This window comes from Mastigoproctus giganteus, chromosome 14, assembly GCF_048544385.1.
Source record: "Mastigoproctus giganteus isolate SK-2022 chromosome 14, ASM4854438v1, whole genome shotgun sequence".
NCBI classification, from domain to species: Eukaryota; Metazoa; Arthropoda; class Arachnida; order Uropygi; family Thelyphonidae; genus Mastigoproctus; species Mastigoproctus giganteus.
The window spans coordinates 104068746-104357103 of record NC_143588.1 but is presented as its reverse complement, the minus strand read 5'-3'; the positions used below and the strand labels follow the sequence as shown (position 1 = coordinate 104357103).

Sequence of the window (288358 nt, the reverse complement as noted above, 5' to 3'; positions counted from 1 at the left end):
CGAGTACAGAGAAGGGCAACAAGATTAGCGAATGGAACAAAGGGTTGCTCTTACGAAGAAAGGCTTAAATTTTGCAAATTACGGTGTCTGGAGACTAGGCACCGGCGAGGTGATCTGATAGAGGTGTATAAAGCCTTGAATGGCTTGAGCATGCTCAATTCTGATGGAATTCTTCCTCTTGCTCAGAATAATCACCTGAGTGGGCATAAATTCAAATTGAGGAAAGACAGATCTAGGATAGAAATGCGGAAATTTGCCTTTAGCCAGCGGTTACTTTGTTGGTGGAACAGACTTCCATCCCTTGTTGTGGAAGTTGATAGCCTAAATAAATTTAAGGCTGAGCTGGACAGGTATTTGGAACGAACGGAGGGGTGAAATGGGAGTAGTTTTTTTTTTTTTTGGCTGATGCTGCATAAGCTTGCTTTCTTGCATCATATGCCTCTACTAATGCTAATAAAAAGGATATAATCGCTTTGAGTTAGTTATAGTTCCTATTTATAACGAACTGGAATAGATTGAGGAAAACTTTGTCATATCTGTATCTGCTTTTGTCCGGTATTCGAAAACAGTATTTTAGTTCAATTACTGTAGAAATAACGAATTTAGCCTATGAATAACAACTGCATAGTATTAGAAAAACTGTTAAATTCTATTTAACAGTATTAAATTCTATAGCTACTACCTATTTATATGTGTTACGTTATGTCATCCATGTCTTTTTTGTTATTGTGAGATTTAACGCGGACTGCTATCCACATACTAAAAAAAAAAAAAAAAAAAATGTAATACATTGTGTGCTTGTTTTGCTAATTTTCACTTATAATCTTACAAAGCTTGTCTGTCAGTGAAAGAGTTTACATGTGCATGGATAAACTCCTGGCTTTAACCAGGAAATGTCTTTTAGACTTGTCTGTCAGTATTCCTGGAGCATACCCATTCGGACAAATGGCTCATTATGACATTTCTACAGCAGCAGTTACAGGTTCGTAGTGTCTGTTTGTCAGTATTCTTAGAGCATAATGCTCCAGCTGTGAAGTATTGTGATGCTATACTACAGACCTCAGATTGACGGCGCTTGCATGGAGCATAGTTCTTCAGCTGTAGAGACTGTTTTTGTCATTGTTATAGGGTATAGCAGCATCATTCACTAAGGCCATATTGCTCGGTGTATACTGTCTGCAAACTGGGTATGTTATGTGGTCGATTTTCTGTTTGCTGCACAGGAGAAAACACAATGCTACACTCGCCTGACACCGACTAATTGAGCCACGTAAAATGCCCATAAAAATTCCTCAAGTCATCGATGGGACTCAAACTCAGGTCTTTTCCATCCGGTATGGGGCGGACCGCAGTTCTACTAACTGTGCTACGACGAGGGCGTGGAGACCTGTTATAGTTGTTGTTGTAGTGGGGTTTTAGGAACATTAGCGACTAACGACACATTGCTCCAAGTATACAGTGGCGGACAAAAAACTGCATCCTTGTGAATTTTGCAAATATGTTTTGCGCTGCATTGTGGGTTGCAGAAATGTTCGAAATGTATTTGTTAGATGGGATATATATCTCTGTGAATGAAATCCAATAAAACGACTCCACCTGATATACCTAATTGTCATAAATATCTTACCAAAGGGTAAAATGCGTAATTAATGGAAATATGAGAAATCATGCAAATGGAAATCATGACAAACAACCAAACATTCATTTTATTGTATTTACGTGTACAAACGGAAATAACAAGTTAACGTAATAGTATTATGTATTGTAAATCAGAAAAATAAGTCCTCAATATTTTGTTGTTCCTCCTCGAGCAGCAATTATGGCCTTGCAACGATCTGGCATAGAGTTAATCAACTTCTGGATATACGGTTGCCCAATTTACTGGTGGTATCACACCTCTACAATGCTCTCCTGCAGCCGAATCTTACTTGTTGGCTTCTTCTGAGCAATTTTAGACTACATTATGTACCAGCTATTTTCAAAAGGGTTCAAATCTATACTGCTGCCTGGCCAGTGAAACACTATAATGCCAGCATTTCTGAGGTATGACTGTACAATTTAAGCGAGAAAAACAAGGGAAAACATTAGTGTGTTTTAAGCCTTGTGAGACAAGAAGACAAACTCATCATTAAATCTAAATAGCATAAAACTTACCAATTTTGCTGTGTGGCAAAGTGCTGTGTCCTGTTGAAAAATGCAGTTTTGGACCTTTATGTGGTGATCCCTAATAACGGGTTTCAGGCACTCCTCCAAGATAGTAGTGTAGGTTTCTGCAATCACCATTCCGTTAATAAACTTAATTTGTCCCACCCCTTTGCTTGTTATGCCTCCCCAGACCATCTGACCGGCCAGGAACTTTAGAGTCAGTGTTATAAAATCAGGATGGTATGCCTCCGATTTTCGTCTTCTCCACATATCGCCTCCCATCCGAGCCATGCAGGTTGAATTTCAATTCGTTAGAAAAGATGACGGTATCCCATTGCTCTTTTCGCCATGAACCATGCGTTTTAGCCCAAGCAAGTCGCTTCTTCCTCATTTCTGGGGTCAACAAAGGCTTCTTCTTGGGCCAATAACCATGCAGACCACATTCCGAAAGCCATCTTCGGATAGTTCGTGCACTTGTTTCAACACCAGAGGCCATCTCAAAGGCCAGTTTTAGATCAGGAGCAGTAGTATAGCAATTACGAAGGCACAGCCATTTCAAATATCGCTCTTGGGAAGGCGTAGTCACTTTCTTACAGCCTGATCAAGGTCTTATCTTCGCATCACCAGTTTCACACTAATTTCAGCACCTGGGATACTGTTGACTGGTGGCAGCCTATTTTATCAGTGATAGCATAGAAAGCCTCTTCCTGGGACAGAGCAACAGCTACACTTTTTTTTCTTGGTGTCAACTGAACATATGGAGCCATGCTTACAAATCCACAAAAGAGGACTACATGAGCGTGCATATCCTTCCAACGCCGTATTAGAAACGGCTGATGCAATACCCTGTAATTACTGTCTTATCCAATAGAAGCATTATCTGACACAATACCTTTGCTTTGCGACAATCAAAATGATCGTAATTAGACAATAACTTATTTGGCTCATCGGTGATTATACCAATGAGCCAAATAAGATATTGTTTGATTTTATTATTGCTTGAGCCAAAACGTTATGACCACCTATCTAATATGTTGGTCCTCCACGTGCAGCCAAAACAGTTCATACCCTGCGAGGCATGGACACTACAAGATTTCTAAATGTGTCTTGTGGTATCTGGTACCAACATAACCAGCAGATCATTTAACTCCTGTAAGGTCCTCGGTTGAGATGCAGCAGCTCGATGTTGCTGTTCCAACACAAACCACAGATGCTCGATGGGATTGATGTCTGGGGAATTTGGAGGCTAGGGCAATACCTGGAAATCTTCCTTATGTTCCGCAAACCAGTGTCCGATTATCCAGGCAGTGTGGCACAGCGCATTATCTTGCTGAAAGATAGCACCACCAGAGGGGAAGACCATTGCCATGAAAGGGTGTACCTAGTAAGCAATGATGTTTAGGTAGGTGGTAGATGTCAGAGAACCCCGCACATGCCTGATTGGACCCAGGGTATCCCAGAAGAACATCACCCAAAGCACACCACCACCACCGGTTTGTTTTTGTCCCGTGGTGCTCCAGGTGTCATCACTTCACCAGGTTAACAATGCACATGTACCTGGGGCTCCACATACCATATGACCTTCCAATCACTCAAGGTCCGGTTTCGATGCTCACGTGCCCATTGTAGCTGCTGTTGTAAGTGAACCATGCTTAGCATGGGCACTCGGAGTGGCCTGCAGCTACGCAGCCCCATTTTCAGCAGGGTCCAATGTACTGTGTGTAGTGACACATTACTCCTGTCACCAGCATTCCAATTACCAGTGAGTTGCACCACAGTCGCCCTTCTGTAGCCACGTACCATCCGGGAGAGCCTTCGCTCACCTCAAGCATCGCTGAGCCGAGGTCATCCAACACCTCAACAGAAGTGATACCTAATTTGCTATTGTTGCTGTTGGGCTTTAGGAGCATTGGCAACTAAGGCCATGTTGCTCTGTATGTATTGTCTGTAAATTGCATGCTCTAAGGCCAATTTTCTGTTTTGCTGGAGGAAAAACTTGGATTTCCAGGAGAAAAACCATCCTACCATCGCCTGAGACAAACTAACTCAGCCATGTTCTGAAAAAGATGCATAAAAATTCCTCCCATCACCATCAGGATTTGAACTCAGGTCTTTTTACATCAGTGTAGGGAGAACACCTAGTTTGCACCATTTTCACTCTTCACTTTCAAATATTTCTACTGCCCGTTTCTTTATCCAACTGCCTTCTGAACTATTAGGTTTCCTGCTTTCTTTCAAAGAACCCACTATGCTGGCTGGCCACTTTTAGTTAAACCTATAATCATACTGCCACGAAAATGAAATGACAGTGACCAGATGCAGTCTATTTCAGAAGTAGAGGGATGATGGGATAATTTGGTTATTTTGAATTTTAAATTGATTTTAAAACACATTATAGAATCCATGTTGCACTGCACACTTGCTGTTATTCGAAAGAAAGGAAGTCCGATTTGATACTTAATAAAGGGTCTTATTTTTTTGGCCAGTGTGCATATATTAGTGTGGATAGCGAAATTGTTAAGAATGTCCACTTAGGTCACAAACTTCATGGTCCAAATGATTTGCAACAAATGTTCAAGCAGTCTCATCAGAATGAAAAGTATAGCAAGTTGCTCCATAGCACTTTCTACTAGTCCTAGTTGATGAACATCAGAAAAGACACCAAATATCATTTTCCACAATGGATGGAAGTTTGTTCCAACAATCAACCAGTCACTAGCTGAAGGCGAACTTTCAGTCAGTGACTGAAAGTTTGCCTTCAGACAGTACAACTTCAATTTTTGCTCCATCTGTGTAGTTTCAGCAAAGAGGAATTCAGCTGAATCCATTCAAGGCTTCAAACACCTTGATCAGATCTCTTACAGGTGTCGTCCCCAAATACTGCAGTTTGTAGAACTGAAGCCTTTCTTGGTAGGAGCATCCTTTTGTTCCCTTCACCTATCTGGTTGCCCTTCTCTGCAACCATTCCAGATCTACATAACTCCTCTGACCATTCTGGAGTATAAATGGAAATTTTATTTATTTACATCCTTCCTAAAGTGCAGCATCCAGACCTGTATACAGTACTCAAGTTTACTGCCCACCCATGGCCTTGTACAAAGGGATAATCACCTCCTTATCCCCATGGCCTTGTACAAAGGGATAATCACCTCCTTATCCCCATGGCCTTGTACAAAGGGATAATCACCTCCTTATCTCTGCTAGCTAAGTATATGATTCACAAAACCTTATAAACTGTAATGGCAAGCTCTCTGCACTGCTCTGAGAACTTCATATCTGAGAGCACATTGACTCCCAGGTCTTTAGTCATTTTCCACTACCCTAAATGTAATACCACAGTTGGTATGTTAATCTGGGGTTACAGCTACCACATGCAGTACCTTGCATTAATGCCACATTGTTCAATTGTACAGCAGTGTTTTACATGCAACAGTATTAAAAAGTCTGCTGTGACTGCGGTATACATCCGTCTAGATGGTCCTGCATTACTTCAACCAGTGACTCCATTATATTCTCAGAAACAGATGTTAAGCTAACAGGTCAGTAATTACACATACACCACTTTTTGACCCCCCCCTTGCTTTGCCTTATAAAAGATATTGGGGACACATTCACACATCCTCTGTCTGTAGGGATCTTCCCTGAATCCAAGAATGCTCTCATCAATTGGATAGATTCCATCCATCCCAGATACTTTTTTTTGGTTAACTTCAACAATTTCTCTTCCACTTTCCTTTCAGTTATTAGTCATTTAACTCTCTGTTAGTTTGATAAATTTCTGGCATCTGCTTTTCTAAAGATTTCATGTGTGAATGTAAAAGAAAAATACTTACTCAGTTTGCTAACAAACTTAGCAGGGTGATAAACAGTTACACCACTGGCATCAAATGGCCCAAAATGTGATTTAACCTCTTCTTCTACTGTTAATGTTACACTTGAGTACCTACCCACCTACTGAGGAAAGGCCAACAAGCCTCAAAATGGTGCCATCTGGGTGGTGGCATCTGCTGAGAATAAGTAATATTAGTCTTCTCCATTGGTGAAGTGTTACTTTTTCGAGGTAGTGCAATACTGTGGCAACTTGTTGTGAAGGTATTCACAATATAAGATATAACTAAAATGATGCCAATTTAACTACTTTGGAAATTCACTACAAACAAAACATGGTGCAATAGCACTAACCTGTTCACATATGTTAATATAAGTAAAGAAGTCTTTGCTGCTGTTCTTTGTCAAAGGCTTCTTACAATTTGCCTTAGCTTACCTAACCTTCTTTGCAACTTCATTACAGACTAATTTATATATGCCATAAGCTTCTGTATCACCTGATAATTTATACGCTTCTTAGTTGGTATGAAAAGCCTAGTAACTTCTATGATTACTTCCCTGAATGCTTCCCATTTAGAATTGCTGTTTGCAACATCAGTTGGTTCCACTGAATAGAATTTATAAACTGTCTGAGACCACTGTAGTCATCCTTAACAAAGCAAAAGCCTTTCCATTTACCATTGACAGTAGTTATTTAATCAAATTCCACATTGGTACACTGTGACTACTTCCACCTAGTGGATCCTCTACCCGCAGATTCTTAATGCATGAAGAATTGCTGCTGATAACCATATCAAGAGTACTGCTTCCTCTCTAATGTGGTGCTATAGAAAACAGCTATCCAATAAATCTACAAAAGTCTTGCTATTGTGTGTGATCAACCCACAAATTTTATTTTATTATTATTTTTTTTGTTAGTTGTTGGCGCATCGGCTTGTGGCCATGCACCTCCCAAAGTTTTTGCATTTTACTCTGATCCAAGCCCAAGGCAGGATTGGGATTCTAACCTGCAGCCTTTGGGTTGCCAGGCAGGCACTTTACCCACCTGGTTAGCCCGGTCGGCTAACCCACAAACAGCAGTTAATATCTGGAAAGTTGGGAAATTCCCCTTATGAGATTCTGATTTAAGGCTATAGCACAATCCTAATTTCATTTTTGTTTGCCAACATCCAACTGCTTAAACATTGCACTGGTCACCCATATCAACTGGATGCACTGCATTAAATTTAATATGCTTCTTAACTAAAAACATAACCTCCCCAATCCATCCTGTCTTTTCTTTGCTTCCTGTATACATTGTATTCAACACTGAGCACATAGCTTATGTCTGAGTGACACCATGTCGCTGCTATCCCTACAATATGTGCATTTGATGACTTAATCAGTACTTGAAATTCAGCAAATTTATTTACTCCTAGCATTGGTGTACATTCATTTATACATGCACACGTTCTTACTCTTAGTTACTCTAACACAGCCATTGATTTACTTGTTCCACAATGATCCAGAGCAGAGCTTAAAATCCCCAACACCTTGCTTTCCAGGCTGCTGCATGTTCCAATAGAAGCAGTGCAAGAATCACTTTCACCTCTGCCTGTAGCTCTAGTTAATCTAGTAGTCTACATTTTCCCCCAACTAGCAGTTTTGTGACCCATCTATCACTGTCTCCATAGCATCAGTAAATATTCTTGCATCCCTTCTATTTAAGTGTAACCCATTCTCTGCAAAAACACTCTCTAATCTTAAGAAGCACATATCATCTGAGAAAACTTCTACCCCATGTGCCTTGCACATTCTCTCCAGGGCCAAACTGACTTATTGCTATGTAAAAATGGCTAATCCTGCAAAATCACTTTTGAGTCTTCAAAAGGCACTTAACATGTACACCCTCCTCTCATGTTTGGTCTTAATTGCAGACACTTTTAAATTCAATCCTAGCTCATGACTTTTTCTCAACATAAGTCCTCAGATCTCCTACTCGTAATATCATTTGTATTAACGTATATCATTTGCTTGTTTATTGCTATTGTAAAATGGCTAATCCTGCAAAATCACTTTTGAGTCTTCAAAAAAAAAAAAAAAAAAACAACATGAAAATCAAGTTCATTTGACACCTTAAACCTTTTCTTACTTTATGACTATTCACATTCTCAATTTCATTCAAATACAGGTGGTTGATAGTTGCCATAGTGTGGTTACACATTCAACTGTAACATAACAATCCTATCAACTGAATGTCTAGGTCTGATTTTTTACAGCAGGTTGCAGTCCAGCTTTTATCATCGTACCTTGTGATACAACTCATCTCTACATGTGAAATGGCAAAGGAGCAGTTCCTGTTTAAAGAACAGCAGAACTTTCCTTTTGCCTTTTATTTTGAAAATTTTGAATTTCTGTGACCACAGTAATGACTACTTTCCACTGCATGCCATATTGCTTGCTGTCTGGTACAAATGTGACTGTGCCATGTTGCTAATGCAATCCAAGAAACCATTTCCTTCTTGATATTGTGTTAATGCTGCAAACAGTATCAATAGCAAACATTTTAGTTTATCTTCACTTTGCACTTTCTTTTATTACAATGTTATGGATGATAGTAGTCACATGCCTGATACTTAGTCCCCTAACAACTCTAGTAGTCATCTACCACTTTCTTATGTAACAACTGCATGGGCTTGTGCTCATCATTAGCACTGTAATTCTCTCTTTACTCAGTTTACCACTATGGCAATTCTGTCTTTTGAATGCATAAGTCACATCTGGTGAGTATGAGCTTGGCACACCCAGGGTCCTGACCTGGATATCATCATTGTTCTCTTCCTTGGTGATTCCCTTCTACTTCTCTCTCTCTCTCTCTCTCTCTCTCTCTCTCTCTCTCTCTCTCTCTCTCTCCTCTCTCTCTCTCTCTCTCTCTCTCTCTCTCTCTCTCTCTCTCTCTCTCTCTCAGGGTAACTCAGAAATTTTTTTTTGGCTGGTGCAACAAAAGCCTCAGGCTTCCTTGCACCATATGGCTAATGATAATAATAATAATAAAAGAGTCCTAATTCGTCAACATTCGTCACTTTCTAGAAATATTGTTTGATCAAAATTTATTTAGTTTCCTTCTTCTAAATTTTTTCTTCTTAAATCTATCAATCTACTCATTCACAGTGCTGATTTGCACATTTGTACTTGTTGATGACATGGGTGTACACCTTTTCCAAATTGCCAATGAATTTCTTCTTATAGACTAAAATTATGTGCAATGAAGTACCATACTATTATTATGGGGGACTTCAATGCTAAGCAACACTGCACTATTATTATGGGGGACTTCAATGCTAAGGTTGGAAAAAGGCAAAACAGCGCAGAAAGAGGAACTATAGGAAATTTTGGAATTGGTGAAAGAAATAAAAGAGGTGAAAGACTTGTGGAATTTGCAGAATCTCAAGGAATGTCAGTAATGAACACTTTTTTCAAGAAAAGGGTGAACAGAAAGTGGACATGGAATAGTCCAAATGGATTAACAACTAATGAAATCGACTTCATCCTCACTAACAGAAGATATATTGTGAATGATGTTACCGTCCTGAATAAGGTAAATGTTGGAAGTGATCACAGAATGGTAAGATGTACACTTGATATAGATGTAGGAAAGGAAAGGAAAAAACTGACTCGAGTAAATAATACAAAGGTCTTTGAGATAACAGAGGAGGAGAAAAAGCAGTATGTACTGGAACTTAAGAACAAGTTTGAGCTTCTGCAGACTGCTCAGGACCAAGATACCGACGAGGAATATTACAACTTTCTGAAAGTGATAAAGCCCAAGAAACCTATAGGGAAACAGAAATCCAAAGAAGAAAAAATTAGCCAAGAAACACTTGTCATGATGAACCAAAGACGACAAATGAAGAGCAAGAAAAACACTGACAGGGAGAAAATTGAGTATACTGAGTTATGCAAAGCCATTAGAAAGAGACTCAGAGAGGACATAAGAAGATTTAACACAAGAAAAGTAGAACAAGCATTAAGGGAAAACAAAGGATTTAAATCAGCAGCCATGAGCAGTAATACAGAAAGACAAATGATACTGAAACTGAAGAATAGCGATGGTGTACTTATAAACAGCAGAGAAGGCATAATTCAAATAGCAGAAGACTACTATAGAGAATTATACAAGGAGCGAGGGAATGATACCAGCAGTGGGGAAGATGGATTGCAAAGTAGCAACACATACGACATACCCGATATTCTTCCTGATGAGGTAGAACATGCATTGAAGAAAATGAAGAATCGGAAAGCCCCGGGGGAAGATGAAGTTACTGTAGAGTTGTTAAAATCGGGAGGAAGAGACATAACACAAAAACTGGCAAGGCTCTTCACAAAGTGCATTAGAAAAGGTGTGATGCCTAAGCAGTGGAATAATGCAATCATAGTTTTGCTGCATAAGAAAGGAGATAAATCAGAAATTGGAAATTATAGACCAATTAGCTTGTTATCCCATATCTACAAGTTGTTCACAAGGGTCATTACTAACAGATTAGAAAGAATACTTGATGAGAATCAACCGAAAGAGCAAGCTGGCTTTAGGACAGGATTCTCAACTATGGATCACCTTCATGTAATATCACAGCTAATGGAGAAAGCAAATGAATATAAAACACCATTATGCCTGGCATTTGTGGATTATGAAAAGGCATTTGACTCCATACAGCATAAGGCAATGTTTCGGGCACTGGAAAGACAAGGCATAGATACTCCATATATTATGATTTTGAAGAAAATGTATGAGAGTGCTACATCCTTTATTAGACTAGACAAAGACAGTAGCAAATTTAAAATCGAGAAAGGAGTTCGACAAGGAGACACAATATCTCCGAAGCTGTTTACTGCTGCCCTTGAGGAAGCTTTCAGAAGATTAGACTGGTCACAGAAAGGAGTCAATGTGAACGTAGAGTACCTAAACCATTTACGATTTGCAGATGACATTGTGGTCATAAGCCACGATCCCAAAGAATTAGAGGAAAATCTTAATCAGTTATGCACAGTTAGTAAGGATTTTGGACTAAAGATAAATATGGCTAAAACAAAAGTAATGATGAACAAGTATGCCACGGAAAGGGAAATGATTGAAGGAGCAGTAATTGAAAAGGTGGAGTCATATACTTATCTGGGACAAGTTATTAGCTGTAATAATGATAAATGGCTGGAAGTCAAGAGAAGAATAAATTTTGGATGGATAGCATTCAGGAAATATAGTCACATACTGAAGAGCAATATCCCAGTTTGTCTGAAACGTAAAATAATGAACCAATGTATACTCCCCACCATGACTTATGGAAGTGAAACTTGTGCACTCACCAAAAGAATGGAAGAGAAGCTAAGAACTACACAGCGAAGAATGGAACGAATTATATTGGGAATCAGACTGTTAGATAAGAAGAGAAACACATGGATTAGGCAGCAAACTCAAGTAAAGGACATTCTTATCAAAACTAAAGAACTAAAATGGTCTTGGGCAGGACACATAGCTCGAAGACATGATGACAGATGGACTAAGAAAATAACAGAATGGTACCCAAGAGGAGCTAGAAGAAAACCTGGAAGACAAAGGCGGAGATGGATAGATGAAATTCATGAGTTTTTGAGTAGTAAATGGATGGCCAGTGCTCAAAACAGAAGGAACTGGAAAGTTGCTGGAGAGGCCTTCATCCTGCAGTGGATTGAAAATGGCTGATGATGATGATGATGAAGTACCATAATTCACCACCTTGGCCTTTTGTCACCATGAAAGCTGTTTCTACTGGTATTATTTAGTACAAATCCATAAATTTACACCAATGGCCATAAAATTTAAACAAGGGAAATCTTATTTTCAATTGACTTATCCTTACTTTTGTAAGCTATCCAGTGAGAATATTAAACCAAATCTGAAAAAGGTGACAGTATTGTGGATTTGATCTGTGATAAAGTTTCACAGATTCAATTTTGGGAGATCTCACTTCCCTAGAAGAAGTGAGATCCTCCAAAATTGAATTTAATAGCCACATATTTTATTTATGAATTTTGTAACTAAAATATGAGCAGTTGGGTGCTATGGCAAAATTAGAAGAGAGGTGATTGCACAAAAATGGTAAGAAACCTTGAATTCAAAGAACTTGAACAATATTTGCAAAGAAGAAATGCACATTTACTACTGTTAGGATGGGTGAAATACTAATATTATGAAAATTAATTTTCCAGTTACAAATTTTGTTCCACGATAGCATTATAGATTTCATGAATCACTCTACATCATAGTGTGATAAACTTAGGCAGCAGTCTGATATCACAGCTTGACAGGAGAGAGTAGTTTTTCAATTTGTGCAAAAAGGACACTGACCTGTGAATGCTCGTACAGACATAATACACTGGCACAACATATCCCCTAAATGCTGATGTGCCTTAAAACCAACAATGATCAAGCCACAGTGGCTATTAAATAACAGCTTGCTTTAGCATTTGTCAAAACGTATTCATGTGTGTTTCTCTACTGGGGAACAATGATTTTTCACCACATCATCAATGAACTGTCCAGTGTCTGGTTTTGCACACACAAGAAACATGTTGCATAACTATGGATACAGAAGTGACATCTGTATAAATTCTGGATGTTTTCATGAAGTGACTTCTGTAAACAGTATCTATTAACACAAAGCAGTAATGTTCAGAATTTAGGGCCTCTCCTTGGTCCCCCCCCCCAAAAAAAAATCAACAGGGAAATCCCAGACTATTACCATAGTTTTCTTTGTCAGTGGAACCCCCAATTTTAAGAGTAGGGAGAGAAGTGGGGGGGCAGATGTTCAAGTGTTTGCAAGTTATAGATGCAAAATGGTAACCATGCTTCCCCACCCATGAAGGTGGATGGTAGAAATTGGTTATTGTCAATGTGATAATGTTATTAGTGTGCTTAGAGAGGGCCACTTGCATCTGTTTGTTATCTTCTATGAGTTGTCTAAGAATCCAGTAGGAACAAACTGTGGAGTAGCCAAAATTTGAATAAAAAACACCAAACTGTACCAAAGAATGCTCAGTTCAACTGCAATGTCTGCAAGTGAGTTTTTTTATTTGTTCTTTCCTGAATATGACATCAATATGTCAAACACACTGTTGCTTTGTACATGGTGCTGGATAATCCAAGATTGTTCTTGATTGCTGAAGCCTCGACATCCACTCTACAACTGTTCTCAAGATATAAGTTTAGTACATGAAAAACAGTTCCAAATGGATTTCAGCTGGATTTATGCAATTATCATATGATGCCTCAAATTTCCAGCAGAGATCATATTCTTAAATGCAGCCATTTTGATTTCTTTATTTATTTTTATTGCTATTTTACTTTTTTTTTTGGAATTAAAACAAGGATGCAAAATCAGCTGCGACTAATATTTAAGTCCATTACTTAATGTCTGAAGTTTATTTATTAAAAAGCCTTTATATTTAAATCTTAAAATAGCAAACATTAAATTCTAAATAAAAAAAAAAAAAAGCATTAATTACCAAACAAATCATACATGTGTTACTATTTATTAAATATTGTATATATATATATATATATATATTTGGATATTTATTAAATACCGTAATTTACTTTTACAACCACTTGATTAAATTAAATATTTTATCAGGTAGTTGTAAAAATAAATAAACAGCAATAATACAATAACTGCTCTCTCCTTACCAGTAATTCTGGGAACATTAAGTCCATGAATAAATGTTATTATTCTATGAAAATGATTTTTCTTCATAGAAAATAAAGATAATTCCTTTTACAAAAATTAAAGAAATACAAAAAATAATAATAATAAATAAGTAAATAAATAAAAATAAATAATAATCATTCACCAGTGTTAACAATGGATCAAATTACACTAGCCAACACGATTTTTACCTCCAAGAACTTAAATACTGTTTTTAACCAATTTTTACACGTAGATTTTGAAAATCACAATGACAGTTTCACATCATGTCACAGTTATTAAATATAAAGGGAGTTATGTTTTACCAAAATATGCCAATTTCACATAATCTAGCCAGTAATGCATAACATACTGATTTATTTTAACAGATATAAGCTAATTCTCTTATTTTAGCAATTGATTCTGGCCTTGGTTTCCTTGTGATAAACATAATCAGACTTCTACCTACGGTTCTTAGGTTCAAATTCTGATGCAACGATTTATAATTTGAAGAGAGCACATGGCATTTTTGGTGAGGATTTTTCTAGGTTATGCCAAGGTTTTCCAAGTATTAACTGATCGTGACATGTTCTCAGGGTTGTAAATCTATCCTCCAAACATATAATAGAATATATAATATTTTTTTACACTTGTATTACAAACTTGAATTGTACGTATATATCCCTTTATTTCAATATTAAACATCGGTACATCTTTTGATGCAGACGTGATAGAGACTTTTATGGTGATTTTTGGAATCGGCGCGTTTATCCTCTGGAATCGCATATTTTCGTTGCGGAGGTATGACAAAAAATATTTTTTGTTGGCTAGTGTTAATATTAAATTCCTCGAATCAAATTAAGAGTGCTGAACACCTGATGAATTTAGAGATATTTCATTAATTGCAGTTAAGGATGAATGTGATGAAGTAAAAAATGGGGTGGGATAATCTGGAGTGGCATTAATAAATACATAAGAAATTCATAGCTATAAAATTAATATTACTATTATAAAGCAAAGAAGTTCTATTGGAAATGAATTAATAAGTGTCTTTTTAAATTACTGGAATGCGAAAATGCCTTCCCGCATGTATCACAAAGGAACGATTTCATCTTAGTATGAACAAATAAATGTTCTTTTAGATTCCCTGATCTTGAAAAAGCCTTGCCACACACTTCGCAAGAGAATGGTTTTTCCTTGGTATGAACTAAAGAATGCTTTTTTAGATCAGATGATCTTAAAAATGCTTTCGCACATATCTCACAAAAGAACTGTTTTTCCTGGGTATGAATTAATGAATGTTTTTTTAAATAACCAGTATGCGAAAATGCTTTCCCACAAGTACCACAAAAGAAAGATTTCTCTTTAGTATGAATCAAGAGATGTTCTTTTAAATGAAATGAATGTGAAAAACCCCTGCCACATATTTCACAAAAGAAGAATTTCTCCTGAGTGTGAACTAATGTGTGCTTTCTCAAGTCTCCTGATCTCGAAAATGCTTTGCCACATGATAGACAAGTGAATGGCTTATTCTGACTATGAACCACTAGATGTTTTTTTAGATATTCTGCTTGTGAAAATCCCTTTCCACATATTTCACAAGAGAATGGTTTTTCATTCATATGAACTAACATGTGTTTTTTAAAATTACCAGATCTTAAAAATGCCTTTCCACATCTTTCACAGCAGAAGTGTTTCTCCTGAGTATGAAGTACCAGATGTTTCTTCAGTTCACCTATTCCTTCAAATGCCGCACAACACGTTTCACAGCAAAATGGTTTCTCCTGAGTATGATCTAATAGCTCTTGTTTTAGATCATCTGCTTCTGAAAATGCCATCCTACATTTATCAGAAATGAATGATTTCTCTTGAGCATTAACTAAGAAATGTGCTTTTACATGGCTTGTGACATTTTTTAAAACAAAGTTTTCTTTTGATTATAAAGTCTCACCTATTTTGCAAGAGAGGAATGATTTCTGTTTTGTGTGGGATATGCGTTTTTTTTTTTTTTTTAAATCATTTAATCATGAATGAAAACAAGAAAATTTTCTCCAGAATGTAAAGTGTGAACATGTTTTCAGTTCACCAGACCTTCAAAATGTGTTACTACATGATATACAAGTATAGACTACTTTTCAGAATATCAAAATGCTTTTCCATAAAAACAGAAGGGTTTTTTTAGCATGAACAGTTATTGGGAAGGGTTTATGTTCAATATGAACTAAGTGTTCTTTTGAATTATTTGATGTCAAAACATTTTGCGTTAATTTTCAGAAGAGAAATAATTTTCTTATTAAGAGAGGCAACTTTTCAGGTATCTTGAGTGCATGAAAACATTTTACATTTGAAATGTTCATTATTGTGAATTTCTTTTATGGCTTCTATATATCACCTGCTGGAAACACCAATTTCTAAATTATAGTAGCATTTTAAGCAATATATTAATGCTTATTCTACTGTTTCTGCTTTTTTTAAAGTTTGTGCATGTGTGTGCATACAGGCTTCCCTTTGCCATATAAGGATTGGTATTATGCTCACTTTAAATATATGTAGTTTACAAGTTTAACACAGGTGCTGTCCTTGTTATCATCTACTTTTCCTTTGCTATGAATTCCTATTAGATCGTATTCTCCTTTTTCCTGAAAAATTAAATAACAAGTTAGCTGATACAGAAATAAATATACATTAATCATAAAATGCAAAATAATTTTCAAATTAATGATGACTATTCTATGTCCATGATACTGTCTTACTGTTTCCTTACTCAGTTTCAAATATATGGTAATATAACTAGATTAATTTTTAATGGAACATTAAAAGATGGTAATCTGCAAAAATTATGACTCATCTAAAGTAAACTTATAAAATATACCCACACGTGTACCTTTCATGGCATAAAGCACTGCTAACATTAAATGCTTCCTAAATAGTTTAAAAAAATTTTTCATTTCTTCTTTCTCAGTATTTTTTAGACTTCTTATTCAACTTATAGAATAAGCTATGTGAATACTGATTATTAATTGAATTTGCTACTGTTTATGCACCTTCTGAATTAAAAAAGGAGGCACCAGAAGCAAAAATGGAGGAAAATCCAAGACACATGAGAAAATTAATTAATCATTCTCTTCAATAAAATAACTCCAAATAAAAAATAATTAAAAAAAAATAAATAAATAAAATGTAGACTATATTGCACTGTTGTTATGTATCATAACCCCATGGGCTCACATTTGGTGAGTATGGACTTGGCAAACCCATGGTCCTGGGCTGGACATTATCGTCCTCCTTTCTTGGTGATTCCTCTCCCTCTCTCTCTCTTTCTCTCTCTCAGGGTAACTTGGAAAGTTTTTTTGGCTGGTGCAGCATAAGCCTTAAGCTTCCTTGCAAATAATAATAATAAATATTAGTACAAGTGTGTTCATGACCCAATTTGCATGTTGCATGGGATGAAAAACTGGAATAACTCATGGGTCCCCGACTACACCCTCTGCCTGAGATTGGCTAAATTCAGCCCTCGCCGAAGGTGCCTCTAGAAATTCTTTCAGTTAGAGAACTGGACTTAAATATAGTATACTATCACTTAGGACCACACAAATTTCATATAACTTCTTTTACTTTGAATACCATCAATTACCTTTATGTTTTTTTTTTTTTTTTTTTTTTTTTATGAGAACCCCAAACACGAAAGGTATCAAAACCTATAGTACTTAGTACCGTGCATGGGTTGAAGGAGAAGTATGGGGAGAGGGGGAAGCCGGAAACTTTGCTCTAGAGACTAAACATGGGTTTCACCACTTCAAGCCTCCAATAAGCAAAGTGGTGGTATTTCACCGGTTGATGAAAGTCATCTACCACCTGATTTTAGTAGGGAACAAAAAAAAAAATATATATATATATATATATATTCAAAGATATATACATTCTGGTCATCATATTTTTCCAGTGATAGTCTTTTCAACAAACCTTCTTTCAAAAGATATGTGTGAAATGCAGCACAAAACACATCTTTCATGTTATAATGAACCGAGATCTGATCCTACACCATGTGTACAGAGTATAAATGTAGAGTTGTCTGATTGTAGTCTGTAATAAAATTATATTTTTCAAAAATATCGGAGCAGAAAATAGGAAAAACTTTTATTTTATTTTGTATCTAGAGTGTTTAGAATTTTTTTAGAGTAAATGGCATTTTTCTGTAAAATTATATGGTAATATTTTGCAAATTTCACAAAAATAAAGTCGAATACGAATAAACTTACTACAAAACAAATAAAATACTAATAAATTTACTATAAAACAAATAAAATACTAATAAATTTACTACACTGAAATAATCTCCTACCTTGGAAAAACAGATTAAGAATTAATAACAAATTCACAAGCACATCATACACAAAAAACAGTCACTACAACTAAACAGATTACAAACATAGACATTTAAAGGGTTACTTTACTCAGTCTGCTTCCCTCTACGACATGAGAACTATCCCTATTTCCATAGGAATATTCCCTATGAATATCCGTTTATTTATCATTCAAGTTAAAAAAAAAAAAAAAAAATGCAGACCATTGAAAAATACTCTCAGTGATCATTGAATTATGACACCCTATCTGTAATAGACTGTGTTGCATAGCTCACAGTATAAAAATCCGAACACCCTAGAGCAGTAGTAATTTGCATCTGGTCGGGCAAGTTGAAGTAATAAAGTAGCAATTATGTGACAGTAAAGATATCGCAGAGTTTCAAAAGGGTATGATTGTTTAAGCTCGTGCATGGAATGTGTCCATATCCGATACACGTCTTCTCGGTTGATCTCAGCCCATTGTGGTTAAGGAGGAGTCAAACTTCCTCCGGCCGACAGAACTGTAAAGGATTATGCAAGGTGAATGTTCGCGGTGAGCGAGGGATGCAGCGCGTCTTACAGGCTCAACGGCAGGTCGCTGTACGATAGTCGACATCACAATATAATATTGGGAATGCGAGAAAAATAACCAAATGACTATGCGCTACACATTTAGACGTATGGGGTTCCACAACAGATGACACAAGAGACACCCTCTCCTCATCGCTGATCATTGTCGACAGTGAATGTCGTGGTGGCAACAACATTCTTGTTGCATGGTGGAGGACTCGAAACGAGTTCGCTGGTCGGATGAGTCTAAAAACTTGGTGCAACACGCCGATGGATGCCTTCAAGTGTGGCGCAAGCAACACGAGTCCTTGGGCCCATTGTTCATGGTACCCACTGTCCAGACAGGTGGCGGTAGTTGCTTAATATGGGGCAAATTTTTCTGGGAATAACTAGGGCCCTAGTGCGTATGGACCAACGTTTCACTAGTGAAGTCGACCGGCAGCTCTTAGGAGACCATGTGCATCGTGCCATGTTGCATTTTTTCCAGGACAGAAACGGGATCGTCCAAGTCGTTAATGCTTCGTGTCATCAAGCCAACACTGTACACGAGTAGTTCGAGGAACACAGCGAAAATATCATCCATCTTGATTGGCCTCCAAATTCCCCTGACCTCAGTCTAATCGAACACCTGTGGGATGTTTTAGAACAGGAAGGGAGGCATAAGGAGACGCAACCATCATTTATTCCATCGGTGAAAGTGACGTTTACGTGTCCACATGGCTCCCTTACTGGAAACCTTGCAGGCAACATGACTGCAGTTCCTTACGGATGGCTTCAGACATCTAGTGGAGGCATGAACACACTTGGTGTGGCAACTGATTCATAGTCATCGTCCGTTTGCAACACTTCAGGCTGCTTAGCAGGGTTTTCTTGCATAGCTTGCTGCATTTTATTCTCATATGTCGGATTAGCGAGGTATCCGAATAATAGGGTGGGTGTTCTTTGGGTCTAATAGAGGTTGATTTTTGGTGAAGAATGAGGTATTACACAAGTTCGTGTGTTACGTTTCTGCCTCCTGATGTGCTGACCACCACTACACTTTGGGGGGGGGGGGACAGCCGAACGCAAAATTTCCCCTAGAAGAACGGAATTACTTCTCTAAGTGGTTTATGGGCGCGTCGATTTCAATGGTGGCTTCCAAAGGTCTATGGGATGCTCCAGAAAAAAGTTCGGATATCACCATTTTCAGTTTATACTGGTGGCGGGGGAGTCACTGTTACACATATTTCTCTCAAATAATACGCTCGATTTGTACACAATTTAATGAAGCACAATAGCTATTCGATGTACACTCGTTGGGGGCACCTCCTCTCGCCAGAGACTGAATAACTCAGCCACTTTGTGAAAAAAGCCCATAAAAATTCCTAACGTCATCGACGAGACGCGAACTTAGGTTTTTTCCCCCCAGTGTGGGGAGGATGCGATCTTATAAAATGTGCTACTCACGAGGGCCTTTCATGTTATTCTGAATTGAAATCTGACCCTTCAGTCTGAGACAAGATATGATAATGTCTTATTTATATTTTTGAAAGTCCTTTCCACCTGGTGTGGGGAGGACCGCGATTCTACCAACTGTGCTAAACGAGGTCATGCAGTGTTGGAGACTTACAAATACCATAGTCTTGTTTAAAATTGCCTTGGTCCAACGAGATAGTCTAGGAAGAAGCACCAGTAGAGGATTGCGGATAGTAGGCTACTTCTTGCTCATAATTATGTGAGGAGTATTTAGAAACTAATGAGGAAATTTATTTGTAAAACGTGTAAATGCAATTTATTTCTATGCCACTATTCATATCAAATAAAAAGACTAGATTCAATTCTTATCTACTTAATAGGAATCGCTACAATAAGATAAAGGGGTTAAATTTCAAAATAACTTTTACCCATGGATCTTTGCACCACAGAGCAATGTATAAGCCTAGCGGTAAACGGGGGCAAAATCGTTTCCTTATTATGAATTAGAGCCAATGGGAAGGGAGAAACTCGTTTCCCATAACAGTTCAGTTTTCCCACTTACCACTGATTTTAAATCGTCAAGCATTCTGAAATTTAACCCCTTTTAAGTTGTACTGCGCAATATGACCTAAAGAATCTGAACCGCCTACAACAATAAAAAAGCATTAATGTTTGGAAATATTTTAATTCCAAAACGTATTATCGAAAAGGGCACTAGTAATTGGTTGTAATCGTCGATGCCAAGTACATTTGAAGAGAACCTGACTGGCTATTAGGAGTTGAACAGAATGACCACCAAAGCCAGCATTTTTTATTATCGGAGTACCGAAATTACACATTCTCGATACATTATAGTACAGTACAATACAGTGCACAAAAAAAAAAAAAAAAAAAAAAAATCTGAAATGCTTTCCTTTATTTAGTGTAAACGTGTGTATTTAAATTTATACATATTGGACGATTTTATTTCGGTTTCTTCTTTGGAATGTGTTTATAAAGCTTTCTGTGCATTGTAGGTTATGTGCTTTTACTTCTGTTATGTATATTTTAAATTTAAGTGTACCTTGTGATATGACCCCTCCATCCAGCCCCATTTCGCCTCCTGATTACCCCTCCATCCAGCCCCGTTTCTCCACCTGCCTTCAATTCTCAAGAAACATGGTTGGCTCAAGAAACCAAGAACCATGGTTGGTTCCATGATGCAACCTTGATTCCAAAAAACTGAAGAACGTTCAACCCCTCCACCAGCCCACAATTCCAGCAGCCAACTTACTGTCAACTGCCGATCTCTCAATTGATCAAAAGATCAACTGGCTGGACTGGGCTGCCATCTGTTTATATAGAACAGCCAACAGTTGAATAACAACAATACTACAGTTCATCATCCACATAACACTTAATCATTGAAGTAGCAGCAACAATATGTAATGGTCCCTTAATCTTGATATTATGTAGGTGAGACGTTCACAATGAAGACAGAATGTAGAATCTGTTTAGTGTCAAACGGCACCAGGAGTTTCCCCCGTCTCCAACTACGCAGAGATGGGGGAAAATTGTGGGTGTTAAACAGAACACTGTCAGAAAATGTTTCTTGCAGTTTTAAAGGTATATATATTTTGTATATGTGTAGTGATGAGTACCGTTGTTCCTCTGGTCATTTAACTGCTGGGCCCCTAATGGGACTCAACGTTGTCCACACTGACCTTGGAGGCAGACCAGGTACACCAGTATTATAGCTATTTACTCTGGCAAAAGGAGTACTTTGGTCAGCCAAAAGGAGTACTAGTTATGCGAGTTGAAGTTATTAAGTTTTTGGGTGCAGGGCTCAAGCAATTTAGAGATGATTCGGATGCTAGTTGTAAGGTCAGGGAGAGGAGGAGAGTGAAAGCTGGGGAAAAGAGAAAAATACAGGATCGATAGAGAAGATGACCCCGAAATCAGTGGAGTGGGCCCATGTCCCACAAGAGGAAAAACAGGGTGGCGAGGGGGAAAGGAGACCAGGAGTAACTTCCCCTCCCGCCTTGAGAGTGGAGGAAATTACCCGATGTTCCCATCTGGTAAATCAATATACGTTCAGTGCAGTTTGACTTGGGAGAAAGTTTCAGGGCTCCCGTCCATTTAGTCGCTGTGTCAGCACAGCTGCATATTGCCAGAGTTAGTGAAGAGTCTAAATCAGGAAGGTCCAAAACAGTAAGTCATTCATGGGACAGAGGTCCCGTCCAAATAATGATGGTAGTCAGGTTAAGCATTCTGAATTTGGGCAAGACAAGTTAGTCAGGTGTATGTTGTCGTTCCAGTGGTAGGAATCTTCTTCTTGTGAAGAACTCCTGGCAGTATTGTGAGAAGGCCTTTTACTCTCTTTGACTGTTCAACAAGTAGCGCTCCTGATGTTTTGGATTGAAGTTAATTCTGGTAATCAGGATGCAGCGAGGATCCTCGTACATAGGCAGAAGGCAGTCATACATTAGGTGACTAAAACTCTCCAACTCTTCACAGGGACAGAGGGGGTCATAAATAATTCCAAGACTTGAGAGCATGGCTCTCATGGATCCGTATCCTGTAAGCATGAAAGTTGCGTGCAGGCCGGGGGAGAACCATGAAGGAGACTTGGGATATACCTTGGTGATAGGTGGAATAAATTTCCTAGTGATGTCTCCTTTAGTGGAGTTAGCCCATCTATCTTGTCAGGTCTGATGGTTTACTGCTATTTTTGTTCTCGGATACCATATCCATGCAGCGTATATAATCGCTGGTAGAAATACTACTCTGTAGAACAGCAAGAGAGTACGGAGGTATGAAAACAACGGAAAAGAGTTATTATTAATAACTCTTTATTCTTAATTATTTAATAATTTTTATTAATAAATATAAAGAGTTATTACTTCATTGCATAGGCAATGGAAAAGTTATTTAGTATAATATATTAGAACCTCAGCCATGACAGGTAGCACTGTTGATAGGATCACCTTCCTCTTCTTACCGAGACCTGAGTTACAGTCCCGTCCATGAGGGCAGGATTATTTATGGGCCTGTCTGTGTTTGTAGCACAGTGGTATCATCACTATCCTCCCCACACCAGGTGGAAGGGACCCAGGTTCGAATCCCGTCGATGATGCGGGGAACTTTAGTGGGCTATTTTTCACTCCATGGCTGAGTTAGTTGGTCTCAGGCATAGATAGTGAGGTTGAGGTTCCCCCCTCCCAGAAACTGAGGTTTTTTCGTCCAGCAAACAGGCAAATCGACCAGAGAACACGTGCAATTTACAGACAAAATAAATATATGGGTAGATGAAATCATTTACGGGGGACCTTAATACTGTATATATTTTATTTTATTTTATTTTATTTATGGGCCTATTTTAAAACGTGGCTGAGTTAGGAGGTCTCTACGTACACTACCACAAGAACAGTAGATCTTCAAAAATTCAGCATTTAAATAAATAAATAAATCTTCTGTTTATACTCTGGGACGACCAAACAGTCAGAGGAGTTAACAAGATAGACAGAATACAAGAAACAGCACCGCATTCAGCAGTCACGGGCTTGAACCCCGGTCACTCAAGACATGTGTACTTATGCACCCACGCGCCTGACCACTAGGCTACGGCGGCCCTTTAGTAATCCATCCTTTAGTATGGATTTAGTAATCCATAATTTTCGAGAATCCAGGATATTTTTGAATGTTTACTTTACAACAGTCCACATATAAGGGCAGAGATAAAATAGGTGGCCGGAGTTAAAAAAAAAAAAAAAAAAAAAGGTTGGTTTTGTTGCGATTGGGTTTAATGGCACAAGGGCTGCTGGGGCCAAATTGTATATTAGAGGTGTCAGGTTTATGCATTATGTTCCATTAATAATTTTAAAGGAGGAGTCAAGTGAGTGCATTGAACCATTGAGGCTAATTATGAGAGCATCACTGGACTCAGGAGAGATTACATTGTATTGGAAAAGTGCCAATGTATCTCCAATACATAAGGGTGGTTCTAAGGGTGTAGTTGGAAATTACCGACAAGTCAATCTAACTTCAGTAGTAGGAAATCATGGAGGCAATGATCAAGGGTGGAATTCAGGATCATTTGGATAGAAATGGATTTCTGAAGGATATGTAGCATCGTTTTGTAATGGGAAAATCATGTTTAACAAATCTGGTTAGCTAGTTTGACACTCAAGAGCTGGATTTGGGGAATAATTTCGACATTGTTTATTTGGATTTCAGCAAAGTATTTGACCCAGTCCCACACGAGCAGTTACTTTATAACCTGGAACAGGTTGGAATCACAGAGAATATCCTTAGATGGATGGAAGGATGGCTTCAGGGCAGGAGGCAGAGGGTCGTGATAAATGGTTATTCCTCAGGTTTTAACCTGAGGCTCTTGCCTCGGGTTAAAAGCTGAATGGGGCACCAAAAGAAAGATTAAATAATTGCCAATGTTGACATCATTAACAGCAGGGCGCAATTTTTCTTTCTTGCCTCAGGTACTAAAATGGCTTGCCACAGAGCTGTTGCACAGCTTTGAAACTAAACACCTTAGAGACTTGATTGAGGTGTTTAACACTCTGGGAGGCAATAGTAAAATGAATGATGAAATTTTCACTGTTATAAATGTTTCTGTAACTAGGGGCCATACATTCAAGTTACAGGGAGAGATGTTTAAACATTATTGCAGGTTTTATTTAGCCAGTGAGTTATGAATTACTGCAATAAGTTAACTGGGTGGTAGAGGCTGACAGTTTGGGAAAATTCAAGGGTGAGCTGCATAGTTATCTATGGAAAGATTTAAATGCATAGGTTGTCTATTTCCTTTTTTCTTATTATTATTTATTGATTTTATTTTATTATTTCTTTGCCGAGGCAGCATAAGCCTGAGGCTTATTCTGCATTGTCACAAGCTGCACAATTTACTGCACGTTTTATACATGTTCTGTTAGTTTTGCCGAGCAGTGTAGTATGATTGCCATTACTTTGTTTTTAAGACCATTCGATTGCTGAAAGCATATCACTGTATTTATACTGCATAATGCAAAAAATATTTAACAATCACAATGCTATACTGGAAGATGTAGTAGAACAAGTGGCCTTTTTTTCTTTTTTTGGCATCGACTAAGGCCATATTGCTCCACATACTGTAGTACGCAAATATATTTAAATATAGAATGTTTTAATACTTTGTCACACCGTGCATATTTCCAAATCCAATAGGCTACAGAATCCAATGCTAGCATTTTACACACACGAGAAAGAGGGAGGCAAATAACTCTCATTCGCGAGAGCAGATATAAGAAGTATGCCCTCGTTGGTATCACTGAATTGGTATAATCAGCATCCTTTATATATCGGCGGAAAAGACCTGAGTTCTAATCCCGTCAATGACACGAGGAATTTTATGGGTGTTTTTCATAATGTTGAGTTAGTCGGTCTCAAGTGAGGGTAGCATAGTTTTTTTCTCCCGGAAACTCGGGGTGTCCGTCCAGCAAACAGTAAATCTACTACAGAAAACATATAGTTTACATATGTACTGCTCAATGTGCCTTAAGTTGCTGATGCACCTGAAACCCCTATAACAACATAAAAATGATATATAATCCATTTATAAGGAACTCGAAGGGAATGAGGAAAGCTTTTGTTATTTACATATATCTGCTTTTTTTTTTCAGTCTTTGAAAACAGCATTTCACTTCAATTAATGTAGAAAGAAAGAATTTTGGTTATGCATAGCAACTGAACAGCATCAGAAAAACTTTTTTTTTTTTTTCATTTTTGAGTCATATCACCAGTATATAGGCAATCCCTACTTATAAGTGTTGTGTGGCTCATGGCTATTTGTTAATTTGATATGTAATTAATGCAAAATCCAGCCACTTCTTTCCATATAGAAAAAAAAATAATAATAATATAAATAAATAACAAAAGGAACCATAATGCATTGTTTGTTTTAATCCATTTACAACTATCACCTTGGAAAACAAGACCAAGAATATGTGTGTATATAGTTATTATAAGTTTTACTGATTTACAATTTCAAATACAAAAATTTGGTGGAAATTCAGAACTTGGGTACCACTCCATACTTCGACTAAAAGTTTGGAAGAAGGCAGTGATTGGCAGGTGCCACTCACTGTTTACCCTCGTCCTGTTATCCTAAGTTGACATGCCTAAGTTGACATCCCCCACTTGCTGCTGTTTTAAAATCGGGAACTCGTTTTCCAATTTTAAAACAGCGGGGTGGGGGAGATAAACACCCTACTCAAGCTAAGCATCCCCCTCCTCGATGACACAAAACAATCAGAAACAAAACACATTCACAATAATAACCCAATCACAGAACTCGACTGTATAATCACTCCGATCTATGACCACACGCACTGCCAGAGCCAAGTGGTACCCAAATAATAGATTTCAGCCAAAAATTTCAAACAATAAATTATTCATTTTTTAATTGTAATTTCCATATATTCAGTTGATTCTCACAAAATGTTTTTCTTGACTTTTGCCGAGTTCTTGTATCCTTAGCCAATCTATGGTTGCAATTCAACCATGATTTAACAAATGGAGTTGCATCCTAATCTGCTAACTCTTTTCTCAATAAAGTTATTGTCATTAAATCTGATATCTAATCTATTGTTAAACTATTTCTCACCCTCGTACAAATTATGTTCATTAAACTGAAACCTCTTTCAGCTTCGGGACTACTGTGGATTGCAATAGTGCTGACTATCTTTTTAGCTTTTTGAATACTTGCAGTGATTGAAACATTTTTTGATTCTACATTATCTACAAAATCCCAAAATAATTCAAATCAATTTAATATTTTAAAATCACTTAAATGGTACAATTTTTTTTTCATCAGCTAACTATGATTCGGTTAGTTCTTTATAAGGTCAATAGATGGTTCTAATAAATCAAAAAAATTTAAAATTTTTTCATCAATGTTTTGTCTAATAAAAGACAAATTCATGTGTCGAATTATATTTTCTAGTGACATATTCCTAGGAAGAGCATGGGATTTATTAATTTTATTAAATGGAATATCTTTAAACTTATCTGATTTTATCAAATTTTCAACTTGAGATTCATGTTTTCCACTACTAACGTTTACCACTACCTTTAAAATTTCAAAAGTTATTGTGCATTTGATTAATTTTTGCACTTTCTGAAGGTTAGTTGATCTTGACTGAAATGCAGTTGAAAATAATGATAATTCTTCAAGAATGTCTATCATTAAAGCAAGGCCTTGCAAAAAACTGATGTTAGCTAATTGCATTGCTAGACCAGAATAAGAACTTGAAAAATGCATATCTAATGCAGGATATGCACACTATACAGCAATAGCAGCTCGTAAACTACATGCCACCCATCATGGTCCCAGTACTTGACCAATTTTAATAATTTCAAGTTCTTTAGCATTGGGAAGGGGCAGCGGAAAGGAAGCACAGAGGGTGCCAAAAGAAGTGTACCCTGGCAGGATTTTCCGTGTCACCATATACAAGCTTATTGCCCAAATGCCGCTAGCCATTGTGGATGGAAGTACATGCTGCTCTATACTTTATAGCCATTGTTGATTTAACAAACTGGCTTGCAAAATTCTTGAAAATTTAACAATCGGCTCATGCGAGCCTCCTCCAGCACACCACTGGCTTTATGTTAGAAACAAAGATTCTATGTTGTTGTCTTTTTGTGCAATTGATTCACAATTATAACATTGGGGTTATGCAATATATGACAATATATTTATTTTTATTTATACATATTCCGTAATTTCTTTCTTTAATTTCTTTACTCTTCACTATGTTTCTTGGCTCTATGTCTAATTGTCTTATGTCTTATACATGCACACACCCTAATCACACAATACGAAATAAATTTAATATTTAAACAACAAATCTGTTATTGACTTTGGGAATTTTTTGTCCATCAGCTGTGCTAGCCATAGGGTGCCAGTTCATATGGATTTGTTTTGTATGATGTCAGTACAAGTGTGCTGACAAGCCAATCGACACATATGGGTTGAAAACACTTGAAATACAGTAATTCCCTACAGATGCTCCACTTGAGATAGGCTAATCACAGTGAAGAATCCACTTCAGGATACACTTGCATTGTTTCCTTCCTCAAGTTTTAAACAGATGTTGACACAAGTTAGCTGGTTTCATTTTTAATGAAACATTAGATGTAATCTAATTTGGAAGTAATTTCCAAAACTGATGACTCTTAAAGTACACTTACAGTGTGGATTAGTGTGTAAATAATCATAATTTAGATGTGATTGCATATTCTTATTTCTGCATGCTCATTATAATTCGATACACTTGTTTTTTTTTTTTTTTGTTTTTTGTTGTTGTTTTTTTTAATTATGCAAAATTCTTTGCATTAATATTATCAATTTAGGCATTATCTTCTATGACACAAAATTACTGAATACTTCCATAATAATCAAGTTGATATGCTTTAAATGGTGAAGCTTTTGGTAAGGTGTTAGTATATTCTGGAACGGCCTCTGTAGCCGAGTGGTCAGGAGTGGGAGTGCAGTAGCACACGCTCTTTGAGTAAATCGGGGTTCAAGCCCCAGACTGCTAAATACGGTCTATCTGCCAACTGGCACTGGACCAGCGTGGCAGATTATGGTCCATTTCCCTCAGCATGAATTGTTGAGGAGGCTTCCATCCTGCAGTGGGTTGATAATGGCTGAAGTTTACCTTTTTAGTATATTCTGAGACTGGTTTTGGCAGCTGTTTTTACTTTGAATACTGCTTTTTGTGGGTGAACTGGTAGCAGCTGGATGGAAATCACCAATGGGGGCAATAGAAAATCTGGGTCAGAGTAACAGTCATGATGTGATAAGTGACTCACATGGGACCAAAATTGTTGGGAGCCATCTGGTACCAAAACTTGCCAGACTGGCCCTGTTGTTGTCGTTACTATTTCTTCAACATTTCTTTTGATATGTTCTCATGGTTAATAAAGTATTTTTATCAGAAATAATATGGTTTTTTACAATGGTTTATTTTATAGGCTATGTTATAGTAGAAAACCTAAAACAATAACAAAAAAAAAAAAAAAACACAGGGAAAAAAAATAAAACAGTAAAATAATTAAACTATTAAAAATTAAGAGTTCAGAAAATAACAGATCAATTTTCAATTCGGTAAAATAGCTAAAAATTTATTTTTTAAAATTAAATCAAAAAGGGGTGTTTCACAGATACATGCAGGTGTCTTTGTTAAATTGAGGATGCAAACAATGGAAGGTTAAGTGCTATACCCAAGTACAACGTGGAGTGCCATAACTGGTCTGACACCATTACATGGCAGATGCAAGTTTTAAAATTAATTTTTCTAAATTTGAAAATAAAATCAAATCCTTCCACACACCTTTCTCCACCAATATTCTCTAAATAATTAGATGGTATTTTCTGTTTTCATTTTAATATGCTATGAATTGCATTTCTTGTAATCTAGTCCCCATACTTATAGTGTCTGTGAGAAGCCAGTGCGAGCTACCTAACACTTGCCATAGAGCTTTCTTTCATTGGCTTTATAGAAGCTCAACATGAACAGCTGACAATTTTTTTTTTTTTTTTTTGTTTAAAACAAAAAAAAAATCTCAGATGCCACACAAGCATATTTGTTCCATTCAGGACACAAGTCAAGGCGGGTTAAGTAATAAAATAAATAAATTTTCTGTTTATACTCTGGGAGAGCGACATAAGATCAGAGGAGTATACAAGATATAGAAAATATGAGAACATCATGATATACAAAGTCTCATGAGCTTGAACCATGGCCAACTCAAACGCATGTACTGTTTGATCACTCGACTAGTGGCCATATCATTATGTTAAATATGTATTACTTTTTGTTTACAAGCTGTATTCTGGAGGTTATTTTTTTCAGTTTTCAATGAGTAAATCAACTTGACTTTATGTCAACAATTACGTGAAGATGGATGTTTGGAAAAATGGGCTGCAAATAACAGAGCTTGGCTCATGGTTTTAGAAAAAATTGTTTATTGAGACAAAACATATTAACCAATTTACATAATTTTTATGTCAACATCAACTGTAATATAGTGGCTAAAAACTAAAATTAATTTATTAATAAAAAGTTTAAGTAAAAAAAACAAACATTGATTGTTAATTAGAAAGGAATATTTCTTTAGCAAAGCATTAATTACCAAATAGAGAATTATTTTTTCTAAAAATTCATTGCAGACTCAATGAATGAAAACTGGAAGTGCACCTATTTTTGCAGTAAGTGCACTTCATTAATCCTGTTTGGTTGGCATTGGCAACAATATCGCATGTAATGCAATGTTATTTTTGTGGAAAGGAAGTGGGAATTCATAAAAAAATGAAAATCAGGTTTCTTTCAAAATATATACGAATACAACAAAATTTTCTAGTGTTATTAGTGGGTGCATTACTAAAAGTTTCTCAATTCATATTCAACCTGAAGATTCGATGAATTCAGTTTTCCATTATCATTAGTTATAGTTAACGATGAATGTAATGATGAGTATAGGGTGAATGAATGTAACAATAAGTGTATGGGTAATGAATGTAATGGGCGCCTCCGTAGCCAGGTGGGAAGGAGCAGCAATGCATAGCACACGCTTCTTGATTAGACCGGGGTTCGAGTCCATCACCACCAAATACGGAGGATGCGGAAAGTTCAGGGAATGACCACCGCATATTCACGGAGCAATATGGCCTTAGTTGCTAATGCTCCTAAAAAAACCAAATAACAAACAATGTAATGATGAGTGTAACATGATGAATGTAACAATGAATGTATGGTAACAAGTAATTAAGCATTGTATGGAGAAGGCCGATCTAGTTTTTTAAGTAATAAATATGTATCATGGTATGTTTTGAAGACAATATTAAATGAAATTGCGAAGCATTTCTAGTGGACGTGAACTAATAAGTGTCTTTTTAGATTACCAGAATGTGAAAACCCTTTCCCACATGTATCACAAAGGAATGGTTTTTTCTTAGTATGAACAAAAAAATGTTCTTTTAAATGTCCTGATCGCGAAAATGTCTTGCCACATATTTCACAAGAGAAGAGTTTTTCTTTTGTGTGAACTAAAGCATGTTTTTTTAAATCAGCTGATCTTAAAAATGCTTTCGAACATATTTCACAATAAAATGATTTTTCTTGAGTATGAACAAATAAATGTCTTTTTAAATAACCTGCTTGTGAAAATGACTTCCCACATGTATCACAAAAGAAAGGTTTCTCCTCAGTATGAATTAGGAGGTGATCTTTTAAATGAAATGAATGCGAAAAAGCTTTGCCACATATTTCACAAGAGAATGGTTTTTCCTTTGTGTGAACTAATAAATGCCTTTTTAGATCGCCAGATCTTAAAAATGCTTTGGTGCACAATTCACAAGAGAACGGTTTCTCCTTAGTATGGACTAATGAATGTTTTCTCAGATCAGCTGATCTTGAAAATGCTTTGTCACATGACACACAAGAGAAAGTCTTATTCTGAGTATGAACTATTACGTGCTTCTTTAAATATTCTTGTTGCAAAAATCCCTTCCCACATATTTCACAGTAGAATAGCTTTTCATTTCTATGGACTAGCAAATGCTCTTTAAAATCACCTGATCTCAAAAATGCTTTCCCACAACTTTCACAGCAGTACTGTTTCTCTTCAGTAGGAACTACTAGGAGTTTTTTTTTATCACTTGACCTTGAAAGTGCCATGCAACGTTTCATGGCAAAACAGTTTCTCCTGGAATAAACTAACTAAAGTATTCTTTCATATAAGATGCCTTGCTTTCCCACGTTTATCAGAAAATAATTTCTCCTGAGCACGGACTAAGAAATGTGTTTTTAGATGCCTGATCATGAAAATCAATTTCCACATCTTTCATAACAGAAAGATTTCTTCTGAGCATGAACTGAAATATATTCTTTTACAGTTTTTGATATATTCACCAAATGGAAATTCTTTTCTTTAAATTAATTATAATAACAGCACTGGAAAAAGAATAATACTTCTCCCGACACCATGATATATTTAATCGTTTCTGCTGTTTTTATTATTTGCTTATGCGTGGAGAGTTTCTTACTGAGAAAACTTCTTAGCTAGCTTCAAAGATTTTTGTGTGATAAAATTTCATAATAAAATTGCTAAACACAGACAGGCTTTTGCACCATTAGGAATGAGTCATCACTGTTTTAAATGTATAAAAATTTACACAGATGTTATCTTTGTCACCCTTCTGTTCCAATGGTGGTAATTCTTACAAGGTTCTATTCTCCTTTTTCCTGGGAAATTAAAAAAAAGACTAAATTAAATTGACATAACAAATATATTAGTCATATAGGGGGTTCAAAAAAGATTTGTGTTCACCCAGAAGAAGCTGTGATAGAAAAATGAATTTTTTTGTTTGATATCTTGAACTCTCTATCGCAACTGCACAAATTTTGGATTTTATCTGAAAATTCGTTATTTTTTTTTTTGCAGCATTGAATGAAGTGAAGTGTCATAATGGATAAAGAGGAATACAGATCAGTGATTCGGTTCCTCTTTCTGCAAGAGGGGAACACCCAAAACAATGCACGAAGAAATCGTCGCTGTTTATGGACAAGACTGCCCAGGTTAGTGTTGTTGCAATTGGTATAAACAATTCGTGCGGAAGAATTCAGTGCAGGATGAAGAAATCCAAGGATCTGCAACAGAAGAGAGTGTTGCAAAAATAGGCATTAATCCTGGAAGATCAGTATATTAGTGTCAGAGAGCTAGCTGTAGAGCTCCAAAGTAGTGTAGGGTCTGTGGAGAACATCATCCATCAACAGTTGCATATGACAAAAGTGTCTGCTGTGAAGAGTTTTCTTCACAGCTAGTCATCTTGGATACATTACTGTGATCCCAAAACTAAACAAATGTCTAAACCATGGAAACATGCATAATTCCCCCTCCCCACAAAAGACAATGGTACAACCAAGTGATGGCAAGGTGATGCTGTTAGTTTTGGGGATCGGCATAGTGTAATACTAACAGATTGCCTTCAAAAATGGCTGTACTATGATGGCAAAGTATTATTCCAACTTCCTCATAAATCTACGTACTACTATGAAAGAAAAAAAAAATGGGGAAAGCTGTCAAAAGGTGTGCACCTGCTCCATGATAATGCTGCTGAGCATTTCTCACATACTGCAGTGAATGGCACCCACAAATATAGGTTTGAAACATTGCTGAATCCTGCTAATTTCCCTGGCCTTGAAACTTCAGTTTTTCTCCTCTTTCTGACCCTGAAGTCCTTCTTTGTGGAAACACTCTACTGCTGATGATGATGATGAGGTGATTTATGATGCCAAGTCAGAGGACATCTGCAAAAACTGACCTGGAGAAGTGTATTGAAAGGCAGCAAAAATGTGTCATTTTGTTTGGTGACTATGTTAAAAAAAGAGTAATACATGGTGTTTGTTTCAACTTTCTGTTACAACTACTTCTGGGTGAATACAAATCTTTTTTGAATTCCCCCTTGTACAAAGTTAAATTTAGGCTAATGAATAAAGTTCCCACCAAAAAATTGATAACAAATTGATTTTACAAATTTAACCTTACAATATAGTGCAGAACTTAAATTAACAAAGTATTACAGAAATTAAACTGCTGACAAAGCTTTAACCACTAGTGAAGTTAAATTTAAGGTACCAAGTGAAAGTTACAAAGTTCCCACCAAAATATCAATAACAAAGGCTATCTGAATATCAAGCTATAGCTTTACAAATATGTATCTAAATATAAATATAAACTAACCTCATGACTATAGGAATTCAAACTATATATTTACTACAGTTTAGTATATTAAATAAAAACACCTCAAAATTATTTTTAACCTGCTATGAAGGGCTTTGGAAATACACAGCCACACACCGTGGCCTCGATCCTAGAATCCGAAAGCCCGTGGCTTCCTTGCACCATATGGCGAATACTTTTACTAATGCAAATTACCTTTAATATTTGAATATAACCAATTTTATTTCAAGCTTTTCCAATGTTTTTTTGTTACCCAGATAGTTTCAAATTGATGCTGATATAATTAATTCATTCAATTCCTATTAGGTCATCTAATTTGATAGTAATCTCCAAAAATAATTATTCATTTGAAGCATACTTTGAAAATATATCCCCTTTAGTTTCTGGAGTGACTAATCCATAAAATTTATGGTAGCTTATGTTAGTGCTGTTACAATACCTGATAATTACAACATTATATGCTCATACTGTTCTTTCATTTTACACAATAATGTACATTTGATAATTATCTTTAATGATATAAATTTACTAATAGCCTCGCTAATACTAAACAACAAAATAATGTCATTCCTATGTAATTTATAATTCTAAAAATTTTCACTTTGACTGTTGTTACTATTCCTCGAATAAGTAGTATAACAAAGAATTGGCCTCCTCTCCCTGCAAAACTGGTCAGGAAGGAACGGAACTGCATCTCATAAGCCAAAAAAAAAAAATTAAAAAAAATTACATATAAAGTATTCCTTCCCTGAAGTGAAACCTATCATTTTAATTTTATATGAATTCAGTAGATAACACGACAGTGGTAGATGACTTTCATCAACCGGTGAAATACCACTACTTTGCTTATTGGAGGCTTGAAGTGGGGAAACCCATGTTTAGTCTCTAGAGCAAAGTTTCCGGTATCCCCCTCCCCCCATACTTCTCCTTCAACCCATGCATGGTACTAAGTACTATAGGTTTTGATACCTTTCGTGTTTGGGGTTTTCATAAAAAAAAAAAATGCTTTATGAAACTATTCTGGGGACCACTCCTTGTTAGATATAGGCTCTCAGGAGCTCCGGGTTAAGCTCCTATTTTCTTGGCTGATGAAACTGTTTATCTTGGCTCAAGGTTCAGACATAAATGGGTGCAAGATGAACTCATCAGACTAGTGGTAGAGAAGAAAAATGCCTGAGATGATTAAAAATAAATAAATAAATAAATAAATAAATTATTGCCAGACATAAAAACCTACAATGAGTAAAAATTAGTCTGGAATAAAATCACTAAAGGGGTTACATAAGCTAAGGCAGATTATAAGAAGCCTTTGGCTACAGATGTACAGAAAAGTAGCAAAGACTTCTTTGCTTACATTAAGATTAGCAAGAGGGAATGAACCAACATTGATCCTCTGTCTTCATATAAGAAAAAAAAAGACTTTGCTACTTTTCTATGCATTCTTTTTGGATCATTGTAACCTGATTTGGAACAGGTTAATTTAACGTTAATTAAACATTAATTTAAACATTAATTTAAAATATTTATTTATTTATGTGTACATGTACATTTTGACCATTTGGTTAAACTTGTGCTTAGTGCTATGCATCTTCCCTTTCTTATTCTCATATGTTTTTGGTTTGAAAAAAAAAAAAAAAAAAAATTGAAAAGTACTGAACTAATATGGGTCATTTATTGAGATTAAACTCGAGAGCATACAAACAATGTTTGTTTCCTGAAACAGAACAATTTGGGAATGCTCAAAGTCCCAAAAATTACTTTTATCCAGAGTTTTGCAGTATCTTTGTCTGATCCTAACAGCAGATGTGAGAAAATAGCACAGTAGTCTAAACACTTACTTGCATTTAAAACAAATGCTTTGCCTTTTTAAAAGAAGTTTGGGAAAATATTTTTTTTTCACATTTTAACGTACAAAAAAGGTATTCCCAAAATTCTGTGTATTTAGCATTATTCATTTCGAAATTCATGAAATACGTGGAAGGTAACTGTGTAATTAAGAATAGGTTTGCAGATTTAAAACAAGAAATATTATTATTATTATTATTAGCCATATGGTGCAAGGAAGCCTGAGGCTTATGCTGCACCAGCCAAAAAAAAATTTGAGTACCCTGAAAGAGAGAGAGAGAGAGAGAGTGTGTGTGTGAGAGAGGAGGGGAATCACCAAAAAAGAGGAGAATGATGATATCCAGCTCAGGACCCTGGGTGTGCCAAGCCCATACTCACCAGATGTTAGCCCCTGGGGTTAATATATCTAAATTCAAAATATTTTCAAACCCACTCATTACAAGTTCTTCTGGAACTGCAATTTAAAATAGATCTGCACTCCTCCAACCTTATTTATGCTTAATTTAATAAAGAATATCTTGTCTTAATAAATAAAAAAAAAAAAAAAAGGAAAGAAAAGAAAAGCAACAGTGGATCAAGGAAACAGAAATTGGGGTAATTATTCCCTTTAAATTACTCCAAACATGTTTTTGAATACCACACTTCTTGATGTAGAAGCTTTGAGAGATAATTAGTTCCCCCACCCAAGGTTTGGTCTCTTGTTTTCTTATGCTTTTTGGCCTCCAAAATGCAAAGACCTGCTCCACCCTTTTTAAAAATGACCCAAAGTATTCTATTCTATTTGGATACACCTTGAAGAAATTTTTTCAGTCACAAAAACAAGTGAAAATTAAGAAACAGATATAATACTGAAAATTTGTAAAATATGCTTCATTGGATACAAATGGAATTAAATGATAAAAAAAGAGTAGTTCAGAATATGCAGTAGCAGATATCTCATAATTTTTTTTAAGAATGTAATGTAGTTACATGCAAGTATAAATTTCTAATAAAACTCATGAGTGGATAATGAGAAAAGTGTTCAAGGTTTTTTTTTGTTTTATTTTATTATTATTACTATTATTATTAGCCATATGGTGCAAGGAAGCTTATGCTGCACCAGCCAAAAAAAAAAAAAAAAAAATTTTTGAACTACCCCAAGAGAGAGAGAGAGATAAAAGGGAATCACAAAGGAAGAGAAGAATGATGATGTCCAGCTCAGGACCCTGGGTGTGCCAAGCCCATACTCACCAGATGTGAGCTCCCGGGGGTTAATTTTTCTTAACATTATTACCCTAAGGTAACATAGATACATTTGTAGATGGCAACTGTTAGCTACCACAAAAAAAAACAAAAAACAAACTTATTTGAAAGTGTATGCTCCCCCACCCACTTTGGGATTTGTATCTGAATATATAAAAATAATTTATTTTATTTTTTTTTTATCACTATACAGATACCAAACACCCACTTTAGAGCCCTAAAAATAATAAGGTAAGGCTATATGGGTTTCAAATAATTTAACTGGATTGAACTAATCCAGTTAAATTATTTGAAACCCATATAGCCTTACAGTTGGAATCTTGGTTTCCAGGAATATCTTCACAGGGATGGGGGAGTTGGCGAGACCTGGGCTTATTTTAGCTTTCGATTGCTCTGAAAATAAGCTAAAATTGGAAATAAACGTTTACGTGGATAGGGTAGAAACCAATCTGTGTATTCCCACAGGTAACTGGACTTCTCAGTTGCAGGGTCAACGTTAAACAGCCACCTGCACTGCAAAAAAAAAAAAACTCCAAAAAAATGGAGTTCAATGTTCTTCCGTCGCTCTTCCTAAACATGAAACGGATCGCTCATTTTATCCCTCTATTAAATGGAAGCCGTCCAAGTTTACATTTAAAACTGCTCTGGCTGTTCAATAACAATTCTGGTTTCGGAAAGAAAATAAGACGCCTACACCATGTTATTGCACGACCAGTATAAGAGAGAGAAGAAGGGGGAAAAAATAATAAACGAGTTATACTCCAAATTATGGGTACACTTCCGGAGAAAGTCGCATCTTTTGCTTGAATCCGTCCCGAATTACTGGCGTAAACTAACATAACCTTTTTTCACTAGCCAAAAATGAAACACACACTTCTTTTCCTTGAATCCTTCCCGAATTTTGCCATGCCCGCAACGCAGTGACAAGGTGTACCCGTAATCTGGATTTCAGCCAAAAACGAATAATGTTATTATACAGAAATAATAATATATTGTCGCGTACCTTGGACAAGTAGAAAGAGACTCCACATTAAATTTGCAATGCATTGAGTAGACAACTGCTATCTATTTCTGCACACATGACAGAACAGCTGCAATTACGTTGCCGACATATAGGGAATCACTACCTTACACGGAAGCCGAAATTCCCCTTTTTCAGAGGCGAATGTGTTACATCCCCATTTGTTCCGCTATGCCCTCGTGGGTAGCACAGTTGGTAGAATCACTGTCCTCCCCACACACAGGGTGGATAGGCGTGGAGAGCAACGTGGTGTTTTCTCCCGGAAACTCGGGTTTTTCGTCCAACAAAAAGAAAATCGACCACATTAACATACGTAATTTACAGACATATATATGAAGCAATATGGCCTTAGTCGATAATGCTCCCAAAACTCAATAACATGTTCCGCTGTTTTTTGTGCACCTCATTGGCAACCGATACCATATTATACTGTTTATGGCCATTGTGGGTAGCACCGAGGATATAATCGCCATCCTCCTACAAAGAAGAAAAAGGTCTGGGTTTGCATCCCATGAATGCGCAAGGAACTTTTATGCGTTTTTATTTTATTTTTTCACAGAGTGGCTAGTTAAGTCGATACCAGCCGAGGAAGGTAGGGGTTTTTATCCAGCAAACAGGCAAATGGACCACGGAATGCATGCAATTTAGAGACATTATATATTGACGCCTCATAGCTTTAGTTGTTTTGGCGCTTAACTAACTCAGCAAATGAGCGCCGTTTCTATTATGTCTGTACAAGTGTGGTTCATGAGGTGATGTGTAGGTTGAAACACCTGGAAAAAAAATTCATTGTTTCAAGTCAGTAATTGGTAGTAGTATATCAATTCTCGGTGGGTCCTGAGGGTATTGATCCATCCGGTAAGTGTTGTTATTCTCAGGATTCAATTTTAAGTCCAGGGTTTTCAAAATTTTGTCTCTCATTGGAAGCATCATTATTTTGTCAGTTCGTCCAAAGGGTTTGTCATTTTCTGGTCAGTTTAGAGTATAGCCATATAGTCAGTTCCATCGCCTGCATTTAAAAGGTCCATGTCAGTGTCCTTCAGCTAACAGTTTGATTTCACTGTCATTGTTTCAAGTCTGTAATTTGTCCAGTAAGTGTTATTTTACTGTACTGTCCAGTAAGTGTTATTTTATTGTACTGTCCAGTAAGTGTTATTTTCAAGGTGCACTGTCAAGTCCCGGATTGTCAAGTCGGATGTTGTCATTTTTCAGTTGCCTCTCATTAGAAGTATTTATTTTGTTGGTCATTTATGTCAGGTCAGTTTGTATAAGTGTGTCCTTTTCTAATCAGTTTAGTCATATAGTCAATTCCATGTCATGCATCAGTAAGATCCATGCTAGTGGTCTCTGTGGATGGCAATTAATGTCCTACGTCGGGCAAAAAGCTCCTGTGTCACCTACTCACTGATAGATTTAAGACCTACAAACAATAAAAAAAAGTTCACGTAAGCATAGGTCTGATTTCGCCATGTTTCCCAGTTACAGCCATTTTCGTCTTTCAGCAACTATCTGCTTACGTTTATAGGAAATTCTAAAAATGACCAGCGTGCGCCTGTAAACATCTCATCATAGACCTCCATACCTGCACAAAAGTTCCAGGTGCCTGTTGGATTTACTGACAGTCTTGTCCACACGTTGACGAAGCAATTCAGTGTTATCAATTGGTGTGCAATAAACAGAGGGCTTTCAGATGGGTCTACAAGTAAAAATCGAGTGGATTCAGGTTCGGAGAGCATGCAGACCAGGCTACGGGTCCTACACGATCTATTCGTTTATTACAGAATCACTCATCCAAAATGTTTCTAACGATAAGGCTAGAATAAAGGGGAACACCGTTGTGCATAAACCACCTGGAATGAATAACATCAAATGTAATTTGGAACGAATAACATCAAGTATAACTTCTTCCAATGAATCATTTTAACGTTCTCTTAAAAACTATAGAATTCTCCTGCTAATCTCCCAGGCAGAACAATGTGCCCGATTAAATTGTCGCCAATTATTCCTGCTCATACATTCGTTCTTAATTGTTGCTGGTGCCTTGACAGAACACAGGAATGGGGATTTTCTTCAGCCCATTGATGAGCTTTGTGAAAATTGCCCGCGTCATCCTTAGTAAATCCAACTTCATTAAAAAACAATATAGTGCATAGGAAATACTGGTAGAAGCACACACCTGCAGAAACCAAATACAAAATCTTCTCGTAGGCGCTGACTTCCCGCCATGAGAACCTTTTTGTAATTAGTTTCTGCAGGTGTGTTTTCGTAATTTCAAGAGTACAAAGTCCTTGTACTTTCTGAAAATGATATCGATAAAGCTGTTGGTTCCATAAAATTCTACACACTGTCGTATATCCCATATTCTCTGCTGTTGTCGTTGTCCTTCCGCTGCTGTCATCATCATTTTCTTCAAGGTGATTGCGCATCTGTTCTTCCAAATCAACAGTTCTAGTGCTGATGTGTCTACCAGCATGTGAAACTGTTTTCTAAATGAATCAGTTTCCGCAAGGCGTGCATATATTCTCTGAAAGGTCTTCTTATTTGGCACATGACGATTAGGGAAGATTTCTGCATACAGATGTCTATTTTGCCTCAGTTGCATTTCATCTAGCAAGTTCATACATGAGACGCATGTTTGCCACCTCTCGATTTGAATAAGCCTACATTATCACAACAAATGCACAGTATCAGAATGTTAATTGTTGTTAACTCCATCTCCAAAGAGGGCACTTTTATGTCAGGAGAACTAGCTGAAATCATCAAAGAACACTACGGGATCTTGGTTACATAACTATCGGCAAATCCCCTAGGAGATATCAGGCATTGTTTGTAAACAAGAATGGCTGTAACTAGGAAGCAAGGCGAAATCTGTATAGTTACATTCAAAGCGTTACCCAAGGGGGTGGAGAGGAAAATAGCGTTCAAATTAAATTGAAAGGGTTAAAGACATACAGATAAAACAACGAGGGTCATTATTTTAATTCCACTATGTGAAGGGAAATGAATTGCAAGTTTCTACTTTTCTAAGAATTTCAAATCTTTTAATTTGCCGCAAAATAAATATTTTAGCGAAATTCTCCCCCTTCCCTTTAATTCGTTAGAAAAAAGAGATCAGGGTGCTTGACTCTTTCGTTTTGCTATGCAAAATGCATCCTAAAGGCTTCATTGTACATTTGCCCTTACGATCTAGTAGCTTTGGCAAATGCTGCATTATTTGCCATTACTATTACTGCACTCTTGAACTATGGACTCAGTTGCTGGGAACAGGCCAAATTATTTCCATGGAATGAGCGACTCCTGGTGACTGGCTGCCTGGCTCTAAAATAAAAATAATAATAAGGTGGTGTATTAAGTGCAATATGGCCTAAGTCAGTGTTTCTCAATCTTTTTACTCTCGTGGCACATTTTCCAAAGAAGAAAAATTTCGCGGCACACCTACGTAGTCATAGAAGAAGAAATTTCTAAATTTCGCGGCACACTTGGAAAATTTTGCGGCACACTAATGTGACGCGGCACACCCTTTGAGAAACACTGGCCTAAGTAACCATTGCACTTAAAAAACCCCATCAACAACAACAATGTGGTATACGTATGTTCGAAGCTTACTATTATTAGAGGAAATTTATACATAGTGACACAATAATGATAATTTTTCATTGTTTATGTATTAAGCAGCATTATTAAGCAGGCATTTTTATGTTCAAAAATATACAATAATCCAAAGAGTTTGATTGAAGGAATGGATGGTAGTCATTGCCCATTGTTAAGTGGGAAGTGACCAATGCATTTACTGGTTGCTAATCACTTAACTGTAAAATTAGGCATATCGAAAATCTTCCTGTCTAAATCTGAAGAAGTTTTTAAAGCTGTGATAACATTATTTAGGTTTAAAAATGTTGTGCGCTATTCCCGAACTATTTCTACAAAATATTATTGCAGCTGCTCTGCTTGGACCAAATGTAACCTGGATTTCGCTCGGATTTGGAAGTGGATTTTCTCTTCTCTCTGACTGTTTGGTGAGGACTGCTATAGCCATTTCTGTGTATTTCTGGTTTGACGAAATCCCTGAAGATACTGATGGTTCATCAATGGATTTAGCTACTTTTTTAGTATTGGAGACATGGATTGAGCTGCAATGCATTTTGACTTATCGCCTGCTGACTTGTTTTGGAGTTAAAACCAATAAAAATATATGTTTCCCTCTTAAAAGCACAGAAGACCATCCTTCTGAGCATTCTGCGCCTGATAGCGCCATCGGCCATTTTCCTGTTTATTCTAATGAAACATTGTCTAATCCTTCTATATCTCCTTCACGAAATTCAGGTAACTCCTCTTCCTCTTTTGCAAGTCGTTATACTCCCTCAGTTAGTCGTACAATTGCTCCCTCAGTCAATGCAGGCCAGCCAATTTATTTCGATTCTGATCGACAGGCAACTCGTCATGTACAAAGCATTTGAACAGAGAATTTGAGCAGAATGAATTTCTTAAAGGAGAAACGCAATGGATATTTGGACATGTCCAAATTTTTTTCTGAATATCTTCGTCAACAATATTTTTGTTCATACCAATGATTTTTAATCATGATAAAAATAATAACATTCTTCTATGAACGGTGCCAATTCAGTGAAATTAAAGTTGTAATTAATACTTTCTGTTGTGTTATGCAGTCTATTCTTTATTTAAATAAATACACCGTATGTCCACTTTATTAGGTATATTTACCCTTTTTATGAAATCGAGAGTTCTTTCAGTAATGGCATCACATACTAGTATTGTGTCATATAGACCAGGTAAGCAGATATGTAAGAATGTATATATGTGTATACACCGATGAGTCAAAACATTATGACCAGCGAGTCGTTATGCAAATCGAAGCAACTGCAGGTGAACTACGGGCGTGCGCGGGTCGGAACACCTATAAAAAATACCTGATACTGAGCTCCATTAATCAGTGTTACTCTTGTTCTTCAGATGGAAAAGGCAGCAGACTTACGCGAGTTTGACAAAAGCCAAATTGTAATGGCCAGACGACTGGGTCAGAGCATATCCTAAAAAAAACAAAAAAAACCTATTATATTTAGGCCACCCGAAAAATTAAATTCATCTGCCGTGCTGTGTGTCTTATGTCTGTTAATTGCGTGTGTTCTATGGTAGATTTGTCTGTTTTGCTGGACTAAAACACCCAGTTTCTGGGGGGGGGGACAAACCCAGAGAAACGTACCAACTGTGTGGTACTACACTTAAGGTGGTAGAAACTGATAAAGACCTGGGAGTAATTGTGCAGTCAGATATGAAGTTTTCTGAGCAATGCAGACAGGCTGCCAGGGCAGGTCATGGGGTTTTGTCAATGATATATAGGAATTTTGTTTGCAGGGAAAAGGAGGTGATTATCCCTCTGTGTAAGGCAATGGCAGGCCACGCCTTGAGTACTGCGTACAGGTCTGGAGGCCTCATTTTAGGAAGGATGTAGATTTGCTTGAGCGTGTACAGAGAAGGGCAACAAGATTTGTGAGGGGAATTAAGGGATCGTCTTACCAAGAGAGGCTTAAGTTCTGCAAATTGCAGTGGCTGGAGACTAGGCACCTGCGCGGTGATCTGATTTAGGTGTATAAGGCCTTGAATTGGTTGAGCACGGTGAATTCTAATGGCATCCTTCCACTTGTTCAGATTACGAACCTAAGGGGGCATAAATTGAAATTGAGAAAAGACATGTAGAATAGATGTGCCGAAATTTTCCTTTAGCCAGTGGGTGGTTAATTGCTGGAACAACTTCCATCTGTCGTTGTGGAACTTAATAGGTTAAATAAATTTAAGGAGGAACTGGACAGGCATTTGGAGGGAATGGTGTTATTTTATTATTATTATTTTTTTTTTTTGGCTGATGCTGCATAAGCTCATACACTTGCTTTCTTGCATCAGATGCCACTACTACTACTACTACTACCTCTCTCTCGCTCTCTCTCAGGGTAACTCGGAAAATTTTTTTTGGCTGGTGCAGCATAAGCCTCAAGCTTCCTTGCACCATATGGCTAATAATAATAATAATAATAATAAAGTCATAATCCTGAATACCTGTAGGATAGTCAGAGATTTCATCGACCGACAGTAAACACCAGACATTACAACCACCCTGTGTACTGCTACCCATCACGGTGTAGAACCGCCCAATCAGGGAGAAATAATATAAGAGCAACAACAACAATAATAATAATTATAAATAAAAGGTTCTGGGCACTCTATCACGTTCAACGTTATAAATTATTTTCAATCTATTATTAAATAGATGGCGCCATGGTAGAAATTATGGCCATGTGTGTTTCTTTTTGAAATTGTTTATACAGTATTTGTTCGCTTATATTTGTTATATAGGTTTTAAAGTATTCATCCATTCACTGTGGTGCGTGGAATATATGAAAGGGCGAGGCTGAAGTATGATGTCCGAAATTCCATTCCTTGAGTTAGGCACCTGACTTTTTTGTGTGTTACATAATAAAAATATGAATTCGCATCAGTATTTCTTTGCAGAAACTTTCAGGAATGAAATAAGTGATAGTTTCCAGAAATAAAATGGTTTTAGTCAAATAGAGTTCGTTTTAGAACTTATATATATATTGCGAGCATAAATTTAATTTAATTTTGTCTAAAATGAAATTCCGAGGAAAAATTGTGGAGGGAACATCCATTCAACAAATCACTAGTAAGTTGATCCATTGGAGCACTTTGTGTACATCTTCAACCCACATGCTCAGAAATTTTGTTAGATTGGGGGATCATGCCGACTAGCCTAGTCAGCATTATACATCACCTTCAGCTACCTAGCTGATTTAAGGTACATCACCTGGGCTGTACCTAGATACATGATACATCACCTGGGCTGTACCTAGATACATGGTACATCACCTGGGCTGTACCTAGATACATGGTACATCACTTGGGCTGTACCTAGCTGATTTAAGGCGGAGGGTATATAGGATTTTTCCCCGTTGGTTATTCCAGGTTTTTCAGCCTGTACGATACATCTCTACAGACATAATGCATTTTCGTTTATGAGAGTACGCTAAGGGCCATTAATACCAATATATAAGCACAGTTGTATAATATAAAACAAAATGCTCGTGGGAGCGTTTTGGACCCTCATCCCTTTGAGTGCACCTACGCATATATAGTACTAGAAGTATAGGCTCCAATACCTTTCTTGTTTGATATCGCCATAAAAAAAAAAATAATATTAAAATGTAAGTGCTTCATAAGTCACTTTTTTGTATCATCTTGTTGCTATTGGTACCAAATTACTTGGTAAACGACCATAATTAAACCTGTTTTAGTATTGTTCATGCCACTGCTCTTTTGAATGACTAAGTATGTCAGAATAAAATTTTAAAGTGAAATTGTTATTTATCTCCATCATGCAGCTATTGAAAGTTCTTATATATTGGGTTTCTAGGCAATCTCGTGCTAGTTTATCTCATGAGTTGTGGCTGCTTATTCACTTGAACTTAGTATTTCAGATTTCATCTTATTAAATCTATGACTGAATTAGCCTTTTGCTGATTTCAAAAAAAAAAAAAAAAAAACATCAAGTGTAACCGTTTTTTTTTTTTTTTTTTTTTTTGCTAATGACAACATCATATACAAATAACTTTTGCTTACATGCGTCTTATAACTACTAATACCATGATGTACTTTAAAATACAGTATTGTTTTTCCAGGAAATATTTCTTAAACTCGCTACTATTGCACCAGAACTTAGTCAATGTGGAGATTATATTTAGAAAATTATTTATTTTTATGCTTATGATGTTCCCAAATTTTTAATAGAAAAACTAAAGTAAAAGCTTTTCTTTAACTCTCCATCATTCACATCTCTAAAGGGAACATATTTGGTCACATGGTGACTAATTTTTTTAGCTTTTTTTGTCCCACCTTTTCATTGATTGAAGTTCCTCTTACTATATATATATTTTTTATACTCAGCTTTTATTATCCATGAGGCAATTTATCTATGATTAGCAATTCTACAGATTAACAACTTTCTGGCTATGTGTTAAGGAAAATTTCATCCAATTCAATTTATACTTCTCCCTTAGTTTGAATTTATGCCCAGAATTAATTTAATATAATGAAAATTTCATCTTCATTGATTTTACTATCTCCCTCAGGGTTTTTTAAATATTAATCAGGTCCCCTGTGAGGTACCTTCTTACCAAATTCTGTAACTTACATATTTTAAGTCTCTAATTGTATAGGTACCCTTTTGCTAATATCACCAGATGCATTGCCTATCTTTGGGCCTTTTTAAGACGCAAGCCATCTTTTAAGTACGTGGTCTTATATTATGGAAGCATCGTAAATTCCCTATCTGTGTGCATTTGATAATTCATTACTTTCAGTAGTATTTTTTTGTAACATTGTAGTATCAGTAATCTTATTTACCATCTACCCAACTCTGGGGTCTGCTATCAACAGCTTCCTGCAAATCAAAAGTTACTACTAATAACTGGTTGATCAACTCAAAAATTTAATTTAAGCTCATTAATATTGTTAATTTCAGTTTAGAGTCTCATATGCCTATATAATCATTTCATCAAATAAAGGATATTTTTATGTCCCTAAACTTTCATATATATAGACATGCCACATTAGAGCCACAGTTTTTTTTATTGTGGTTGTATTTTTTATTTATATTCAAGGGGTCTCACCTCATTTCAGTGGCGCTTTCGTAGCCAGGTGGGCAGGAGCGGCAGTGTGTAGCACACACACTTCTTGATTAGACCAGGGTTTGAGCCTGTGACCACCAAATACGGAGGATGCGGAAAGGTCAGGGAATGACCACCGCATATCCCTGGAGCAATATGGCTTTAGTTGCTAATGCACCTAAAAACCAAATAACAACAACAACAACAACAACTCATTTAGGTGCTGACAGGGAGGTTGAGGGAGAATATATTTCTAACTATATTTTTCAGATTTATTTGTGTTCCATCACCTCCTAACAACAACTGAGGAACTGTCAGCGTGGCAGCTCAATGCTAGTAATTGTATAAAAATTGTGTGAAACTTAAAAAACAAAAAAAAAATGGGCCTAAAATTAAATAAATAAGAGGTTATCATCTACATAAATTAAGACACTACTGATCACAGTATCTGAAACATTTAGCTTAAATCCCACGTTACTGAAAAATGTTTGCAACATAATTAGACACAGGAGCACCTTTCCATTTAATTTTAAATATGTATAGTACCCATAAATGTCAATTCTTTTACAATTCAGAATTATTTAAGATCTGTTGAGGATGAATAAATTGGGACATGAATGAATAAGCATAATTTGTATAAATTATTGTATGCAAATGACCTCTATAGCTGAGTGGTCAAGCACTAGGGTACAAAAGTGCATGTACTTGGAGTGACTGTGGTTCATGCCGCACGATTAATAAATACATAGAATATTCCTGTATTCCCTCTATCTTGTGAACTCCTCTGAACTTAAGTAATCATCTGGACAAAAAAAAAAAAAAATTTAAATGTAAATATTGCAGAGGGCATAGCAAAGAGATATAAATAAAGCTGGTAGAGGATGGGGGGAATGCAGAAACAAACTTTGTGAATTTGAACTAGGAGGTGGTGGAATGTCTGGGGTAAGGTTTAGTGTATTGAAGCTCCAGATTTTGGAGCTTAACATTACAAAAACCCCTTTCTGGAACATTGTGTATCGTCAGAAGGCAGTTGACCTTGCCAAAGTTGAACATCAGCTAGGTGGATTGCATATTTTGACAACAAGAAAGCTTTACACCTTGGTCATCACCATGGTGATGTGTCAGCACTACTGCAGTGTTAAGGCATCAACAACAATTTTCCCAGATGTGTTGCTGCAGACTTTGATAAAAATAATTTAATGTAGTGACAGGTGCAGTTGTATTGTGTTCAGAGGAAATGGCCCTTGAAGGAGTGGAAAAGAATTTTCGGGAGCAGCAAATCTTGATATATACTGTATATGCTTTTTTACCAGATGGAAGAATTTTTTGTGTTAGCCTGTAAACATTTTGAAAAGGGTTGTAACAATAGTTTCTGTGGACAGCATTGTGCAGAAATAGTGATATTGCAAATCCTTAGTATTACCGTTCTTCCAACATTAAAAATTTTATGGTGCAAAGGCTTACACTTTTTAACAGAACAATGCAACATAAAGTGCATTTGTAGTTTTGTGGAGAATGAGACACTGACAAACTAGCCTTTTTGGAGTTGAATTAAAAATTGCTAAGATGGAGGTATATTTCTATCAACATATGCAAAGACTACGAGTTTTCGGTGCCTCTATAGCCAGGTGGACAGGAGAGGCAGTGCATAGCACACGCTTCTTGATTAGACTGGAGTTCGAGCCCGTGACCACCAAATACGGAGGATGCAGAAAGGTCAGGGAATGACCACTATATCCCTGGAGCAATATGGCCTTAGTTGCTAATGCTCCTAAAAAAACCAAATAACAAACAAACAAACTACGAGTATTACAGGCTAAGGCGGGACATCGAACCGAAAAGTGCTTGTGGGCTGTAGACATAGTTCTCTAGGGGGGAGAGCTCATGGACTGCTAGTCAGAAATAGAGATATATATTAAAAATTCTGTCAGAAACTGAGAGAAATACATTAAATATTTTTGTGTATTCCCCCCCCCCCCCCACATAGATGTTCAGTGACTATCAATATTAGCATGCACATCCAAGGAAGTTTTGGGTTTGAGCTTGCACACTGCCATAAAAAAAATGCATGGCCTATTGTTAACTGTGGTGCTGAAAATCCCTCTGCCCTTAATAAGTTAATACGTATGCAGTAACAATGAATTTGTAAATAATTCTTCTGGCCTAGGCTGTCTAGAGAATAAAAGAAAGTTTATTTATAAGTGATGAATTTTATTTAAATATTATATTAGTATATCTCCTTTAAATATTATCATTTATTGTTTTGATACAGGTTTAACTATGTTAGCCTGTGAAAACTGATAACATTTAGGGGAGCACTGCATGACAAATATAACAGGGCTACTAATTTTACAGGACTGGGCCACAGGATGCACTACAACATCTTAAAATCTGATTTGTAAACTGTTCTCATTTCTCTTATGTACAAATGTGTGTGTTCTTACTGTTATAATAATTTATTCTTTACAGGTCCCATTGTTTTCTTATGCTGATTTTTGTGTTTTTTTTCCTCCATTACAGAAGTTATCAGCACTGTATCCAAAGTAGCAAAAACTGCTATTTTGAGAATTTCCATAACTCACTTATATTTTATCATGAAAGACCAAACAGCTTCAGTAAGTGGATCATGTTTGTGGTGTGAATTGAGTCAGGTAAAATTTGTAATTTTGATCTTCTTTTAAGAATTGATATATACAAGATCTCAAAAGTTATAAGAAAATATTTAATTTACCTAATTTCGTGTCATGTTCCCACAAAGTACACCCTTTGGAACTCAGTACACCAAGCTCAATGATTCTGCCACTGTTCAAAGTGTTTTACAATCAAATGTCTCTTGTAATTAATTTTTTTTTAGCGTGCCTCCGTAGCCAGGTGGGAAGGAGCAGCAGCAGCAGCGCGTAGCACATGCTTCTTGATTAGACCGGGGTTCGAGCCCGTCACCACCAAATACGGAGGATGTGGAAAGGTCAAGGAATGACCACTGCATATTTCCGGAGCAATATGGCCTTAGTTGCTAATGCTCCTAAAAACCAAACAACAAACAAACAATTAATTTTTGCACTTCATTTTTGGGAAGAAAAAGTTGCAGGGAGCAAGATTTATAGAATAAGGGGTTGAAGAACTAGAGGCATTTGATTTTTGTCAGAAACTGTTAGACAGGGCAGCCTATTACCTTTAAAACTATCTGTTCCCTTGGAAGCATACTGTTATTTTGAACACCACCTGGCTATTTGTGCTTTTTGATAAATCATCTTCTCCAAAGATTGTTCATAATGTATTTCTGAAGTGGTTTTACTAATCTAGAAACAAAACTTGATGCAAAATCTTTTCTTTTGAATCATTTTAAAAAGCTGTTTAGTGAAAATGTGTTATTCAGCTTCATGAAACTATTTCACATAAATGACTGACACAGCATAAACGAAGGCAGACTTCTGCAGAAAGTTTATGATAATCACCAAGTTTTCCGGAAGAATGCTATTATCAGTAGGATTGTTACGTGCATATTCTTTTAACTCTTAGGTAGCACTGATATGGCACTTGAATGGCACATTTTTGTGACATCAGCCACTGAACTGGGTAGGATAAACACTGGCTGTGGTTAAGGGCTACACAATGAAATTTATTTATTTATTTATTTCGTATGATGTGATCAATACACGAAGGAACCAGTTTTTTCTTGCTTCCTTTGTGTATCGTGACCGGGATATCCAACCAACCGGTTGGTTCGGCATCATTGTGATATCCAGCCCGAGATGGGAATCGAACCCGCAACCTTTGGGTTGCCAGGCAAGCACTTTACCTACCCAGCTAGCCCGGTCGGCCACAATGAAATGATTTATTGGTTTGGAATTTAAGTTAAATTTATGCAAAGCTTTATGGTGTGGAGTTTCATTACCTTTGGTTAATTGGTACAGAAGTAAAATAAAATAATATAACATAATGTATATTTACACATAAAATATAAAACTGGTAAAAACTGTTCAGTTAAAGAAAAGTGAAAGTCCTGTTACCAAGAAAATATGATAAACGTAAACTAATAGTAAACATGTGGTAATAATATGGTAATAGGTAAGAAATAAAAATATGGTAAAAGTAAACTAACTTTTGACATCCCAGGATATCGAAAGCTATCATTTGCTTTTTTACCTTGTTTTTATCTCACTCTCATTTTATTTGAATCAAGCAATTTACATTGTCAAATAAAGTTCTCCAAAGAACATTTATGATTAACAAAGACATCTTGGTGTCGAAAGCGTTTGTCTGTTTATTACGTTGTTTTTAATCCTGCTTTTTATTCCATTTTTGCTTTATTTTAGTTTTATATTTTATGTGCAAGTATAATTTTTAAATTATTTTACTTTATATAGTTAGTCATTAAAATCATTAAAGAAAACTTTGATGTGATTGTTATTATCAAAATTGATTACTTGTAAAATACTCTAACCTATATGGTCATGTTGGAGTATACACAGAACATTTAAAATCATTCCCACTGAACATTTTAATATTTAATTTGTGTTAAGAAAATCCAAAAACACATTTTTCCTATGGAAAATACAGGCAGTTCTCACTTTATGAGTTCTTTTTTCAAGTATCAACAAAATTGAAAATATGAACATTAATTGCAATAAATAAATGCATAAATGTTGCATTTCAAGCCACGCACGTAGCTATATAATACTAAAGTACTACTGTAGTATTGTATAGCTATATGTACTAATGCACAGTAGTACGTATAGCTATACGTACTACTGTGCATTTGTTTGTTTGTTCAGGCAAATGAGAGCATTGACTGACTTTACATGACATAAAACAGTTACTATGCTGATACGCCGACCGGGCTAGCCAGGTAGGTAAAGTGCCTGCCTGGCAACCCAAAGGTCGTGGGTTCGATTCCCACCTCAGGCTTGGATCACAGTAAAATGCAAAAACTTTGGGAGGTGCAATATGGCCATAGAAGCTGATGTGCCAACAACCAACAAAAAAAAAAAAAAAAATGATATTACAAAGAGTGTTAGGTTGCTCTTCATTTTTGTTGTCTTGTCTTATTTCAAATTCATCCTGCTTATTAATACTGTACAGTATGCCAAATTGAAGTAATACTACAGAGAGTGATATTAATAAAAAGAAACAGTGAAGAGGAATAACACTGGAAACAAAATATGAGATCATAAGCAAACGCAGTCTCATTATTCTTCACCATCAGTTGATGATGATGAAAAATAAATATTCTTTAATGTTTGTATGGCATAAATAAATTCTTTATTATAATTTGCTTGATTTTAAAGGTTATGTCTTCATTTATTTGGACAGATAAATGATTGTTTAAGCATAAATTATTGTTTTGTTGACCTTTATTTAACATTACTATGGTCATATTTCATTGTTGAGAACGTAACTTCTGTTTTTAACATTACATTTATAGGAAATAAATTGCTCCTTTACGAGTTTTAGCTTTACAAGAGTGCGCTAGGAACAAATTAACTCGTAAAGTCAAGAACTACCTGTATATATCTGGAATTCTGCACCTTCACAGTGGGTTGCCTTGGTATTATACGAAGTCAAACAGGTAGTGCAATACCAAGGCAACTCATAAAGGTCCTACAAATATCTCTTTGTTAATACAAAGAGATATTTGTAGCCAGAATAAAATACATAATTAATTTATGTTGTGATAAATAAATCGGTAATTATTTTTGAGAATTCACTGTATTTAAAAGAAACAAGGGTTATATTTATCGAATAGTGCAAAATTCTTTAGAATAGAACAGTATCATCCATAGTCTATTCTATACTGCACATAAAAAGTATTATGGTCTTAAAATTGTACCTTGCATATACAGAAAAATAATTTGGTGTTGACCATGTGTTATGAAGGTGCCTCCGTAGCCAGGTGGGCAGGAGCAGCAGTGCGTAGCAAACGCTTCTTGATTAGACCGGGATTCGAGGCCCGTGACCACCAAATACGGAGGATACGGAAAGGTCAGGGAATGAGCACCGCATATCCCCGGAGCAATATGGCCTTAGTTGCTAATGCTCCCAAAAAACCAAATAACAACAATGTGTTATGAATAAATATTAATTGATCATTTAAAAATTTTTTTCTCCTCCGAATTTTCAGTATCTTTCAGTATTTGCAAGTTCTTTCTAATATATATTATTTTCTAATACAAGTCAGAAGGTCGCTTTGCTCCCTTCTGCGTGTCATGCAAATCTGAATTATACCTCTTTATATTTTAATTTTTTTTAGTGGGAGAGACCCCCCCCTCACACCCCATTCTTCGGCATTTTTTATTCATTTTCTGTTAATACAAAGAGATTTTTAGCTGCCTTCAATTGTCCATGCAAAAAACATGGTGCTGCTGTTAAGTCAACACCAACCTTAGATAATGTTTGACCTTGACTTTTGTTTATCATACTTTTGTCATACTGAAAGCCAATTTCACAGGAAACTGTGTTTGTTGAAAAATGAAGTTATATTCCCCTTTGTTTGAATACATATGAATCTGTGGAATATATGCTTTCAATCCAGCTCTGTCACCTGTGACATGTTCACAAACAAAACATTTGTTCCTTATTCACGTAGTCTTATGATATAAAAGTAGTCTTTCATTTTCCGTATCTTTCCTTTCTTAATTGTGAAGCCTTTAACTTATTATTTCATAATTTTCAATAATTGCTTTGTTTTCTTCGATATTAGGATTTTTAAATGTTGCTTTATACTCAAGGTCTTTTTCTTTTCAGTCTTTCCGATATGATCTTTCTCTTTTTTATTGCTGCCATTAACAACATTGCTAATAGCTGAAGAAACTTTTGAAAAAATTGAATCGTTGCCTTGAGACATGTATAATTCTAAAAATTAAAAGAATAAATATTCTTTTATATATAGAAAAAATTAAAGACTGTAAAAACTTAAAAGAGTTCGTAAAAGCATCTTTGAGACAGACCTGTCAATCACTTTGTTGTAGTATGATGCAATAGCAATTAGCCCTACCTTGCGGAAAGCAAAAGGTGTGCACGTGAAAAAGCAAAATATTCTTTTATATATAGATGTATATTTTTTTCTAATATTTCATTTTCATTTAGGATCACTTCTTCAGTGAGTATAATATGGAAGGCTTGTCAGCTGAAAACAATGAAATTTATCTTGAGTTAAGTCCTGAAAATGTAGTGAGGGCTCTTAAATCTTGTCAGGCTGCCAAATCCCTGAAGATCAAGCTGACAAAGAAACAAGTTCCATGTCTGACACTTGAAGTTGAATTGGTGAGTTTCATTTTGTGTGTATGTTGGTAGTTGTGGTATCATTGGATGGGATTTGCACAATTTAATTTTTTTTACTGCCCATTTAAATCCTGTTGATGACATGAGAAGCAATTAAGGAATTTTAAATGTTCTGTGTGTTTTTTTTTCATTCTATAAATATAAAACACAAACAGTTTACAGATGTGATGCACTAACACTCATTGCCCATGGTTGTAATTAGATGCATTTTGATACATTCCTATACATACGTCAACATTAATAATATGAAAAAAATAATAAATTACATCCTTTCTCTTTAGCCTTCTTTAGCTTTGCATTCTCGATTTGTAACTCATGATGTTCCTGTGCATGTAGTTCCACGTCGCATTTGGGATGAATACCAGGAACCAGAAATGCCACCATTTGATGTAAGTACTTAGTTGCGTTCTTATATCCTTTTGTTTTTCTAAATTATTTACATCAAGCTAGCTTAGAAAAGCTTAAGCACTCACTGCTAAACCAGACTAAAGCCAAAAAGAAGATATGAAGTTGATAACAGAAAATCTGTTTTTATTTTCTGTTATCAGTTTCATTCCTTCTTTTTGGCAGTAGTCTGGTTTTGCAGTAGTGCTTAAGCTTTTCTGGTCTTACTATTACTGCATTAGGGCTTCTGTGATGTGATTTTATTGCTTTGGCGGGCTGGCATTTTAGTTAATGTTTGTCTCCATCTGTTGCGGTAATTTTCATTACATTCAAAATGTAGTAATTTTCATGGATGTTGTATCCAGGGCCCTCTGATGAGATTAGATGCAATGGTCATCTGTTCTTGTTCCTTGCTTGTTTGTCTTATGACTATTTTCTTTTGTGGTTGTTTTCTTGTGTTATTTTAGTGATATTTCACTTTTTTGGCCTCAACGTTGTCCCCATTCGGCGCTGGTCCAAATTTATTATTTATTGGCTTATAATTTTGGCTATACTTGCCCTATATCTAATATTTTTATAAAAAAATCTTTTTTACACATATTCCTACCATGTTTCTTCTATTTACACTCCTGTCTTCGTTATATATTTGTTTTGTTGCTCTTTTTCTGCTTTAAAAAAAAAAAATATATATATATATATATATATATATATATATAGGTATGTATGTATCATTCTTGTAAAGCTTGCACTGAGTTGCTTCAAAATGATTGTTAAAATTTATCAGAACTATTGCACTTTTACTCACAGTTCAGTTCAAAAAGATGAATTGAGCAGTTTCAGTAGATAATTTATTATGATGCTTTTCACAAGAGTGTACATTTGCAAGAGGATATTAGACATTCTTGCGAATCTGTTAATAATGAATTCAGTATTGCAGTATTCATAATTGATATTACTTACTCATATAGCAAAGAATAATGTTTAAAATATTATTAAACTGATCAGTTTCTGTATTTTTTAGTTAAATATTGTTCTTATTCTAACTCTGTTTAAATATCATTCTCAGATCTCCATTTACATGCCATCATTAAAAATAGTAAAGAATGTGGTTGAAAGAATGAAAAATTTGAGTTCTTATCTGGTAAGTAGTTTCAGAAATTATTCATGTATATTACTCAACGGACTATTCTAACTACACTATTCTTACCACTGAATGACATACAGTAAACCCTCTCTAATCCAGATGTTGGATAATCTGGATCAAAATATGAAAAATTCTGTTCACAGGTGAGTACTTTGAAAGACACCCGGGATTTAGGAAGGCAGATGAGTAACTCTCACTGCGTGCTGATTGACTGTGCAGAGAAGGACCTAACATACATTACATTGTCTTGCGTGTTGTTCAGTATTGTTGTTGACTCTGAGTTGGACAGATGTTATTGCTTATATCACATCATTTTGCATACTTCTTTATACATATATACATAAATTAACATATTTTCTATAATTATGGGTTCTAAAGAATTAAAAAGTGAAATAAAAAGAAAACACCTTACTTAGTAAAGATTTCTCGTAAACTGCCTTCGCCTGCCTAACCTCCTTTGTGACTAGTCTGTAATCAAGTCACAAAGGCAGGCGAAGGAAGATTACGAGAAATCTTTGGCAAAGGACGCAAAGAAAAACAGCAAAGAGTTCTTTACTTATGTAAACTCTAGATGGAAGGGGATGAATCAGATTGGCCCACTTAACATAGTTGGTATGACTATTGATGATCATGCTCAAATAGCTTATAAACTGAATGAGTATTTTGCATCTACATTCACACATGAGGAGTTATTCAAGGAGGGGAACTCCAGAAGTTTATCAAACTCTAACAGGGAGATAAGTGAGTTTGTAATAACTGAGAGCAAAGTGTAGGAGAAATTGTTGAAGTTAAATGTAAAAAAGTCACCTGGGGCAGATGGAATCAATTCAGTTATAATGGAGGCAGCAAGGGAATTAAGCAAACCCTTAGCCATAATTATGAGAGCATCCTTAGAGTCAGGGGAGGTCCCCATGGACTGGAGATGTGTGCAAATGTATCCCCAATTCACAAAGGGGCTTCAAAGGGTGACACAAATAATTATAGACCTGTTAGTTTAACTTCTGTTCTGGGGAAAATAATGGTTAAGGAGGTGATACAGGATCACCTAGACAAGACAGCAGTAATAATTCAGACACAGCATGGGTTTGTAAAGGGGAAATCTTGTCTGACCAATTTGATCAGATACTACGATGTGGTCACAAAGGAACTGGATGCAAAAAATAATTTTGATATCATATACTTGGATTTCAGGAAAGCTTTTGATACTGTTGTACTTGGAAGACTGCTGTACAAATTGGAGCGGAATGGCATTAAGGGCAAGTTACTGCAATGGATAAAGGGATGGTTGAGTGGGAGACGGCAGAGAGTGGTAATAAATGGACACTGCTGTATGTGGACTAGTGGCGTCTCCGTGGCCAGGTGGGAAGGAGCAACAGTGCGTAGCACACGCTTCTTGATTAGACCGGGGTTCGAGCCCGTCACCACCAAATACGGAGGATGCGGGAAGGTCAGGGAATGACCACCGCATATCCCGGAGCAATATGGCCTTAGTTGCTAATGCTCCTAAAAACCAAATAACAAATAACAATGTGGACTAGTGTTATTAGCAGAATCTCCCAGTGTTCGGTGCTGGGCCCATTGTTGTTTTGTGTATTTATCAATGATATCGATGAAAGTATATTAGGCTTAATGTCCAAGTTTGCAGATGATACAAAGGTTGGCAGGGTTGTTAATGACAGTAAAGACAATATGCTACTGCAACAGGATATAGGAAACTTAGGCAGACGGGCTGAGAAGTGGCAACTGAAGTTTAACATTGACAAATGCAAAATACTCCATATGGGTAGCAGTAACCCAAAAGAAACGTACCAGCTGTGTGGTACTACACTCAGGGAGGTGGAGAATGAAAAAGACATGGGGGTAATTGTGCAGTTAGATATGAAGTTATCTGAGCAATGCAGACAGGCTGCCTGAGCAGGTCATGGAGTTTTGTCAATGATATATAGGAATTTTGCTAGCAGAGACAAGGAAGTGATTATCTCTTTGTATAAGGCAGTGGTCAGGCCACACCTTGAGTACTGTATACAGGTCTGGAGGCCTCATTTTAGGAAGGATATAGAGTTGCTTGAGCGAATACAGAGAAGGGCAACAAGATTGGTGAGCAGAAAGAAGGGGTCCTTTTACCAAGAAAGGCTTAAGTTCTGCAAATTGCATCTAGAGATTAGGCACCTGCGAGGTGATCTGATCGAGGTGTATAAGGCCTTGAATGGTTTGAACAGGCTCAATGCTGACGGGATACTTCCACTTGCTCAGATTAAGAACCTGAGGGGGGCATAGATTCAAATTGAGTTGTAGAATAGATGTACGAAAGTTTGCCTTTAGCCAGCGGGTAGCTGATTGCTGGAACAGACTTCCATCTGTTGTTGTGGAGGTTGATAACTTAAATAAATTTAAGGCTGAACTAGACAAACATTTGGAATGACTGGATGGGTGAAATGGGAAGGGGTTTTTTTTGGCCAATGCTGTATAAGTTTGCTTTCTTGCATCATATGCCTCAACTAATGCTAATGCTAAGTAATAAGCACTACCTTGAGGAGCCAAAATGCCTCGAGATGGTGCTGTCTAGGTGGTGGTATCCCCCGAGAATAAGTAACAATAGTCTTATCCATAGGTGAAGTGTTACTTATTCGAGTAGTGCAATACCATGGAAACTTGTCGTGAAGGTATTCACGATATGAGATATAATTAAAACTTTCTTCGTAATAGAAATTATGTGGGTGTATTATCCATGCTCAAACAAACTCCTTCATTTACAAGATATTGCTAACTTTATAACACATTTTTACCTTATTCAACAGAGTTCTTATTGTTAATAGATTGCATTGAAAAGCACTGTGAATTACTGCAGTGTGAACAGAATGGCTTTCAAGTGAAATGAAGGTGGGTATATAAAAATTACTTTCAGCAAGTAATTGTGATATTTTTTTTTATATGACTATAATGTTAGTCTCTGTTATTAACTTGGCAGTGGTGGCATCCTAAGCAGCTGCAAAAATGGTGATGCAGCACCTGAAAGGTGCCAATTTTCTTTTTAATTTCTGTATAAAATGTTTGGGTATTTTTGAGTTCTGTTTGGACAAAACCAATATTTCCTGTTTTCTGAATGGGTTGCAATACTCGCATGTAACTTTTTATATTTGAATAAAGAATTAAATATTTTTTATGATTAAAAATCTTAAATTTTTTTCAAGAATCTGAAATTATTTTCGAGAAGAATTTCGAAATTATTTACCGTCATATCCCAGGCTACTGCAGCTGAGTTAGTCTGGTAGTGTTGTGCATTTCAAATATTATGTATGTTGTGTTTTAAAAGTCAGTTGGGAAAATTTGTTGGTTAAAACCATTCTACCTCAATCTGAAATCAACTGATTGAGTATTGGGTTTAAGTTACTCTTAGAACTGATATATGTTATAAATGTAAAGCTGCAGTTTAGGTTATATACTAGTTAGTAATATTATTAAACTTACATGATTAATGAAAAATTTTGAACTGCTCAGATATCATGTTAATTTTGTTATTTAGTGGCAATGACCTTTGGAACTTATTTATTCCAGACAATATCTGCTAGTGGAGATGCTCATCTGATACTGAAGGTAGAAGCAGACACTGTGACAGCAGCAACTCATTTTCGGAATCTGGAGATGCCTCAAAGAGGTGAAGTGTTTCTTAATACAGTCGATTCCCGTTATTTGGGACATATCAGAACTAGTGCATTTTGGCCCAATTAAGCGGCTGCCCCAATTATCCGAAGTTTCACATAAATTGTTAAAATGTCATACAATGGCTCCCTGCTTTACAATTGGTTCACTGTACAATCAAATCATGTTATGATGGACTCACCATAGTAAAGTACAGTTCACTATACAATGTGTAATAAGTGCCGGTCATTGTGATCACGTTTGTGAATTGAATTTTAATTCTATTGAACAGCAATTCTAATTAGCAAAAATAGGAGGAATATTATCCACAGGCTATAAAAGTAAAGATATATTAAGAACAAATTTACCCTTTATTACCTTACCAATTAAAAAATTAAATGATACGTGATAATCGGAATAATTAATACATACTGTAATATGTACATACTAACTAGTTGATATTTCTGTTCACTTCTGGGTGGGGGTTAAAATTAAAACAGTAAAAAGATAAGCAATCAATAACAAAGAACACGGCACACACACGAATTGCAAGTAACACGATATGCACAAGTGAGAATGGAGTAACAAGTTATGAAGCTTTAAAAATAGGAATGAAGAGAAGATTCTGAAAATTAATTTTTTTATATGATTGAAGATTCCATGGAAGTGTAAACACATTTCACCATAATAACCCACAGAATTCCAGCTGTCGGTATTATTGCAAATTCAATAAGATCGAGTTTACTATCCATTTAAGATAGATTGCACTAACAGAAAAACCCAATAAACAGGTGACTGCTAATTGTTTTTATTGTTTTATGGTTGTGACCTCCAGAAATCCAACTGAACGGTCGGAGACAATTGTAGGGTAATCTCCAGTGCTGCGGTCTCCTGCCCTGATTAAACAGCATATTGTCCCAATTAAATGAAGTAAACCCTGGCTATTTTCTCGATTGGGTTCTGTTTTTTAAGATTTGCCCCAAATAAACGGCTGCTCTGGTTACCCAGTGGCTCAAATAACCAGCACTGAATATTTGCTGATGCTATCGAGGCAGTGTTAGGTGGGTCGGAAAACTGCTAGCTTGGGGAGATACAAGGACTAATAGATTAACAGTAGCCACTGGCAGAGGTGAAAGTGATTCTTGCACTGCTTCTATTGGAATAAGCAGCAGCCTGGAAAACAAGACACAGGGTATTTCAGAGACTGCTCGAAGTCATTGCGCTACAAGTAAACACATGGGTTGTGTTAGGGTGGCTAAGAATAGAAACAAGTTCATGTATACTTGCATGTACACCAGTGCTAGGAGTTTGGTAAATAAATTTGATGAATTTGAGGTATTGCTCAAAACATCAAAGGCAGATATTGTTGGGATATCAGAGACGTGGTGTCACACAAATATAAGGAATGCAGAACTGGAATTTCGGGAGTACAATGTGTATAGGAAGGATAGACATGATAGGAAGGGAGGAGGGGTTATGCTATTAGTTAAGAAATGAAGCCAGTCAACGTCACTGGACAGTGCAGTGTCGAGTCAGTTTAATGTGACATAAGCATTGGGAGATCAAAATTGAGAGTAGGAGTGTGTTATAGGCCTAATGACTCTGATGAGTATAATAAGAAACTGTACAGGGAAATAGAGTGGGCCAGTAAATCAGAGAGTCTTATAATGGGGGATTTTAATTTCCCAGATATTGACTGGAATTTGTGGGTTGGTCACTCACACACTAGCAAGGCTTTTGTGGATTTATTGGGTGATTGTTTTCTAGATCAGCATGTTCGGGAGGCAACTAGAGGGAATAATACTCTTGATCTGATTATCAGTAGTGATTCTTCATGCATTAAGAATCTGCAGATAAAGGAACCACTAGGTGGCAGTGATCACAGTGTGCTGAAATGGGATTTACTCAAAGAGGTAACTACCATCAGGGATAAAGGGAAGGGTTTTTGCTTTTGTAAAGGAGATTAGGGTGGTCTGAGACAGTATTTAAATTCTATACGGTGGGACCAACTGATGATGTTACCAACAGCAAATTCAAAATAGGAAGCGTTCAAAGAATTTATCTTGGAAGCTACTAGGTTTTACATACCAACTAAGAAATATTGTTCAGGGTTTAGGCCTAAATGGATGTCAAATGAACTAATGAGACATGTGGCAGAAAAGAAAAAATGCACAGGATACATATAAATTAATGGATGACATGGAAGCCTGTGATAGATATAAGCTGGTCTGTAACCAAGTTACATACAAAGGAGATTAGGCAGGAAAGGCAGATTAGGAGAAATCCTTGGCAAAGGATGCAAAGAAAAACAACAAAGAGTTCTTTACCTATGTAAACTCTAGAAGGAAAGGGATGAATCAGATTGGTCCACTGGATATTGATGATTAACTGTTTATGATCCGGCTCAGGTGGCTAACAAACTAAATGAGTATTTTCATCTACATTCACCCATGAGGAGGGGTGGGGAATGCCAGAGGTGAGTTAAACTCTGGCAGTTAAACTCACCTCTGGCAGTTAGAGGTGAGTTAAACTCCATTCAGGGAGGGGAATGCCAGAGGTGAGTTAAACTCTGGCAGTGAGCTAGATGATTTTGTAATAACCGAGAGAAAAGTGGATGAGAATTGTTGAAGATAAACATAAAAAAGGCACCCGGAGTGGATGGGATCTATCCAGATATATTAAAGGAGGCAGCAAAGGAAGTAAGCAAACCCTTAGCCATAATTATGAGAGCTTCTTTGGACTCAGGGGAGGTACCCATGGACTGGAGATGTGCAAATGTGACCCCAATTCACAAAGGAGGATCAAAGGGCGGCACAAGTAATTATAGACCTGTTAATTTTAACTTATGTTCCAGGAAAATTAATGGAGGCGCTGGTTAAAGAAGCACTGCAGGATCAACTAGACAAGACTTCAGTTATAGCTCTGATACAGCATGGTTTTCTTAAGAGAAAGTCTTGCCTGACCAATTTCATTGGATACAATGATGTGGTCACAAAGGAACTGGATGCAGGGAATAACTTTGATATCATATATTTGGATATTAGAAAGGCTTTTGATACTGTTGCACATGGAAGACCCCTGAACAAATTGGAGCAGTGTGGCATTGGAGGCAAATTGCTGCTATGGATAAAGGGATGGTTGAGGAGGAGAAGACAGAGTGGTAATCAATGGACACTGCTCATCGTGGACTAATGTTATTAGTGGAGTCCCTCAGGGTTCAGTGTTGGGTCCATTGTTGTTTTCTGTATTTATAAATGATATTGATGATGGTATATCAAGCTTAATGTCCAAGTTTGCAGACAATACGAAGATTGGCAGGGTTGTTAAGGACACTAATGACAGTACGCTACTGCAACAGGATCTAGAAAAGTTGAGCAGATGGGCTGAGATGTGGCAAATGAAGTTTAACATTGACAAATGTAAAGTACTACATATGGGAAGCAGTAACCCCAGAGTGACATATCAATTCTGTGGTGCTACACTGACAGTGGTAGAGAATGAAAAGGACCTGGAGGTAATTGTGCAGGCAGATATGAAGTTTTCTGAGCAGTGCAGATGGTCTGCAAGAGTAGCTCATAGTATCTTGTCAATGATATACAGGAATTTTTCTAGCAGGGATAAGGAGGTGGTTAACCCCTTGTATAAGGAAATGGTCAGGCCCCATCTTGAGTACTGTGTACAGGTCTGGAGGCCTCATTTCAAGAAGGATGTAGAGCTGTTGGAATGAGTACAGAGAAGGGCAATAAGATTAGTGAATGGAACAAAGGGTTGCTCTTATGAAGAAAGGCTTAAATTTTGCAAATTACAGTGTCAGGAGACTAGGCACCTGGGAGGTGATCTGATTGAGGTGTATAAACCCTTGAATGGTTTGAGCATGCTCAATGCTGATGGGATTCTTCCTCTTGCTCAGAATAATCACCTGATAGGGCATAAATTCAAATTGAGGAAAGACAGATGTAGGATAGATATGTGGAAGTTTGCCTTTAGCCAGCGGGTAGTTGGTTGGTGGAACAGACTTCCATCCTTTGTTGTGGAAGTTGATAACCTAAATGAACTTAAGGCTGAGTTTGACAGGTATTTGGAACGAATGGAGGGGTGAAATGGGAGTGGTTTTTTTTTTTTAGCTGATGCTGCATAATCTTGCTTGCTCTCTTGCATCATATGCCTCTACTAATGCTAATTATTTTAATGCATTTATTTAAATAAATTCCATATGGACTAAATTCCAAACATATCAGCATTTCTTAATCTGCAGAAAATCCAATTCATAGTCATAGAAAGTTAATTACTGGTTAAAATTCTGAAATGAACACAAGTATAGTTTAGATATTATTAATTCCAAATGCAAGACTCCTATCTATATTTTATAAAGATGAATTGGAATGATATACAAAAAACTGATATACAATGGACTAAATCATTGTTTTTTAACTGGTGATCCATGGAACACTGTAGTTCCACAAACAGTGCCAAGTGTTATGGAAATGTTCTACCAAAAATTAGCACTTATCTGTATTTTTATATTTTGAGGCACCTTTTATTTTAAAATAAAAAGAAAATATATATTTATGCTAAAATTACCAATATGAGGGGGTGCTGATAAATTCTCAGCCTGACCCAATTCTCTTTTTTTTTTGTTTTTGAGAAATGAGTGTAAAATTATGAAAGAATGCATCTTTTATGTTAAACAGTCCATTGTCTCAAAAAATTCTTAAATCCATTTTTATTTTTTACATATTGAAGAAAGGATGTCAACCTAAATGTCACTTTCACAAAACTGAAGGTAAACGGTTATGAAATACCTGTTTCTACAAGGAATTCATTCTGATATGGTGGTGACATTAGAACAATGTTCATGCTATTTAATCATTGAAAGCAGGGTTGCAAAATTTAAAATAGGTTTTTGGACACAGAGGATGCAGAGAGGACAGGACGACCAGTTTCTGTGTTAGTGCCTGAAAACGTTGATGCCATTTACACTATAATACTGCCTGATAGACAAATTTCTGCTAAATGGATAGTTGAGACTCTAGGCATGTCGGGAACATGTTGGATATGTTATTCATGAAATTTTGGACACATGGATTCTTTCTGTGAAATGGGTCCCCAAATGTCTCAATTCCATACAAAGAGACATGTACTGTCTTCAACTTCCATTCTTCATAATTTTGAGCAATGTTACAATGATTTATAGGCACAAATTTTGACCATGGATGAAACATGATTGTTTCTTTATGACAGAGGCCAAATAACAGTGGCTTCTTCCTATCCAAAGTAGTTCCGCATCCAGAAATGTGCTTGGAAGGACATGGCCTCTGTCTTTTGATTGGAACAAGGATGGAATTTTGTCTATTGAATTTCTGGAAAGAGGTAAAACGATAACTGCTGATCATTATTCATCACTTTTGGACAAACTAAAAGAGGAATTGAAGGCCGAACACAGGAGGAAAGCTCACCTGAGGAGTGCTGATTTTGCAGGAAAATGCTCTATGCATGCATGTGCGTGCACGCACACACGCATGATCGTCTGAAGTTGGCATAGTGACCTTCTTCATTATCTTCCATAATATTCACCAGATCTTGCACCCTTAGGCTACCTGTTCCCAAATCTCAAAAAATATTTAAAGGGTATCATATTTGCATCAACTGATGATATACTACAAATAGAAGCCTGGTTTTGGGAGCAGCCTTTCAATTTTTTTTGAGAGGTTTACATTTGCTGGAATGTCATTATAGAAAGTGTGTGAGCTAAAAGGTGAATATGTTGAATAAACTAAGTATATAATTGGATTATCTTGTTTCTTTCTATAATAGGCAGAGAAATTATTAGCACCCCCTCATATACCTATACCAAAAGCAAATTTACAGGATGTAATTAAGTATTATTTTAGTGGCATGGTGCACAGGTATATCAAGAAATGGAAATTGGGGAAATAATGATTACTTCAGCCTGCATAGAGTGTAATTTGCCTTCCATTTCTTAAAGAATTATAGATTATTCTGAAACATTTTGTGGTACTTCCTATACCACTTTTTCAGTGATCTAACCTCTGACAAGTACAGGAAATGCAAACTATACAAAGACTCCATTATTGGCATAACCAACAATATTAACAGAAACAAATGCATGTATATAGACATTAACCTTATTAGTAAATTAATAAGAGGAGTTTACCTCAATATAGTACGTGGAACACTTCCGTATGATACCCTCCAGAAATTAAAACGGAAAAAACGAAAAAATCGACAACTTACCGGTACATTAAAGTAAAATATAAATAATTAAAGTAAAATATAAATAATTAAATAATCAATTTAACACAATTCAAAATCAATTCAAAACAATTAAAATTCAAATTAACGCAATTAAAAGAATCTAACGAAAATATTCAAAACGATTTTCCTTCCTGAAGCTGACAATGCTTTTCGACCGACTGTTGTGATCACAGGAATGAAAATTACCGAATCCGGCTAAACCTGCAACTTAAATAGTGATTATGTGTCTTTGCGCATGCGCGTAAAGGTCCACGCATCGGAGATCAAATATGGCCGCCGAACATTAACAGAATTCTCGTGTAATTTAATTTCAACGGTTTCTGCAATTAATAGTCGCGTATAATTACGTTGAACGTTAAGTATTTTGGCCTCGTTAAATAAAAAAGTATGTTTTTCGTTAATGGCATGAAAGGCTAATTCTGACGCTGCTGAACGAGAAGCACGAACAGAGGCTTCGTGTTGATTTACACGGATATTAAGAGAAAACCGCGTCGAACCCTGATAAGACGAGTCGCAATCACCGCAAGAAATGTTGTATACTAGATCATTAATTTGTGTTGCGAACGCCGAAAGAACCGAGCGATTGTTCAGTATAGTGTGTAACTTCCGTATAGGCCTAGCTATAATTTTAAATTCGGTATCTTTAAAGAATCTGTTAAGCTGTTTGTGCCACTGTTCAACATATGGGACAGAAATAAAGTATTTTTTGATATTACTATTGTTGATTGGTGCAGTATTTTGTATCTTATCCTTAGCTTGTACCCTAATTCGATTTATTGTGTTAATGGGATAACCCCTGTTCAAGAATCTGCTAGTTAATATTTGTATTTCTGAGTCTAAAGCAGAATCCGTCGTTGAATATTTATAGGCATTTAGAAATTGATTAAAGATAATCGATCTTTTGTAGGTGAACGGGTGGTAGCTATTATAATGCAGAAGCATACCGGTGTTTGTGGGTTTTCGATAGATGCTAAATTGTATTTTGTTCGAGTCCTGGGTAAGCGTGAAATTTAGAAAGTTTAATGACTTAGTATCCGTATCTTCCCTTTCCAATGTAAATTTGAGTCTAGAATGAATATTATTGAACGAATGTAAAATGTCTTGGATAGTACTACTATCGGTAATAACTAGAACATCGTCTAAATACCTCCCATAGTATGTGATACGGGGACGAAAAGGTGTCAAATGTATCTGCTCAATCGTTGAGAGATAGATCTCTGACATTAAGCCACTCAGGCTCAAACCCATGGGTAATCCAAAAATTTGTTTGTACACCTTGTCTCGAAAGGTGATGTAGTTAGCCTCAACTAATAGTTTAATTAAGTGAAAAATCTCCTTTATAGGCAGCTTCGTATAATTAATCGGTGTCGAGTTTTTATTTAACATATCCCAAATAATATCTAATGTGTATTCAACGTTTACATTCGTATATAATGAGGTAACATCTAATGAGAATAAATTGTCATTGTCGCCGAGTCTAGTCTTTAAGATTATTAAATAATGTATCGTAATTCTTAATTCCAAATTGTATAACCTGTCTAAAAGGTTTTATAATGTTATATACATGTGTGGCTAAGGCTGAAAATGCCGAGTTCCTGTAGGAAACAATAGGTCGAATCGGAAATCCAGGCTTGTGTAATTTTACCTGACCAAAAAGTGCAGGAATATTGTATGTTCTGGACTTCAATTCCTTCAACTGAACCATAGTAATGTAGTCGTTTTTACGATATGTGGTTAACGTTTTATTGTATTGATTTACCAAATTGGTAAACAGAGTCGGGTCCACTTCACAATAAGTGGAGGTATCAGATACAACTGAATCTAACTTATTAATATAATCATGTTTATCTAGTATTACCACTGTATCTCCTTTATCTGCCCTCTGTATAATAATGTCCTTATTTTCTCGAAGTTCTCGTAAAGCTGAACTGTCATGTGTATTCAATTTAGGAAGTCGCGTTTCTTTTATGTTATTCACTACTTGGTTAACTTGTTGAATAAATACATCTTTTTGTGGAACACTACGAAGTCCAAATTCAATATCAATTACGCATTGTTTTTTTTTTTTTTTTTTTATATTTTACTTTAATGTACCGGTAAGTTGTCGATTTTTTCGTTTTTTCCGTTTTAATTTCTGGAGGGTATCATACGGAAGTGTTCCACGTACTATATTGAGGTAAACTCCTCTTATTAATTTACTAATATTATTATCAACGTAGAACATATTGAGTATTTCAGCTCTGATTCATACTATCTAATAGACATTAACCATATACATGTTTTCAGCAGCAGAGTATTAGAATAGATGAAAAAGAAAAATAGAAACCATAACAATTATACCTTGAAAAAAGAACCCCCCCCCCCCAACTCAATCTTCAACCAACCCACACATCATTTAATATGCTCACAAATATTAGTTGCCAAACAGATGTCTAATCCTGCAATATCCAAACCCCTATTTTTCTCTCTCTGAATATTCTCACCTTCAGATGCACACTGTGATTGGTCCCAGGAAACGTTAACCTGAGTTTTGATTTTCAAAAAAATTCTTAGTTTGAGAGTACAGTATAGAACATATAATTAATTCTAAACCACTGTCTTGGTATGTGAGGTTGATGGTGCTATAAGCAAAACATTACACTGAAGAAGTGGTACAGGAAGTACCATGAAACATCTGAGAATAATTTGTATTAAAATTACTTGTATATTGCCATATTTCAAACTTGTATAATAGCTAGGCTAAGTATTCTGCACAGATTTCTTTTTCCACATTGGTGATATTGAGTACCATGAAACATCTGAGAATAATTTGTATATACTTTAATTTCTTTAAGAAATTAAAGGCAGATTATGCTCTGTGCAGGTTAAAGTGATGTAATTAATTTGAATTATTTCGTTTCTAATCACAAAGACATCTTTTTGTATTGAAAATGAATGAACCAAATTATATAGATTTGGTTTACTTTCTACCAATATGGAACACCATAAATAGTATTCTAACATCAATTATTTGATTTCTTACCCATTGCAGTGTTTAAAAAATGGTTGAAAACACTGGACTTTCTTTTTCAATACTTTTTCTTTTACAGCTGGAAGTCAGATAGGAAATGGTGGAGAGTCTCAGTGGGCTGAAGCTAGAATAGATATTCGCAAACTTAGTCAGTTTCTGTTTGGACAGCAAGTGAATCCACTCCGTGTAATATGCAGTAAGTCATTTGGTCATTACCTAACAAGTTCAAGTGTGTATGTTTAAAATATTTATGTAATTGATTATAATTTTCGCAGCTTTAGTGACAGTTTCAACTTTAAGAAAGTAAGTTTGCATATAAACTATGTACCAAATCCAGTTTGCTAAAATATAGTGAAAATTTCTAGAAACCTAATTAATGAGAACAGAGGGCTACTTGGTCTACATTACAATATATCATTATAATATACATAGGGGAGGCAGTTTATTAGGTTATGCCCAACCTAAGAGTGAGTAGCACCTATTTTAGCACTCAAAACAACCTCAAGTCACTGGAACATGACCTCCACAAGGTGCCGAAAGCATTGAGTTGTACAATTGCTGCCATTATAATATGGTGTCTGACTACCATCTTGCATAACAGTGCACTGGGCCAAAAACCAAACAGTAGTAATTAAATTTCTGTTTATACTGTGGATGGCTACTGCAGCCAGAAGAGTTTAGTTTTATTGCAGTAGATAAACCAGCCTAACATGCATGTTACACAAGGAGTAGCTGCTGATAAGAAAAATTAATTATGCTAAAGTGAGAAATGCACTGCAGAAAAGAAAAGGAAGGCAGCACATCAAGTAAGATTGTTTCAAAATGAACTCATCCATGTTACTGTTAAACTATTTTATTCTAAATTAATTCTATATCTCACAGAATTCCTTTAGACCTCTTCCCGGAGTGCTTGACTGAATATGGTAATTCTAGTATAGAGAAGCTGCTTGAGTTTCTTCGTACTTTTTTTTTTTGGAATTTGCCCAAAGAAAAGTGAGATAAGCTATGGATGTATGGAATTCATGTTGACAGTCATTAACCAAATGGAAGATCTTTAACTGGGTAAGAGTTTACCTTTAATAGATATCTTCATTATATTTTAGAAAGGGTTGAAAGTAAGGACAAAAAAAAAGGCAATAATCAGATAGCTATCAACTTCCACGACAGATGGGAGTTTGTTCCTGCAATTAACTACCTGCTGGCTAAAGGGATAATCACCTCCTTTTCCCTACTAGCAAAATTCCTGTATATCACTGACACTACCCCATCACCTGCTCTGGCAGCACTGCTCAGAAAACTTCGTATCTAACTGCACAATTACTCTCACGTCTTTTTCATTTTCTACCACCCTAAGTGTAGCACACAGTTGGTACATTTCTGTGGGGTTACTTCTACCCATATGCAGTATTTTGCATTTGTTAATGTTAAACTTTAGTTGCCACTTCTCAGCTCATCTGCCCAACTTTTCTAGATCCTGTTGCAGTAGCACACTGTCCTTAACAACCCCGTCAACCTTTGTATCATCTGCAAACTTGGACATTAAGCCTTCATGATAACCTTCATCAATATCATGATAAATATACAAAACAACAGTGGGCCCAACACCGAACCCTGGGGGCAATTCCACTAATACCATTAGTCCATGAAGTGCAGCATCCACTGATTACCATTCTGTCTTCTCCCAGTTAACCACCCTTTTATCCATTGTAGTAATTTGCCCTTAATACCATACAGCTCCAATTTGTACAGTAGTCTTCCAGACAGTTTTTAAATTCTATACAATGGGACCAACTGATGATGTTACCAACAGCAAATTCTAAATGGGAAACATTCAAGGAATTAATCCTGTATGCTACTAGGCTTTTTACCGATTAAGAAATACTGTTCGAGGTTTAGGGCATCTGACATCCATTTAGGCCTAAATGGATGTTAGATGAACTTATGAGACTTGTGGCATAGAAGTAAAATGCATGAGATGAATATATAAATTATCAGGCAACACAGAAGCCTATGTCAGGTATAAGCTAGTCTGTAATCAAGTCACAAATGAAGTTAGACAAGTGAAGGCAGATTACGAGAAATCTTTGGCAAAGGATGCTGATAAGAACAACAAGGACTTCACTTGCATAAACTCTAGAAGGAAGGGGATGAATCAGATTGGTCCACTTGATATCGATGGTTTGACTGTTGACTTTGCTCTTCAGTTATTACAAAATCGTTAAGCTCCCTGTTAGAGTTTAACAAGCTTCTGTCCTCCACTCCCCTACAGAATTTCTCATGTATGAATACATGCAAAATATTCATTTAGTTTGTCAGCAGGATCATCAACAGAGTATTAACTCCAGATTTTAAAGGCCTGGAGACTTGCTGATATCAAGATTCTTCCCAGTGTGAATCTTGATTTCAGTAAACCTTCATTCCAATGTCTTTCAGTGTATGTATTTGTTGTGGAAGCCGTCAGTGGCTCTCATGTATTAAACACACGAAGAAACAATATACAGGCTAGCATTGCACTAACCTGTATGTCGTCATCAAATTTGTATGTAGGCATTTAAAAGTAAAGTTATCTCATATTGTGAATTTCTTTACAAGTTGCTTGCTCGTGCACTTTGAATAAGTAACCCTTTCCAAGTAGTATATTGTTATTGCCCAGAAGGCACCATTTCAGAGATTGTTGTTCATTTATCGGTGGGTGGGTAGGCACCTTGAGTACAGAGGTTTACAACCCAGTTGTGGGGGATGCCAAAACAAATAGGGGGTTTAAATTATGAGCAAAAGCTTCAGGCCATGGGAAAATAGTATAACAACATACAGGTTAGTGCATTTCACCAGATTTGTACTTGGCTGTTTAAAAGCAGTTTGCATAAAATCGCATTGTTGTACATCTTTTATTGTGAATTTCTTCACGTGTTTCTTACTCATGTACTTCAAATAAGTAGCCTTTCCCAAATAAAGAAGTATATTGTTAGTTGGGTGCCACGACCAAGTGGTAGTACTCAGTGGAACGTAACAGTCCTTTCCCAATATGTGTAATCCATTTTATGCAAACCTTTTTGGCTTTTGAATGGCTAATGCAAATTGAAATTCAATGCAAGCCTATATGACTAATGCAATAACCTATATGTTTTTTACTTTTTCTATAACTTGGAAGTTTTTGCTCGTAAATCACTCAGAACATAGGGATAAACTTAAATTAAGATGGGAAAAATTTAATATTTTAGTCGACGAGATCAGGCACTTAAGGAAAAGAGTTGTTGCTCTATAGTTAGCTGGTGGAGCATAAATCAGGCAGGTTCAGCACAATATCATAAAGAATTATTATAGATCAGCTAATACAGAAGGTTATGTTGGGGATATTAGAGAGGTTGGAACATACTGTGTAACAATAGATGCATGACTGTACTAGGATTTTGTATATCAAACTTGCATATTTGAATAAAGTCTACCTCTCTCAGTGTAGCATTTTGTCTTTTTCTAAACTACTGTAGTGATAGAAATTAATATGGGAATTATTGGTTATTAAAATTTTTATTATAGAAAAAAAGATTAGACTGTTATTGAAAGCCATGCTACAGCTGTGCAGTAAGAGTCATAAATGTTCCATATTATGAACCTGCGAGTCTCAATTAGCAAAGAATACCCAAAGATATTTGCCTGAAAATCCATATAAAATAATTAAAACTATTATATTAATAATGATATTACAAAATATAAAGTATATTTGAGTTTGATTTCATTTATTTTTATTTTTTAAAAATTGCATTGCAGATATAGTCAACAACAAGATGATCCACTTTTTCCTACTCCGCGATGGTGTGTCAATGCAATATTTGCTTCCTTGCATTTCTCCTTGAACCGAACCAAACTATATGGGTTTTCATCGAATGAATTGTAAAGCTGATTGAACAGAACGGCAAAAAGAAAAAAAGTGCTTCTTAAATATGGTTATTTTGCATAATGATATAATCACTCAGTCAGGAGTACTGGATATCAGTGTTACCTATATTGTGGTTCCAGCTGGTTATGGCAACCACATATAGCAAAAATATATTTAATATTTTATCAGGTATACTTAATGACGAATGATTAATATCTAATCGATATTAACTCGAGAATATCTAATATTTTTGAGAATATCCTTTATTCGTATTGCTAGGTATACTCTGTATTTATCACTATAGCAAACACAATATAGCCAGTATTCTTGATCAGTTATTTTTTTTTTCAAGAAGCGTAGCATGTACGATATTAGATTTACAATATGTTAACCTGCATCATGCAATTCTCAGTATATATCACTGCTCTTTATTTATTATTTTTTTGATATCATATTGAATAAATATTTTCTCTCAGCTACAAGTATTAATTAGAGGTGAATTCTTCAAAGAATATTAACTTCTGAAATGTGGTGGAAAAAGTGATTTTTGATGTTTATTTCACATTGAGATGGTTTCAAAGGGTATATACATATGCATGAGTGACGAAACCAAAAGAGGATACTTTTACTAGAAAGTAAATTTCAAAATTCATATTTGAAAATAATCTGACTTATGTGAACTAGTTATGTGCAAATATATTGGGTGGGCCAAAAGTCATGGAGGGGTTTGTAATGCCTATAAATTTTTCAAAATTAAGTAAAAACATAAAATTAAAATGTTAATTTTTTTAATGGAATAATTATTAAAACTGAAAAATTACACTCAAGTGACCCCCATTTTCAGCTTCACAAAGTCATGCCTTTAATATCACATTTCTCAAAAAAATCAGGTTCTAAACCGCCAATTTCATCTCGGATGTTCTTTAATGCCTCTGTGGTTGCCGGTTGGTTTACATAATCACATTCCTCGAGATAGCCTCAAAGGAAGAAATCTAGGGTTGATAAATCAGGCAAACGTGGAGGCCAATTAAATGCAGAATTTTTTGAGATTATGCATTTGCCAAATATTGACCTTAAAAGGTCTACAGTCTCTTGAGCAATGTATGCTGTTGCACCAACTTGTTGAAACCACATTGCTGGATTGTCTACAAGCTTTGGACAAAATTTCTAACCATGACCTTATGTCAGTTGCCATCAGTGTTGCCATTTTAGCGGTTTTCCCGCTAGATTTAGCGGAATTGCTTCAGGTTTAGCGGATAAAAATATGAAATAGCGGATAGCGGATTTTTTAGCGGGAAGAGTATAAATGTTTAGCATTTTATGTATTTTGGCAATGTAACATTTATATTAAGAAATATTAAATTAATTGTTCAATTAATTATTTAATTAACAATAAAAATAATTCATAATTGAAATAGTAGGGATATCATATTTCATAGTTTTTTTTTTTATAAAGCGAAGAATCGGTTTTATATTATTCTGGATTTCCCTGAGGAGAACCCCAACAATTTTACGTAGTTACGCTCGCGGTCAAACGACCTGATCATTGGGTCATGGCTTTAAATTGTTGAATCAAATCTAAAAATGTGGAAAAAATTCTAATGACGCCTTTTTTTGAAACAGCGAAGGAATGGCATTGGATAATTTTTCTTCGTCGTATTTGTTTGGCTTCCAAGAAATGCGATCCGAATTACCGACATCTCTTTCAACGTTTCTAATAACCACAGAGCAATAAGTAATGAGTAATAAGTAATAATTATTTCTAATAACCACAGTGTAATAATATCTTAGTATAGTTAGTCCTCGTATAACACGATAGTTGTATTCCTAGAAACCCTCGTGCAATGCAAAATCGTGCGTTTAGTAAATCCACCAGCCGACAAAATCAATTCAAATATTTATACAGTGCCATAAACGATGGTGCAGATCCGAAAAAGATAGTGCATTCGTGTCAAACAAGGTGGTTATCCATTGAAGTTGCTATAACAAGAATTTTAGAACAGTATATTGAATTAAAAGCCCATTTTGAAATAACTCGTTTGACTGACAAATGTTATACTGCAGAACTTCTTTATTCAATGTTCAAAGATGAAAGTAATTTAGCGTATCTTTTATTTTAAAACCTATCTTATCTGAAGTACAAAGAGTAAACAAATCTTTTGAATCAAATACTGCCGATCCTACATTATTACTACATGATTTAAACATGCTATTGTCGATGATTGCCAATAAAATGTTTTTACCAAATACACATATTGAAAGGATAGAAGAGGACATTAATAATTATTTAGACCCTAAGCCATATTTAGGTTACCAATTTGAAAGAAAAATAAATGAATTAATAATGAATAAACTTATCACAACAACAACAGATGAAATGGCAATAACAGAGAGAGATGCCGTAATTTCTTGATTGATTTGTATCCACAATTAAAACAACGCCTTCCGGGCAACATAAAAGAATTAAAAAAAATGTCTCAGTTAACAATATATTAAAGCAACAAAACGAACCACTGATAAATTTATTACAAAATTTAAAATTGTCTGAAGTAGAAATTGAAAAAATTGAGCAACAGTATATAAACATTACTCTCGTTAAATGGGAAAACATCTACAATACAATGAAGTTTTGGTCAGAAGTTTCGAAATATCGAGATGCAAGCGGTAAAAATCCATTTAAAGAAATTAGCGAATTTGCATTGGGTATTTTAATTTTGCCATTATCCAATGCAGATGTGGAAAGAATATTCAGCAACTTAAATCTAGTAAAAAACAAAACACGCAACAGAATGAGTGTTGGCACGGTTAATGCAATCTTATTAGTACGATACGGGCTCAAAAGAGTTGAAAAGTGTTGTAAAAATTATGTTTTACCTGAAGAAGTGCTTCGCAAAATAGGTACACAAGAAGCATATGATGAGGAGGTATTGAATTTCGAAATTAATTTAGATTTTTAGATATTGATTTTATATTAAAAACAGAAAAATAAATAACTATTTATATATACTATTTGTTTGTTTGTTTTATTCACTACAAAGTACAAACAAATGAAAATTTAAAAAATTTGGCGGGTCAAGTGCTAAAAATAGCGGATTTTGAGTATGCGGCTAGCGGGAAATATTATTAAGAGTTGGCAACACTGGTTGCCATTTGTGTTAGCAGCAGCACCATCTTCATCCTCAAAGAAGTAAGGACCAATGATCCTTTTGGATGTAATCACCACACTAAACAGTACAGCAAAGTGGGTGCATTTGTCATTGGGGAACAATTCTTGGATTACCGATACCCCAGAATCTGCAGTAATTTTGCTCTTTGACAAAACGACTTAAATGAAAATGAGTCACATTGCTCATTATCAGTTTGTGAATGAATTTGTCATTTTCTGTAGCCAATTCTTGAAAAGCATATTGTAAGTGCTGAACCTACAGTGCTGTAGTTGTAAAATTAGCAGAAGGCATATTCTATGAATGTTACAAAAAGCAGAGTGTACTGTGCATATCAAGCTTATTAATCCAATTCCAGAGGGTATACAGTGTATTTACTTACTTATATATACACGCATATATATTAAAACTATAAATATTGTCTAAGAATCAAATTCTAATAAATTTATTTTTTAATTTTCAATATTTTAATAATGTTTGTTTTTTCAAGTCTTTCAAAAACCAGAAGGTATATGCTATTCACCTAAAAAAAATACAGAGGGTATACCTGTGTATACCCTCCACCCTGTGAACCTGATCTGTTGGCTTCAATTCATGCATCAATTGCAGCTTGTATGGGAATAGGTGTAAACAGCTTCTCAAAATGCACTCAGTGATATTCTCAACTGAGATGCTTGTTTTCTGGTGGATTCTTGTGTACGCTCTTCCATACTGCCATCAGTATGGCTCCATGATCTTCCACTTCATGGCAAATCAGTTACTAACCCTTGTTTTTGAAATCGTATAACAAGATGACAAATCATGGATTCTAATGGTGATCATATAACTTTGTCTTTGATAAGCTCTCTGTGTTTGAATAATTGAGCATTGGTTTGAAAAATAAAATTCAGTGATCATGGTATGTTGCTCAACCACGTAAGTATCCATTATTAAATTTCGAGGACTTCATCTTCAAAAAAAAAATCTGTTATAGAAAAAAATTTTGGCCCACCCTGTATAAACAAAAGTGCAAAAAACATTGAAAAAAGCATGAACTTGAAACTAGATATCAATTTAAAACTACTCCAAAAACTTTTTTAATTGTATTAAAAAAAGGGTGTATTTTGCTTGAATACTGAAACACTAAACTATAAAAAAAATACAATTACTGAGTATTTTAATATTAATGGATTCTTAACTTGCATTATCTTATTAGATGCACAATTCAGCTGGACGTGTAAAATAAGATAAATCAAACCTTAGAAACATTTAACAATTTATAGCATTTTTTTAAGCATATCAGTGTTCACATTTTTCTTTTAAAGCTGGAGAATAATTATTGTAGAATCAAGAGAGAATGTGATAAAAATATTTCAGATTTAAATGTTTTTTAACACTACATTCTTTAATTTGGAAAGGAATTTTAAGAAAATAGGAAAGGCACCAGCAGAAAAGTTGCTAATGCCCACAGAGGTTCAAATTAAAATTGTTTTTCACAGTATGGGAGCACAAGCATTTTGCTATTATCTGTATTCATTTATTTTGTCTGTAGAAGTGCTGATTTCCAGGTTGTACAGGCTGAAAACCAGAATACACTGGGAGACACTACTCTTTCCATCATGGCAGGCAAAGCTAAAGAGCAAAAAAATTAGCTAAAAAATCTTTTTTTTTTACAAACTATCATACAAAAACAAAACCAAAGCTTCTAAAAAAAAAGACCAAAATTTTTGATAAATTATAGTACATCAATCAGTTCACAGGGAATTTCAAAATTACACGGAACAAATGTAGGAGCATATTCTAAAGCTAAAAATAAGGAAGCTCCTATAAGCCCATGGCTCCAAAGTCTTTATTTCTGGCATATTAAATACCATCTTAAAATTGCAAAACATTTTTGTGCTCAAATTTATGTTATTTATAAAAACATACTATTCACATCACTATGTCATATGATCGTAAAACAGACTTTAAAAGCTGAAAAACATGTATCAACACTGGCATAAATAGTGTTTTTCAACTCCATGAATCATACCAATTACACAGTGTGACAGAGTTTTTTTTTTTTGGTAGTTGTTGGCGCATCAGTTTCTGTGGCCATAATGCACCTCCAAAGGTTTTTGCAGTACTTTGATCCAAGCCCGAGGCGGGATTCGAACCCGCGACCTTTGGGTTGCCAGGCAGGCACTTTACCCACCTGGCTCGCCCGGTCGGCATGTGTGACAGAGTGAATGCTAACAATGTCAGTGTGTCTGTTACTCGAGTTTCAAGTTCCATCACGGCTACTTTGTTCACAGTACGTTTATTAAACTGATATTTTTATTTATGGTGCTGTTATAAGAATTTGGTTGCAGACAAGGAACAATTTGCAATTCAAGTACCAAATTGTAAAATATTTGCTGCTGTCAAGAGATGACCTAGAAAAACAGGTATGCTGTGAAGCCATTACTAGTAAATGCTGGTAGAGAAAGATTTTGACAAACTGCAAATGCTGAAGGTCAAATACTTCATGCTGTAGGAGTATCTTCTACTGCAAATAGGTTGTCCAGTCACTTAAATTTGTTTCTTCTGCAAGTATGGATGACATTACATGAACAACAATCATATCCATTTCTTAGTATGCCTATACAAGAAATTTTGCCACAATGTATGAATGCAGAAGCTTTTGTCAGTGGCTCATTTTGCAATGTACTCGTGATCATTCCAGACTTTCAGCAACATTCTGGTTATTACAGATGAATCACAATTTACCAGAAGTGGAATTCTCATACTTGCACCAGAGGAAATCCACATATGATTGCGAGTACTCATTATCAACATACCTTTTCCTTTAATGTTTGGTGTGGTATTCTTGCAGATAATCTTATTTTTTTGCCAGTATGACTTTCAGGAATGCCATCCCTTACAGAAGTCGTTTATACATGGTGCACCAGTACACTTTTCCCATGTTTGATTTTTTAAATATGGTGTACAATAACTGATGGATTGGTCAGAATGGCCCTGCACAATGGTCACCACAAGAAGCAACCTCTACTGCCTGGCTCACCTCCTAGTGTGTGTATGGGCAATGTGGCTCCAAGCAGGGGCCCTGTGGCTAAGTAGCCAGAAGAACACAACACAAATCTACATAAATCCACATGCACACACTTCTGGCATTTATAGAGTACTGTTTTTCTCACAAGAGTACTAAAGGCAAAACATAAGGCAGTTGTGGGAAACCACCAGTGGTGCCTCACCCCAAACACTTTGTACACTATGGTCACCATGATCACCCACCCTCACACCCTTAGCTTACTTTGTGAGGTCACAAAATCCATAGCTTATTCTATGCATATATTACCACACATGATGAACTGATAAATCGCATTTTGCAGATGTCAGGTAAATCGTGGATTTGTTGCACCGAATGTTGCTGCAGAACAAAGCCAAGGTCACAGAACAGCTACTTCATTTTCCCTTTAGGTTTATTTCAGTTGCTTTTTCTCTGCTGTAATTTTTGATTAATATCTTGAAAATATACTTCTGAGACATGTTTACAGAAACAAAGTTTCTGTAAAAAAAAGCTGCTGTTTAGCTGTAGAATATGCCACTACATTTGTTTCTTGCAATTTTGAAACACCCTTTATAACAGAAATATCAGAAAAGTGTTTTCACAACAATAAACATATGCCATTTTTCTATTGTCTAGAAACTTATGAAACTGCATATAAAATACTACTTGATTTTGGGTGGCAAGTCCAATGCATTTAACCATCTAATTTTTTTGCTCCTGCTAATAGTAGCAGAAGCAAAAAATAAAAAACTAGAAGAGCAGGCACATGGTTATTTTTACTTCTCCATTTTTTTTGTGGGGATTGCAAAAAATAGTTTAAAATGGGAAAATTTAAAAATTGATTTTTAATTCCTAAAAAAAAAACAAAAAAATAAATAACACTGTGGAAAGTTACCACAGCAAAGTTAAAACAGCTTGTGTTTTAAATTATATGGTGTAAATACTATTTTTAATACTGGTTATATTAATTTGTTAAAAAAAAAAAAATTATAACAGCCAAAATATTTAGCTCCATAATATTATATTAATGGAAAGCCATATTTTAAATTTTAAAAGTGCGATGCTGTTGTAATGTTTTATTTATAATTCAGCCAGTGGTGAAATTTCAAATTTTAATAGTGCAGTGAGAGGACATGTTTGTCCGTAGTGATTTAAATGTGAATAATACTAATTAAACCAAGTGAATTGTTATCAAGTGCTACTTCTGGATTTTGTGTTGAATCCAACTACCAATTTTGTACTAATTTAATGCACTTAATGTAATGCTTTTTACATGATAAAATTCACTTAATAACAATTCACATTGTTTAATTAGTATTATTCACATTTAAATTTATTTGATTAGATTTTATTAGGTAATACAGTTCATTCCGGTTATCTGAGACACATCGGGGCTAGTGCATTTTGGCCCGATTAAGCTGCTGCCCCAATTATCCGAAGTTTCATGTAAATAGTTAAAAATACAATGTAACCCCCCCTTTTACAATTGATTCACTGTACGATCAAATCACGTTATGACGAACTCACCACAGTAAAGTACCGTTCACTGTACGATGTGTAGTAAGCGCTGGTCATTGTGATCATGTTTGTGAATTGAATTTTAATTCTATTAAACAGCGATTCTAATTAGCGAAAATAGGCTGCAAAAAACAAAGAAATAATAAGCACAAATTTACCCTTTATTACCTTACCAATTAAATGACACATGATAATCGGAATAATTAATACATACTGTAATATGTACATACTAACTAGTTGACATTTCTGTTCACTGACATTTGTGGGTGGGGTTAAAATTAAACGGTAAAAAGATAAGCAATCAATAACAAAGAACACGGCATACACAAGTTGCAAGTAACACGATACACGCAAGTGAGAACGGAGTAACGAGTTACAAAGCTTTAAAAATAGGAATGAAGAGAAGATCTGAAAATTAATTTTTTTATATGATTGAAGATTTCATGGAAGTGTAAACACATTTCACCATAATAACCCACAGAATTCCAGCTGTCGGTATTATCGCAAATTCAGTAAGATCGAGTTTACTGTCCGTTTATCATAGAGTAATCTCCAGTGCTGTGGTCTCCTGCCCCAATTAAGCGAAGTAAACCATGGCTATTTTCTCCATTGGTTTCTGTTTTTTAAGATTTGTCCCAAATAAGTGGCTGTCCTGATTAACCGGTGGCCCAAATAACCGGAATCTACTGTATTAAAAGGCAGTATCATTAAAAAAGACACTTTGATTGTACAATGTATACAACATATATAGACGCTTACATAGCCTCCCTTATTTACCTAATATAAACATACATTACCCTCACAAAAAGTATGTGGATCGTATCGATCAGTTGATATCAATTATAAGTAGCAGCAGTGTATAATGGTTACTGCACTGCATGTAAGCAGTGGTGAATATTAAAAGGAAAGCAAGAGATTTCAGCACGATAATTTATATTTAACTCTTTGTGTGCGAAATTTAAGTTCATTGGTTTTTCTGTAGTGTCAGTATTTTGGAGGTTTTGTTTTTTTAACATTTATCTGTATTACATACATGTACACTAAGTGGCCAATTTATTAATACATCTACCCTTATATCTCTACCCTTTTCATGGAATGGGGCACACGTTTCAGTAACAGCATCATACTGTCCAGTCAAAACATTATGACCACTCCCATGTTTTAGCAATTTGCCATTTCTTCTCCCCCCCCCAGCACATGTCACAATGATAACTAGTAGATGTGTGATACGTAGAGGTTCATAGCATGTGGGCCATACAAAGTACTTGACTGACATAGGCAAGGAATATATGATGGACTTTGAAAAAGGGATGGTTGTTGGGTACCAGTTGAAGGGTGGCAGTAGTACTGAAACTATGAATCTTGTGGACTGTTTATAGAGTGCTGTAGTTAAGGTGCTCCAAGAGTAGATGGATAGTGGATGCAGCAGTCACTGGCCCAATGGCAGGTGCCCATGCCTCATCGATGGGCATGGTGAATGTAGGCTGTCCCGCCTTGTGAGAGCTGATAAACAGAAAATGGAACAGCTGATCGTGGACCTGAATGAGGGGATGACCACCAGTGTTTCCAAGACCACGATCTAAGTGCCACTGGAGTAGGTGCCCATCCTTATGGCCAATTTCTAGCTACACAGTTTGTATCTAAACAGCATCAATTGGACATTTGACTGGAAAAACTTGCAGTATACTCCATCCACAAAGCATAGCAGGAAACATGATTCCAATGAATCATATTTCCTGCTATGCTTTGTGGATGGAACATACGGCAATAAACTGCAGAGAGGAATCACTCCATAATCGTGGTTGAACAGAAACAAGCATGTAGTGGCAGTTTTGGATGGAGAGTTTCCCGGGGAAATTTTGAATCCCTTTTACCCCTAGACTGCATGCTAAAATCTACTTATCCATTGTGTCTGATCAGGTATACTTATTCATGGTGACTGTCTTTCCACGTGGTACAGGTGCCAGCAGGATAACGTGCTGTCACACTGTTGGTATTGTTTGATAGTGGTTCACCAAACACAAAAGCAACTTCCATGTGTTCACCTTGTTCACCAAATTGGCCCAATGCCTAGCCTAACGTAACCTAACCAGGATACCTTCCTGGTGACATGGTAAAACGCACCTCCTGCAATGTTTAGAGGCCTTATAGAGTCTACATCTTGTCATGTGGCTGCAAGAGGACATACCATGACATGGATGGGGTATGGCAGCCAAGAAGAGGTAGTTATAGTGGGCTCAAAAACACCAACTACTGCTTAATGGAGGATTGGAATTATATTGTCTGATGTGACAAAACTCCTGTTGTTTCATGCTGATGCAAAGACCAGAATATTGTCCAGCACAAGTACATAGACTAATCCTGTCTGGTTTCAACAATGCTGAAGTGATGGCAGTGTAAGGGTGCAGGGAGTACTTTTATTGGTCACATTGGAACTTTGATACCAGTAGAGCAACAGCTGGATGCCATGGATTACCTGTAAATTATTTTCTGACTAGGTACGTCTTTTCATGGCTGCAGTGTATCCATCTACAAATGGTTCTTCCAACAGGATAATGCACTGAGTCACAATGCTAGAGTTGTACAGAATTGGTTCCAGGAACATGAGCGACACCTATTGCAGGGCCAGTCTCATTCAGTTTGGAACAACTGTGAGAAGCAACGGAGTCAACATGGGTCAGTAATGGCACATACTTTCGAACCCACATGCCACTACTCTGAAGGCTAAAGGTGTTCTACTCACTATTCAGTAGGTGTACCTCAAAGTGGCCACTCAGTGCAAGAGCTTATTTATTTATTTATTTTTTTTTTTTTTGCCTAGATTATGATTACCAGATGGTGTAAGTTTATCTCCAAACTTGTGCTGTTTGTGTTTGTGACTATTATACAGGTCCAAAGTAGGTGAAATATACATTGATATCACCAAACTTTGCAGGGATGTCAAACCTATTTTGGAATCAATGGATGATCAAGAGAAGTGGTGTGCACATCATTTCTGATATAGTTGCAGATCAGTGTTAGGAAAATAGTCTCATGGTAGCCATAAGTGTCTTTTGCTATACTTTATAATTGGAAAGAGCCCACTAGGGCCAGTCTTAGGGTTCAGAGCAGCCTGGGTGCAAGAATTAATGTTGAGGAAAAAAGGACATCTTTTTCCTGGAATCAGGCTCCCACCTCCCCTTGTTGGGATTGTGAGCCCTTTTCAGTCTTGGATGAATTGCATCCCCCAAGACAGGCCATAAACCACAATGATTTTAACTTTTACACTTTTTTTTAAAAAAGTGTAAAAGTTAAAAAAAAAAAAAAAAAAAAAAAAATTACAAAACAATCCTCTAAATATTTGTCCAGTTCCTCGTTAAATTTATTTAACCTATCAACTTCCACAACGACAGATGGAAGTTTGTTCCATCTTATACACCTCAATCAGATCACCTTGCAGGTGCCTAGGCTCCAGCTGCTGCAATTTGCAGAACTTAAGCCTCTCCTGGTAAGAGGATTCCTTCATTCCCCCTCACCAATCTTGTTGCCCTTCTCTGTACATGCTCAAGTAAATCTACATCCTTCCTAAAATGAGGCCTCCAGACCTGCACACAGTACTCAAGGCGTGGCCTGACTATTGCCTTATACAGAGGGACAATCACCTCCTTTTCCTTGCTAGTAAAATTCCTGTATATTTCCTGACAACACCCCATGACCTGCCCTGGCAGCCTGTCTGCATTACTCAGAAAACTTCTTATCTGACTGCACAATTACTCCCAGGTCATTTTCATTTTGTACCACACAGTTGGTACATTTCTCTGGGGTTACTTCTACCCATATGCAGTACTTTGCATTTGTTGATGTTAAACTTCAGTTGCCACTTCTCAGCCCATCTGCCCAAATTTTCTAGATCCTGTTGCAGTAACACACTGCCATTACTTGTTGCAGTAACACACTGTCATTAACAACCCTGCCAACCTTTGTATCATCTGCAAACTTCGACACTAGGCCTAATATACCTTCATCAATATCATTGATAAGTGTATCCCAACTGTTGCTCGATACTTTTTTTTTTTGGTAATTTTTATACAACCCCTATAAGTGCCCCTTATACCTGTCCAAAGTTTCTTGCTGTCTCCTCATTTCATCGTTATTCTATGGTAGACCAGCATACCAATGTTTTGCTTCATCACAAGCTGCACATTTTCAAGGTGTTCTGTTAATTTCATTGAGCAGTGTATTTCCTTAAAAATGACAAATAAAGCTTCTTTTTTTTTTTTAGATTATTAAACTGAGGAGGGTTTCTAGTTTTGGCTCATTTACATGTAACAAAAATTAATAGTCTGCTCTGAACAGCAGTTAAATATCATTAATAAATCTTGGAATAGTATTATTGCATAATGTTTTTGGACTACTTCCCCCTCCCCACTCTTCTACCAACGGCAAGAAACCTAGCTTGCAGTATAATGTACTATCATTATATCTAAACTTGTCAAACATTTTTCATTATGGAGTTTATTTTATCACATTAACAATGAATAATATAATTGTCTTCTTACCATTTTAGACATCTGGAAGAGATTGCTGATTGTGACATCTGTGGGTTTTGTCAGCCTGAAGTGACATTCACCATACTATAAAATCTTTTTGTACTTAATAGATTTTAAATATTTACCAGCATGAAGAAACATATGATTATAATTTTAAAAGTAAATTCACTTTGTGACAATCATAATGACTCATGAAGAAATGGCTCCTACCCCAGGAGTGGGTAGCAACTCGTGTTTTGAGAAACTGCTATAAGGAATATCATACATAAAATTATGTGCCTTTTTATTTAACATATAGTTCCCTGTTTCTATAAAGAATAGTCACTTGAGACAATGCCAGAGAATTTTCTGTTACAAATCAGAAATGTGGATTAGTACTAATGTAGTTTGACTTATTAAGGGCACATTGCTAGAAAACATGGAACAAAGCAATTATGAGAGTAATTGTAAAGTAATTACAGCTGGGTCTATATAACATGGGTGGGGGTAACAACAACAAATCCACTTTCATTCTTACATAAGCCTTCAAAGTGCAGAATCATGCACAAGGAAAAGATTCCATAAAATTACTCTATTGACAAAAAGGAAAAGGTTAATAGATGATCAAGTATGCAAATGTGATAAAATAATCAAAATTCTCACCTTAACAATATATTGGTCACAGAGAGCTCTTCTGGGTCCCTAATAAACATGAATATTTATTAATGCAAATATAGTGGTATTTATTGCCAAATGACTTAGCAGAGTCTGACAGCATACAATGATGTCACAGGGTTTGTACAACTTTCGAGCGTGGCATTATATCCCATTTCTGCATTTTTTAGAAATTGTGCATTTTATAGTAGATCGGATACTTTCATTTTTGGCTTATTTGTCCACACATTTTATGCCATATATACAATTTTTTCTGATATCTCCATTTAATGGCCATTATGAGTACATTATCCTACTATAATGTAGCAATCTTGCAATACTTTTTAAACTGACACCTTGTCCCCTATTATATGCATGAAAAATTGAAGTGACATGCATGAAATCCACATTATACTCTTTCTCACTAGCATTATTTCAGTTCGTGGTTGTCTGTGAGTACATGTTGCATATTTTGTGTGTAAAAATTTATATACAGTTCTTACGTACATATATTTTACTACCCATGGTGAAAATGATGAGTGCAAAAAAAAAAAAGTGTTTAAAAAAAGATGGAAGTTTCAAAGTTTAGGTGAAAAGTAGTTTCCGACATGGATCCAGACATCAAAAGAAAACTAAATGATCTATTTTGATTAGCAGTTATAAATATATAACTGCTAATCAAAAGCAAGATTACCTTACATAAACCCATTCTTTAAAAAAACTGCCCACCCTTCAAATTGAAAACAAATTAGCCATCAAAAACAAAATGATATTGCACCGCGTATGTTTTATATCAATAAATTTTTATTTAATAACCTTTGAGTTTTAATGTGATTTACCAATCATAGCTTTTATAGAACCCATCCCTGACTGTTATATGGAAATGTGCATGCTATAGTGCACATTTCTAATGTGCTTTCAATTTTGAAATCTTGAAGATTTCAATTTTGAAATTACTCATCAACCACCCAGCAGCAGTGACAGCTACCTGTATTCTAGTACCATGATGATATAGACTGCAGTATACTGGCAAGTTAAATTCCATTTGTGATCATATCACTAGATGACTGACACAGTCATCCATATTGTGGATGAATACACTTTGAAATTACTTTGATTTTTTATCACCAGTATGTACTTAATTAAACGAGTTTAAACAAATATTTTGTTCCTTATAAGCAAAAGGAAAATAATTCACAAGAGCAGCTTTTCAGAAAAATGTGTCAGTAGAGTTTGTTTCGTTACCTAAAATACTTAAAAATAGCAATATTTTTTCCATATAAAATATATTCACAGTAAAGTAAAAATTCTGAGAGGAAGAAGATACATGGAAAAATGATTTAGCTTTATCATTTGGTTCATAGTTTATAAAGCAGTATGAATCACATAAGGTTATTACACTGTACATTAAAGATGGCATGACATATAAGCAAGCAGTGTTATAAACAGAGTATTAATGAACACTATTTCAAACACAAAAATAGCCAATAAAAAAATTTACATAACATAGTCCAGAATCCATCATGGATAACATACTGTTTGCATTTAATATCTAACACAAAACATGTTAACCATGAAAAAATTCATTTCTATTAACATTGCATATTGTTGAAAATTGTGCTTCACCAGTTCTAGAATAATCTGAATTTATCACAATAATTCGCAGAAGAAAAAATAATTAGCATTTACAGTTGTAAATACTCCACGAACATACTAGGAGATTGATAATTTAAAATCTTGCACCTAGACCAACTTGCTAGTCCATAGGACTATACTGTATGAATAATAAACACAATACTATTTAACCATCAAGCTCATGGAAGATTTGGGAATCCAAATATCCTTTTGTCTTTCTTTTTGATGCACTGTACCAGTAGATATACATATATATATATATATATATAATGCTACAAGTAATCTGATATTAAATAGTTTTTCCACACTTGCTGAGCAAGTTTTATTATATTTACAGAACAATGCTTTACAATGAAGAGTCGAGGACATGATACGTTTGATAATTCTGACCAGTATCTAATATATTTTGATAATGTAAAGCAACACAGAATTATCTTTTCTCAAATTTCAATTTAAAAATTTTTCTTTTGTATCATCCTGATTACCTAGAAGCTGAATAAAAATACCAGTCTTTAGCAAAAAAGAAGTAACCAGGAATTTCATAACAATCCAAAAGTAATTGTCTAACTGGATGTAATATTTTCTTTCCAAACTTAAGTTCCACGGAACCAAAATGTATGTGGTGTCTTATTGTCCTTGGTTTAAAAATACATCATCAAAGCAGAACACTTCACTCTAGATTATTCCCTCTAGCATATTAGCAAACAAAAGTAAAATATGATTTTGTAACTAATGGGTTATAAAAATGAGAAAAATTAGAATGATGAAATGTATCATGAATTATTTAATGTTTTAACACAGTGGTTCTCAAACTTTAGTCTTAAGGACTCCCAAAGCTTAAAATTGTTTCTATGCTGCAAGTTCTTTCAGTTTTTAAATATTTATAAACAATTTCAAACATTATTCATGGACCACAATTTGAGAAACGCTGTTTTAAGTCTTAAAATGTCTCAAAATTTAACAATATGGATGGAGATATATATATATATATATATATAAAACCTCCACAAATGGTAGACCCCCCCCCAACCCAACATAAGTTAAAAAATATTGAAGTCTGTTCCAACATGGCATAAATAACACTTACAGCACACTCAATAAGAAACACATCACCTTTACTAATTTACTATTTTTTAATTTCCTTTCTAAAAGTAATTGAATTTTAACAGCAGGAAGAACTTGAAACAGTGTTTTTACCTGCCTTTTGGTAAACTGGCACAGTGTATTGAAGAAATTAATACATTTACATAAAGGATTTGCCAAGGCTAGAGGGTTTAATCTGCATGATGCAACTAACAAAATGACATATTTAAAACGATGGTTGAGAGAGTGAAAGCAGGGGAGAAACAATATTTCAACCTAAGTCAGTTAACAGTTCTTATAATTTACACTTAACCAGTGTGTTGGTTAATTTCACCACCTCCATCATCATCATCATTGACAAAGCACAGTACTCCTCTTGAATCTGTAGAATCAACAATATTGTCTGAGGTGTTATTTCTTCCCTGAGAGCACTCAACTTCTGTACTGCTATCAGCACCCACCTCCCGTGATGTGGATATACAGGGTCTTTTTGATGTAAAGTGCTTGTAACCATCACTGCTAGATGAGTCTGGTAATCCAGTAGAACTTGTGGCTTCTTGAACAGCTGATATGTCCTCACTATTTCCATCTCTGTGGTTTGCTTCATCTTGAGACTTTAATGTTGTTACACGCCAATCTAGGGCACTAAACAGCTGCTCAGAATCCTTAGGATGAGCCTGGGTGAAGTAAACATCTATGAGTATTTTGTATTAAAATGTTAATATAACTAAACAGCTTATTCACAAAAGAAAAGGTACTTGCTGAATTATTAAACTATACACTTTAACATAAATGGTAATACTTATTTCAATTTTAATCAAATTCAAAAAGTTCAGCCAAAATATGGTGGGAGGAGTGGTCCAGACAACAAATAGACTAAACCTAAACATAAGCAAGGTAGACTAGACAGACCCCTGGCACCTTTTAAGTAATGCACCCTATATATTAAACAAACCATATAGCTTTGCTATAGCAAAGCTAAGTCATGCATATAATGTAATTTTTTTGCTTTTTTGTAAACTACTAATGTAATCTCTGTAAAAAGGGACAAACACCCTAATTGTGGAACCAATTATGAGTTAGCATTAGCATTAGTAGAGGAATTTGATGCAAGAAAGCAAGCTTATGCAGCATCAGCCAAAAAAAAATAAAAAATAAAAATAAATAAAGTAAAATAAATAAATAAAAAATACCATTTCCACTTCACCCCTCTGTTCGTTCGAAATACCTGTCCAGCTGAGCCTTAAACTTATTTAGGCTATCAACTTCCACGACAAGGGATGGAAGTCTGTTCCACCTACCAACCACCCGCTGGTTAAAGTTTTGAATGCCACTGTCAGAAGAAACCAAGCAGATACTCAAGTCTAAAATCTGAAATGTTTGTTAGTTTTTATTACACCTATAACAGAGTAATAAATAATCATCTGCGCTTTTACCATGCATTTTTCCTTGCAGAGGAGACTAGTCGTATGGGTATTCCTTTTTCATTTATTTTAAACCAAAGATCCCACCCAATCAAGCTACAACTATAAAAGGCAAACTGTTACACAAACACTAAATGTATTTATATTTGTTAATTTCATTAAGAATAAAACATTTCAGAAGCACTGAGTTATCAGACATAAAATCTCATTCTTTTCAGGTAATGCACAGAAAATCATAATGAAGAAAGATATATCACCTGTGAGCAATGAATGAAACTGACTGTTCAAAATTAAAATTCAGGTTTAATGGAAGCAGTATTCCACTGTACAGGATAGGTACCAGATTTACATTATGTGATACAGTAATACCCCGACTTACGTGAACTCTGAGTTACGCGGTTCTTGATTTTTTTCATTTGGCAACACTGCCACCCACTATCTTCAAGGTTGTTTTTCATATATTATCGATATACGGTGCGGCAGCGGAGAGTGAGAGCGAAAGATGAACAAAATTCAACTTTGCTGTGCATGAGCTGCACACAAATACAAGAATTTGTATTCCAACTGTCATATTTATATGTGTGCGTTCGAATTCGTGCTCAACTTTTGTCGGAAATTACATCGTTTGCACGAGAGAAATGGATCGCGTCGGTCAAGCCGTATACAGTCAGTCCTCGTATAACACGTGTTTACACTACACGAATTCGATCATACACTATTTATAAATACGGTAACGATATCTTATAATATAACAAGAACCGAATTGGCTTATGCACGATTCGCCTTTGTGTTTACAAGAAATGGCAGTCGAATGCAGAATCACCTCAACCGAACGCAACACGATAGGAATGAAGAGAAGATTCTGAAAATGTATTTATGTTTTTTATATCAGTGAAGGGGAAACACATTTCACCATAATAATGTAAAAACCAACACAATTCCAGCTATCGGTATGCAATTAGATCGTGTTCACTACCAGTTTATAACAGATTCCACCAGCAGAAACGCAACTGGATTTTTACTGTTTTATGGTAGTAACCCCTAGAAATGTGAGGTGTTAATAGTGTAACTCTGCCTTTATGGTGTTGTTTATTCAGTTGCTGCATGCGCACAGCTTTGTTTATGCGTATCAAGTGTGCCTCCTCGTTTTGAAATTGTGCTTTATTCCCTAAAAATGAGTAAAATACTTAAAAGGTGTGAAAAGGAAGCGTACTGGTGAAGACACTGCAGATTCAGAGAGAAAAAGAAAAGCAATTATCGATAAACAGAGGCGGATTGGGTCAAAAATTCTTACCCGGGAAAATTTATAGTGGCCTCATACTATGGTTTATGGCCAAAATCACACCGGCCTCTGGCCCACCGGGGTTTCCCCGGTAAGGCTTATGGCCAGTCCGCCTCTGTCGATAGAGAAAAAATATGAAATTGTGAAATGCTTTGAGTGGAATGAAAGACCATGTGATATTGCCCGTGCTACAGGCCTAAATGAGGCAACGGCGTAAAGCACATGACAATTGCAAACTTGACAGAAGGTCTCAGCTCAATTGAAAAGGGTTAAAAATTTTAGAAAACATAGCCTCCAACGAAGAATGCGTTATAGCTACAAAGCAAGGAATAAAAAAATTATTAGCTTGCTATGAAGAAATTCTGCGTGAAAAAAAGGAAGCTGTGTCGTCAGACGAATTTGTTAGATTTTATGAAGCCATTGACATAACTTTTTTACATAAGTCATTTATTTTTTTAATACATATTTTGTATTAATATGTATAAAGAACTGCAGTTTTATTAATAATTTTCTTCTAAACTAGTGTTTTTGTTAGTCCTTGGTCCCAATTAAAAAAAATTTATATGCAAAGTTGTACCCCGACTTACGCGAATTCGACTTAAGCGATTTTTGTCGGACCCGCCTATCGCGTAACTTCGGTGTATTACTGTATTAAGAATAATCACATTTTACAGTGGTAGCTAGTAGGCTTATTTATTTTAACAGAGGTTGCAACAGCATGTGGTGATCAATCAAAGGATTGGTAAAAATACTGGGATATAAAGCTTTATTTTACATAAAAACTTTCTTTTTTGAACACTATCAGTTATATTGTGGAGCAATGTGTAATTTAAATTAGTATATTTCATGGCTACTTAACTGAACAAAGCTATATTATCATATGCGAAGATTTTAGCGATGACTATACCAGAAGAATACTGGTTTTGTGATCTTTAACTGAGAGGAAATTGGAAGAGAAGTTTGTTGAAGTTAAATGTAAATAAGGAACCTTGGGCTGATGGGATATATCCAGTTATACTGAAAGAAGCAGCAAGAGAGGCAAATAACCTTGAGCAATAATTTTGACAGCATTCTTGGAATCAGGGGAGGTCCTCACAGACGGGAGATGTGCAAATATCTCTCCTATTCACAAAAGGAGAGACATTTGCATGTTTGTTTTCTCCTTTCTCTTTCTTCAGCACCTGCTGCTGAAGAAAGAGAAAGGAGAAAACAATACATACACACATAAGGCACAACTACAAGATTAAAGAAAATTTGAACTGCTAAATTATTCTTTAAACTGAATTACTGAATTATTGTATGTATTATTCTGTGGTGGAATACTGCTTCCAATTAAAGTTGACTACTTTTGGATATTTCTTTTCTGCAAAAAAATGTGTAATTTTAACTAGTATATTTCACAGTTACTTAACCAAACCAATCTATAAACAGCCTAAGGCTACAGTTATTAAAAAAAATAAAAAAGGCAAAAAGCCATATGATACCACTGATTAAATGGTTAATCCTGAATATGGAATTAAATGTCACACATCCCCTGCCCAAGACTAACTTGGCCACAGTGCAAACAAAGCCCATAAAAGGCACACCCATCCTAAAAGAAATGTCTCAGCTTTAGCTGGTGACTCGAATAAAACACAGTCCTTATCCACACAGTGTGAGAGAGCAGTTACATTAAATGGCACTACCCATTACATAACCTGTGAGGGACAGGTAAAGCTTGCTTGCTTTGTGGGTTACTGGCAAACCGTGATGGGGTAACCCCATCACAGTGTGCCAGTTCAGATGGTCATTTTTGTGTATTATGTCTACACAACTGAGTTTGTGGAGCAATTTTTCATTTTGTTTGGGCCAAAAAAATCCTCAGATTAAGTCATAGGAAAACTACACCGATGAGCCAAAACATTATGACCAGCGAGTCGTTATGCAAATCGGGACACAATATAAAAAACACCTGATACTGAGCTCCATTGATCAGTGTTACTCTTGTTCTTCAGATGGGAAAGGCAACAGACTTAAGCAAGTTTGAAAAAGGCAAACTTGCTTATGTAAGTTTTAATGGTCAGACGACTGGGTCAGAGCATATCTGAAACGGCAAGGCTGGTGGGAAGCTCACGGTCAGCCGTGGTTAGTACCTACTGACAGTAGTCCGAGGAGGGAAAACCCACAAACCACCGGAGAGGGGTTGGATGACCACAGCTCATCGACACTCGAGGTGAGCAAAGGCTCTCCCGGATGGTACGTGGCAACAGAAGGGCGACTGTGGTGTAACTTGCCGGTAATTGGAATGCTGGTGATGGGAGTAATGTGTCACAACACACACACAGTACACAGAACCCTGCTGAAAATGGGGCTGCGTAGCCGCAGGCCCCTCAGAGTGCCCATGCTAACCACGGTTCACCGGTGGCAGTGCCTACAATGGGCACATGAGCATCAAAACTGTGCCTTGAGTAATTGGAAGAAGGTCGTCTGGTCTGATGAATCACATTTCCTGTTGCACCATGTGGATGGCTGGGTACATATGTGTTGTTTACCTGGGGAAGTGATGGCGCCTGGATGCACCATGGAATGAAAACAAGCCTGTGGCGGTGGTGTCATACTTGGGGCGATGTTCTGCTGGAATACCCTGGGTCTAGTCACCCATGTGCTGGGGACTCTGATGTCTACCATCTACCTTAACATCATTGCTGACTTGGTACACCTTTCATGGCAACGGTCTCCCCCTCTGGCGATGTCATCTTCCAGCAGGATAATGCGCCATGCCACACCGCCTGGATTGTTCGAAACTGGTTCAGGGAACATGAGGAAGACTTCCAAGTATTGCCCTAGCCTCCAAATTCCTCAGACATCAATCCCATCGATCATCTGTGGTTTGTGTTGGAACTGAAACACTGATCTGCAGCGTCTCAACCACAGACCTTACAGGAGTTAAAGGATCTGCTGGTTACATGTTGGTACCAGATACCACAAGACATTTAGAAATCTTGTAGCATCCATGCCTCGCCAGGTATGAGCTGTTTTGGCTCATCGGTGTATACTACTATTGCCCCAGATCAGCTGACTGCATCCCTCATTGAAGAGGTCTTTAAACCCACTATCCCAAAGGACAGTCAAGAAGAGGAGCTAAGAAATCTGCAATTTCCTGAATCAATTTACACTAAAAAATTTACTAATTACTTAAACAGTATATGCAGGCTTCAACACAGTGGTTAATTCCATTTGTGGCTACAGAGAACATACAGTAAATTTTTTTGAACTTTTCATCACTGGTGGTTTCTGACTGTTATTAGTTTTTGTTCACAATAGAGTTTCCTTTACCTTTCAGTGCTAATATCTTATCTGCTACATATAAAAAATGCCAAAAAATATTAAATACATTCTTGGCACACTCTAAAATAAGCACCATACTTTCAATTTCTTGAACTTTTGTCACATATTTGTAATGTTATATTGCTCGCTCCTGTCTTTGAAGGTTGAGGCAGGGCTAAGTGAAATAATAGATGATAATATGAAAGAAAGGAAGAAAATTGCCAATTAACCAGATTGCTTGTAGGAATTAAATTATGATGGATTTCAGAGTAAACCAGTATTTTGAATTTTCTTAACTATAGAAGAACACAAAACCGCATTCCTATTTACTGAGAATGTAGTTTTGTATGCTTTTATTGGACACAAACCAGGTTATTAAAAACAGAGTTAACATATTACAATTACAGGTAGTGAAAAAAAAAAAATAACAATGTGACTAAATCTGCTGATTTGTTTAATGTATCCAGAGAAACCATACCGAAAGTGAGGTTTGCATTCATTAAGTGTGAAAAAACAAAATCTGATAGGACAAATTGTGGCAGGAAATTGAAGCTGACTGAAAGGGAACACCAGATACTGGAAAGGACTGAAGCCTGAAAACATAAAACTACTGCCTCAAAAATAACTGCAGAAATAATGTGAGTCTTAGCAATCCAGTTTCTAGCAAAACAGTTTGGTGAGAACTCCATAAAGCTGAAATTTATGGCAGAGCCATTATTGCCAAGCCTCTTGTTACTGCTAGAAAGAAGATGCAATGGTGTAAGGAGCACAAAAACTGGACACTTGATGATTAGAAACATTCACACTTTATCCAACATCAAGGACAGTTTGTTTGGCAACTGCCAAAGGAAGTGCATCATCCTGACTGTCTTATGCCAACCATCAAACACTGAGGAGGGTCAACAATGGTTTGGACAGCAATATCTTGGCATTCTTTGGGTCCTATCACCCTGAATGGGCAAATTACTGCCTCTGATTACCTTGATATTCTGAGTGACCAGGTTCATCCTATAGTGCAAACACTGTTTCCCACAAATGGTTCCATGTTTCAATGATAATTCTCCAATACACACGACAGATATGTCCAGTCTTGGTTTGAGGAGCATGAAACTGAGCCGAAGCACTCAGTTTCATGCTCCTCAAATGCACAATCACTAGACTTAACATTATTGAGTCACTGTGAACATATTTGGAGAGGAGACTGAGAACCAGATTTTCTCCACCTTCATCACTCGAGAAGCCTGAAATGTTCCCCTATGAAGAATGGTTCAGTATTCCTCTTAAAACATTCAAGAGTTATTTGATTATTTTACATAGAATGCAAGCTGTCTTAAGAGCAAAAGGTGGCCCAACACCATATTAGTGCATACCTGTAACTCTTATCACAGGTGTTTCCATTATTTTGTCCACCCCTATATTAATATATTAGAATTTGTATATTGCAATTTATCATTTACTGAATAATATTTACTCAAATAAAAATTATAATAAGTAAGATCCTTACCATGATAAGAAATACTTTTATTCCATCAGTATCTATTGCTGACAGTCTAACTGTTTTTGGAGTTGGATGCTCAACAGTCATGCCTGACCAAACTTTGGAATTGAGTACTACTCTCAAACTGCCCTGTGTTCGCATTACTGTAAGAGAATAAATTTACATCATGACCAAGTTCAAGTCTTAGAGAAATTTACAATATATTTAGAACTCATTCTAGTTTGCAACAATAAGATCGATATGGTACATAATGGTTTTGCACGTTCAATGTTTTGGATGCTACAAAAATTATCCAACCAATTAATACCAAGAATTGAATCAGCCAATTTAATACAATTTTATTTTAACCTAACCTAATAATTTTAACCTAATTCTCACCAATTCCTCTAACAAATATTTGTGATTCTATTTGAATGATTTTAACTTGTATGCATTTTAGCACAATGCATACTGTCAAACTACTCTCTTAAAAAAAATCATCATAAAGCTGTTATCACTACTAGAATAAATATTAATATAAATATATATTAACTAATAAATATCAATAATGACTGACTGCCTCTGAGACTGAAAGAAAACATTTTATTTCAGTCCCCAAAGCAGTTAAGTTGCATTCCAACAGACCAGACTTGAAAATCATTCCCAAAGAGGAATTTAAACAATCAAGTATTTTATCTAATCCTTTAAATTTATCCAAACTACCCACTTCCACAACACCAGATGGAACTTTGCTCCAACAGTCAATTACTCACCAGGTAAAAGCAAATTTAGACATATCTCTCCTGAAACCAACCTTAAATTTATGTCCCACAATGTGTGTGTGTGTGTGTTGCATGAAAAAGTCTGGATGCCATTAGCATTTAGTTTATTCAATCCATTTAAAGCTTTAAACATTTCTATCAGCAAATCACAGGTGTCTAGTTTATAGATGCTGCAACTCGCATAACTGAATTATTTCTAAGTAAGAGTACCCTTTTGTGTCTCTGACAAATCTTGTCACTCTTTTCTACAACAAATCCACATATGCCCTAAAATGAGGTTTCCAGACGTAAACAGTTTTCAAGATGCAGCTTAATCACTACATTATACAATGGAATAATTTATAGTGCTGTCCTATTTTTGATAATATTTCTTCTAGTCCATGATCAGTCCTGTGAAGTGGTGGGGCCTCCTTATGCTTTCCTGCTAACAGAGTTCTTCTGAGCTAGTCCCTTTGAAAGCACTAAATGGGAGTTTACTGTATAATACTAAGAGAACCCCATAAACTGTCTCAGCTGCCTGTGGGCAATGCTCAGAGAACTTCATGTTGGACTCTAAAATTACACCTAGGTCTTTTTTGTTCTCCACTAGCATGTGGTACCACTCAAATAGCAAGTCATTCTGGGATTAATGCTGTCTGAATGCAGTACCTTGCATTTATTAATATCAAACCTTCCTATAAATACAGCAAAAGCTTATTTATCTTGAAACTTATCTCCCACTCAGTATGGTTAAATCATGAGTGAAGAAATTAAAACACAGCATGTTTTAAATATTATCACCAAGAAAAAGAGTGCACTTTTTTCTCACTGATGTATGAACTAAAACTATAAGGTGTAAAAAGGCAGAGAGCCAAGAGTCTTAACTATGGACTTTCATTATGCATCAGTCAGTTCAGTATGCTCATGGAAAGAAATTCTCATTTTTAAAGGTGAATTCTAGCTTCTGTGATGCATGTTTAATGTGCACAAGAAGAATTTTAATTGTTTCAACTGTCATATAAATGCAAGATTAGTTTTGTGTTTAGAACAATAGCTTGCGGGATTTTTGTCAAACCACCGAAAAAGGTCAGTGGCAGAATGATTTGTATGAAGACAACTGGTGATAATATGCTCCATGTTGTTGTGGAATCAAATCTAACAGTAGTGCTTCCTATGTACCATTAAATTGGCAAACTGGTCTCCTGTTGAAGATTTATCAAACAATTGCACATTGATATAACAAGTTCAAAATTACGCAGTATAAGGTAATGTGAGACTGCGCCTGGAACACTATACAAATACGTAGGCCACACCTAAAAAAAAAAGCTTTTTGGTATAAAGATAATTCTTTGAGAGGAGATAAAAAAAATAATAAAAAAAATAGAATGAAGGTGAAATTTTCACAGTATTAAATGATACTAGAACCAAGGGGCATAAATTCAAACTAAGAGGAAAGAATTACAGACTGGAACTGCAGGAAGTTTTCCTTTAGCCTGTTAATCACTGGAATAAGTTGCCTTCCTCCCTGTGATACCAACAGCTTAAGAAATTTCAAAGGCCTGCTGAATCTACAGTATAGGAAAACACATACAAACTTTTTTTTGGTTTGTGTAGCAAAAGCCTCTTTCTTCTTTGCACTATATGCATGGCTGACACCAATACTTAGGAAATTTCAAAGGCTTGCTGAATCAGTATCTATAGAAGAGGAAACAAAGAATTTTTTTGGCTTGTGCAGCAAAAGCATCTGGCTTCTTTGCACTATATCACTAATACTACTCTCACAATAGCTAATCAGATTAGTTAGGCATGATCTCTCCTTAACAAATCCATGTTGTGACTGCCTTATAAGCTCTATTCCTATCTAAGTGATCTTGTATTACTTCTTTAAAACTATGACTCCTTAATTTTTGCAGGCCCTTAAGTCAAATTTATAGATCTAATTTATTTAATTTATCCTTTATATGACTTGTGTGCACAGAACAGGCATTTGCACACCTTCAATCTATAAGAATTTCCCCCAAATCCACAGATGCTCTGATTATTATATCTAAAGTCTTAATTACCTCTTTTGCTGGTTCTTTTAGGATACCTGAATAGATAGCCCCTGTTTACTTTTAGCTGTAACAATTTCTCTTCATTTCCTTTCAGTTATCATAAAATCAATTGACTCAGTCAGTATTAGATGGACTTCTGGTATTCTCATCTCTAAAAACTACTTCACTTGTGGATGTTGATGCAATATACTTATTCAGTTTTAAAAGTATTCATAATCCTGTACACCACTTGTTCAGGATTATCAATACTTTTCTATTCACAGCAAGTGGAACAACGCGGTTCATCCATGTGTTAACATAACACTTAATCAATGACTTCTCATAATCTGCCTTAGCATACTTAATTCTCTGAATACTTGTGTTTACAGACTAATTTCATACTTACTTTAGGATTCAATGCCAACTGACAATTTATAATCATCCATGCATTTTATTGTCTGCCACTAAAGCACATTAGTTCATCTGCCATCATTTTGGTCTAAACCTTGAATTTTTTTTAGAGGCAATGTGGTTTCGTTAAACACAAATAAAGTGTATAAACATTTTCTTCATTGCTTTATAACTTTCCAGCTGAGCATGCCATTTTTTATATTTTAAAAAGCACACAAAACTCACATTCAAACTCTACAAATATTTCCAATTTTAACCCTCACTTAGGGCATGCCATGGCTAAATGTTGTCTTGGTTTCCAGTCTTTGGTAGTGCCTCTAGCAGTTATATGTGGTGATGCATTTACACATGGTTCCACTATTCAGGGGATTGTTTACCAGTAAATGCAGACAATACAGTGAAACAAGAAGGTATCTTTATTTAATACAGTAAGTATTATTAGAGGCAACTTGGTGAATAATACCGAGTCTCTTACTTATACTACTCAAGAGTTCACAGACATTGTTCCATGGAACTGAAATAATAATGCCGAGATTAGTCCCATGAATTACAACTTTAAGCTGAACATAAGTATGATATTGTGAACAACTGTAGTGCAACTGCATCATTTACTACTACTAGTTGAATTTTAAGAAAAATTTAAGTAACAATTTCTCTTCACTCCAGACATCTCACATTGTGAAATGCTAAACATAAGCAAATTTGCATAACTACTAATGGGAATAAAAGCCTACAGTCTTCCACAATACAATAATTTTGTTTTAAAATTCTAACAAACAAAAGGTTATGCCACATCTTAAACATTTCTACTGTTAATTGTAAATAAAAAACTTGAAAATGTCAGAAAGACTTACCAACTCTTGAGTGTAGAATTCCATTCACTTCACGATCATTTAACCTTAGAATACCTCGTCCACGCTCTTGCCAGGAACCATTGCTTTTATTAAAAGCAAATAATTTACAGTTTATCTGTGCACAAATAAATATGCAGTGTTAACATTTCAGGAGCAAACGTTGATTCATTTATTATTATAAAGGGAAAAACAAAGGGGGAAAGAGAGAGAGAGAGAGAGTGAGAGAGACTACAGAATAATTTTGCACAATTAATTTAAAGGGGGTGACTTATCAAAACTAACTCTTACAGGATTTGAGTTTTTTAAGTGAATTTCTTAAGCCCTTACCAGAATAAAATGAGCACCTCAAGAACATTTACAGTAGAATTGCTGACATTTCAGAAAATAAACAAGTACTTCGCCATTATTACCATATACAGGTACTCCCAGTGGTGGGATTCATATAATTTAACAACCAGTTCGCTGCCTTAATGACCGTTCTAAGGGCCTTACTCCAATATACGGTGCCCCCTTGTAATTGGCTGTCAGAGCGGGGGGAAAGCAGTGATTGACAGTTTGTGGCCCCGTCTACTGACTGCATCCCCTCTTTGTTTCACGTGGACGTCATGTGACACGTCACTGAACAGCTAAATGTGAAATTAGTTGCGTATTCTTTCTTTTGAATGCTGGTTTCCACTGTGTATGGTGCTCAGCTGCTACTTGTCAATTTGCTGCTAATTGCCTCGTGGTCCTGAGTTTGTGACGTTATCCTGTTCCACTGATGAGGTGAGTTTAGTTTGATTTGTATTTCTGTGTTATTTTCACTTATCATTAACCTATTATTGTGTCCGTTGTGTTCTTTTCAAAAAAAAAAATTCTATGTTGCCGTTTTGTACTTATGCGAAGAGCAATTTTACTATTTGTTGCACATGTTAATTGACTTTCGTTTCTGTTTAGCAAAAAAGGTTATGTTTTTACGCGACTTCGGAAAGGATTCAAGCAAAAACCAGTCATTGGACAAAAAAAAAAATATAATGGGATTTACGTTTTTAAATTGTCTTTCTTTTGTGTTTAATGAAAATTGGTCAGGTTTTTAGGTTACCTTTTTTTTTTTTTTTTTTTTTTTATGTGAACCCCAAACACTAGAGGTATTAGAACCTATAGTACTTAGTACCGTGCTTGGGTTTGAGGTTAAGAAGACGAAAGAAGATATTTGTTGACATTGGACTTGAACTTCTGTAGATTGTAAATTTCAGGAAATACTTATGAAGGAAGGTTGTTCCAGAAAACGGCAGTTGAATGAATAAATGAGGAAGATGAAAAGTTGGTTCTGTGGGTTTGAAGTTGGACAGTAAATGGATGTTGGCTGGTGGCGGCACGTGTTCGGACTGTTTTGAAAGAGAGAGCAGGAATTATAGAAGCCAATTCAGAAGAACAGTGCCCATGGAAGTATCTGTAGAAGAGGCATGCAGCAGAAACAGTGCGTCTATGAGAAAGCGAGTGGAGAGACTCTGTTAGAGTCTCTCCACTCGCGTTAGGTTAATTAATGAATCATTAATTAACCTAACTGCCCTCTTCTGAATGGAATCAAGAAGCCTGAGAGAGGTTTTGGGGGTACCACCCCAGATGTGGGAACAATATTCCATGGCAGGGCAGATTTGCGATTTATACAGAGTGAGCAGCTGTTTGGAAGAAAAGTAACGCCGAGAGCGAAAGAGAAAACCAAGTTTTTTAGATGCAGAGGAAGCAATATTTGTAATGTGCTTGTGCCAAGAGAGATTAGAAGTCAGGGTAAACCCCAAAAGAGATATATCATTTTGCCTAGAAATCGGAGTGTCACTAAAGATAAGCATAGGAGCAGAAGAATCCTTTTTGCGAGATATAAGACAAGACTGAGTTTTAGAAGGGTTGAAATCAACTAAGTTGTCTTTGCCCCACTGGAGAATTACCTGAAGATCGGCATTTAAGGAATTGGTAGCAGATTTTCGAGAAGTTGAAGCTGATTGAGCAGGACAAGGTTTCTCAAAATGGAAAGTTGAATGCAATGTGCTATCATCGGCAAAACTATGGATAGGATTTCCAGTCAGTGGAAGAAGGTCATTGATATACAAGAGGAAAAGAGTGGGGGAAAGAACTGAACCTTGGGGGACACCGGCATTAGTGGAGAAGTTAGAAGACAGAGAGCCATCTACCATCACCCTAAGTGAGCGATCAGAGAGAAAACTGCATAACCAATTACTAAAACCAGTTGGCAAACCATAAGATGGAAGCTTGTTTAGAAGACCTTTATGCCAAACATGATCAAAAGCCTTTGAGATGTCAAGAGCAACAACTTGTGTTTCACCAAACCTTTCCATTGAATTAGTCCATAATTGGGTAACATAAGCCAGAATATCTCCAGTGAATCGACACTGACGGAATCCATACTGGTGATCATTGATCAGACGGAAGATTTCTAGGTAGTTTAAGAGTTGGCGGTTAATTGATTTCTCCATTACTTTAGAAAGGGTAGAAGTAATTGCAATGGGACGATAATTGGATGGGAGGGATTTGTCACCCTTTTTAGGAACTGGCTGGATATGAGCAAATTTCCAAGCAGAAGGAAAAACACCTTTGGAATAAGAAAGTGAAAAAAGGCAGCAAAGAATAGGAGTAAGTTCAGGAGCACAGGTTTTGAGAACAAGTGGAGAAATACCATCAGGACCTGGAGCTTTCCTAGCATCAAGATTCATCAAAATCCTTCTGATATCCTTTTGACAGAAGACCACAGGAGGCATTGAATGGAGCATGTTGGGAATGGTGGGAGGTGTTTTACCAAGATCATTAATACATGAGCTCGAAGAAAAATGGGATGCTAGTAGGTCAGCTTTATCCTTGGCTGAAGTGGCAACAGAACCATCTAGTTTGGACAGAGGTGGGAGCAAAGATGGGCAAAAGTTGCGTCCAATAGCTTTGGCAAGAGACCAGAATGCTCGGCTACCATTAGGGCAAGAAGCAAGTTTTCTACTCTTAGCCTGTTCAAACTCTAGTTTGGACTGATTAATAACTGCTTTACAACTGTTGCGAGCTTTGGTGTAGGCAGAAAATGAAACTGAAGAATTAGAAACAAGCCAATTACGATATGCAACATTCTTCTCTTGGACAGCCTTAGCACATTTATTGGAAAACCAAGGTTTAGAAAAAGGACGAGATTTTAAAGTTGAGTGTGGGATAAGGGATTCCATTCCTGCAAGAATAATTTCACTGAGCAAACGTTGACATCAGAAGTTTTGAAACAGTAATCCAACCAAGGAAAAGAAGAAAAGAAGTCTCGCAGGTCATCCCATTTTGCATTCTTGTAATGCCAAACAACACCTGGTTGGGAATAGTCATGAGATAAAGGTTCCATTGGAGAAGAGACAATCACCAAGTTGTGATCTGAAGTGCCTAAAGGACCTCTCACTTCGACCGTGTACTAGAAGGGTTGTTTGTGAGAAAAAAGGTCAAGTGTATTGGCTGTATGATTAGGATTGTCCGGTATTCTTGTAGGTAAATGAACAATCTGTGCTAGGTCATTAGTAATTGCAAAAGCCTCAGCATCTCGACCTGCTGGGTCGGTGTGACTAGAAAACGGAAGGCAGCTGGAGTTGTGAACATTAAAATCACCAAGGAAAATTACTTCACTGTTAGGAAAGTTGGACTGGAGAAAGTCAAGTTGCAAAGAGAGGGAGTCAAAGAGCTCCAAGTGATTAGTGGAGTTGGGAGAACGGTAGAGACAACAGATGAATTTGACACAATGAGGTAGAGATATTTTAAGCCAGAGAAGATCAAAGAGAGGAGATTCCAAATTGCCAAGTCTCTGACAGGGAATATCAGAACGGACATATGCACAAGTACCACCTTTGAGGCGAAAGGAATCGTACAGCGAATAATTTGGGCATCTGAGATGAGCAGTAGTTAAATCAACTGATAACTGAGATTCTGTCAGAAAAAGTACATGGGGGTTTGGCAGACTGCAAGTGGAAATGGACATCGTTGAGATTAGAACTGAGACTACGTATATTTGTGAAATGAATTAGGAAGTGCTTGGGAGGTTTAGATCTTTTTGCAGATAAGCTTGCTCTCTTAGTTTGACAATTCATGGTGTATTCAATAGTAAGAAAAAGTAGGTGGGACATGCTGTATGAAGTAATGAAATTTTTGGATATGGTGTACATGTGGTAAGAATATATCCAGATCCTTGACATAACGTGGCCTCGACAATGCTCCCCTCATACACACTACTCGGACTCCCTCCAGTCACTATCTGGCAGAGTAGAGGTAGCAAGATTATACACTAGCTGATCTGGAAGCTTCCTAGAGAGTTACCAATAGGTTCAGTCCGGTGTACTAACTAGCGGCCGGCCTGCGAACACCGTTTTAGAGCTGTACCCTCGAAATGTAAGGAATATTGGATCTCGCCACGACGTTCATCACAACCTCAAAAGTCATCAATCATACTGCATGATGGAAGAGTTAGGGAAGGGTTGGCCGGAACTTGGCTCTAGACTAAACATGGGTTCCACCACTTCAAGCCTCCAATAAGCAAAGTGGTGGTATTTCACCGGTTGATGAGAATCATCTACCACCTAGTACTGCCTGGTAACATAGAGGGGCGGCGTTCCTCCATGTGGTGTGGGCGCCACACCTCGACCCCTGCTTATGTTGGTTCACACCTGGGTGGTCACCCACCATGTACTTGTGCATGGAGGTTATACCCAGGATTACTAACAGTCCCACCATCGTGAAGGTGCAAGCAGAGGATTTGGCTGTCACAGACCGTCCGGACTTCGCCGAAATTGGGTCCACTTGACTTGAGTGTCACCCGAATATCAGTTCCATCAGCGTTTTAGACTCCCAGGTAGCAAGTACAGCTTGTCTGGCATATCTGAGAGAATGTCTGTGACAACAGCAAGGACCCTATTTGCCGAAAATTGGTCGTTTACTGCGTCTCATTATTTTTTTTTGTTTTGAAAAAGAAATTAGCGTGTTATTTTTACATATAATTATTTTGATTGCTGCTCTGAAAAAAATTGTTGTATTGCCGTTAATTTCGTTGTTTTTCAGTTCCGCCATACTGTTATGTCGCGTGACATTCGCCACGTGCAGTTGTCAAGAAGAAGAGGGGGAACGCAGTGAGTGAGTGGAGTTACGAACCGTACGTCACTGCTTTTCCCCCCTCTTCTTCTCGACGTGATTTTCAAAGGGGCACCGTGTTCTGTAGTTTTTCCGTTCTAAGTATAAAAAAAAACTATATACGGAAAGGTAGTTTATTTCATGTACTTAATACTTAAATAAGAACAATAAAAGAGGTCCGCAAAACTAGATTATGTTATAAGAAAGTTTTTTAAAATATTAATGAAAAAATATTAAATAATACCTGACAAAAAACAATAAAACTGTTATTTAAGATATTTCCATATTGCTTCTTGATTGGCATCCTCACTTGCAATTTTCTTCGCTTTTATCCGAGCATCATCGGCTGAGTGATTTATCCTTAACCATCTTTTCACTGTAGGAGTAGGATCCCATCCCTTTAGAGGTAGGCAGATTAGACTAATAGTCATTGTGTTTGATATATTAGAAACAGTTAGGCGACTTATCTTCTCTGAACATATTATGTTCATCTTTGAAAAACTCCTTTCCGCTTCTGCTGAACTTACAGCAATTGTTCTGACAATATTTTTAGCTCTTTGAACACTTTCAGGAATTGCATAATTCTGCGAATTTTTTTAAAAGTTTTCCGCAAAATCTCGATAATCTTTAATATCAATTTGGTAATTAAAAATGTCATTAAATACGAGCAATTGTTCTTCAGCTGTTTTCCATGGAACTAGTACTTCTTCAATATTCCAGTAATCTGGCTCCAAAAAATTGAGAAATTGTAATTTATCTTGAAATCGGCTACAACTTGCTTTTAAATGTTCACAATCCATTAGTCTTTTTTTTTCAAATTCATTACGATGTTTTCTAAAAGTCTTTCCCGAGGAAGCCCGACAAATCGATGATTTTCTACAAATTTTATATTTTTGAAGGTTTCTGAAGTAATTAATTCATCAACTTTTTTTTCGTATGGACCCTTTTCCTTCCAAGCATTTGAAACGCTTTAATAGATCTTATCACGAGTTTTTCAGCCTTTATTATGTCTATATTTGTTGCTTGCAGTGCATTTGAAAGAAGAGAAATTTCGTTTAAAATATCAATCATCAATGCCAAATCAGTTATAAAATATATATTTTCAAGACGGGCAGCCATACCTAAGTACTTTATATTTGAATAAAAAATAGTGATGTAGCGCTGGATAAGTGCGCCACACAGCTAGGGTTGACCTTAAACTACAGGCAGCCCATCTTGGTCCCAAAACTCTACCAATCTTTATAATTTCAATTCCAAGTTGTTCGGATATTTTGGAAAGTTCAATTTGGTTCTTATTGGATTGATGAAAAATAGTGTGTATCTTATCAATAAATATTTTAAAATGATTTACTTGCTTTATTTCCTTTATCGAATCATCTAAAACAAGATGGAGGCAATGATTTAAACAGTGCCATATTATTATGTTTGGAAACTGTTTTGCAATCCTAGTGCTCACTCCACATTTTCTCCAAAGAATAACGCTGGCACCATCGGAGCAAAATCCTATTAAATTTTTTTCTAGGTAGTTCTTAGTAAGCCCAATATTATTTAAACTTTCCATAACTGAAGAACATATTGTCTCTGCATCTTGTTTTTCCAATTCAACTAGTTCAACGAAAATTGTTGATGTAACTGAATCCAAGGCCAATTCTAATACAACAAATTCTGATTTTGGTTTCTTATTGAAACAATCTGTCAAACTCTGTTGCCTTTTCATCCTTTTAAGGGGTACTGAAAAAAATTTTAAAAATGTTTTATTTTAATATATTATAGAGCAGGAGCGGATATGTGCCTATATATTTAAATATTTTTACTGGTTCTGTCCACGTGTGGTCATAGCATAAACTTTTATAAACAAAGCACTATGCTTATACCATTGATAAACATCAATCAGAACATACATTTTCTTCATTTTATCGATACTAAATGAAAATTTCTTGCTGAATTAATAAATGGCATAGGGTATGCAGATTAATTATGATAGAATACCAGACGCCCACCTTAGAGAGAATTGTGATCAAAAGTGCCATTTTAACAACCGGTTTGCCGAACTCAACAAAAAATTAGGTATCGGTTCTGCCGAACTGGTGCGAACCGGCTGAATCCCACCACTGAGTACTCCCCAACTTATGTAATACTCGACTTACACAAATTCGACTTTACATAAAGTTTTTGCTGGCCAGTGCAAACTGAAAAAAATATGGAAACATATTTTGCACCCAGTAGGAATAAATAAGAGGTATTTTGAAAATATTATAAGGTAAATCCATTTCTGGAGGTCACGGCAATAAAACAATAAAAACAATTTGCACTTTCCAGTTTATTGGGCTTTTCTGTTAGTGCAAATAGATTGCACTAACAGACAAATGCAAGAATTTATTGCATTTGTGATAATACTGATAACTGGAATTGTGTAGGTTTTTACATTATTATAGTGAAATGTGTTACCCCTTCACTGAAATCTTCAGTCATATAAAAAACATAAATAAATGTTTAGAATCTGCTCTTCATTCCTATTTACTTATTACAATGATGAAGAGAAAGCAACCAATGGAAGGTGCAAGTGGTGGCAGTGCTTGGAAATGAAACAAAATTGATTTAGAAATGAAGATGAAATGATTAAGAAGTACAAAGCAGAACAAAGTTTGTCATCTATTGCACGGGAATTAAGCCTCGCTGCTTCAACAGTGAATACTACTTTTAAGGACAGTGCACGTAAAAAAAAGAACATGCTAAAGGATCAATGCATTAAGATCAACAGTAATCACAAAACAGCATTCAGGTGCTATATCAAAGATGGAAAAGCTATTAATAATATGGATGGAAAATCAAATTCAGAAACAAGCGTCCCAGAGCTTAAATTGCCATTTAAGCAAAAGCAAGAAGTATTTATGAAGATATTAAGGATAAGTAAAGTACAGCCAACCCCAAAGCCAAGTTTGTGGAAGCAATGGGTGGTTTAATAGATTTAAGCATCACGATGGTTTCCACAACATTAAAGTATGCAGTGAAGTCGCCAGTGCTGATTCTGCAGCTGCAGAGAAATTGTGATGTGTTGGAAAAAATTATTGATGACAGTGGCTATTTAACGAGACTACTCTGTATTGGAAAAAAATGCTGGATCGCACATACATTGCCAAAGAGGGGAAAGACGATGCCAGGTTTCAAGGCTCTAAAAGATAAGGCAATGCTCTTGCTTGGGGCTAATGCAGTGGGAGATTACAGATTGAAACCACTGCTTGTGTACCATTCTAGAAATCCTCATGCATTTAAGGACATCGATAAAGCCACCCTACCTGTGCATTTCCGACTGAACTAGAGAGCATGAAAATCTCTCTCTCTCTCTCTCTCTCTCTCTCTCTCTCAGGATTGGTTTAAATGCTGCTTCATTCCCAAGGTTGAAAAATATTGTAAATACAACGGCATTCCTTTCAAGATTTTGCTACTATTAGATAATGCTCCTGGACATCCTACGCACCTAGATGATTTTAATTTGAAAGTGAGAGTTATATTTCTACCACCAAACATGACTTCACTCATGCAACCTATGGATCAGGATATTATTTCAAATTAAAAAGCATACTATTTACACACAACATTTGCTCGAGCACTGTCTGCAGTAGATGGTGAGAAAAAGATGGTGTACAAGGCTTTCAATGGTTTGAGCAAGCTCAATGCTGATAGGATTGAGCTTGCTCAAACTTCTTGCTCGGTTTATACACTTGGAGACATAAATTCAAACTGAGGAAAGACGGTTGCAGAATAGATGTGCAGAAATTTGCTTTTTAGCCAGTGAGTGGTTGATTGCTAGAACAAACTTCCATCTGTCATTGTGGAAGTTGACAGCTTAAATAAATTCAAGGAAGAACTAGACAGACTTTTGGAGGAAATGGATAGGTGAAATGGGAAGTGTTTTTTTTTTTTTTTTTTTTTGGCTGATGCTGTATAAGTTTGCTTTCTTGCATCATATGCCACTACTAATGCTAACTGGATATATATATACACAAATTGACATTTGTACCACTTTGTTAATATGGCATATGCTGCTTTGATCATTTCAGGACACAGTTTAAGTGATAACAATAACTGATAAAACAAGAATGTGACTATTCAGTATTGTTTACTGATTCGCACTGGAAATGTGTACATAAAAAGGTGGAAGTGGACAGAAAAACATTAAAATCAAACAATATAAAATACTTTAATTTGACTGTCTATTATTTCTTTGAGAAAGACATCAATTAAAATGAAACTGTCATGTTTCTGAAGATCCACATAAACCATTAAAAATAAAATAAATAAAGAATATGTTAAAATCAAGGATTAGAAAAGGGTCAATGCTCTACTGTTTGGATCCCAAACTATTGAGATCTATGGACCCTATCAAAAATCAAAAAAGTTTACAGACCCCTTTAAAAAAAAAAAAAAAAAAAATGCAGACTCCTATATGTATATGCACGTTTCTGTGTATGTGTGTGTGTTGGATTTATGTCAAATGACGTTTAGGTTTAAATAAATATTGGCTCCAGCGTTAATGCTACTGTCTGTGGACAATTAGACATTACACGTACATGGGTTGTATATGTACTTAACTTATTTATACATTATTATTTTTAAATTGTGGTACTACTTGGGAGTGTGAGGTTTGTAGTGACCCCAACCATCCCGCTAGTTATATTTAAAACTAGCCCTGGTATGGATAGCCTTACACACACACACACACACACACACACACACACACACACACACACACACACACACACACACACACACACACACACACACACACACACACACATTTTATAGGAAGCAACAGTTTTAGATATTATTAATAATGGATTACGGACCTGGGACACTGCTATATGCAGAAAGTACCCAACGCCCATAATTTCTACATAAGTTAGTAGTGGTGAAGGGCAGTGTGCTAACATTATGTATTAGTAGTGCTAGTTATGGAGGACAAAGGGACAAAGCAGTTACCTGTTTATTGTGCTTTTCCGTTAATGCAATCTATCATAAACGGATAATAAACTCTATCTTACTGAATTTGCGATAATACCGACAGCTGGAATTCTGTGGGTTATTATGTTGAAATGTGTTTACACTTCCATGAAATCTTCAAATCATATAAAAAAGTTAATTTCCAGAATCTTCTCTTCATTCCTATTTTTAAAGCTTCATAACTTGTTACTCCATTCTCACTTGTGCACATCATGTTACTTGCAATTTGTGTGTGCCGTGTTCTTTGTTATTGATTGCTTATCTTTTTACTGTTTTAAATTTTAACCCCCACCCACAAATGTCAGTGAACAGAAATGTCAACTAGTTAGTATGTACATATTACAGTACACATTAATTATCACGTATATTCTTCCAATTTTCACGTTTCATTAAATTTTTTAATTGGTAAGGTAATAAAGGGTAAATTTGTGCTTAATATATCCTTACTTTTATAGCCTGTAGATAATATTCCTCCTATTTTTGCTAATTAGAATTGCTGTTTAATAGAATTAAAATTCAATTCACAAACGCGATCACAATGTTTGTTTGTTATTTGGTTTTTAGGAGCATTAGCAACTAAGGCCATATTGCTCCAGGGATATGGGGTGGTCATTCCCTGACCTTTCCACATCCTCCGTATTTGGTGGTCCCGAGCTCGAACCCCGGTCTAATCAAGAAGCATGTGCTACGCACTGCTGCTCCCTCCCACTTGGCAACAGGTGGGAGGGAGCCTATGATCACAATGACCGGCACTTACTACACATCGTATAGTGAACGGTACTTTACTATGGAGAGTCCATCGTAACATGATTTGATTGTACAGTGAACCAATTGTAAAGCGGGGGGGGGGGGATCGTATTTTTAACTATTTACATGAAACTTCGGAATAATTTGGGCCGCCGCTTAATCGGGTCAAAACGCACTAGCCCTGATGTCCCCAAATAACTGGAATCGACTGTATAAATATAATTTGTATTAATATTAAATTAAATTAAGTAAGTATAAATGGATGTGAAAGTTACACAAGGTGCCAGTAACTATAACGGTGAAAGAATGATAATATCCTAGAGGTTCATCATAACCTCTAGGATATTAACATTCTTTCACCTTTCACTAATCTACTATTCTTAGCATTAGCAGAGGCATTTGATGCAAGAAAGCAAGCTTATGCAGCATCAGCCAAAAAAAAAAAAAACCACTTCCACTTCACCCCTCTGTTCATTCGAAATACCTGTCCAGCTGAGCCTTAAACTTATTTAGGCTATCAACTTCCACGACAAGGGATAGAAGTGTGTTCCACCACCCGCTGGCTAAGGCAAATTTCCGCACGTCTATCCTATATCTGTCTTTCCTCAATTTGAATTTATGCCCTCTCAGGTGATTATTCTGAGCAAGAGGAAGAATCCCATCAGCACTGAGCATGCTTAAACCATTCAAGGCTTTATACACATCTATCAGATCACCTCGCTGGTGCCTAGTCTCCAGACACTGTAATTTGCAAAACTTAAGCCTTTCTTCGTAAGAGCACCCCTTTGTTCCATTCACTAATCTTGTTGCCCTTCTCTGTACTCGTTCCAGCAGCTCTACATCCTTCTTGAAATGAGGCCTCCAGACCTGTATACAGTACTCTAGGTGTGGCCTGACCATTGCCTTATACAAGGGAATAATCACCTCCTTATCCCTGCTAGAAAAATTCCTATATATCATTGACAATACACCATGAGCTACTCTTGCAGCCCATCTGCACTGCTCAGAAAACTTCATATCTACCTGCACAACCATCCCCAGGTCCCTTTCATTCTCTACCACTGTCAGTGTAGTACCATGTACCACAGAGTTGATACGTTGCTCTGGGGTTGCCGTTTCCCATCTGTAGTACTTTACATTTGTCAATGTTAAACTTCATTTGCTACCTCTCAGCCCATCTGCTCAACCTTTCCAGATCCTTTTGCAGCAGCATAGAGTGAGTAGTGTCCTTGACAACCCTGCCAACCTTCGTATCGTCTGCAAACTTGAACATTAAGCTTGATATACCATCATCAATATCATTTATAAATACAGAAAACAATAATGGACCCAACACTGAACCCTGAGGGACTCCACTAATAACATTAGTCCACGATGAGCAGTGTCCATTGATTACCACTCTGTCTTCTCCCCCTCACCCACTCCTTTATCCATAGCAACAATTTTGCCTCCAATGCCACACTGCTCCAATTTGTGCAGCAGTCTTCCATTTGTACCAGTATCAAAAGCCTTTCTAAGATCCAAGTATATAATATCAAAGTTATTCCCTGCATCATAGTATCCAATCAAATTGGTCAGGCAAGACTTTCCTTTAAGAAAACCATGCTGTGTCCGAGCTATAACTGAATTCTTGTCTAGATGATCCTGCAGTTCTTCTTTAACCAGTGCCTCCATTAATTTTCCTGGAACAGAAGTTAAACTCACAGGTCTATAATTACTAGTGTCAGCCTTTGACCCTCCTTTGTGAATTGGGATCACATTAGCATATCTCCAGTCAATGGGTACCTCCCCTGAGTCGAAGGAAGCTCTCATAATTATGGCTAAGGGTTTGCTTACTTCTTTTGCTGCCTCCTTTAATATAACTGGATAGATCCCATCCACCTCAGGTGCCTGTCTTGTGTTTATCTTCAACAATTTCTCCTCCACTTTACTCTGTTATTACAAGATTCTCTAGCTTACTGCCAGAGTTGAATACACCTTTGGCATTCCCCTCACTGAATAACTCCTCATGTGTGAATGTCGATGCAAAATATTCATTTAGTTTGTTAGCTACTTGAGCAGGATCATTAACAGTTGACCCATCAATATCAAGTGGACAATCTGATTCATCCCCTTCCTTCTAGAGTTTACATAAGTAAAGAACTCTTTGCTGTTTTTCTTTGCATCCCTTGCCAAAGATTTCTCGTAATCTGCCTTCGCCTGCCTAGCCTCCTTTGTAACTTGGTTACAGATCAACTAGTATCTATCATAGGCTTTGTGTTACGTGTTAATTTGTATATATCCCATGCATTTTTCTTCTCTGCCATATATCTCATCAGTTCATCTGACATCCATTTAGACCTAAAACTTGAACAATATTTCTTAGTTGGTATGTAAAGCCTAGTACCTTCCAAGATAAGTTCTTTGAATGCTTGCCATTTTGAATTTGCTGTTGGTAACATCATCAGTTGGTCCCACTGTATAGAATTTAAATATTGTCTCAGTCCATCGTAGTCGCCTTTACGAAAGCAATAACCCTTCCCTTTACCCCTAATGGTAGTTACCTCTTTGAGTAAATCCCACTTCAGCACACTGTGGTCACTGTCACCTAGTGGTTCATTTATCTGCAGATTCTTAATGCATGAAGAATCACTACTGATAATCAAATCAAGAGTATTACTCCCTCTAGTTGCCTCCCAAACATGCTGATGTAGAAAACAATCATCCAATAAATCCACAAAAGCCCTGCTAGTGTGTGAGTAACCAGTCCCCAAATTCCAGTCAATATCTGGGAAATTAAAATCCCCCATAAGACTCTCTGATGTACTGGCCCACTTTATTTCCCTGTACAGTTTCTTATTATACTCATCAGAGTCATTAGGTCTATAGCACACTCCTACTCTCTTTGATCTCCCAATGCTTATGTCACACCAAACTGACTCGACACTGCGCTGTCCAGCGGTGTCGACTGGCTTCACTTCCTTGGATTTTATGTGTTTCTTAACTAATAGGATAACCTCTCCTCTTCCTATCCTGTCTATTCTTTCTGTAGACGTTGTACTCCCCAAATTCCAGTTCTGCATTCCTTATATCTGTGTGACACCATGTCTCTGATATCCAAAACACCTCAAATTCATTTACTAAACTCCTAGCATTCTTTTTCTACTTTCCTTGTCTTTATAGTTACTGGCACCTTGTGTAACTTTCACATCCATTTAAACTTACTTAATTTAATTTAATATTAATAAAAATTACATATACTCTTGCATCCTTTAATGCTGCTTTGCGATTTTAGATGCATCTGTCATACCTAATTTATTAATCTTGCTTTCACCGAAACCATGTCATCTACTGTTTACCTCTTTTCTATGTGACTCTTTAAACTTTTCTTTTAAAGCGTTACAATGAAAACCCATTTGTGTGTGTGTGTGTGTGTGTGTGTGTGTGTGTATGTATGTATGTGTGTGTGTGTGTGTGTGTGTGTGTGTGTGTGTGTGTGTGTGTGTGTGTGTGTGTGTGTGTGTGTATGTATGTGTGTGTATGTATGTGTGTGTGTGTGTGTGTGTGTGTGTATATATATGAACACTGAGTTTTCTGAAAGGAAAATTCAATGTTTTATGTTTAAAACAACTCAACTTTATTCTTATTTTTATAATGAATAATAACTTTATCATCAATTTGCTATACATAGAATGAATAATTTGACCAGTTCTGGAGGGTCCATTTCGTAGACACCTTTAACTGGTTTACGACCCCCCCAGGGGTTCTCATACCCCAGCTTGGGAAGCGCTGCTCTACTGTACAACAGTCAAACCAGTAGGAGTACAAATACAGTAACAACAATGTCAATCATACAAACTGTACAAAGCAACTACAGTAACTGAACATGCAACATGTTGGAATTCAAGAACAAATTGCATGGTTATTAGTTATGGTTAAAAAAATGATAAAGAAACCAAAGTGCTAATTACAATAAGTGATTTTTTTTCTCTATGTATTAGTATACATAGAAAAAAACAATAAGCACCATATACTGTATACAATTATAAAATGGAGAGTTGCCACAAGGTTGTTCTAGTACCAGTAGATGAAAACTGATGGCATGAGATATGGGTAGTAAGTTTCTAATGGTGATAGGTTCCATGGAGTAAGTCTGCTTTGAAGTTTTGTAAAAATGAACACTTTGCACATAACTGCTTTTAAATACTATATTTCTTCGATTCTAAGATGCACTTTTCTCCCCCTATAAACGTCTCTAAAAACGAGGTGCATCTTAGAATCGATGGCATCTTACAATCGCAGTTTATTTTTGAATTTTCCCGGACTTTGCACAGCACCACGCGTTTTGTTTTTACGTGGAAACCCCGCCTCCAAGTTATCGCATTCTCCAATTTCATTGGAGAATAAAGTGGCAAGGGTGATTTCACGTGCTTTGGAAATGTGAAGCCACCGTTATTTCATTACAGTGGAGCTCACTCAGCGAAAACTAGGAAGTTTTGTTTGTATCTTTGAAAGTACGTAAGAAGTGGAGTTACTGTATTTCGTTAATTTTGATCCCTTATTGCACATTAAAATGTCAAAAAGATTGCACTACAAAGCCGCATTGAAACAAAAAGTTATTGTGTATGCAAAAGAACACGGAAATAGAGCTGCGGATCGACATTTTGACATTAGTGAAGTAAATTTTCGTTGTTGGAGAAATGATCGCAATTCCACATTTTCGTTCAAAGCAACAACCAAGTGCTTTACAGGGCCTAAGAAAGGAAGATTTCCACAAGTCAATGAAGCTGCGATGCGTTTTGTAATGGAGACATGCGCAAAAGGATTACCCATCACTCGACAAGCCATGCAATTGAAAACAGGAGAAATTGCCAAACCCCTCGGAATAGAGAAAATAATTTTTAAAGGCAGTCCCGGCTGGTGTGACAGACTCATGCGTCGTAGTGGATTATCGTTAAGGTGCCGAACATCTATATGTCAAAAAATTCCTTCAGACTTTCAACGGAAGCTGATTAACTTTCAGTGACAGGTGATGAAATTAAGGAAAAAAAGAAACTATGAGTTTAGTCAAATTGGAAATGCTGATGAAACCCCAGTCTTCTTCGACATGCCTCGAAATTACACAGTCAACGCTAAAGAAGTTAAGATTATAAGCATGGGCTACGAAAAACAGCGTATCACTGTGATGCTATGCATCACCACTGATGGTCAAAAGTTGCCACCATATTTAATTTTAAATAGAAAAACCATACCGAAGAATGAAATTTTTCCCAAAGATGTTATTGTGCATGCACAAAGAAATGGACGGATGGATGTCGGCAGAGCTTATGGAAGACTGGCTAAATGTTGTGTGGAATAGACATCCTGGAAGTCTTCGTAACCCACCTAGCATGCTAGTACTTGATGCATTTCGTGGACATTTGTCCGAACATGTCAAAAATAAAATAGTGCAAAAACGTGGTGACTTGGTTGTGATTCCTGGTGGCATGACTAGCCAACTGCAGCCACTTGACGTTTCAGTCAATAAACCATTTAAGGATTACTTAAGAATGGAATACGAATCCTGGCTGTTGACCGACAACATTCTGCTGACGCTTTCCGGAAAAATTAAGAAAACGTCGGCATCAAAATTGGCAGAATGGGTATCAACAGCTTGGAAGCTGATCCCAGAAAGAATAGTAAAGCACTCAATTAAAAAATGTTGTTATATCATCAATGCTCTTGACGGCTCAGAAGGTAATATATTATGGAATAATGAAGATAACGACGGCTCAGAAGAATCTGACCCTGAATGTGAAGTAGACTCTGATATTGATTCAGATATCGACAGCTCAGAAGAAAGTGATGAATTAACCCCAGGGGCTCGCATTTGGTGAGTATGGGCTTAGCACACCCAGGGTCCTGAGCTGGATATCATCATTCTTCTCTTTCTTGGTGATTCTCTTCTACTTTTGACTCGCACTCCCACTCTCTCTCTCTCTCTCTCTGGGTAACTCGGGAATTTTTTTCTTTTTTTTTTTTTGGCTGGTGCAGCATAAGTCTCAGGCTTCCTTGCACCCTATAGCTAATAATAATAATAACAACAACATACCTACTGATAAATACCGATACTATTGTTGTTAGTAAATTGAATTCTGTTATAATAAAAATATTTGTTAGATTTATTTTAGTGTTTTATTTTATTTTTTTTCTTAGAATCAAAGCCTTTTTTCTGAAATTAAGGTGAGTCTTACAATCGATGCCATCTTAGAATCAAAGAAATACAGTATTAATTTGTTCTTATTTTGTCTTTACCGTCCAAGAGTAGAGTGAAATTTCTTTCAAAAATTAAATCAGACTTTCAAAGAAATCGTGAGGACAGGGAAATACAGCCCAAATTGAACAATTTGAAGGTCAGACCCCTTTCTTCCAATTTTCAAGGTTATTTTATCACTGCCATCTATTATATATAAAGCATATACATGACATATGAACTTACTCTACAATTACTTAGAAACACAGATAAGATATGGCTGCATTTACTTGAATATCTTTAGATAGTCTGTACACAAATGGCAAAATTATTTGAGACAACTTTCAAAATGTATGTATATATGTTTGTACTGCAGCGATCACACATGAAAAGGTGCTGTTTCAGTACTATCTATAACTTATAAATCCCTCTGATCATGTAGTCATCCCGGAGTATAAATAGAAAATTTATTTATTTAAATGCACATACACTGTGCTGCCACTTTATTAGGTACACCTACCTAGTAGCATGTTGAGCCTCCTTTAGCCTTCAAAACAGCCTGAATTCGTCTAGGCATGGATTGAGCAAGATGCTGAAAAATGGAAAGGAATGTGAACATGAGTGTGTCACACAGTTCCTTGAGATTCGACGAAGGTGTAGGCTTGCAGCGAACAGCCCTTTCCAGCTCATCACAAAGATGTTCAATAGGATTGAGATATAGGTACTGAGTGGGCCACTGCAGCAAAAAAAAGTCATTGTCATGTTCTTGGAACCATTCCATCGTGATTCGGGCTTTGTGCACCAGCGCATTACCTGCTGGAAGTAACCATCTTACTGAGGATAAACTGTCAACACAAATGGATGAACTCTATCAACAATGATGTGGCATTCAGACGTGAATCTATGGGTAACAAATGGAACCAAAGTGTGCCAAGAAAACATTCCCCACACCATAACACTGCCCCCACCACCTTGCACAGTAGTCGTCAGACTTGATGGTTCCATGGATTCATGTTGTTTCCGCCAAATTCTGAGCCTTCCATCAACACGATGCACCAGGAACTTCAACTCATCAGACCAAGCAACTGTTTTTCAATCTCGATAGTACAGTGCTGGTGTGCCCATAGAGGGCATGCTCTCTTGTTCTTCATTGATAACAAAGGTACGTGATGTGGCCGTCGGCTGTTGTAGCCCATTCGCAACAAAGTGCAACTAGTGGTCCGTTGCTATATTTTGTTCTGCGCACCAAGGTTGTATTCTGACATGATGTGTGACATTGTGGCCCGTCTGTTTGCTTGCACAATTCTAGCCATCCTCCTCTGACTTCTCTCATCAACAAGCAAAACAAGCGATTTTCTTCCACAGGAGTGTGTTGAGAGGATGTTTTCTGTTCGTTGCACCAATCTCGATACACCCTTGAAACTGTGGTGCGTGAAAAGTTGGAGAACTGCTGTTTCAGAGATGCTTTGTCCAGCACGTCTTGCACCTACTACCATGCCACATTCGAGTCCATTAGATCACTCCTTTTCCCCAATCTTGCTATGGTTTGTACGCTTAACTGATACTAGAAAGGTTGTTCTGCTATATTTATATCCACAACTGTGGTAATGTGACTTGCAACTTTGTGGGACAAACCATTTGTGTGCACAGCAGAGGTGTATCTAATAAAGTGGCAGTACAGTGTATGTGAATATTCTAAAGAGCCCAAACATAAAATAAATATACACACATCTGTAGGTGCAAAAGGGTTTTAAAATAATGGTAGTATTTTCTGCCTTTAGTGTTGTAATCTAAGTAATTAAAAAATACACATTTACATATAAAATTTCAAAAGCTTATAATGTTGTCACGTGTCAATATTTTGGATTTTGAGAAATCGCCACTGAATAAAGTTAAAATGATCTCAAATATGGGATTTGGGTGGCAAGGTATATAGTTTCAAGTGACTGCTAGCAGGTTAAACACCTGGCCTATTTTTATTTAATCAGCAAGACTTTCAGTAGCGCTATCTCTTATTAGCTGATAATTTTATCATATACACTAAGTGGACAGAAATCACGGGATACCTACCTAGTAACGGGTAGGCCACTTTTCACCCAGATAAGAGCAGCCACATGGCGAGGCATCAAGTCCACTAATTCACGAAAGTGTTTCACAGGTATTTCCATCCATGCTTGCCGCACCGCTGTCCATAATTCTGTCGCATTCCTGGGTGGAGGATCCAAAGCCCAAATGGACCTTTCCACAGCATTCCAAAGATGCTCCACAGGGTTCACGTCCAGTGAACGGGGAGGCCATTCCACGGTGGTGAAATTTGCGGAACGCGCTTCGAACCATGTTCTATTCACCATGGCTCTGTGGGGAGGCACATTGTCCTGCTGGAAGAGTCCATTGCCCTGTGGGTGCACGATGACTGTGAAGGGACGCAGATGGTCTGCAAGGATGGACACGAAACCTTGACGGTTCAGAGATGCGTCTAGACATACCAAATGGGATAACAGCTAGACCTGCCTGAACAGTTCCTTGTTGTTAAAATGGTGGGTACATAGCTTCGTGCGGTTTCCACCAGATATGCACCCTCTCTTCTGCTCAAAATAACTGGAAACGGGACTCATCACATCTGTCTCCAATCATCCAAGGTCCAGTGCAAATGTTCTTTCACCCAGTTGAGGTGTAGAGTCCTGTGTCGTGGTGTTAGCAATAGAACTCTGGTGGATCGGCAGCTCCCATAACCTACTGCAGCTAATGATCGCCCAATGGACTTGGTGGAAATGTTTCTGACACCACCTTTGTTGAAGTGGGCGGTGATTTGTGCCACTGTCGCTCTCCGGTTGGCTGGAACAATGCAAGACAGACATGGATGGCCACGTTCATCCACCACCTTTCTCTGCCCACAGCACTGTCCACGATGAGATGTTATTCCGGAAGTGGCGTATTCCTGATACACTCTTGATGCTGTTGAATGCGGATAGTGCAATTTCTGTACCACCTCCACAATAGAGTGACCCATGCATTAAGCACCCACTATCATCCCTCTATCAAAGTCGGTTAATTCACGTTTATCCATACTGACATCTAATTACAGTCTACGTGAATGCAATGTACCAATATACATGCCAAGAAGTGGGTTCGTCCACTAGCAAGAGGAGTGACAGCATCGTGTTGCCCAGGAACCTGGTATCCCTTGAATTTTGTCCTTTCAGCATATATCAAGCGCTACTTTAAGCTATCTGCCTAAAGCTACAAACCAAATTTCTCTGCTTTCCAATCTTTTTTGATGTTCATATGCTAAAAATAACTCAACACCCTCGGAGAGACAGATGTGTGGTATATACTAAGCACAACCTTAACCTTACTTAACAACCAATCAGCAACCAATATATACTAAGCATAAACTTAATCATGATGCATGTGAAGAAATAAATATTGTAACCTTTTAATGTACTTAATCAAAAATTGTATTTTATTCAGTCAATCAATAATTGCAGCGAAGGAAATGCTGGAATGGTGCCAAACCTTTTGGGATGCTTCAACATGCACATGACCTAAAGCATAATGAAATATGCTTTATGCTTACCAGATGAGGATGATTTCCCTCCTCATTACAAAAGCTCCAAATAGAGTTTCCAAGATAAGTTAAAGTTGACTCATCCAAAAAGGCAAGCTGTCCACATTTCAGGTGAGTCAGCAAAGTTGACTCACCTGAAATGTCAAAAAAAGTCAAAACTTAAAATTAAAGTTCTTAGGTAAATGGCCTTTACTCTCTGAGCAGTGTATTTCTACATTTATCTTTTAATGAAATGCAATTAGTTTAAACATTAACGGCTATTATCCAGGTTTAATATATTAATTATGCATACCTGTAAAACATTAGATTCTTCTTCTTCTCCTGTTATTACTGCAACTTCATCAAATTTCCTTTTCACCTGCCTCCTAGACTGATATTCTTCAGCAGATTCTGATAAGCTTTTAGAAAATTTCACTAAGGGGGGGAAAAAGTTTAAAGCACATTCCACCAGTTTAGTTCCATGCAGCTAAGCAGTTAGCAATGCCATAGCATATACATAAGCAACACTTTATACCTAAAATTATTTTTGTATGTATATAAATTAAGATTAAATTTACATTTAAAATTATAATTTGCAGTTATAAATACAGCAGACTCTCGATTTACAGTGACACTTTACGATTCCATATAATAAAAAAAAAAAAAAAAAAAAAGATCAACCAGAAATCATAAAATTTAAGTAATAAATAGAATAGGTATAAACAGATGTTTTGCAAGTCATAAGTAAATAAACGACTAGAAGCAGTGTTAAGTCGTCACTGGGAGATTAGTGTACCTACTTATCTTGCAACCCCCACTGTTTCACACCCACTGCTAAAAAAAAAAAAAAAAAAAACCATGTTTAGTTTGTTTTAGTGCATCACGTCGATTGTTGTGTTCCGTAGCACCGCAAAAGGACAAATTTTGTTTCTTTATGTATGTCAGGGATGTCGGAATTTTTTTTTATAGTAACTATTTTTTTTTTTTTTTTTTTTTTTTGTTTATAAATCACGAAAATGATAGGCAAACACAAGAGTTGTGCTTTCAATTAAACAAAAACTGGAAATTATTCAAAAGTTTGAAAACTGTGCATCTGTTAAATCTCTAAGGAACCATTCTAATGTTGGTAACCAAACCATACACGACATCGTAAAAAATAAAGGGAAGCATCGTATTGGACACGCGGGTAATGCGTGGTTTTTCGTTTTTTATCCATAGCCATATTTTTTACATAGGTTGCTGAACATTTTTCGGTACAATAAGTCCCCGACTTATGTGGTTTCGGACTTACATTACGTTATTTATATTTTTTTATATGACTGAAGATTTCAGTGAAGGGGACACGCATTTCACTATAATAATGTAAAAAACCCACAGAATTCCAGATATCGGCATTATTGCAAATGCAATAAGATCGAGTTTACTGCCCATTTATAATTAATTACACTAACAGAAAAGCCCAATAAACCAGAAAGTGCAAATTGTTTTTGTTTTATGGCAGTGACCTCCAGAAATGTGCTTTAGTAAAATGTGAGCTCGCGTGGAGTGATAATGGAGAGTTCTCACCTTAACCCTGTAAATTTCTTTACATAAAATTTTCATTTTGACCGTTATCACAGTGCCGGACTAAGGGAATAAGTGACAGTGACAGTGGTACTAGTAAATCTATCGAGAAAAGGAAAGCGATAGAGTTGGATCAGAAAATTAAAATAATAAAGATGTATGAAAATGGCCAAACATTAATAACATGTATCATGCAGAATTCAGATTTGTCAGTGGCAACGATAAACACAATAAAGGAGAAAGACAATACGAGAAGCAGTCGGCACCAATGAAGGTCAACTATAATAATAACCAAGGCTGCGAAATACATATCAGTTTTCACAGTTCAATAATGCGTTTTTTCTTCCTTTTATGTTTTCTTTTCTTATGTGCCACTCCGGCTACTTCACCGCTGTTCCCAGATAAAGTTTTTAATTGAATTAATTAAAAATATATAACTATTTTACTTCATTCTTCTGAGGATATTATGTGGTTTTTGTAATTTTGGCAGATTGGGGATATAGTAGCAATATTTTATTAGTCATTCCCGAGTTACGCGAAACTCGACTTACGTAAGAAGTACTGGAACATATCTCTTACATATGTCAGGGACTTGCTGTATTTTTGGATTATCCGGGAATATTTTTTTACCATCTATCCCGGAAATCAAGAGTCTACTGTACTCTTAAAATAAATATTTTGTGCACACACAAATTACATATATACATACCTTGTTCCTCTTCGCTATGTTCTTTTTCACTTTCGTGTGATGCTGCTTCTTGAAATGTTAGATTACCTGAGCCAAGAACTGGTGGCACATGTGTAGAAGCCTCTTCATAATTCTGGGGTATATAGTTCTGCCAATGTAACAGTAAAAATTTGTTAATTGTTCAAAAATAAACAATTAACCATCAAAGTAATATAAAGTTTTTAACAGTAAATTTTAATAATTTAAAATCTATAAAATTAAATTTCTTGCTATGACAAAGAATTCTGACAATATCTGAGAGCAAAATTGTGAGACGTTACAAGATCCAGTTCTTCAGATATGACCGAGTCTTCCAATTTATTGTCTATTATATTATTGCTCAACTCTACGTTAGCAGTTTTAAACCCTTGAAATGATTTAACTTTTTTTTTTTTTTTTTTAATGTAGTATAGAGTAAATATACAGTAGAAGAATCTACCAACAATCTGAATCAAGAAAGCCTTTGTCCCATCAAAATTAATGATATGCTAGCTGTTGGCTAGATACTGGTATAAAGATCTTAGTTTCATAGCATGTAAAAAACATAACATGTTAAAAATTATTTCTTTGATAAAGTTATAAGCTTTCTGATTTTTAATTACCACTGCTAATGTTCCTGAATCCAAAAATTCAGACACAAGGTCTTGGGAATCCAAATGGATTGCTTGTGGTTCAGTGTTTATATAAATATAAATAACAGATGAATACAGAAAACACTATTCTTAAAATACATTTAATTTTTTTAAAAACTTATACAGAGAAGCAGAAGCATCTTATCATAAAATATAATGTACAAGGTGTGGCAATACATTCTCAAACTGGTGCAATAAAAAGAACACAAAAGTAAAAGAGCTAATTAATTTGCACTTTTCTCAGATTTAATTTTCATTCCATTTTAATTTTTCTAGTTCATCAAGCCACACAGATCAAGAGGACTCTGAAACTGAATAATAATTCTTACTCTCACACAGACTGACCTTAATCTATAATGGTATGGTAGCAATTTTGGTTTATTAGAGACTTCAATTAGATATTCCACAGAAGTTTTTGTCTGAGTCAACATCTTTACAACAGCTTAAAGGAAGCGAAAATCTATTTTTTGGTTTCCTGCTAATGTCTTGATGGAAATTTTTGTGTAATTCATGTGGTTCTCACATAAATTATCTCAGGTCATGCAGATTTTCTTTAAGAATCCTCTGGTGCTCCTTTACAAAGAATGCATGTATGCAATTCAACAAATACAAGGTATGTTCAAAAAGTTTGGGGATTGACTATCTTGAAACTGTGGCACTGTAGCAAACAACCATTTACCATCAAAGCAATATGGCAAGTTGCCAATTGTCATAGTATGTTCAGTGACTCATCTAACAGTAATGCAACAGTCACCTGTTTATCTGCAGTCAGTGTATTAGTGTGCATTGAATATAAAGTGTTTAGTTGCATTTTGAAATGAGTAATTAGTAGCAGAAGTTCCTGAAAATTTCTGCACTAAACAAAAATTTGCAATAAGAATACATGTAATAATGATAAGATACACTCCTGACTTAAAAATTTTTCTCTATCATCATAAAAAGTGTCATGCTAAAGATTTATCTGTAGTTTAGCTACTGAGGTACTATTTTGTGATAACTGTATATGCAGAGAACCTTACAGAAATCAGAAAATTGAATTAAAACTAAAAATATAAATATAAAATTAAAAAATAAATTTAACTGCAAAAAAAAAAGAAAAAAAAAGAATTTACTGCATGGATTTATTGGGAGTGTGTTGTAAGTGGTTTCATAACTTTTGTTGGATGTATGCATTACATCAATATATTCTGCTGGAGGCATATTTGCACTTGGTGCCAATAATGAACTTATTCTAAAAAATATATGTCCAACACACTTTGTACAGTACTAGTTCTACTTCTCCCTATAAATTTCCCTATACATTCGATCAAATGACAAAAATTCCAGCAAATGTGTCAAAACTCCAGTTTACTATGGAATCCATCTCTTCAATAATCGACCATGCCAAATCAATTAAAATGAAAACCTGTCCTAGTTCCTGTTAAAATTTGATGAGTGATCTGTCCTTCAGTCCAGCAAAAATTCCAGCAAATGTGTCAAAACTCCAGTTTACTATGGAATCCATCTCTTCAATAATTGACCATGCCAAATCAATTAAAATGAAAACCTGTCCTAGTTCCTGTTAAAATTTGATGAGTGATCTGTCCTTCAGTCTTTTTTCCCCCTTATTTTCCAAAGTTGCTTGCATCCTCTCTATCATGTATCTTTGTTTGATAGAGTTTTACTATGCAAATATAAAAAAGTCCATTATTATAGCTGTTTGATTGTTCATCAAAGCCTTGGAAATCACATGCTCCTTCCAGACATATTTTCCACCACATTAGATTCAATGTCAAATGTTTGATTTCACTCCAAGATTAACCAATATTATTAATGGCATGCATGATGGCACAATTTTGCCAGAATCCTTGAACTATCGACTTGCCAAGACTCTTCCATGAATAATTTGGGCTAACATTTTCTTTAAATAGTTTGATTTAAATGTGTAATTTCAGGCTTTCCAGGTTAGCATTAGAACTAGCAGAGGCATATGATGCAAAAAAAAGCAAGCTTATACAGCAACAGTTAAAAAAAAAAAAAAAAAAAAACACTTCCCATTTCACCCACTCAATCACTGCAAATTGTTTGTCTATTCGTGTCTTGAATTTATTTAAGCTGCTAACTTCTACAATGACAGAGGGAAGTTTGTTTCAGCAATCAACCACCCGCTGGCTAAAGGCAAATTTCCATACATCTATTCTATAACTGTCTTTCCTCAATTTGAATTTATGTCCCATCAGGCGATTAATCTGGGCAAGAGGAAAAATCCCATCAGCATTGAGCTTGCACAAACCATTCAAGGATTATACACCTCAATCAGATCACCTCCTAGTCTCCAGACACTGCAATCTGCATGACTTAAGCCTTTCTTTGTAAGAGCAACCTTTTGTTCCATTCACCAATCTCGTTGCCCTTCTGTGTCCTCGTTCCAGCAGCTCTACATCCTTCCTAAAATGAGGCCTCCAGACCTGTATACAGTACTCAAGGTGTGGCCTGACCATTGCCTTGTATAAGGCAATGGTCAGGCCAAACCTTGAGTTCCTTATCTTCCTATTAGAAAAACTGTTGTATATCTTTGACAAGACACCATTAGCTACTCTTGCAGACTGTCTGCACTGCTCAGAAAACTTCATATCTGACTGGAAAATTACCCCCAGATCTTTTTCATTCTCTACCACCCTGAGTGTAGTACCGCACAGTTGATATATTACTCTGAGGTTACTGCTAACCTTATGCAGTACTAGGTTTGATCAAGGATGTTGTAAATTTTGGGAAAAATTCAACTCTAATATTATCAGTCTTGTTAAGTTGATTGGATATCCAAGGGCATTGTCACAAAGCTATAATGCTTTGTGTGTGATATTATTTTTGAAATATTTCTCATCAAACAGTGACTCGATCACTACACAACAGGAAGAGGTTTTTACATCCTTTAAGAGCCTTTGGATTCTCTGTGATATATTAGCATGGGCTTCTACTTAAAATCTCCTTTAGTATTTGCTACTAAAAGAATGGTTATTCTATCTTTTGCTGCCCTTAAACCCAGGCATGGACTTATTTCCTCACAGGAAATAAGTTTTTCTGTACATTCCTTTTCAAAAAAAAAAAAAAGGCTTCATCTACAAAGATACAGCATGGTAAATATCCTCCTCCTCTCTCTCTTATAAAGTTTCACAGTATGTTTCTGCTGCTTCAAAATCATCATTAGCTCCCTCACCAGTTAATTTCAGGCTGTGTAGAACAGCTTCCCTCCCCACAACTTTTAATGCTTATATCACCTAGGGTTTACCTTAAAACTTTCAGTAGATGTAGGTTCACTTTTTAAACTATCCTACATCAAAAGTTGTAGGGAGGAAAATAAATACACAAAAATTATTCTCCATGACAAATAAACATTTTGCTACAACTAACCGAAAATGTGCACATTTTAAAATGTCCATGATAAGAATATGAGAAAAGATACGGACTATAATTTGATAAATTAACTAAAGGATAGATAATAAGTATAACTTACCAAAACTCTTTCTCGAAGGTTCTGACCAAACACAAAACTGGCAGAATCGCTTGACCTAAAAAAATTACATTAAAAATATTTTCCATATAATACCAAGCTAGGTATATATTTAACTGCAAGTAATTAAGATGTTTAAGATAGCTTTTATGTTTGGAGTCAGACAGATATACAAGATGATGATGGAGAGTCAGATGAAAACAATTTGATGTTTCCCTACCAACCAGAGATATTTCTTAGAGTAATCTCCATAACTGCTCAGGCACCTATCCCACTAAATTTTTTTGAACCCTGGGTAGCTTTGATACATTTGCTCTATATCATCATCTGAATTGATTTCCTGCTAGATAAGTTTTCAGTATCCCAAAAACAGGGAAGCCCAGGCTACACAAAGAATGGTAATGTAGTTCACAGTGGAATCACTGAAGTTGCACCACTGGTGGTCGAACATTGTCCCATAACAAAACAATACCATCAGTTTACATATCTGTGTTTTGTTTTTGCTGGTACATTGAAGATCACTTTGGAAAATGTCTAAGAACTGAACAAACATGACTATTACCCTGACACATGAAACTGTGCAGCAATGAGCCCTGCAAGCCAAGGAACAGCATGAGCACAATCCTCCCAGTGTTTGTACAATTCTTGAATTCTTTTTCCCAGCTATGGTGATGACAGATGTTTTCGCTCAATACTATCTTTGCCCTCCATAGTTCGTGCAATCCAAAAATGAATTTTTTTGGATTCAGCATTTAACATATATCCAGAGCTTCAAACTCACTAAATGATTATGCTCGAGCACCAACACATTTGGGCATTCATTTTTTGTAGGTCATAGTGTACTGCAAGTCATGGATGACAGTGTAGGCAAACATATTAAACTTTTACTGCTGGATACCTTCTGCAGCAAGAAACTGAATCCCAATGAGCTGAGATAAATTACAGAAAATCATGAAAAATTAAATACAGTGGATTCCGGTTATTTGGGCCACCGGTTAACCAGAGCAGCCGTTTATTTGGGGCAAATCTTAAAAAACAGAACCCAATCGAGAAAATAGCCAGGGTTTACTTCGCTTAATTGGGATAAAATGCCGTTTAATCGGGGCAGGAGACCGCAGCACTGAAGATTACCCTACGATTGTCTCCGACCGTACACGTAGTTCGGTCAGATTTCTGGAGGTCACAACCATAAAACAATTAGCAGTCACCTGTTTATTGGGCTTTTGTGTTAGCGAAATCTATCATAAACTGATAGTAATCTCGATCTTATTGAATTTGCACTAATACCGACAGCTGGAATTCTGTGGGTTATTATGGTGAAATGTGTTAACACTTCTATGGAATCTTCAATCATATAAAAAAAATAATTTTTAGAATCTGCTCTTCATTCCTATTTTTAAAGCTTCGTAATTTGTTACTCCGTTCTCACTTGCGCATATAGTGTTACTTGCAATTTGTGTGCCATGTTCTTTGTTATTGATTGCTTATCTTTTTACTGTTTTAAATTTTAGCTCGCACCCACAAATGACAGTGAACAGAAATGTCAACTAGTTTAGTTAGTATGTACATATTACATTACGTATTAATTCTTCCGATTATCACGTATATTCTTCCGATTATCACGTATCATTTAATTTTTTAATTGGTAAGGTAATAAAGGATAAATTTGTACTTAATATATCTTTATTTTTATAGCCTGTGGATAATATTCCTCCTATTTTCGCTAATTAGAATTGCGGTTTAATTGAATTAAAATTCAATTCACAAACGTGATCACAATGACCGGCGCTTATTACACATCATATAGTGAACGGTACTTTACTATGGTGACTCTATCGTAACATGATTTGATTGTACAGTGAACCGATTGTAAAGAGGGGGGGGACATTGTATTTTTAACTATTTACGTGAAACTTCGGATAATTGGGGCAGCCGCTTAATCGGGCCAAAATGCACTAGTCCCGATGTGTCCCAAATAACCAGAATCGACTGTACTACCAAAGTGGGATGCAATTTATCCTCAGATAACAGAAATCTCATTTTTATTTCATAATACTTATTTTTTTATATAAAAATGTAAGTTTCTGAAATTAAAATTAAGTATAATGCATAGCAATAACAGAAATGTAACAGCAGTCAGAAGTTTGGTAAAGTACTACCTCCATGTTCTTTGAAACACTATATTGAGCATCAACATTCCCCACCCCCTGAATTTTTTTTTTTTAAAGTTTAAAAATTTATCATATTTTTAAGTTTCTTATTCCAGGATGTCAAATGTTTTTTTTTTTTTTTTTGGTTACATGTATTTCATGTTTCTGCATATAACAGTAATAGCAATAATTTATATATAGTTAGTAAACTGATAATGAGAAAAAAAAAGCTCTTCAAAGGCAACTTTCATATGTGCATTCTTTAAATAGAGAATTTTTTTTGGACATCCATTATAATGCCTATTCATTCCTCCAATCAGCAACATGGCAACAAACATTATATATCCAGTATGGATGAATAATATGATATGTATGAAAATAAATAATAATTGCTGGATTGAGAGTAAATGGGCCTGTAGTACTGGGATCCATTGCTTAAATAAATAAACACGTATGTCCAGTAAATAAATACGTATAAATAAATGTGTATTAAAAAAATTTTTAATACACATTTAATTACAAATGGTTTGCAGCTTTTGAGGCTAAACGGGCCTCTTCGTCAGCAAATACTAACAGAATGGAGACGTTAAGACAAATTTTAAAGGATACAGTTATGCGTGCAATGAGGCATGCGTGGGCATGAGGTTGACCATTCAACCACTAGATTGGTGTTCATTGTTGCTGCATGGACATGTGTGCTTATGCTTCAGGTGCTCATCTAGTCTCAAAACAGTTGCCTCCAAGGTAAGGCATAGTCTCATTCCCTTGCTGCGGTTCATATACTGGGGTTTAATTACATGATATATTAAGTGACTAACCAGAGTCGGTGGCGAAAGTGTCAGGACTGGTCAATCACTTTATAGTCGCGTTTGGGATTAAGGTCATGGTGGGTTGACCAGAAGTGTTCTGTGATTGCGGCTTGGTCAGTCTCAGCAAGGCAACTCGAGGTCTCCTCTATGTAGCAGCTGTTACAATCTTTGCAGGTTACGCAGTATACTACACCGCTGCGCAAAAGAGGGGCGACCAGAATCTTCATGCTGGAAACCAGAGAATGCAAGTTTCTACCAGGTAGCTGCTGCATGCATTTTAGTTCGCCATTGTGCCGTCGAAACCGCCAATCACACAACTTGCTATGGGAGTGGACGCAAGCATTACCAACCTCCCTGAAAAAGCTGCTAACAAAATTTGCTTCAAAACGGCCTCCGTCCTGCGATGCACATGGCCCATCCACTCCAACCTTAATCACCAGCAGCACAGCGCTATTTCCTCCATAAGAAAAGACAACACCATTGTCGTACTTCCCGCTGACAAGGGACGTCACACTGTCATATTGGACTGGTCAGCCTATCTAGAGAAAGCCCTCGTCCTCCTACAAGATTGCAACGTCTATGAACCCCTGGAGTCAGACGTAAACAAACTTGTCTATGCATGGTTTAAAGCAAAGAAAATTTCTACTTCGACTCAGTGGCTTCTTCATGCCACAGGCTGCCAACTACCTCAATTTTATGGTCTGCCTAAGATTCATAAGCCAGGCGTTCCTCTCTGACCCATTGTGTCCTGCTGCAATGCACCTACATATGAACTATCCAAATATATTGCTGCATGACTCCTCACCTCTAGTAGGAAATACCATCCATGCTGTCACTAAGGTGAGTTCATTCACCTTATTAAAGAGCTCTCAATCTCTGACGAGATTATAGCGTCATTCGAAGTAGTCTCCCTATTTACATCGATTCCTGTCCAACAGGCTGTAATCTGCACCAAGAGGCTTCTGGATAATGACCCAAACCTACAGAGCAGACCATCACTGTTCACTGACGACATCTGTACCACCCTCAACCTGTGTTTATCAGGCAGCGTCATTACCTTTGAAGATTCCTTATACAAGCAAGTGCACGGCACTGCCATGGAAGAACAGATATTCCTGAACCCACCTATACCTATTACAACATGGTGCAGATACGTCAATGACATCTTTACCGTCATCCCACGTGGTTCTGAAACAACATTACTGGAGTACCTCAATTCCTTGTCTGTGTTCATCCAGTTCACTTTAGAGTTAGAAGTGGCCGGATCCCTTCCATTCTTGGATGTCCTGGTAAAACACATGGGCCGACACCTGGAAACTTCAGTATACCACAAGTCAATGTGGTACAGTCAGTTCACTAACTACAGATCTGGCCATCTCAACAGCACTGCCCGCACCCTGTTCTCCCAGGCTTGGAGCCACTCCGGCATAAATGAAGCACAATTGTGACTATCTAACCAACATATTGGACAAGTGCTTATTGCAAGTGCAGGAGCTCGTGATCCACCTGAGACTGCCATCAACTCATGACAATGTACCTACTGCCTACATTCCCTACTATCCGGGCATGTCGGGCCAGATTTCAAAAATCCTTCAAGAATACAACGTAAAATGCGTGTAGCTACCTGGTAGAAACTTGCATTCTCTGGTTTCCAGCGTGAAGACTCCAGTCGCCCCTCTCTTGTGCAGCGGTGTAGTATACCACATAACCTGCAAAGACTGTAACAGCTGCTACGTAGGGGAGACCTTGAGATGCCTTCAAGACCTGCTTGCAGATCGATTCGCCTTGCTGAGACTGACCAATCCGCAATTGCAGAACACTTCTGGTTGACCCGCCATGACCGTAATCCCAAGCGCGACTATGAAGTAATTGACCAGTCCCGACACTTTCGCCACCGACTCTGGCTAGAGTCACTTAATATATCATGTAATTCAAGAACTATGAACTGTGGCAAGGGAATGAGACTACACCCTATTTGAAGGCAACTGTTTTGAGACTAGATAAGTGCTGGAAGCATAACCACAGACGTCCATGCAGCAACAATGAACACCAATCTAGTGGTTGAATGGTCAACCTTGCGCCCACGCATGCCTCATTACGTGCACAACTGCATCCTTTAAAATTTGTCTCTGTCTCCATTCTGTTAGTATTTGCTGACGAAGAGGCCCATTTAGCCTTGAAAGCTACAAATCACTTGTAATTAAATGTGTATTAAAAATTTTTTTATTGGACACGTATTTATTTAATTTTTGGATTTCTGATCTTCCGCCCACTGGGAATTAAGCAGTTATACTCAGATCGATGGACTAATGAACATGGTGAAACCAAGGTGCTTTATGCATATGTGAACATGCTTAAGAAACATTCACTGCCTAACAAAATAGCTATTTACTTAACACAAGTAAATAATTATAGAAGTCACATCATGAATGTGTCTGCACTTGCCTGGCTATGTGAATTTCTACAAAAACAGAGAACTGTTATCTTGAATACAAAAATAAAATGTGATTATGTTTCTGAGACCATTATAGAAAAAGTAACACTAAATATACTCCACAAATTAAAGGAGCAAATTAATACAACAATTAGTACTATACTTAGAAAAGTGTGATTCTGTTAGCCGAGTACTAAAATATTCTAATACTCAAATTTAATAAAAAAAAAAATCATAAAGGTAAAAATAAATCAAAGTGATACTCATCCTTAGCAGTAGAAATGCATCTCCTCTGGTGGGTGGTCGTGTTTGTACAGCTAAGGATGAATGTCACTTTTGTTTTATTTTTATGATTTTAATTTGATTGCTAAGGTGCCTTGGTATTCAGGTAGTAGAATCTCACTTTGCAAATATAAACCTAATTGTTGCATTAATTTGATGTGTTAATTTTGTGCTATATTTAGTGTCCTTTTTTCTACAATAGTCTCAGAGCATTCTACCTCAGAAAAAACATTCCTTTTGCATCCAGCATGGTAAATCCTATCTATCAGTTATTACAAAAGCAAAGGAATTTTTAAAACGTCTTTATCTTGAAGCCTATCTGATGTATACATCAAGAGAAATATATGTGGAGGATCCAGATGTGTATAGAGTGGCTCTCCATCTTTAAAAGCAAAATTAAGAGCACACTAAACTCATTCCAAGGCATTTTGAAAAAAAGATTTCAAATAAGCTTAGTCTGCAATTGGTGGGAAAAATGCATGTAAATAACCAGGGTCATTATTTTGAAAACTTCAATGTGTAATTAACCGTAAATATTAAATTTGTTTAAATAAAGATTCACTCTGGGAATCTTTGACACCAGCTTGTATCACTGCTACATTTGTATTGTATACAGATATGGAAATCAATGGGAACTAATTATAATTTATGTTTAAAAAACTCAGCTAAAACTTACATTTCATCTGATTGAGAAGCTGCTAAACCAAAACTAGTTTCTCCTGACCCAGATTTGGAAACCAAAATTTTAGCAGCACTATCAGCTGACAATAATAGAGGATTTGTCAATTCAGGCCTTAAAACTTTCCCATTACTTTCACATATTGTAGAATTAATTTCTTTTGATGCTATAGCATCATTTTCATCATTTTTATTTTCTTTGTCATCTTGCTTTGATCCTAAAAACAAACAAAAGAAGAGAAATAAGATTGCTTTTTATTCAGGCATTTCAAAGGCTATTAACGTAGTTTGTAATAATAAAAAAATAATAATAAAAAAAGCCTTTATAATGATATCCTGTGTATATATTTTAAAATAAATAAAAAATTAAAGAAATCTCAGGTCTTACATTAAACACTGATATAAAATAAAAGAAAAATAAAAAAAAATTGAAGATAAGTTTAGAAAAAACACAAGGTGCATATTTTTGTCTATTCTAACTGATACAAAAAATAAAATATAAAAATTAGGTTGATTTACCAAGCCTTATAACTCCAACAAAATATTTAACTGCTATTATTATGAAGTCACCTTCTCATGTTTTTCTAGATGAACAAAAGAGGAGAGAAGGTTGTTGTTATGGAAATTTCTGGTGCAAAGACTACTTGGGCCATACTACACCTCCCAAAGTAATTGAGGCTACATATAATAATTGCCAGAGGTGCAGTCAGAAGCAGTAATACATTTTAATTTGTTTCAGGTAGGAAAAAAAAAATTTGAGAAGTTTTGCATCATTACTTATGATGTGGTTGAGTAACAAAGGTTCTTGCAGATCTCAGAGGAAACTGAATGTGGAGTGTCAGGCATTGTTGAACAAAGTACCTTCAATAAGTACATACTTTACTGTTAGTGGTGCCAAGTGCGTACACTGAGGATGATTATTTTCTGTAAGCAGAAACATATGAGTGAAGTATGATTTATTCAGGTTCTGACTAGAATTACTTCTTTCCTATTTTTATGGAGGCTAGAAGAAAGTCCATAATTGTGGTTCAGGTTTCAGTTGAAACAGCCTACTGTGTTTGCATTCTCCACAAAAGTGTTCATTATTCCATATATATATTCTCTGTATATTGCATCTATAATCAGGATATGGGATGAGATTATTTGCTGAGGCTATGCTGGATGGACGTTCATTTCCTGGATTCATTTCCTATCCAAGAGAAGATAACAGTTTGTTGATGCTCACAGAGACATATCAGCTCATGTCTTATGCGCTTTAAAAAAGGATCGTGAGGAGGTGTTTTTCAAAGCTAAGAGAGCACTCTTCAAGTCCATACATATTATGCTTTTATTGATTTACAGGTGTGAAATATTTTCCAGGGCAAGCTCAATAGCATGAAGCTCAGCAGTATAACTGTTGCATTCAGCCAAAAGTGAAATTGAAACAGTTGTATTAGGGAAGGCAGCAGCTGCACCCACTTTATTGCCAGAATTTGAACTATCAGTGCAGATCTTAATAAAGTGGGAATAATTTTGTGTAATTGTCAAATTACACAAAATTATTACACTTAATTGTCAAATGGTATTTGACAATTAAGCATCTTTGACCTCCATTAAATCCCCTTGCTGTGATATCTCTGCTACTGTCTGTATACTTTGAAATGTGTTTCTGCTTTGCATACATCTTGTTTGCAATGCTCACTAACATGAAATGAAATTTTTGGTAAGTAGTGTACACTTCCATGCAGACAACTTGGTTGCAGTTGCACTATAGCTGCTTAAGTTCTGCTGAAGTTATTATCTGGAATGTAACCTTTAAATTAAAGGAAAATTATCTGGGCAAATTGCATAATAAAATAATTTCTCTGGGTGTGTGTTTCAGCTTCCACTATTAAAAGAATGAAAATAAGTTTTTAATACAGAAAAAAAAAAAAAGAAAAAAAAAGGATCTTTATTGGCATCTGGGAAGAAAGTGGCCATTATGATGAGTCATCTTCACTCCATCTTTGAAAACCAACAAATTCACACTATCATTATAGTAACCTTCCATATTCTGAAAGTTGTAGCGTAGACAAGTGCTGTGGTCTCTCTCTCTCTCTCTCTCTCTGATCAGGTTAGCTTTATCCTAAGCACAGTCACCTTGAAAATTACTTCCTTTTTTTGAAAAGGAAATTTCTGCAGACAACCTAGAATTGCTGACTTCCCTGATCCTTACCAAGGGTTGCAAACTTCTGACAGTTAATCTTCCTCATAAGACTAATTCTTCAAAATATATGTGAAAAAACATCTAGACCTAATTTTAGATCTTAATGCCATTGAAGATTTGTGTGTCTCCTACTTGTGCTTTCACACTTGACCAGGCAGAATGCAGTAATTCTCTTAAAAGTCTGAAGGTTCACTGCTAGGATTCTAGTATAGCAATGCATCTATGAAAGATCTGAGAATAAAACCTACAGGTAAACTCCAATAAATGTCAAAAGAATCACTCTTAACTGAAAATTATCATAATCAGGACAGAGTACATTTTCTTAGCATTCTGATCCATTAAAAAGGCAATCTGTTCCTGAATCTGATTATAGTCGCAACAATAATCTTTAAAATAGAAATGATTTGTAAAAAATTGAGCACTTTGAACCATGAATAACATAAGTGGGTAACAACAATAATTGGACTTCTTTTATGCAACAAGGTCACATATAAAGGTGGTCACTGAATTATTAGGAGGATACTTTGCACATATGGATATCATGCTTGACCTTGACTATTTTCCAGAAGAATTTTACTTTTTGAAACATCAACCAAAATAACTAAACCCAGCGATTATGGGAGGAAAAAAATAATAAAAATAATAATAAAAAATATAAGCACTCATTTTACCAATCTTCTACCATATGAACTAAATCAAAATTCTTAAGCTAATCCATATGATTCATATTACCAACCTGTTGCTTGCATGTTGGCAAATTTTAGTTTTTCGGCTTGAACTGCAAGGGCAGAAGGCCTCAGTACAATTTTTGGTGTAGAAGAGGTAACATTATGAGATACATCTAGAAAGGGGAGGAAAAAGACAGGTATGCAGTAACAGAGAAATTTAAACATATGCATAACTGCATATTCAAATTCATAATCACATTCAAACTATAATAAACTCCAGACATAATCTTTATAAAAAATAACATTTAAAATACACAGGGTATGATTATAAAATAATGAGGCTGATTTTGCTATGTAACTTCCACAAGGTGATGGAGGGTTTCTGCTTTTTGCCTTAACGATATCACTTTAAAACAAAGAACTAATAACACATTTTGCAAAGGTAAGGAAATCTGCATGCAAGAAAATTCAAATATTAAACTGATAATATGAGTTTTTGATTTAAAAGGTTTAAAGATGGCAGGGAAGATGTCAATGATAACACACAAGGTCGATGTTTTAGTGCATTCCAACAAACTGCTAAAGTTAGAGAGTTAAAGTTGGTTTCAACTGCTATCATTATCTCCTCAGATTCTATTTAAATGACAAAAGCAAATAAGTGAAATTTGATTCTTGTCATTATTATTAATATTGGCCATATGGTAAAAGGAAGCCTGAGGCTTATGATACACCAGCCAAAAAAAATTCTAGAGAGAGAGAGAGAGAGAGAGAGAGAGAGAGTCAGAAGTAGAAGGAAATCACTAAGAAAGAGAAGAATGATGATATCCAGCTCAGGACCATTTAAGAAGAATTCAAGAGGATAATTTTCTGTGGAAACTTAACTGATGATTAAAGTTTAAAGATTAAAGGCTGTCTCGGTAAAACCTAAATGTTATCAACTTCATTGGAAAACTTCTCAAACTAAACCGCTCAATCCTGTCTCAGTAAAACCTACAAACTAAATATTAGCAACTTCAAATGGAAAAGTGCTCAATCCATGAAAGTCAAGAAAACGTATGCCAAAATCATTACTGAAAACAATATTGTGTTCAACATCACATTACCATGTTTATTAAATATTCATCTCTGACAGTTAAAACTATTAATTAATACAAAAGTTATTTATCATTATTTCAAAATACAGCGAGACAGGGGTATATACAAGTCTGCGTGCATGATGTCTAGAGAAGAATAACATATTCAGAAGCCAAGTTGCAGGATGCAAATCCTTAGAAAGTAACCTGGATGTAAATCCCAAAAAATGCTTCACAGAAAACTCCCAAATCTCTGTCTTTTGATATACTATAGAGATGAGTAAAAAGGTCTTCAAGAAATTCCTACACTCACCAATGGGGCCTGACGCTTGGAACATTAACTGAGTGACAAGAGACAAAACCACTATACCATGACAGATAACAAAGGATAGACTTACAATTAAATTGATTCTTTCACCAGAAATGTGCCAGCTCAAAACTGCTTTCTTAAGACAGGTTTTTGGCAAAAAAAAAAAAAAGGGGGGGGGGGATTGTGCAGCTTCTTCATCCGTTTTATTCAACTTCTGCTTTCTAAGATGAGAAAACTTTATGAAGGAAAAATATTTTTTGGTACTGACAACAGTAAAGAGAATGGTATGGGTAATATGAGTTATATTTCACTGAAGAACTCCAGAAATGTTTCAACAGTAACCTCACTGCTAAATTAATGCATTCAGTTTCACAGCAGGTCTTAGCTCTGAGGAAATAAAAGCCTTTTTTTTAATATTACATCACAAGTTGAAACTATAGTCTATCAGAATTATTTATCCTAACTCATGCAGAGTTCATGGAGTTTGTCATTGAAATCTAATGTCATCATAATCTGAATGTGAAATTTTTAAAAAAAATTTGTGGTCCATAAAACTTTCAGAATGGAGAATTTTGCTGTTTAGCTGACAGCAAAATTCCATGGACTAGGCCCATGGACTTGTGCCATATAAATTCAAAAATTAATAAGTCCATAATTTTTAAATTTTTTTACATGCAGGTATTAATGAAAAAATTAATAATACTGTTAGCGGATCAAGAACCTATAAATAATACAAAACAATTAAATAAACATGGCAATTCAGAAATATCAGTAGCAAAAATAAAAATAAAAGCATCAAAAATATAACCTCAACTTACCAGATGACAGTATCAGTGTCGGTGGTGCAAGCAATGGCCTGGACTCTAGAGAAAAAAGAATCACAGGTTTATTTATTTATTTTTATTTTTTTTTTTTTTTTAAGCCACAACAGTATAGTGCAAAATTTAGTGTTTAAGCCACTCAAAATTAGAAAACTATGTTTTATTTGGTTCAATATATAATAATATAAAAAAAAATTATACACGGTGAATAAAGATAAATGTGCTGGATTATAAAAATTACCAAAGGAAGAAAAGATATGACTGCTGTTATCTGCAGAAATGCTAAGGAATGCAGATGGTCCTGTACCAGTGACCTAACTGTACAGCACCATTTTTGACCATGCACGTGCATTTATGATAATCATCCTCCTAAACCTCTAAGGCATCTTTGAACAAGATAACACTGCATGCCAGAGGGTGCAAGTGTTGGACTGATTTAACAAGAATTCCAGCAAATTCTGTCCTCCAGTGGCTGCCAAAATCATTTAATTTCAGTCCAACTGCAAGTGTGTCAGATGCCATGGAGCAAACTGTTCAGTGCCTGGATCCAATACCATTGAATATCCAGCAACTGTGGAATGATCAGCACAGATTACCACACCTGCAAACAGCCTTCAGTACCTCATGGAGTCTATGCTGCAACATATTCAAGATTGGCTGTACGTTAAAGATGGCACAAACAGGTACTAGATAAGTGTTCCAAATACTAAGTTATCTCAGTGTATATATTAATAAATGCAACCCTTTTGGGTATAATTTTAATTTTAGTTTAATCATTAGCAATGCTTTTCAATACGATGTATTATTACTTTATAAAAAAAATCTTGTAGAGAATAGTTTTGGTGCAGATTTTCTTGATGGAGGGCTATTTTTGTTGCGTGTTTATTTTTAACATACAAAAAAAAAAAAAAAAAACTTTGTACCATTTCTTAAGCTGATCTAGAAAATTCAAAGTTTACCATGACCAAACTAAGATAAGAAGATGTCCTAGTTTTATCAACTGACTTTATATTGGCTGATTGTTATACTGCACCTAACATCTCAATATGGGCGAAAGCAGCCATGCTATTCACTTAATGCACTCACAAACAATGCAGTGAATAGGGCAACTGATCTCGGTGGAAATGGCCTGAATTATTTGATTTTCTTCCCTATAAAAAAGGTTGCAGAAGGAGTCATTATGGGCTGTTTTTGCTCTGTTGCTGAGTTAGTCAGTACCAAAGGAGGAGACTCACTAAACTGCTTCTGTGAGAAGGTTAAAAGCTTGCAGTGTCATGATAAATATAATGCTGAGAATACATTACTATTGCCCTAGTGTGTTAATAGCATTAAAATGGCTTATAAAGTAAAGCTTACGTAGCTTTCATCATTGATAACAAATAAAAAAATAATCAAAATAAAAACAAAATAATGTTTCCACACTACTATATTTTATTTATTTTTACTGAATCCCTCTTTATATCTACATAAGCTCTCTGGATCATACAATGCTAGGATAAGTTGTTCTAACAGTTGATTACTCAATTAATGAAAGTCTTTTTTCCTTTTTTGAATCTACATCCCTTTCTTTGCATCATTCTAGCAAGTGAAAATATGTCCACATCATTAAATTTGCTCACCTGAGTCAGATGCCTAGTTTCCAAACTAGCATCCACAGCTAGTCTTGTTGCACTTTTTGAATCCTTTCAAGCAAGTTCATATCTTCCTGAAATGAAGCCCAAGACCTGTACACAATATTCAATATTTGGTCTGACCACTGATTTGTGCAGCGGAATTATTACCTCTATTACTACTAGCAAATTTCTGCATATATATCACCGACAGCTATCCCAATTTACTAATCTTGAGGAACTTCATGTTGGTGTGTGTGTTATGGAGGTTTAATGGCACATAAGCTTCTGGGGCTATAGTGAGCCTATTCATAGGGAACTGCTAAAAACAAAATTCTGTTGTAATGACTTGATTTTTGTTACGGTAATCTTTCAGAATTTGATTTTTTCAGAAAAGATAAAAATTCATTGATATTTGCTTCCTCGCCAATAATATACTTTAATGTCATCGGTTCTCGCAGATTTGTCAGGGAAGACAGGATAGATGTTCTGTCCTGTTGATACTGTGGGCAGTCAATTAGGATATGTTTCACTGATAAATGTGCTGAACAGTGTGGACACTGAGCAGGATCCTCTCCTGTGAGTAGATGGAGGTGAGTGAGATAAGTATGTCCTATTCGTGCCTGTGCAAGTACCACTTCTTCTCTTCACACTGTTTTGGTGCTAGAGTGCCAAAGCTTTGGGTGCTGTTTTAACTGATAGAGTTTATTATTGGTTTGGGTGTGCCATAGCTCTTTCCACTGTGCAAGACATGTTTGTTTGTGTTTTTTTTTTTTTTTTGGTAGTTATTGGCGCATCGGCTTCTGTGGCCATAATGCACCTCCCAAGGTTTTTGCAGTACTTTGATCCAAGCCCGAGGGAGGATTCGAACCCGCAACCTTTGGGTTGCCAGACGGGCACTTTACTTACCCGGCTAGCCCGGTCGGCACATGTTGTTTGTATAATATGATTATAGTCATAGATTGGAATAGGAGCACAGGTTAAATCATAAGTTGATTGATTTTTGGCAGTTTTGTCAGCGAGTTCATTCCTTTTTATCCCCGAATGGGCTGGGTTCCAGCAAAAGGTCACTGATTGATGACATTCCTCAATTTTTAATAATCGGCTTCTGATTTGGTTTAACATAGGATGAACCTTGTAAGAAAAGTTTTGTATTCCTGTAATTGAGCTTAGAGAGTCAGTGTATACAATTATTTTAGAGATGGGTAGAAGTTTTCTAAAGGTAATTTTATTGCATGAAGTTCTGCAGAAAAGCTGCTATATTTAGGTGGAAGTGAAGCAGAAATGACTGTAGTGGAAAATACTGCTGCTGCTCCAACAGCTGAATGTGATTTGGAGCCATCAGTATATATTGGCAATAAACTAGCATATTTCTGAATATGGCTTGCATGGAGTTGTTTCACGTTGAGTGACAGTAGGTGATTCTTTCTCCATTTTAAAGATAAGTATCACAAGTTAATTGAGGAGGTGGTGTCCAAGGTGGATGAGAGCATTTCACTACTTCTAGCCTGTTGACATTAGGAATATTCCAACTCTGTGTTATTTCAATTAGGCGTAAGCCTGCCAGTCTTATTTTACTGGGTTTATTTCTATAGAGGTTTTGCAGTGGTGGATTAAAGAGGTAGGATGTGACAGCAACTTTGTATTCGGGCTGCATACTTAAGAAGTAGTGTTTTCCTGCGGAGACAAAGAGGGGACTCATGTGCTTTGATATATAAACTGAGTAGGAGATGTCCTGAATGCTCCAAGGGCAATCTGCAATGCACTATTCTGTATAGGGTCCAACCAGCATAGTGTACTCTGTCGGGCAGAATCGTAGATTGGAGCACCATAATCCAAACGGGATCTGATCAATGCTCTGTATAAGAGAAGCAAAGATGGACGGTCTGCTCCCCAAGACAGCGCAGATAAAGCTCTGAGTATGTTCAGTTTTTTAAGACAGGAAGTACGCACTGATTTAATATGCTCAAAAAAATTTTATTTTATGTCAAAGATTAATCCCAAGAATCTGATACTGCTGGTCATTGGAATGGTAAAATTTGACATCTGAAGTTCAGGATCTTGTATGCATGTTTCGTTGATTACAAAAGTGGATTGCAACAGTTTTCTGCTGAGATAGACGATAGCCATCGAGTCCTGCCCACCTTTGGACCTTATTCAAGGATATCTGCAATTGACATTTAATGGATCTCATATTTTGAGAGTGTCAAGAAATGGAGAGATCATCTGCATGAAGATAGGTCTCAACTGTATTTGGAAGTTCTTTTGTGATAGAATAAATTTTAAGAGCAAAGAGGGTTGCACTCAATACAGAACCTTGTGGAACTCCTCCTTCCTGTAAAAAATGTCATAGAAAGCGAGTTGTGGTATCGAATGATTCTGGAGAAAGTTCCTAATGAATATAGGAAGGTTGCCTCGTAGACCAAGGGCATGGAGGTCGCTCAGAATGCATGGCGCCGGGTAATGTCAAATGCCTTCTCTATGTCTATGGAAACCAAAACAAGATGTTCATTTTTGACGAAGGCATTGCGAATTGCAGACTCTGCCTTGATCATGAGATCTAAGGAGGACCTGTTTGATTATTACTCATTAGGCGTTGTGTTTCGATAATCCAAACAAGTCGATTATGAATAATTTTTTCAAGTATTTTACCAAGGCAACTGGAGAGGGAAATTGGTCGGTAATCGTATGGCTTGGTAGGGTCTTTTCCAGGTTTCAAAAAAAGGCAAGAACTGTGGCATGATGCCAAGAGCTGGGATAAATGTTTTCCATAAATATTCAATTATAGTATACCAGCAGTAGAGTAAACCCCCGCTATTCGGTATGGATGTTTCTTGCTAATCCTTGTTCAGTATGTGTTATGCACTTGTTCATGGAAGGTTTCATCGTTTGCTTTTAATTTATATGCTTACAAAAGTGATAAATCGTAAACCGTTTTGCAGCGTAAAACAGAGACTTTTTCAAGTTAATGAAGCCGACTGGGCTAGCCAGGTAGGTAAAGTGCCTGCCTGACAACCCAAAGGTTGCAGGTTCGATTCCCGCCTCGGGCTTGGATCACAGTAAAATGCAAAAACTTTGGGAGGTGCAATATGGCCATAGAAGCTGATGCGCCAACAACTAATACAAAAAAAAAAAAAAAAAAAAAAAAGTTAATGAAAGGAAGTGACTTTATTGTGGACAAGTTCTTTCTAACCCGTACAAAAATATGGCTACGAATAACAAGGGAAAATGTGAAAAGATCAAAGGTGATGACATTAGCGAATAAAATTGAGTTATTAGATAAAATTTCTAATGGTGAAAATGTCTCCTCAGTGGCAAAACATAAAATAAATGAGTCAATGGTACGATCAATCAAGAAATCGGAAGAAAAAATCCGCCGTAGTGTCTGTGAAAATGCGCTAATTGCTTCAAAAATTCTCTGTAACTCGTGATGTTAAATTAGAAAAAATGGAAAAAGCTTTAAATCTGTGGATAGAAGACCGAACTCAAAATAAAATTCTGTTAAGTTCACTCATCATTCATGAAAAGGCAAAACTCTTTTATCAACACTTTAGCGAAACTGGTGATAGCACTGGTGGGGTAAGTTTTTTAGCTAGCAAAGGCGCTGGTTTGAAATTTCTAATAAATATTACATTTAATATTAAATTTTTTCTTATTTTCATTTCGATGCCATATGCTTGCATTTCACTATGTACTTTCCTAAGGTTCACTATGTACTTTCTGAAAGTGATAAAGCCCAAGAAACCTTAGGAAAAAAAAAAATCCAAAGAAGGAAAAATTAGTCAAGAAACACTTGTTATGATGAACCGAAGGCGAAAAATGAAGAGCAAGTTAAACATTAACAAAGAAAAAATTGAGTATACTGAGTTATGCAAAGCCATTAGAAAGAGACTCAGAGAGGACATAAGATTTAACACAAGAAAAGTAGAACAAGCATTGAGGGAAAACAAACGATTTAAATCAGCAGCCATGAAGTAATACAGAAAGACAAATGAAGTAATACAGAAAGACAAATGATACTGAAACTGAAGAATAGCGATGGTGTACTTATAAACAGCAGAGAAGGCATAATTCAAATAGCAGAAGACTACTATAGAGAATTATACAAGGAGCGAGGGAATGATGCCAGAAGTGGGGAAGATGGACTGCAAAGTAGCAACACATACAACAAACCAGATATTCTTCCTGATGAGGTAGAACATGCATTGAAGAAAATGAAGAATCAGAAGGCCCCAGGGGAAGATTAAGTTACTGTAGAGTTGTTAAAATTGGGAGTAAGAGACATAACACAAAAATTGGCAAGGCTCTTCACAAAGTGCATTAGAAAAGATGTGATGCCTAAGCAGTGGAATAATGCAATCATAGTTTTGCTGCATAAGAAAGGAGATAAATCAGAAATTGGAAATTATAGACCAACTAGCTTGTTATCCCACATCTACAAGTTGTTCACAAGGGTCATTACTAACAGATTAGAAAGAATACTTGATGAGAATCAACCGAAAGAGCAAGCTGGCTTTAGGACAGGATTCTCAACTATGGATCACCTTCACGTAATATCACAGCTAATGGAGAAAGTAAATGAATATAAAATACCATTATGCCTGGCATTTGTGGATTATGAAAAGGCATTTGACTCCATACAGCATAAGGCAATGTTTTGGGCACTGGAACGACAAGGCATAGATACCCCACATATTATGATTTTGAAGAAAATATATGAGGGTGCTACCTCCTTTATTAGACTAGACAAAGACGGTAGGAAATTTAAAATCTAGAAAGGAGTTCAACAAGGGGAGACAATATCTCCGAAGCTGTTTACTGCTGCCCTTGAGGACGCTTTCAGAAGATTAGACTGGTCGCAGAAAGGAGTCAATGTGAACGGAGAGTACCTAAACCATTTACGATTTGCAGATGACATTGTGGTCATAAGCCACGATCCCAAAGAATTAGAGGAAAATCTTAACCAGTTATGCACAGTTAGTAAGGATTTTGGACTAAAGATGAATATGGCTAAAACAAAAATAATGATGAACAAGTATGCCACAGAAAGGGAAATAATTATTGAAGGAGCAGTAATTGAAAAGGTGGAGTCATATACTTATCTGGGACAAGTTATTAGCTGTAATAATGATAAATGGCTGGAAGTCAAGAGAAGAATAAATTTTGGATGGATAGCATTCAGGAAATATAGTCACATACTGAAGAGCAATATCCCAGTTTGTCTGAAACGTAAAATAATGAATCAATGTATACTCCCCACCATGACTTATGGAAGTGAAACTTGGGCACTCACCAAAAGAATGGAAGAGAAGCTGAGAACTACACAGCGAAGAATGGAACGAATTATATTGGGAATCAGACTGTTAGATAAGAAGAGAAACACATGGATTAGGCAGCAAACTCAAGTAAAGGACATTCTTATCAAAACTAAAGAACTAAAATGGTCTTGGGCAGGACACATAGCTCGAAGACATGATGACAGATGGACTAAGAAAATAACAGAATGGTATCCAAGAGGAGCTAGAAGAAAACCTGGAAGACAAAGTCGGAGATGGATAGATGAAATTCATGAGTTTTTAGGTAGTAAATGGATGGCCAGTGCTCAAAACAGGAGGAACTGGAAAGTTGCTGGAGAGGCCTTTGTCTTGCAGTGGATTGAAAATGGCTGATGATGATGATGATGATGGAGAGAAACCTTTACTGGAATTACAAAGTTGGCAAGGTTTAGCAGTTTCTGCAATTGTCCACAGTTTATTTTCTCCACTAGTAGGTCCCCTGATCGCAGTCTCTTGACTGTCTTAGGAGATCCTGCCAGACTTTCCAGGTGTTTCTGGATAAGAAACGGAGAGAGCTTACTGAGAGGCTGATCTGTAAGAGAGTGCATTATTAGAAATGCAGGAGAATTTGTCGCTGAGGAAGTGGTTTTCAACCTTTTGGGTTGTGACGTGTTATGCTCATTGTCTAACTCTGGCTGAGAGCTTGTCGGCTCGAGACGCGGAAAGGTATGTTGATCCATGTTTGCTCCTTTTAGCCCTTGGCAGATTAGCTTTTCTGCCAAGATTTCTGGCCCCGCCACGGGAAGGCAGGAGCAGTGCCCGGTATAACCAAGTGTAAAGTAGTAAGTGTTAGTAAAAGAAATATGAAAAATAAAGAAAGGTAGCTTTTCTTTCTTTCTCTGTACAAGTACTTTTTGTAACAGTAGCTGATATTAAAAAATAAATTTCTTAAGGACAGGAACTTAAAAGAACTATAAATCGCTTTTAGATAATCACTCTTTAAGCACAGAGAAGACAATTCATGTTGGATTCATGTTACAACCTCCAGATTCTATTCATCCTTAATGCTTCAGTGCATTATCCCCAGTTATAATTTAACTTGAGATTATCTTACATTTACTAGCAAAACATTCTCATTCTTGTTGTTAACAATCCTGCTTACCATCAACAAAAATCATTATCAAATATTGACATGAAACTATTAATTTTATTGATACACATAATACAATCATCAATATTTTTAAGTGCACAAAGGGTGATATCATTGTACGTGTTGGCACTATGACAATAATTGTAGATCTGCAGATTTACTTAACAAGTACAGGTCAATGTTGAAAAAAAGTCGTGAGTTAGGGTTAAATTTGAAAGTGTCTGCAATCCTGCCCAGACACGATAGGAGGAAGTATATGATGAGAGTCTTGTCAATCAATTCAGCCCTGGAGAGATTGTGAAAGGCTTATGGGGTATAATTTTTCTCAGCATGGTCTGTGCTTGTTAACAGGAGACATTGCTTCTACACGGATGGGATACACTTAAATAGAAAGGGTGTAAGAATATTTGCTGATGATATCAAGGCAATGTTAGGTAGGTTGAAGAACTGCTAGCTTGGAGGGATTCACAAACTAAATAGATTAACAGTAGCCGCAAGCAGAGGTGAAAATGATTCTTGCACTGCTTCTATTGGAATGAGCAGCAGCCTGGAAAGCAAATTTCTGGGGATTTCAGGAACTGCTGGGAGTCATGAAACAAGTAAATGCATGGGCTTTGTTAGAGTAACTAAGAGTAAGAACAGGTGCATGTATAAATATCATAAATATTGGTGCATGTACACCAATGCTAGGAGTATAGTAAATAAATTTGATGAATTTGAAGTGCTGGTCAAGACATCAAAGACTGGTATTGTTGGGATATCAGCGATGTGGTGTCACACAAGATATAAGCAATGCAGAATTGGAATTTGGAGAGTACAATGTGTACAGAAAGGATAGGAAGGGAGGAGGGGTTATGCTGTTAGTTAAGAAACACAAAATCTAAGAAAGTGCATCCATTTGACATAGATGGATAGTGTAATGTTGAGTCAGTTTGGTGTGACATAAGCACTGGGAAACAAAAATGAGGGTAGGAGTTTGTTATAGGCCTAATGACTCTGATGAGTACAATGACCAATTATATAGAGAAACAGAGTGGACCAGTAAATCAGGTTTTGAGGTTATTGACTGGAACTTATGGATTGGTCACTCGCACACTAGCAAGGCTTTTGTGGATGATTGTTTTATACAGCAGCATGTTAGAGAAGCAACCAGAGGGAGTAACACTCTTGATCTGATTATCAGAAGTGATTATTCATGCATATTTATAGATGAAGAAACCACTAGGTGGCAGTGATCACAGTGAACTCATGTGGGATTTACTTAAAGATGTAACTACCATCAGGGGTAAAAGGAGGGGTTTTTGCTTTCGTAAAGGTGACTACAGTGGTCTCAGATATTTTTTTTTAAGTTGTATACAGTGGGACCAACTGATGACATTAACAACAGCAAATTCTAAATGGGAAGCATTCAAGGAAGTAATCTTGGAAACTACTAGGCTTTTTGTTCCAACAAATAAATACTGTTCTAGGTTTAGGCCCAAATGGATATCAGATGAACTAATGAGACTTGTGGTAGACAAGAAACATGCATGAGCTGCATATAAAATTATCAGGAGACACAGTAGCCTATATAAGCTAGTTTGTATTTTGTTGTTTTTGTTGTTTTGGTTTTTAGGAGCATTAGCAACTAAGGCCATATTGCTCCGGGGATATGCGGTGGTCATTCCCTGACCTTTCTGCATCCTCCGTATTTGGTGTTCACGGGCTTGAACCCCGGTCTAATCAAGAAGCGTGTGCTACGTACTGCTGCTCCTGCCCACCTGGCTACGGAGGCGCCGCTAGTCTGTAATCAAGTCACAAAGGAGGTTAGGCAAGCGAAGGCAGATTATGAGAAATCTTTGGTAAAGGATGCAAAAAAAAAAAAAAAAAACAGCAAAGAATTCTTTACTTATATACAGTGGCAGACAAAAAAACTGCAACACCTTAAAAAAAGTAACATTTTTAGTGAAACGTATAAGATATTGTTTGATTACAGTCATATTGCTTGTCGCAAAGCAAGGGTATTGCATCAGTCATTTCTATAAATACGGCATTGGAAGGGTATACATACTCATTAGTATCCTGTTTTGTGGAGGTGTAAGCATGGTTCCATATGTTCAGTTTACACCAACAAGTAAGATTCAGCTGTAGGAGAGCATTGTAAGGGTGTGGTACCACAAAATTGAGCAACTGTATATCCAGAAGTTGATTAACTCTGTGCCAGATCATTGCAAAGTTGTAATTGTAGCTCGAGGAGAAACAAAAAAATATTGAGGACTTATTTTGCTGATTTACAGTACAGGCAACTCTCAGTTTATGAACAAGTCCTGTTCCAAAGCATTGTTTGTTATACGCTTTGTTCATTATGTGTGTATATTGCATTCCTGAGCTTTTACACGATATGTATCGTATACATTAGCAGTCATTTTAAAGCATTAAAACCATGTACTAAACATTGAATGGTCTATATAATATGTTTTATTATAATGTATGTATGCATATGGTTCATTGTACACGATACATAAGGTAAAATAAAATAAGAAAAGAATAAAAAAACAAGATAACATACTTGTTAATTTTCATTAAAAACAAAGAGTTACAAAATAGATATAAAGAAAATGAGTACTAACATAATATATGTACTGTACATACATATGTATTCAACTTTTTCTCGTCAATATCTTCATCACAGTTCAATATTTTCCACATAAGTGACACTAAGTGCAGATGGAAGAGCATCTAATAATGAAGAAACAGCTGAGTTTCCACTTTTTTAAAATATGTTTTTATAGAAGACTGCACAGTTAGTTTCTTTTTTCTTCAAAAATCTCACTGTAGCATGCTAGACAGTCATAAATGCCTCGTTTCACTTTTGCAATTCTTTCCATATTTGCATCTTCTTCAAAGATTGCCAATCCCTCAGAAACTGATTTAAAAGCTGCAGCCATTTTCTGCCTTGTAAATGTTCTAGGAGGCTGTGGAATATCAGGTTCTTCTGTTACTCAAGAATTCAGATGTGTCTCTATTTCAATTATTTCATCGGTTGTTAATTCCTCAAAACGCAAGTCCAAAAGCTCTCTCACATCAGTTACATCAAGGTCGGGGTCCATTTTATTGCCCAGTCCAACAATTTCTTCAATCACGGGTTCTACTAGCTCGTCAAAATCACTTAAATTATTCATAAACTGTGGACACAAGTTTTTCCACACACCACTTGTTTGTTTCCTTCACATCCACACAGGCACCAGCAATGCATTATAAATGTTGTATGCCTTCCAGAAATCCCTTAAGTTCTTAGGCACCGGCGAGGTGATCTGATAGAGGTGTATAAGGCTTTGAATGGCTTGAGCATGCTCAATGCCAATGGGATCCTTCATCTTTCTCAGAATAATCACCTCAGAGGGCATAAATTCAAATTGAGGAAGGACGGATGTCGGATAGATGTGCGGAAATTTGCCTTTGGCCAGCGGGTGGTTGGTTGGTGGAACAGACTTCCATCACTTGTTGTTGAAGTTGATAGCCTAAACAAATTTAAAGCTCAACTGGACAGGTATTTCGAATGAACGGAGTGGTGAAATGGGAGAGGGTTTTTTTTTTTTTTTTTTTTGGCTGATGCTGAATAAGCTTGCTTTCTTGCATCATATGCCTCTACTAATGCTAATGCTAATAAAAGCAATGGCTTGAGAAAAGGTCTACCTTAAGTAATATGCCCTAAAGGAGGGTATAATACCCTGGTCCATCGGCTGAATAATAGAAGTTGTATTAAGAGGCAAAAAAACAATCTTAATTTTATCATTGAAATCAACTATGAAGGATGGATGGCCAGGGCATTATCAAGCAGTAATAAAATTTTGAAGAGTAAATTTTTAGAGAGACAATGCCTCACCGGCAGCATTACCACCAAGTAAAAGAGTTAGTCTTTCTTTTGCAAATTTATGTCCAGATGCACATTTTTCCTCTCTAGAAATGCATGTTCTGGAAGACATTTTTTTTTCCAGAAAAGTCCTGTTTTGTCAGCATTGAACATTTGATGAGCACTGTAACCACCTTCTACTATTACTTTTTCAAGCACCTTCGAGAATTCATTTGCAGCTTGAGTAACTGCACTCGCCAATTCACCCAGAAGTCTTAAATTGCGCAAGTTAGCCCTCATTTTAAGACGTGAAAACCACCCAGAGCTAGATGAAAAGCAGTCATTTGCATATTCAGTTCCAGCACTTTTCTTTGAGGTGTGGCATGTAAACCAACATTTTCTTTTTTACTGGCTAGATTAGTTTTATTAACCAAGGACAGTTCAGTATAATTATCGTATAATAATTTTCTGATAATTATTGTACTAAATACATTTTTTAAAATGTTTATTTAAATCTCACAATTATACATTTGGCATTTTGTTTTATAAGCAACTATCTATTGGCGACTTTGTAAGAAATTTTTTATATATGTTCATTATTACGAATATATATTTATATATATATATATATATATATATATATCCAAGTATGAAAAAGCAAATAGTAAATTTTATAATAAATATAAATATTATAATAAATATTAAATAGTCACATAACCAATTAATGCCATCTAAGACGATTAAACATTACATCGGTCTGTATAAATATGAATATGAGTTAAGTTAATAGTGGTAAGAGTTTTTAAAGGTAAAATATGATATACTAGCTTATCAGGTCAACCAAAAACCATTGCGGGTACCCAACGTGACCTGGAAAAAAATATAAATATATGCCATGACATAAGCAATAAATTATAAAAATATAAAAAATATATAAAAATACCATTAAAATGTTAATTTAATTTTTTAATGTTAATTTAAAAATTTTTTTATGTTAATTTAAAATGTTAATTATGGCAATTGCCATAATTAACATTTTAATGGTATTTTTATATATTTTTTATATTTTTATAATTTATTGCTTATGTCATGGCATATATTTATATTTTTTTCCAGGTCACATTGGGTACCCGCAATGGTTTTTTGGTTTACCTGATAAGCTAGTATATCATATTTTACCTTTAAAAACTCTTACCACTATTAACTTAACTCATATTCATATATATATATATATATATATATAATTTGAGTTAAGTTATAATGTATAACATGAATAGTTAAGTTGTAATGTATAATATGGCTAGTAAAATAGCCACTCAAGACAAAAAAATAATATTATAAAATTAACAATCCTATTTTCTTTTTACATACTTGGATATATATATATATATATATATATATGTATGTATGTATGTATGTATGTATGTATGTATGTTCGTAAACTGAGAGTTGCCTGTACATAATACTATTACGTGTCTGCAATTCTGCCCAGACACGATAGGAGGGAGTATATGATGAGAGCCTTGTCGATCAATTCGGCCATGGAGAGATTGCACAAGGCTCAAGGGGTAGGATTTTTCTCAGCCTGGTCTGTGCTTGTTAACAGGAGAGACTGCTTCTACAGCAATGGGATACACTTAAATAGAAAGGGTGCAATAATATTTGCTGATGCTATCGTGGCAATGTTAGGTGGGTCGGAAAACTGCTAGATTAGGGGGATACACAGACTAATAGATTAACAGTAGCCGCTAGCAGAGGTAAACTGATTCTTGCACTGCATCTATTGGAATGAGCAGCAGCCTGGAAAACAAGATGCAGGGTATTTCAGAGACTGCTGGGAGTCATTGTGGTACAAGTAAACGCATGGGTTGTGTTAGGGTAGCTAAGAATAGGAACAGGTGCATGTATATTTGTGTCTACACCAATGCTAGGAGTTTGGTAAATAAATTTGATGAATTTTAAGTGTTATTAGTGGTGCAGTGTCAAGTCAGTCTGGTGTGACATAAGCACTGGGAAATCAAAATTGAGAGTAAGAGTGTGTTACAGGCCTAATAACTCTAATGAGTATAATAAAAAACAGTACAGGGAAATAGAGTGGTCCAGTAAATCAGAGAGTCTTATAATGGGGGATTTTAATTTCCCAGAGATTGACTGGAATTTGTGGGTTGGTCACTCACACACTAGCAAGGCTTTTGTGGATTTATTGGGTGATTGTTTTCTACATCAGCATGTTCGGGAGGCAACTAGAGGGAATAATACTCTTGATTTGATTATCAGTAGTGATTCTTCATTCATCAAGAATCTGCAGATAAAGGAACCACTAGGTGGCAGTGTTCACAGTGTGCTGAAGTGGGATTTACTCAAAGAGGTAACTACCATCAAGGGTAAAGGGAAGGGTTTTTGCTTTCGTAAAGGCAACTACGGAGGTCTGAGACAGTATTTGAATTCTATACAGTGGGACCAACTGATGATGTTACCAACGGCAAATTCAAAATGGGAAGCATTCAAAGAATTAATCTTGGAAGCTACTAGGCTTTACATACCAACTAACAAATATTGTTCAGGGTTTAGGCCTAAATGGATGTCAGATGAACTAATGAGACATGTGGCAGAGAAGAAAAATGCATGGAACACAAATTAATGGGTGACATGGAGGCCTATGATAGATATAAGCTGGTCTGTAACCAAGTCACAAAGGAGGTTAGGCAGGCAAAGGCAGATTATGAGAAATCTTTGGCAAAGGATGCAAAGAAAAACAGCAAAGAGTTCTTTACCTATGTAAACTGTAGAAGGAAGAGTTTGAATCAGATGATTGGTCCATTGGATATCGATGGGTCAACTGTTGATGATCCTGCTCAGGTGGCTAACAAACTAAATGAGTATTTTGCATCTACATTCACACATGAGGAGTTATTCAAGGAGACGACCAGATATCAAACTCTAACAGGGAGTTAAATAATTTTGTGATATCTGAGAGCAAAGTAGAGGAGAAATTGTAGAAGTTAAACATAAGAAAGGCACCTGGGGCGGGTGGGATCTATCCAGTAATATTAAAGGAGGTGGCAAAGGAAGTAAGTGCGCCTCCGTAGCCAGGTGGGAAGGAGCAGCAGTGCCTAGCACATGCTTCTTGATTAGACCGGGGTTCGAGCCCGTCACCACCAAATACAGAGGATGCGGAAAGGTCAGGGAATGACCACCGCATATTCCCGGAGCAATATGGTCTTAGTTGCTAATGCTCCTAAAAAACAAACAACAACAACAACAAAGGAAGTAAGCAAACTCTTAGCCATAATTATGAAAGCATCCTTGGACTCAGGTGATGTCTCCACAGACTGGAGATGTGCAAATGTATCTCCAATTCACAAAGGAGGATCAAAGGGTAACATGAATAATTACAGACCTGTAAGTTTGACTTCTATTCCAGGAAAAATAATGGAGTCACTAGTTAAAGAAGCATTGCAGAATCATCTAGACAAGACATCAGTAATAATTCAGACACACCATGGGTTTGGTAACTGGAAGTCTTGTTTGACCAATTTGATTGGATACTATGAGGTGGTCACAAAGGAACTGGATGCAAGAAATAATTTTGATACTGTTGCACACCGAAGACTACTATACAAATTGGAGCAGTATAGCATTAAGGGCAAGTTGCTACAATGGATACTGCTCTTCATTGAATAATGTTATTAGTGGTGACCCCCAGGGTTCGGTGTTGGGCCCATTGTTGTTTTGTATACAGGTAGTTCCCGACTCTGAGTTAATTTGTTCCTAGCGCACGTGCACTCATAAAGCAGGAACTTATTTCCCCATAGACAATGTTAAAAATAGAGGTTACGTTCTCAACAATGAAATTAGTTAGCTAATCAGTTTATGTTTAAACAATGATTGATTTATTCAAAGAAATGAAAACTTAGCCTGTAAAATCAAGCAAATTATAATAATAAAGAAATTATTTATGACTTACAAATGTTAAAGAATGTTTATTCTTCATCATCAACTAAATGCACACTCATTGATCACTCATTATTGGCTCAGCACTTGTTGGTTTGTTGTACAAGGAGTGGTCTTCTTGAGAAATGCTTCAAGAGGCGTTTGTTTCCAAGATAATCTCTTTTCTTTATAAATTTAAACAGCATGCATAAGCATTTTTTAACGAAATGCACAAATTGTAACTAACACGATTTGCACGGATTAACAAGTTTACAAAGTTTAAAAAAAAGGAATGAAGAGAAGTTTCTGAAAATTTATTTATATTATTTATACGATTGAAGATTTCAGTAAAGGGGAAACATATTTCACCATAATAACGTAAAAAAACCCCACAATTCAGGCTATCAGTATTTTCACAAATGCAATAACATGGAATTTACTACTGTACCCGTTTATAATTGCTTGCAGTAACAGAAAAGCCCAATAAACCAGAAAGTGCAAATTGTTTTTATTGTTTTATGGCAGTGACCTTCAAAATGTGCTTTAGAAAAATATCACAAAGCCATTCAAAATTGGTTCTTATAACCGAACATGTGATAACGATGAAAGTGTAGTGCATTTTAATGATTTGAATTGGTAACTAATACAATTTGCATTAGGAAAAATACCTTTTAGAGAGTTATATAGCGAAAACTTCACTATATAAAAAATGAATGTTTAACATTCATTTTTTGCAATTAATGTTCATATTTTCGATTTGTTGATACTTGAAAGAAAAAAAAAAACAAAAAAACTTGTAAACTCGTAAAGAGGGAACTGCCTGTATTTATCAATGATGTTGATTAAGATATATCAAGCTTAGTGTCAAAATTTGCAGATGATACAAAGGTTGGCAGGGTTATTAATGACAGTAATGGCAGTGTGCTACAGCAACAGGATCTGGAAAAGTTAGTTTGTTTGTTATTTGGTTTTTAGGAGCATTAGCAACTAAGGCCATATTGCTTCGGATATGCGGTGGTCATTCCCTGACCTTTCCGCATCCTCCGTATTTGGTGGTGATGGGCTCGAACCCCGGTCTAATCAAGAAGCGTGTGCTACGCACTGCTGCTCCTTCCCACCTGGCTACGGAGGCGCCCTGGAAAAGTTGGGCAGGTGGGCTGAGAAGTGGCAACTGAAGTTTAACATTGACAAATGCAAAGTACTGCATATGAGTAGCAGTAACCCCAGAGAAATGTACCAACTGGGTGGTGTTACACTCAGGGTAGCGGAGAATGAAAGAGACTTGGGGGTAATTGTGCAGTCAGATATGAAGTTTCCTGAGCAGTGCAGACAGGGTGCCAGAGTAGGTCATGGGAGTCTTGTCAATGATATATATGAATTTTGCAAGCAGGAATAAGGAGGTGCTTATCCCCTTGTACAAGGCAAATGGTCAGGCCACACCTTGGAGTACTGCGTACAGGTCCGGAAGCCTCATTTTAGGAAGGATATAGAGTTGCTAGAATGAGTACAGAGAATGTCAACAAGACTGGTGAGGGGAACAAAGGGGTGCTCTTACGAAGAAAGGCATAAGTTCTGCAAATTGCAGCATCTGGAGACTAGGCACCTGCGAGGGATCTGATTGCGGTGTACAAGCCCTTGAATGGACTGAGCAGGCTAAATGCTGAGAGGGATTCTTCCTCTTGCTGAGATTACAAACCTGAGGGGGCATAAACTGAAACTGAGGAAAGACAGTTGTCGAATAGATGTGTGGAAATTTGCCTTTAGACAGCGGGTAGTTGATTGCTAAAGTTCCATCTGTCATTGCAGAAGTTGATAACTTAAATAAATTCAAAGCAGAACTTGACAAATATTTAGAACAAATGGATGGGTGAAATGGGGTGGATTTTTTTTGGTTGATGTTGTATAAGCTTGCTTTCTTGCATCATATGCCTCTACTAATGCTAATGCTAAAATCATTAATGAAAATAAAAACAAGAATCTACCACAAACCGCAAAGAATCCTAACCATAAGACTGGTTCATTTTCAGGGAATTTTCCATTTATAACCATTCTTTAGCTTCTAGCAGTTAAAAATTCCTTTATCCATTCTAGCAATTTATCCTCAAATACAAAGTTCTCCAATTTATGCATGAGACATTCCCATGGGACTTTGTCAAAAAAGTCTTCAAAATTTAAGTAAATTATATTAATTATTATTATCTGCATTCAGTTACTTTCTGACACCTCAATTCCTTATCATATCAGTCACACAATCCCTAAAACATTGTTATTCTCTTATATCATTACTCTTGAGGTGCCCTTACACTGTCTTGAATCATGGATTCCATAATTTTTGTGCCACAAAAATCAGAATTACAAGTTTATAGTTGTCCATCTCACTCTCATCCCTGCCCCATTTTTGGTGAAACATTTGCACATATCTAATCTCCTGAAATCCATACAAGTCTAAGAATGCTCCCATTATTACAGGTAAATAAATATTCAGCTTAAATGAATATGATTAGCAAAAACACCTGGATGGGGAAAGTGTTGGTTTTAAGAGTGAAGGTCTGATGCTGCCTATCTAGTTATAATTGTTAGCTGAACTAATGATCTTTCCTCTTGAAAAGTATATTCTGTGGGAATACAACTGCAGAGAGTCTGTTCAACTTATCGGCCATCTGATTTGGGTCATCTACACTGATCCGACTTTCCGCTGTAGTGGGGAACGAGTCACAATTGGGATCCCCAAGGATTTTGTGATAGGGTTCTTGTCCTTATTGACCGAGAGGAGTGCACTACAGATCTAATGACAAGTTAAGTTTGTGGCATGCTCGAACTCTCAGGTTTGTTGTTCTTTTTACAACATATCCAATATAAAGAGTATATCCAACGTATAAACTGTTCTTGAATCTATGTACTTGCTGTTCAGAAGCATGACCTCTCTTCCCCTTCTGTTGTTTGTTATTTGGTTTTTAGGAGCATTAGCAACTAAGGCCATATTGCTCCGAGATATGCGGTGGTCATTCGCTGACCTTTCCGAATCCTCTATATTTGGTGGTGACGGGCTCGAACCCCGATCTAATCAAGAAGTGTGTGCTATGCACTGCTACTCCTTCCCACCTGGCTACGGAGGTGCCTTTCCCCTTCTGTCATGCCCATTTATTCTATATGTATTGTACTTGCCAGCAACAGGAATTAGTGTTGAGCCCACTTCTGTTTCTTATCTTCCTTAATGACATTGATAAGGGAGAGCAGGAGAAATTCTCAAAAGTTTTCCAGTGATTAGGTAGGAAGGATGATAACAAAAAGAACCGGGCCAATATTCTTCAAAATGATTGGTTGTATACATTGTTTCAAAAATGGCAACTGAAGTTTAATGTTTCTAAATGTAAGGTTTTGCACCCAAGAAATAGAAATCCAGGAGTTGCAAACTATGGGATAGAGTTAAAAGTGGTCTAAGAAGAAAAAGACTTAAGGGGTTCCGATTCAGTCAGACATGAAATTTTTCATGCAGTGTAAACAAGCAGCCAAGAAGGCACATGGTAGCCTGTCTTTGATTTATAGGACTAGTGTAAACAGACAACTAAGAAGGTACACAGTGTCCTGTCTTTGATTTATAGGACTTTCACAAGTAGAGAAAAGGATGTCATCGTTCTCTAGAAGAGTTCAGAAAGAACACAAGTCAGTTATCGTTTAACCTCTAACTGGTTTAGAAGTGTAGAATTACAATAGCATGGAAATATATGTAGAAAAGGCATGCAACAAAACCTGAAAATCTGTGTGAACAGAGGACAAAATGAATCTGTATATCTGAGAGAGAGAGAAAAAATGCAAATTCCCTATATGTTGGAATGGTATTCTATGGAAAGCTCTAAAGTTAATCTAAAGTTAAACTTTTAAAAAAGAAAAAGAAAAAAAAATAAATAATAGAGTGCAAAACTGGAAACCTTGGAAGTAGAGAGCAACAGGTAAAATATGTTTTGCCAATAATTGTCTCATGTTAAGGTTATTTCATTTTTTTTTTTAATCATCATGCAAAGGTTACAAAATGTAAACATTGAATACAAACAGAAAATTTATTTAATTCAGCTGTAACTCACCTTTGCTATCTGTGCTATCTGCGAGACTTCGTGTAGTAGCAGTTTTTATGGCAAAGGGATTACTAGATAACCTTGAAACTCCAATCATTCCTGAAATATTAAAATATATTACAGGTTTAAAACAAAGAAACTTGTTCTGCTAACCTATTTTTAATTATGTGCATTTATAATTTAAGTTCAGGCAATGCATGGTCAGTTATACATTGCAGCCACCGATGATTGTTTTTCTTTACTTTTATTTCTCTTTATTTCATTATTCTTTAGCATCCTTTCAATTAATTTTAATTTATGTAATATGGCTGCAGTGATCTGGGATGACAAGTACCACTCATACTGCCACCTATAGTCTAGTTTATACTCGTGTTCTTTAACTTTGCTTTTCATTAGCAGTTTGACTATGCACTGTGCTTTGCCAAATTGCTAAGCACAATGAAAAGCTGCAATGCTTTAAACACAAAGCTTAGTTGCTTTGGTTTAATTTCTCACTGCAGAGCTATCATTATGCAAATATTCTAGTGGATTGTTAATAAATTATTTAGCAGTTGTGGTTTGATGCATTGGTTTGTTTATTATTTGAAATACAATGATTCTGCAACCATTTTGTCTTGTGGCCTTTTAAATGAGATGGGATGGGATGGGATTCAAGAGTTACCCTGCTTTAATTTATTTTTTGTTTCACATTCTAGTCACTTTGTTGTGGCTGGTATTCAGTATTGTCGCACTGCTATTTCACATTATTAACTTTTGGCATTATCAAGGATGCCAATCTAAACTTATTCATTAATTGGCTTGCTGGTCTTTTATTTTAACATATTCTAAATTTCAATGTACGCATTCCTTTTACAATACCCTTATTCTTAATTTAGCCCTCCCCAATCTCTTCATTCTATATGCATAATACTGTTATTCAAGATATAAACATTTAAGAAGTAAACTGCATTTTCTTAATTGTTAACATATATTTTACTATTTTTATATCATTTACTTTTATTCATGTTCATAATGTAATGTTTATATTTCAGCTTAACCTCTGTTATCTGTTCTATCTTCCCTTATTTTATCTTTGCTTCTACCTGCTTTACTTTCTTTAATAGTTGTTTCGTGCTTGAAGGTATAGTAACATACCCTTTTTTTCTCTCTATAAATCTATATCCTGTTTCCAGTCTCTCTCTCTTTCTTTCTCACAATTCTTTTATATTTATTCTATCATTCCACTGCTACTACACATACCCACACAATGAGACCTACTTGTTTTTAGAAGAGAACTTATGATTTGACCTAATAAGGAAAACATTTTAAGGCAAAATTAAATTTTTTATTCCAATTTTTTTTAAATTTTCATTACAGTAACCAACTGTTTCCAATTCCATAGGAGAAAGAAATTTGACAAAATACTGAAGAGTAAAAGAAGGAAAAGTTGTCGAAAATCATGGGTTTCCAATCTGAAGCACTGTGTTTGTTTGTTTTTTTTGTATTGAGGATGAACAATTATGTCACTACCCTCTTGGTATACCAATAGTAAAAAATATGCTACTGGTATATTTCCACTTTGATATGACATGGAAAAATTAATAGTGAATAAAACCATCATGTTTTATTTGTATTTTATTGGACTCATACAGAAATAATGTTTACAAATCCACAAAGTACTGAACAAACCATAATGCGTGATAGTTTTATTGACTTGCAACACTGCCAATCTCCTAAAACACAAAATTATATACCTAAAAGTACTCAAAACCAAAAGGTATTCGCCACACAATAACAAATGATAAAATTCTAAATGGCAGTTTGAAAGGCAAGATAACAATGAAAGCCTTAAAAGCTTCATGCAGGCCAAGTATAAACTTATGAATGATAGCTGGACATCTTTGCCCATGGAAAATTTGCTACTGTATAGCAATAAATTTCTGTTATAGTCCCTTCACTTTCATTATAGCAATATTTTGCTACAGCTGGTTTCAGCAGTTTTTTTTTTTTTTTTTTTTTTTTTGATTTGGTAGTTGTTGGCGCATCGGCTTCTGTGGCCATATTGCACCTCCCCAGGTTTTTTGCAGTACTTTGATCCAAGCCCGAGGCGGGAATCGAACCCGCGACCTTTGGGTTGCCGGGCAGGTACTTTACCCACTCGGCTAGCCCGGTCGGCGGTTTCAGCAGTCTTTTTTGAGATATACAAGATATTTGAAAGTTATTGTGCACAGACTTTGAATTATCCACAATAAAAAGCATACTAAATGCTGCATAATTAGTCAGGAAATAGTAGACTTCAAAACACTACATTTTGAATAATTCAATAGCAAATTAATGAGGTATTCCAATAGGAATTTTAGTTTTATTTGACAAAATTTCTTATATTTTTTTCTTTCTTTAATTGCTTCTAACTTCTCGGGTTCATTACGGCATTCTGAATTTCCTGTATTCACAAACCCCTCACATACCTTTTTCAGGTTTCCACTAAAATTCCCTTAAATTTTTGTTATTTCTCATCTGAAATTATGCTGTCATCAGAAATGTCGTTTACCTTATGAGCAAGGTTTCTATTATTAATGGCTACTGACAAATCTGAGGGCATTTCGATTTTTATTATTGAAAACCTTTTTCATACCTCTTATTTTTATTTTTTTTTATCAAAATAACCATTTTCAATAGTCTGCTGATGATGCTTTCTTTCAATCTCAAATTTTGACATCAGTGATTTACAAAATTTTTTGATACCAACACTGTGTTTGCACTCTAAAAAATGGCAAGGGAGAGAGAATATGTGCAGTACTAAGCAAGCTTAACTAAACTTATCTGAAATTGACTACAATTATTATCTTTCAAAGAGAAAGAACATGTCCACAGCTAAACAGCTACAAAGTATGAAGAACATTTATGAAAATGTAATTTTTAATGTATTACTCAATAACTATATGTTAAACAATTAATTACATCAATATATGCAGTGAAAGGAAATCAGAATGAAAATAATGCTGGATATGATTCCAAAATATGGGGACTTCTGATATGGAAGAACCTCATGCATGCCCCCACAATCACACCTCTTTGAAACTCTGTAATACTATGTTTCATAACTGCTACTTTATCATTTTGACCTGCATGACAAGATGAAAATTACTACTGTGAACTACAAGATGCAATTTACTACTGTATATATACTCAGTAATCACTGAATTGTGGCCACGCTATCCCTAATGGACTATGCCACATAGTCCTAATGGACTGTTTTATCAACTAATTATTTAAGATGCTTTTTTATAATCATGTAATAATCAAGTGTACTTTTCCTGTTTCTATTGTTCTCCCTCAATGTAAACTTATGGCTATCTCTATATGCTAAAATACTGTGTTTGTAATTAAGGGTACAAGATTTGTAAAAAATTCTGGTAACCTTTTACTATTATTGTTAAGATTACCTTTCCAAATTTCCTTAACATATCTCTATAAATGTAATCACCATTTTCTATACTGCTTTTTAAATCTCCAACCACTACTATTCTTTCTTTTTCATTAACCTCTACTACTCTTTTAAGATATTACAGGATTATTCCATTTAATTTTTGAGGCTTTAACTGGGCTATACATACATCTAAATTTCATTGCCTAATTTTCTACTTTAAATTCTGTCTGCCGACCGGGCTAGCCGAGTGGGTAAAGTACCTGCCCGGCAACCCAAAGGTCGCGGGTTCGATTCCCGCCTCGGGCTTGGATCAAAGTACTGCAAAAACCCTGGGAGGTGCAATATGGCCACAGAAGCCGATGCGCCAACAACTACCAAATCAAAAAAAAAAAAAAAAAAAAATTCTGTCTACATCACTATACTAGATAATGCTTCACTACCAATTACAATTTCCCCTTAAACAAGTTGTAAAAGCTATTGCTATACCTTCCTTAAACTATATCTTAATTCTAGAATAAATTTACTTATAATTATTATTTTATTTTATTTATTACCCACAAAGCAGCATGAAACTGTGCCAAGAAAATGTGATAATAGTATATATTCATATACGAGTGACTGAAAAATTAATTCCTCCAAATTTTTTTCCCGCTCGTGATGTTGCATATAAAATGTAATGCCATTAGGTGAAAACTTAAATGCTGCCATCAATTATCCAGCAAGTTTCAACATTGCATGTCAGATGAGAAGGCTGTAGTATTTGAAAATGGAGGGAGATACTGATATGTGTAAGAAGCAACAGCGTGCAGAAAACATCATGATCTGCTGAACTTTGAAGAATGTTTATGGGGACATGACAGCCAATGTGAGCAAGGAATAGAGGTAGTTAGGTATGTCAGTGATGGAAGTAGTGCTTTGAAGGACATGCTAAGGATCAGGCCATCCTCTCACTGCAATGATGGCAAACAGAGAATGGATAACTGATTTGTGAAGACCGGCAGATTAAGACCCAAGATGTGTGTAAGAGTAGGAATAGGCTTTAATGCATTGGAAAAATTTTTTGGACAATCTGGAGGACATTGACTAAGCAAGCTCATCTCAGGCTGTCTGAAATACTACATTAGCTTTCAAAGTGAAAGATCATGTCCGAAGCTCAACAGATGCTGAACATGAAGCACATCTGTTGAGTCTTATGAATGCTAATACCAAATCACAGGGAGCAGAGAGTGCAGGCTTATGATTTTCTGGAGCAGTACAAGACTATGGGTGATGATTTTGACATTATCATTAAAAAGGGTGATACTTGGGTACACCACTACGAATCAAAGTCAAAGTGGCAGTCTATGGAGTGAAGACAAGAATTTGCCAATAAAGAAGAAATTCAAGACTTGGCCATCCACTGTAAAAATCATACATTCTGTTTTTTGGGACAAGGGGGGGGGGTGGGTTTATCTTGTCTTTGATTATGAATTGATCACATCTTTCTGTTTCACCTGAAACAGAAAGACATGATCAATTCTGCTCCCTATGTCGGGACACTGAAGAAATGAACTGCAAGAGAGGCCAGAGAAAAAAGAAAAATATCTCCTTAGACCCTAAACAAGCAACATGACAAGGGAGACCAGTATGGAATGTAAATGGACTGTTCGGCCATATCCTCTACATATCCCAACTTTGTGACATCAGATTTTCACTTGTTTGGCCCTTATGAAGGATGGCCTTTGTGGGGGAATGCTTCACCAATGATGATGGTACTGCTGCCACTGTGGCTGTCAAGAAATGGTTCTTGGAGGCTGATTACGAGAGGGAATACAGGCTCAGGTTCAGTGGTATGGAAAAAAAGTATTCAACATGGTGGTGAATGTGGTACGGAACAAAATAAATACAGTAAAATCTCATTAATACAAACTCATTTTATACTCATTTATATGAAGCACATAACCATTCCCCTGCGAAAGGATAGGCTTTTATATGTAAATATATTCATTTAATATGTAGTACAAAGTTCTTTCTCACCCCGTGAGAAATAAATCATTTTGTATGTTTAATACAAATCTTGGCAGATCTGTCCGATTATTGTCCCTATTACTGCCTCTGGCCAACCAGCTCCTTACTTCCTGAAGGATGGCACTGACTTGTTAGAAATTAGTTTTGTGTAAACAAAAGCAGTTTATGGTAGCTACAACATCAAGTGCACTCTAAAAAACATCTTTCTGAAGGACGAGTTGTTAAATTGACAAAAGAATAAAAAGTTTTTCTAAGTTGTTTACATGCACTCCCTCGCTCTCCATAGGATTAAGGTCAGCTGCAATTGTTACCCAAGTTCAAAGAGTCTTTTGCTACCGTATACAGCAATCTATTTTTTATGCCATTTTATCTGAGTGTGTCTTTTTTGGAACTTGTCTTTTTAAATTAATTTGTTTATATTAAATCATATCTAGCAGTGTTATGGCAACAAAATGTAAAAGGATGGAATTAAGCCTGGAACTTAAACTAAAAATTATACAAGAGGCTGATAGGATGGAAAGAAGCGAAACGGACATTGCAAAGGAATACATCCCTTTACCTACAATACTGAAAAACCGAAAAGACTTGAAGTGCGTGACACCGGAGCAGTGATCAAAAATAGGAAATGAATTCGTGGTGCAAAACACAAGGAGCTTGAAAGAAAACTTTTTGAGTGGTACCAACAAATACGTGCATCTAATTTGCCAATATCAGGTCTGATTTTGCAAGAAAAGGCAAATTATCTAGCTCAGCAACATGGAATTAGTGACTACAAATGCAGCAGTGGCTGTCTCAAAAGATTTAAAGACAGGAATAACTTGGTTTCACGAAATGGTTGTGGTGAGTCTGGATCAGTCGACAAAGAAAAGGCTACAGGCTGGTTGTGTTCTGTACGGTCCATTCTTTAAAAATATGAGGCAAAGGATATTTTCAATCTTGATGAGAGAAGTTTATTTTATAATTTGCTGCCAAACAAAACATTTGCTGTTCGAGGAGAGAGTCTTGTCATGGTGGAAAATTAAGTAAACAAAGACTCACTGTTCTGTTATGCTGCAATTCAGATGGCAGTACAAAACTATGTCCACTTGTGATTGGTAAGTTTTCCAAGCCAAGGTGTTTTAAAGCAGTTAACCAACTTCCTGTGATTATGAGGCCAATAGAAGTGCTTGGCTTTTAGTCTTGGCTATCAAAAGTGGACAAAAGAATGGCTTCAGAAAAAAGGAACATTTTGATTCTAGATGGTTGTACAGTACATTCTGCTGGCACTTTAGTTGATAATATATGGCTGTTGCTTTACCCCCCCCAAACACCACCAGTTTAATGCCACCCCTGGATCAAGGCATTATTTATACCTCAAGAAAGCATACATAGCCCGCCTGATAAGGTACTTGATCCGTAACATAGGAGGAAACAATTGGCAGCCAAATTGGAATGTCTTGAATGCTATCCGTAATCTTGTTACTGCTTGGGACAGTATTGCATCGAGTGTAATAATTAACTGCTTCAGAAAGAGTGGATTTGGAGAGAATATCATCAAAAAAGTGCAGCAGATGAATGTGACAGCAACATTGAGGAATTTAAAGGAGCATATGGATTTTGTTGGCAAATTTAAAGAGTTTGTGAAGGTGGACGATGAAGTTGCTACCAGATGCTGCTGCAACAGGATCTAGGAAAGTTGAGCAGATGGGCTGAGAGGTGGCAAATGAAGTTTAACATTGACAAATGGAAAGTACATATGGGAAGCAGTAACCACAGAGTAACATATCAACTGTGTGGTACTACACTGACAGTGGTAGAGAATGAAAAGGACGTGGGGGTAATTGTGTAGGCAGATATGAAGTTTTCTGAGCAGTGCAGATGGTCTGCAAGAGTAGCTCATGGTGTCTTGTCAATGATATACAGGAATTTTTCTAGCAGGATAAGGAGGTAATTATCCTCTTATAAGGCAATGGTCAGCCACACCTTGAGTATTGTATACAGGTCTGGAGGCCTCATTTTAAGAAGGATGTAGATCTGCTGGAACGAGTAAAGAGAAGGGGCAACAAGATTAGCGAATGGAACAAAGAAAATGTTCCATTAATTTCAAGGAAATGTGTTTTCTTGAAATTAATTTAAGAAAATGTGTCTGAAATGTAACTACTATGTATATTAACTAACTTGTTATTTCACATTTTGATTATCTTTTTCTATTCTAGCACTTTGAAACTAGTATCTTATGAAAAGATTCTACAACTTTGGAAAATTTAGAGTGAAATGAAAGTTAATTTTGAAAAAAGTTTGCATATTTATTTTTTTATGCTCAAATATGCAGCAGTTTTTAGTTTATAATGAACAATTTTTTGCATTGTGGATGTTTCCAAGACCATATTTCACTAATTAACATTTCATGGAGACCCAAATGTTATAATAAAACAAAAAAAGTTTACTCGTATGAACATTTTAAAAAATATTTTGATAACCCACAAATGGTTACTACATAAATCCCATACTCACGCATCGCCTATTTTACTTACCTGGAGAAGAAGAAGATGTATGTGCTGAACTGGCACCTGAGCTGCAAGGATTTGACTGGGAATGCATGGTGAAGCTACCTATAAATTCATATGTGAAAGAGTCCATGTAATATTAATAATCTGATATATTTTAACATCAGTAACAAAATTCATTTAAAAGTATCTAGACCTCACTCAAAAAACAAGATTAAATCTCTCCAATGAACTTTCCATAATGCATACCTGAGTTCGTTCATAAATCTGAATTCTTAAACTAGGAGTAATTGCACGCATGTGTGTATGTGCATACACACATGAGAGAGAGAGAGAGAGAGAGAGAGAGAGAGAGAAAAACAGATTATATAAGTTACATTTTAGTCTGAAATAATTTATAGTTTTTACTTTATTGGAACACCAGACAGACCATTTTAGTCTAGCCAAACAAAAACGATATTAATAATACTGACATATTTCAATATCAGTAACAAAATTCATTTAAAAGTACTAGCCCCCTTCCCAAAAAAAAAGGGGAGATTAAATCTCCCAACAAACCGAGTTAGTTCAAAATCCAAATTCTTAAACTGGGAGTGATTTTGTGTGTGAGAGAGAGAGAGAACGAACTGATTGTATATGTTGTTACATTTTAGTCTGAAATAGTTTTATAAAGTTAGTATTTTATCAAGATATTCCATTAAGCTAGTATGTAGTTGGTGCTGGAAGGCTAAGATCTCACAGATGTGATGAAAAGATGAAATATAGTAAATCATAAGATTTACTTTACTACTTTTAATTATACAGTGGATTCCAGTTATTTGGGACACTGGTTAATCGGGTCAGCCATTTATTTGGGACAAATCTTAAAGAACAGAACCAAATTGAGAAGATAGCCAGGGTTTCCTTCGCTTAATTGGAACAACATTCTGTTTAATTGGGGCAGGAGACTGCAGCACTCGAGATTACCCTATGATTGTCTCCGACCCTACTATATGGTCTGGTCAAATTGCTGAAGGTCACAACCATAAAACAATTAGCAGTTTCCGGTTTATTCGGCTTTTCTGTTAGTGCAATCTAGTATAAACGAATAGTAAACTCAATCTTATTGAATTTGCAATAATATCAACAACTGGAATTCTGTGGGTTTTTACATTATTATGGTGAAATGTGTTTCCCCTTCCATGAAATCTTCAATCATATAAAAAACAAATAAATTTTCAGAATCTTCTCTTCATTTCTATTTTTTAAGCTTCTGAACTTGTTATTCCTTATCTCACTTGCACATACCATGTTAGTTGCAATTTGTGCATGCTGTGTTCTTGACTGCTTATCTTTTTTACTGTTTTAAATTTTAACCCCCCCCCCCAAATGTCAGTGAACAGAAATATCAAATAGTTAGTATGTACATATTAATTAAGCTACGCATGTAACAGTAAATTTATTTTTATTTTGCTAATCTGCAGAAAATATTCTTCCGATTTTCATGTATCATTTAATTTTTTTAATTGGTAAGGTAATAAAGTGCAAAATTGTGTTTAATATATCTTTACTTTTATAGCCTGTGGATAATATTCCTCCTATTTTTGCTTATTAGAATCGCTGTTTAATAGAATTAAAATTCAATTCACAAACGTGATCACAATGACTGTAACTTACTGAATATCATATAGTGAACAGTACTTTACTATGGTGAGTCCATCGTAACATGATTTGATCATACAGAGAATCAATCATTATGACTTATACTGTATTTTTAACTATTTACGTGAAACTTTGTATAATTGGGGCAGCCACTTAATTGGGCCAAAATGCACTAGTCCCAATGTGTCCCAAATAACCGGAATCTACAGGATATATATGCTGAAAATAAATTATTTCTTTATTACAATTTCAATGATGCATTCTTCACTTGCCTAATAAAATTAAGTTAATTACATAAGAAATAATTATTTGATAATTATTATTATTTAATTTATTTTATCTTATGTAATTAACTTAATTTTATTGTGAACAGTGCATTGGGACTACCCTACCTATTGTTATGGAAGATTTAACTGCTTTCACCCTTCTTTTCAGTAAAAAAAAAAAAAAAAAAAAAAAAAAATTGTTTTTTCATGCACTCTACTTAGTTTCCTTTTAACATTTTACTTCCATAACTGTACATAAGCATAGAAATGCAGTTTATTGATACATGATCAGGTGTAGTCCGCCGATGAAAAACCTGCAGCATTATGTATCAATCCTTTATAGCATGCATCAAATATTTCAAATATTTGAACTTTTAGTTTTTTTTTTCCCCTTATATTTAGGTTTTTATAACATCAAATTATTTTTCCCACCTTCTATTTGATGCTTGCTATTTCTTTGCAATTAATTAATCATTTTTCCCTTATAGCTTCTTTCCTTCTAATTGGCTTATTAATTCAGCCTTTAATTTCTTATAATTCATTGTATCATTTAGGTTTTTTCCACATTCTTTCCCTATCATCCACCTTTAACATTTTTCTTTCTTGCTATCCTTTTCCTATTAGTTTTGTCACCTTGTGTTCTTTACACTTCCATCTGTTGGCTCTTTTTCACTCACTTTATTACTTCAACCTTAAATACAGGTCGACTATCACTAATCCGGCAGCGTTGGGACCTGTAGGGTGCCAGATTAGTGAGTTTGCCGGATCACTGGTGGTTATTTTAGCACATATAGTTTACCCAACAGCTAACCACCTCATCCTACCTTTAACACGACTGCCAAGCTAGTTTAAGAAAAAAAATTCCCCAGGGGCCAAAAAATATTTAGCAAATAATTTGATTAGTAATTCTAAAATAAATATAGTAATGTCAGAGTTGTCGTTTTTTTCACTTAAAATATCAAAAAAAAAGTTTTATGTTCCATATATGTGGCTGACATGGCCCAGTAGGTTACTTTATTTCTTGAGAAGCCATGTCAGCCATATACATGTGACGCTATTACGGCATACACATGAAGGTCGTTTGTTTATTGCAAGTGCTGCAATAAAACTAATTGCGATAAAATAAACTCTCAAATGTCGCAATAAGTTTGTCAGTATTGTTAGAGATTTTGTGAAAACAAGTTCGTTAGCGCATTGTATCCATCATATTGTGTTGGGTTTTCTGCAAGTTTGTACAAGTGTGTTGTGAAATAAATAAATAAAAAAAATCTAAAAAGGAATGGCTAAAAGAAAATTACTAAAATAAGAGGAACTGAGAGATTGCTGGAATTTACAACTCAGAAGAGTTAAACTTCTCACAGACACACTGCTATCAAGTTTTTTCAGAAGTTTAATTTTATCTGTTATGGACAATGTATGGTGTTTGTGCTTTACACCACGAGAGGCACTTCCTTTATGCATTGGAACCATGGCTGGGGCTAAATGTGAGCAGGTTATAATAATAAATTCAGAAAAACAAGTATTGCGAATGTTTACGAGTTCACGCCAACAGCTCATGCTGCAACCAACGCCACCAAAACAGTAGCGGCAGGTCGGTGTGCTGACCCAGGAAATTTGAAATTACATTTGCAAAAATTATGTCCAAATTAGTGGTAGAACCGGATAACAGGTGGCCAGATTAGTGATAGTTGACCTGTATATACTTTTGTAGTGCACTTAGGCAGCATTTGCCATATAACTTTTATAGCATAATTAGCCCATATTTCCATATATGTGACTTTTGATCATTTTAACTAAACCATATACAGTAAACCCCTGCTATTCACGGGGGTTACGTTCCTGAGAAATGCCGCGAATACTGAGTTATGGCTCCCATAGTAATAAAGGGGTTCCGTTCAAAAGTATGAAATATATAAGAAAAACTAGTGTAAATTTTGTCTATGTATGTATTATACGAACCTTCATAATATGACTATGTACATAGTGAAATGCAAGCATATGGCATCGAAATGAAAATAAGAAACAATTTAATATTGAATGTAATATTTATTAGAAATTTCAAACAAATCTTTCAAACTAGTGCCTTTGCTAGCTAAAAAAACTTATCCCGCCAGTGCTATCACTAGTTTCGCTAAAGTGTTGATAAAGGAGTTTTGCCTTTTCACGAATGATGAGTGAACTTAACGGAATTTTATTTTGAGTTTGGTCTTCTATCCACAGATTTAAAGCTTTTCCATTTTTTCTAATTTAACATCACGAGTTACAGAGCAAATTTTTGAAGCAATTAGCGCGTTTTCACGGACGCTACGGCGGATTTTTTCTTCCGATTTTTTGATTGATCGTACCGTTGACTCATTGATTTTATAATGTTTTGCCACTGAGGAGACACTTTCACCATTAGAAATTTTGTCTAATAACTCAATTTTATTCTCTAATGTCATCACCTTCTTTGATCTTTTCACATTTCCCTTGTTATTCATAACCATATTTTTGTACGGGTTAGAAAGAACTTGTCAACAATAAAGTCACTTTCTTCCGTTAACACACTCGAAAAGGTCTGTTTTACACTGCAAAATGGTAGATTTATCACTTTTGTAAGCATATCAATTTATAAATTGATAAATTTATTCAATTTATAAGCATATAAATTAAAAGCAAACAACGAAACTTTCCATGACAAGAGCGTAACACATACTGAACAAGGATTAGCGAGAAACATTCTCGCCGCGATTTTGTCACCCCTCTCCCCCCACCCACTGGGCGCTGTTTTGACCGGGAAAGATAATTTTAGCCACGCCCATGCTGCTTTTTTAAGGCGGAAAATGTTCATGGCGCTTTAAAATTCACATTTTTTTAGGTTTCATTTTATATTAAATCAGCGACCGTGAATACGCGAAACCGCAAATACAGATACCACGAATAGCAGGGGTTTACTGTGTGTGTGTGTGTGTGTGTGTGTGTGTGTATATATATATATATATATATATAATGTGTGGTTTGTAACATAAATAAGGTGTTTGTGAAAATGGAAATGAAAAATACACAAAGTGCCTGAAATAAGAGAAGTTTAAGGGATAGTAGAAACTGGAAGTGAAGTAGGTTAATAACGTAATAAAGGTTAATAATGTAATTTTTAAATTTAATACAAATTTCCAGAAATATAATACAAATGTTTGTACCGTGCAAAAGGGGTAAAAGTAATTAAATTAACGTGGTTAAAAAACATAAAAATTCAAATATACAACAGAGAAATTTGATCAAAAGGTGTTGACAAGCATATGGTATAGGGAATGGTAAAATTCTTGGGTGGGGAAGGGGAGAAAAAGATGGTCAAAAGAAGGTGAAAATAGTGATAGGATGCAGGATAGTCAGAGCGTTCGTATCACCTTGTCTGTTAGTATTATGATAAAGGCTGCATATTTTCTCCCACCCTTTCTCTAATACTATAGACAAGTTTGGAAATGCAGTGCCTGATACATGGTCAGGAGTAGTCCCCTCTTGAAATTCCTGGCTATGTATCATCTTTTCATTTACTGTATTCAGATTTTGCATATTTGCCATATCTGAGTAGTGTTATTTATTTATTTAATTTTTGTTATTTATTATATTTTCTTATTTATTTGTATAAAATTATTTTTGTATATTGTTTGCTTCCTCAGTTCCAGTTCATTTTTGTACTAGGTTTTTCAAATTCTTTCACTTTTTCGCCACTACTTCACTTCCAGTTTCTATTATCCCTTAAACTTCTCTTAGTTCAGGCACTTTGTGTATTTTTCATTTCCATTTTCACAGACACCTTATTTATACAGTAATACCCCAAAGTTACGCGATAGGTGGGTCCGACGAAAATCGCTTAAGTCGAATTCGCGTAAGTCGGGGTACAACTTTGCATATAAATACATATAAATTTTGTTTAATTGGGACCAACGACTAACAAAAACATTAGTTTAGAAGAAAAATATTAATAAAATTGCAGTTCTTTATACATATTAATACAAAATACGTATTAAAAAATAAATGACTTACATAAAAAAGTTATTTCGATGTCGATGGCTTCATAAAATCTAACAAATTCGTCTGACGACACAGAGACTTCTTTTTTTCATGCAGAATTTCTTCGTAGCAAGCTAATAATTTTTTTATTCCTTGCTTTGTAGCTATAACGCGTTCTTCGTTGTAGTCTGTTTTCTAAAATTTTTAAGCCCTTTTCAATTGAGCTGAGACCAGTCAAGTTTGCAATTGTCATGTGCTTTTCGCCGTTGCCTCATTTAGGCCTGTAGCATGTGCAATATCACATGGTCTTTCATTTCGCTCAAAGCGTTTCACAATTTCATATTTTTTCTCTATCGATAGAGGCCGACTGGCCATAAGCCTTACCGGGGAAAACCCCGGTGGGCCTGTGTGATTTTGGCCATAAACCATAGTATGAGGCCAGTATAAATTTTTGACCCAGTCCACCTCTGTTTATCGATAATTGCTTTTCTTTTTCTCTCTGAATCTGCAGTGTCTTCACCAGTATGCTTCCTTTTCACGCCTTTTAAGTATTTTACTCATTTTTAGGGAATAAAGCACAATTACAAAATGAGGCGGCAAGCTTGATACGCATAAACAAAGCTGCGCGCATGTAGCAACTGAATAAACAACACCGTAAAGGCAGAGATACACTATTAACACCTCACATTTCTAGGGGTTACTACCATAAAACAATAAAAATCCAGTTGCGTTTCTGCTAGTGGAATCTGTTATAAACTGGTAGTAAACTCGATCTAATTGCATACCGATAGCTGGAATTGTGTTGGTTTTTACGTTATTATGGTGAAACGTGTTTCCCCTTCACTGATATAAAAAACATAAATACATTTTCAGAATCTTCTCTTCATTCCTATCGTGTTGCGTTCGGTTGGGGTGATTCTGCGTTCGACTGCCATTTCTTGTAAACACAAAGGCGAATCGTGCAAAAGCCAATTCGGTTCGTGTTATATTATAAGATATCATTACCGTATTTATAAATAGTGTATGATCGAATTCGTGTAGTGTAAACACGTGTTATACAAGGACTGACTGTATACGGCTCGACCGACGCGATCCATTTCTCTCATGAAAATGATGTAATTTCCGACAAACGTTGAGCACGAATTCGAATGCACACATATAAATATGACAGTTGGAATACAAATTCTTGTATATGTGTGAAGCTCATGCGCAGTAAAGTTGAATTTTGTTCATCTTTCGCTCTCACTCTTCGCCGTCGCACCGTATATCGATAACATATGAAAAACGACCTTGAAGATAGTTTGGCAACACTGGGCGGCAGTGTTGCCAAACGAAAAAATCAAGAACCGCGTAAGTCTGGGTATTACTGTATTACAAACCACACATTTATATCCTTTTGCTTCCTTTACTGTTGTGCTGCGTGTTTTGGAGCATTAGACATATGATAACTTTTGTTATTTTTCTGCTTTTTTTTTTGCTTCTTAACAGTTTAATATTACTATTATATATATATATATATATATATATATATATCAGAAATAACATGGGACCTAGTATCCAATCCCATGGAACCCTACTCATGATCCCAGCCACTCAGCATTATAGCCACTTTTAACCATCCATTGTCTTCTACCACTTAACAAACCCTTTGTTTACCACAGTACCTTCCAACTAAAAGCATACTGTTCCACTTTATACAAAAGGTATAAATTGGAACATTGTGCTATTAGTAAAGGGATGTATCATGGTAGCAAAAATCTTAAAGTCTAAATGTCTATCTATGTTTGATTTTATACAGCAGATTGCTGCCTCGTCATTCCCATTTTCCAAAGTCACCTGACCTGGGGATCTTCAGCTTTCAAATTTTTCTTTCTCATGGCTGATAGTGCACTGTCCTTCCAAGTTTTTCCAGGACATCTTCACCTTCTCTTCCATTATGGTGTCCACTCATATATAATTTTAGGCCATCTCTCTTCATTCATGTGCAGCAGTTGTCCAAACCATCTCAACCTCCTATTTTCTATTCTTCTATAATATCTTCATCTGCATGCACACATCTTATATCTTCGTTCATTATCCTCTCTAGCCCAGAAACCCCCTACTCTGATGTAGGTAGTCCATCTCTAGGGCCCTAAGCTTCCTTTTGTCCCCTATTTCAGTGCCCATACCTCACATTCGTAGCAACTGATTCCACTAATGACTGTCCAATATGCTTTTTAGTTCTATGGGAGATATTGTTGTCCCACTATACAGAGTTGAGGGCACTAAGAATCTTCCTACTTTGATGAATTCGTAAGTAAACTTCCTCTTTTCCCAATCCTTCCTTAGTTAACCTACATCCAAGATATTTGAAAAAGTCAACAGGTTTTAGATGTATAGATTAACTTCCAATTCATCAGGATGTTCTGCTGTGCTTAGGTATTCTGTCTTTGTAAAATTGATACTGAGGCCCCCATTGGTCATATGTAAGATGCAAGTTTCTCAACATGTATTCTAAATCATAAGCTTCTTGTGGAATGATAAATTGATCATCAGCAAAATTTAGACTCCAAAGGTATCTGTCGTTAACTGGTACTCCCATTCCATAACAGCTTCTTTTCCATTCTTGTAAAGCACAATCTAAGAAAGCATTAAACAATAAAGGTGATAGGCTACACCCTTGTCTCAGCCCCTTTGCTGTATAGATTACGTTAGATAAAGTATTCCCAACTTCAATATATGCCACGTTGTAATCGTAAAGTTCCCGAATCAGTTCCACAAGCTCTGTATCAACTGCCATATTTTGAAGGGCTTCCCATAATTCCTTTCTTGGAACAGAGTTAAAAGCCTTTTCTAAATCTATAAAGGCAAAGAAAGTTTCTTTATTCTTTGTTTTTCTTTTCTCCACTAGCTGTTGTAGAACAAACAAATTGTCCACACAAGAGCGATCTGACCTAAATCCACTTTGTTCTTCATTTATCTTATCTTTTACCTCCTCTTGTAATTTTAACTGGAGGACTTTAGAGTATAGTCTGGACATAGTGCAATTAACACTTAAGCCTCTATAGTTCCCCAGATCCAGCTTATTTCTTTTTTTATATATGGATGAAACATAATTTACTTTCTATTCATTTGGAGTTTTCCTTAGCTGTATACATCTGTTAATCAGCTGTGCTATCAGATCGAAAAGACTTGGTAGTCCATAGCTAATTAGTTCCATCACTATATTCCCAGGGTCTAGAGATTTTTTGTTCTTCATTAGTTCTGCACAGTCAAGAACTTGATGTTTTGTAATTTCTATCTCCCTTCTATCTATTGGTGGAGGAGTAATTATGCTCCGATATTGAGATCTTCTTTCGTTTAGGAGGTTATTATAATGATTTTCCCATGTTGGCATATCTATAAAGTTCTTACTCAATCGAGATTCATTTGTTTTCAGTGCTTTCAAGCTTCGCCAGGCTTTGGATGATTGTGTTCCTCCTAATGAGCTGTTAATTTCTTGGCATCGTTTCTCTCATGCTGCACTCTTGGATTCAGCAATTTTCCTTTTAACTGGTCTATTGCACCTTTTGTATTCTTCTCTATTTTCTTGATTTTTTATTCATTAACCATTTGTTATAAGCTCTTTTCTTTCGCCAAACCTGCTACCTCTTCATTCCACCAATTCCTTGTTTATATTTGTGATTCTATTAGGCCTAGTGCTTCATTAGCAGTACTGTGTATGGTGGTTTTAATTCTATTATATAAGATGAGTCTAAATATGCCAAAATTAATCACTGAATTCAGTTCTTTTATAAAAATATCACAATAGTTAATTTTTCCTTAACAAACCCATGCTGAATTTCTTTTATAACTGCATTCTCATCCAGATGCTCCTAAATATATATTTAATGTGTTTGCTTCTGCCTATATTTGAGAGAAAGTGCATTTGACATGCCACAATTTTTGGAATGTTGAGAAATAACATTCTGAAATCCTCAACATATCAAATATTCACAAATAATGGTTGAAAAGTAAGTCTGGAATTCACTGCTAAAAACAAACACATACTTTTGGCCTGAGCTGTAAATCAGAAAAAAACTCAAAATTTTATCTAAAGTTTATTCCATGTACTGTACATAAAACCTCCACTAAAGCAAAAAAACACAAAAACGTGTACCAAACTATAAACAAAAATGAAGCATTGCTACTAATAGCCAAGAGTTCAGTTGGTGTGCTGACAGAATCCTGTATTTAATTTTAAGTGCCTTTAATTTAATACCACTTGTATGCTGATTATTTAAGAATGACTGCTTATGTGTTCACCACAGCACTTCGATGCTTTTGAGATCACTTATGTGTGATTTAACATGTTTGTGTATACAGCAAACATGTTAAATCATGGATTTGATAATTTTCATTGCAAGATAAGCTAAACTTGGACCCATTTCATTGGCAAAGTTTGATATAAAAACCCATAATAACTTAATCAGATTAGTTAGAAATGACTTCCCTTTGTAAATTAGAGATCCATCACATGTGTTCAGAGATGCACCCATTATCAATATATACTTCCACGTATTATACAGGCAATCCGTTCTGCTGCTCTTTTAGTAATTTCAAACAAATAGCTTAATAAAGGGATTAATTTTATTTAAAGGCAGGTTCACATTTCCTGCTGTCTGCACCAATAGCACTTTCAAGCATAAAAGAATGCTCATGTGAATATTCGGGGAAAAATTATATAACTTATTATCTATATAAGTGTACAGACAATACATAATAAATAAGCTATTGGTGTACAGGTTAGTGCAATTGCATCATTTTATGTCATGCAAAAGCTATTGGCATGTTGTGTACGGCAGGGGATCCTATTCTCCCTCAGATGGACCAATCCCAGTATCCAACTGAAGAGGCCACTAACAAATCATAAGTTTCCAATGGAAACTGAACCTGGACTTCTCCGAACAGTGACAAGCCTGGACTTCTCCAAACAGTGTACATGCAAAATATTCATTTAGTTTGTTAGCCACCTGAGCAGGATCATCAACAGTTGAACCATCAATATCAAGTGGACCAATCTGATTCATCCCCTTCCTTCTAGAGTGTACATAAGTAAAGAACTGTTTGCTGTTTTTCTTTGCATCCTTTGCCAAAGATTTCTCATAATCTGCCTTTGCCTGCCTAACCTCCATTGTGAATTGCTTACAGACCAGCTTATATCTATCATAGGCTTCTGTGTCACATGTTAATTTATATGTATCCCATGCATTTTTCTTCTCTGTCACATGTCTAATTAGTTCATCTGATATCCATCTTGAATAATATTTCCTAGTTGGTATGAAAAGCCTAGTAGCTTCCAAGATTAATTCTTTGAATGCTTCCCATTTTGAATTTGCTGTTGGTATCATCATCAGTTGGTTCCACCATATAGAATTTAAATACTGTCTCAGACCAAACCACCGTAGTTACCTTTACAAAAGAAAAATCCCTTCCCTTTACTCTTGATGGTAGTTACCTCTTTGAGTAAATCCCACTTCAGCACACTGTGATCACTGCCACCTAGTGGTTCCTTTATCTGCAGATTCTTAATGGAAGCAGAATCACTACTGATAATCAGATCAAGAGTATTACTTCCTCTAGTTACCTCCTGAACATGCTGCTGTAGAAAATAATCATCTGTAGAAAATACAAAAAGGAATGTGCACTTTTAGTAAACTGTTCGACTAGAATAATAGCAATTCTAATGCAGCACTATGTGAAAAGCCTTGCTAGTCTGTGAGTGACCAACCCACAAATTCCAGTCAATCTCTGGGAAATTAAAATCCCCCATTATAAGACACTGATTTACTGGCCCACTATTTCTCTGCACAATTGCTCATTATACTCATCAGATTCATTAGGCCTATAAAACACACTCATTTTTCCTTTCCCAGTGCTTATGTCACACCAAACAGACTGAACATTGCATTGTCCACCAACATCAATTGGATGCACTTCCTTAGATTTTATGTGTTTCTTAACTAACAGCATATCCCCTCCTCCCTTCCTGTCCTGTCTATCGTTTCTGTACACATTGTACTCCCCAAATTCCAATTCTGCACTGCTTATGTCTGCGTGACACCAAGACTCTGTTATCCCAACAATATCTGCCTTTGATGTCTTGACTAGCACTTCAAGCTCATCAAATTTATTCACTATACTCCTAGCATTGGTGTACATGCAAGTATACACGCACCTGGTTCTACTCTTAGTTACCTTAACAAGGTTAGGGTAACTAAGAGGAGATCTTTTTTTTTTTTTTTTTTTGGCTGATGCTATATAAGTTTGCTTTCTTGTATCATGTGCCCTTGCTAATGCTAACACAGCCCATGTATTTACTTGTTCCACTATGACTCCCAGCAGTCCTGGAAATCCCCATTGCCTTGCTTTCCAGGCTGCTGTTCAATTGCATTTCAACAGAAGCAGCGCAAGAATCACTTTCACCTCTGCCAGTGGCCACTGTTAATCTACTAGTCCGTGTATCCCCCCCCCCCAAGCTAGCAGTTTTCTGGCCCACCTAACTCTGCCTCGATAGCATCAGCAAATATTCTTGCAACCTTTCTATTTAAGTGTATCCCATCCCTGTAAAAGCAGTCTCTCCTGTTAACAAGCACAGACCAGGCTGAGAAAAATTCTACCCCTTGAGCCTTGCACAATCTCTCCAGGGCCGAATATTCAACAAGGCTCTCATCATATACTCCCTCTTATCGTGTCTGGGCAGAATTGCAGATGCTTTCAAATTCAATCCTAACTCACGGCTTTTTTTCAGCATTGACTTGTACTTGTTAAGTAATTCTGCCAGTCTCCTACTCTTAATATCATTAGGGTCAACATGTACAACAATATCACCCTTTGTGCCCTTAAAAGATATCTGCTCTACAACATCATCAACCTTTGCCCCTGGCAGACATATCCTGGTCCTGTTACAATTTGTAGAAGAAAAATAAATCAGTTCGAATTTCTGCCACCAGGGGGAAACAGTGCTACACGTACGTAAAAGTTGTAAGTTACTTCAAGACACACTGCTTAATCAAATGACAGCCTTTTAGACAAAAGCAGAAAGGCCAATGCAACTGTCTATAACCATTATGGCTCTTACAAAAAAGGAATGTGCGCTTTTAGTAAACTGTTCGACTACAATAATAACAATTCTAATGCAGCACTATGTGAATATTGGAAACTTAAAGGTTTGCGTAAAAGACCTTTGACATCAGTGGGGCTTCGAAAACTAATAAAGAAATTTGAAGTGACTGGGGAATTAGGCGTAATTCCAGGCAGGGGACGACCACATATCGGAATGGAGGTAGTGGATAAAGTGGTGGTTGCAATGGTCAGAATGCGAAACACCACCAGTCAGTAGTGCCAGAGGTGTATCAAGAGACGTGAACCCTCCTTCGTCTACTGTACGTAAACTGCTTCGAATAATTTTATGCCAGTTCTTGTACAAGATTCACATAGTGCAAGAACTAAAGTCTTGTGATCAGCATCAACGAATAGACGTTGCTCTACGATTTCTGGCTCGCATGGAACTTGATGATACATGGGTTCGAATGATCTTGTGGTCCAATGAGGCACATTTCACTCTTCGTGGGGCTGTAAATGCACAAAACTGCCGAATATGGGGAACGTCTCATCCATCTGCTGTGCATGAAAGACCATTACAAAGTCCATATGTTACAGCATCGTGTGGATTCACAGCATAGTTTATAATCGGACCATTTTTCTTTGAAGAGTCTACACTTGATGGCCCTGTAAGGTGTACGGTAACTAGTGCACGGTACTGTGCTCTTCTAAGAGATCACATTATTCCTGCTCTGCAAGAAAGGCAATGCTTGGAAACCGTAGTGTTCATGCAAGATGGTGCCCCTTCCCACATTGGTTGACAAGTGAAGGAACTGCTCCGTTCAACATTGGGAAATGATCGCGTCATTTCTACTTTCCACAGTTCTGGCCATTCTGATCACCAGATCTCAATCCCTGTGATTTCTGACTACGCGAAGAGTTTACCGTGGCGGCATACAGATGGTTGTCGATTTGAAAGCAAGCATTAAACAGCATGAAGCCAACATCCTCAATGAGATGTTATGCGAAACTTTGTTGCAGCAGGCCTCTGTTTTCAGAATGTCATCAAGTGAAGGAAAGCACATAGAACAATATCTGTAGATTTTTAAGTTCTGATATTAAAATCTAATATTAAGTTAAGTATTCCATCTCGTATTTACAGTACCAATTTCTCCTCTGGTGGTGGAAATTTGAACTAAATTTTTTTTCTTCTACAAATCGCTTCCCCATACCCATCGATTTTCACAGTGCTATCTCTAACCATTTTGACACTAGGGTCTCCTGAAGCTTATTTTATAACCACCTGACACACATATATATATATACATATATATATATATACAGTAAACCCCCGCTATTCGCGGGGGTTACGTTCCTGAGAAATGTCGCGAATACCGAAAACGCGAATACTGAGTTATGGCTCCCATAGTAATAAAGGGGTTCCGTTCCAAAGTATGAAATATATAAGAAAAACTAGTCTAAAATTTTGTCTATGTATGTATTAAATGTACCTTCAAAATATGATTATGTACATAGACAGTACATAGTGAAATGCAAGCATAAGGTATCGAAATGAAAATAAGAAACAATTTAATATTAAATGTAATATTTATTAGAAATTTCAAACAAATCTTTCAAACCAGCGCCTTTGCTAGCAAAAAACCTTAACCCGCCAGAGCTATCACCAGTTTCGCTCAAGTGTTGATAAAGGAGTTTTGCCTTTTCACGAATGATGAGTGAACTTAACGGAATTTCATTTTGAGTTCGGTCTTCTATCCACAGATTTAAAGCTTTTTCCATTTTTTCTAATTTAACATCACGAGTTACAGAGCAAATTTTTGAAGCAATTAGCGCGTTTTCACGGACACTACGGCGGATTTTTTCTTCCGATTTTTTGATTGATCGTACCGTTGACTCATTGATTTTATAATGTTTTGCCACTGAAGAGACACTTTCACCATTAGAAATTTTGTCTAATAACTCAATTTTATTCGCTAATGTCATCACCTTCTTTGATATTTTCACACTTCCCTTGTTATTCGTAGCCATATTTTTGTACGGGTAAAAAAGAACTTGTCCACAATAAAGTCACTTTCTTCCGTTAACACACTCGAAAAAGTCTGTTTTACACTGCAAAATGGTAGATTTATCACTTTTGTAAGCATATCAATTTATAAATTGATAAATTTATTCAATTTATAAGCATATAAATTAAAGCAAACGATCAAACCTTCCATGACAAGCGCATAACTCATACTGAAAAAGGATTAGCGAGAAACATCCACGCTCGCGATTTTGTCACCCCTCTCCCCCCACCCACTGAACGCTGTTTTGACCGGGATAGATAATTTTAGCCACGCCCATGTTTTTTTATGGCGGAAAATATTCACGGCGCTTTAAAAGCCACAGTTTTTAAAGTTTCATTTTATATTAAATCACCGATCGCGAATGCGCGAATACAGATACCGCGAATAGCGGGGATTTACTGTATATATATATATATATATATATATATATATATATACACACACACACACACAGTGCTTTTTTTTGTAAAAAAAAAAAAAAAAAAAAAAAAAAAATATAGGTGCCAGTACTCATTCTTTGCTATCAGGAAAATTTGCAAATTAAAAGGATATGAGTATACTCTGAAATTTTTTTTTCTCCTGATATTGTTACTTTAGTAGTAATGTTTTTAGAATAAGAGCAAATTAAGTGTATTAACACACAGTTTATTAAGCATAAATTTATTATAAAGTATATATTAGTAAATTAATAAGAGGAGAATATCGAAATTAATAAATCTCGATATTCGAATAAAAAAAATACCTTTCCCAGGTTAGGAAGCTTCGCGATAAATTAAAAAATTATCTACATCCAAACGAAAAAGGAAGGAAAATCGTTTTGAATATTTTCGTTAGATTCTTTTAGTTGCGTTAATTTGAATTTTAATTGTGTTAAATTGATTATTTAATTATTTATATTTTACTTTAATGTACCGGTAAGTTGTTGATTTTTTCGTTTTTTCCGTTTTAATTTCTGGAGGGTATCATACGGAAGTGTTCTACGTACTATACTGAGGTAAACTCCTCTTATTAATTTACTAATATTATTATCAACGTAGAACATATTGAGTATTACAGCTCTGATTCATACTATATAAAGTATATAAAAAAATAAGTAAAATGTGAGTAAAATAAGTAAAAAATAATAACATAAGTAAAAATAATTTCATAATAAAGTTTTTGTAGAATATTCCAAATTTTTATTAAGTTCTCATCCGACTGAAGAGCCATTTTTGATCTAATTAAAAAAAAAAAAAAAAAGAGAGAGAGAGAGAGAGAGAGAGAATCTGAAGAGTCGCACCTCAGCTCAAGCTGAAATGCAGGGGGCGAGAGTTTTTTTAAGAAGTGGAATAGAGTGGGAAGGTGTTTATTAAAAAAAAATATATTTTTTTAAATATTATTTAATAATACTGAAAAAAACGTAACAAACGTCCAATTAGGTACAAATTAATGTGACTTTTGCTGATGAACTTCTTGAGCAAGTGTCTCCCAACATCACACGAGTATGTTGTAATTAAACATGCTGAGCTTTAAACATGCTCGCATTGTTCAGACGACGGTTTCTTGATTTATTTTTAATATAGTTCATGTTCAAAAATATTTTCTCACAGAAATACGTCGAACCAAAAACTGAATGAAGTCCAAACGCAAATATTTTGAAATTTATATATGGGTCCGGTAAGCTACTCCACACATCGAGCACAATTTGGTCTGCATTTTAAAGTCATCTATCACCATCCATTTGTGTAGAATTGCAAGAGCAGCCTTTTGCCACTCCAAATCCTCAATTTCAGTTTTAAGGCATTTTAGTCTTGTACTCCACATGTCCTTGATATTTAAATGATACATTTCAAATTGTGCTTAATGTGAGCTGTAAAGTTCAAGAGCCGCAGGTTGCCGACCCCTATCCTATGCCGACTTCTTTTCTTCCTCTTTTTGTTCGGTTGCTGAATGAAGTTTCCGAAGCAGTCATGAATCAACATATTTTGCTGGATCGAAGCAGGTCAGTGGTGGGCCTACAATTTTAAGAAAGAGTAGTGAAGAAACTGTTTTTGTCATCAATGAAGCACTGGTGGGGCTGGCGATCAGATTCATTTGTGAAAATCCTCATTCACATTCACTCGATAAAATTGGTACCATACTCAGAGCATTCATCAAATGCTTCAATTCTTCTGAAACCTTATCAACTGAGTATCTACGAATTGCTTCTCTTTCATTTAACTGTAACCTAATTGACAATTTTCTAACTTCATTTTCACCAAATGCCAACAATTCATGTTTAGAAGGGTTAATACCTTCGTTGTTCTCGTTTTCCTTCTCTCGTCATCGGTATTGTCACTAGTTGTTAAATTTGAATTTTTTTTCTTTTCTTTTTTTTGAAACTATCCAAAATGTCAGCGTCATTCGGATATTCAGGTACTGTGACCATGTAAACAGAGAAGGAAAAATGTGGATAACGCGCTTCCGCGAAACAACAGATAATTATTTGTCAGAGTAAAAGAAAATCACTTTTCTAATTCTCGAACGAGGCGTTTACAGTTGATTCACAGAGGTGTCCAACCTACTGCCCGTGAGGAAAGTGAACTAAAACAGCATTTTAAATTTTGTTAATTATCAAAAATTTTTCTCATTAAATGTTTTGTTCAGTAAATGTAATTGTGTATTGTACTTAATGAAAGTTTTAAATATTTTCAATTTTACTTTTACATGCAACAAGATATGGAAAATATAACACACTAAAGAAATCTAACTTTGAATTTTTTGAATATGGCCCCTGTACGGGAAAAGGTTGGACACCGCTGCAGTAGAAGGTGGGCCAAGAGCCCATTGGGAATACACCTTGATCTGCTCACTCTTGACTAGCATGACTCCTCCGTATGTGGGACAGGTGGTCGGATAGGTTTTACCAGGTACCACTAAGTTGTAGAATGCTTTAGCTCTCTTAATTCGCACAGGGACTAACTGCCTAAATTGCCCGGAGGTCAGAAATGCGAACAGTGCGTACCGAGTTAATTCTCTCCTAATTCGTTTGCTATATGAAAATTTTCTTCACTCAACATAAACTACTGTATTTTAAATGTAACTTCCAAAAGGGGAATTCAAAATGCAGTCAGTCCTTGTATAGCACGATAGTTGTGTTCCTAGAAACCCTCGTGCAATATAAACAACAGGCCCTGTGGAAAAAAATAGGGTTAGGTACCAACCACCCAAGATTGAACACACATTTTTAACCAAAACATTACCAAACACAATAAATAATCGTAATAAAATACTTATGTATTTTATTACAACTATTACGTAATAAAATATTGCTAATGCTTTTGCTTCTATCGTAATAAAACTTGTTTTTTGTTTAAATTTCTATCCAAACAGATGACAGCCGTTCCATCTCTTTCAATTCTTTGTGTCTTAATCTAATGGATTTTAATTACACTTTTGAGTTGTTCCTGCAATGAAAGTTGTTTTTATTTTCTCTGCATTCTTTCTAATTCTCGGCGTTGCCTCATTTAGGCCTGTAGCATGTGCAATATCACATGGTCTTTCATTTCACTCAAAGCGTTTCACAATTTCATATTTTTTCTCTATCGACAGAGGCGGACTGGCCATAAGCCTTACCGGGAAAACCCTGGTGGGCCGGTGTGATTTTGGCCATAAATGCTAGTATGAGGCCACTACAAAATTTTCCCGGGTAAGAATTTTTGAACCAGTCCGCCTCCATTTATCGATATTGCTTTTCTTTTTCTCTCTGAATCTGTAGTGTCTTCACCAGGACGCTTCCTTTTAAGTATTTTACTCATTTTTAGGGAATAAAGCACAATTACAAAATGAGGAGGCACACTTGATACACATAAACAAAGCTGCGTGCATGTAGCAACTGAATAAACAACACCGTAAAGGCAGAGAGACACTATTAACACCTCACATTTTACTAAAGCACATTTCTGGGGGTTACTACCATAAAACAATAAAAACAATTTCCAGTTGCGTTCCTGCTAGTGGAATCTGTTATAAACTTGGTAGTAAAAACTCTATCTAATTGCATTTGCGATAATACTGATAGCTGGAATTGTGTGGGTTTTTACGTTATTATGGTGAAATGTGTTTCCCCTTCACTGATATAAAAAACAAATACATTTTCAGAATCTTCTCTTCATTCCCATCGTGTTGCGTTTAGTTGGGGTGATTCCGAGTTCGACTGCCATTTCTTGTAAACACAAAGGCGAATCATGTATAAGCGAATTCAGTTCATGTTCTTTACGATATCGTTCCCCTATTTATAAATCATGTATGATCGAATTCGTGTAGTGTAAACACGTGTTATACGAGGACTGACTGTAATTCACTATATAAGGACTTCGTTAAACAGAGGCTCGACTGAGTAATTTAGAATTATAAAAATGGTTATACAGTTTTATATAGAAAATATCTTAACAATACACAGTAAAAAATGCAAATTTAATTAAATTATTTTGAACTTATTTGAATAGTAGGTAAACATGTGAAAAAATTTGCGGAATATTACCAACTTCGAAGTGCACTGCATTCAAATGTCACACGTCGCTGTTAATAAAAGGTGCCGGTGTATGTATGTATATATATATATATATTTTTTTTTTTTTTTTTTGGACTAAATGCAGCAAAGCCTAGCTTCTTTGCACCATATGACTAATACTAATAGTTAAATGGTGGATCTACCATACTATCACGGAGGATGCAATTCAATGGCATCTTTCTCTCCCCCCCCCCCTCAACAGAGAATGAGAGACACAATCACTTTCTGGGATCATTTTCTTTGTAATTCTGAAGAATTGGAATATATTAACTGAATGTTAAAGCCAAATTCAGCATTTCATTGCTTTGTGCACGAGATAAAAAAATAATAAATAATTCAGTAGGCAATAGAACATCTCCGCAAAATTGAGTTAAAGTTTATGCATCTCCGCAAAATTGAGTTAAAGTTTATGCAATATTAAGAATAAGTTAAAACTTACCTGTGTAAAAACTATTTGACGAACTTGGTGGAGATATGCAATTCTGACTACCTTCTCATTTATCATATGAAGTTGAGGAATAAAGGTAAGCAGATCTGAATGGAGAGAGTGAGAAACTGGCTGATTAATGGAAAAGTTTTTCAACTCTTGAAAAGCGAATTCAATATTCTTTCAACAAGATCCCAAGGATAGCCATTTATATGGAATATAAATTCTCCCATCTAAAGAATTTATATAGATACATGGGAGAAAATAAGTTTTACACAACATTGGCATTAACAGTCAGTTTATACATTCAATTTTATATCACACTTTTCCATTTAGTTCTGGTTCACTCTCCATAACTGACACACTATTTTTATTTTACTTTCAAATTTTGATATATAGTAAACTCAAGTAGCATATATGGAAATCTTCCATACATAAACATTTCTGGAGTATCAAAATCACTTTTTCCCATGCAACCAGGTGTACATAAAGGTAATAATAACTGTCATGAAAAACATTTTTTCCAAGTTGGCACATTTCTTCACTTTCAAAATTTAACTTAATATCTTAGTTCCATTCCATAAATGCAAAGATCATGCTCTATCAAACTGCCTTAGCAGAATCTTTATAGATTTTCACCATCATATGAAAAAATATATATATAATAAAATGTTTACATAGAAATTCAACTTAATATAAACATAAGGAGAAAGAGTTAATAGTTATGGATTTCTCTAGCATTTTTATATCCTGTACAAAGAGTTTGAAAAACAATACTAATTAATCTATTAATAATGAATAATTTCAAAGAGATTACAAATAAAAGCATTTTTACCTGATGTAAATGTACTAGATGATCTTCCTACTTTTTTCTCTGTAACCTATTTAATTTGAGAGGGGGGAAAAAAAAAAAATCAAGGTAAGCAATTACTTGCACAGCTATTGTAAATAACACATGCATCAAAAAAAAAAAAAAAAAAAGATGCATCACTTTATATATCTATAAAAATGGAACAGAACAAGATACATAAACATACCCAACAGTGACCCATGAACAGTATTAAGTACTATACCTTATGTGCATTAGGGTTTCATAAAAAACTACTCCTCTAAGTGACAAAAAATTCCAAATGACAACTAGGTAAATATCAGAGCACAAATTAATCCTCATTTCATCATATACACCAGCAGTTCCCAACCAGTGGTTTGCGAACCCCTGGGGGTTCACACTAAAAATTCTGTAATGGCGTCTGCTTAGATTTACATAGGTATATTATTGTAAACTATAAAATATAACAAATAAGAAACAAAGTAAAATAATATTAAATAAAAAGTAAAGAATTGCCAAAGAAAGAAACTGCATCTCCCACAATTGCTTATAATTACTTTACTATCTTACAGTATATCATGTTAAATAAATATGTTTTTCATACTAAATTTTTTTTTTCATTCTCACTGACCATTGTTATGTACATATAGGTGCTTTTTTTTTTTTTTTTTTTTTTTTTAGAACCAAGAGTACTTAGTACCTTGCATGGGTTGAAGGTTGAAAAGACGCTGACATACTTGTTGACATGAGACTTTAAACTTCTGTAGACTATAATTTTCAGGAAATGCGTATGACAGAAGGTTGTTCCAGAAAACGGCAGCTGAATGAATAAACGAGGAAGATGAAAAGTTGGTTCTGTGAGTTTGAAGTCGGACAGCAAATGGATGTTGGCTGGTGGCTGCACATGTTCGGACTGATTTGAAAGAGGAGAGCGGGAATTATAGAAGCCAATTCAGAAGAACAGTGCCCATGGAAATATCTATAGAAGAGGCATACAGCAGAAACAGTACATCTATGAGACAGTCAGTGGAGAGACTTTGTTAGAGATGAATCATTAATTAACCTAACTGCCCTCTTCTGAATGGAATCTAGGAGCCTGAGAGAGGTTTTGGGGGCATTGCCCCAGATGTGGGAACAATATTCCATGGTAGGGCGGATATGCGATTTACACAGAGTGAACAGTTGTTTGGAAGAAAAGTAACGCCGACAGCGAAAGAGAAAACCAAGTTTTTTAGATGCAGAGGAAGCAATATTTGTAATGTGCTCATGCCAAGAGAGATTAGAAGTCAGGGTAATCCCCAAGATGTTGCCTAGAAATCAGAGCGTCATCAAAGATGAGCAGAGAAATCCTTTTTGCGAGATATAAGACAAGACTGAGTTTTAGAAGGAATGAAATTAAATTCTCTTTGCCCCACTGGAGAATTACCTGAAGATCAGCATTTAAGGATTTGGCAGTGGATACTTGAGAAGTTGAAGCTGTTTGAGCAGGACAAGGTTTCTCAAACTGGAAGGTGGAATGCAATGTGCTATCATCAGCAAAACTACGGATAGGATTTCCAGTCAATGGAAGAAGGTCATTAATATACAAGAGGAAAAGATGGGGGAAAGAACTGAACTTTGGGGACACCTGCATTAGCAGAGAAGTTAGAAGACAGAAAGCCATCTACCATCATCACCCTCATCAGTGAGTGATTAGAGACAAAACTGGATACCCAATTACATTCCATGATGCAAATTTACAGATTTGTAAAATCTTCAAGTATCTAAAAGATATCAATCTGACTATAAATGCAAGCAAATCTGCTCAAATTACTTATTCCTTTCAGAAACAACCCAACCACATAGAAATAAAAATTGCAGATGTCTCAATCCCAAATGTCTATGAAGAAAAACCTTGGAGGTGTGTTTGATAAAAAATCTCTCCTTTAATGCCCACTATTTATACGCTGCTGAAAAAATTCTAAAAGCAAAAAGGTTAATCAAACAAGAAACAGCTGTGATTCAAGACAGGTCACTTAACAAGTACAGGTCACTGTTGAACAAAAGCCGAGAATTAGGGTTGAATTTGAAAGTGTCTGCAATTCTGCCCAGACACGATAGGAGGGAGTATATGATGAGAGCCTTGTCGATCAATTCGGCCCTGGAAAGATTGTGCAAGGCTCAAGGGGTAGAATTTTTTTCAGCCTGGACTGTACTTGTTAACAGGAGAGATTGCTTCTACAGGGATGGGATACACTTAAATAGAAAGGGTGCAAGAATATTTGCTGATGCTATCGAGGCAGTGTTAGGTGGGTCGGAAAACTGCTAGCTTGGGGGGAGACAAAGACCAATAGATTGACAGTAGCCACTGGCAGAGGTGAAAAAGATTCTTGCACTGCTTCTATTAGAATGAGCAGAAGCCTGAAAAACAAGATGCATGGTATTTCAGAGACTGCTGGGAGCCATTGCAGTACAAGTAAACACATGGGTTGTGTTAGGGTAGCTAAGAATAGAAACAAGTATAGAAACAGGTACACCTGCACCTGTTTCTATACTTGCGTGTACACCAATGCTAGGAGTTTAGTAAATAAATTTGATGAATTTGAGGTATTGCTCAAAACATCAAAGGCAGATATTGTTGGGATATCAGAGACGTGGTGTCACACAGATATAAGGGATGCAGAACTGCAATTTGAGGAGTACAACGTCTACAGAAAGGATAGACAGGATAGGAAGGGGGGAGGGGTTATGCTATTAGTTAAGAAACACATAAAAACCAAGGAAGTGAAGCCAGTCGACATCACTGGACAGTGCAGTGTTGAGTCAGTTTGGTGTGACATAAGCATTGGGAGATCAAAATTGAGAGTAGGAGTGTGCTATAGGCCTAATGACTCTGATGAGTATAATAAGGAACTGTACAGGGAAATAGAGTGGGCCAGTAAATCAGAGAGTCTTATAATGGGAGATTTTAATTTCCCAGATATTGACTGGAATTTGGGGGCTGGTTACTCACACACTAGCAGGGCTTTTGTGGATTTATTGGATGATTGTTTTCTACATCAGCATGTTCGGGAGGCAACTAGAGGGAGTAATACTCTTGATTTGATTATCAGCAGTGATTCTTCATGCATTAAGAATCTGCAGATAAATGAACCACTCGGTGGCAGTGATCACAGTGTGCTGAAGTGGGATTTACTCAAAGAGGTAACTACCATTAGGGGTAAAGGGAAGGGTTATTGCTTCCGTAAAGGCGACTACGATGGACTGAGACAGTATTTAAATTCTATACAGTGGGACCAACTGATGATGTTACCAACAGCAAATTCAAAATGGGAAGCATTCAAAGAACTTATCTTGGAAGCTACTAGGCTTTACATACCAACTAAGAAATATTGTTCAAGGTTTAGGCCAAAATGGATGTCAGATGAACTAATGAGGCATATGGCAGAGAAGAAAAATGCATGGGATACTTACAAATTAACACATGACACAGAAGCCTATGATAGATACAAGTTGATATGCAACCAAGTTACAAAGGAGGTTAGGCAGGCGAAGGCAGATTACGAGAAATCTTTGGCAAGGGATGCAAAGAAAAATAGCAAAGAGTTCTTTACTTATGTAAACTCTAGAAGGAAGGGGATGAATCAGATTGGTCCACTTGATATTGATGGGTCAACTGTTGATGATCCTGCTCAGGTAGCTAACAAACTAAATGAATATTCTGCATCGACATTCACACATGAGGAGTTATTCAGCAAGGGGAATGCCAGAGGTGTATTCAACTCTAGCAGTAAGCTACAGAATCTTGAAATAACTGGGAGTAAAGTGGAGGAGAAACTGTTGAAGATAAACACAAGAAAGGCACCCGGGGTGGATGGGATCTATCTAGTTATATTAAAGGAGGCAGCAAAGGAAGTAAGCAAACCCTTAGCCATAATTATGAGAGCTTCCTTGGACTCAGGGGAGGTACCCATAGACTGGAAATGTGCAAATGTGACCCCAATTCACAAAGGAGGATCAAAGGCTGACACAAGTAATTATAGACCTGTGAGCTTAACTTCTGTTCCAGGAAAATTAATGGAGGCACTGGTTAAAGAAGCACTGCAGGATCATTTAGACAAGACTTCAGTTATAGCTCAGACACAGCATGGTTTTGTTAAGGGGAAGTCTTGCCTGACCAACTTGATTGGATACTATGATGCAGTCACAAAAGAACTGGATGCAGGGAATAACTTTGATATTATATACTTGGGTCTTAGAAAGGCTTTTGATACTGTTGCACATGGAAGACTGCTACACAAATTGGAGCAGTGTGACATTGGAGGCAAATTGCTGCTATGGATAAAGGGGTGGTTGAAGGGGAGAAGACAGAGAGTGGTAATCAATGGACACTGCTCATCGTGGACTAATGTTATTAGTGGAGTCCCTCAGGGCTCAGTGTTGGGTCCATTATTGTTTTCTGTATTTATAAATGATATTGATGATGGTATATCAAGCTTAATGTCCAAGTTTGCAGATGATACAAAGGTTGGCAGGGTTGTCAAGGACACTACTGACACTATGCTGCTGCAACAGGATCTGGAAAGGTTGAGCAGATGGGCTGAGAGGTGGCAAATGAAGTTTAACATTGACAAATGCAAAGTACTACATATGGAAAACAGCAACCCCAGAGCAACGTATCAACTCTGTGGTACTACACTGACAGTGGTAGAGAATGAAAGGGACTTGGGGGTGGTTGTGCAGGCAGATATGAAGTTCTCTGAGCAGTGCAGACGGGCTGCAAGAGTAGCTCATGGAGTATTGTCAATGATATACAGGAATTTTTCCAGCAGGGATAAGGAGGTGATTATTCCCTTGTATCAGGTCACACCTAGAGTACTGTATACAGGTCTGGAGGCCTCATTTCAAGAAGGATGTAGAGCTGCTGGAACGAGTACAGAGAAGGGCAACAAGATTAGTGAATGGAACAAAGGGGTGCTCTTACGAAGAAAGGCTTAAGTTTTGCAAATTACAGTGTCTGGAGACTAGGCACCAGCGAGGTGATCTGATAGAGGTGTATAAAGCCTTGAATGGTTTAAGCATGCTCAATGCTGATGGGATTCTTCCTCTAGCTCAAAAAAACCACCTGAGAGGGCATAAATTCAAATTGAGGAAAGACAGATGTAGGATAGACGTGCGGAAATTTGCCTTTAGCCAGCGGGTGGTTGGTTGGTGGAACAGACTGCCATCCCTTGTGGTGGAGGTTGATAGCCTAAATAAGTTTAAGGCTCAGCTGGACAGGTATTTTGAACGAACAGAGGGGTGAAGTGGAAGTGGGTTTTTTTTTTTTTTTTTTTTTGGCTGATGCTGCATAAGCTTGCTTTCTTGCATCAAACGCCTCTACTAATGCTAATGCTAAAAAGACAAAAAAAAAGTCGTTGAGCATGTTCAGAGATTCTCTTTCCCATTCTGTCCTATGCTTCTGAAATCTGGTCTGGTGCTCCTCAAGTAACCATCAAGAAATTCCTTGCCCTAGAATATTGGGTTCTTAGATGGTTCAATAATAAGCTTCTTTTTCCCTATACCAGGGCTGGCCAACTTAATTTGCGATGCGAACTACTTTGTTTTTCTCAAAATGTGCCGCGATCTACCATCTCAAGAATTTCACTGCACATGGTTAAAAAAGTTAACACATTGAAAAATGTTTATAAATATTAAAATTAGATACAATTCAGAATTCTTATTTTAAATTCATACGTATTTAAATTTTTAATTTATGCAAAGTTTGTGTCTTATCATCTGCCAAAGCTTTCAAAATCAGGGATATACTGTGATAAGGCCAACCGTAAAGAATCTTCTGTATGCAAGTCTGTAAGAGTAGAGCGATTCTTCATCTTTGTTTGTTTCAAATACGAAATGGCGGATTCACATGGATATGTGGAACCAAAACAGGAATTTAAAAGTTCACTGCATTTTTTTACATTTGGGTACTTTTCTCGCCAAACATATTTCCAAAAGTCTTTTTCTGATGATCTGGCTTATAGCAAGATACTGTTTCGCAATGTAATAATTTCATTTTCAAGTAATATTTTCTGCATGTGAAAAATTTCAGAAATTTTTTCTTCAATTTGTTTCATATCTAAGTCGACATTAAATGGATAACAATATATTGAACAATGTCTTCGATTGTTTTAAAATCACTGAATCTGGTTTCGAAATCATCCACAACTTTCTCGATTTCAGAAACATATTTCTGTCTATTAAATTCAAAAACAGGATACTTTTGCAAATGATCTTGCATATTTGCAAAATGATCGAATTTTTTTCTTTGAGATCTTTAGCCATTTCCAAAAATTGATATTTATATGTAGAAATACTACTAATCACGTTACCCACATTTTTATTTTTTCCTTGCAATTCCAAATTCAGATCACTTAATTTACTGGTAAAATCTGCAAAAAAAAAAAAAAGCCAGATCACACCACCACGTCGCATCACAGTATTTCAAGATAACTGCAGATCTTGAAGAGCACTTCTAATTTCATTTTTGTTCTTAAAATTTTCAAAAAGAGAATCTGTTATTTCTAAAAATGCATCTTTGATGAATTGACCATCATAAAATGATTTGCATTTTTCTGCAAGAAGATGACTCACTTTAAATGATGCTACAGTTACTGCTTTAGATTGTAAATTAGGTGTCATGAAGAAATTTTGTTGTGCAAATAATCTGGATTTAAGTTCTTTTAATTTATTTTTTTCTAAGGTCACTATTAGGCGGAAAATCCAATTGGCAATTTACCATGGAGTGCATAGTAGTGCCTTTCTAAAATTCCTTTTTTGAGTATAGCTATGGAAGTACTGCAAATCAAAAAAACAACATTTTTCTTTTATCATTACAAAAAAGTATTCTAGTTCCCACTCTTGATGAAAATGATGTTTTACTCTTTTTTGTAGTATTCATTTTAAATCAAAGGGTATTAAATTAACGTAAAAGCACTGTCCAGTTATTAATATTAAGTAAGCTAAATAAGAATTCAATACATACACTATGCTCTCCACAACGTAACTGTGATTTTTCACTAAACAAGCCTAGCAGCTGTGCAGCGACAAGAATAGTCACATGATTAAACGGATAAAGGAAATATTTAAAATCATCGTGATCGACCAAAATTAAAGCCGCGATCGACTTGTTGGCCACCCCTGCCCTATACAATAGCCAGGCAACAGCTTTATGAAAACTTAAAAACAAAGCTTCTGCAACAGATGATCAAAGACTCTGGAGTTGTGCTTCTTGCAAAGTTAATTACTTCTGTATGGTGTTCACCAAACTTAGCCAATATAATAGCTGCTCCTAACACAGAAAATTCAAAAAACCAACAATTCAAATCCAACCTCAAATGGACAGAATATTCCCCAATGCATTCCTTTACCTCCTAAATCATCACAACATTGATTGCAAAAGGTAACTCAACTGTAAAGCATACAGGAGTAAGATATCCGATAAATGAAGGGAAATAAAAACACAGCCTGCCTTCAATCCAGCAGCTACAACTGAAAGCCAAATTTTTTATTAATTCATAAGTATAATTCCTATTCATTGTTAATGTTTATATGAAATCAACTACGTATTCGATTATTTTATTTCCTTTGTATCCTATTATCTGCCCTTAGGCATGTGCTGTGATGGGCTTTCTTTATTTGCAATAAGTGAATATTTATTTATTTAGTAAAGAATAGTTGGCAAACCATAGGATGGAAGCTTGTTTAGAAGACCTTTAGGCCAAACACGATCGAAAGCCTTTGAAATATCAAGACCAACTGCTCGAGTTTCGCCAAATTTTTCCATTGAATTTGTCCATAGATGGGTAACAAGCCAGAATATCACCAGTGGATCAACACTGACGGAATCCATACTGGCGATCGTTGATCAGACGGAAGGTTTCTAGGTAGTTTTAAGAATTGGCAGTTAATTGATTTCTCTATTACTATGGAATGAGTAGAAGTAATCGCAATGGGACGATAATTGGATGGAAGGGATTTGTCACCCTTTTTTGGAACTGACTGGATATGAGCAAATTTCCAAGCAGAAGGAAAAACACCTTTGGAATAAGAAAACAACACAAAACAGGAGTAAGTTCAGGGGCATGGGTTTTGAGAACAAGTGGGGAAATACCATCACGACCTGGAGCTTTCTTAGCATCAGATTCATCAAAACGATCAACATTCTTTTGATGGAAAACCACAGGATTCATTGAATGGAGTGTACTGGAAACGGTTTGAGGTGATTTACCAAGATCATCAATACATGAGTTGGAAGAACAATAGGATGCTAGCAGGTTAGCTTTTTCCTTGAGTGAGGTGGCAATAGAACCATCTGGTTTTGACAGAGGTGGGAACAGAGATGGGCAAAAATTGCGGCCCAAAAATAGCTTTGGCAAGAGAGCAGAATGCTTGGCAACCATTTGGATAAGAAGTAAGTTTTCTACTCTTAGCCTGTTCAAAATCTAGTTTGGACTGATTAATAGCTGCTTTACAAAGTATAAGCAATACTTAACAAAAATTTTTATTATTGTGCAATGTCGCTTATTAAAACGTAGTACTGGAAATATTTTATAATAAAAATTTAGAACTATTATACAATTTCAGAGAATATAGGCTTAGGGGTTTGCAATAAAAATATTACGTTGAAAGGGGGTTCTTGCAAGTCAAAAAGGGTTGGGAACTGCTTATATACACTAAAATAACAATTACATAGTTCAAATCAAAAAGCAAATTTCACTGCTCACTGTGGTACCAGATCTACAATGTGATTGACTTACTGCTGTTGTTGCAGCAATAAGTCAATCACAGCGTAAAGCCTGCATATACAGGATGGCCATAATTAAAGTATCCCTATTCAGAGCTCTGTATAGCTCTAAGTAATAAGCGGAATGGCACCAAAATTAGTAAGTAAACTATGCAAGGCACGGGGAGAAGGATCCCGTGAAGAAAGAATTAGTTCCAAAATCTGCCAATAGGGGATGATATGGTGCTGTACAAGAGGAAAGACATGACAAAGTACCAAAAAATAAATAACTAAGCAAACCTTAATAAAATTACAAATTTTTATTTGTGCTCTGAAAAACAAAAAAAATAATAAATAAATAAAAAATAAACTGAATTGAACAAAAGTTTTAAATCCAAACTAAAAAATAAGACACCTAAGAGAACAGAAAATTTGCATAAATCTGAGTTAATTTAATTTTTACAGCAGCAGAGAGCTATAAAAAGGCACAACAAACATCACAAGCGTATACTGCAAGTTTACTGTTAACAATGCATCTCACTCTGCCTGATAGCACTTTAATTGCAAAGTTCTTCTACGTTAATGGAGGCAATGCAGCGAACGCTCTGTGTGAATTTGGGCACTGTAAGAACTTACGTCAAGGAAGGTCCTTTATCAGCTGTGGCAGTTAGAATGATGATTAACAAATTTGAGGAAACTGGGTCCTTTGTTGTTAAGCCTGGAAGAGGAAGGAAGCCTGTTTCACCTCAGGTAGCAGAGGAAGTTGCAACGGCTATCGTCAACCGATCCATGGGTATAGCTGCTGGAACTTAGTCCTTGAGGTTGTCACAGACATTCTCTCAGATATGCCAGACAAGCTGTACTTGCTACCTGGGAGTCTAAAACGCTGATGGAACTGATATTCGGGTGACACTCAAATCAAGTGGACCCAATTTTGGCAAAGTCCGGATGGTCTGTGACAGCCAAATCCTCTGCTTGCACCTTCACAATGGTGGGACTGTTAGTAATCCTGGGTATAACCTCCATGCACAAGTACATGGTGGGTGACCACCCAGGTGTGAACCAACGTAAGCAGGGGTTGAGGTGTGGTGCCCACACCACATGGAGGAATGCCACCCCTCTATGTTACCAGGCAGCACTAGGTGGTAGATGACTCTCATCAACCAGTGCAAAACCACAACTTTGCTTATTGGAGACTTGAAGTGGTGGAACCCATGTTTAGTCTCTAGAGCTAAGTTCCGGTCAACCCTTACCCATCTCTTCCATCATGCAGTATGATTGATGACTTTTGAGGTTATGATGAACATTGTGGCGAGATCCAACATTCCTTACATTTCGATGGTACAGCTCTAAAACTGTGTTCGCAGGCCAGCCACTAGTTAGTACACAAGACCGAACCTATTGATAACTCTCTAGAAGGCTTCTGGATCAGCTAGTGTATAACCTTGCTACCTCTACAATGCCAGATAGTGACTGGAGGGAGTACGAGTAGTGTGTATGCAGGGAGCACTGTCGAGGCCACGTTATGTCAAGGATCTGGGTATATTCTTACCATGTGTACGCCATATCCAAAAATTTCGTTCATTCATACGGCATGTCCCACCCACTTTTTCTTACTATTGAATAAACCATGAATTGTCAAACTAAAAGAGCAAGCTTATCTGTGAAAAGATCTAAACCTCCAAAACACTTCCTAATTCATTTCACAATTATACATGGTCTCAATTCTAATCTCAACAATGTCCATTTCCACTTGCAGTCTGCCAAACACCTTGTAATTTTTCTGACAGAATCTCAGCTGTCAGTTGATTCAACTACTGCTCATCTCAGATGCCCAAATTATTCGCTGTATGATTCCTTTCGCCTCAAAGGTGGTACTTGTGCATTTGTCTGTTCTGATATTCCCTGTCAGAGACTTGGCAATTTGGAATCTCCTCTCTTTGATCTTCTCTGGCTTAAAATCTCTCTACCTCATTGTGTCCAATTCATCTGTTGTCTCTACCGTTCCCCAACTCCACAAATCACTTGGAGCTCTTTGACTTTCTCCAGTCCGACTTTCCTAACAGTGAGGTAATTTTCCTTGGTGATTTTAATGTTCACAACTCCAGCTAGCTTCCGTTTTCTAGCCACATCGACCCAGCCAGTCGAGATGCTGAGGCTATTGCAATTACTAATGACCGTGCACAGATTGTTCATTTAACTACAAGAATACAGGACAATCCTAATCATACAGCCAACACGCTTGATCTTTTTCTCACAAACAACCCTACTAAGTACACGGTCGAAGTGAGAGGTCCTTTAGGTACTTCAGATCATAACTTGGTGATTCTCTCTTCTCCAATGGAGCCTTTATCTCGTGGCTATTCCCTCGTGTTGTCTGGCATTACAAGAATGCAAAATAGGATGATCTGCGAGATTTTTCTTTTTTTCCTTGGTCGGATTACTGTTTCAAAACTTCTCATGTCAACGTTTGCTCAGATCGTGTCAGTAAAATTATTCTTGCAGGAATGGAATCCTTTATCCCACAATCCACTTTAAAATCTCTCCCTTATCTAAACCTTGGTTTTCCAATAAATGTGCTAAGGCTGTTCAAGAGAAGAATGTTGCATATTGTAATTGGCTTGTTTCTAATTCTCCAGTTTCATTTTCTGCTTACACCAAAGCTCGCAACAATTGTAAAGCAGTTATTAATCAGTCCAAACTAGACTTTGAACAGGCTAAGAGTAGAAAACTTGCTTCTTGCCCTAATGGTAGCCGAGCATTCTGGTCTCTCGCCAAAGCTATTGGCCGCAACTTTTGCCCATCTCTACTCCCAACTCTGTCCAAACCAGATGGCTCTGTTGTCACTTCAGCCAAGGATAAAGCTGACCTGCTAGCATCCCATTTTTCTTCCAACTCATGTATTAATGATTTTGGTAAAACACCTCCCACCATTCCCAACACGCTCCATTCAATGCCTCCTGTGGTCTTCCGTCAAAAGGATTTTGACGAATCTTGATGCTAAGAAAGCTCCAGGTCCCGATGGTATTTCTCCACTTGTTCTCCTGAACTTACTCCTATTCTTTGCCACCTTTTTTCACTTTCTTATTCCAAAAGGTATTTTTCCTTCTACTTGGAAATTTGCTCATATCCAACCAGTTCCTAAAAAGGTGACAAATCCCTACCATCCAATTATTGTCCTATTGCAATTACTTCTACTCTTTCTAAAGTAATGGAGAAATCAAATAACTGCCAACTCTTAAACTATCTAGAAACCTTCAGTCTGATCAACGATCGCCAGTATGGATTCCGTCAGTGTCGATCCACTGGTAATATTCTAGCTTACATTACCTATTTATGGACTAATTCAATGGAAAGGTTCAGTGAAACACAAGTAGTTTCTCTTGACATCTCAAAGGCTTTCGATCGTGTTTGGCATAAAGGTCTTCTAAACAAGCTTCCATCTTATGGTCTGCCGACTGTTTTTTGTAATTGGTTATCCAGTTTTCTCTCTGATCGCTCACTGAGGGTGATGGTAGATGACTCTCTGTCTTCTAACTTCTCCACTAATGCCGGTGACCCCCAAGGTTCAGTTCTTTCCCCCACTATTTTCCTCTTGTATATTAACAACCTTCTTCCATTGACTGGAAATCCTATCAATAGTTTTGCTGATGATAGCACATTGCATTCCACTTTCCATTTTGAGAAACCTTGCCCCACTCAATCAGCTTCAACTTCTCAAAAATCTGCTACCAATTCCTTAAATGCCGATCTTCAGGTAATTCTCCAGTGGGGCAAGGACAACTTAATTGATTTCAACCCTTCTAAAACTCAGTCTTGTCTTGTATCTCGCAAAAAGGATTCTTCTGCTCCTATGCTTATCTTTGGTGACACTCCGATTTCTAGGCAAAATGATATATCTCTTTTGGGGATTACCTGGACTTCTAATCTCTCTTGGCACAAGCACACTACAAATATTGCTTCCTCTGCATCTAAAAAACTTGGTTTTCTCTTTCGCTCTCGGCATTACTTTTCTTCCAAACAGCTGCTCACTCTGTATAAATCACAAATCCGCCCTACCATGGAATATTGTTCTCACATCTGTGGTGGTGCCCCCAAAACCTCTCTCAGGCTTCTAGATTCCATTCAGAAGAGAGCAGTTATGTTAATTAATGATTCATCTCTAACAGAGTCTCTCCACTCGCTGTCTCATAGACGTACTGTTTCTGCTGCATGCCTCTTCTACAGATACTTCCATGGGCACTGTTCTTCTGAATTGGCTTCTATAATTCCCGCTCTCTCTTTCAAAACAGTCCGAACACGTGCCGCCACCAGCCAACATCCATTTACTGTCCAACTTCAAACCCATAGAACCAACTTTTCATCTTCCTCATTTATTCATTCAACTGCCGTTTCCTGGAATAACCTTCCTTCATACATAATTCCTGAAAATTACAATCTACAGAAGTTCAAGTCCAATGTCAACAAATATCTTCTTTCATCTTCTCAACCTCCAACCCAAGCACGGTACTAAGTACTATAGGTTCTAATACCTCTCGTGTTTGGGGTTTTCATAAAAAAAAAAAAAAAGGATAGATGTGTGGAAGTTTGCCTTTAGCCAGCGGGTAGTTGGTTGGTGGAACAGACTTCCATCCTTTTTTGTGAAAGTTGATAGTCTAAATAAATTTGGACTGGACAGGTATTTGGAAGGAACGGAGGGGTGAAATGGGAGTGGGTTTTTTTTTGGATGATGCTGCATAAGCTTGCTTTCTTGCATCATATGCCTCTACTAATGCCTCTGTCTCTGGCCACTGCAATTTGCAGAACTGAAGTCTTTCTTGGTAAGCGCACCCATTTGTTCCCCTCACCAAACTTGTTGCCCTTCTCTGCACTCATTCAAGCAGATCTAAGTCCTTCCTAAAATGAGAACTCCAGACTTGTGTGCAGTACTGGAGATGTGGCCTGACCACTACCTTTATACAATGGGATATTCACCTCCTTACCCCTGATAGCAAAATAGTTCTGTATATCACTGACAAAAAACCTAAGCTGTCCTGGAAACCTGTTTTCATTGCTGAGGTAACTTCATATCCAACTGCACAATTACCCACAGAACTTTTTCATTTTCAGTTATCCTCAGTGTAGTACCACACAGTTGGGACATTACTCTGAGGTTACTGTTACCCATATGCAGTATTTTGCATACGTCAATGTTAAACTTAAATTGCCATTTTTCAGCCCATCTGCTTAACTTTTCTAGACCCCGTTGCAGTAGCATATCATCATACTTGTCATTAAGCACCCTGCCAACTTTTGTATCATCTGCACACTTGGACATTAAGCCTGCTACACCCTCATCAATATCATTGATAAATATAGAAAACAACAAAATGGGCTCAATACTAAACCCTGGGGGAATCCACTAATAAGATTAGTCCAGGATGAGCAGTGACCATTGATTACCACTCTGTCTTCTTCCACTCGACCATCCCTTTATCCACAAGCAGCAGCAACTTTACCTTAATGCCACAATGCTCCAATTTGAACAGCAGGCTTTTATGTGCAAAAGTATCAAAATCTTTCCTGAAATCCAAGTATATGATATGAAATTTTTTTTTGCATTCCGTTCCTTTATGACCACATCGTAGTATCCAATCAAATTGGTCACACAAGATTTCCCCTTACCAAACTCATGCTGTGTCTGAAGTATAATTGCAGGCCTTGTCTAGATGATCCTGCAATACTTCTTTTACCAGTGACTGCATTATTTTCCCAGGAACAGAAGTTAAACTAACAGGTCTGTAATTATTCATGTCACCATTTACTCCTCCTTTGAAACCAAGGATGCTCTCATAATATGGCTAAGGATTTGCTTACTTCCTTTGCTGCCTCCCTTAATCCTCTACATCCCTCCTAAAATGAGGTCTGGAGGCCTCATTTTAGGAAGGATGTAGAGTTGTAGAACGAGTACAGAGAAGGGCAACAACATTGGTGAGAGGAACAAAGGGGTGTGCTTACAAAGAAAGGCTTAAGTTCTGCAAGTTGCAGCATCTGGAGACTAGGCACTTGTGAGGTTATCTGATCGAGGTGCATGGGGGTCATGAATGCTTTGAGCAGGCTCAATGCTCACGTAATACTTCCTCTTGCTCAGATCAACAACTTGAGGTAGCATAGATTCAAATTGAGGAAAAACAGTTGTATAATAGATGTGCAGAAGTTTGCCTTTAGCCAGCGGGTAGTCGATAGCTGGAACATACTTCCATCTGTTGTTGTCAAAATTGATAGCTTAAATCCTTTCACTTATTACAAAATCATTTAGCCCTCCATTAGAGTTTGAACTTCTGGCATCCCCCTTCCCTAAATAATTTCTCATGTGTGAATGTAGATACAAAATACTCATTCAATTTGTCAGCAACCTGAGCAGGATCATCAACAGTGGAACCATCGATATGATGGGGACCAATTTGATTCATCCCCTTCCTTCTAGAATTTACAAAAATTCTAGAAGGAAGGGAATGAATTGATTTCTTTGCATCTTTTGCCAAAGATTTCTTGTAATCAGTCTTCACTTGCCTAACATCCTTTGTGACCTGATTACAGACTAGCTTATATCTACCATAGGCTTCTGTGTTGCCTGATAATTTATATGCATCCCATGCATTTTTCTTCTCTACCACGAATCTCATTAGTTCATCTGACATCCATTTAGGCCTATACTCTGAGGAGTATTTCTTAGCTGGTATGAAAAGCCTAGTAGCTTCTATAATTAATTCCTTGAATTCTTCCCATTTAGAATTTGCTGAGGTAACATTATCATTTGGTCCCACTGTACAGAATTTAAAAACTACCTGAGACTACTGCAGTCACCTCTACAAAAGCAAAAACCCTTCCTTTTACCTTTGATTGCAGTTACATCTTTAAGTAAATCCTAAATCAATACACTGTGATCACTGCCACTCAGTGGTTCTTTCATCTGCAGATTCTTAATGCATGAATAATCAGAATAATTACTGCTGATAATCAGATCAAGAGTATTACTTCCTCTTGTTGCATCTATCTAAAAAAGTTTTACTTTTGTGGATAGAGATAAATCCATAAAAGTTTTACTAGTCTGTGAGTGATTAACCTACAAGTTCCAGTAAATATCTGGATTTAATGTATATTGAGGAATTATTAAGCTAAAGAAGCTTTTCATTAGTATTTCAAGTTCATTAAGAAGGATAATAGCTATTACAGATGCAGTCTAAACAGTGGTAATTACTCCAAGGATTTAAAAAATGGGAAAAATACATAAAATAATCAAGTAACTCTTGTAACATATTTGAAGTTTTCTGTAATCAGTTCCCACTGCTAAAGTGAAAGACAAGATAAGAGATTGACTCATGACGAAGCAAGATGACTATGTCTTCAATGCTATAAAGTTCTTTCGAACAAACTTTGAAAGGTTCAAAACTTCAAAGACATCTTACGACGAATCACTCACAGACTAGCTGAAAAACATGGCGGTTGAATTTTGGCAAAAGAAGCTAAAAAGTGTTAATAGAATTACGCATGATGTAAAGAAACACCCAGTAGCATTGGTGTTTCTTTAAAAAAGGTAACAGAGACATCATTTGAAGTAGCCTGGAAGATTGCTATGGCTAAGAAATCCCATAGTATTGGAGAAGTTTTAGTGAAACTAAAAGCCATAGCTATGGCTCACTTAGTCTGTGGTGACAATGTTGTAAAGAAACTGGACCTAATTCCTTTGTCAGATAATACAATCAAAAGAAGGCCCGACATCATGTCTGAGGGCATTTTGGAGCAGATTATCCAAAAAATTTTTTGCATTACAAATTGATGAATCTGTGGATACTGCAGACTTTCCTCAGCAATCATTTGTTTTAAAGACAATGATGACAATCAAGAGAAATTCTTGAATGTTATCAAGACAACAGATTTTTCAGCTGACAACAAACTTTTTAACCAAGCATGGCCTATCATGGCTGAATTGCTCTGATGAGGTTGCTCTGCAACGTCATCTTCATACTACTCTCCAGGAGGTCATAAACATAAGTCGTATTCATCACGTCAAACACCCTGAATTCCAGAATTTAGAGAAATGCACAAATTTTTAAGAGTAGGGTACTTTCTAATCTCTACTGATGGAGCAACACTATGATGGGAAGTTTACTGGGCTTTGTAAATGCATCAAGAATGCAAATCTAGATGTTATAATTCAATGCTTTTTTTGCACAGAGAAAATCTCACTACTCAGGAAAGGCAACCTCATCTTGATACAACCCTCCAGGAAGTCATAAACTTCAAGTCAAATGCCCTGAATTCCAGAATTTTTAGAGAAATGCACACATTTTTGAGAGTAGGGTGGTTTCTAATTACTACACTGAGGTGTATGGAAGAGGATTGGTGTAGCCTCCAATGTTACCTTGGGGTCCCTGCTCGACCATCTTCAATTTTGCTGAAACTTGGTGTAGATGTTTAAACAAGTTTCCAAAGAAGCTGTGCAAAAATTCATTTCAAAATATGGTATGCTTGAGGCACCAGCACTTTTTTTTGTGGAGGTCACTTGTGTTACACAGAGCAAATCACAAAAAATTTTCAAAGTTCTAAGTGTTACTGTTGCACAACATAGAGATGGATTGCTCTGAAACTTGGTATACCTAGTTAACTTTTGGCAGAGAATGCAAAACTTTTGGTGTCCAGGCTCAGAAACCTTCAAATTTTTAAAATGTTGTCTAAAACTGGCTCTAAAATTTGTTGCAACAAATTTAAGCAAGACTTTTGAAAGTCATAACTTTGAAGTAAAAAACTTTGGTACTTTCTTCTCTGGACATTCCATTTAACATCTGCATTAATTCAGCGTAACTAAATATGAGCTCTTATACTTGTTTGCTTGCTGAGACATTTTCCTCAAAGATAGAGTCAAAATATGACCTATCTTTAGTGGCAAATATCTTAATGATTGACACCTTCAATCCAATCGTCTCGGCCACCACTGGAAATAGCAGAGTTTCAGCTACAAGGATCATGGTTTATCTGTTTTGTGTCTTTGCACTTAAGGCCTTAAAATTAAGCCTAAACATCAAGTAGTTTTATGTGCCGTATTGTTATTTTGTGAGATCTTTTTTGTTGCAGAACATTTCCTTAATCCTGCCTAATGTTTAGAATAATCTAGAAATATAGTATATCCTGGAATATCCTAGAAGAATACCCAAGAATTCTAAAAAAAAAAAAAAAAACTGATGAAAATTCTAGAACTCTGGAATATTCAATCATACAAAAAAAAGTATAAATAGCTGGTAATTGAACCATTCTGTTATTAATGTGTTTTTTCTTCATGATGAACAGTTTGTTTATTTTGTTCCTCTATTTTTTATTGTTTGACTGTAATAAAGTTAAGTTTTCGTTGCTTGCAGAAACGTCCACTTATTAGTCATCATGAAAGCCATGGAATCAGAAGATTTTGCTGGAGATAAGCTGGACTCATGCATCATATGGATAATTCTAAATGTCATGTGCTATCCTATACACACAAAACTGGGTTAAAATTAATTAAAGAATTTGAATTTGAAGAATAACAACTGATAGGTCGACGTTGTGGATTAAAACTTGGTGAAGAAGACAATTTGTCTACATCATGAAACTTTGCTTTTGACAAAATTTGAATTTTTGCACATTCATGTTGCAAATTTTTCCAGAAGAAAAATCATATGGTGAAAAAAAGTTTACAACCAATTGATTTGTCAATGGCAGACTACCTGAAAGACCTAACAAAGGTAGACATAAAACCAGGCCAGAAGCTGTGCCCATGATGCCAAAAAGAGTCTAACAGCCAAAAAGCAGCAACAGGAACATCAACTTCATCTGGATCAGACCATGATGACAAAATGCATGTGACTGAAAGCTTGAACACAAGTTTGATGGCTATTGGTATTTCTCCTCTGAAATTTCAGCATATGGCTAAGAGAGACTCACAAGGCTATGCCAAAAGGAAGGCAGGTCAACTACAAGATGGAGCCAAGTGCAAGTCATCAGTGTGGAAATTGCTTAGATTACAATGAGTTGCTGAAAGAATTAAAAGAAAAGTTGATGGTATCAAGTCATTCAGAAAAACTTCAAATATTAATAATCAAATATTCAAATAATTCACTAGCTCCAGTTAGTTGGTCCATAAAGAAACCAATGGAAGAGTTTAGTGTCTCAGAAAGAATGGTCAAGAAAGCTAGAAAACTTAAAGAAGAAGATGGAATCATGGCCATACCTGGAAAAAAGGAAAAATTCCAGTCCATTACAAAGCAGTGATTCGATATCTTCACATTCACTTGCTTATTTCAAATTGTATTGTATTTTAAATAAATTTTGTTGCAGTTATAACTTCTTTCAAGCTTAGAAACCAATAGAACATTATCTTTATGCTTGGAATCCTGAATAAAGACCACTTTTCAGGATTGGGAACTTGCACTAAAGAAACCCATGCAATTTCTTTTCTTGCCATTTGCACCTCCATTGTAAAAAATACAGTTCTTTTTGTGCATTGGCAATATATCCTTTCTCCTTAAACCAAAGGGCAGAGTAATTGAAGAAAATTTTCACTCTTGTAAATGCAATAGTTCTGTCCTTATTGAGATATGAAACTTCACCATCAAATAAGTATGCAAATATTATGTGGAAAATATAAAATGTTTAAGGCCATTTTTAGGCCTTAAGTAGCAAGACAAAACTGAAAAACCACGATTCTTGTTGCTTAAAACCTGCTCTTTCCAATGGTGGCAAAAACGAGACAATTGAGGATGTCCTACATTAAAATACTTGCCCCTAAAGATAGGTCAAATTTTGACCATCTTTGAAGGAAAATATCTCAGCAAGCAAACAAGTATAAGAGCTCATATTTAGTTAGGCTGAATTCATGCAAATGTTAGATGGAATGCCCAAAGAAGAAGATACCAACGGTTTTTAATTCAAAGTTATGACTTTCAAAAGTCTTGCTTAAATTTGTTGCAACAAAATTTTGGTGCCAGTTTTAAACAGCATTTTAAAAATTTGAAGGTTTTTGAGCCTGAACACCAAAAGTTTTGCATTCTCTGCCAAAAGTTAACTAGGTATACCAAGTTTCAGAGCACTACCTCTTAATGCTGTGCAACAGTAACACTTAAAACTTTGAAAATTTGCGATTTGCTCCGTGTAACATAAGTAACCTCCACAAAAAAGGTGCTGGTGCCTCAAGCATACTATATTTAGAACTGAATTTTTGCACAGCTTCTTTGGAAACCTGTTTAAACATCTACACCAAGTTTCAACAAAATTGAAGATGGTCAAGCAGGGACCATCTTCAAAATTAGGCTACTTGACATGGAATCACCCCTCATTTAAACCCACATGATCTTTATTTCTGGAGTTTTTATCTAAAAGGGATAGCATTTCAGAGAATCCACAAACCATTTCTACACTGAAGAGAGCGATTGAAGATAATTTTTGGGAATCAGAGAAAGCATTGGAGAATGTTCTTCAAAACTTCATACTCTGACTGCAATACATTACTAATAAATTTGGAAGGCACTGAACACATTGTGACACAAATTCCCAACAGTGCTAAATAAGGAGAGGGCGCTGACTCTCTTTAGAAAATACAGCTGCGAATTACAGGCTCCGAAAAAAAAAAACGATAAGTTTTTGCTTATTATTTACATAATTGTTATTTTATATTGTACTTAATACGTTGTCTTATAGTTCTAATTACGCTGGTTATTTTTATTTTAATTTGTATAAACAGTTTTTGTAGATATACGTAATACTTTATAAAACCGTTATTTCATTCGAATATTGCAGGCAGTTTTTGTATATAGTGATAGGGAATTCAAATTTTTAATTGAGGTAGTTAGGTAGCTCTAACGTATAATTATAGAAACAGTAATACGCTTCACTGTTTCTATTAGATAGCGTAGTATTGACATTTAATTTAATTTAATTTATTGATCTTATTAATTTAAAATATCATGCCCCAAACTAGAGCAGCAAAGCAATGGGCACAAAGTGGCAGGAGTGCTGTGACTAGGGGGAGAACTGAGGGGTGCGATTCTCCAACGCATCACAGCCTAAAAAAATGTGCAACTTGTGAAATGTTTGCCGAACTATCTAGAACGGAACATGATATTGCCATGGGGGATGTCTTTGTGTGTGCGCGATGTAAGGAGTGTAAGGAAATCAGGCGACAACTCAGCGTTTTTATGGGCCTATATGAGAGTTTGAAGGACAGGGTGGATGCCCTCGAAAGATCTAAATTGAGGGGCCCATCAGGCTCTCAGCTGCCCACATCAATGCCAGAGCTTGCACTTGGTCATCACGCAACACAGCGACAACCCCCAAGGCAGATTGCGCTGGTCCCAAAGGAACTAGTAGTTGTTGGTGACTATTGTCAGGGAAACGAGAAACATCCTTTGTAGAAAGGATAGATGGAACAGGACAAGGGTATGTCTGCCAGGGGCAAAGGTTGATGACGTTGTAGAGCAGATATCATCTTTTAAGGGCACAAAAGGTGATATAGTTGTACACGTTGGCACTAATGATATTAAGAGTAGGAGACCGGCAGAATTACTTAACAAGTACAGGTCACTGATGAAAAAAAGCCGTGAATTAGGGTTGAATTTGAAAGTTGCTGCAATTCTGCCCAGACACGATAGGAGGGAGTATATGATGAGAGCCTTGTCGATCAATTCGGCCCTGGAAAGATTGTGCAAGGCTCAAGGGGTAGAATTTTTTTCAGCCTGGACTGTACTTGTTAACAGGAGAGATTGCTTCTACAGAGATGGGATACACTTAAATAGAAAGGGTGAAAGAATATTTGCTGATGCTATCGAGGCAGTGTTAGGTGGGTCAGAAAACTGATAGCTTGGGGGGATACAAGGACTAATAGTTTAACAGTAGCCGTAGGCAGAGGTGAAGTTGATTCTTGCACAACTTCTATTAGAATAAGTAGCGACCTGGAGCGAGTGGTGTTGGGGGTTTCAGGGACGGATGTCAGTCATCGTGAAACAGGTGGGTATATGGGATGTGTTAGAGTGGCTGGGAATAGGAATAGGTGCATGTATACTTGCATGTATACCAATGCTAGAAGTATAGTAAATAAATTTGATGAATTTGAAGTGTTGGTCAAGACATCAAAGGCGGATATTGTTGGGATATCAGAGACGTGGTGTCACACAGATAGAAGTTTGGTGTGACATAAGCACTGCAAAAGCAAAAATTAGAGTAGGAGTGTGCTATAGGCCTAATGACTCGAATGAGTACAATGAACAATTGTACAGAGAAATAGAGTGGGCTAGTAAATCGGAATGTCTTATAATGGGGGATTTTAACTTCCCAGATATTGACTGGAACTTGTGGGTTGGGCACTCTCACACACTAGTCAGAATTTTGTGGATTTATCGGATGATTGTTTTCTGCAGCAGCATGTTCGAGAGGCAACCAGAGAAAGTAATACTCTTGATCTGGTTATCAGCAGTGATCATTCATGTATTAGGAATTTGCAGATAAAAGAACCACTAGGTGGCAGTCATCACAGTGTACTAACGTGGGATTTACTTAAAGATTTAATTACCATCAGGGGTAAAGGAAAGGGTTTTTGCTTCTGTAAAGGCGAGTACAGTGGTCTCCGACAGTTTTTAAATTCTGTACAGTGGGATCAACTGACGATGTTACCAACAGTAAATTCTAAGTGGGAAGCATTCAAGGAATTAATCGTGGAAGCTACTAAAAGTTTCATACCTATTAAGAAATATAGTTCAAGGTTTAGGCCTAAATGGTTGTCAAATGAACTAATGAGACTTGTAACAGAGAAGAAAAATGCATGGGATGCATATAAATTATCAAGCGACTCAGAAGCCTATGGCAGATATAAGTTAATCTGTAATCAGGTCACAAAGGAGGTTCGGCAGGCGAAGGCAGATTACGAGAAATCCTTGGCAAAAGATGCTAAGAAATACAGCAAGGATTTCTTTACTTATATAAACTCTAAAAGGAAGGGGATGAATCTGATTGGTCCACTTGACATCGATGGTTCGACTGTTGATGATCCTGCTCAGATAGCAAACAAACTGAATGAGTATTTTGCATCTACATTCACACGTGAGGAATTATTAAGGTTTGAAAATGGCAGAAGGTTATCAAATTGTAGCAGGGTGCTTAATGATCTTGTAATAACTGAGAGCAAAGTGGAAGAGAAACTGTTGAAGTTAAACGTAAGAAAAGCACCTGGGGTGGATGGGATCTATCCAGTTATATTAAAGGAGGTGGCAAAGCAACTAAGCAAACCCTTAGCCATAATTATGAGAGCATCCTTGGACTCAGGGGAGGTTCCCACGGACTGGAGATGTGCAAATGTATCCCCAATTCACAAAGGGGGATCGAAGGGTGACAGGGGTAATTACAGACCAGTTAGTTTAACTTCTGTTCCGGGTAAAATAATGGAGTCGCTGGTTAAAGATGCATTGCCGGATCATCTAGACAAGACTGCAGCAATAATTTAGACACAGCATGGGTTTGTTAAGGGAAAGTCTTCTCTGACAAATTTGATAGGATATTATGATGTGGTTACAAAGGAAATGGATGCAAAAAATAATTTTGATATCATATATTTGGATTTCAGGAAAGCTTTTGACACTGTTGCGCATGGAAGACTATTGTACAAATTGGAGCAGAATGGTATTAAGGGTAAGTTGCTACAATGGATAAAAGGATGGTTAAGTGCGAGAAGACGGAGGGTGGTAATCAATGGGTGCTGCTCTTCTTGGACTAATGTTATTAGTGGTGTCCCACAGGGTTCGGTGTTAGGTCCACTGTTGTTTTGTATATTTATCAATGATATTGATGAAGGTATATCAGGCTTAATGTCGAAGTTTGCAGATGATACAAAGGTTGACAGGGTTGTTAATGACAATAATGGCAGTGTGCTACTGCAACAGGATCTAGATAATTTGGGCAGATGGGCTAAGTGGCAACTGAAGTTTAATCTTGACAAATGCAAAGTACTGCATATGGGTAGAAGTAACCCCAGAGAAATGTACCAACTGTGTGGTACTACACTTAAGGTGGTAGAAAATGAAAAAGACCTGGGAGTAATTGTGCAGTCAGATATGAAGTTCTCTGAGCAATGCAGACAGGCTGCCAGGGCAACTCATGGGGTTTTGTCAATGATATATAGGAATTTTGCTAGAAGGGAAAAGGAGGTGATTATCCCTCTGTATAAGGCAATGGTCAGGCCACGCCTTGAGTACTGCGTACAGGTCTGGAGGCCTCATTTTAGGAAGGATGTAGATTTACTTGAGCGTGTTCAGAGAAGGGCAACAAGATTGGTGAGGGGAATGAAGGGATCCTCTTACCAAGAGAGGCTTAAGTTCTGCAAATTGCAGTGGCTGGAGACTAGGCACCTGTGCGGTGATCTGATTGAGGTATATAAGGCCTTGAATGGGTTGAGCACGCTGAATTCTGATGGGATCCTTCCACTTGTTCAGATTACGAACCTAAGGGGGCATAAATTCAAATTAAGAAAAGACAGATGTAGAATAGATGTGCAGAAATTTGCCTTTAGCCAGCAGGTGGTTAATTGCTGGAACAAACTTCCATCTGTCGTTGTGGAAGTTGATAGGTTGAATAAATTTAAGGAGGAACTGGACAGGCATTTGGAGAGAATGGTGTGATTTTTTTTTTTTTTTTTTTTTTTGGCTGATGCTGCATAAGCTCATACATTTGCTTTCTTGCATCACATGCCACTACTAACTACTACTACTTTAAGCGTTAATTTCTGTTTTTCAACAATATATTATGTTCTTCAGTTGAATAAAACAATACAACAACAAAAAAAAAAGTCATTTGTATATACTGTTACAGAATAAAGCTTTTCCTTTATTTTATTATAGTGTTCATGTAACTATATCATGAAAACATTATCCACTTATAAAAATCAACAATTATTGAAAACTTGGATTCAAGCTATTCTGTTTATTTTGCTATTTTACACTTTTATATTTGCAGATAGAGAACTAGAGCAATACATATATCACAACTACTAGAAACTAACTCAAAACTAACCAATTTTTTTATTTTATTTTCCTAATCACAACATCAATAAGAATTAAACAAGCATTACCAACAAAATCAACCAAACTTTTTCCTACATAAGATAACAAAATCTCTTAATTTCTGAATATAATTAAGCATAATCAAGGTAATGTATATAATTTAATGAAGTAAAAATTGACTGCATTAATTAACTCAAGAAGCAATCAGTTGTTTCATACTTGAAGATATGACTGAAGTCATTAGGTGACATTTAGAAAGTATGAAATTGTTTGTTAAAAGCTGACATTTCAAAATTTTATGTGAATAATTTAAAAATGTTTTTTTTGAGACTAAAGCTTTTTTAGGCAAAGAAAGAATAATAACTATATAAAAAAGTACATGTGATCTTTAAAATAAATATAAAAATTTGATCCAACATGTTGCACCACTGCGTAAGATTTAAAGTACGGTCTTGCATCTGGATTTTTAAAAAAATATTAAACCTATAACTATAATAATAACTCCTAACATTCACAAGTATACATCCTCATATAACTTTTGATAGTCGAATTTTCAAGTATTTTATTGAATTACATTAAAGATATCAGTAATATAAAGGTCAAAAATAAGGTTTCAGTTTAACGTCCAGTGGTTAGTTTATGCAATCAGTAAATTCCCTTACCAGTGACATGCTTTTACAATATATATTTTTCGTTTATAATATTGTGCTAAAAATTTTTCTGTCAAGGGACTACGAAATAGTTAAGAAAAAACAAAAACCACATCTGGATTTGATCACATAAATAAAAACAGAAATCATGAAATACTTTTACTCTTTACACTATTGATTCAACTGTTATCATTGTCCTTATAATATCCAGATTTACAATGCCAGTTAGTCACTTGCATAAACTCAATTACTTAATTCTGTACTTAAAAATTAACTTGTTAAATTGGTTAAAAAAAAAAAAACGATTCCTGGTAGAGACTTCATGAATGGTATAATTTATCTTTGTAGGTGGACACTCAAGGGCAATATTATAAACATAAGCATATTCAAGGTTGAATAATTGAACAATTTTGATAATATATAACATTATCCATCCAGTATAATCCATCTATTATATAATATTAAAAGGCTTCATACAAAAAGTAAACAAGTCTGAATGAAACTTTTACTTACATCATCAAATGAACTACTTGATGAAGCCCCTATAACAAAAGAAATCAAGTTAATGCTTTAAATAAAATTTTTTTTTTATTTATATGTAAAGTATTTTTAAATCAAATATATAAATAACATGCTAAATAAGTCTTTTTTCGTGGAAAAAATCTTCCTGTTAACTAAAAACAGGAGAAACTGGGAGACTACAATTGCATTTTTATAGTAAGAGTGTACACATTACAGAATTAAAATTCTAAATCAAATAACAAAATCATCATTGCAGGAGAATTCCTTTAGTATATACACCTAATCTTACTAATAAACGTTAAGTGTAGATACAAAATACAGTCTGTACCCGACATACGTAAGAGATACGTTCTAGGACTTCTTACGCAAGTTGAGTTTTACGTAACTCAGGAATGACTAATAAAATATTGCTACTATATTCCTGATATGCCAAAATTACAAAACCACAAAATAGTTATATACCATAACAATTAAAAACTTTATCTGAGGACAGCAGCGAAGTAGTACCACTTTCACTTATTCTCTTAGGCATCATGATAATCATCAAAATGAAATTTTCTGTAAAGAACCCGACAAGTAACGAATATTACATACAAAATGCAAACAAAAGCTCCCACTTCAACTCTCAAAAAAAAACTGAACTGACTCTTCAGTCCAGAAAGAAAGGAAGGAAGGAAAGGATGTATAGAAGAAGGGCTAGAGTGTAATTTTCGGAAGAAATAGCCAATGGGACACAGTCCAAGTGGCTTGAATGTTGTGGGTGTTTCTCTGAAGTGCTTCGACATAGTTCGCCTGTCTCAAACACATGCTGTTGAATATTTCTTCAGAATTTATAAAGCAGAAAATGAAATGTTAACTCTAGTTATTTACCTAGATTCTAGTTATGCTGCGGGTTATTATCCAACATAGTTTGTATGGAAACGAAAATAAAAACTTATACTTATTGTTCCTTCATTTGACTTCACTTTTAAAAATTATACCAAAAGTATCTTTATGATTTATCAAAAAAATTTACATAAGTCTAAAGTTATGGAACTTGGGGATTAACTATATTTTGTTTGTAGTGAACTCGAAAGTAGTTGAAATGGCATCAATTTAATTGTACCTCATATTGTGACTACCTTCAACAACGAGTTGCCATGATATTGCACTACCTTGAATAAGTAATGCTTCACTAATAGAGAAGACTATTGTTACTTATTCTTAATACTTAAGTATATATTTAAGTAAATACTTATGCACACCATTAGGTATCTCTCATATTGTGGAAATATACTTTGTAACTGGATTTTCATGATTACAACGCCAGGGTACCTATCCATCCACCGACGATAGGCCACCAAGCCTTGAAACAGCGCCATCTGGGTGGTGGTGGTGGTGGTATCTGCCGAGAATAAATAACAAGTCTTCACTGGTAAAGCGTTACTTATTCGAGGTAGTGCAATATCATGGCAACTCGTTGTGAAGGTAGTCACAATATGAGATATGATTAAATCGATGCCATTTCAACTACTTTCGAGTTCACTACAAACAAAATATCGTGAATCTACACTTAACATTCAATAGTGAATTTCTAATTCATAGTCCTACGCTTTGTGTGCATATCTACATAAGTATATCTCCAATCTTATAGTCTACCTAACCATATTATGAATTATTCAGGCAGGTAGGCAAGCAAAATTGGGGCAAATTTAACAAGAAAGATTTTCAGACTGCCATTTGCTTACTGATTACTTTCAAAATACAAGTCAGAGTCATTTAATAATAGAAAAGTTAGGCTAACAAATCAATTAAAAAGTTTTATTTAAACACACAGATGGAAGATTGCCTTAGAACTGAAACAAATAAGCAAGGACTTCTTTTAAGGTGTTAAAGTTGGATAAACAACAATTTTTAAATGTATGTTCTGTTGTTCCATGGGAAGATTTCAGGCCCAATTTGGATTCCATAACACAGCTATAAATTTGGAATGACTTTCTGATTTTAACATTTCAAGACTTATTTAGAATATTTTTAGGGACCTTAAAACCAAATTTTATTCTATAGGTTACACATTAAACCACAGCTTTCTGAAGGGTATTGTGTCATGTTCTAAAAGTGTCACCAAATTTTGGCATCATATCATTGTTTTCACTCCATATATTGATGTAACTGATTGATTAAAATACAATTACTGAGTAATACATAAAAAATTTAAGGCATTATTTCTTCGAGTGGTTTATACTTAGTGGCATTAGGTATGAGGGAGAGCGAGTTCTGGCCATATTCTTTCTCTTTGAAAGCAAATAACTGACAGGCAATTTCAGATGACCTTGGCAAAGCTTCAGCTCTGTACTGCACATCTTCATGCTGTCTTATTTTTGGCTCAAAACAAGTTAAGTTGCATACTACTGCATTTACCATAAACTTAAAGATAAGTAAAAAGGGTGGAGACTAATTATTTTTTGTCATGTACAGTGTCAGTTTCAAAAAGCTTGAAAGCACAGCATTAACCTGTTGCATACCCCCCCCCTCTCTCAATGAAGTATTACTACACAAAACCTATCTCACAGCTGCTGATGCAAATGTCACATGGTGAAATTTTAGTAAACACTTCTTGATTACAGCATACAAGTTATTAATCTCTCAAGTAGAGCCGGAACTAGGGTGGAGCGAGCAGGGCACCAGCCCCAGGTGCAGCAATTTAAGGGCTCATCCGACCAGTTATATACTTTAAAATTGCTTCATTTTTGATTTAATTACAATTGGATCTGTGTTTAACAAACTTCTTTATAGCGAATTTTGTGAATTAATTTTGGTTGTTGTTTTTGGTTTTTAGGAGCATTAGCAACTAAGGCCATATTGCTCCGGGAATATGCGGTGGTCATTCCCTGACCTTTCCGCATCCTCCGTATATTTGGTGGTGATGGGCTCGAACCCCGGTCTAATCAAGAAGCGCGTGCTATGCACTGCTGCTCCTTCCCACCTGGCTACGGAGGTGCCAAATTTCTACTGGTAATTGCACTTTAAAGTTTCTGTAGAATGAAGAAAATTTCCATATAACGAACGGATTACGAAAGACTTGTATGCTTTGTTTCCACCTCTGGCCTTTAGGCAATTTAAGCAATCAGAAAGTACAAATTAAGGGTTAAAGGGATTACCATTCCACAATGTAAGTGGAACATAAGACGTATGTAATCGGCTATACCACATACCGAGAAGTCATGCTAGTCAACTGCTTTCTATAGCCATTCAAAAGATTAAGGGATATTCTCTTGACACAGATAATAGCTTCTAGTCAACTTGTGTTCTTTGTTAAAAATAAAAATTTTATTACAAGAAATACAACATTATCTTTGTATATGCTACTTATGATTCCAGAAATTTTTGTGAGTTTGTGAGATCGAAAAAAATTATAAATTCGGTATTTATAATCACTTACGGAAAAAAATATCAGAGAGGAGCAGTGTTTTACAAATTTTGAAAATAACAACAGAGAAATCCGATTACAAACCTCTAAAGTATGGCCCGTTTTGTGACATCATGCCTCTGAGCTTTTTTTGGTTTTTTCAAATGAAAAAGCAATTTTTCAAATATCTGTTGATATTTCAACAGATATTTGAAAAATCAGGATATAAAATCTGTAACTTCTTTACAACTTCTCCAATTCGTTCATGAGTATTGTCTAATAGAATCTTATCTAAATATAGAAATAGAGCTATGAATTTTTCTTACCCTGCCGGTAACAGTAGCTTCTTGTGAAAGGTCCTTCAGAGCGAGAAAAATGCAATTAAAATAATACACCTTCATTGCATATTTTTAGTTTATGTTATAATGTTAAAAGTACTATATTTTGCAATATTTTGTTTCTATGATTTTATAGTACTGAAGGAGTGAAGGTGGAGTTGGGTTTCTGGTACATAAAGATTTTAAAAACAACATTTTGGAATTCAAAAGTACATCACCAAGGGTGTCAAGGCTAATACTCAAGATTTCTAAGAGGTACAAGCTAAAGATTATAATGATTTATGCACCAACATCGAGCCATGATGATGAAGAGGTTGAAGAAATGTACACTGAAATTGAATCTTCTAGATGAGCAGAAAACCCACTACACTATTATTATGGGGGACTTCAATGCTAAGGTTGGAAAAAAGCAAAACAGCGCAGAAAGAGGAACTATAGGAAATTTTGGAATTGGTGAAAGAAATAAAAGAGGTGAAAGACTTGTGGAATTTGCAGAATCTCAAGGACTGTCAGTAATGAACACTTTTTTCAAGAAAAGGGTGAACAGAAAGTGGACATGGAAGAGTCCAAATGGATTAACAACTAATGAAATCGACTTCATTCTCACTAACAGAAGATATATTGTGAATGATGTTACCGTCCTGAATAAGGTAAATGTTGGAAGTGATCACAGAATGGTCCATAAAGATTTTTGGTGGAACCGACTTCCATCACTTGTTGAAGTTGATAGCCTAAACAAATTTAAGGCTCAACTGGACAGGTATTTCGAGCGAACGGAGGGGTGAAATGGGAGTGGTGTGTTTTTTTTTTTTTGTTTTTTTTTGGCTGATGCTGAATAAGCTTGCTTTCTTGCATCATATGCCTCTACTAATGCTAATGGTAAGATGTACACTTGATATAGATGTAGGAAAGGAAAGGAAAAAACTAACTCGAGTAAATAATACAAAGGTCTTTGAGATAACAGAGGAGGAGAAAAAGCAGTATGTACTGGAACTTAAAAACAAGTTTGAGCTTCTGCAGACTGCTCAGGACCAAGATATCGACGAGGAATATTACAACTTTCTGAAAGTGATAAAGCCCAAGAAACCTATAGGGAAACAGAAATCCAAAGAAGAAAAAATTAGTCAAGAAACACTTGTCATGATGAACCGAAGACGACAAATGAAGAGCAAGAAAAACACTGACAGGGAGAAAATTGAGTATACTGAGTTATGCAAAGCCATTAGAAAGAGACTCAGAGAGGACATAAGAAGATTTAACACAAGAAAAGTAGAACAAGCATTAAGGGAAAACAAAGGATTTAAATCAGCAGCCATGAGCAGTAATACAGAAAGACAAATGATACTGAAACTGAAGAATAGCGATGGTGTACTTATAAACAGCAGAGAAAGCATAATTCAAATAGCAGAAGACTACTATAGAGAATTATACAAGGAGCGAGGGAATGATACCAGCAGTGGGGAAGATGGATTGCAAAGTAGCAACACATACGACTTACCCGATATTCTTCCTGGTGAGGTAGAACATGCATTGAAGAAAATGAAGAATCGGAAAGCCCCAGGGGAAGATGAAGTTACTGTAGAGTTGTTAAAATTGGGAGAAAGAGACATAACACAAAAACTGGCAAGGCTCTTCACAAAATGCATTAGAAAAGGTGTGATGCCTAAGCAGTGGAATAATGCAATCATAGTTTTGCTGCATAAGAAAGGAGATAAATCAGAAATCGGAAATTATAGACCAATTAGCTTATTATCCCACATCTACAAGTTGTTCACAAGGGTCATTACTAACAGATTAGAAAGAATACTTGATGAGAATCAACCGAAAGAGCAAGCTGGCTTTAGGACAGGATTCTCAACTATGGATCACCTTCATGTAATATCACAGCTAATGGAGAAAGCAAATGAATATAAAACACCATTATGCCTGGCATTTGTGGATTATGAAAAGGCATTTGACTCCATACAGCATAAGGCAATGTTTCGGGCACTGGAAAGACAAGGCATAGATACCCCATATATTATGATTTTGAAGAAAATATATGAGAGTGCTACCTCCTTTATTAGACTAGACAAAGACAGTAGCAAATTTAAAATCGAGAAAGGAGTTCGACAAGGAGACACAATATCTCTGAAGCTGTTTACTGCTGCCCTTGAGGAAGCTTTCAGAAGATTAGACTGGTCGCAGAAAGGAGTCAATGTGAACGGAGAGTACCTAAACCATTTACGATTTGCAGATGACATTGTGGTTATAAGCCACGATCCCAAAGAATTAGAGGAAAATCTTAATCAGTTATGCACAGTTAGTAAGGATTTTGGACTAAAGATGAATATGGCTAAAACAAAAGTAATGATGAACAAGTATGCCACGGAAAGGGAAATAATGATTGAAGGAGCAGTAATTGAAAAGGTGGAGTCATATACTTATCTGGGACAAGTTATTAGCTGTAATAATGATAAATGGCTGGAAGTCAAGAGAAGAATAAATTTTGGATGGATAGCATTCAGGAAATATAGTCACATACTGAAGAGCAATATCCCAGTTTGTCTGAAACGTAAAATAATGAATCAATGTATACTCCCCACCATGACTTATGGAAGTGAAACTTGGGCACTCACCAAAAGAATGGAAGAGAAGCTGAGAACTACACAGCGAAGAATGGAACGAATTATATTGGGAATCAGACTGTTAGATAAGAAGAGAAACACGTGGATTAGGCAGCAAACTCAAGTAAAGGACATTCTTATCAAAACTAAAGAACTAAAATGGTCTTGGGCAGGACACATAGCTCGAAGACATGATGACAGATGGACTAAGAAAATAACAGAATGGTATCCAAGAGGAGCTAGAAGAAAACCTGGAAGACAAAGTCGGAGATGGATAGATGAAATTCATGAGTTTTTAGGTAGTAAATGGATGGCCAGTGCTCAAAACAGAAGGAACTGGAAAGTTGCTGGAGAGGCCTTCATCCTGCAGTGGATTGAAAATGGCTGATGATGATGATGATACAAACAAACTATCTGGTTTTCTAATTTCTTTGTAGTTTATATAGAATTAAATTCTCTGTAGATATAAACAAATATTTGTAAGTTTCTTTTTCTTTGATATTTTTGTTTTGTTATATTCATAGTCTATTATTTAAATTATATTATTAATAAATATATGCAAATCGTAGACTGTGGCAATAGTAATTTTTATAAATTCATAAGACTGCAGAGGTGTAGCAAGGGGGGTGCATAGGGGGGATCCCCGGGCACCGAGCTTTAGGGGTGCCAGGAAGACATGTTGCCCCAGGGCGTCGACGACCCTAGATACGCTATGCTACTGAAAGATTCACTACTTGCATATAATGGGGGGGGTGTACTTATAACACTTTTGCCCCGGGTATACGATTGCCTAGTTCCGGCTGTGCTCACAAGTACTTTATTTGGTAATCCTATTCTTGAATGATCAGTAAAAGTTGGTGTTAAATACAAATGAATTTTATTTCATGAAGTTTTTAGAACAATTATAAGTAATCATCAAAGCAACCTACCTGTAGACCATGAAGAATTTTTGATTGTGATTTATAGAGCAAACCTATGTTAGACCTACCTCTGAGCCAACAAGACTAATAGAGTATAGAAGTTTTTAATCCCTGAAGCTATGCCACTTCAACTTTGTTACATATTCAAGAGTAGAAAATTTATATATTTCTGCCATATGAGCAATGAAAACTATTGTTCAAAACAAAAAGGTGTCACATTGACACTTTTTTTTTTTTGTTGTTTTCTTATCCATTGAGGCAGAAATACAAAGGAAAAAGAAAAAGAAAATAAATAGCACAGAAGGGGTAACTAAATAAATAAATACACTAGAAAAGAATATTGCCATATAACTTACAACTTTGATGTCTTCACTTCCCGAGCCTCACTATTTTTGCTACTTTTCCTTTACTTTTACTGTTCTGCATTCTTCCTACATTAACTTTTTTCATCTCCACAAAGTTTTCAGTACTTTCCTTCTTGCTTTGTGATTTACCCTTCTTACCTATGCCGAGTTGTATTTATCACAATTTCTTTTTTTTTTTTTTCACTAGAGGTCACTAATCTGTGCTGACCACTTCCTCTCCTATACCTTCAAAAGTTGCAGTGAGACCTTCAGTTATATATATATTTTATGCAGTTGTACATGTGTTCTTTGTAAGTGCCAAATATAAACTACATGCCTACGACATAATATTCCCATCTCTTTAATTTTGTTTTTGACTTAAATTTCATTAAATTTTATCCAAATTTACTCAACATTCCATCGTTTATTTACTTCTGTACTGATGTATTTTGCATCCGAAAACAGAGAGACAAATATTGTAATTTTTTTCTACAATTTTGGCGGTTGACACTGATGAAGAGACCAAGGTTGGTTGTAAGTTATGCAGCAATATTAATTTCTAGTGTTATGTTATTTATTTAGTTTTTATTTTACACTGATTTATTTCAATGTATTAAACCCCCACTTTATTCCTTTTCTATTTACTTACTCCTCTTTTTCTCTTTCTCTCCACTACTTTTATCACTAAACTAATATTCATCATGGCCCTAGTCCTTGAACTTTTTCCTTATTTTTCTCTGCCTTTTCTTTCCTGCTTTCTCTCCATGGCATTTTTGCTTATTTCCTTTTATCTATATATTAATACGGAAGCCGTTTCCTTGAGATGGCCATTGTGAACAATAGGCCTAACCGACTGGGTTGAAAGTGGTCTCAAATTGAAGATATTTCTTTCTACGCATGCAGAAAAATGGGAAAATATAAAAATTCTGAATAGTTTTATTTTACGGAATGGGCCCCATTTCGTCTACTAGCACTGCCTACCTTAGCCCCGTTACAAAAAGAAAGAACTAATCACTGGGATATTCTCACTGGGACTTCTCTTGCTCTCTTTCTGCAGCCCCTGCAAGCTAGGCTGGGCAAGGTAAGGTCACATACTAGTTGCCATTCGTTAGAGATCGATTGACTATTTAATACGTTTAGAACTCATAATTTTTTTTTTTTCATTATCGTTATCAACTTAAAGTTTGTTTATTGTTTTTAGGTCATTTAAGGTAAGTAAATTAAGGATTTAGAAGTACATAACAGTCAGAATGCAGAAGAGGATGGCTATGTGGCCGCCGCCATGCTACTCTGACTGGTTGTATTGAATGTACCTCGTGGCAAAGAGGAATCACATGTTTTCGTGCTCCTGAAAATGCATCCAGGATTGGCCTGAAACGTGCATTTAAGGATCTGAAAAATTTAATGTCACGGTATTGGTTTGCTAAGTGAAAGGTGTGTTCATTGTCAAGCCTTACATTTTAAGTATGAAAAATGTCAGGGATCATTTTTCTACATGTTATCAAAACAACAAAGTTTTATTGTCGGCAACCAAAATGCCTGCTTACATTATATACAGATGTTCTTTATATACAGATGACAATCAATTGTCCAAAATTTTCTTGAAAATATCAGGCAATACAATAATGCTTTAGGAATTCCCTCAGTCTCCAATAGGATACAAATTCAGACCTCTCCAAGCAAGTGACAAATCTTCTACACTCTCATGGAGAATGCAGAGCAAGTATCACATCTTCATCAATGCCTATATTAGTTTGCACACAAGCAATGTAATTCATCAGGAGAGATGAAATATGAAGAATCATACACTGCAGATATTATTTTAAAATATAACATGTATATAATCACAGCAAATTATCAACATATTCAACATACTGATGCATCTAGTTTGAAGAACCAATTTCATTTTAAATTACTGATTATGAGTTTTCATAACACATACAGTGTTGCAACTCAACTTTAACTTGAAGCATTAAAACAGGGTTTCTTAACCAGGGGCCCGTGAGCTTGGATGGGAAAAAAATCAGCTCATTAATTTCCTTCACTTATGAATGTATGTAATAAATTACAATTGTATTAGCTGTATCTGTAGTCACCAATAGAAATAACAGATATTTTCATATCATATTATAGTTATTGAATATCTCGTAAAATCGCTTACGCTCATCGTTACTTTGAAATTACGGCAGTTATTAGACCTGCCGCTAGATCGTACTTAGCATTAGCATTAGTAGAGGCATATGATGCAAGAAAGCAAGCTTATTCAGCATCAGCCAAAAAAAAAAAAAAAACACACCACTCCCATTTCACCCCTCCGTTCGCTCGAAATACCTGTCCAGTTGAGCCTTAAATTTGTTTAGGCTATCAACTTCAACAACAAGTGATGGAAGTCGGTTCCACCAACCAACCACCCGCTGGCCAAAGGCAAATTTCCGCACATCTATCCAACATCCGTCCTTCCTCAATTTGAATTTATGCCCTCTGAGCTGATTATTCTGAGCAAGATGAAGAATCCCATTGGCATTGAGCATGCTCAAACCATTCAAAGCCTTATACACCTCTATCACATCACCTCGCCAGTGCCTAGTCTCCAGACTCTGTAATTTGCAAAACTTAAGCCTTTCTTCGTAAGAACAACCCTTTGTTCCATTCACTAATCTTGTTGCCCTTATCTGTACCCATTCCGGCAGCTCTACATCCTTCTTGAAATGAGGCCTCCAGACCTGTATACAGTACTCAAGATGTGGCCTAACCATTGCCTTATACAAGGGAATAATCACCTCCTTATCCCTGCTAGAAAAATTCCTGTATATCATTGACAAGACACCATGAGCTACTCTTGCAGCTCGTCTGCACTGCTCAGAGAACTTCATATCTGCCTGCACAATTACCCCCAGGTCCTTTTCATTCTCCACCACTGTCAGTGTAGTACCGCAGAGTTGATACGTTGCTCTGGGGTTACTGTTTCCCATATGTAGTACTTTACATTTGTCAATGTTAAACTTCATTTGCCACCTATCAGCCCATCTGTTCAACCTTTCCAGATCCTGTTGCAGCAGCATAGCGTCAGTAGAGTCCTTAACAACCCTGCCAACCTTTGTATCATCTGCAAACTTGGACATTAAACTTGATATCCCATCATCAATATCATTCATAAACACCGAAAACAACAACGGACCCAACACTGAACCCTGAGGAACTCCACTAATAACATTAGTCCACGTTGAGCAGTGTCCATTGATTACCACTCTCTGTCTTCTGCCACTCAACCATCCCCTTATCCATAGCAGCAATTTGCCTCCAATGCCACACTGCTCCAATTTGTGCAGCAGTCTTCCATGTGCAACAGTATCAAAAGCCTTTCTAAGATCCAAATATATAATATCAAAGTTATTCCCTGCATCCAGTTCTTTTGTGACTACATCATAGTATCCAATCAAATTGGTCAGGCAAGACCTGCCCTTAACAAAACCATGCTGCGTCTGAGCTATAACTGAATTCTTGTCTAGATGATCCTGCAGTGCTTCTTTAACCAGTGCCTCCATTAATTTACCTGGAACAGAAGTTAAACAAACAGGTCTATAATTACTTGCGTCAGCCTTTGATCCTCCTTTGTGAATTGGGGTTACATTTGCACATCTCCAGTCTATGGGTACCTCCCCTGAGTCCAAAGAAGCTCTCATAATTATGGCCAGGGATTTGCTTACTTCCTTTGCTGCCTCCTTTAATATAACTGGATAGATCCCATCCACCCCAGGTGCCTTTTTTATGTTTATCCTCAACAATCTCTCCTCCACTTTCCTCTCAGTTATTACAAAATCATCCAGCTCACTGCCAATGTTTACTTTACCTACATCATTCTCCTTCCTGAATAACTCCTCATGCGTGAATGTAGATGAAAAATACTCGTTTAGATTGTTAGCCAACTGAGCAGGATCCTCAACTTTTGAACCATCAATATCCAGTGGACCAATCTGATTCATCCCTTTCCTTCTTGAGTTTAAATAGGTAAAGAACTCTTTTCTGTTTTTCTTTGCATCCTTTGCCAAGGATTTTTCGTAGTCTGCCTTTGCCTGCCTAATCTCCTTTGTGACTTGGTTACAGACCAACTTATATCTATCATAGGCTTCCATGTCACCCATTAATTTGTATGTATCCCATGCATTTTTCTTCTCTGCCACATGTCTCATTAGTTCATCTGACAACCATTTAGGCCTAAACCTTGAACAATATTTCTTAGTTGGTATGTAAAGCCTGGTAGCCTCCAAGATTAGTTCCTTGAATGTTTCCCATTTTGAGTTTGCTGTTGGTAACATCATCAGTTGGTCCCACTGTATAGAATTTAAATACTGTCTCAGACCATCATAGTCGCCTTTACGAAAACAAAAACCCTTCCCTTTACCTCTGATGGTAGTTACCTCCTTGAGTAAATCCCACTTCAACACACTGTGATCACTGCCACCTAGTGGTTCATTTATCTGCAGATTCTTAATGCATGAAGAATCACTACTGATAATCAGATCAAGAGTATTGCTCCCTCTTGTTGCCTCATGAACATGCTGATGTAGAAAACAATCATCCAATAAATCCACAAAAGCCTTGCTAGTGTGCGAGTGACCAACCCACAAATTCCAGTCAATATCTGGGAAATTAAAATCCCCCATTATAAGAGACTTTGATTTACTGGCCCACTCTATTTCCCTGTACAATATCTTATTATACTCATCAGAGTCATTAGGCCTACAGCACACTCCTACTCTCAATTTTGATTTCCCTATGCTTATGTCACACCAAACTGACTCAACACTGCCCTGTCCATCGATGTCGACTGGCTTCACTTCCTTGGACTTTATATGTTTCTTAACTAATAGCATAACCCCTCCTCCCCTCCTGTCCTGTCTATCCTTTCTATACACATTGTATTCCCCAAATTCCAGTTCCGCATTCCTTATATCTGTGTGACACCACGTCTCTGATATCCCAACAATATCTGCCTTTGATGTTTTGAGCAATACCTCAAATTCATCAAATTTATTTACCAAATTCCTAGCATTGGTGTACACGCAGGTATACATGCACCTGTTTCTATTCTTGGCTACCCTAACACAACCCATGTGTTTACTTGTACCGCAATGACTCCCAGCAGTCTCTGAAATATCCTGCATCTTGTTTTTCAGGCTTCTGCTCATTTCAATAGAAGCAGTGCAAGAATCACTTCCACCTCTGCCAGTGGCTACTGTTAATCTATTAGTCCTTGTATCCCCCCCCCAACTAGCAGTTTTCCGACCCACCTAACCCTGCCTCAACAGCATCAGCAAAAATTCTTGCACCCTTTCTATTTAAGTGTATCCCATCCCTGTAGAAGCAATCTCTCCTGTTAACAAGTACAGTCCAGGCTGAAAAAAATTCTACCCCTTGAGCCTTGCACAATCCCTCCAGGGCCGAATTGATCGACAAGGCTCTCATCATATACTCCCTCCTATCGTGTCTGGGCAGAATTGCAGACACTTTCAAATTCACTTGATTGCAGTCCTGCTGTGGACAGACTATCGTGCGACGTAGTTGGCAAACTATCCGGAAAATCAGCACCTAGTAGGCCACTTTTAACACGAATAGACACGCTGGCTACGAGTGTAAACCAGGTGTTCAAACACGTCCTACAGTTTAGATAAAAGTTGAAGTGTGTAATTTAACCTTTTCACTGCTATGTCCGTGTATACCGGTCCAACGGTGGAGGCCCCTGCAGTGCTACAGGCGTGTATGCACACCCACCGTGTGTCTGTCGATGCATACAGTCTTCGTATATGTCTTTCTTAGTTGCTAATATTGCATAAATTATTTTTACATTAATTATTTAACATTTGTTACAGACCATTTTAAGTTGAGATGTTGAAGAAAAGGAAGTATGATGAAAACTATGTATTATTTGGTTTCACTTGCATTAATGAACTTGAGGACTCAAATACCGCAGTGTTTTTTGTGCAGAAAAATTCTTGCGAACAGAAGTATGAAGCCAGCAAAACTGAAAGACCATCTCAAGTCTGTCCATGCTGAAAATGCATCTAAAGATGCTGGGTTTTTTAGTGCAAAAAAATCTCAATTCGAAAAAGCAGGGACACTTCCAAAACTTGGATTTGCCATTTCACGAAAACCTTTTCTTGAAGCATCCTATAAAGTTGCTTACTGGATTGTCAAGCAAAAGAAGCCCCACACTATTGGAGAGACTTTAGTAAAGCCATGTGCACTGGAAATGGTCGAACTGGTCTGTGGACTGGAACACAGAAAAAAACTGGAAGCTGTTCCCTTGTCAAATGATGTAATACATTCTAGAATAGTTGATATGTCTTTTAATATTTTGAAGCAGGTCATCGAGGAAATGGCAGCTTCGCCATTCCCCTTCAGTATGCAATTGGATGAAACTACAGACATTTCTCGATGTAGCCAGCTCCTTGTTTTTGTTCGCTATGTGCATGCTGATGCCATCAAAGAAGAATTAATTTTGTGAGTCTCTTTCGGAAACTACAAAGGCCTTTTGAAATGGTAAAAAGTTTTTTTTACAAAGAAACTTTGAATGGAAAGGAAAAGTTCCTTCTCTTTGCACTGATGGAGCTTCTGCGATGCTTGGTAATATATCTGGTTTTGCTACTTTAGTGAAAAAAGAAGCTCCTCAAGTCGTCGTCACTCATTGCTTTTTACACAGACATGCACTGGCAGCAAAGACTCTTCCAACAACCCTGAAAGAAGTATTGTCAAAAGCCATAATAGTTATCAACTTTATCAAAAGAAGTTCTCTGAATCATCTTATTTTTAAAAGATTTTGTCAAGAAATGGGAGCAGAATATGAAGTGCTTCTCTACCACACAGAAGTGCGCTGGCTTTCAAGAGGACAAGTCTTGAAGTGCTTGTTCGAACTAAGGGCAGAAGTTTCACTTTTTCTGGAAGAAAGAGAAAACCCACTCTTGGAACATTTTGAAAGGAAGGATTTTATCCATGGGTTGGCTTACTTGGCAGATATTTTTCACCATATGAATGAGATAAATCTTTCCATTCAAGGTCATGAAGTCACCATTATGGATGCAACTGAAATATTACAAGCTTTCTTGGCTAAGTTACCAATATGGAAGAAGAGAGTAGAGACCGACATACTTGCAAACTTTCCACTGTTGCAGGAAGTGCTTTACCAAGATGTAGTTGAAATGCAAACTTCTCTCTCAATTTTTTTGAAAATAGATATCTGCGAACACTTGGAAACATTACAGAACTCTTTTAAAAGTTATTTCTATCTCGATGGCATGAAAATTGAACCATGGATCCAAAATCCTTTTCTTTCTGATATAAACTGTAACGAAGATGCTGACTTAACCAAAAATGAACTCATTGATCTTAGGTCAAAAAACTTACTACGATTGGAGTTTACCTCAAAAAGCCTTGGAGAATTCTGGTGTTCCCTGAGAGAAGCCTATCCTCGTCTTGTAAAGCGAGCTATGGAAGCTTTGATACCATTTGCAACAATATATCTGTGCGAATCGGGATTTTCAGCACTTGTAACAACGAAAACAAAAAATAAATCGATTAGATGTCCAACATGACATGCGTGTTGCCTTGTCAAATACCACACCACAGTTTAATGTTCTTATTCAAGATAAACAAGTCTTCACACTGATATGTCCTTAAAAAATAAAATTTAACTGCAACTTTCCTATATTTTAAATGTATTGTATTATTATTCAATGGGTTAAGAAACAAACACATATATTACTGTATAACGTTTTTTTTTAATTTTAGTAACTATTTCATTAAACTGTTTTTTTTGTAATTTTATTTTATGCATTTAAAAACACTATTCTGAGAAGGGGTCCGTGGTGTTCACCTGACTGGTAAAGGGGTCTGTGGAACTAAGAAGGTTAAGAACCCCTGCATTAAAAGATTTATCTGGACTTTTTTGTCATATGTGTTGAAACTTTAGACTTTATAGATATTGGACTAGAACTGCAAACATCTGTTGTTGTGGAAGTTGATATCTTAAATAAATTTAAGGCTAAACTAGACAAACATTTGGAGTGACCGGATGAGTGAAATGAGAAGTTTTTTTTTTTTTTTTTTTTTTTGGCTGATGCTTTATAAGCTTGCTTTCTTGCATCATATGCCAACTAATGCTAATATAAAGAACCCCTTTAAATTTGTTATAAATATAAATTGGTTCAACTGTACATCTAGAGTACTATTAGTTTTTGACAGAAACCTATTCTAGGCAAAAATCCAACCACAGAGTATATAATAGCCATAAGGGATTACAGTGATGGTTCATCATGCACAGAACTATGTGAGCTAAGGCAATGCCAACTCAGAAATAAATGGTGAAAACTGAAAGATGCAGTACCTATGTAGTTTAGAAAACTGCTGTAGAAGTGAGGGAAAGGACTGGAAAGGAATGGAACTGGGATTTGGAAGCTAACGAGTTACAGGAAGAGACACATTATGTCAAGGAAGTTGCAGTTCACAGATAAAGGGTAGATATTATCATTGCAAAAAGACTGCAGGTGAGATAAGATAGTGCAGATGACAATTAGCATTAGCAGAGGCATGATGCAAGAAAGCAAGCTTATACAACATCAGTCAAAAAAAAAAAAAAAACCTTCTCATTTCGCCCATCCACTCACTCCAAATGTTTGTCTAGTTCTGCCTTGAATCTATTTAAGCTCTCAACTTCTACAATGACAGATGGAAGTTTGTTCCAGCAATCAACTACCCGCTGGCTAAAGGCAAATTTCCACACATCTATTCTATAACTGTCTTTCCTCAATTTGAATTTATGCCCCCTCAGGTTCGTAATCTGAGCAAGATGAAGAATCCCATCAGAATGGAGCCTGCTTAACCCATTCAAGGCCTTATACACCTCAATCAGATCACCTCACAGGTGCCTAGTCTCCAGATGCTGCAATTTGCAGAACTTAAGACTTTCTTCGTAAGAGCACCTCTCTATTTCCCTCACCAGTCTTATTGACCTTCTCTGTACTCATTCTAGTAACTCTACATCCTTCCTAAAATGAGGCTTCCAGACCTGTACGCAGTACTCAAGGTGTGGCTCGACCATTGCTTTATACAAGGGGATATCACCTCCTTATCGCTGCTTGCAAAATTCCTGTATATCACTGACAAGATCCCATGACCTATTCTGGCAGCCTGTCTGCACTGCTCAGAAAACTTCATATCTGGTTGTACAATTACCCCAGGTCTCTTTCATTCTCCATTACTCTGAGTATAGTACCACAGAGTTGGTACTGTGTTAAACTGGATAACATGTTAAGAAACTATGGCATCCAGAGTAATTTCATGTTAAAAGTACTATATTTCACATTATTTTGTTTCTATGATTTTATTTTAGATATATAAACAAACTATCTGGTTTTCTAATTTCTTTGTAGTTATATGTACTTTCTTTGTAGTCTATATATAATTAAATTCTCTGTAGACAAACGAACATTTGTAAGTTTCTTTTTCTTTGATATATTTGTTTTGTTATATTCACTGTATTATTTAAATTATTTTATTAATAAATATGTGCAAATCGTAGCCTGTTACAATAGTAACTTTTATAAATTCATAAAGATTGCAGAGGTGTAGCAAGGGAGGTGCAGAGGTGGTTGAATTCCCCCCCCCCCCCCGGGCACCGGGCAATGATAATATCTACCCTTTATCTGTGAACTGCAACTTCCTTGACATAATGTGCCTCTTCCTGTAACTCGCACACCGAAGGAATTATCTATCACAATCAGGGGTGCCAGGAAGACATGTTGCCCCCGGGCATCGATGACCCTAGCTACACTATTGAAAGATTGACTACCTGCATATAATGGGGATGTACTTATAACACTTTTGCCCCAGGCATAGGATTGCTAGTTCCGGCTCTGGGGATATGTTCTGTTGGTATGAACTGGGTCCACTCATACCATTAGAAGGCTGTATTACCACCAATAAATATCTTTCTGTCAAATCGGACCAACTTCACCCTGAAATGCTTCATTTTCTGAAATGTTCACTTTCAAACATATCCCAGACATTCTCAATTGAGAATGTCTGGGATATGTTTGAAAGGGCATTTCAGGTTTTTAGTTCTCTGCCGACCACAATACAGCAGCTACAAAATATTCTGATGGAAGAATGGTCAAATCTGGAGCTAGAATCCCTCTTACACCTAATGGAATCCATGCCACAATATAGTCCGTAATTCAAGCAAAAGCTGGATCTACCGTATATTGAACACAGGTCTTAAGTTTTTGGTCAGTAAGTATACAGTATTTGAAAGAGAATAAAGAAACAGGCAAACCATCCCAAGTAATCCAAGTTTTCCAAAATTGTGGGAAGATTTTTGGAATGATAAGGAAGATATAAAATGTTTTGTGATCTTTAAATAATAAAATTATTTAATTATTTAAATAAAATTAATTCTTAATTTTAAATTAAGGAGCTAAAGATATTTGGCAAAAGAGTCAAAATGAAACAGAGATCGTATCAAATATTACTCCTATTACTGACATAGGAAATGTTATAGAAAATATCAAGTGTGTATCAGAAAGCTGAAGATCATTATATACCACATTATCTAGAATGTAATTTATCAAAAGACAAGTTCCAAATGATTGCAGCAAGGCATTAAATTGTGCCCATTATACAAAAAGAAAGTTAAATGCAGCAATTAAATATTTTATTCATTAGTGCACCAAATAAAATATAAGTATCTTAAGGAAGAGGGTTAGAAGTAATGTTAAATATAACCTTAGGGCAGAACATTCAGGTTTTAAGGCAAACAGGAAATGCCTAGGAACAAATATCTGCACTAAAATAAATTACAGAAAATCATGAGAACATAACAAGAACCTGTATTTCAAATTTATCTTAAAAAAAAAAAAAAAAAAACATGACAAAGTACCCAGAAATCTGCTTTTTATTGGATGAAGGCTGTAGGGAATTTTGCATGACTATTAATCATGAAAAAAAAAAAGCTATGGGTTAGGAGAGACAAGGAAAGTTTAGAGTGTGAACTAAATAACCTAACTTGGAACAAGTTAGTAATTCTGATGTAGCTTAGTTGTAGTAGTTGTTGGTTTTTCGGTGCATCAGCCACTTAGACCATTTTGCTCCATTGCATGTTATGCCTGTACAACTGTTTGGTCATGGTCTGATTTGCCCATTATGTGGGATGAAAAACCAAGAATAATTGATGGGAGAGGAACCCTACTCCCTCTACCTGAGATCAGCTAACTACTGCCCCAACTGAAGAGACCTTTAGAAATTCCTCCAGTCATTGACAAACCCAAACCTCTCCAAATGAGTGGCAAAACTATCACGGAAGACAACACAAGGTCAGTTAAAAAAAGTTCACCTAAAGCAAAACAGAAATTAGCCAAAAGATAAAATCAGATTTTCAAAACAGTCTATGTCTTACCTAGATAAGCAAAAACAGACAGAAATATGAATCAGAATCATTATGAAAAAACAGATAGAAATACGAATCTTTAGAAATTATGGTTTTAAGAAAAACAGAAAGAACTACACATGGAAGCAATGACAAAACCATAATACAAATAAAGAAATAAGAAAAAAATCCTGTTAACTAACTCAAAGCTAAGTGCAAACTTGAGACGGTATGGACATTTAGAAAGAATGGGAGAAGAGAAATTAGCTAAACTGATAACTGATGCAAAAATGAATGGCAAGTCCAGAGACAGCCCATGAGGAAGCAGGGGGGAGATTTATGGCATCAAGCAAGCATTAGAATAAAGAGGGCTTATGGAAAGCTGATAGTCCAAAAGGTCTGATCTGTATGCTAGCTGGGTATAAGATTGATGACGACATACCATTAAATTGGGTGTGGAGTATTCATTAAGGTGAAAGTAGTTGTACTTAACTGGAAACCAGATGGAAAGGCTTGTTGTACCTCTAAGCTAAAGAGAAACCAGAATTTGCGCTTATCAAAAAAAAAAAAGTATTAGTATTATAATAATTAAATGAAGTGGACTTTTTCTTCATCTGCTAAAAAAAAGTGGAGGAAGGGGGAATTCTCTATCACTCATGCCTTCCCTGATGAAAAAAGCAGCTATCCAATTTTGCTTTGGACTTTACCAAACTCTCTGCCTCAATCACACTCTGGCAAGCAATTTATTCCAATAATCTACAACACACTGCTCCAGTGTTTCTCAACCTTTTTTTAAATTATTGCCCCCTTAAGGGCTTTTTTAGAATTTTTTTCCTAATCGTCCCCCATGAAATTTTAAATAAGAAAATACTTTATACTTACTCTTTTTATTCAATGAGATCCCTGAGCCTGATGCTTCTTAGCTAAAAGTTCAATGTTCAGTATGATGTTAGTAAGTTTAACTAACTTTCAACCATATAAGACACTGAAAAACAAAGCAGTACTTTAGACATTTCAGGTCCCATTGTTGAATAAAGAAGTTTGTTGTATTTTAGCCCCACAACTCAGCCATTCCAGCTTTTTCAAATTCATATTTGCATTGTTCGTTACATTTTAATTCAATGAGTTCTTGAATTTCTTCACTAGCAGATATGGCATCACATCCAATTGGATCTAACATCCATGGCTTAGCTTCACTTCAAAAGAAAATAAATCTGAAAATCTATTTTTCATTTCACCTTTTAAAGAACACAAATGATTAGAATAATTCTTACAATCATTCTCAGTGAGAGATTCATTGATTTCAGCTGACTCTTGCATACCATGAAATTGTTTTCAAATATTTACAGTTTTTCAGTGAAGGCGTTTAATATGCATTTGCAGTCTATCACCATAATTAATTTCCCTTGAAGCTGAAGTGATACTTCATTAAGCCGAAAAATCCAAGCCATATAGTATATGTTGTTTTTGTGTTTGCTGATCTCATTTGCTAAATCTGTCTCCTTCAATTTCTAAAAACTAATTATCGTATCAAAAAAGGTTTATAAATCTTGTTAGACAGTTTCCTTTAGAAAGCCATCTGACTTCTGTATGTAAAAGAAGCCTCGCATACTGTTCTTCATTATCAACAAAATTTTCTGAAAAGCGATCATATTTGCTATATGACTTTATTTTATTGATGGTCTTAATAACTATACTGAAAGATCGATAAAGAACTGGACTAACATTTTTTTGCAACCAGATGATGTCGGTTCACAATGCAGTGTACAGCAAGAACTTCAGGACATACTTCCTTTAGGTGGGCTATAAAACTTTTGCCTTCCAACCATGGAGGTAGCACCATCAGTAGCACAGAATACCAAATTTTCCAATGGTACTTGTTTTTCCAACAAACTATGTTTTTAAAGCAGCAAAAATGGATGCTCCAGTACAGTCAGTATCTATAGATTTTACAGACATCTCTTCTTGCAATTTACAATCATCATCGAAATAACAAACATATGCCATCAGAAGGGCCTTATTATCAGTAATTGTGGATTCATCAATCTGAATAGAAAATTTTTTCTTTTTTACTTTGCCAATTAGCTGCTCTTCAATGTTAACTGATATCTCATTAATTCGTCTTCGAATTGAATCATTGCTCAACAGTAATGCTTTTAAAATACTGGAAGGATTTTGTGCATTGCTATTGAAATTACAGTCTCTAATGCAGGTCATATCACAGTCTCAGCAACTGTATGAGCACTACCAGTTTTTGCAATGATTTCTGCAATTTTATAAGACGCAATCATTCCATTGTCATTTGTTTGTGCATTCTTCTTAAATAAGAAAGTAATGGTGTTACGTTGCTCAAAATTCTGTTTTAAAATTTTAAAATATTCAATGTTTACCAACTTTATCAGGATGTTTCCTTTTTTAAGTGATCTAAAAGTCTTGATGGTTTCATAACCTCATTTGAAAAAGAACTATTACACATAAGACACATAGGCTGTCTTGAGTCGAACGGTTTTCAATAAAACCATAAGCTAGATATTCATCCAGATACCACTGACACTTTTTCTTTTCAGCACTTGACATGATTGACGATACGTTGAATAACTACAAAGAATTAAATAATAAAATATAAACTATTTTTTATTTAACTCTCATAGCCCATGTCACTTACAAAAGCACTGTGGATCAAGAATAAACAACTTCCGCATGGAAACAATAAATCAATACTAATTGTCGCTTAGAGAGTAAAAAACAATAGACTGAAACATTTCCTCATCCCATCCATGCCTCATATATTGACCAATGAAACAAAAGAATAAAAAAACTACACCCACCATGCCACCGCCAAGGCTGCAGCTGTCGGAAAGGCACAAATGTCAAAGATTGTGGAGAAATTACCTCTGAAAGCACTTAGGCATTTAATGCCTACAAAAAACAAACGTGGTAGAATTAAATCACACCCAGAATCTTCCTTTTATCGAAATTTCACACTCACACCTGATATAATACAGGAACTCCCCGACTTACGGAAATTCGACTTTACGTAAGTTTAGCCAGCCGTGCAAACTTAAATTCATGGAAACGTATTCTGCATCCCCTAGGAATAAATGGAGATATCGTGAAAATATAATGTGATCCCAATAATACTGTTTTTCATTATTATTATATATATATTTTTTTTTTTTTTTTTTGTAATTCGTTCCAAGTCCTTGGAAGTTGAAAATTTTGCTGTATTACTAAACTATTTGTCTTTCTAAAAGGTCATATTTATAATGGAAATTGCAGTACCCTTTCATCGTTATCATATGTTCCCTTTATAAGAATCAATTTTGAACACCTTCGTGATATTTTTCTAAAGCACGTTTCTGGAGGTCACGACCAAATAACAATAAAAACAATTGTTTTTTGATTAAGAAGATTAAAATTATTAAGAAGTATGATAATACTGTTAACCGCAATTGTATGGGTTTTTACACTATTATGGTGAAATGTGTTCCCCTTCACTGAAATCTTCAATCATATAAAAAACAAACTTTCAGAAACTTCTCTTCATTCCTATTTACGTATTACAATGATGAAGAGAAAGCGACCAATGAACACTGCAAGGGGTGGTACTGCCAGGAAACAAAACAAAATTCATTTAGAAATGAAGATGAAAATGATTAAGTACAAAGCAGGACAAAGTGTGTCTTCTGTTGCAAGGGAATTAGGTCTCGCTGCTTCAACAGTGAATACTATGTTAAAGGACAGTGCATGTATAAAAGAACATGTCAAAGGATCAACACAATTAAGATCAATAGTGATCACAAAACAGCATTCAGGTGCTATATCAAAGATGGAACAGCTGTTAATAATATGAATGGAAAATCAGATTCAGAAGCAAGTGCCCCTGAGTCTAATGACCATTCAAGCAAAAGCAACAAATATTTATCAAGATATTAAGGATAAGTAAGGTGAATCCCAACCCAACTTCGTGGCAAGCAACGAGTGGTTTAATAGGTTCAAGAATTGTGCTGGTTTCCACAACGTTAAAGTATGTGGTGAAGTTACCAGTGCCGATTCTGTAGCTGCAGAGAAATTTTGTGATGTGTTGGAAAAAATTATTGATGATAGGGGCTATTCAACGCAGCAAATTTTTAACATTGATGAGACTGCTCTGTATTGGAAAAAAAATGCCGGATCGAACATACATTGCCAAAGAGGAAAATACAATGCCAGGATTTAAAGTATCAAAAGACAGAGAAACGATCTTGCTTGGGGCTAATACAGCGGGAGATTAGATTAAAACCACTGCTTGTGTACCATTCTGGAAATCCTCGTGTATTTAAGGGCATCAATAAAGCCACCTTACCCTTGCATTTCCGATTGAATCAGAGAGCATAGATAATAATATCTCTCTCTCTTTGAGGATTGGTTTAAATGCTGCTTCATTCCCAAGGTTGAAAAATGTTGTAAAGACAACAACATTCCTTTCACGATTTTTCTTCTATTGGGTAATATTCCTGGACATCCTACGCATCTGGATGATTTCAATTTGAACGTGAGAGTCAAATTTCTACAGGCAAACACGACTTCACTCATCCAACCTATGAATCAGGGTATTATTTCAAATTTAAACGCATACTACTTACACACAACATTTGCTCAGGCATTGTCTGCAGTAGACGACGAGAAAAATTTTACGTTGAGACTTTTGGAAATCTTACAATATTTACTACTCCATTATTAATAAGGCCTGGGTGGAAATTACTAAAAGTTGTTTAAATGGCACATGGAAGAAAATATGCCCATGGCACGTAAAAAGCTACAAAGGATTTGAAAAAGATGAATCACATAAAGAGGTTACAGATAAGATTGTAAAGGTTGCAGAACTACTTCAGTTTGAGGTTGATGCCAAAGACGTGGAGTAGTTAATAGAGGAAGAAGAGAAGGAATTATCTAACAAAGAACTTATTGACTTGCAGGCAGCAATAGTGAAAGAAGAAACTGCTGACGAAGCTCAAGATGAACCAAATAAAGAGCCGAGACGCTTCATCACCAGAGAGATGGCAATGGCATTTCGTGAAATTGCATCGGCAATGGCGAGGTTTGAGAAGATGGATCTTTACAACAAACGATTCTTAAAAGTTAACAGAGGGGCGAATGATATGCTTGCTTGCTACAAAGAAATCTACGATGAAAAGAAAAAGCCACCATCCAGTCATCCATTAATATATTCTTTCGCAAAGTTGAATGGCCGACCCCTTCTAAATCTCCACAGCGGTGTACTTATCAGCTGAAGACTGTTTTTGTTTGTGTTTTTTTTTTTTTTGTTAGTTTTTTTTTGGTGCATCGGCTTCTGTGGCCATAGTGCACCTCCCAAAGTTTTTGAATTTCACTCTGATCCAAGCCCAAGGCGGGATTCAAACCCGCGACCTCTGGGTTGCCAGGCAGCCACTTTACCCACCTGGCTAGCCCGGTCAGCTGAAGACGTCGATTCTGGTAACGATGCTCAAGGGGTAAAACTTACTGATATTATGCCTGTCTCCTCTCTTTTTTTATAATTTTTAAATTTTTTAAATTGCACGCTTTTGTAATTTTTCCTGTGCATGAGATAAAAAATTGAATAAATATAATAAATAATTCTATTTACATGCTCGTCGAACATTTCTTCTTTGATTCAATCAATTCAGCGAGCAGTTGCGAGTGCTGTACAAGCATGGGGGAAATTCCCAGACTTACGTAAAATCTGACTTATGTAGCATTCCATGGAACGCAACCCTTACATAAGTCAGGGGAGTTTCTGCATACCTATATGTTAAAAATCAGTTGTTTTAGGGAAAAAGAAAACCCAATGAGAGAAATTAAATATTAAGGAATAAGATGTTGTCAGGTAGGGTTGAACTTTGGAGGGCCACAAGCCATTTTAATATGCACAACTTTTTGCCCCCCAAAAAACAATTTTTGCCCCCTTGGGACGATACACCTCTGTTGAGAATCCCTGCACTACTCAAAAGTAAACTTCATGAGGTCCAGCCTTCTGTTACCCCCCAAAATTTTATATTTGTGAACTCTGGTTCTTCTCTCCTCTACCAATAAAAATATACCTAATATATCACCATCCCCCCCCCCAAGATGTCTAGTTGCCAAATTTTGCAGTCCACAACATTCTTTATATGGGAATACTCTTCACCAATCTCAGTCCTCCTTTGAATCCTCTTCAGAAGCACTATCTTTCATCAAGCGTGGCCTCCAGACTTACACAGAATATTTTAAATGCAGTGTCACCATATTCTTATATAGAGGAACAATGAAAACTATTTCCCTACTTGTGAAGGTGCTATATATCACAAACATGATACTATGTGCCTTCCTAGCCATTTGTTTGCTCAGCATGGGAAATTTCATAACTGATTGAATCATAACCCCTAAACAATGACATCCTTTTCCCTAATTGTAAAGGTTGTAAGTCCCAGACTGCTTAACTCCACTCCCTCTAGCTTATAACTAAGTCTCGGATTTTTGTTCCCAAGTTGCAAAACCATACATTTAGAAGTATTAAACTGCAGCTGCCATTTTTCAGACCATTGTGTAACCAATCTAAATCATTCTTAAGCAAAATTACTTAGTTCTAGTTGTTAACACCCTTTCTAACAAGGTAAGTTATCAAAATACTTTGATAACTTACCTTGCACTCCATCAAAATAACCCCAGGGGCTCACATCTGGTGAGCATGGGCTTGGCACACCCAGGGTCCTGAGCTGGATATCATCATTTCTCTCTTTCTTGGCGATTCCCTTCTGATTCTTGTTCGTTCTCTCTCTCTCACTCTAATTTTTTTTTTTTTAGCTGGTGCGGCATAAGCCTTTGTCTTCCTTGCACCATATGCTAATAATAATAATATCATTAAGAAAGATGAGACGTATAAGTGGTCCCAATACTGATCCCCAAGGAACTCCACTTTTTACACTGGTCCATCCTGAGGAATGTCCATTCATGACTACTCTGTCTCCTATCTTTTAACCAGCCCATGATCCAACAAAGCATCCTACCAGTAATCCCAATTTGCTCCAGTTTATATAACAGCCTTTCATGGGGACCTGTATCAAAAGCTTTCCTGAAGGCAAAGTAAATAATTTTATTCCTTGCACCCAACTGTTTTATAATTATAATAATATGTCATAATAATTAACTCGACTGGTCAGGCAAGATAACTACAAACTCCAGGATGATCTTCCCCATCACTCAAGTCAAACTTGCTGGTCTATAGCTGCCTATCACATCTTTTGCACCTTCTTGGTAGAGCACAGAGACAGTGCTTCTCCAGTCCAGGGGAATTGTCACACAGTCCATTTATGATCTCATTAACATCCCCAACAGAATGGTGCACTCACATGCAGCCCTTTTTAGTATAACAGGATGTATATAGTGTACTCCTAGACCTCCTTTCAGTTTCAAATGTTTTTTCCATAGACTCCCATAGATGGTCCTGTATTACTTCTTTAACCAGCGAAATCACTGGTTAAAGAAGTAATACAGTTGATAAGTAATACACTTATCAACTGTGTGGTACTACACTCAGGGTAGTACAGAATGAAAAACATCTGGAGGTGATTGTGCAGTAGACATAAAATTGAGCAGTACAGATATGCTGTCAAGACAGCTCATAGGGTTTTGTCAATGATATACAGAAACTTTGCTAGCAGGGATAAGTTGTATAAGGCCATGGTCAGGCCACATCTCGAGTACTTGCCTTATTATGGGTGATTTCAATTTGCCTCTAATTGATTGGAGTAAATGGAAAGGAAACTCGACATGGGGAACAAAATTTTTAAATCAACTAGATGACTGTTATTTGTATCAATATGTCAGGGAAAGTACTAGAGAAAAGAATATCCTAGACCTCATCATCACACATGAATCAGATGACATAACAGGGCTGACAGTAGAGGAACCAGTAGCAGGAAGTGATCATGGAGTTCTACGGTGGATGATGACGAGAGAGGTAGCAGAAGTAAAAGGCAAAGGAATGGGTTTTAATTTCAGAAAAGGAAATTACGATGCCTTAAGGTACCACATGGCCTCTATTAACTGGGTAGATATCGCGCAGAGAATGAATACAATTGAACTGTGGTACACTTTTAAAACATTAATCACAGATGCCTTGAATGCGTATATACCATTAAAAAAATACTCCACGAGAAGGGTTCCAAGTTGGATGAATAGTGAAGTTGCCACATTACTTGAGCAGAAAAAGGTGGCATGGAAAGGTTACAGAGCAATAAAAAGTACTGAAGCCTATAACAGCTACAAGGTGATGTATAATAGAGCCACAGAAAAGGTTCGACAGGCAAAGGCAGTTTATGAGAAATCACTAGCAAACAGAGCAAAGAGGGGGGATAAAGAATTCTTCACATATATAAATGCCAAGAAGAGCAGGACAAATCAGATCGGACCTTTACGTAAGGGAAAGGGGATAGTAATAAATACACCAGCTGCCGTTGCAGATGAACTCAACAGTTATTTTGCATCGATATTTACAAATGAAAAGCCTTTTGTGGCAATGGGAAATTGTGGGAGCGAAGTTAAAAAATATGTAATTAATGATATTGAAATTTCGCAAGATTATTTAATGAAAAAACTTTCGAGCCTACAGACCAGTAAGGCTCCTGGAGTTGATGGAATATACCCTATAATCTTAAGAGAGGCGGCAAGCGAGTGCATTGAACCATTGAGGCTAATTATGCGAGCATCACTAGACTCTGGGGAGATTCCCTTGGATTGGAAAAGTGCAAATGTATCTCCCATACATAAGGGTGGCTCTAAAAGTGAAGTTGAAAATTATCGACCTATCAGTCTGACTTCAGTAGTAGGGAAAATCATGGAGGCAATGATCAAGGGTGGAATTCAGGATCATTTGGATCGAATTGAAATTCTTAAGGATACTCAGCATAGTTTTGTAAAGGGAAAATCATGTTTAACAAATCTGGTTCGCTATTTCGAAAGGGTCACTCACGAGCTGATTTAGGGAATAATTTCGACATTGTTTATTTAGATTTCAGCAAAGCTTTTGACTCAGTCCCACATGAGCGGTTGCTTTATAAGCTGGAACAGGTTGGGATCACTGGGAAAATCCTTAGATGGATAGAAGGATGGCTTCAGGGCAGGAGGCAGAGGGTTGTGATAAATGGCTATTCCTCAGATTGGGTTGATGTAAGAAGTGGGGTTCCCCAAGGATCAGTATTAGGACCACTGTTGCTTTTAATTTTCATAAACGACATTGATGAAGGGATATAGGGCGTGATGTCTAAATTTGCAGATGATGTTAAAATTGGTAGAGTAGTTAATGATCACTGTCAAGCTGAGCTTCTTCAGAGAGACCTAGATAGACTTCAGGAATGGTCAGAAAAATGGCAGCTGTGCTTTAATCCAACAAAGTGTAAGGTATTACACCTGGGAAACAGTAATCCCAAAAAAACTTATTCACTTGGTGGAGTTCAACTAAACCCAGTACTGGAGGAAAGGGACTTGGGTGTTACGATACGGTCAGACATGAAATTCTCTGAGCATTGTAAACAGGTTGCAAGGAAGGCCCATGGTGTCCTATCGATGATCTATCGAACTTTTGCAAGCAGAGATAGGGATGTGATAATCCCATTATATAAGGCTTATGTTAGACCACACTTGGAATACTGTGTTCAAGTATGGAGACCACACCTAAAGAAAGACATCGAGCTTCTTGAAAGCGTGCAAAGAAGGGTAACTCGCCTAGTGAGATCGGCAAAAGGGCGTCCTTATGAAGAAAGACTTCGAATATGTGGGTTGCAGAGTTTGGAAACTAGACACCTTAGAGGAGATTTGATTGAGGTGTTTAAGGCTCTGAAAGGCATCAGTAAAATGAATGAGGACAAAATTTTCAAGATTATAAATGATGCTAGAACTAGGGGACATAAATTCAAGTTACAGGGGGGAAATGTTTAGACTGGACTGCAGGAAGTTTTATTTTAGCCAGCGAGTTATAAATTACTGGAATAAGTTGCCTTCATGGGTGGTAGAGGCCGACAGTTTGGGGAAATTCAAAGGTCATCTGGATAGTACTTTCGGGTAAGGGAAGCCCATAGGATGATAGGTTTAATTTCCTTTTTATTTATTTTTTTATTTATTTTTTTTTTATTTATTAATTATTATAATTTAGTTATTTATTTTATTTATTTATTTTTTTTGTTTTTATCATTGTTTTGTTCGGATTTTTTTTTTTTTTGGCTGGTGCAGCATAAGCCATAGGCTTTCTTGCACCATGCGGCCGTTACTAATACAGGTCTGGAGGCCTAATTTTAGGAAGAATGTAGATTTGTTATTTGGTTTTTTTTTTTTTAGGAGCATTAAGCAACTAAGGCTTTTTGGATTTTAATTTCCCAGATATTGACTGGAATTTGTGAGGTGGTCACTCACACACTAGCAAGGCTTTTGTGGATTTATTGGATGATTGTTTTCTAAATCAGCATGTTCGGGAGGCAACTAGAGGGAGCAATACTCTTGATTTGATTATCAGTAGTGATTCTTCATGCATTAAGAATCTGCAGATACAGGAACCACTAGGTGGCAGTGATCACAGTGTGCTGAAGTGGGATTTACTCAAGGAGGTAACTACCATCAGGAGTAAAGGGAAGGGTTATTGCTTTCGTAAAGGCGACAATGATGGTCTGAGACAGTATTTAAATTCTATACAGTGGGACCAAATGATGATGTTACCAACAGCAAACTCAAAATGGGAAGCATTCAAAGAACTTATCTTGGAAGCTACTAGGCTTTACATACCAATTAAGAAATATTGTTCAAGGTTCAGGCCTAAATGGATGTCAGATGAACTAATGAGACACATGGCAGAGAAGAAAAATGCATGGGATACATATAAATCAACATGTGACACAGAAGCCTATGATAGATATAAGTTGTTCTGTAACCAAGTTACAAAGGAGGTTAGGCAGGCGAAGGCAAATTACGAGAAATCTTTGCCAAAGGATGCAAAGAAAAACAGCAAGGAGTTCTTTACTTATGTAAACTCTAGAAGGAAGGGGATGAATCAGATTGGTCCACTTGATATCGATGGATCAACTGTTGATGATCCTGCTCAGGTAGCTAGCAAACTAAATGAATATTTTGCATTTACATTCACACATGAGGAGTTATTCAGGAAGGGGAAGGCCATATATGAAGTAAACACTGGCAGTGAGCTAGATGATCTTGTAATAATTGAGAGTAAAGTGGAGGAGAAATTGTTGAAGATAAATACAAGAAAGGCACCTGGGGTGGATGGGATCTATCCAGTTATATTAAAGGAGGCAGCAAAGGAAGTAAGCAATCCGTTAGCCATAATTAAGAGAGCTTCCTTGGACTCAGGACCACAGACTGGAGATGTGCAAATGTAACCCCAATTCACAAAGGAGGATCAAAGGCTGACACAAGTAATTATAGACCTGTGAGTTTAACTTCTGTTCCAGGAAAATTAATGGAAGCACTGGTTAAAGAAGCACTGCAGGATCACCTTGACAAGAATTCAGTTATAGCTCAGACACAGCATGGTTTTGTTAAGGGAAGAGCTTGCCTGACCAATTTTATTGGATACTATGATGTAGTCACAAAAGAACTGGATGCAGGGAATAACTTTGATATTATATATTTGGATCTTAGAAAGGCTTTTGATACTGTTGCACATGGAAGACTGCTGCACAAATTGGAGCAGTGTGGCATTGGTGGCAAATTGTTGCTATGGGTAAAGGGATGGTTGAGTGGCAGAAGACAGAGTGGTAATTAATGGACACTGCTCATCGTGGACTAATGTTATTAATGGAGTCCCTCAGGGTTCAGTGTTGGGTCCATTGTTGTTTTCTGTATTTATAAATAATATAGATGATGGTATATCAAGATTAATGTCCAAGTTTGCAGACGATACAAAGGTTAGAAGGGTTGTTAAGGATGCTACTGACACTATGCTGCTGCAACAGGATCTGGAAAGGTTGAGCAGATGGGCTGAGAGGTGGCATGTGAAGTTTAACATTGACAAATGTAAAGTACTACATATGGGAAACAGCAACCCCAGATTTCACCCCTCCATTCGTTCCAAATACCTGTCCAGCTCAGCCTTAAATTTATTTAGGCTATCAACTTCCGCAACAAAAGATGGAAGTCTGTTCCACCAATCAACTACCCGCTGGCTAAAGGCAAGCTTCGGCACATCTATCCTAAATTTGAATTTATGCCCTCTCAGGTGATTATTCTGAGCAAAAGGAAGAATCCCATCAGCATTGAGCATGCTCAAACCATTCAAGGCTTTATACACCTCATTCAGATCACCTCGCAGGTGCCTAGTCTCTAGACACTAATTTGCAAAACTTAAGCCTTTCTTCGTAAGAGCAAGCCTTTGTTCCATTCACTAATCTTGTTACCCTTCTCTGTACTCATTCCAACAGCTCGACATCCTTCTTAAAATGAGGCCTCCAGACCTGTATACAGTACTCAAGGTGTGGCCTGACCATTGCCTTATACAAGGGGATAATCACCTCCTTATCCCTGCTAGAAAAATTCTTGTATATCATTGACAAGACACCATGAGCTACTCTTGCAGCTCGTCTGCACTGCTCAGAGAACTTCATATCTGCCTGCACAATTACCCCCAGGTCCTTTTCATTCTCTACCACTGTCAGTCTAGTAGCACAGAGTTGTTACATTACTCTGGGGTTATTGCTTCTCATATGTAGTACTTTACATTTGTCAATGTTAAACTTCATTTGCCACCTCTCAGCCCATTTGCTCAACTTTTCTAGATCCTGTTGCAGCAGCATACTGTCATTAACAACCCTGCCAACTTTCATAAAGTCTGCAAACTTGTACATTAAGCTTGATGTACCATCATCAATATCATTTATAAATATAGAAAACAACAATGGACCCAACACTGAATCCTGAGGGACTCCACTAATAACATTAGTCCACGAAGAGCAGTGTCCATTGATTATCACTCTGTCTTCTGACACTCAACCATCCCTTTAGCCATAGCAACAATTTGCCTCCAATGCTGCACTGCTCCAATTTGTGCAGCAGTCTTCCATGTGCAACAGTATCAAAAGCCTTTCTAAGATCCAAATATATGATATCAAAGTTATTCCCTGCATCCAGTTGCTTTGTGATCACATCATAGTATTCAATCAAATTGGTCAGACAGGACTTCCCCTTAACAAAACCATGCTGTGTCCGAGCTATAACTGAAGTCTTGTCTAGATGATCCAGCAGTGTCTCTTTAAACCAGTGCCTCCATTAATTTCCCTGGAACTAACAGGTCTATAATTACTTGTGTCACCCGTTGATCCTCCTTTATGAATTGGGGTCACATTTGCACCTCTCCAGTCCACAGGTACCTCCCCTAAGTCCAAGGAAGCTCTCATAATTATAGCTAAGGGTTTGCTTACTTCCTTTGCTACCTCCTTTAATATAACTGGATAGATCCCATCCACCCCAAGTGCCTTTCTTATGTTTATCTTCAACAATTTCTCCCCCACTTTTCTCTCAGTTATTACAAAATCATTTAGTTCACTGCCAGAGTTCACCTCTGGCATTTCCCTCCCTGAATAACTCCTCATGTGTGAATGTAGATGCAAAATACGTATTCAGTTTGTTAGCTGAGCAGGATCATCAACAGTTAAACCATCAATATCCAGTGGACCAATCTGATTCATCCCCTTCATTCTAGAGTTTACATAAGTAACCTCTTGGCTGTTTTTCTTTGCATCCTTTGCCAAAGATTTCTCATAATCTGCCTTTGCCTGCCTAACCTCCTTTGCGACTTGGTTTCAGACCAACTTATATCTATCATAGGCTTCCATGTCACCCATTAATTTATATATATCCCATGCATTTTTCTTCTCTGCCACATGTCTCATTAGTTCATCTGACATCCATTTAGGCCTAAACCTTAATCTAAATGTTGACTAAGTTTTGTTCACAACAATAACCTTGCAGTCTAAACTACTTGGCTATCAGGAATATTTCCAAAGCTTCACCAGAAAAAAAAAAATCTGAACTTATTTGTTCTACTCAGAACTACTATAAAAATGCCAAGCATGACTTGATTTGTTATATTTCAAGCTTTCTTGTGCACTTATCAGTTCCCCAAATAAGTACTACAACACATCAGTTCTTTAATATCATCTGGTAGGTTCTTGCACTGAAACTGTTAGAATTGATGCTGCAAAACATCTACTGCTTCATCTATTTCTTTAAATGACACCAAGAAGTACTGGAAACTTGTCTACAAAAAAGTTGAAATTTGAAAATGATGCACTGCCAACTGATGAAATTTGTGCTACCTCCACATTTATAAGAACATTTTTCAACAGGAACTTGTGCACCATGTAGTTACACGGAGCCATAACATACAGTACTTCCTCACTGAGCAAAAGACCAGAATCTTCTCCTGTTGTTTTATACTCTCCACAACTTTGGCAGTGTAAATGCCTATGATTAAGTCAGAATCATCATAGGTTTAGTTAGTATGATATGGTAATCAATTTCCAAAATGGAAGTGGAAGATTTCAAAACTGTCCATAAATTAAATCTGCAAATAGTATTCTTCAACATATCTAAGAGTAATGACCTCAGTACATGGATGATCCAATGTACCCTGCCAGTATGTGGGGTATATTGGATTGAAGAGTTATATTCATATTTTCAAACATTGGCATAACACTTAAAACAAACAAGCCAACTGCTTTATTTAACATCATAAAATGAAACATCTATTTTTGAAATTCTTTCTATGAACTGCATACTGTTGTTGTGCTTATTTGTTTGAAAATGTCTGATTACTTCGTGTTTCCATAGCTTTAAATTGAAATATTAATATACATCTACATATGGTACACAACAAAGGTACATGAGGTAAATGTGTTACCTTTTTGCGATTTTATAATACATGGAAAATCTTGTGTATTTGTGCACTTGTGTAAATGTTGAGAATATCAGTAGGAAGCATGCATAATATTCTCCATGACATTTGCATGTGACACCTGTTCGTGCATGCTGCAGTTCAAAGACAACAGATGGTTTTTTTCTCATGAAAACCTCAAACAGGTCCTTGAGGTTGTCACAGACATTCAGATATGCCAGACAAGCTGTACTTGCTACCTGGGAGTCTAAAACGCTGATGGAACTGATATTCGGGTGACACTCAAGTCAAGTGGACCCAATTTTGGAAAAGTCCGGATGGTCTGTGACAGCCAAATCCTCTGCTTGCACCTTCACGATGGTGGGATTGTTAGTAATCCTGGATATAACCTCCATGCACAAGTACATGGTGGGTGACCACCCAGGTGTGAACCAACGTAAGCAGGGGTCGAGGTGTGGCGCCTACACCACATGGAGGAACGCCGCCCCTCTATGTTACCAGGCAGTACTAGGTGGTGGATGACTCTCATCAACAGGTGAAATACCACCACTTTGCTTATTGGAGGCTTCAAGTGGTGGAACCCATGTTTAGTCTCTAGAGCTAAGTACCGGTCAACCCTTCCCTATCTCTTCCATCATGAAGTATGATTGATGACTTTTGAGGTTATGATGAACATCGTGGCGAGATCCAATATTCCTTACATTTCGAGGGTACAGCTCTAAAACGGTGTTCGCAGGCCGGCCGCTAGTTAGTACACCGGACCGAACCTATTGGTAACTCTCTAGGAGGCTTCCGGATGCGCTAGTGTATAATCTTGCTACCTCTACTCTGCCAGATAGTGACTGCAGGGAGTCCAAGTAGTGTGTATGCGGGGAGCATTGACGAGGCCACGTTATGTAAAGGATCTGGGTATATACTTACCACGTGTACGCTATATCCAAAAATTTCATTACTTCATACAGCATGTCCCACCCACTTTTTCTTACTATTGAATACACCATGATTGTCAAACTAATAGAGGAAGCTTATCTGCGAAAAGATCTAAACCTCCCAAGCACTTCCTAATTCATTTCACAAATATACGTAGTCTCAATTCTAATCTCAACGATGTCCATTTCCACTTCCAGGCTGCCAAACCCCCATGTACTTTTTCTGACAGAATCTCAGTTATCGGTTGATTTAACTACTGCTCATCTCAGATGCCCAAATTATTCGCTGTACGATTCCTTTCGCCTCAAAGGTGGTACTTGTGCATATGTCCGTTCTGATATTCCCTGTCAGAGACTTCGCAATTTGGAATCTCCTCTCTTTGATCTTCTCTAGCTTAAAATCTCTCTACCTCATTGTGTCAAATTCATCTGTTGTGTAACGGCCTCCGTAGCCGAGTGGTCAGGAGCGGGAGTGCAGTAGCACACGCTCTTTGAGTAGACCGGGGTTCAAGCCCCTGACTGCTGAATACGGTCAATCTGCCAACCCGCACTGGACCAGCGTGGCAGATTGTGGTCCATTCCCCTCAGCATGAATTGTTGAGGAGGCTTCCATCCTGCAGTGGGTTGATAATGGCTGCACTTTACTTTTTTTTTTTTTTTACCTCATTGTGTCAAATTCATCTGTTGTCTCTACCGTTCTCCCAACTCCACTAATCACTTGGAGCTCTTTGACTTCCTCTCTTTGCAACTTGACTTTCTCCAGTCTAACTTTCCTAACTGTGAGATAATTTTCCTTGGCGATTTTAATGTTCACAACTCCAGCTGGCTTCCATTTTCTAGTCACACCGACCCGGCTGGTCGAGATGCTGAGGCTTTTGCAATTACTAATGACCTAGCACAGATTGTTCATTTACCTACAAGAATTCTGGACAATCCTAATCATACAGCCAATACGCTTGATCTTTTTCTCACAAACAATCCTTCTAAGTACACGGTTGAAGTGAGAGGTCCTTTAGGCACTTCAGATCACAACTTGGTGACTGTCTCTTCTCCAACGGAACCTTTATCTCATGGCTATTCCCAACCTCGTGTTGTTTGGCATTACAAGAATGCAAAATGGGATGACCTGCGACACTTCTTTTCTTCTTTTCCTTGGTCGGATTACTGTTTCAAAACTCATGATGTCAACGTTTGTTTAGATCGTGTCAGTGAAATTATTCTTGCAGGAATGGAATCCTTTATCCCACACTCCACTTTAAAATCTCGTCCTTTATCTAAACCTTGGTTTTCCAATAAATGTGCTAAGGCTGTTCAAGAGAAGAATGTTGCATATCGTAATTGGCTTGTTTCTAATTCTTCAGTTTCATTTTCTACCTACACCAAAGCTTGCAACAATTGTAAAGCAGTTATTAACCAGTCCAAACTAGAGTTCGAACAGGCTAAGAGTAGAAAACTTGCTTCTTGCCCTAATGGTAGCCGAGCATTCTGGTCTCTTGCCAAAGCTATTGGCCGCAAATTTTGCCCATCTCTGCTCCCACCTCTGTCCAAACCAGATGGTTCTGTTGTCACTTCAGCCAAGGATAAAGCTGACCTGCTAGCATCCCATTTTTCTTCCAGCTCATGTATTAATGATCTTGGTAAAACACCTCCCACCATTCCCAACACGCTCCATTCAATTCCTCCTGTGGTCTTCCGTCAAAAGGATATCAGAAGGATTTTGATGAATTTTGATGCTAAGAAAGCTCCAGGTCCCGATGGTATTTCTCCACTTGTTCTCAAAACCTGTGCTCCTGAACTTACTCCTATTCTTTGCCGCCTTTTTTCACTTTCTTATTCCAAAGGTGTTTTTCCTTCTGCTTGGAAATTTGCTCATATCCAGCCAGTTTCTAAAAAGGGTGACAAATCCCTCCCATCCAATTATCGTCCCATTGCAATTACTTCTACTCTTTCTAAAGTAATGGAGAAATCAATTAACCGCCAACTCTTAAACTACCTAGAAACCTTCCGTCTGATCAACGATCGCCAGTATGGATTCCGTCAGTGTCGATCCACTGGTGATATTCTGGCTTATGTTACCCATTTAGGGACTAATTCAATGGAAAGGTTCAGTGAAACACAGGTAGTTGCTCTTGACATCTCAAAGGCTTTTGATCGTGTTTGGCATAAAGGTCTTCTAAACAAGCTTCCATCTTATGGTTTGCTAACTGTTTTTAGTAATTGGTTATCCAGTTTTCTCTCTGATCGCTCACTGAGGGTGATGGTAGATGGCTCTCTGTCTTCTAACTTCTCCACTAATGCTGGTGTCCCCCAAGGTTCAGTTCTTTCTCCCACTCTTTTCCTCTTGTATATTAATGACCTTCTTCCATTGACTGGAAATCCTATCCATAGTTTTGCCGATGATAGCACATTGCATTCCACTTTCCATTTTGAGAAACCTTGTCCTGCTCAATCAGCTTCAACTTCTCGAAAATCTGCTACCAATTCCTTAAATGCCGATCTTCAGGTAATTCTCCAGTGGGGCAAAGACAACTTAGTTGATTTCAACCCTTCTAAAACTCAGTCTTGTCTTATATCTCGCAAAAAGGATTCTTCTGCTTCTATGCTTATCTTTAGTGACACTCCGATTTCTAGGCAAAATGATATATCTCTTTTGGGGATTACCCTGACTTCTAATCTCTCTTGGCACAAGCACATTACAAACATTGCTTCCTCTGCATCTAAAAAACTTGGTTTTCTCTTTCGCTCTCGGCATTACTTTTCTTCCAAACAGCTGCTCACTCTGTATAAATCGCAAATCCGCCCTGCCATGGAATATTGTTCCCACATCTGGGGTGGTGCCCCCAAAACCTCTCTCAAGCTTCTTGATTCCATTCAGAAGAGGGCAGTTAGGTTAATTAATGATTCATCTCTAACAGAGTCTTTCCACTCGCTTTCTCATAGATGTACTGTTTCTGCTGCATGCCTCTTCTACAGATACTTCCATGGGCACTATTCTTCTGAATTGGCTTCTATAATTCCCGCTCTCTCTTTCAAAACAGTCCGAACACGTGCCGCCACCACTTTTCATCTTCCTCATTTATTCATTCAACTGCGATTTTCTGGAACAGCCTTCCTTCATATGTATTTCACGAAAATTACAATCTACAGAAGTTCAAGTCCAATGTCAACAAATATCTTCTTTCGTCTTCTCAACCTCCAACCTTAGCACGGTACTAAGTACTATAGGTTCTAATACCTCTCGTGTTTGGGGTTCACATAAAAAAAAAATATATATATAGCTAATAATAATAATAATTTGTCATCTGGACCTTTTTTGTCACATTTGGGCTGAAATTTTTGAATTTGATTTTAAAATTGAACTAAGTGTTACCATTTAGATTTTAGGATTTCTAAATTAAAATTTTACCCAATGTAAATAAATTTTATTTAGGAAAAAAAAACAAAAACACTGTGATGTTTGCTCTTCTTATGCACGTTCATCTGTGAATCACTGGCTATGAGTGTAGTTATGATCTCCTCATGCAACAACCAATGTATTTGTCTATTTTTTTTGGTTTCAAATAAAATTGGTTTTTATTCACATCTAAAGTAAAGAGAATGTTTTTAAATGAAATGAACATGGTGAACAACTTTCCAATTGAGGAAAAAAGCAGCTGATTAAACATTTTAATTTAAAAATTGTCAAATCTAAACCATAATTATTTAGTCATATTTTAACATAAAATTAAAATTTTTTAGCTGAAAACAACAAAATGGTCCAGTTGACAAATAGCCTAAAAATAATTATGACAAACCTCCAGTACATATTTGGTATTAGTCATAGCGCAATGAAGCCACAGGCTTTTCACTGAACCAGTGACAGAAAAAAAAAAAAACAAGAATAAAATATATAAAAAATAAAGAAATTCTGCAACAACCACCCATGGGGTTAACTGGCTAAAAGAATATTTCCCTACTATCCAGTCTAAGTCACTTTTCCTGTAATTAGAGATTATGGGCCTGGAATCCTTTATAACATTGGAAATTTTGCCTTCATTTTACTATCGCCTCTATGGTGCCTGGTTGCCAAGCTCCATAGCTCACATATCTGAAGTCTTTCCTCATAAAGGTCATCTTTTTGCAGATCTCACTAAGCAGGCTGCCTATCTTGGACCCTTACAAGAAGCACAGTATCTTTTTTTAGGTGCTGTCCCAATACTTACACGCAGTACTCTAATTGTGGAAATTGCTTATACAATGTTACAAAATTACAAATTGCTTGCAAATTACAATTGCAAAATTATAATTTACAAATACAAAATTACGATTGCTTATACAATGGGATTACGACATCCATATCCCTACAAGCAAATGTTTGATAAATCATCGATAGGACACTATGGACTTTTCTTCTACCTGTTTATGTTATTTAAAAGGACTTTTATGTCTGACCATGTAACTTTCACATCCCTCTCTTCCTGTTTTTAATTCAGTCCCATAAAGTGTGTAAATTATACTGGGTTGCTAGTCCCCAAGACCTTGCAATTTGTTAGATTAAAATAGAGCTGCCATTTTTCTGGCCATCACTGAAGCCTATCCAAATTGTCCTGAAGGAGAATGGCTTGGTGCTGATCATTAACCAGACACCCAATCCTCATATCATCGTGAAATTTTTACATCATGCCTACTATCTCTTCACTAATGTCATTTTAAAAAAATCAGAAACAGTGGTTCCAAAACTGACTCTTGAAAGGGGGGGGTATTATCCTAATTCTAACACTAGCCCAATCTGAGGAGTAATCAATAATCACACTTTGCAGAAACAGTGCATTCAATCTTAGAATCATACCCGCAATCTCAACATGCTCCTGTTTATTCAGTAACATCTCAGGAAGGACCAAGTAAAATGTTTTTGCATTTGACTAAGTCCAAATAAACAAGATTTAAATTATTTCTTACTTACAACTCATGAGTGAGTGAATCAAAAGGGCTAACCAGGTTAGTTAAACATGATTTTCAATTAACTAATCTCATTGCCCTTCTCTGTACTGATTCCAGCAGCTCTACATCCTTCCTAAAATGAGGCCTCCAGACTTGTATGCAGTACTAAAGATGTGGCCTGACCATTGCCTTATACGAAGGAATAATCACCTCCTTATCCCTGCTAACAAAATTCCTGTATATCATTGACACCATCCCATGAGCTGCTCTGGCACTCTTCCAAACCAGTCTGTGTTCAGACTGGTTTGGAAGTGTAGGGAAATTACATTCAGTAATTTCCCCATTAAAAAAGATCAGCACTTAAGGGACTGATGGTGGATATTAAAGAAGCTGAGGCTGTTTGTGCAGGACAAAGTTTCTCAAAGTGGAATGTAATGTGCTATCATCAGCAAAACTATGAACAGGATTTCTAGTCAGTGGAAGAAAGAATGAGAGAAAGAAGAATTCTGAAACAAATCAGCACTGGTGAAGAAGTTAGAAGATAAAGCCATCTACCCTCACCAGCAGTGAGCACTCAGAGAAAACAGGACCAATTACAAAAAAAAAAAAAAAAACAGTCAGCAAGGGCAACAAGATGGGAGCTTATTTAGAAAACTTTTATACTAAACACTATGCCTTAGAAATGTCAAGAGCAACTGCTTGAATTCCATCAAATTAGTCCAAAGATGAGTAACATAAGCCAATAAATCGCAAGTGGATTACTTACAGAATCTAGACTGGTCATCATTAATTCGATGGAATGTTTCAAGATAGTCTAAGAGTTGCCAGTGATGCATTTCTCCATTACTTTGGAAAGTGTAGGCGTAATGGGGTGCTAATTGGAAAGTAAGGGCAGGATTTGTCAGTCATTTTAAAAATGGCTGTATATGAGCAAATTTCCAGATAGAAGGAAACACACCAGTAGAATAAGGAAGGAAAAAAAAAAAAAAAAAGCACACAAAAAAGGGGAAAGCTCTGAGGCACATTTTTGAGAACATGGAGAAATGACAATAAGTGACAGGTATTGGTTAACAAGGTATTGGTAAACAAGATTGTCAGTACAAGAATCTGAAGGAAAAAAGTAAGATGCTAGAAAGTTGACTCTTGCTGAAGAAAAAGAGCAGAAAGTGCAACTACCATATGGACAAGAAGCAATTTTTCTACTTTTTAAACTTTAAAAGTTTTGCAAGCACTTAAGGGAACAAATTTTTCTTTAATATGTAATTTAAGCATTAGTTGAGGCATATGATGCAAGAAAGCAAGCTTAAACAGCATCAGCTAAAAAAAAAAAATCCTTCCCATTTCACCCCAAACGTTTGTCTAGTTCAGCCTTAAATTTAATTAAGCTATCAACTTCCACAACAACAGATGGAAGTCTGTTCCAGCAATCAACTACCCACTGGCTAAAGGCAAACTTCCACACATCTATTCTACAACTGTCTTTCCTCAATTTGAATCTATGTCCCCTCAGGTTCTTAATCTGAACAAGTGGAAGTATCCAGTCAACATTGAGCCTGCTCAAACCATTCAAGGCCTTATACACCTCAATCAGATCACCTCACAGGTGATTAATCTCCAGATCTGCAACTTACAGAACTTAACCCTTTCTTCGTAAGCACACAACTTTGTTCCTCTCACCAATCTTGTTCCCCTTCTCTGTACACATTCTAGAAACTCTACATCCTTCCTAAAATGAGGTCTCCAGACCTGTATACAGTACTGCCTTATACAAAGGGATAATCACCACCTTGTCTCTGCTAGCAAAATTCCTATATATCATTGACAAAACTCCATGACCTGCTCTGGCAGCCTGTCTGCACTGCTCAGAGAACTTCACATCTGACTGCACAATTACCCACAAGTCTTTTTCATTCTCCACCTCCCTGAGTGTAGTACCACACGGTTGGTACGTTTCTCTTGTTTTACTTGCTACCCATATGGAGTATTTTGCATTTGTCAATGTTGCCATTTCTCAGCCCAACTGCCTTCACTTTTCTAGATCCTGTTGCAGTAGCATACTGTATTTACTGTCATTAACAACCCTGCCAACCTTTGTATCATCTGCAAACTTGGACATTAAGCCTGATATACCTTAATCGATATCATTGATAAATACATAAAACAATAATGGGCATAGCACCGAACCCTGGGGGATTCTGCTAATAACATTAGTCCACGTAGAGCAGTGTCCATTTATTACCACTCTCTACCGTCTCCCACTCAACCATCCCTTTATCCATTGCAGTAACTTGCCCTTAATGCCATACCGCTCCAATTTGTACAGCAGTCTTCCATGTGCAACAGTATCAAAAGCTTTCCTGAAATCTAAGTATATGATATCAGAATTATTTTTTTGCGTCCAGTTCCTTTGTGACCACGTTGTAATATGCAATAAAATTGGTCAGACAAGACTTCCCCTTAACAAACCCATGCTGTGTCTGAACTATTACTGCTGTCTTGTCTAGGTGATCCTGTATCACCTATTTAACCAGTGACTCCATTATTTTTCCCGGAACAGAAGTTAAACTAACAGGTCTATAATTATTTGTGTCACCCTTTGAAGCCCCTTTGTGAATTGGGGATACATTTGCACACATCTCCAGTCCATGGGGACCTCCCCTGACTCTAAGGATGCTCTCATAATTATGGCTAAAGGTTTGCTTACTTCCCTTGCTGCCTCTATTATCATTGGATAAATTCCATCTGGTCAGGTGCCTTTTTTATGTTGAACTTGAACAATTTCTCCTACACTTTGCTCTCAGTTATTACAAAATCACTTATCTCCCTGTTAGAGTTTATAAAAACTTCTGGCATTCCCCTCCTTGAATAATTCCTCATGTGTAAATGTAGATGTAAAATACTCATTCAGTTTATCAGCTACTTGAGCAGGATCAATAGCTGAACCATCTATGTTAAGTGGGCCAATCTGATTGATCCCCTTCATTCTAGAGTTTACATAAGTAAAGAACTCTTTGCTGTTTTTCTTTGCATCCTTTGCCAAAGATTTCTCATAATTTTCCTTTGCCTGCCTAACCTCCTTTGTGACTTGTTTACAGACTAGCTCATATCTTCCATGGGCTTCTGTGTCACATGATAATTTATATGCATCCCACGCATTTTTCTTTTCTGCCATGAGCCTCATTAATTCATCCGACATCCATTTAGGCCTGAATCTTGAACAGTATTTCTTGGTATGAAAAACCTAGTAGCCTCCAAGATTAAGTCCCTGAAGATTAAGATTAAGTCCCATTTAGAATTCACCACTGGTAAGATCATCAGTTGATCCCACTGTATAGAATTTAAAAACAGTCTGAGAGCACTGTAGTCACCTTTACAAAAACCCTTCTGTTTATTTACCCTTGATGGTAGTTATATCTTTAAGTAAATCCCACATCAGTACACTGTGTTCACTGTCACATAGTAGTTCCTTTATCTGCAAATTCTTAATGCATGAATAATCATTGCTGATAATCAGATTAAGGGTATTACTCCCTCTGGTTGTCCCTTGAACATGTTGCTGTAGAAAACAATCCTCCAATAAATCCACAAAAGTCTTGCCAATGTGCGAGTGACCAACCCAAAAGTTCCAGCCAATAACTGGAAAGTTAAAATCCCCCATTACAAGACATTCTGATTTACTATCCCATTCTATTTCTCTGCACAACTGTTCATTGTACTCATCAGCATCATTAGGCCTATAACAAACTCCTACTCTCGTTTTCTCTTTCCCAGTGTTTATGTCACACCAAACAAACTTGACATTGCACTATCCACCAGTGTAAACTGGATGCACTTCCTTAGATTTTGTGTTTCTTAACTAACCGCATAATCTCTCCTCCCTTTCTACCCTGTCTGTCCTTTCTGTACACATTGTACTCCCCAAATTCCAATTCTGCATTGCTTATATCTGTGTGACACCATGTTTCTGATATCTCAACAATATCTGCCTTTGATGTCTTGATAAGCACTTCAAATTCAATTTTCTTTACTATACTTCTAGCATTAGTGTACATGCACTTGTTCTTACTCTTAATACGTAATACATGGAATAAGTAAGTACATAGGATGTACTTACTTATTCCATGATTCCAGCAGCTCTCTTGAAGTCCCCAGCAACTTGCTCTCTAGGCTGCTGCTCATTACAATAGAAGCAGAGCAAGAATCACTTTTGCCTCTGCCTGTGGCTACCACTAATCTTTAATCTGTGAATCCCCCCCCCCAATCTAGCAGTTTTCCAACCCACCTATCACTGCCTTGACAGCATTAGCAAATATTCTTGCACCCTTTCTATTTATGTGTATCCCATCCCTATAGAAGCAGTCTTTCCTGTTAGCAAGCACAGACCATGCTGAAAAATATTCTACCCTGTGAGCCTGGCACAATCTCTACAGGGATGAATTCTCTCATCATATGCTCCCTCCTATCGTGTCTGGGCAGAATTGCAGACACTTTCAAATTTAACCCTAACTCTCAACTTTTTTCCACCATTCTGATCATCTGGTACATGTAGCTCACAATTTCCATTATGCAATTTTCAGAACAGTGAATTTTTTAGTAATTTCTTATTGAATATGCCAAGCATACTATACATAACATGGAAGTACACTAATCTGATTGTGATTGAAAAAATTTTAGAATAAATTTTGGAAGCTTTTCTTCTGCAAAAAAAAAAAAAAAAAAAAAAAAATTGCTCAATACATCAAAAATTTTAATACTTGATAGATCACTTAGAAAAAACTTAAATGGCAAGTTTTTTGAATATGTAAATAACTTGTTATACATCTTTTAAAGAACAAAATTCTTAAAATTATAAAGCTTGATGAACTAGTATTCATCAAACAGTGTAATGAAGATGACATGGTAGATGTCTTATCACACAACACAGATCATCTATCTACATATAATTTCACCTTTTAGACCAGAGGAGGATGCTCAAAAACTGCCCCACAAAGATCCCTATTTATGGCAAATCAGAACCAATATAAAAAAATAGTCCAAAAAAAAAAAAAAAAAAAAAAAAAAGCTAATATCAGATTACTTTCTGTTCTCTTGTTTTACAAAAATGTAAAGTTGAGGTACATAGACAGATTTCTCTTTTTAGTATGTACATACAAAACATACAACTGCTGTGAATAAACTGTTTAATTTATCTTGTATTTAATTTTATATAAATGTATTACATATAAATTGGGACTTTACTGTGAATAAGTTGTATTTTTTTATTAACTGGCATCTTATTCCCTCACAGGCAAGGATAATCAAGGTTCCAGAAAGAAAAGATATACATGCCCAGCTGTCATTCTTATTTTATTAGAATCAAACTTTTGGTTTGATTTGAGTAAAGTCAAACTTTTGGAGCAAATAGATGGATGAAATGAGAATTTTTTTTTTTTTTTTTTTGGCTGATGCTGTATAAGCTTTCTTTCTTGCATCACATGACCTACTAATGCTAATGCTAACTCTTGGTGATCTATGCCAATAAGCAGTTTTTCCAACACTATAAATGTGAATGCCTTTTATAAAGTCACATTTTGGAGATTTAGTTTGAGACTGAAAATGAATTGTTTATTTAAAATTTAAGAAAACTGGGATATTTGTGCATTCCAAAAATAAACATTTAGGTCAACAGAACAAAACACTACATCAAGTTTTTTGAACCAAACGTAGGGTGACCTTTATTATCCAAGCTAATGAGGAGACAAGATGCCAGTTAATAAAAAAATCAATTTATTCACAAATTCCCAATTTGTTCATAATACATGTATACAAAATTAAATACCAGAGAAATTAAATAATTTATTCACAGCAAATGCTAGATTTGTATGTATACACATACAAGAGAAATTTATCTCTATATCTCCACTTTACAATATTTTAAAACAAGAGAAAATAACTTACAGAAAGTAACCTGATATTTACTTTTTTTTTTCAAACTTTTTGTATATCAGTTCTAATTTTCCATAAATATAAAACCTGTTCAATTGACATCTTATAATGAAAAGACCCATGCAAAACTGAAAAGCAGTCCAACACTTGACAAAACAATCATACAAGTTATAGGAAGAATTTCATACACTGTGATCTCACAGTATATTTAATTTATAATATATAGACTTATTAAACAGCCCTTTACAGCAAGATGACATTCAACTAGCCACTAACTTCTAAGAAAATATAAATAATGATGCTGTCAAGGCAAAAAAGTTAAATAACATTAAAAGAGAATGTTATTTAGACCAGTTGAATAAGGTCACCATCATCATAAGCCATTTTCAATCCACTGCAGGATGAAGGCCTCTCCAGCAACTTTCCAGTTCCTTCTGTTTTGAGCATTGACCATCCATTTACTACCCACAAACTCATGAATGCATGGCAGCCTGGTCGTACCCAGAGATTCTTAGCACCCTCTGCTTCCACTCTGATCCTCTAGCTGCCGTAAGAGGGAGAGTGAAAGCTGCTGGGGACTGAGGGCCATTTGTTATGTCGTGCTGTCATATGCTGGAGGGTTTGGTCTTTTCCTCTTCACGCTGACCAGGCGTCTTGAAGAGAACCACTCTACACATTCGTTGCCACCTAAGTGACGTAACAGGGCTTACCATTGAGAAGGTGTGCATGTGTGGATTTTAGGGAGGCAGGCCAACCGGACTTCTCCTAAATCTTCTGTAATAGAGAGATATTGGATCCATCAGTGTTTTAGGCTGAGTGTCTGATAACACACAGAATACCTGTTCCCCTCTAATCAAGGTTAGATTGTATACAATCTTCTGAAATGCAAATGGTGGTTCCACAAGTTCAGGTCCAGTTACTATAGCTTAGCCCAGGGGCATCCAACCTAAATTTTAGACTATGCTAGGGCCAAAACAGATAAAGTGCTGAAGGTAATGGTTTGGCACATAGTTTGCCACAGCAAGTGGGTTGTGGGCCACAAAACTAATTCCCAACCATTAATTATGCAATTTTTGAAATAAAACTTAATTCCTATTATGTACATTCACATTTAGTTTTTTTTTTTACGTTTAACAAATGAATACCCTGCTTGCTGCACTTGCTTCTTTTGATAAAGTAAAATAAAATACAGAAGCTTTCGACAGTGTGTCTCTTCCTCTGCTATGAATACATTACATATAGAAATCAAGCATGGTACCGCATGGTCATGTTAGATAAACATAGCGCGTGACCACACTTAAACAGAAGCTTGTTTTACCACAGTAAAACAAGCTTCTATTACGTATTTTAGTATTTGTTACACATTACCATGTAACCTGCATCTCTCTTCTCCCATTGGCTGAATAAATATCACTAGGAGGAAAATTATTTTAATGTATAGAAAGATAACATTTCTATTATATGGTTATAATAATACCGCTAAATTATGAGATAGATATATAAAATGTGAGAAAGCAATAAAGAAAAATTAAATATAAAAGATGGCCAATTTCAAAAGTCCACATGAAATTATATTTTGTGACATGCTGGTTTTAAATTGGGGGGGGGGGGTGCATAACACTTAAAGGCTATATACATGGTTGTGGGCCAAACAATGTGAAGGAGTAGGCACCTGCAGCTCATGAGTTAGACAGCATTTTCACTATGACCTATTTCAGTTTGTTGATTACCTTGTCGATCAATTTGGCCCTGGAGAGATTGTGCAAGGCTCATGGGGTAGAATTTTTCTCAGCATGGTCTGTGCTTGTCAACAGGAGAGACTGTTTCTACAGGAATGGGATACACTTAACTAGAAAGGATGCTAGAATATTTGCTGATACTATCGAGGCAGTGTTAGGTGAGTCGGAAAACTGCTCGCCTAGGGTGATACATGGACTAATAGATTAACAGTAGCTGCTGGCAGAGGTGAAAATGATTCTTGCACTGCTTCTATTGGAATGAGCAGCAGCCTGGAAAACAAGGTGCTCGGGATTTCAAGGACTGCTAGGAGTCATTGTGGAACAAGTTAATATATGGGCTGTGTTAGAGTAGCTAAGAATAAGAACACATGCATGCATACTTATGTGTACATCAATGCTAGGAGTTTAGTAAATAAATTTGATGAATTTGAGGTGCTGGTGAAAACATCAAAGGCAGATATTGTTAGGATATCAGAGATGTGGTGTCACACGGATATAAGGAATGCAAAGTTGGAATTTGGGGAGTACAATGTATACAGAAAGGACAGACAGGATAGGAAGGAAGGAGGGGTTATGTTGTTAGTTAAGAAACACAAAATCTAAGGAAATGCATCCAGTTGACATGGGTGAACAGTGCAATGTTGAGTCAGTTTGGTGTGACATAAGCACTGGGAAAACAAAATTGTTTAGGAGTGTGTAACAGGCCTAATAATGCTGATGGATATAATGAACAACTGTACAGAGAAATAGGGTGGGCCAGTAAATCAGATTGTCTTATAAAAGGGGATTTTAACTTCCCAGATATTAACTGGAACTTGTCAGTTGGTTACTCGCCCAATAGCAAGGCTTTTGTGGATTTATTGGATGAATTGTTTTCTGCGGCAGCATGTTTGTGAGGCAACCTGAGGGAGTAAAACTCTTAATCTGATTATCAGTAGTGATTCTTCATGCATTAAGAATCTGCAGATAAAGGAACTACTAGGTGGCAGTGATCACAGTGTGCCGATGTAGGATTTACTCAAAGATGTAACTACCATCAGGGGTAAAGGGAAGGGAATTTGCTTTCATAAAGGTGACTACAGTGGTCTGAGACAGTTTTTAAATTCTATACAGTGGAACTAAATGATGTTACCAACAGCAAATAACATTCCGAGGGCTAACAAAAATACACAATTTCGTTAACAAAATTTATTTATTTATTTATTTATATAAACGTTTCTCACACACAGGGCACACAGACCCTAAATAAAGTTGAGAACGCTAGGTGTATTACATAAAAAACAAAACAGTAGTAATCAATATAGAACTAGAATTAAAATATATACAAAATTTACATTAAGAAAAGAGAGTAAGGAGCAAATTCTTATAGACAGATGGATTAAGAGTAAAATCAATATTGTACTTATACCTGAAGAAAACGAAACAGAGGACTACCTAGTAAGTGATGAGTACGAGGAACAGGAAGAAAAATTAATTTTATAACGAGAATTCAAACTGGGTATAGCGAAAGGTATTTGTGCAATAAGAGCTGGAGAAAAGATAACAGAATTGATGATATTGTAGACAAAAAGAGACCCATGGAGTTATCTAGTGTGAAGAGGAATGATTCTGAAGTGACCACAAAGAGCTCCTTAATTTCGACAGTGAAAAGCAATGTAATTTCGATAGCATAAGAATGTAATGAATTTAATTTGAATTCTCTGAAGTCTGTGAGAAAGATATTCCTATTATGGGGATTAGATAATATCACAATAATCAAAAATGGGAAGTATAAGCTGCTTGTAGAGAAGAATTATAACTTGGTCACTCTTGAAAACAGAGGAAGAACGCTTGATTAATCCAAGAAGTTTAGAAGTGTGCGATATTACGTGATCAACGTGGGAAGAGGGATGAAGGTCAGATCGAAAGAGGACATCTAAAATGTTAACAATAATGACAAAAATACACTATTCTAAATTTTGTGTATTTTTTGCTCTCTTTAAAATATCATTAATCTGGGTTTGTTTGCATTTGCTTGAGAGATCTTAGAATTTCTGCATTTTGAAGCTCACTATTGAACTTTGTGCTCCTTTCAGTCAAAGAATCTGAATTCAAAAAATAAGATTCTAATTGCTCGGCTAACTTTATGCTTTTCCATATACTTTCTAATGTAAAATTTGGAAGTTCAGAATTTTCGTCTGCACTATCATCCTCTGAATTGATTCGATTTGCCTCCAATGCCATTTCCACCAAACCCGCTTTGCCAGCCTCTTTTTCTACCAGTAATTCTTTCAAGTCTTCAGTAATTATATATATATATTTTTTTTTTTTGGAGGATTGGCGACTAAGGCTATGTTACTCTGTGTGTTCAAATTGCATGTTCTCTGAGGTGGATTTTCTATCTTTCTGGACGAAAAACCTGAAAAATACCCATAAAAATCCCTCCCATCATCAACGGGATTCAAACTGTCTTTTCCACCCACTGTGGGGATGACAGTGATTCTGTCATCTTAATGATTTTGTAATAACCGAGAGCAAAGTGGAAGAGAAATTGTTGAAGTTAAACTTAAGAAAAGCACCTGGGGTGGATGGGATCTATCCAGTTATATTAAAGGAGGCGGCAAGGCAACTAAGCAAACCCTTAGCCATAATTATGAGAGCATCCTTGGACTCAGGGGAGGTTCCCACGGACTGGAGATGTGCAAATGTATCCCCAATTCACAAAGGGGGATCGAAGGGTGACACGAGTAACTACAGACCAGTTAGTTTAACTTCTGTTCCGGGTAAAATAATGGAATCGCTGGTTAAGGATGCATTGCAGGATCATCTAGACAAGACTGCAGCAATAATTCAGACACAGCATGGGTTTGTTAAGGGAAAGTCTTCTCTGACAAATTTGATAGGATATTATGATGTGGTTACAAAGGAACTGGATGCGAAAAATAATTTTGATATCATATATTTGGATTTCAGGAAGGCTTTTGACACTGTTGCGCATGGAAGACTATTGTACAAATTGGAGCAGAATGGTATTAAGGGTAAGTTGCTACAATGGATAAAAGGATGGTTAAGTGCTAGAAGACAGAGGGTGGTAATCAATGGGTGCTGCTCTTCTTGGACTAATGTTATTAGTGGAGTCCCACAGGGCTCGGTGTTGGGTCCACTGTTGTTTTGTATATTTATCAATGATATTGATGAAGGTATATCAGGCTTAATTGAAGTTTGCAGATGATACAAAGGTTGGCAGGGTTGTTAATGATAGTAATGGCAGTGTGCTACTGCAACAGGATCTAGATAATTTGGGCAGATGGGCTAAGAAGTGGCAACTGAAGTTTAACCTTGACAAATGCAAAGTACTACATATGGGTAGAAGTAACCCCAGAGAAATGTACCAACTGTGTGGTACTACACTTAAGGTGGTAGAAAATGAAAAAGACCTGGGAGTAATTGTGCAGTCAGATATGAAGTTCTCTGAGCAATGCAGACAGGCTGCCAGGGCAGGTCATGGGGTTTTGTCAATGATATATAGGAATTTTGCTAGCAGGGAAAAGGAGGTGATTATCCCTCTGTATAAGGCAATGGTCAGGCCACGGCTTGAGTACTGCGTACAGGTCTGGAGGCCTCATTTTAGGAAGGATGTAGATTTACTTGAGCGTGTGCAGAGAAGGGCAACAAGATTGGTGAGGGGAATGAAGGGATCCTCTTACCAAGAGAGGCTTAAGTTCTGCAAATTGCAGTGGCTGGAGACTAGGCACCTGCGCGGTGATCTGATTGAGGTATATAAGGCCTTGAATGGGTTGAGCACGCTGAATTCTGATGGGATCCTTCCACTTGTTCAGATTACAAATCTAAGGGGGCATAAATTCAAATTAAGAAAAGACAGATGTTGAATAGATGTGCGGAAATTTTCCTTTAGCCAGCGGGTGGTTAATTGCTGGAACAAACTTCCATCTGTTGTTGTAGAAGTTGATAGGTTGAATAAATTTAAGGAGGAACTGGACAGGCATTTGGAGGGAATGGTGCGATTTTTTTTTTTTTTTTTTTTTGGCTGATGCTGCATAAGCTTATACATTTGCTTTCTTGCATCACATGCCACTACTACTACTATTCTACCAACTGTGCCACCCACGAGGGCTTCAGTAGTCATATCATCAAAACCTCCTCCTACCGGCTTAGCAAGTTCTACTATCACACAGATTCCATTTTCTGTCGGTTCAACCATATTTCCTGAATGAACTGACACTGGCCATACATTTTCCCAACACACATTTAATGTTGACAGTTTTACTTCTTTGGGCAATAGCTATGATTCCGATACAGTCCACAACTGAAAAATGTTTCCATGCCTCCATCACTTCAATTTTCCATCAATTCAATTCAGAATCAATTTTTTCCAAAATCCATTGTAACGATTGTCTGATGTAATGAGTTTCAAAAGTAGATATAATGTCTTAATCTAATTAAAGAAGTTGTACTGATCTGATTAAAGAAGAAGATCTAATTAAAGAAGTAGGAATATTATTTCAAAGTTTGGATGACTTAAATCTTTTAGATGGCCAGGCACATTATCCATTATCCCAGCACATTAAAACTTTGAAATCTGGATTTTTCCACAAGTTCAATAGCACAGAACCTAACACGGGGATTTCCCAATTTTTTTTTTTTTTTGCATAACAGTCAAAAGCAGAGATTCACAAAAAAGAATGGAAACATTGAAAAATTACATCCAACGTAAGAGCAGAGTTTTTTCCCACACAAAAGCTCAACAATACTGTGTTATACAAGGTTTCCATCTCTAACCGTGTTAGAGCAAAACTGTGTTATATAAGTACCGTGTTGTGCGAGGATTGCCACAATTTATCAATCGTGTTAGAGCAAAACCGTGTTTATATGAGGGTTGCCTGTACAGGAATTTTTCTAGCAGGGATAAGGGGTGATTATCCCCTTGTACAAGACAATGGTCACACCTTGAGTACTGTATACATGTCTGGAGGCCTCATTTCGGGAAGGATGTAGAGCTGCTGGAACGAGTACAGAGAAGGGCAATGAGATTGGTGAATGGAACACAGGGCATTTGCAGTGTCTTGAGATTAGGCACTTGCAAGGTGATCTGACTGAGGTTATAAGGCCTTGAATGGTTTGAGCAACTCAATGCAAATTCTTCCTCTTGGCCATATTAATCGCCTAAGGGGACAAATTCAAATTCAGGAACGACAGTTGTAGAATAGATATACGGAAATTTGCCTTTAGCCAGTGGGTGGTTTATTGCTAGAACAAACTTCCATCTGTCATTGTAGAAGTTGACAGCTTAAATAAATTCAAGGCAAAACTAGACAAACATTTGGAGTGAATGGATGGGTGAAAGTTTTTTTTTTTTTTTTTTGGCTGATGCTGTATAAGGTAGCCTTCTTGCATCATATGCCTCAACTACTACTAATAATTACACTTAAGGCATGCTTGTATATCACTAATCACACTGTACTGAAGAACTTATTCATAAACTCAATTTTAATCCATTTCTTCATTTGTTGCCTCTAAAAATACCTGAAAAACAATTTAAAATATGGCAAATGTATTTCACATTTATTTTCACTGGACAACCTTAGAGACCAGGTAAACATCTGCAGTTAATTACATTCTTGTGAACTTGAAGCCCCATTTTTGAATTGAGTCATCACTGCAAGATGAGAAATAATTCCTTTATCAGTGTTCAACAGTGTTAAGAATGGATAAGTGCCAGACAATTTGCTCCAAACCTTCCTGGAATGAAAACCAAGAGGCAGTCTTCATCCCAGGAAGATTTTGCTATATAGTTGGGATATTCAAGTTGCAGTTTATTCTGAACTGTTGTAGTGTGTGTCCTCCCCTTTACCTCCCAAAATATCCCACCATAACTGAAGTTGTGTGCCAACAACTCAAAAGCCGACCAGGCTAGCCGGGTTGGTAAAGTGCCTGCCTGGCAATCCAAAGGTCGCGGGTTCGAATCCCGCCTTGGGCTTGGATCAAAGTACTGCAAAAAAAAAAAAAAAAAAACCTTGGGAGGTGCACTATCGCCACAGAAGCCAATGCGTCAACAACTACCAAAAAAAAAAAAAAAAAAAAAAAACACAACTCAAAAGTTATAGAGGCTGCAAGAAAATTCCTTTCTTTGACCAATCATGAAGTTATTGCATTTCGTTAGGACAACACACATTCACTTATTTTTTGGCTCGTGTTGCAAAATCAAGGATTTTGATTTTGGAAACAAAAATTCTGTATCTGCTGTATTTGTTAAATCTTATGCCATCAGATTACCAGCTAATCAGAGTTCTACAACATTATCTCAGTGGTAAAGAAGTTGAAAGTTTTGAGCCATCAAAAGAACAATAAGATTAGTGAGGAGGCACAGACGGACATTGTTACCATAAAAGACTGGGGTTCTATATACTACACCATCTTGATGCTAAAAAATCTGTGTGCTGACTTAATTTAAGTGTTCAAGGCATTAACAGGTTTAAGTAAACTTAAGCTGACAGCATCTTTACTTGTTCTCAGATGCATATATTAGAGGACATAAACTTAAACTGAAAAATGGTTACAAAATACATGTGTAGAAATTTCCTTTCAGCCACAGAGTAATTGATTACTGAAATAAACTTCCAGTTATGTTGTTGTTATTTGGTTTTTAGGAGCATTAGCAACTAAGGCCATATTGCTCCGGGGATATGCGGTGGTCATTCCCTGACCTTTCCGCATCCTCCGTATTTGGTGGTCACGGGCTCAAACCCCGGTCTAATGAAGAAGCGTGTGCTATGCACTGCTGCTCCTGCACACCTGGCTACGGAGGCGCCTAAACTTCCAGTAATGTCATGAAAGTGTAGATTCAATAAATTTAAAGATGACCTTATCCCTGAAGTAATGTATGCAGTTGCAAATTCAAAATTATAAGATTGAGCTCACATGCCCTAACAAAAAAGTGCACAGCCCACTATTGAGTGTTGCACTGGTAAACTGATCAAAATATGAAAGTTACAATGAATTACAAAGAAGTTGTAAACTCTTTTGGCCTCAGCCATCCAGAGCAACTCAAGTAGGCATTTTTTTTTTTTCTTTTTTTTGACTGATAATATAAGTTTGCATTACTAATATTAAAAGTGCCCCATCCATATTCTTTTTTCAAAGCTAAAGAATTTTATAAATATACTGAAATGCTTGGGGAGGTCTGGCTTGTAACAAGTCAGAGAAAACAAAAGCATACATGATTAAAAATTTGTGTTTTTATTTTGGAGAAAATAGGGGACAGTATTAATACTGTAATGATTGATAACATACACATAGGTTTAGTAGCTCATTTTCAACATATTACTTCATATGAAAATAAACTACTATGTAATTCAGAGGTGAAATACATTTTTCAGAATTTAATAAATACTAAAGTTATAGATTTAAATTGTGTATAAATTAAATACATTAAATAATAACTATCTAATAATAACTATATTCTATACGAAACAAAAGAAAGTTTTTTTTATGTTAAGAAACTAGGTCACAACTTTCAGATTAAGTACTTTTATTTGAGAAATCCATAAACTAAAAAGCAAAATCCACTTCAGAATTGAGTCAAACTCTTGTCAAACTTTTCCCAAGTATATACAGAGATCTGACTTTTTTCAAGGTCATTTCAAGTACATTTCAAATGTCTCCATTTAATGTATATGTTAATTGTCTTGAAATTGGTATAATGTATGCTGCCATCTTCTTTGCATTTCCAATTAACAGCAGACAGTTTTAACAGATGGCAGCAAAAAAACAGCATCAAAAATCATCACACTTGAAGGCCACTGGTATCCGATTTTGGCTTACAAATGCAGAAATTAAATTTTCAAATATTCAGATTAAAAAAAAAAAAAAAATGATACTGAATTAAGTAATATATAAATAGATGCAGACCATATCAATGCATCAAAAAAGTTCAACAATTTTATTTTTTTATATTTTATGAATTTTTTAAAAGTTCTAGTTTTATTTTTCACAATAATGTTGCTCTAATGCTGGGCATCAAGTAAAATAAGAAATTAATATTTAAAAGCATTTATATTTTTCATTGTCACAAAACTCCAAAATTAACAAAGAAACTCACTATCCCTATCAAAAATTTGAGTATAAGGGTCTCCAATACATTCAGCCACCTTGCTTGTGAAAGGATAAGTACAACTTTAAGAAAGTTGCATTTTTACATAATCAAAGGACAATTAAAACCCATCTAAAATAGCATAATTTATAGAGAAAATAAATTAACAAAAACTTAATTATGTAAAATTAATACTTTCTGCAATCTAGGCAAAAAAAAAATTACAAGGTATTTGGAAAACCGAGCATTTTAGAACAAATATACAACCTTAAATACAGCAGAAATATGCTGAATTTGTTACTGGTTTAGTGTTTTCTTTCTTTTCATAGGTCGCAGATTAAAATTAGCATGATGAATGTATATTATTTACAAAATAATATAGATTCATTATACTCATGACACATTACAAATGTTACTACACCTTCAGACTGGCATCTGTCAAGGCATTTTGGCTGACCAAAAAATTGTAAAACTGTGTGAAGAACTGTCCTTTATTATTGGCATTATAATTTTTATAGTGCATGAGCATCTAAGACCATATTTTGCTTCCTCTGTTCCATTTTATTGACTGAAACTTGGTATCAGTTGAACTAGTGTTCCAGGACAGCTCTCAAGGGATTTGATTGTATAGGCTGAGACACACACACACACACACTCTCTCACTCTCTCTTGGGGATGCAACTTTGATGGTAACTGTCATCCCCTACTTCTTTCTGTGGTAGCAGTTATGAGAATTAACATATTCCATCATGTGTATTATGTCTATGCAATATTGCAGTACTGCACAGACATAATACATATACTGCACAGACATAAAAATGAAGATGTGATATCTTTTGGAACTGTATTAATTATACAAAGTGTGAAAAGCTGTTCTGTCAATATAGAGAGACGAGTCTAAACACAAAGACTAATCTGTGTGCATGAGCACTTGGCTTACAAGTTCCTGCTGTCAGTGGCATCTGCCAGCAGCAGCAACTGATTTCTTACTAAGACAGCCAAATTTCTTGTTTGCTATACTGGCAATCCACTTAGTGGGCCCTATCCTGGATCTCATAGGTGGGACACAGAATTTGCTTGAACTTCTAATGCTAATAAATAATACCTTGACACAAGGTATTATTTATCTGGCAATTCCCAATACTCCTACCCTACTAACCCCAACCAACACCAAAAACTGAAATCTAGGTTAAATGAGCATTCCAGAGTACTGGAATACAGTAGCTGACAATGCTTTTGCATTGTAGAGAAGAAAACTGCCAAAAGTTTCATATAAAACCTAGATCATTTTCTGAAATTCAAAACCAATAAAGATAGGATTTTACGAAAATTTTCGATACGAATTTCAACAGACAGAGGATGGCCAATTCAATCAGGAGACCTCAAGTGGCAAGGATACCTAACCATCCAATACTGCACTCCACCACACACAAGCATTAGAAGAACAACAGCAAAAAAGCTACCAGATTCAGAATGCCAATATTAACCTATGAGCATTCAATTATCAACTGCAGCCTGTGCTACAGAAAGCAGCAATAGACAGCAGTCTCCACCTATTCAGAGGTTTTGGGCACAAGACACAGTGCCCATGCAATTCATTTCATAATAGTAGAATATTAATTCTTTTGAATTAACTAACTTAATTCTTTGATTACCATAGTTGTAAAAAAGAAAAAATCGAGTGTGTACCCTGTACGCATGAAAGATATTTTATGGGTAAATATTTATGATGACACCTACTATATTTCAAACAGCTAGAACCGAAATCATGGATGATGTAATTTATGCTCATGCCCGCTACTTACTCTACTGAATCAATGTTAGTGATAAATAGGATACACACGCCAGCTGCTTACTCTACCAAATCAATGTTCGGAAGAGGTTAGGCCAATAGCCAAATTACCCATTTGATTATAGCCATTTGTTGAATAGTATGATTGCAACAATACAGGTATTTGTATTGTTACAATCATACTATCATGTTACTCTGCCCTGCTACTCTGTCATGCTTTGTCACAAATTACACATGCAGCGCTAACGAAATCTGCAAGAAACAACAGTATCCAAGCATAATATGCTATTGAAACTATGACTTGGCTCAGGATCTCAACGAGTATAAGCATGAGATGGGAACGCTGCACATTCCATTTCACAATGAGAAAACAGAAACTGTCAGAGATGAAATTTGTCAATATCTACAACGACAATGAAGAGCTCGTATAAATCGTAAATTGTATGAATTGGACAGTCACAAAACGATTGAAATATTAGTAGTATTAGTAATGCCTACACAGTGCAAGGAAGCCTATGGCTTATGTTGCACCAGCCAAAAATAATAATAATAAAAATAAATAACAATAATAATAATAATAAAATAACAAAAAATAAATAAAATAAAATGATAAGAATAAAATAATAAGAAAAAAATTTTAAATAATAATTAATAAATATTATTTATTAATAAATAAATATGTAAGAATGTGTCAAGACAATGATGACCCTGATGAAGCATGAATGACCTACATAGTCTTGTAACATGACTATGAGAAGAAGATCCCCTTCGAAACTTTTACAATCATCCAAACAGCGAGATGAATGAGGATCTAAAGCTTGCCACGCTCAACCGACTCAGCCCAAATGCAAAGAAACACGAAACCTTAATGAGAATGGCCAATAACAGCAAAAGATTCTACTCATACATGTAATTTGGAGTCTGTTATCTCCCTATCGCAAACTGATTCAAATATTCTTGACTGGCCCAGCTGGTTGCGGAAAAACATTCATAATTCACCTCTTGATGGAAATATCCAACCGCTTCAGTAATACAGACTGGTACTTTAACGCCTACATTACATGTGCTCCAACTGGTAAGGCCAAAGCGCTTGTAATGTAATGATCTTTGGATGTGCTCAGAGCTGGTTTATGCCAGCTCTGAGCACATCCAAAGATCACTGCTCTCATGATATTCATTTCTCTGATTACCAAAAGGTTTCTGCCATGAGTGGCAATGGTTAGCCCAAAGCCACCTAAGTGGTATGCCCTGAATCATAAACGTTTTTCCACAACCAGTTGGTTTATGCTAGCTCTGGGCACATTCAAGATCACCTCCCATGATCCTTTGCACGATCTCCTCTCCTGACTGTTCTTTTTGCCTTTCCCACGATGCTTTGCACTGGTAGAAACATGTTATTTATTTTTATTTTAAAATTTGCTTTACTTTAAATTTTGCAAGATATCCATTTCTCTGGTTACCAAAAGGGTTCTGCCACAAGTGGCAATGGTTAGCCCAAAGCCACCTAAGTGGTATGCCCTGAATCATAATTGTTTTTCTGCAACCAGCTGGTTTATGCCAGCTCTAAGCACATCTAATATCACCTCCCATGATCCTTGCACAATCTCCTCTCCAATAATAATAATAAAATTATTGGACTCCATTTTTCTTTGTTATGAAACGGAAATGACGTCATTTCAGGATCACAAAATCATGACAAATTGATTTTACTACTGTCCAAAATTTAGTTGGTGTCACCAAAGATGTTTTCACATCAATAATTACATCTCTCTATACATTAAAAAAGTTTTCCTCCTAATGATATTTATTCGAGCCAATGGGAGAAGAGGGCGAGGCAACTGCGTCACTACAAATGCAATTAATTATTGACAACTATCTCCATAACGTTCACCAATCTCTGATGAAGCATGAATGACCCTGATGAAGACAGGGTCATTCATGCTAGACATATGACAGGGTCAAATGTTCCATTGTAACATTTTTTGTATATTAATGAATATTGTATATTTATAAATAATTTAGTATTTTGTAAATATTTCACTTAAATACTTTAGTCCTGCTCTTTCGGATGCAACAATATTCCTCGTGCATTATGGAACCCGAACCAAAAGGCCTTTGGCTAAAATCTATTATTTGGGTACTACTTGTCTCTGCGCAGTGGGCGTGGTCGTAGAACAGAGTGATTGTACTGTCAAGTTCCATGATTGAGCGATTATTGTGAATGTGTTTTGTGTCGTTGAGGAGGTGGGTGCTTAGCTTAGGGTAGGGTGTTTATCCCCCAACTTGCCGCTGTTTTAAAATCGGAAAACAGTTTCCCGATTTTAAAACAGCGGCATGTTGGGGGATAAACACCCTAGGCATATCAACCTAGGAGAAAAGGGGCAGGGTTAAACAGTGAGTGGCACCTGCAAATCACTGCCTTCTTCCTGACTTTTTGTCGAAGTATGGAGTGGTACCCAAGATCTAAATTTTTATCAGGCGTTTTCCTAAGTAACCTATGTAGATGTAGGTAAATAATTATATAGTGATATTTATTCGACCTTGAGAATACCACGTACTACAGGCAAGTAATTACCTAGGTCATTTTCTGATTAGATATCGATCAGTGCATTTCGACAGGTGTCTTTTACATAGAAAAGATTTGACTTACTCCATCATACCTCTATAAATTATGTAGAAAAGCATGTGCAGGAGGCTGAGCCTCCTAGTAATAAATTAATATAAAAATTATTTTATAACCTGCATTAATGCCTTTCAACCATTAATAACTAAGAAATAATTTAATCAATATTATCTGGTAACTTCCTCCAAAAAGGTTGGAAGGAGGTCTAAATGCCCCTGGAATTTTTTTTTCGGTCACCCCAAACCCATTCTGTTCAACACAGGAGTAACTCGCAATCCTTTCAAGAGATTTTTTTTTTTTTCCAAAGTTCAAACATTAAAATTTTGAAAAATCTCACTGAAGAGAGTCAAAATAAACTTTAAAGTGAAATTCTTGTGTATGATTTCACAAACTGCCGGTGGGTTAAATAATGGAAATGATATACAATCTTTCTAGTGATGTACGTTCTTGTTTATACTCTGTCAGAACAACAGGTCAGAAGTGTTACAATCATTTTGACAATATATACAATAAGGTTAGTTAATTTTTATTATCCAGACATGTACAGTTCAAATAGTAGCACTTTCTATTCTAAAAATTAATCTATCCAAATTAGATCTATTTTTTTTTTTTTTTTTTAATTCATGTTGTACTGCACTGACAATGCCAATTCGTGACACTATCAGAAAGGTCAAGAAATGGCACAATTAAGAAAAAAAATTCATTATTGACATATTTTAAATGTCATGCTAACCATAATTATTACTTCTATAAGACTTACAAGTTAAATGCATGATAATTACAAGTTATTGTAAGATAAAGATTTTTATATGTAATTTAGCAATTGTTTTAAAATTCAATAAAGTTTAAAATACTTAATTTCAAGTACACTAGGTAAATAAAACATGCATTAGCACCTACGTCAAAAAAAAATCAGTTTAACTCACTAAATCACATGTAAACATACAAATGTCACCCCTAACACATGCGTGAATTCATGCTATAAACGAAGTGCTACCATAACTATTCTGTTTCCTGTGGAAAGAAACTAAAAACGATATGCAGTAATGGGAACAATGCTATAAATGTAAAATGAAGGTGGGATTTTGTCCTCCAATGCGTTTAAGTTATCAACTCAAATTAGGAAGTATATTTTGATGTTTTTTTTTGTTTTTTTTTTTAGAAAATCTTCATACAGCGGTAGAAAGAGTGTTCTTTTGTACTACTAGCACAGTTAGTATACACATAACATTTGTCAATTAACACAAACCTGACTTAGTATTAACCTCAAAGCCACACTTAGTATAAAATTCTAAATTTAATTGAAAGAAACAAACTATAAATTCTTATTTCATACCCCGGCACAAGTAGCATTGTTAAGCATAATTATAGAGGCGAAAAAGATACTTTGCAAACATAAAAGTCAGTGATACATAATCGAAGAATGTAGAAGTAAACCTTAAACTTAGGCTTTACCATTTAGTTGACTCTTGTTCTTCCATCTGACCATCACAATTAAGGTGCCATTTCAGCACAGAGTACGAAGAATATGAATACAGCACACAATGAACACGAAACTGATAGGATGTATACTTAACTCAACTGCAATATCACCCTAACACTTACCTTCATCCGCCATCACCGTGAGTTTACAATATTGACCAATCATACATAGCTACCGTTGACAGTACGTGATATACTCTTCAATATGTTTGGCCTAAAGCCAGAGGCAATTTTTACAACATGCTAGTTAAGTAAGAATCTTTGATAAAAAAAAAGAAAAAGTAAATAAATAAAAAGAGCACTACATTAATAATGATGTAATTATTCGAGACTCAATGGATACTGTAACACACTTCAGAGTAAGTATTACAAATACCAATAGCTGTTACAACGCCAATTGATAATATTGTGATAGTTTTGTGTTTCCATCAAATTTTATTATTTATAAATTTTATTATTTTTAGTTTAAACAATATCTATATCTAAATATAGATTACATCTTTTCTCTCCTTCCAGCCAAACTTTACATTTTAGATATTGGTTTAGTAACTAACCATTTGCGTATTATTGTCTTTCTGGTTTAATTTATCTTTAATAATTCGATATAATTTATTGTCAATGTTTTAAACCAATTTTTAAGTATCGTGAAAATTCTGTTTTAGTTGTCTCATTTAATTATTATTTACTGTATTATCATTATTATTACTATTAGTTGTTTTTTTTTTTGTTTTTTTTTTTAATATTTTGTAGGCTCCTATAGCTGTTTCATTAGTTGTCCCAGGGTATGTTTGTCATTAGCGTAATTCTGATAGTTATAGGTGGTACATCTGGACAAGGCTACATCGGTCTGTCACTTTGTCCAGAATTCTTCTCTGGAGAAGCATTGTGGAGTTTGTCCCGAATGCTTCTGGAAAAACTTGTAGTAATAGTAGTGGCATGTGATGCAAGAAAGCAAGTGTATGAGCTTATGCAGCATCAGCCAAAAAAAAATTACAAAACAATCCCCTCGAAATGTTTCTCCAGTTGCTCCTTAAATTTATTTAACCTATCAACTTCCACAACGACAAATGGAGGTTTGTTCCAGCAATTAACCACCCGCTAGCTAAAAGCAAATTTCCGCACATCTATTCTACATCTGTCCTCCCTCAAATTTCGATTTATGCCCTCTTAGGTTCGTAATCTGAACAAGTGGAGGAATCCCATCAGAATTCAGTGTGCTCAACCCATTCATGGCCTTATACACCTCAATCAGATCACCTCGCAGGTGCCTAGTCTCCATCTGATGCAATTTTCAGAATTAAGCCTCTCTTGGTAAGAGAATCCCTTCATTCCCCTCACCAATCTTGTTGCCCTTCTCTGTACACGCTCAAGCAAATCTACATCCTTCCTAAAATGAGGCCTCCAGACCTGCACGCTGTACTCAAGGCATAGTCTGACCTCCTTTTCACCTCCTTTTCCCTGCTAGCAAAATTCCTGTATATCATTGACAACACCCCATGACCTGCCTGGCAGCCTGTCTGCATTTCTCAGAAAACTTCATATCTGACTGCACAATTACTCCCAGGTCTTTTTCATTTTCTACCACCTTAAATGTAGTACCACACAGTTGATACGTTTCTCTGGGATTACTTCCACCCATATGCAGTACTTTGCATTTTTAAATGTTAAACTTCAGTTGCCACTTCTCAGCCCATCTGCCCAAATTTTCTAGATCCTGTTGCAGTAACACACTGCCATTAACAACCCTGCCGACCTTTGTATCATCTGCAAACTTCGACACTAAGCCTGATATACCTTCATCAATATCATTGATAAATATACAAAAGAACAGTGTACCCAACACCGAACCCTGTGGGACTCCACTAATAACATTAGTCCACGAAGAGCAGTACCCATTGATTACCACCCTCTGTCTTCTCCCACTCAACCGTCCTTTTATCCATTGTAGCAACTTACCCTGTGACCAGTTATCTGTCTTTATGTTGCTTCTTTGTATTCATTTACTGCTGACTAATCATAAACAGAATTTATTATTTATTATTATATTGTTTTTTAATGAGAAACTGCGAGTGTGATATGCCTCAGGATTTCTGTCTCATGGGGGAATTGCTGCTGTTGATTCAGCTGTGAGTTATGACCTGCTTCCTTCAGCAAATTGCTGCATGTATGACGAACTGTCCTAGCGGACGATGATAAATTTCTGCTCTCAAAGTGTGTGAGGAGGTGAGATGACTTCAAGTCAAACTTGAATGGTTGCCCTAGTAACTATTGCTGGCTACCTAACAAATCTGCACCCCCCAGTAGTAACTCAAGTATCCAGAACTAAGCCAAGGAACACACTTCCGAAAGATTGGACATCAGAAATGGAAAATCAAATGGACCGAATTTTGGTTCCAAGTGAAGTAATGCTAGCGGTGATTCAATTTTTTGGACACTGGGAATGCATTCTGTTATACAGACAGATAGAACAGATAGATGAGAAAACCATGGTATGACGTTACTACCCAGTTATCATTTCTTAAGAGGAAACGGAGGGCTTATGATTATACACGTGGGAACTCATAACTTAAAAGAGAAACGAATTGACGACTTAGTCAAGAAACATAAGGTCATGCTAAAAAAGCACAAGGGCAGGTGTATGAGTTGCAGCTTGGGGAACTCTAATATAAAAATATTTTGTGTTTATTACCATCAAAAATGCGAGGAACTTATTACCCAGAAATGGCTACAGTGGATTTAATGGGCCAAAAATATATAATTTAAAATTCTTAAGCGAACTTCTATAGATTTTTATTTTTAGCTAGGAGCCCCAAAATTCAATGTATGCTCTTGTCCAAGATCGAATTTTGTTTCCCTTCAGTTGCAACTAAATAAAACACGTGGAGGGTGATTGTAAAAATTAATGTCTATCCGTCTAACAGTCTAAGCAATAGGTACAGGTAATATAAATGTGATCTCAAAATTTAATAAATACTCTCTCTTTCTCCTTCCTCTTTTCGATCAACTACCTTTCTGCACTTATTCTTGTCACTTACACCCGCCAATCATTACTGGTTTGAAGAGGTCTAGATTCGATTGAGATTGAATTTTGCAACAAAAGCTGTAATCTCCCAATGATCTACAGGATCCTGACCAGCTGCATAAGTAAGAAGATGTCAGACTACTTGGAGAACCAGGACATCACAAACACAAACAGTCCTCACAAGCACAAACGGTTTTGAATTTACGTGTATAATACTATGGCAGCATGCATGATTTTGGGGGACAGAGAAATATAGTTACTCGTCTAGGTAGTACCATGGTTTTTCCACCGATATTCCAAACGTTACCGTGAAGGAAGAACATGAACACCACTATGCCTGTCATGAGCTTTACGTAGGGTTTGTGTTTAGTGTCAGAAAAAAAAAAAAAACTATTATATTTAGGCCACCCGAATAATAAAATTCATTTGCTGTGCTGTGTCTTATGTCTGTTAATTGCATGTGTTATATAGTTTACGTGTATAATACTATGGCAGCATGCATGATTTTGGGGGACAGAGAAATATAGTTACTCGTCTAGGTAGTACCATGGTTTTTCCACCGATATTCCAAACGTTACCGTGAAGGAAGAACATGAACACCACTATGCCTGTCATGAGCTTTACGTAGGGTTTGATTTTAGAAGGCAAATCCTTGAATAATTCTCCTACTGAATAAGTAGGAAGGGGACGAATCGCATTGGTGAACTGGATATCCATGGTTAAAACTGTTGATGATCCTGCTTAGGTTGCTGACAAACCAAATAGGTATTTTGCGTCTACATTCACACATGAGGAACTCTTTAGGGAAGGGGATAACAGACGTCTATCAAAATCATTTAGAAAAGAAAAACAGATTTTCATCAAAATAATTTAGCTCCCTCTAACAGGAATCTCGATTTTGAATGATTTGATTTTGTAATAATGGAGAGGAAAGCAGGAAAGGAAATTTTGAAGTTAAACATCAAAAAAGGCGTTTGCCATGAATGAGATCTATCTAATTATATTAAAGGAGGCAACAAAAGAAGTAAGCAAACACATGGCCTTTATTATGAGATCATCTTTGAATTCAGGGGAGGTCCCTGTGGACTGGAGATGTATGGATGTATCCCCATTTCATAAAGGAGGATCAAAAGGTGACATGAGTAATCACCAACATGTTAGCTTAATGTGCGTTCCAGAGAAAATAATGGCGTCATTGGTTAAAGAGGTGATGCAGGACCACCTGGACGTGAATACAATTATACTGCAGTCACAGCATGGATTTGTTAAGCGGCGGTCTTGTCTGACCAATCTGATTGGTTACTATGGTGAAGTAACTAAGGAACTGGATGCAAAAAATAATTTCGATATTATGTACTTGAATTTCAAGAAAGCTTTTTATAACGTTGCACATAAAAGACTGCTATACAAATTGGAGCATTGTGCCACTAAGGGCAAGATATTGCTTTTATAGCCTACTCTTAGTGACACACAAAGTATATGGTAGGTATCCTAAACATTGCTCTTGGTGGACTAATGTTATTAGTGGAATTCCTCACGGTTCAGTGCTGGGCCCATTGTTGTTTTCCATATTTATTAATGACATTGATATATGCATATCAGGCTTAATATCAAGTCTGCAGATAATACAAAGGTTGGCAGGGCAGTTAATGACATTAACAAGGAATGTTGCTGCAACAATAATAATTATTATTTTTGTTATTAAATTAGTTAAATTAGTCCCACCCTTTCCACCCTGACTGACAGTGATTCCAATTGCACAGGGTGGTTATGTCTGGTGTTACTGTTGAGCGAGAAACTCTGACTATCTTATAGGTGTTCAGAATTGTGACTTTCTGGAGTTCCCTGTAGATATTCTCCGGGAGACCTACTACTGTTAGGCTCTTGTGTGATAGCACTTGCTATCATATAATCTTGTGCTCAGGCGTAGATAGCAAAGTTTTTTTCCCTCAGAAACTGGGGTTTTTCGTCCAGCAAAACAGGCAAATCGACCAGACGACACACGCAATTTACAGACACAAATACAGGTTTATGTAAGAAATTACAGGTGACCTTAATATAATAATTTGAATTTGAATTTGAAAATGTGCACGTTTTCCCTTCCTTCATTGATGGGTGTTGTAGTAAAGTTTTAGGAGCATCAGCACCACTAACGCCATATTGCTCCATGTATATGGTCTGTATTGCATTCCTTTTGCTGTTTGGCCATGATGTTCTGGCTCTCCAAGTGGTCTGAATCGTTTCTGAGGCCAGGCAACCTTCTTTGTTATGCAGCTGATCAGAATCTTGTACGTCGTTGGGAGATAGGTGATCGGCCTGTATTTCTCCAGGTTTCTTCTATCATGGTCCTTAGCCTTCAGATATATGATTCCTTGAATGAAAAAATCTGGGATTGTCTCTTGGTGACTTATCAGCCAAAAAAAAAAAACTATTATATTAGGGTCACCCGGTAATTTCTCACACATGTACAGTATATGGTGTTTGTAAATCGTGTGTTTTCTCTGTCGATTTGCCTGTTTTGCTGGACGAAAAAAATTCCCAGTTTCTGGGGGGGGGGCCTTAATAACTATGCCTGGGTCTAAGTATTCTGCTGTTCTCTGAATTTTGGTTCTGTGCTTGCTGTGGATTGTCTCTCTTGAGGATGATATTCACTTTTCCTATTAACTTCTTACTCCTATTATCCCATTGGTATTAGTTCAATTGCTTCATTTTGACATGGGTCTTTGTGAAGTTTGTTTCATAGAATTCTGTTAGGGCCCCTTCAACTCGTCTTCTATGCTGGACTTCACGCCCTCATCTGTTTCCACTTTAGCTGTTGTGGGTTGTATTTCTCCTTGCTCCTTCTGTGGTCTGCTATTTGCTGTTCAGTGACCTGTACATCAGGAAACAGTTTCAACCACTTGGTATGTTGCCTCATAATGTACATTATAACAGTCTCTAGCTTGGTTACTTCGTAGTATGTTCGTATGAAGAATGTATTCATTTCGATGCTCCACTTCATGCATTGTCATTTTCTTCCTTCCTGGGAGTTACCAGTGCAGGGAGCACTTCCATTTGTTTGGACTTGATGGTCTTGCTCTTCCCTTGTGGTAGTCATACTGGGGACAGCACCTCTTGCTCCATTGCCTTACTCAGGAGACTGTCTCCGAATCTTCGAGCCGACTTCTCCATCAAAAGCCTGAACGCGAGTGACTTTATCCTGCACCACACTTGATGCAGTATATTTATTACTTCTCTTCAACATCATCATCTATCTATGGAGGACCTCTTTTGCTTTGGCTTGCATCCAGTGGTGCTTTCAGTTCTTCAGAATGACACTGTGGCCTAAGCCGTCACTTCGACCTTGGGGCAGTAGATCCGCTGAACCAACTTTCACGTTTTTATATTAGTATTAATATAATAATTTATTACAGTCTGCGAAGTAGCACAGTAGTATCACCACCGTACTTCTCACACTGGGTGGAAAAGACCCGAGTTCGAATCCTGTCGATGATGGGAGGAACTTGAATGGCTTTTTCCCTCTGTGGCTGAGTTAGTCGGTCTCAGGTGCAGACAGCAAGGTTTTTTCTGGCAAAACGGGTTTTTTCGTCCAGCAAAACAGGCAAATCGACCAGAGAACACATGCCATTTACAGGCACAATACACATGGCTATATATAAGAAATTACCTGGTGACCCCTAATATAATAGTTTGGTTTTTTATAATTTATTACTATTAGTATTATGCAGGCGTTCCAGTGTGACAGATTATTATATTGGGGCCACCCGTGATTTCTTGCATATACCCGTATATGTATTATGTCTGTAAATTGCGTGTGTTCTCTGGTCGATTTGCCTGTTTTGCTGGACGAAAAAAATCCAATTTCTGGGGGAAAAAGCCTTGCTATCTACGCTTGAGACCGACTAACTCAGCCATGGAGAGAAAAAAGTCCATTAAAGTTCCTCGCGTCGTCGACGGGATTCGGACCCGGGCCTTTTCCACCCGGTGTGGGGAGGACGGTGACGATACCACTGGGTGAGGGATACGCGTTTACTCCAGTGTCGTAAATCACTGGGCAATTCACCTCCTGATTAGCATGCAAGCTAGAAAGATGCAAAAAAAGGATACTTACAAAATATAGTTATATTAAGTGATTGATTGTTGGAACAGCTCATTCGAACAATCAATCACTGTCTAAACGAAAGAAAATTTCCACGCATTTTTATGTGTTTTATATGCCAATAAAGAGTTACAATGCCATCAATTAGTTTACTCAACTCATTTAAATCCTTAATCACTTCAATAAAGTCTCCTTGCAGAAGCCTAGTGTTTCAATCACTGTAATGTACAGAACACAAGTCTTTTTTTTTGCCTCCGACTAATCTTGCTGCTCTTCCAACAGATCTGAATCTTCATAAAATGGGAAGATACTGCAAAATACTTGTATATCATTCAAAGTATCTCAAGAGTTGTCCCAGGCTGGCAGCCTGTATGCACTCAGAGAACTTTATTTCGGGCGGTACACTTACTCCTATGATTTTTTCATTTTGAGTTTAGGAAAATTACAGTCCAAATGGTAAGTTATTCTGGGTTTATTGCTATCCAAATGAAATATCTTGCAATTATAAAAGTTAAACCTCCATTAGCATTTTTCTGCCCATCTGCCTAATTTATCCAGGTCTTGTTGAAGCAGCATCGTTAGCCACACTGCGTGCCTTTGTATTATCAGAAAATTAGACATTCAACTGGTGGTGATATTTCACATCATTAATAAATATTAAAAACGGCAAGGGGGTTAAACTCCAAATTCTGTAGTATCTCGTTAATAAAATTAGTCCACGGATAGCAGTGGCCATTAATAATCGCTCTCCATCTTTACCCATAGCAAGACTTGTTCACATTACCACAATGTTCCAATTTGCGAAGAAGTCGTTCATGTGTAACAGTATCAAATAGGGAATCAATGAAATTATGGACAATATTAAAGAATTTTATGAATGTTTGAGAAGCTGCAAACAAAATTTGAAAACAGTATTCTATGGCAATATAGACTTTTGATTTAAATAATAATGCGTAATTAAAAAAAACCACAACGTTAACTTGTTCAATTTAATTGAACAAGTGGTTTTCAACCGGGGTGGCACCCTTGGAAAGTTGTTGCGGCACCCTAGGGTGCCGCAACAACTTTCCAAGGGTGCCACGTATATGTTTTATATGTTTATTTTATTATAAAAAGGTGTACAGTATCTTTTTAATTTTGTGGTGATCTATAATTGATGTTTACTTAGTACCGCTGTATAAAGAATAAAATTATATACTGTATATATATAATTTGTATTATGAAATGTAATTTTTATAATTATATTATTGTAATAAATATCGTATAACATATATATATATATATATATATATATATATATATACAGAGAGAGAGAATCGGATCTAAGAGGCAGAAAATTTGAGTAGGGGTGCCGCAAAATAAAATAAATTACTTAGGGTGTTGTTATTAAAAAAAAGGTTGAAAACCACTGCTTTATGTGCTCGGTGTTTGCGTTTAATAGTGAATGAAATTCTCTATTAACAGTTCCATGTGTAGTATCTACATGATCCTAAGGATACCAGTTACATAGTGATACTCTTCTTTGACCTGTACCTTAATCAGGTAATTATTTATTAATATTTTTATATTAATAGTAATTGAACTATGGACGTTGGCCATAAAACCACCTGACCTTGTTTCAAGGTTATCGTTGATCCTGCATGAATATTTGACTAGTTAGCCTCAGGAGTCGAAACCGCTACCCTTCCTCAGGGACTGTAATTCTTTTAATCTTTTAATTCAGCAATAACAGGAAGCTGCTTGCTAAGGGCAATAATGACTCAGACTAAGAACACAGCACTCGCAGTAACTGCTGGGACCTTTAACCTCTGTCATACTTCTGCAGACGAAACTTTAATCTGCAGCTGATCAAAGAACAGAATATGCCTGTTATGGTCGGGATATTCAAGCCTCTCTCGCTTGTCACTGAGCAAAAGAAAACTGTTTCTGGGAAAATGTTGTGTAAAGGGAAAACAAATAGGAACCACAGCAACGGCAATAGGAAGGATGATACTCCCCTCCGCGAAGAAGACAATGCATCGGTAGAAATATTAATACTTTGGAAGAGGGCAATTCCGTAACCCCTCACCGTTTCACTGATACACAAAACAATGACCTCCAGAATAAATAAATTAATTTGGATCAGGAAGTTAGACTTCATTTGGAATATGAGCGAGACCGGATAAATGATCCACCCAGCGATGGTAAGCGAAAACCACAAATTTAAACAGATACGCCAACCGTGTAAAACTGATTTAATAATAAAATAAAATAAAATAATATAAAAAGACTGTAAAATAATATTTACAAAAATTTTGATTATTTACAAAAAACTAGTTTACAACAAAAATAAAATAAGTAAATACGTTAAAATGCATTAAAATATAAATTTAAAAGCGATAAAAACACTATTGGAGGTGTCTGCCTCCTTCCTCAGCAATAATGAAACTTAAGCGACACATCCTTAAATACCAGGTTCACGGCCCACGTGGATGACCAGGCGCATACTCGGTATTCCTTTCACGTGTACAAGAACCGGAAGTGGGCTGGGGGTCGTGGGTCGGTCCACGTTGGTCATTGGAGATAGTGTTGAATTTGTGAACTTTGTAAGGAGTCAAGATATAGGGGAGGACGAGATGATGATGTCATTGGTGCTAGATCCCACCTAAACATAGAAGATATATGTTGTGCTGTTGAATTATGTCTTTCTAGTACAACCTTGGTTTTCCAATCAGCGCCATTGTCGCAAATTTGGCTATGGAGGAATTAGAGAATAGGGTTTTTGCGAGATTGGAGTTCCCTATGCGTAAGTGGAAATGATATGTTGATGACACGTTCACTATTGTAAAGAAGGGGAGAGAGAAAGATGTGGTCTCGTTTCTCAATGGTTTCTCCCCCTTTATAAAATTCACCTCGGAGGTAAAAATAGATGGCACCCTTCCATTTCTGGACATAATGGTGTATAGGGAAGGCCCCAGACTTAGAACCAAGGTTTGTAGGAAACCAATGTGTAGGGGCCAGTATACACATTATAGGTCGGTACAGACTGCCCAACATAAAAATAGTCTGGCCAGAGCACTTTTGGATAGGGTGAGGACACATTGCAGTACCTCTGAGGAGGGGGAGAAGGAAATTAGGCAAATTACGACGGATCTTATGAGGTGCGGTTACCCCCAGAGGGTTATTGATAAATACAATAGAGAGGAAGAGCCCAATCGAGTAGTTCCGCCTGTACCGCTTACCACAGTGTATGTTCCCTCTGATCCGGGCCTGTCAGATCGCATTGCGAGGATGCTTTGCGACTTTCAGACACATGGTTCAAAGGCCGATCCGGGCCGAAGGTTGCACACAGCAGTGTCACAGGTCAAAGACCCCATTACTGGGGATTCTAGTAGTGGGGTCATATATGAGATCACATGCCCGGATTGTGGGGAATGTTATGTGGGGGAGACAAGACGGCGTCTCAAGGACCGTCTGGGGGAACATTTAAGAGCAATACGGACCGCAGAGCTCAATAAATCCGCCATTGGCGAGCACTATTGGGAAAAACAACACCAGATCTTCCCCCCGACAACCTGTCATCCTTGACCGGACGCACAGATTCTGGGGCCGCAAGTGGCTGGAAAGTCTGTGGATTGGATCCTCTGGCAACGATAGCATGAACAGAGACAGGGGAGTAGGCTTCATCCCCTTTTTGAGGCGGTGGTTTTTGCCAGAGATAAACGTTTTAGTTTTCCATACCCCCAGACCACTTTCGGTTCTGGTACATGTGAAAGGAATACCGAGTATGCACCTGGTCATCCACATGTGCCATGAACCTGGTATTTAAGGATGTGTCGCTTAAGTTTCATTATTGCTGAGGAAGGAGGTGGACACTTCCAAAAGCTTCACTAGTGTTTTTATCGCTTTTAAATTTATATTTTAATGCATTTTAACATATTTACTTATTTTATTTTTGTTGTAACCAATTTTTTGTAAATAATCAAAATTTTTGTAAATATTATTTTACAGTCTTTTGTATTATTTTATTTTATTTTATTATTAAATCAGTTTTAAGCGATTGACGTATCTGTTTAAATTTGTGGTATGAATAATCCCAACCTTAGAAGCCTTATTGCAGATATAGGTAAGGGAAAAGCTGTGAGCTCACAAACGCAGCCCGACACCGCTATTATAAACAAATAGTGTTGTTGTTATATCTGTCCTCGACGACTAGCTCTGGCGTTAAAGCGGAAAAACCACCAAAAGGCGCAGTCGCGAACACGCTGCCAATTACTGTCTAAGAGCGTAATAGAGAAACAGGATATTGTATTGAACATCTCTCTGAGAGAGCTATGTGCTCAAGCTAAATCGGCCCAAGGAAACAAACGGTGTTCATGTGGCACCCGACCAAGTAAGTCCTGATCAGTACAAAAACCAAAATGCCACATCACATGCCCTTGAACTACACCCAGGAATTCACTTGTCACTTAGCCCTAAACAAACCCGAACCACTACCAGGTCTGCCACCAACTTGGCGTTGGGTGCCAAACCGGAAAATGTCCAGACTACCAAGTGTAAGACAGCCAGTCAAAACAGTTGGAATAGGAAAAAAAAACACTTGGACGGGCACCGCACTAGTTTCGAAGCTTCAGCCTTTCAAACCGGTTGGTTCATCACCCCGACTCTCCCCCAGCAGTTTGTTTGTATCGCGTTTGGCCCCGGACACGTCAGCAAACTCGTCACTGATATATTGTTTGAGGAACTCCAGTTGGATTTAAAGATTCAGAAACTGAACACTCGTAGCACATCCTATGCTTCTTTTCGCATCTATTGTGACAGAAGCCAGTTTGAAAGGATTGGAACGTGTACCAAATGACCCCTCGGCACCATCATCAGGCCATTTTATGAAACACGAAGCAGAAAAGAAGCAATACCCTCAAATACCCCTGAGAGGTGTCCACGACAGTCCAGACTCTGACTAGACGATGTATCTATATTCCCAACTAACAACCGAACTGCTCTACATGGAATTGGCCATAGCAAAAAGGTAATTCCATATTTCCCCCTTACCATACCTACGGAAAAGAGCCTCTCAATGGTGATTGAAAACTACTAAAAATCTCCGTCCTCTCTAACTCCGAATTTTACGATCCCTGTCATGGTTTCAACATATCGAAAACCAGCAACGCATCAAAGACGGACCAGACAGTGTACATCTCTCGTCAAGGTCAGGAGAACAGCTTCATCCCAACTCCTATTTCAAAATGTGCGATCCATGAGGAACAAATTGAATGAAGTTGAGGAGCTCTTGCTGTCCAGTTCAATGGACGTGGTTTGCTTCGCAGAAACATGGCTTGATCCCAGTGAAGAAACACTTTCTGCTACTTGGCCTTCAAGATATCAGATGGTGTGCACGTCTAGAAAACCGCAGGGGAAGAGGAGTAGCAATTTTGTTCAATGAGCAGATATTTTCTATCCTCCACTCAGTATATGACTATGGGATCAAAGTCAAAAAGGACAACAGACATATAGTTTTCTTCCAAGAGTAGACCTGATAAATCAAAGAAATAAAAACTGGATGCAGTTTGGTCTATATGCGACGTTTCTTATAACTGGACATGGCCTTGCTGAGGTTGCACCAGTTGGGACTTAAAGATAGCGGATTGTGCGAGTGTGGTGTCCCAGAAACATCTGAGCATGTCATGTTAGATTGTCAAAATTATATAGATCTGAGATCTGAATTAGAAAAATCTATTGGTCAGCTGGGAAGGGAGAATCTTTGGACCTTGTTCACGGATAGGAGATATTTTACATATTTTAATAAATATGTTGCGGAGTGCTTTCAAAGAAAATACTGCTTGATGCTAGGTAGTGGAGGCCCGCCTCCAAGCAGCAGGGGCGGTAACTCCCATCATTAAAATTGATAGAAATTTAAATCAAAGTCAATTATTCTTATGGGAGGCTAAGTGGCCGAATTGCATATTTCGTTATGTTCACGTTGCGTTTTGAATCATTTATATTAATATTAATAAAAGAATTCTATAAGTTTAAAGTAAAATTCCCGATAAGAAAAATCCACGGATAGGCTACGGCCTGGGAAGTGAATAGTCTTAAAGGAGGCACTAATGGAATAATGGAATATCCTCCACTCAGTATCGAGCCAGTCTGATTCTTTCGAGGCAGTTCTAGTCACACTAAAACCCAAAAACAACGACAGCCAGAACGCTTCTCTAGACATTGTCGCAGTGTATATCCCACCAGTTCCAGACACACAAGTAGTTAATGAACTCCTCAATTAGCTGATTAACCATCTCCATTCATCACTGAAGCATGTCGTGTGTGGGGATTTCAATCTCCCAAATACCCTTGGGAGCCTCAAGAGAAGATTGAGTCAGCATCTAGACATATTAGGTCTTAAACTCGTGAGCGCACCACCCACGAGTGGTGAAAGCACATTAGACCTCGCGTTCGCGTCAGCAAATTGTGTAGCTAATCAAAACCCGACAAGCAACATACAGTCTGATCATAACCCCCATCATTCTCTCTCTCTGTGCAAATAGAAATGCCCATCACTTCTGGCATGAGGAAAGTCACAGCCAAAACAATTACAGCGCCCAAATACCTCAATCCTGAAAGATGTGCTTATGCAATTCCATGGGATTTCCTTTGAGGAATGCGACTCTGAACTGGGAATTGACCTAATAACAAGATGAATAGCCACTCTCTCTCTCTCTCTCTCTCTCTCTCTCTCTCTCTCTCTCTCTCTCTCTCTCTCTCTATGCTGCAACAAAGAAGCTAACCATTACATTCAAGGGCCTGGTGGAGTCCAAAAGTCTCTGAAAGCTTCCACATCAAACAGAACATGCACAAGCGGTGGAAAAACTCCGGCTCACCCTCGGACAGAACTGCATTCTCCCGAGCTAGGGCTCTTTTTATTAGGAACAAGAGGGAGGCAATAAAACTTCACCTAGAGGCTTCCATAAATAAAAGGAAGCCCTTCCATAGAAGCAAATCAGAGGACGCCATCGACTCACTCAATCTTAGCAGCTGGCTCGACCATATAACTAGGTTCGCGGCTCAGCCAGAATCCACTAACCAATGGAATTCCCAATCAATCCGATTTCAACAGACCCTTAAATTCAGTTCAACTCACCAAATATCAACTGATTGATGCAATAAATAGTTTAGCACCTACGGCCGCATCCGGCGCCGACGGGATTCCTCAGTTTATGCTGAAATGCCTGATTTATTGTTGATTCCATTCTGTCTTTGTTCAACAAAATCGTTAATCAAAAATTCTTCCCTCCTATGTGGCATGTCTATCTAGTAAGATGCTGCCAAAGATACGCTCTGCTTCTCAGCCCAGCCACTTCGGTCCTATTTCTTCTGCATCAAGCCTATTAAAGCTATTTGAGAAATCTCTTCTGAAAACGTTAACCAC

The 288358-nt window shown here is 36.5% G+C and overlaps 2 protein-coding genes across 7 annotated transcripts; one reads left to right on the top strand and one right to left on the bottom strand.

Moving 5' to 3' along the window:
- Nucleotides 1-44316: 44316 nt before the first annotated feature.
- Hus1-like (Hus1-like checkpoint clamp component) lies at nucleotides 44317-72366 on the top strand. 2 transcript variants are annotated; one of them, XM_090388842.1, is made up of 8 exons: nucleotides 44317-44382; nucleotides 49142-49272; nucleotides 53708-53884; nucleotides 54184-54291; nucleotides 55353-55427; nucleotides 58986-59085; nucleotides 68435-68551; nucleotides 72124-72366. In XM_090388842.1, exons 2-8 carry the CDS (start codon nucleotides 49216-49218, stop codon nucleotides 72207-72209), a joined length of 720 nt encoding a protein of 239 aa, XP_090244968.1. In that variant the 5' UTR covers nucleotides 44317-44382; nucleotides 49142-49215; the 3' UTR covers nucleotides 72210-72366. The 2 variants fall into 2 exon arrangements, with proteins under 2 accessions (XP_090244968.1, XP_090244967.1); XM_090388841.1 differs by lacking the exon at nucleotides 44317-44382 and adding an exon at nucleotides 44533-44622.
- Nucleotides 72367-87320: 14954 nt separating this feature from the next.
- On the bottom strand, nucleotides 87321-274093 carry RanBP3 (ran-binding protein 3). 5 transcript variants are annotated; one of them, XM_090388682.1, is made up of 15 exons: nucleotides 273959-274093; nucleotides 212402-212430; nucleotides 186450-186495; nucleotides 185627-185847; nucleotides 165635-165712; nucleotides 157715-157804; nucleotides 137829-137873; nucleotides 135696-135800; nucleotides 132773-132992; nucleotides 126425-126479; nucleotides 122282-122408; nucleotides 120323-120444; nucleotides 99371-99485; nucleotides 95339-95475; nucleotides 87324-88499 (listed from the first exon to the last, which is right to left on the bottom strand). In XM_090388682.1, the coding sequence occupies exons 5-15, from the start codon at nucleotides 165699-165701 to the stop codon at nucleotides 88131-88133; spliced, it is 1452 nt and encodes a 483-aa protein (XP_090244808.1). In that variant the 5' UTR covers nucleotides 165702-165712; nucleotides 185627-185847; nucleotides 186450-186495; nucleotides 212402-212430; nucleotides 273959-274093; the 3' UTR covers nucleotides 87324-88130. The 5 variants fall into 5 exon arrangements, with proteins under 5 accessions (XP_090244806.1, XP_090244808.1, XP_090244809.1 ...); XM_090388683.1 differs by lacking the exon at nucleotides 273959-274093 and adding an exon at nucleotides 273809-273843; XM_090388679.1 differs by lacking the exon at nucleotides 185627-185847 and having other exon boundaries at nucleotides 273809-274093.
- Nucleotides 274094-288358: the final 14265 nt, after the last annotated feature.

What these genes read in the sequence shown, in the direction of transcription:
- Hus1-like (XM_090388841.1), top strand. Translation starts at nt 44,571, where the DNA reads ATGAAATTCCGAGGAAAAATTGTGGAGGGAACATCCATTCAACAAATC. An exon ending in TGACACTTGAAGTTGAATTG is followed by an intron (nt 53,885 to 54,183) that starts GTGAGTTTCATT and finishes CTTTCTCTTTAG; the next exon opens with CCTTCTTTAGCTTTGCATTC. An exon ending in CAGAAATGCCACCATTTGAT is followed by an intron (nt 54,292 to 55,352) that starts GTAAGTACTTAG and finishes TATCATTCTCAG; the next exon opens with ATCTCCATTTACATGCCATC.
- RanBP3 (XM_090388678.1), bottom strand. Translation starts at nt 274,001, where the DNA reads ATGATTGGTCAATATTGTAAACTCACGGTGATGGCGGATGAAG. An exon ending in GACACTGATACTGTCATCTG is followed by an intron (nt 135,801 to 137,828) that starts GTAAGTTGAGGT and finishes TCCCCTTTCTAG; the next exon opens with ATGTATCTCATAATGTTACC. An exon ending in ACATAGCGAAGAGGAACAAG is followed by an intron (nt 120,445 to 122,281) that starts GTATGTATATAT and finishes TCCCCCCCTTAG; the next exon opens with TGAAATTTTCTAAAAGCTTA.